Genomic DNA, 243,793 nt, shown 5'->3' with positions numbered 1-243,793 from the left:
GAGTGACTTGGAAACAACTATGTGGTAAGTATAAGGTGTTGCAAATATATTATTGTGTACTGCTAATGTGCTTTGTTGTTGGTAGTCATTGAGTATAAATTGAAATCAACATGAAGGTTACTGGAATGCTATAGCAAGCCTACATTTCTTTTCAACAAAATGCCACCATGGAGAGCACTAGAACATCTTTAAAGTGTACCGTGACACCTTTATAGCTATTCCTAGAACACCCTTAGGAAGTGTTGCAATGCCCTTGTAACACCTTTTAGTTGCTCCTAGAGCACCCCTGGGGAGTACTACAACTCCCTTCAAAGGAGTTTAATTTACACAGCAGTTAGAACTCCCCAAAAGTGATTGGATTACACCCTATTTTTAACAGTGTAACAGAAACAGGGCATTGGTGAAGATTACGATGCAAAAATCCATTAACCTGGTTTGCTTTGCTAGTGACTCTTTGAATGTGTTCATTCCATGATAGTTTCTGGTCAATGGTGACCCCAAGATATTTTGTGTGAGGAACCTCAGAGATAATAGAATTCTCCAGATGATAGCTATAAATGATGGGATTTCTTTTATTGGTAATTCTCAAGTGTTCACATTTCTTAATGTTAAATTCCATCAGCCAAGTATGAGCCCATTCAGTAAGTTTGTCAAGGTCCTGTTGTAGGGCTATACAATCGGATTTGGAATGTATGTAGGAGTACAGTAGGACATCATCTGCATACAATTTAACTTTATTATTGACACAAGCAGGGAGATCATTTATATACAATAAAAAACAGAAGTGGTGCAAGTACAGTACCTTGGGGTACACCAGAGAGAACTTGTTTAGAGTAGCTGTTTTTCCCTTCTAGCACTACATACTGGGATCTGCAAGTTAAAAAGGACTTAATCCACAATAGGATAGATCTATCAATCCCATAATGTTGGAGCTTGAGGTAGAGTCGGGAATCTGGAAACTTATCAAAGGCCTTACTAAAGTCAAGTAGAAGTACATCACATTGGCCTTTTTGATTCAAACACTTGGCAAAGTCATTTACTGTGGAAATTAATTGTGTTTCACAACTCCTTTTGTGACGGAAACCGTGTTGTTCATCGCGTAGAATGTTAAAGGATGTTAAATGATTAGATACACTTGAATATACTATATGCTCTAATATTTTGCAGCAGATACATGTAAGGGACACAGGTCTATAGTTGCATGGGTCTGATTTATTACCTTTCTTATAAAAAGGAACTACCTTCACAGTTTTCCAGATACTTGGTAGTGTACCTTGATCTAAAGAACCCTGGAAGATCAATGATAAGGCTGGGGAGATTTCATATGCCACTTCTTTAAGAAAATGAGCTAGAAGGTTGTCAGGCCCGGGTGCCTTATGTTGTTGGATGTTTGATAGTAGTTGGTATATGCCATCCACATGTATCTGAATTGGTGGTATACTAGGTGTTGGATCAGTACTTAGTGTAGGAAGGTGAGTGACATCTTCATTGGTGAAAACAGATGAGAAATAATCTGCTAAGAGGTTTGCTTTGCCTGTAGCATCCACAAATGTTTCACCCTGATGTTTGAGGGTGCCCACTCCAACAGAATCTTGCCTTTTATTCTTAATGAAAGACCACAAACGTTTAGTAATTGTGTTCTTGTTAGGATCTACAAGATTGGATACAGATCTGTTAAAAGCTGTACAACATTCGCGCTGGGATTGTCTTTTGAGATCGTAATACTTAGACCAGTCTGTTGGTAAGTTAGAATGTCTAGCTTGATTGTATGCATGCTGCTTTCTGCGGGTCAGCCTCTTAGTATAGGTTAGGAACCTAGACTGAGGCTCTTCGTGGCTTTAGAAACCGAGCGAAACGAGGTTTCTAAAACACGAAAAGCCGAGGGCGTGGTTCCTAACCGACTTAGAACATGGCTTGGTTTATTAACATTGCAAAATGTATTTAAAACCTTGTGACGGTGATCTGCTTACGATTGTGGGTGTGATAAACGTTTTGAAATCGTAGTTATTTTCAAAATGGCGGGACAGTTGAAGTTCAAGCCGTTTCAACCTATGAAGCCTCCTCCAGGTTGGAAATGCCCTAAACGATTTAAACTTGGGTTGGGAGAACCTTGGGAAAGTGAATCTGAATCTAGCAGCGATGGTGAAACTGATGTTGAGGTGCGAACTTTTGTGAGCCAGCAGAATACAAGTAAGCATTCTGTTGCATGGTTATTAACTGTGAAAAGTTTAACTGCACAGGTGTTGAAGTCAAGAAGACGTCGATAATTCACTCACAAGTGGCTAAGGAACTGTTTCCTGACCACGTAGCCGACGACCTCCTTCTGCTTGCATCACAGCAGTTTGAGCGAGAGTTGAACAACTGTTCGTCTGTAGAATTTACTAAGGAAGAATTTCCCGACCAAGTTACTGATGACATTCTTCTTCTTGCATCACAGCAGTTCGAAGGTAAACAATCTCCGCTGCGTCACCTGACTGATGGTGGACCTCAACCAACATTGTTTGAGGAAGGTAATAAAAATGAAACTGTTAGCGAGACTAGTGGAGTGGTTAATAGAGGTAGTGTACGATATGGGTCACCAAAAACATCCAAGGAAGTTGAGGAAGCAAGGAAACGTGGAATACCAGTCAAAACACAAGACCATAACAAATGGGTGGGGAATATATGGCGTGAGTGGGTTCAATATCGTTGGCAGTGTTCACGTGTTGAGCCTGAGGAAAAGGAGCACAAGCTACTTGAGGATTTCTGTAAAATGTCGAAACAAGCTATGAATTTTTGGTTAGGGAAGTTCGTACTTGAAGTGAGGCGAAAAGATGGTAGGCCATACTCACCTGATACTCTTTATCAGATATGCTGTGCACTATTACGTTTGTTAAGAGAAGTAGATAGAGCCGATGTAAATATACTAGCCGATCCTATGTTTTGTCAGTTTCGTGCTACTTTAGATGCACGCATGAAAGAACTGAAATCTACTGGCAATTATCAAGTGAAAAAAGCTGAAATACTTACTGAGGAGCATGAAGATACTTTGTGGAAACAGGGGTTACTTGGAGATAAACATCCACAACAGCTACTAAACACATTGATATATTATATAGGTTTTTACTTTGCATTACGAAGTGGTGTGGAGTATAGAAGATTGAGGTATTATCCCTCACAGATCCAGCTGTTTGAACCTACTAATGGACGGGCTTATGTAATGTACACAGAAGACGTGTCTAAAGCAAATCAAGGAGGTCTTGTACACCGCAGGCGGGAGCAAAAGCAAGTGGTTCAGTATGCTAATGATGATAATCCAGAACGTTGTTTAGTCAGGCTCTACAAGTTATACATGTCAAAGTGTCCAGAAGATTGTCCAGATGGAGCACTTTATCTAAAGCCACTTGCTAAACCAAATGAACAATGTTGGTATCACAAAATACCTATTGGGCTGCATAATTCATTACAGCAGACTGTTCGCAGATTGTGTGTAGCAGCAGGAATTGAGGGAAAGTTTACCAACCACTCACTTCGCGCCACAAATGCAACCAGATTGTTTGAAGCCAAAGTAGATGAACAACTTATTATGCAAAGGATGGGGCACTCATCTAATGCTGTGAGGGCTTATAAGCGGGTTGGTGAGAAATTGCGGACTGTAACATCAGATGTGCTAAATGGTACTGTGACTACCACTAAGGATCAAGATTTGAAAGTATCACCAGATGAGAAGGTTAAGCAGCATGACAAGCTAGACAAGACTGAAAATCAAGAGAACATGGCTCCAGGGATTAACCTTGTTGGTGCAACTAATTGTACCATTAACATTAACTATCATCACTGATGTGTCATGTATGAATGGGCATGTTTGTCTACAGTGATTCTTGTACCTTTTTTAGCATTTTTTAACATTTTCATTAGAACCCACAATCACATCTAACACAACATGACCTAGGTTTTAAATACAAATTGAATACCCTTGCATAGTGAGCTTTATCAATTGTCTGCAGGTTTCTAATAAAGTTAGTTAGAAACCTCCTACCGGGTTTCTTAGTGATATTAGAAACCTCATTAAATATCAAAGATCAAAGCATACTATGCATGCCATGTTCTAAATATAGTTATTGATCCAAGGGTGCTTACATTTGGAAGAAATTAGTTTGGTTGGGACTGAATCCATACAGGTATTACAAATGGACAGAAATTCATTCCATAAAACATCAACAGGAGTCGAAGTTGAATAGTTATTGAGAAAGTCCTCACAAAGTGTTTGAATGTTGCTTCGGATAATGTTAAAGTCAGCTTGGGCCCACAGGTAGATTATTCTTTTAGATGGAGAGGAGAGGTTTGCCACAATGGATGAGACAACAAGAACTGCTTCATGATCACTGATACCATCTACAGTGTCACATGTCTCAACTAAAGAAGGTCTGTTGGTTATGAAAATGTCTAATATGTTTGGACCTCTAGTGGGTGTGTTGACTATTTGACTAAGTGCATTGTCATTAAGGAAATCAAGGAAGGAGTTGTTTAGAGTGACAGGATAAGAGTGACCGGTGGTGCAATTATTTACCCAGTTTATTGTCTCCTGCAATCCATAATGCAGAATTGGGGAATTTCATATGAATAGCTCTAAGTTGTCGACAGAGTTCTGCTAGGTAAGATTCGTCACTAGAAGGTGGTCTGTAAACTGAGCAAGCAATAAGTGATGATTGGTCTGCTAGTTGAATATGACAAGCCACTAACTCACAAGACAAGGCAGTGAGATGAATATCATGAGTAGCAAGGGTATCACGACAGGCAACAAAAACACCACCGTAGCCATCGGCTCGGTCTTGACGATAAACAACATAACCACTTGGAAAGACTTCAATGTTCTTTATACTAGATTTGAGCCATGATTCTGTACCGAAAATGACATCAGGAGAGTGAGTATTAATTATATTCTGAAAGGATTCTTTCTTGGAAACCAAAGATTGACAATTTAGTACCAGAGCAGTCAAAGGGTGGGATACATCACAATCAGTAGAAGTAAAATCAATTGGGGAAGGGGGTATGGGATTATCAGTGCGGAGGGGGTTTAAGTGTTCCTCCGCACTACTTTCCCATTTTTTATCATATAAACATTTTCTGACTTATTCATGTCAGCCAGTTGTTGCCTCAGTGCTTTGTGTTTCTTTTGTTCAAGTGGGGTGAGATCTGGTGTTATAAACAAGGAACGAATATTCGGTGGATTTGTGGTAGATCTGAGTTTGGTTTTGTTCTTTAAGACAGAAGCTCTTTCTTGAGTGGAACTGAGAGACACTTTCAAAAGTCTTGGCTTATCAGATCTTTTCCCTAGTCGGAAAGCATTGGTGATTGATACAGATAGGTTTGAAGTGCTGACAAACACTTTTTAATGTCATCCTGTTTTCTAGCAGTACCATCTGTGGCATTAGACTCTTCAAGGTTATGTATGATGATGTATGTCTGACGCTTCTCCTTTTCTTTTTGTTCTGCAACTAGGGAGGCTGCAATCTGAGCAACAGAATCCTCAGAGACTTGTAGAGGTGTTGGGGAAACTGGGTTGTTGGCAGGTGAGGAGTTGCCTGCTATTGCAGTTGTGATTTCTTTATGGTATCCACCAAGCTGTGATTCAATAATTTTAATTGCCTCAGAAAGTTTCTTCTCAGTGGATTGGACCTCTGAGAGCTTGGTTTCAACAGACTCTAGCCTTGAATCAACACATATCTGTTCTTCATAAAATTGAAGGGCCATAGGCACCTTCTCAAGGCAGGTTGAACAAAAGAACACAATGTTACCCACAATATTATTCAACATACTACTAAGATCAGAACTTATCTTGGCACAAGCACTGTGCTGACGACTCTCACACCAGCAGCATTCAAACACATCGTCAGTAGCCTTTTCTGAGCATACAATACAGTTCTCGGGGTTATTCTTCGATGGTGATTCAGTTCTAGGTCGCTTGAATCTGTTCGCAAACATGAATCCTCCAATTGACGCCCAGGGTAGAGCTGAAAAACAACACACAAAGCAACAGAAAGAGATAAATACTGCTGGCCTTTTAGGGTACCGTTAAAGTTGACACGGTACCACGTCGTTTAGGTTTGCCTTGAGGTTTGGTAGAGGGGATGTTTGACGACCGGCGAAAATGAGCTTCGTAATTTTCGCGATTTTTATTTTAATTTTATTTTTTTGGATTTTTGGTAGCTATACTTGTTTCTGCGCACGCCAAGCAAACTTATTACTAACAGTGCAACTAACCAGCTATCCATTAAGCACCTGTCTCCTCCGACGAAACTTGTAATTATTAACTGAGCTTTCGATAAACGGTTAGCAACGCCCCTTTTCACCCGTAACGAAGATGTTCGTGACGTAACCTACGTTCGCCCAATGAAATGTACGTGTTTTGTGACGTCACATTATTGCGTTTCCTATCCCTATTACTCTATTATCTATGACATCACTGAGACAGCTAATCTCACAATAAGTACTTCGTTACTAATGACAACCGACTAAAACCCACAATCAGTCCTTTAATTGTTTCTATCTTTCTTGGGGCTTTGTTTAATCACCGGCTGGAGGTCCATCGATAATTTGTAAGGGAAGTTTCAGCAATGGTAAGCTGCAGGCTTCATTTTGAGAAAGCGTTCCGTTCCGTAGTTTAGTCCATGATTCCGTTCCGTAAAATAGACTCCACCCTCTTTTCGCACACTTACAAAAACTGCTATAAAATGCGAACGCTATATCTGATTGCCTTGAAATTTGGCACACAGAAGGGGGTATAAAGCCGGCGCATCTTTGTACCAACTTTGGCTGGAATACGATAAACGGGCAAAGAGTTATGAGTGATTATTCACGAAAAATAACACCAATATGTTGTCACGCCTACAGGGTAAACCACATAGAGGAACTCACCTGATATCGGACGGGCTCCAATATCGGACGCTATTTCTCCTAAACTACAGTAAATATTCAAACATTCTGCACATCTCCAGGTAGGCCAATGCTTCATAAACTTGTGTACCAAGTTTCAGATCTCTCGGTTTGTTGGTCGCGGTACAGCAACCTTTTGAAGACCAGTCCGAATAATACGTAAAATCGGAAAAAACGCTCAATTCAAGGACAGCCATTGTTTGCAGATCACACTTGCATTAAATCAAAAGTCGCATACATTCAGATTGTAGGGCTACTCATGTACTTTCTAAATATGTATGGCTTATTTCATTTAAAGTATTGTACTGATGAGTTATAGACCAAAGAAAAGAGGCTGTTACTAGAGCAATAATCGCCATAGCTATTTTTGCTCAAAATCAGAAAAAAATAGTTTGAAAATGCATACAAGGTGGATGATTGTTTTCGATTATGTACTGAAAGTTGTTAAACACTAGTTCCTGCAAATCCAACACTATAAAGACATAAAATATTGCAGACTTGACTGCAGAAATAGCAAAATATGTAATATAGCTGTCAAACACTCTAACATAAAAAGTCAATCATTTCAGCTGTAATCCTAAAATTCTAAAACAAAATATAGATAGAACCACATTTTAAGTATATCAGCATTATGTAGAATTGATTTACACCACCTGTTTGCAAAAGATTGGTGACTGTTATATTAGGGTATTTGACTGCTCTATTAGAGGGTTTTGGTATTCCTGTTATACTTTAAGTCTGGGGGACAGTGAATTTATTAGAAAAGTTGTTTGACAACTTGTAAATGAATAATTGTATGCAATTATCCACTTTAAAATATTTTCAAAGCATTGATTACAATTTTGAGTTAGGGCGATTATTGCTCCAGTGACAGCCTCTTTTCTTTGGTCTATAACTCAACAGTACAATACTTTAAATGAAATAAACCATACATATTTAGAAAGCAAATGAGTAGCCCTACAATCTGAAGGTATGCAATTTTTGATTTAATGCAAGTGTGATCTGCAAACAATGGCTGTCCTTGAATTGAGCGTTTTTCCGATTTTCCGTATAATTCGGACTTGTCTTCAAAAGACTGCTGTACCGAGACCAAGAACCCGAGAGATCTGAAACTTGGTACACAAGTTGATGAAGCATTGGCCTACTTGGAGATGTGCAGAATGTTTGAATGTTCATTGTAGTTTAGGAGAAATGGCGTCCGATATTGGAGCCCGTCCGATATTAGGTGAGCTACTCTATGGGAAGAAACTGAAAATGGGTGGGTGAATAGGTTAACTATTGAACCTCAAACCTTTTGTGGTATAAAAGAAATCGAGCTAAAAATCAGGAAGATACAACGAAAAAAACCAACAGTATGTAACAATTAAGCAATCGAGATTAGCTAATAAAAAACGACTGCTTGCCACGCCTACCAGATAAACCGCTTGGGGTAATGCTTTGAAAATCGCTGTATAGATGGAGTTATCATCTTAGAAAGGCTCTTCAATGGTGTAGAAGAATCAGACTTAAAGCCACGGAGTTATAACACGAAACCCTACTTGGTGTAGCAAGTGCGAGATCGAGATACTCTAATAGAGCAGTCATCTTAATAGAGCAGTCACCCTGAAGAGAATTCAAGAGATCAGCTAGAAACAAGTAACCTGTATAGAGATCAGCTACAAACAAGTCACCTGTAGAGAGATCAGCTACAAACAATTCACCCTGTAGAGAGATCAGCTAGAAGAATTTACCTTGTAGGGAGTTCATGCAACTATGGAAAGAGATAGTTCAGCTAGAAGAAATCACCTTGTAGAGTTCAGCTACAAAGAAACCACCATGTAGAGAGCTCAGCTACAAACAAATCTCCCTGTAGAGAGATCAGCTAGAAGAAGTTACCTTGTAGAGAGTTCAGCCACAAACAAATCACCCTGTAGAAAGATCAGCTAGAAGAAGTCACCATGTAGAGAGTTCAGCTACAAACTAGTGACCTTGTAGAGGCATCACCTAGAAGAAGTTGCCTTGTAGAGAGTTCAGCTACAAAGAAACCATTCTGTAAAGAGCTCAGCTGCAAACAAATTACCTGTACAGATTTCAGCTACAAAACAAATCACCCTGTAGAAAGATCAGCTAGAAGAAGTTAGCTTGTAGAGAGTTCAGTTACAAAGAAACCACCATATAGAGAATTCAGCTACAAACTAGTGACCCTGTAGAGATATCAGCTAGAAGAAGTTACCTTGTAGAGAGTTCAGCTACAAAGAAACTATTCTGTAAAGAGTTCAGGTGTAAACAAATCATCTATACAGAATTCAGCTACAAACAAGTCACTCCATAGAGAGATCAGCTAGAAGAAGTTATCTTGTAGATAGTTCAGCTACAAACAAATCACCCTGTAGAGAGATCAGCTAGAAGAAGTTATCTTGTAGATCTATCAGCTACAAATAATTCACCCTGTAGAGAGAGCAGCAGAAGAAGTCACCTTGTAGAATGTTCAGTTACAAAGAAATCACCATGGAGAGTTCTGTACTAAATATATGTATTATATTATAATTTGTACATTTACTGATAAAATCAGAAATATTTAAAGTATTTAAAATCTGCTTCATCTCTTCTTCCTGTGGTAAAGAAAAAAGGATAGGTTAAAAAGTCCCAAAGCCGGCCATAGGCCAGCTTTGGGGTATGCAAATACAAAGAGAAGTGAAATCTAATCCAAAACAGCCAAGCTGTAAAAAAAGAGTGCGGCCCTCAAAAAGGCTATGGTGAAAAAAGATATGAAATCCAAGGTGGTGGCCAAGAAATGGCTGTGATGGTAGGTTAATGGTAAAATTTTAATAACGCAATTCAGGTGAATTTTACCTAACCAATACTGCCTCATTGTTGTCAGGGGAAATTGAGACTGTTTTTTGGGTGATATTCATTCGTGGGCCACGCCTACTCCTTTGTGGTCCCTACTGATTCCTGATATAAAGAATTGATTGTGGGTTTTAGTATCCAAATTTGGTAAAAATAGTATTGGTAGCACAGTTCTTCAATTTTTGGCAAGCAAAGATTATACTAATTTTGGCAAAATCGCTTTTTGGAAATTCCTAAAGTTGCTAATTTTGGTAATCCGATAACTTGCCAATATTGGCAATATTGACCTGAGGTTAGGGTTCTAAGTTTTATTTAGAGACCTAGTCACGTGAAACTGTTATGGTAAATTCAACAACACTTCAAAGAGTTTTCTATGTCACTGATGTAATTAGTGGTTGCATGGTCAGTGAGATTTGGGTTTTTACTTTCATCAGCCATACCAGCACTTGACTAAGGTTAGGCCACTCCAAATAAATTCTCTGTTTCCCATCCTGGACTCAGGCATATTTGCATGCGGGCGGGCGGTCCATTTCCATTATTTCATTATAAGATTGGCTAGCTATTCAACCCATTATTTGCCTAGCACAGCCAAAAAGGCTGCATAAAAACATGCTTAAGCTTGTTCCTTCCTTTGTAAGTTGCAAAAATAACTCAAACGTGAAATTTGTGCTGACTTGATAGCACTGCTGACACGTGAGCTGACACTGTTTTTACTGAGCCTATCAGTATGCAAGAATAACCGGAAAATAATGGAAGAATACGGAATAATGGAATATTTAGAGCTGGCAGTAACCAGATGCGGGCGGTGGACGGGAAACAGAGAATCTATTTGGAGTGGCCTTAGTTAGCCATCAAGCCACACAAGCCAGCTGCTCGATGCATATTACAGTTACCCCAACAATGTTCCATATTCACAACTAGCTAGCAATCAGTTTGCGGTCATCTGCTTGTCAGCACTGTTGCCATTAGACCATCAACACAGCTGTGCTATTGCACCTGTTTGTAACTTTTGTCACTTTGTGGCCAGTTGCAATACAGCTTGTTGTTGTGTGGCCAGTTGTAATAAAACTTGTCACTTCATGGCCAATAATTAAGCTTGTCACTTTGTGGCCAGTTGTAATAAAGCTTGTCGCTTCGTGGCCAGTTGTAATTTAGCTTGTCACTTCATGGCCAGTTGTAATAAAGCTTGTCGCTTCGTGGCCAGCTTGTATTAGCTAGTAAACAAGCCTTGGAACTAATAACAGCTGCTAAAACAACACTAACCTGGCCACTAAGCTGGCGGTACATGCAAACATGCTGTAAAGGACCTTACCTAGCGTGACTCTGTGCTTCTTTTATCAGTGCTGGTAATAGTTGCTTTCTAAATAGGTTAGATACCCACTGTCATTTTTTAGTAGGTTGAAACCCTCATGCTTGGTTTGGCACCTCGGCGGGCATTAATTAGTGCCACACCTCGGTGACCAAACTGCGCCCTCAGGTTGTCAACCCTACTAAAAAACCTCCAGTGGGTATCTAACATACACTTAGTGGGCAGAGGAGGAAGTCACTACAGAGCATTCATGGTTTCTTTCCTAGGCTGTAGAAATGAGTTATCACCTATCAACCAAGTGGTAGTTTTTAGTTAACCTCCCACCAAAGGGACAGGTAAACAGCAACCTTTAGGCTCTCTCCTTGTGCTTTCATCTAGACCAAACTTCATTATGGTCAATGGACTACAATTGTCTGGACAACAAAGGTGGTGCCCAATTAATAGGTCCAGATAAGAGAGGTTCCACTGTGCATGGTACTAACATATCTTACTTTTCATCCTGCAAAATATAATAATTCTAGCTGACTATTTTAAACATAATGGGCTTAACAGGTGATGTGATTAAACAGGTTGCCCTTCATATTCATGCCATTCAGAGCGGATGCTACAGCACATGTACATCATTCAAAGATGATCCCATATGTATGCATATGTGATGCACTAGCAACTGTGGATTGTGTTCTTTCTCCTCAAGTTGTCATCTCAACAGAGTACTGATGCCCGCAGTAGTTTGTCAATTAATTTTCTTAGACAAACATCCAGGACTTTGTCCTTTTGGCATTAGACCCATTGGATTGTGACCAAGGATCAGCAAAGTTTTCGATGTTTGCAAAGGAAGATACGTACTTGTATTATGGCACCATGCAACTGTGGTAGGGTGTCTAGATTCAGTGGAATGGAATGGTAAATAATAGGTTATGCCTGGTGATCACCTCTTTGTAAGGGGTGTATCCATTCACTGGACTGGATTACTGGACTCTCATGAAGTTTACTCAAACACATTTCCAACCACTAAACATGATGAATACCAGGGTTCTTAGTGTCTTGTCTTGAATTTTAGAGGTATATACAACTATACAGGCATAGTCTAGTTGTACCAATCTATTTGATGGGATATTGTACAGTAGTTTAAACATTTTCTGCTTGTGCATGCTACATGTAATTTTTAAGTTACAATGATGGAGCCTTACATTATCTGCCTGTTAGGTAGTGTGTTTATTGGATAGCATTTCTCTGGCTAACTAAACACTGCGCACTTGTTGCTATTTACAAGTATTGAGGAGCTATAGTGAATACACAGACTGCTGAAAGGCTAGACAATGCAGGTGTAAAGCTGACTGAATTTATGTCATCGTGTGCAAGGCTAGAGAAGACGGACAGAAGCATTAGTAGTGTTAATAGTGCACAGTGCTTGCATCATTGGTAGCAGTAGGTAAGAACTACACTGAGGTTTTAATGCAGTTTTTTTTCATGAATTTTATGTCATCTGTGCAAGTTCTATGTCTTGTGGTAAATGTTGTTGATTTCTAAAATACTTCTGTGGTTACATTTGGCTGTAAAAGAACAGCAACAACAGCAAACTTGAGCCCAGTAGTCCAGTCCAGTGAATGGACACACCTTCTTTGTAAGACCACCTACCAGCAAAGACTATGTTTATAAAGAGCATTATTTTTAATGTCTGCTATCTTGTTTGGAGTATATCTCCATAAGATGGTCTTATTAATCTACTTGTACATTGATAAGTCAAATGTGATACGTATGCATCTGATTTACCAAGAACCCCCATGCAAAAATCAGCTTGACTGTACAAAAAAGAACATGTCTATGAAAGTAAAATTAACTGGTAACTGATATAGGGTGCAGCCAAGAAATGAATTTTAATATAACTAGACAGTGCGATAGTACTGTATGGTAGGGACCACAAAGGAGTAGGCATGGCCCATGAAAAAACATCACCCAAAAGCCAATCTTGTTTTTCCCAGACGATGATGAGGCAGTATTGGTTAAGTAAAACTAAGCACAAACAAACTTTCAGATCAACACGAAATGCTTTCAACAAGTTGCTATGGAATTTAAAAAAAATATATAAATATAATAAACGTAATTTTCTATTGACTGCTTGACTGACTGACTGATGCCTTCAGACAAGAATAACTCGATAACGGCTAAGGATACAGGCTTGATTTTTTCACTGTTCGACATTGCTTTGGCCTGAGAGATGCGTTTTGGTATACCGCAGTACGTACAATGCATTCTTCATGGACTTACCAGTGTCCTCCTTTGTGTCCCATTCATCTTGGCTGACAGCGAAAGGTGTCGTTTCAGTTGTAATGTTGTGTGTGTTTTATTAAATTTTTGTAGTGTTCTTTCATGGCTGACACCTTGTACAGGCTTTGCCTTTTGTGTGTGCCTTCCATTGTGTCAAATCAAGGCACACGGTAGTGTGTCATGTGGCCCAAGAAGCTGGCGCGCCACACTGTGAGTATATTAACAGGAAGAAAATGTGATTTTCACACCTTTGTAGCTCCGTGATCCCTTATCCGATTGAAACCAAATGTGTTACAGAAGTTCTGGCTAGGTAGGGGAGTCCACATTCCAAATTTGAAGAGAATTGCTCCAGCCATTTCCAAAATACGAGCGGCCAAAGTTTGGATTTTTTTCTTCATTTTTTCTTCTACTTCTGTTTCTTCTTTTCATAAACTCTGCAAAATCTGCTATAAAACACAAATACATACTCCAATCAGGCTGAAATTTGGTATACTTAAAGGGCGAATCTCAGTACCAAGTGTGGTATGAATCCGATGAACATTCACGGAGTTATGACCGATTATTTGCATAAAATAAGGTCGAAGGTCTGTCACGCCCACAGGATAAACCTCTTGAAGGAATCAGCTGAAAATTGCTATGTAGATGGAGTAACTATCATAGGAGTGCCTATCATAGGAGTGCCTATCATAGGAGTGCCTTTTTGTGATTTGAAAAGAATCGAGATACGACACAAAACCCAACCTGTGTCACAATTACGCGATCGATGTTTATTAATAACAAAACTATTAGTTTTCACGCCTACCAGGAAAACCACTTAGAGCAATGAGCTGAAAATTGGTATGTAGCTGGTATAATTATCATAGAAAGTCCTTGCAGTAGTACAAAAGAATCGGATTAGAAACCAGTGAGTTATGATTCAAAATCCAACTACGTGTAGCAAATGCGAGATCGAGATACTCTAATAGAACAGTCACCCTAATAAAGCATTTAGCTACGTCAAGAGTAAATAATGGGAAGAGTTTACTCTTGGCTACATTTATAACTTACTCCATTATAGAATTATTGCATTGCAAGTTATTCTGTAGGGAGTTCAGCTACAAACAGTTAATCTTATAGACAATTCAGCTACAAGCAAGTCACCCTGTAGAGAGTTCAGCTACAAATATGTCACTGTAGAGATTCAGAACATTTTAAAGTCACAATGAAGAGAATTCAGCTATAAACAAGTCACCCTGTAGAGAGTTCAGCTACAACAAGTCACTCTGTAGAGAATTCAGCTACATACAAGTCACTGTGTAGAGAGTTCAGCTATAAATACAACTACCCAATAGAAAATTCAAACAAATTAGCTACCCTATAGAGATCAGCTACAAACAAGTTACTTTATACAATGTTCAGCTACAAGTAAGTCACTCTGTAGAGAATTCAGCTACAAATAAGTCACTCTGTAGTACAAACAAGTCACTGCGTAGAGAGTTCAGCAACCAATCAAAATACCACCCTGTAAAGAGTTCAAACAAGTTATAACTCTATAGAGAGATCAGCTAGAAACAATAGAGAGCTCAGCTACAAACTTAACAGATTACACTGTAGAGCGTTCAGCTTGAAACAAGTCACTGTCACCCTGTAGAGAGATCAGCTAGAAACAAGTCATCCAGTAGAAAGATCAGCTAGAAAACATCGCCTTGTAGAGAGTTCAGGTACAAACAAATAACCCTGCAGATAGTTCAGCTACAAACAAATCACCCTGTAGAGAGATCAGCTAGAAACGAGTCACACTGTAGAGAAATCAGCTAGAAGAAGTTACCTTGTAGAGAGTTCAGCTACAAACAAACCATCATGTAGAATGTTCAGCTGCAAACAAATCACCCTGTAGAGAGCTCAGCTACAAACGCTTCACTCTGTAGAGAGTTCAGCTAGAGGAAGTCACCTTGTAGAGAATTCAGCTACAAAGAAACCACGATAGTTCAGCTGCAAATAAATCATCCTATAGAGAGTTCAGCTATGAACAGATCACCCTGCAGAGTTCAGATAGAAAGAAGTCACCCTGCAGAGAGATCAGCTAGAAACAAGTCATCCTGTAGAGAGACCAGCTAGAAGAAGTTGCTTTGTATGTGGAGAGTTTAGCTACAAAAAAAATCACTCTGTAGAGAGATCAGCTAGAAGAAGTTACCTTGTAGAGAGTTCAGCTACAAAGAAACCATCATGTAGTAGAGAGTTCAGCTGCAAACAAATCACCCTGTAGAAAGTTCAGCTACGAACAGATCATCCTGTAGAGAAATCAGGTAGAAGGATCACCTTGTAGAGAGCTCAGCTGCAAACAAATCACCCTGCAGATAGTCAGTGTTAGGAGTAACGCGCTACATAAGTAACGCGTTACGTAATATTATTACTTTTGTGGTAACTAAGTAATATAACGAAATACGCTATAAAAACGGGTAACATAACTCAAGCTACTTTACTTACAAATGTAACGCGTTACCTAAGTAATATAGTTACTGTAACGAGTCTAATATTACGTAATGTTATTGCTACAAGTAACGAAGTTACTAATCTCGTTAGTTATCCTCTGAGTAACGCCTAGCCACAACGAAGTAACGAAGCCTACTGAATGAAGCTTATTCACCAGCTTCTTACTTATAACCAAGATTTGCACATTGTCCAACAATGTAATCATGTCACGTGATAAAGTGGTAGTTTCACACGTGACACCTTAAGGCTGTGGATACAAAGTAATATAATATGTAATATTATTATAGTTACTTTATTTTATGGGTAATATGTAACTGTAACTAAATAGTTCAGTTGCAAGTAATATGTAATATGTAACTAGTTACTTTTACAAAGTAACTTGCCCAACACTGCAGATAGTTCAGCTACAAACAAGTCACCCTGTATAGAGATTAGCTAGAGGAAGTTACCTTGTAGAGAGTTCAGCTACAAAGAAACCACCATGTAGATAGTTCAGCTACAAACAAATCACCCTGTAGAGAGATCAGCTAGAAGCAGGGGCGGATCCAGGGGGTTAAAACGGTTCCATGGAACCCCCCTTTTGAAAGAGCCTCTCTTACTCAAGATGCTCTAATAGAGCAGTCAAATCGAGATACTCTAATAGAGCAGTCACAGTAGTCTTTAGAGGAGCAGTGTAGCAAGCTATGTATCTATAGTTATAAATCAGGAAATATAGTTGGTGAGGGCGTCTATGGTGAGGGGAAGCTATTGTCAGCAGGTGATGACATTTTTTTTTTGTTATTGCTGGTCTTCAACTTACAGCTAGGCTGAAGTTGCAGTTCCAAAGTGGAACCCCTTTTTAAAAGTCTGCATGGATCCGCCCCTGAAAAGGATCACCTTGTACAGAGTTCAGCTGCAACAAATCACCCTGTAGAGAGCTCAGCTAGAAGAAGTCACCTTGTAGAGAGTTCCGCTACAAGGAAACCATCATGTAGAGAGTTCAGCTGCAACCAAATCACCCTGTAGAGAGTTCAGCTAGAAACAAATCATCCTGTAGAGAGATTAACTAGAAACAAGTCACCCTGTAGAGAGATCAGCTAAAAGAAGTAACCTTGTAGAGAGTTCAGCTACAAAGAAACCACCATGTAGAGAATTCAGCTGTAAACAAATCATCCTGTAGAGAGTTCAGCCACCCTGTAGAGAGTTCAGCTAGAAACAAATCATCCTGTAGAGAGTTCAGCTAGAAACAAATCACCCTGAAAAGAGTTCAGCTACCAACAATGAGAGTTTCAGCTACAGAGTTTCAGCTACAAACAATGAGTTTCAGCTACAAACAATGAGTTTCAGCTACAGTTCAGTTATGTAAGAAGTCACCTTATTAACTACAGTATGTGATAATCATTTAGATTAAATATACAAATGCTTAATCAGACAAAAGCTATACACACAATTACTTCCTTTGTTCACAATTCCAGCAGTAAAGAAAAAAATATTAAGTTAAAAGGAAGCACCAAAGCCAGTTTATGGCTGGCTTTGTGGCCTGCAATACAAAAAGAAGTGATATCTAAACCAAAACAGCCAAGCTGTAAAAAAAGAGTGCGGCCCCCAAGAAGACCAAGGTGAAAAAGATGTGAAATCCAAGGTGGCGGCCAAGAAATGGCTGTGATGGTAGGTTAATAGCAAAATTTTAATTATGACAATTCAGGTGAATTTGGTGCCAAATCATAGTGGAGGAGGCAACGCAAATTCACCTGAATTGTCATAATAACAAATTTTGCCATTAACCTACCATCACAGCCATTTCTTGGCTGCCACCTTGGATTTCACATCTTTTTTCACTTTGGCCTTTTTGGGGGCCACACTCTTTTTTACAGCTTGGCTGTTTTGGTGTAGATTGATAATAACAAGATTAAACGCTAAGGCGGTGAGCTTTACATAGATCGTGAATTAAACTGTTCACTCTAGAGCACTTGAACTAAGCTAAACTACTGTACTGTACTTTCTAATACACTTTGCTACATACACCCCCTGTGTAATTGTTACAAAACTACAAGTCCTTTCTACTATGCTGTACATGCTTACAGTTGGGTGGGCTTTAAAAAAGTGCTAAAAGTCTACCCTACAGTATCTATACTTTTTCTAATCTGCCTTAACTCACTACATCATCACTTAATCATCCGCCTCCGTAAGGCAAAAAATTTACGTGGATTGCTAGAAAGTGTCAAAATTTGTAACTTTTGTGGAACAATTGTGGTTTAGATGTTGATCTCCATGCAGCTTGTACATAGACTGCAAAATATTTAATTTTCATGGATACGTAACACACCTACGAAATCCATGAAAATTGTATCCCACGAAATTTTTTCCATACGGTACAACAAGACTCTAATAATAAATCTGGGCACTTACTCGCAGGTGACCATTGGTATATGCAAGTAAAGCAGAAAGAACTGGTAGTTCTGTAGCGATTGTGTAGTAAACTGTATTAGACAGTAGTTTAGCTTTGTTAGATTGTTCTTGAGTAGATAGTTTTTTGCTCATTCTAATAAAAGCTCGCCACCTAGGATTCAACCATTGTGATTGTGTACTTGATGGAGTTGCTATAAAATTAATATTAATTTCCGATCTGCCATGAATAGATGAGATGAGTTCCTAGAACTCATTGATTCTAAGAAGCCCCACATTATCTTTGGTACTGAACATGATTATCCCGGTCTATTACCAATAATGAAATAATCCCTGATAATACAAATTATACTATTTATCATGAAGGATAGAGAGGATGGGCACGGAGAAGTCATGATTACTGTGTCCAAGTCAATTCCATCAATGCACTTACCAAATCTCGATGCTTCATGTGAAATATTATGGGTCAAACCTTTTATTAACACTAGCAAAGACATATATGCAGCAGCTTTTTACAGACCAGATGTATCAGATTTATCTTCTATTGAAGAGTTCAGTGTCTCTTTGGAAAAACTTCGAAACTTCACTCAAAATCCCTAAATATGGTTATCTGGTGACTTCAATACACCTCATGTAGATTGGTCAATCCCCCTAGTAACACCAGTGTCTCCCAATTCTAGTACACAGCAGTTACTGGTAGACATAACACAAGACCATGGTCTTACACAAGTAGTTAACGAACCTACATGTTTGGAAAATGTACTAGATCTATTCGTAACTAACTTTCCAACACAAATACAGGATGTCACAATAATTCCAGGTCTTAGTGATCATGATGTTGTTATGATTAGGTCTAAAACCAAGCCACCTGTTTACAAACAAGCAAGTAGGAAAGTACCCATGTACAACAGAGCTAACTGGCAGGCAGTCAAAGAAGATATACAACACCTTGAGCACCATATCTCTAATTTAATGCAAATACCTAACATTAGAATTTGGGAAAGTTTTTGCAATTCTATACAAAGCTCTATTTTCAGATACATCCCACACAAAACCACAAGAAAATACTGCAGTCTCCCATGGATATCAGCACACCTTAGAAGGCAAATCAAAAGGAGAAACAAATTGTACAGACAAGCTAAGAGATAGAATTCCCAGAACTGTTCAACAAGTTCCTTGATCTCAAGCATTCTATTCAAAGAGCCTTAAAACCTTCCCATCAACAATACATAAATAACATTATTATTGCACCTCCTGATCATGATAGACATTGCAAACAGAAAAAGTTTTGGTCTTATATTAGCTCATTCAGAAAGGATATTCCATTACTAGCTTCAGAAACACAGTTAATAACTGATAATCATCAAATAGCTGAGGCCTTAAATGCACAATTCCAATCAGTCTTTACTAAGGAACACAATGGACCCGTGCCAGATAAAGGCCCATCTCCACACCCCACAATTCCAGATATCGACATTACTACTGCAGGAATTCTAAAGTTGTTGCAAAATCTTGACATCCACAAGGCCAGTGCTCCTGACCAAATAAGCTCAAGAGTTTTAAAGGTAACTGCTGAGTCTACCACTCCTATCCTAAAAACTATCTTTACTTACTCAATGGATACTGGTACTGTTCCAGGTGACTGGAAAAATGCAAATGTAACTCCTATATATAAGAAAGGTGATTGCACCCAACCTAGTAACTATCGGCCCATCTCTATAACTAGCATTGTATCTAAAATATTTGAACATATATTGTCTTCTCGTATCACAAAACACCTAGAAAACAACAACATAATGAACAACAGCGTGGATTTAGAGGCAATCACTCATGTGAAACACAACTTATTTCTCTATTTCATGACCTATCTCTAAATCATGATAATGAATTTGGCGAATTTGGTGCCTAATCCTAGTGAAACTTGGAAGAAGCAACACAAATTTACTTGAATTGTCGTTATTAAAAAGTTTGCCATTAACCTACCATCACAGCCATTTCTTGGCTGCCACCTTTGATTTCACATCTTTTTTCACCCTGGCTTTTTTGGAGGCCGCACCTTTTTTTACAGCTTGGCTGTTTTTGATTAGATATACTTTACCATCAACAATAACATCAACAAAATACCATCACCGTTACAAACTGATTCAGCTGTGCTGTTGAAAAAACCCTTTCAAATATCCCTTTATCCCAAACACAATCCCCACGTTGAACAAATTACCCAGCTCCGCGATTGACTGTAACTCATTAGATAATTTTAAGTATAACTACTTTGATAGCACAATAATTGTTTGATCTTGTTGTATTGTACATCTGTGTATAACCTTCGCTGAGCGAAGGTTCACAGTAATGGTAAATAATAATAAAGTGAGTAGTGCATAAACCTAACTATAAAGGTTAAAATATTTAGATGAACTTTTAGAATAAAAATTTAGCTTATTCCATTATTCTGTATTGAATAAAATTTTAGGTTATTCCGTATTCTGTCTTTTCTGGACTCCCAAATGGTTGTAACATGGCTAAGTATGTACCTCCCTTTAGCCACACAGTCTGGCCCTAATAAGTTCAAAGGCATCAAAAGAAACTGTGTATGGCATTACCACATCAAGCTAATGAATTGAATATCACTATTCACAGCTTTTACTTGTTTGAATGAATGGGAAGTGATACAACCACTGGGAAAATTGGTATCCATATACTATGTGCTTGTTCGCTAATAAATTAAGCTGACAAAGTATGTCACTAAACCATGCAGCAATAAATGTCACATCAGCTACACATGTAAAGGTGACGCAATACAATGGCTGGACTAATTGACCATGCGCTTGTTCTTTGGAAACTTGCTACTAATAAATAAACTAGCTACTAATGAATTAACTAAAAATTACCGCAATTAGTAAATAAAATTATTCCTTGGGTACAGCACTCTGGCTTTCTTGCTTCTTCTGTGTTCCAAATGGATACCTTTGATCTGCAAAATGTCCCATACCACAAATCAGTTTAACACACTGATGAGGTTTGTATCTGATTTGTAAGCACTCCACCCGGGCATGCAGCCCTTGGGTGTCTTGTTTACAGATTACAAATCTCACAACTATAACTTGTAAACACTCTGCCTTCAGGTGTCGTGCTTATAAAGTAGGTACAAACTTTAGAGTTATTACTATCATGCTGCAAATAATTATGATTTCTGATATGTTCTAATTGAGGTTTGTATGTTTGAATAATTATGTCTTATAGGCAACAATTACTACATTGGATTTTTTCAGAATAACAATGGTGGTTCAATATCTCTCTATTTAACCAATACTGGATCACTAGAGTTGTCTTATAACATAGAAGCTCCTGGAGTAGGGTATTACACTAGTGGAACTATTTCAGGTACAGGGTCAACAATTGTAAGTCTTTCTTCAAGTCTCATCACTGGTTCATACAATGATCAGAATAAGGGGATTTACCTTAAGACCAACAGTACTAATGTAGTTGTGATTGGTCAAAATGATGTATCCCGGAGTAGTGATACATTCCTTGCCTTGCCCACAATAAAAGTGTGTTGCACTCAATATGTTTATTATGGAATTTCAGTATCCTCTGGTGTATCTTATTATGATAATGTAGTACTGATTGTTGGTACAGAGAACAACACAATGATGAATTTAACAGTAACACGATCTGTTAATGTCAAGATTAATGATACTGTTAGTTCCCTGACCAGTGGTAGTCAATACTCCTTCATAGTCAACAGGTTACAAACAGTGTATATTGGATCATCAAGTGACTTGACTGGGACCAGAATTATGACAGACAAGCCAGTGTCTGTGTTTAGTGGTCATGAGTGTGGAGTTGTACCATCATCTAGTTATTACTATTGTGATCACTTAATAGAACAGGTTCCACCTACCACATACTGGGGTAAAACATATTACATTGCACCACTGCAAGGTAGAAGTGCTTACACCATCAGAGTGTTAGCAGCACATAACTCAACTGAAGTCTTTATGGACTGTAACGGTGCAGGGAATTCCTATACTATCAATGCAGGGAATAGTTTTACAGTAACTTATCAAATCTATTGTGCAATCCACTCTAACAAGGAAATCTTAGTAGCTCAGTACAGTCCTGGATCTAGTTATGATGGGAAAACTGGTGATCCAATGATGATGCTTGTACCAGCTATAGATCATTACAGTAATGAAATCAACCTATCCACAATATCATCAGGTTACAGTGACTATATCAACATTATAGTATTGAAGGAGTATTATCAGCCTAGTATGATGTATTGGATAAGAGGAGGAGTGAAGAGGTCATTACTGTCACAATCTTGGAACACGATAACATTCAACCAGGTCACTGAGGCATATTATACACAACTATCTGTATCAAATGGTCCAGTAACAATTATACACACAACAGCCAATGCATTGATGTCAGCTGTAGTGTATGGATTTGCATACAGAGAAGCTTATGGTCACTCTGGAGGATTCAGTATTCAGAATTTTCGAGGTTAGAATTTTAAAAGTCAAAACATGGGAATTGCTGAAAACAGTAAAGAAACAAGAATCAAACAAGCCAGCATGTGAAGCACACAGAGATCTCTATTTGGACTCAATGGATATGGTAGAAACTAATGAAAAAACAGTAATTTCTACATAAATCAGGGGCAGATAAGTACTGAGAATGCTTCTGTATAAATGTTTGTTTGAGTCCAAATAGAGATCTCTGTGTGTTTAACATGCTGGCTTGTTTGACTCTTGTTTCTATACTTCTTTCAGCGATCTCTATTCCCATGTATTAATTTTTTAAATTATTTTTACACTAGTTTGTTTACTTTTTATAAATCCATTTATGGATAGCCAATGTGATAATAAGAGGTGCTGGTGGTGTTAGTCATCATGTACAGTAGCTGTTAAGCAGTCAGCTAATATTATCTAATCAAAAACAGCCAAGCTGTAAAAAAAGGGGTCTGGCCCCCAAAAGGCCACGGCAAAAAAGGTGTGAAATCCAAGTTGATGGTAGGTAAATGGAAAATATTTTAATATTGACAATTCAGGTGAATTTTTACTGCCTCCTCCAAGTTTCACTAGGACTCGACAACAAATTCACCTGAATTGTCATTATTAAATTTTTTGCCATTTACCTACCATCACAGCCATTTCTTGTCCGCCACCTTGGATTTTACATCTTTTTTAACAACCCTTTTTTACAGCTTTGCTGCTTTGATTAGATATCACTTTTTTGTGTTTGTATTCTCCATAGCAGGCCATAGGTAGGGTCCGCAATGCAAAAAATCAGTATCCTCCAATCAACTACCTAACTATTGTCATGTGTTAGGCTAAGTGTAACTTGAATAACACCAGCGTGGCAGCCAAGTTTGTCACTTTCTTCTGGTAGAAAACAATACAAATGTCTTAAAATCATGTGATTTTTCGTTGCAGCAGTTCGTAGTTGATTGGAGGATAACAGCTATAGTGTTAAAATGTAAAATCCAAGGAACTGTCAATCGCAGGTTCAAAATACTCTAATAGAACGGTCACTGCAGGATGCATGAAATGTCTAAAAACTTCATACTGAACATACCGACCATACTGAACATCCAAAGTTTTAACCACTGAGCCTGCTATCATGGCTGTTCACCTCACTTAATTTCTACATTATAAATATAAATTCAACCTAAAATCTACTCAATTGTAAAAGTTAATAAACAATCTATGTGTGTTCTATTAGAATTCCTCAATAAATGTGTGCTCGATTAGAGTAAGCATGATAAGCATAATAGGCTTGGTCCTAGACTGAATCAATGTAAGTAAAATTTCTTGTTCAAGGAAATAACATCAACTTGGCATAACTGGTATCAAACCTGAAACCTTTCAATTATCAAGCTGATACTCTAGCCACTTGGCTGTGCTTCTTCACATGCACACACACACACACACGCACGCACGCACGCGCACACACATGCACACACACAGAGAGGGGGGATCCAGGGTTTGGCAATCCACTGAGGTAGTGGGTGTATGTGAACAAAGGATCTGGAGTGCTGTTGCTGTTGTGTCCCCCAGATACTATAGATGTTTAATACTGGAATTTTGGTTTATGGTACTTTTTGTGTAGTGATTCCATGAGTAGTGAAGTATTAATTTTTGTGGTACACAGCTATAACAGCCACTGCTCTGTATAAAACTTGCATTTGCAATACCATGCCAAGGGAAAACCTTGCCTCTTAGGTAGCTAAATTGGATACATTTGGAAGATTCTGTGTTGAATGTGATGACTTGTATGAAACACTTCTCTTGTTGAAGATGAGGATGGCTGAGGTAATCTGAAATCTTGTTTTGCAATCAGAGACTAAGTTAATTTTATCAGAAAAGTATATTATAAAAAAAACATACATGCTTCTATACTACTCAGCTTAGTAATTACGTATGCAGTTATTAAAATTCGCCTCTATTTATACAAATAAATCAACAAATCTGTTACTTGTTTGCCTTTGTTTCACACACAGGGAAGAATATCACTACTCCAATTTGTATTATTATTCCATTAAATCCTTCCTTTCTTCCTGCTGATAGTGGGATAAACAATGGCACATCAAATGTGATGATCAATTGTAAATGTTTTAATATTGACTATCAACAGATCAGGTGGTATTCTCCAAATTAGGAAGAAGTTCCTTTTAATTATACAGAGACAGAAGATTTACCCTATGTCATAAATGGAACTTTGATTATTCCCATATTCAGTGACTCATATCAAGGAACCTACTATTGTGGAGTTGGAAATGACTCAGTATTTGGTGCTAATATTAGTCTTACACTCTGGACTGGTATGTATGTGTGTTTGTGTTGTGTGTGTGCGTGTGTGTGTGTGTGTGCGCGCGTGCGTGCGTGTGTGTGTGTGTGTGTGAAGCAGCCCACATAGATGTAACATTAATGGGTACCTGGGGAAGCAAATGTTCAACTGTACATGTCTCATATAGAGGTAGGTAAGAACAGTAGACCCAGAGACTGAGGACCAGGGGACCTGGGACCCGCGGATATCCAACCCTTCTTGAAATTTATACACTTCACAATATTCTATACTTGTACTAGGTATCTCTGCAAGTAGTTTTGCAAGGGTGATCCATTTTTCTCTGTTACAGTGTCTCACACAATGTTTAAACCAATATAGAAATCACTAAAAGCGCCTCTGAAAAAGTGTCTGTGGCTTCCTGAAGCTGACTGCATTTATAGTCCACTCGTCTGCTGCACAATGAGCATCCTGGTCAATGAGCATACTAGTCTATTATGTTGACTCGCTACTAAAAGTTAGAAACATTGTGCAAAAGCACCATGATGTAGCTATGAAGAATGGTTGATCGAACTGACCCAGTGGACTGAAAATTGTTTAACTAGTAATCGCTGTTTCCCCTATGTATTTGTTTGCACAATGTTTCTAATGAGTCAAAATAATAGATTAGCATGCTCATTATGCAGCAGCATTGATAGTAGAGGTGTGACTATCTATGGCTGCAGGCGAGTGGCCTACAGCTTCAGACACTTTTTTCAGAGGTGCTTATAATTTGTAATAGGTTTAAACATCGTGTGAGACACCGTGATGGGGAAAAAGTGGATAGGTCATGTAAGACAACTTGTAAATGTACCTAGTACAAGTATAGGATGTTTTGAAGAGTATAAAATTCCAAGTCCCAGAGTCTCTGGTCTCGGACCCTTGGTCCCTGGTTCCACTGTTTTATCTACCCCTCATATAGCAATTGAATGTGCAATTGGGACTTTGGGTGGGTACCCACGCCTTTACTTGTAAGACATGGCACAGCCTCTGGCAGGTTACTAGTCCTGTCCCAGGAGGGCATGCCTATGCTGTGCCCCAGTGCTAGCCACTGGGCAGCATGACCGAAAGGTGGCAACTGAAGGCTTTGCTTTTGTGTGTATGTGTGTGTGACGCGCGTGTGTGTACATGTGTATGTACTACACCCAGGTGAAAGCGAAGCACAATGGCCACTGCGCTTGTAAATCATCCATATATTTTGTGGTGACTGGAGGCACTTCTCCTACTGTTCTTCATTTGTGGAACTGTAAAATAGGCTGCACAAAGCTGAAATTAAAGTATAATGGCTGCTTCACTTTCAGGTCAGTAATTAATAGTGGGGGCATGCATTCAGATGAAACATTAACTCTGGCTAGTGCCATCCTTTCTTTTGATGTGGTATGCCTGGGTTCACCTGTCATCAATAAAGTAAACAAACAAGTACAGAAATTTTAGGGAAATAAGAGAGGTTCCTTATACCTGCAGATATACGTACGTACTAGTGGAAATTTAATCCCTAATTCAGTCATGGGCATAGACTGAAGTAGGGATTAAATGTCCAATTTACTTTTTTGTAACACTGTTGCAACTGGTGAACCTGTGCATACCGCATTAAAAAAGGATGATACCAGAGTTAATATTTTGTCTGAAAGTGTACTCCAGCTATCAATTAGTGACTCAAAAGTGAAGTGAGAATTACGCTTTGCTTTCAGCTATGTTCAGTCTGTTACAGCACTATAAATGAAGAATAGTATTAGAAGTGCCACTGCAGGCAGATATAGATTTTCAGTTCTTGACTGTTCTCTTGTGCATGCAATCCCCGGTGAAATCTACACATGTGATTGTGAATGGCGGAGTATCTCATACCATGATCTCAGGTAGGGGAGCTGGGTCTGGACTTGGATAGAATTTGCAACTGTATTTTTTACATGTGGTACACTTGCTGATAACGGACTTCACTGTTTGTCTGGTAGTGGGTATCCAGAGTTCTTGTTTCAGTGCTGTTAATGTGCAGTTTGTACTGCTTTGTAGTAATCATAAGTGAGTACTGTGAATAATAAGATGTGTCAGCGAGTGTTTCGTTGGTAGCAGGAAGGGGAACTTAGAGAGCTGGCTTAGTAGGGCATTATGTATTCTTCCACTACATTGTATGCAGTTGTTCTTGTCTAAAAAGAGGTGGAGTTGTCATACCAACAATAGTTTGGATGCACATGAGTTACATTACAGATTGGTTACCTCCTTAGAGAAGACTTGATGCTGGTAATCTTTGATCCACATTTGTTTGACTTGTTACAACTCTGCTGCCATTAGTGGTCCAGTTTGGTGGTGTCCTTTCAAGTGCTGCACAAATCTCAAAATTTAAGTGGTAGCAGCTGTTAGTTTATGTAGAGTACTGTGATCTGTGACATTCATAACCTTGTGCAATCCAATCATTATAGTACAGTTGTTGAAGGTTAAAAAATGACCATACCTGGAAAAAAATGGTATAAAGATAATTTGGTATCATTAGATGCAGAATTGTCTGGAGAACAACATATCCAAATTCCTCTAAAATCCTCTTTGGGGAAAAAAGTTATGGGTGTTTGAAGTTTTATGCTAATATAATGCAACAAGGCATTAGCATCCAAAAATTTTAATTTCATGTTTCTGATTATGACTCGAGATGTACACCACATATCTTAATTCTGTTTTTTGTACATGGTTATGCTCATGTATATGTACTTATTTGTATACAGTTACCATGACAACAACCACAATTATCATGTGATTTGTATATTAATTTATGGTTTTAGTTTTTTTCATATCTAGTTTTATGTTTAATAGCTAGTTTTGAGTTTGGTAACAATTTTGTGTAGATGAAAACTCTCAACAATTCAGTCAGTATCGCCCATTAAAAATATATATATTTTAAAAGTAAGTTATGGCCAGTTTTGTGATTTGCATAAGGTTTCATAAAAATATTTCTAGTTTCACGTACTTCAAAAATTTTTCGGATATGCTTCTGGAAGAAGATAAACATGTATTGGTCTGGCTGTTGAAGGGTGATGCCCAGCATAATGATATCACGATAAATTTGGTGTCATTAGCTGATGAGAATCACATACCCAAAATCCTTGAAATCCTATGTGAGAATTTTTTCTACAGTTGTTTGATTTTTAATTTAAAAATTACTATAATTTATAGGAGCACGAATCAGGTATTGAGTTTACAAAAAGTAGCTGTTTAAACACTCTAACCTTAACCTTATTATGTACATAAGATTTAAACAGTCGTTACTTTTAGGTAGTTCAGAGCTGTACAGCTGCATGCTTGTTTTGTTACAGTTTGTACACATATATAATTATTGTTTTCAATGTAAATAGCTACGTATCAGTAGAGCCATGCTTTCTAGTAACAATTTCTTTAGCAATAATCTTTACAATGTTCTCCCCTCAAGCTGCAAGTACACGATTGACTGACCACTGTTATGACATAATTTAACTTTTTGAAACTGCCACATGTACACCATAATTATGATAGTTGGCATTTAGATTGAACTGTGCTCATGTCTATTATTACAAATGCCTTAAATCATGGCACAGCTTAGTAAGCATTTATGAGCTCATCCCGGTGGGTAATAACCTGCAAGTGAACCTGTAATTTAAATACCTCAACATCAATACTGTCATGCTTTCCACCATGACACTATTTAGTGAGACCCCAGCAGCCAGCCTACGTATAGCTACCTTTATAGGGCTTATACAGTTTGTTTGCATGCTTCTCGTGAGGCTGATCACAAGTTAACATACACAAGGTGAAATTTTCAATTATTGTTGTTGATTTTAACAAACACCACTGGACAATATATCCATGCTATTACCATGGAATTCCTATGATCCTCATGAAATACCCATGAAAGTTGCACTTGGTGTTTTTCATGGGTAATGAAATACCCATGAGATGCATGGAGCAGAATAATGTACTCATGAACAACCCATGAACGAGTGAGTTTTCATGGATTTGTATGTATACACAACCCATGAAAAACCTGTGAAATCACACCAATGAAAAACCTGTGAAATCACACCAATGAAAAATATGTGGAAAGCCTATGAAATACATTCATGAGATATGGAAAATCACTAAGGCCTTACAGAATAGTTTGACTATTTGAATGCAAAATATCCACCAAAAATGCCACAGTAAACTAGAGCACAGTTCTAGTGGTAAAGGATGTGGAAATAACAGATATTTAGTTTCCTAGACTGGACCTTTAACCCTTAAACATGCATAGAACTTTTAGGAATTAAGCCGTAAATGCGCACGTAACTTTTAAAAAGCAAACTTATATGGTGAGGCAAGATAGCTTTTCCTAACTCCATTAGCCTAAAACGAGATATCAATAGAAAGCTTGACCTACTTGGGGAAGGCTAAATAACCACTGCAACAACAAAGGCTTACTTGTTATAAAGCGAAGAATAATGTCTCACTTTATCGCAACAGCACATTCTTTGTCTTGCCTGTCATATTGATTGTGGGTTTAATTATGTGAGCTGTATATGGCCTGATTCGCCATTGAATGGTGATTCGACTAATACTTGTCAGTGATTTGGACCAACTGGCAAGGAGTTATGGATCATTTTCTAAAGGTATGTATTGAGAATTATTTTCACGGCGAGTTTTACTTCCTATACTTTGGTTGTAGGGTAAACCCCTAGGTAACATTTTAATACTTATTACATCATGAGTAGAATGACACAAATTACAAAGCCATATGATGAACACTTCCAAAGTTACAGCACTTTGTTTACAGCCATGCGTAAAAGCTTATATATATAGTCTTCATGCATTTTCCAGGGGCATGCGTAATCTGCCTATATACAGGCTTATGTGCGTTTAAGGGTTAAGTGGATTTATAAGTACTGCTCTTTATTCACATTAGACATTGTTATTGTATAGTTTTGATCATTATATCTAAGAGTAAATCATTCCTTGTCCATTATATGTACTCTAATGGCAAAACATTTGCCTCTGTGCCCACACATTTACATGCACTACTTTGTTCATTATGCTCTAATGTGGTGCACTGCCCATTAGTATAGCATAATTTACAGCTTGACATGTAGATATATATTTGCAGTGTTAGAGCACACTTTTATACATAAATTGTGGTTTCAACTGAAAAATTGTAACAAGAGTTCACAATGTCATTTAATACCATACCTGTTTCATTGCCCATACAAAAGTCTCAATAGTAGCAGTGAAATTTATCCCATATTTCATTGGTAGCAGTGAAAAGTTGTAATTGCAATTTCATTGGCTAGAATATATGTTAACAATGTAGTGCCAATTAGTGTTGACACATGTTTAGTACATAGTGACAAATTGCGTACATAGCAATGCTAATGCACAGAATGCATAATATGCAGCGAGTATGGTATTAACTGGGAATAGTATGGGCATAGCAGTGAAATTTGGGATAAATATCACACTTGTTGCATTGAAAATGGAAATTTCAATGCAACCATAGACGGATCTAGGAGACACTGTCAGGGTGGCCAGGCAAGACGTTTTACTGCACAACAGTGTTTATTCCACTAAGAGGAATCTAGTACAAGTTATACTCATTTACATAATTTTATTCAGCATATAGTTGGATGAATGATGGACATACAGTTTGTAAGACTGTGATTGGAGAAAAAATTTAAAAATTAGACCTCCTAGGCTTGAATTTGAGAGCATTTTTGATAGCACTTAGCTACAAAGTGTATGCCTTGCAATGCATACAGAGATTGGCTAGCCTATCTGAGACAAATCTGTTTGATGGTAGTGTATACTAAATCAAAATAAGGAGTAGCTAGTTTTGTTATGATTTGTAAAAATTGTAAAATGACATTAGAATTGTGACTGCTCTATTAGAGTAACTCGATGTTTGCACAAAAGTTCAAATTTGTTTGCCTTACTTTCTTTACAGTGTACAGTTTAGCTACAGCTGTAAAGTACATTAATATAACTGTTGTCTTCTATTTGCCCATTGGCTTTCTATACTTCTGAATACAGTGTGAATGGATGATTCCTGTTTCTGGTATCAATATAGTACTGTAGGTCAAGAGAAGGGCTAGGAGGGGCACAGCACCCCTTGGCCCTCCCTCAGATCCGCCTATGAATGCAACACTCATGGTATTTATCCCAAAATTTCACTGCTACCCATGCTATTACTAGTACAAACAAAATACTAAAGGGAAATTTACAAAAATCTTTTAGTAATGTCTATTATTTTTCTAGAAACATATACATGCAAAATATTTTTGAAGCCTTATGCAAATCACAAAAATGGACATAGCTTACTTTTAAAACATTTTTTTTTAAATGGGCTGCTGACTATGACCTGTTGAGCTTAATGAGAGTTTTCATCTACCACAAAATTGTTACCAAACTCAAAACTAGCTATTATACGTAAACCTAGATATGAAAAAAACTAAAAACCACACAAATCGCGTAGGTAGATACCGTTGTGTGAAGGACATGGACTTGGCACCATGAATGTCAAAGGCAACTAGTAGCCATTCTTCTTCTGCTGCGGTGGTCAGTGGCTTATCTCAATTGATGTCTCGTTGCTACAATTTCTGCAGAATGACCTTGGCTTTTACTGTCACTGGTGATAAAACATGGAATCAAACACTTAATGCCTCATGTAATGCTTTTCACTTTGTCATTAGCATGTGATGAGTCGGAATGGGGCTCTTCAGGGTGAGGGATATTGTGTCATCGGCAGTGTCCCACTGTAATCCCAGAACATTATAGGACCAGATTCTGCAGATGTCTCATCCTTCCTTGCCTGTTCCATTAAGTTGTAGCTATTTGATGTCCAGCTTCTGAGAATAAAATTGGCATCCCTCATAATTGCTCTGACCATAAAGTAGTTAGGTGTAGCTGCTTCCTCTGAGTTACATCCAGTCACAATATTGTCTGCATACAAATTCTTCTGTATATCCTCTGCAGCATACTGGGACAAATGAAACAACAATGTGGTATTCAACATAAATAGGGAACAGATTGCCACAAATGGCACTACCTTAAAATGGTATGTTAGTACTCACAGTTGGGATCATTTGGGTTGGCTTGGCTGGCCACAGGAATCTGGTGTAGTCACGGTTTTCTTGGTTCAGGTGTACATGCAGGAAGCCTTCTCAAAATTTATGTTTATCCCATATTTGTGTATACAAAATTGCAATATGATACTGCAGAGGTCATTCAATTGTGAATCTCCAGATAGGAGGCAGTAATTAAGACTAGGTAGGCTCTTAGATTGATGACAGTTACAATCATAATTATATATACAATCCATAATGGGGTTGTGGATGAGTCTTTCCAAATGGCATGATAGGGAATGTAGTGGCAATTGTCTGTCTTGGTGAGTTGTTGAACCTTCTTGATAAATCCATGCCGTTCCTGGTCAGCCAGAATTTCGCTATAGGTAGCAAACAGGGTTGGGGTTGCTTTCAGCTTGTGTGGTAATGTTCGCAGTCTGCGAGTACATGTAAAGTAATTGGTTGGAAGAGGTGGATGATCCTCCTTCCATGGAAGGCGAGCAGTGTATGACCCATTCGGCTGATGCAGTATGTATGTATTGATGTAGTGTTCCATGAAAGCCTTGTTAGGATTGTCATCTTGCTAAGTGAACCCCAAGGTTTCAACATCAGAATTTCTCAAGATTATTCTCTGTCATGTGTTGAGTAGCAACATGGAGTACACTGGTGGCAATGTCTGGGGTTGTGGTTATTGGTCCTGATAATAAGAATGACTACATTGCTGTTTTTCCGTTTCCCCTGATTATACGTTCCTGTTTGCTCCTATGAGTAGTGTTATATCAAAACAGTCTCCTGTAGTTACTGGGAGTACTAAACGTAGCCCATCTAGGTGTGGCAACTCCTTCAAGTTGGGAGTTATACGCTGTGTATGGGTGCAGCAATAGTGGGACAATGGACACAGAAAGTGGGACCTTCTGCCCAGATGGTGTAATGAGCTGAACGGTAGTGATATCAACCTTCATGGTACGGGCACCTTGGTTTCCAAATGTAGATAGGGTGACAGTCTCAGTTGTGTGTGATGAAGGTTCAAGCTGTTAACTAGGCTCTTTGCAAGGAATGACCATTGGGAGCCTTCGTCAAAGTGGATATTTGCTTCCACACAATGACCATTGGCTGAGATGCTGCCAATGGCTGTCTTGAGAAGGCATGTGTTACTCCCAGTTAGCTGTAGTGTTGATGTGCTTGGTGGCACAGTGACTAGTGCATTCCTGCTTGTGTCAACCCTGTAGTCTGTTGTTGAGGAGGTGGAGCTGTCTGTGCTGGAACATTAAAAGTTGTAGTAGTGTTGGGCTCCATAGAAATGTTATGTGTTCCTTGTGAACTTCTGGGTAGGTCATTGTTCTCTGGGGTGGAACAGATGCTAGTGTGGTGTATTCTTTGGCATTTACAACAATGGTTCCTTAACGTACATTGGGACACTTTGTGTTGGCCCAGACAGTTAAAGCAAAGTTTCTGGTCTCTAATTGCATCTCGCCATTGTTCACGGTTTGTGACTACTGTGCACTCAATTGGAATGTGCGCACCTTTGCAAAATACACATGAGTGTTTCTTCACTGATTCTGGCTAACGTGATTTGTAGGAAATCTTTGAGGCACCTGTGTGGAATAAAGCTGTAGGGTGTGAGTGGGCTTGGTTTGTTTGTATATCTAATTCAAGTATATGGATCTCCTGTTTAATAGCTTGTTGTAATGCTTCCAAATTCCACTCACCACTTCCATGTAGTTGTGCAATATTCTTCCACATCTTGGATGGAAGCTTGCTCCTGATTATGGTTACTAACAGGTCGCCATATGTTTCTACCATTTTCCCAAGTGAAGTTAGGCTTCTGATGTGGCCTTCCACAGTACATGTATCATAAAATGCTTGAAGGCTACTGACCTTAGCCCCCCTTTAGACCCTCCTATGGCGAAGCCTGCCCATAACCACAGAATATGGGGTGGGGAACTCCACTTCTCACTGAGCAAATGGACAAAATGTTTATAAGTGATGGTATCTGCCTTTCCATACATACAGATGTGGATAATGCAAGTGGACTAATACAAGTTACATTGTAGCTAACTGTGCCACAGCAAAAAAAAACAAAAAAAACAAAAAAAAACTAAACAAACTAGTATTTTAAAATTTGTTAATTTAAAATAGGGATCTATGCAATAAAAAGTAGTGAAACAAGAGATGAATGATGGTGTTACAGCATAGCTCAGTAGGAAAGTCCCTACTTTGGCACATTAGCTGTTAGTATTTTGTTCGTTGCCAAAGTAGGGACTTCCCACCGAGCTATGCTGTAACACTATTGTTCATCTCTTGTTTCACTACTTTTTATTGCATAGATCCCTACTTCATTTTTAAATCAACAATTTTTAAAATATTAGTAGAGTTAAGATTATTACTAACATGCTGCAAATGATTATGATTTCTGATATGTTATAATTGAGGTTTGTATGTTTAAATAATTATGTCTTATAGGCAACAATTACTACATTGGATTTTTTCAGAATAACAATGGTGGTTCAATATCTCTCTATTTAACCAATACTGGATCACTAGATTTGTCTTATAACATAGAGGCTCCTGGAGTAGGGTATTACACTAGTGGAACTATTTCAGGTACAGGGTCAACAATTGTAAGTCTTTCTTCAAGTCTCATCACTGGTTCATACAATGATCAAAATAAGGGGATTTACCTTAAGACCAACAGTACTAATGTAGTTGTGATTGGTCAAAATGATGTATCCCGGAGTAGTGATACATTCCTTGCCTTGCCCACAATAAAAGTGTGTTGCACTCAATACGTTTATTATGGAATTTCAGTATCCTCTGGTGTATCTTATTATGATAATGTAGTACTGATTGTTGGTACAGAGGACAACACAATGATGAATTTAACAGTAACACAATCTGTTAATGTCAAGATTAATGATACTGTTAGTTCCCTGACCAGTGGTAGTCAATACTCCTTCATAGTGAACAGGTTACAAACAGTGTATATTGGATCATCAAGTGACTTGACTGGGACCAGAATTATGACAGACAAGCCAGTGTCTGTGTTTAGTGGTCATGAGTGTGGATATGTACTATCATTTAGTTCTAGGTATTGTGATCACTTAATAGAACAGATTCCACCTACCACATACTGGGGTAAAACATATTACATTGCACCATTACAAGCTAGAAGTGCTTACACCATCAGAGTGTTAGCAGCATATAACTCAACTGAAGTCATTATGGACTGTAAAATTGAAAAGAATTTCTATACTATTGATGCAGGGAATAGTTTTACAGTAACTCATCAATACTATTGTGCAATCCACTCTAACAAAGAAATCTTAGTAGCTCAGTACAGTCCTGGTTATGGCTATGATGGGAGAACTGGTGATCCAATGATGATGCTTGTGCCAGCTACAGATCATTACAGTAATGAAATCAACCTATCCACAATATCATCAGGTTACAGTGACTATATCAACATTATAGTATTGAAGGAGTATTATCAGCCTAGTATGATGTATTGGATAACAGGAGGAGTGAAGAGGTCATTACAGTCACAATCTTGGAACACAATAACATTCAACCAGGTCACTGAGGCATATTATACTCAACTATCTGTATCAAATGGTCCAGTAACAATTATACACACAACAGCCAATGCATTGATGTCAGCTGTAGTGTATGGATTTGTATACAGAGAAGCTTATGGTCACTCTGGAGGATTCAGTATTCAGAATTTTCAAGGTTAGAAATTCATACAGAGTAATCTACTAACTTATTAATTCAAAAGATCTAAGTGATAAAAAGTGTAGCTATGTGGTAAAATCCTTGTTCAATACCAATTGCAGATCCAGGATGGGGCATTTGGGACAAATGCCTTCCCCCCTCACCTGATGAGGAGCCAACCATACTTCTGATTAAAATAGCTACTAAACTTTGTCAGGCCAAGAAACTCATGAAAATATGTACATTTTACTAGCATTTATTACAAATTCACCTGAAGCCAAAGGTCAAACTAGCTGTGAAATTGTCACACAGCACCTTCATGTGTACAAAGCACCTCTTAAAATAATTATCATGTTGCTGTTTTAAAGACATTTAGGCCCTTTTAAACAGCTCTTAAGACTTCACAAGCATCTGAAAAGGCCAAAATGGCAAAAATCAACATTGAGACACTATCTACTAAGAGGTGATTATTTGCTGCTTCAAAAATGCAGCACTGAAATAGAGAATCTGGCTCTCCCCAACCATTTACAACTTAGCCTGTTTGTGCCCCTCCCCTTGCCAGCTCCTGTATCCGCCCCTGAATGCATAAGGATTTTACCACTAGCCATGTGTGAAAGATGCGATTTTGAGTATGAACAGCTGACAGCAGTTAAAATCACATGTTACAAAAGTCTTTCCGACATCAACTGTATAATTACTTATGTGTAAATTGATATGTGTATCATGTGTTTTGTGATTTGTTGTTTATTATTTGTCTTTGTTCTGTAGAAACTGTATGTTTCTCCTTGTAGGCTGACACCTTGTAAAGGTTTTGCCTATTGTGTATGCTTTCCTGTTTGGCAATTGATAATAATAATTACACAATCAGGTACTAAGAGTAATAAGAAATGCGGTCGAGATTACATCATAAATAATGAAATAAATAAATAAATAAAATAAATAAATAATGTTTGAGAAAACTACAAGGCCTAAGGCTTTGCACTCACCAGGAATAGAATCCATGTTGAATGAAGAGACAATCGTATAATGGGTGGGTGTTCTCATGGAGGTGATAGAAACGTATGATGATTCTATTTAACGCCAATCAAAATTCTAGCACGTGATGCTAATTAATTGAACAGGTGCAGTGGTCTAGAAGAACTACTGATAATGTGTTTTGAAAGTGTTGCCAGCTGGCACAGTAGCCTCAAGTTGCCATACCAGCTGCTAGTGGATCCATTCACATAAAGAAGATTAAGCAGGTAATTAAGGCAGATTTTGCCATGCCAGCTGCACAAGACAAGGAACGGTATGCCTGTTTGTATTGTTTTGTATTGTAAAGAGTGTGGTACATATGTATTTTAATGTTTTCTTGTATATTTTGCCTTTACCTGGCTTACTAGACTCTGGCTGGCTTGGCTCTCTTGGTTCACCTGGCTTGCATACTCTTAACTACTACAGTATTGTGTATGTCCTGCAAGTTGTGTATGCATATAGTGCGTATCCATCACTGTGCCATTGCCACATCACTGATGAACCATTTTCAGCTACTGATGAACCATATTCAACTACTGGTGACCCCTAGTTGAGGTTGATACTGTGCTGTATATTGGCTGCATAGCTAAATAATTTTCATCTTCAGTAAAGTTGCTACTGATGTATTACTGCATACAATACTGCAATAATGTATAGTTCTCTCCTGTATGTTTTGTTATACTGTGTACACATCACTGTGCCACTGCCACACCAATGATGTACCGGCACTTAGCTACTGGTGGCCTTTAGTTACGATGCCATTATTGTGTTGTATCTATCACTATTGTGACATATTAAGTAGATTTTGGATCATAATTTCAGTTGTGCTTTCATGCACCACCTAGTCGTGTGCATAACCTCACCAGGGGATTGTTGCATTGGTGTATGCACTTAACAGGGAGTTGTCACATTGGTGTATGTACTTGGTTGTATGTGACCCGGTCCTAGTAATGATAATGAATGTACCATTAATCTTGAAGGAGTTGGGTGTTTTGTTTCATTGTCTGCAGGAGAGCGTGGGTGGTATACCTGTACTGTGCAGGAATCACAGAATCCTGATTTCTAACTTAAGTGGTAGGAACCTGGTCTGTCAGTTGACACTATGTGTGTAAGCATAGCATCTAAATTCAAAATGGTTAAATGATGTTTCTGAACAATAATCTGTTAACTGATTGAATTAAGGGATTTCATCACATGCATGTTTACTTGCAGTTCAAAAGTGTAAGTGTTCACTTTCACTTTTGTCCTTTGGTATTCCAACCTTTAGTTGGTATTCTTTCTGGAAGGTTTGTTCCCTCTTTCATATTTGTAATTGTAGCTTCCGTGGTGTTTATTTTGAGTGAATTGGGTCATTGACTCTGGTCAATATTATTTTAATTGATCCAGTCAATGTATGCTTTTGGATTTGTGGGCGAACCCCGGTGGATGGGCAGCATCCAAAAGTTTTCATTAGAGCTGTGCAACTCAACCAGTAAAGTTAACTCAGTGGTTGTTTTTTATTTTTATTTTGTGGTAATCGATTGAATATAGAACCAGAAAACATAGATACATTTACTAATTACTTATTGCCTATCTATTTGTTTGCTGTATATTTTATGTGAATGTGTGATTTCTTTGGGGTGTTGATCGCCCATCTGGGCACATCGGCAATTGCCATCTGCCAGTAACAATAAATAAATAAATAAATTACATAACCGGTTGCAATTTGAGCATGCACGTTGATTGTTTTAAGATGGTGGAGAAGAATGAAGCCACTCATGCACATTCTCAGAATCAAATATTAATACTGTCCGGAAGAGTTTTTCCTGTATGGAAATATTTTGGATACAAGAAAGATTCTACTGGTAACCTCGTGAAGGACCTTGCACATATTACAAGTTATATTTTCAGTTGGTTGCTTACGGTGGAGGCATAACCAATCTATAGTATGTACAAGTTGAGCTGAATCCTGAAAAACAGCTAAAAATTAAAAGTGGATTTTTTCTGAAGAGAGTAAATATTTCAGCCAACCATATGGTTAATGGTGACAGCGAAGTTGTCAACAACAGACATGCAAAGTTTGGCTTCATTGCAAGTTCGGGAAAAGAATACAATGGACACTGTACTTTTGTGGCTTCCATAGGAAATGTATGGTGAACATTTTGATTGGCCATAAATATTACCTCAGATTTTTGAACAAAAAGATTTTGAAATATTTGGGTCAAGCAGTACTACAAGTGTGCCAAATTTCAAGATTGTGTGTAATTGCATCCATGAGTTATTAAGTGTTTTTGAGGATTCAGCTCAATGCGTACATGCTATAAGTCTCAACCATCTGTCCGAGTGTTCTAACCTGTTAACTGATGAAAAGGCCAATGAAAATAAGCAGTCTAAAATCAAAGAATTCACATGTCCAGCAGCTAGACTATCAGCAAGTTCCCATTGTGTGATGGTATTGACAGAGGTGATAACTGATTTTATTGTTAGAAACATACACCCTATAAATACTGTAGATGGTGAGGGATCCATAAACTTGATGTAAGTTGCTGAACCACGCTATACTATTCCATGTAGGAAAACTATCAAGAGTTTAGTTGACCAGAAATTTTTATAAATGAAAAACTAGGTAAAAGTTCAACTTACAAAGCAGAGTTATTTATCTCTTACCATTGATATGTGGACCTCTCGTTCTGGCCATGGGTATATTTCACTTACTGCACACTACATTACTACAGACTTTGAAACGAGGCATAAAAATTTTGTTGCGTGCGACACATGATCACACCAACATTGCTGTTGCTCTTAGAAACCTGGCTGATGAGTGGGAAAATTGATTTGGATGACCAGGTAACTTGTTTTACAACAGACAATGGTTCCGATGTTGTTAAAATGTTGAGGGAGGATTTAGTGAAGATGTACATTCTTTGTGCTGGTCATAAGTAGTATTATAGAAAGATCCCTTGTTGCTGCTATGGCTTGTTGCCGTAAAGTAGTTACTCTTTTTCATCGGTCAAGAGTGGATCATGAGACACTAACAGCAAAGCAGAACTACTGGAATTGCCAGAACACTATCTGACCCAAGATGTGTCCACTAGATGGAACTCCATGCATGATATTATCAAGAGGGCATGTGAACAGCAACCAGCAATAGCAGCAGTATTTCAGAGAAGAAGAGACCTGACCCACTTAGAGCTTAGTTCTACTGAATGGAGGCTTTTAGAAGATGTGGCAGAAGTGTTGAAACCATACAAAGATGTCACAACTTACCTCAGTTCCGAGTCTTATCATACTGTTTCCTCACTAGGGCCACTTAATGTTACCATTCAAGAGAAGTTGACACCAACCAATGATAACTCAGTTGCAGTTGAAAGGTTCAAACGATTACATGGAAACTAGATCTCCTTGCTGACCCTTGATATATGTGCTATAGTCTTGAATCTATGATCAAAAACACTTGCTTATTCAAACAAAGGAGACAGTTGGATCCTGGCAAAGGTTATTATTAAAGATATATCTGATGAGTTGGTGGTGTATGTTTCTTGTGGTGAAGAGTGTGAAGATGTTGCAGTCACTGAAGTCAGAGAAGCAAAAACAGATGTCACAGAAGAAAGTGCTCCCAGCAAGAAACTGAGGCTGACTTTGTTAGAAAAATTGTTTGGTAATGGATTTGAAGATCAAACTGCTGGAACAGCTGCTGTATCAAGGAGAGAGATCGTGCAGGCTGAGATAAGTCAGTATAAGGGAATGCCAGCCATTGGTCTGAGGAAGGGTAGTTGGATAAGGCGGATATGATCGGACGCGGACATGGACTTTTTCAAAAAGCAGTTTTACATTTATTATAACAGTTATTTTTCATACCTAATGTTGTTTTTACAGCAGTCTTCGTTCCAGACCCTGGTGTTGATCTTGTCATAGCGCTTATCCATTTATAAGCACATGTGCGATGGACTAGACCAGCACTCCACAGAATGCCAAAGATTATGAAGTGTTTTACACATGCTCTAAGGTCTAATATAATAATTGTAGAGATTAGCTTGTATGTCCCATGTAACTTAGCTTAACAGGCCAAATCCATAATCTTATGCCTTTTAGTATAAGGCACAGGCGCTTATACCAAGCACTGAGGGTTTCAAGGACTTGGCCTATTAGGTTGGGACATGCCAGCTTAATCTCTATGACTGAATTAGATTTCTAGAGCAAGTATACAACACTATACGGTCTTTAGAATGCTAGTCTATCCTTTGCACATGCGCTTATAAATGGATAAGCACTATGACAAGATCGACGCCTGGGTCTGGAACCGAATGCTGCTGTAGAAACAATGTTAGGTATGAAAAATAACTGTTTTGTAAATGTAAAAGTGTATTTTAAAAATATCCGTGTTCACACCCGTGTCTGTGTATGACCGTATCTGCCTTTTTCAACTACCCTCTAAGGGACAAGCCACTACAATGGTGGAATTTGAATGAACATGTCCTGCCAAACCTAGCTAAACTGGCCCAGAAACACTTGGGTATTGTGGCTACATCTGTTCTTTCAGAACGTCTATTTCATGTTGCAGGCAACATTGTGCATGCCAAAAGAGCAGCTTTACTCCCTGAAAATGTGGAAAAGCTTTTTCTTTTCATGAAAATACCCCACTACATTTAAACTACTATTTTCTATTAGAGACAGGGATAGTATACAATATGTTTGATTATGTATGCTATCATTTTAAGTCATTTATCAGTTTTTGACTTTTTGTATGCCACATTGTAAAACTGTATTACTGGCTTTATTCTTGCATACTTGGTTTTTGTAATGTGGTTGTGTCTATATCAATAACATTTGATGTATGGTTGATTTCCTAAGCAAATTCAGTTATCAATCAGGAGAGTGAGGAAACCAGGAAGTTAACCAGATAACTGGCTGTTATAATGTGTCCAGTAACCGGTTGTGACTTCTCTAGCAGTTTTTCAGCCCTAGTTGTCATCATTTTGACATACACGCATGCACGCTTAGCTATACATACCACCCCTCCCATCCACTACACCATGCTCTACTAAGCACTTTCAGCGCATGAATCAGATATGGCATCCTTTGTGGCAGTCAACACTTGGTTGTGAGTGAGTTATTAATCTTTGGTGTCAGTCTCTACAATAGAGATTGACACCAAAGAGCTGGATAGTCAGAGCTACCTGCATCCACCAAATTAGCTGATCCTCTACCCCCAGATCCTGTGAGTGGATCCTTCGCACACAGCAATTTCAGCTAGAGAATGGTAGAATATAACAGACTACCTGATTGACAACAATGACTTACAAATTGGACTGAACTGTAAAAGTGGTAGAAATTAAGGTTGTGGAGGTGAGAAGACAGAATCTATCCTACATGCCAGCTGCTCCAAAAGGACTGGCTGGCTGGACTAAAACTATTTAAAAACAGAGGTGCCTAGTACAAAAATTGTGGACTTCCCCCAGAGCATCAAAAATAGTGTTTTGAGTTCCAACTTCAAGCATCCTTGAAGGTTGGTATGACTTTGAGTAATAGTTGTCAGGAGTTCTACTCCAAGAAAAACTGTTAGGGGTTTCCTTTTGAGAATGTGTAACATCCTTGCTGGTTGTTGACCATGGCCCAGAGTGTAATCTACATTCCAACAATAGGGTTCCTGCAGAGGCTTCTTTTGCTCTGAGAAATTGAACATAGGGATCTCTGTCTTGTGCATCTAGACCTCTTCTGATGCTTTTCATTCCTAGTTTTCATCTTAACAACATCCTCAATTGAACAGCTTTTTTGCAGCTTGCACCGTCTACGTTAAACAAAATAAAATGCACAATCAAACCCAGATATATGCCATTTTGTTAGCTTGAGTACATGTTATTCAGAAAAATATCAACCATTAGGAAAAGTGGTAAAGCACAATAATTATTGATATGTGAGGCTGAACCTTCTAACATATCAAGACACATGGTAGTGTGTTGCACGGCCAAGAAAGCCAGTGGGCCACACTATGAGTATATTTGCAGGAAGAAAACAAAGTGCATACATACATAGCTCCATGCTCCCTTCTTGGATGGAATCATTTTTGTACTCCTTCAGTATCTCACATACCAAATTTGAGCAGGATTGCTTAATGAAAGCATGACATATGAGCCCTCAAAATTTGGTTTCATTTATTCAGAGGCTTACTGTAGATTATTCTTTTCACGCACTTCACAAAAACCATGTATAAAATGCAAATTTGTAACTCAGTTTTCTTGAGCTTTGGGGCAGCTTAAGAACGTTTTGTGGCAAAATCACGTATCAAGTTTGGTGCAAATCTGATAAATAGTCAGAGCTATATGGATGATTATTTGTATTAAACAAGGCCGACTAGTTGTCATGCCCACAGGGTAAACTGCTTTTGGGAGTAATTTAAAAATTGATGTACGTATAGGTTAACCATCATAGCTCAAACCTTTTGTGGTTGAAAAGAAATCGCATTAACAGCTATAGTGTTAAAATGTAAAATCCAAGGAACTGTCAATCGCAGGTTCGAAATACTCTAATAGAATGGTCACTGCAGGATGCATGAAATGTCTAAAAACTTCATACTGAACATACCGACCATACTGAACATCCAAAGAGCCTGCTATCATGGCTGTTCACCTCACTTAATTTCTACATTATAAATATAAATTCAACCTAAAATCTACTCAATTGTAAAAGTTGATAAACAATCTATGTGTGTTCTATTAGAATTCCTCAATAAAATGTGTGCTCGATTAGAGTAAGCATGATAAGCATAATACGCTTGGTCCTAGACTGAATCAATGTAAGTAAAATTTCTTGTTCAAGGAAATAACATCAACTTGGCATAACTGGTATCAAACCTGAAACCTTTCAATTATCAAGCTGATACTCTAGCCACTTGGCTGTGCTTCTTCACATGCACACACACACACACACACGCACGCACGCACACACACATGCACACACACACATGCACACACACAGAGAGGGGGGATCCAGGGTTTGGCAATCCACTGAGGTAGTGGGTGTATGTGAGCAAAGGATCTGGGGTGCTGTTGCTGTTGTGTCCCCCAGATACTATAGATGTTTAATACTGGAATTTTGGTTTATGGTACTTTATGTGTAGTGATTCCATGAGTAGTGAAGTATTAATTTTTGTGGTGCACAGCTATAACAGCCACTGCTCTGTATAAAACTTGCATTTGCAATACCATGCCAAGGGAAAACCTTGCCTCTTAGGTAGCTAAATTGGATACATTTGGAAGATTCTGTGTTGAATGTGATGACTTGTATGAAACACTTCTCTTGTTGAAGATGAGGATGGCTGAGATAATCTGAAATCTTGTGTTGCAATCAGAGACTAAGTTAATTTTATCAGAAAAGTATATTATAAAAAAAACATACATGCTTCTATACTACTCAGCTTAGTAATTACGTACGCAGTTATTAAAATTCGCCTCTATTTATACAAATAAATCAACAAATCTGTTACTTGTTTGCCTTTGTTTCACACACAGGGAAGAATATCACTACTCCAAATTGTATTATTATTCCATTAAATCCTTCCTTTCTTCCTGCTGATAGTGGGATAAACAGTGGCACATCAAATGTGATGATCAAAATTGTAAATGTTTTAATACTGACTATCAACAGATCAGGTGGTATTCTCCAAATGAGGAACAAGTTCCTTTTAATTATACAGAGACAGAAGATTTACCCTATGTCATAAATGGAACTTTGATTATTCCCATATTCAGTGACTCATATCAAGGAACCTACTATTGTGGAGTTGGAAATGACTCAGTATTTGGTGCTAATATTAGTCTTACACTCTGGACTGGTATGTATGTGTGTTTGTGTTGTGTGTTGTGTGTGTGCGTGTGTGTGTGTGTGTGCGCGTGCGTGTGTGTGTGTGTGTGTGTGTGTGTGTGTGTGTGTGTGTGTGTGTGTGTGTGTGTGTGAAGCAGCCCACATAGATGTAACATTAATGGGTACCTGGGGAAGCAAATGTTCAACTGTACATGTCTCATGTAGGGGTAGGTAAGAACAGTTGGCCCAGAGACTGAGGACCAGGGGACCTGGGACCCGCGGATATCCAACTCTTCTTGAAATTTATACACTTCACAATATTCTATACTTGTACTAGGTATCTCTGCAAGTAGTTTTGCAAGGGTGATCCATTTTTCTCTGTTACAGTGTCTCACACAATGTTTAAACCAATATAGAAATCACTAAAAGCGCCTCTGAAAAAGTGTCCGTGGCTTCCTGACGCTGACTGCATTTATAGTCCACTCGCCTGCTGCACAATGAGCATCCTGGTCAATGAGCATACTAGTCTATTATGTTGACTCGCTACTAAAATTTAGAAACATTGTGCAAAAGCACCATGATGTAGCTATGAAGACTGGTTGATCGAACTGACCCAGTGGACTGAAAATTGTTTAACTAGTAATCGCTGTTTCCCCTATGTATTTGTTTGCACAATGTTTCTAATGAGTCAAAATAATAGATTAGCATGCTCATTATGCAGCAGCATTGATAGTAGAGGTGTGACTATCTATGGCTGCAGGCGAGTGGCCTACAGCTTCAGACACTTTTTTCAGAGGTGCTTATAATTTGTAATAGGTTTAAACATCGTGTGAGACACCGTGATGGGGAAAAAGTGGATAGGTCATGTAAGACAACTTGTAAATGTACCTAGTACAAGTATAGGATGTTTTGAAGAGTATAAAATTCCAAGTCCCAGAGTCTCTGGTCTCAGACCCTTGGTCCCTGGTTCCACTGTTTTATCTACCCCTCATATAGCAATTGAATGTGCAATTGGGACTTTGGGTGGGACAGCACAGCCTCTGGCATGGCACAGCCTCTGGCAGGTTACTAGTCCTGCCCCAGGAGGGCATGCCTATGCTGTGCCCCAGTGCTGGCCACTGGGCAGCGTGACCGAAAGGTGGCAACTGAAGGCTTTGCTTTTGTGTGTATGTGTGTGTGGCGCACGTGTGTGTACATGTGTATGTACTACACCCAGGTGAAAGCGAAGCATAATGGCCACTGCGCTTGTAAATCATCTATATATTTTGTGGTGACTGGAGGCACTTCTCCTACTGTTCTTCATTTGTGGAACTGTAAAATAGGCTGCACAAAGCTGATATTAAAGTATAATGGCTGCTTCACTTTCAAGTCAGTAATTAATAGTGGGGGCATGCATTCAGATGAAACATTAACTCTGGCTAGTGCCATCCTTTCTTTTGATGTGGTATTCCTGGGTTCACCTGTCATCAATAAAGTAAACAAACAAGTACAGAAATTTTAGGGAAATAAGAGAGGTTCCTTATACCTGCAGATATACGTACGTACTAGTGGAAATTTAATCCCTAATTCAGTCATGGGCATAGACTGAAGTAGGGATTAAATGTCCAATTTACTTTTTTGTAACATTGTTGCAACTGGTGAACCTGTGCATACCGCATTAAAAAAGGATGATACCAGAGTTAATATTTTGTCTGAAAGTGTACTCCAGCTATCAATTAGTGACTCAAAAGTGAAATGAGAATTACGCTTTGCTTTCAGCTCTGTTCAGTCTGTTACAGCACTATAAATGAAGAATAGTATTAGAAGTGCCACTGCAGGCAGATATAGATTTTCAGTTCTTGACTGTTCTCTTGTGCATGCAATCACTGGTGAAATCTACACATGTGATTGTGAATGGCGGAGTATCTCATACCATGATCTCAGGTAGGGGAGCTGGGTCTGGACTTGGATAGAATTTGCAACTATATTTTTTACATGTGGTACACTTGCTGATAACGGACTTCACTGTTTGTCTGGTAGTGGGTATCCAGAGTTCTTGTTTTAGTGCTGTTAATGTGCAGTTTGTACTGCTTTGTAGTAATCATAAGTGAGTACTGTGAATAATAAGATGTGTCAGCGAGTGTTTCGTTGGTAGCAGGAAGGGGAACTTAGAGAGCTGGCTTAGTAGGGCATTACGTATTCTTCCACTACATTGTATGCAGTTGTTCTTGTCTAAAAAGAGGTGGAGTTGTCATACCAACAATAGTTTGGATGCACATGAGTTACATTACAGATTGGTTACCTCCTTAGAGAAGACTTGATGCTGGTAGTCTTTGATCCACAATTGTTTGACTTGTTACAACTCTGCTGCCGTTAGTGGTCCAGTTTGGTGGTGTCCTTTCAAGTGCTGCACTAATCTCAAAATTTAAGTGGTAGCAGCTGTTAGTTTATGTAGAGTACTGTGATCTGTGACATTCATGACCTTGTGCAATCCAATCATTATAGTACAGTTGTTGAAGGTTAAAAAATGACCATATCCGGAAAAAAAATGGTATAAAGATAAATTTGGTATCATTAGATGCAGAATTTTCTGGAGAACAACATATCCAAATTCCTCTAAAATCCTCTTTGGGGAAAAAAAGTTATGGGTGTTTGAAGTTTTATGCTAATATAATGCAACAAGGCATTAGCATCCAAAAATTTTAATTTCAGTTTCTGATTATGACTCGAGATGTATACCACATATCTTAATTCTGTTTTTTGTACATGGTTATGCTCATGTATATGTACTTATTTGTATACAGTTACCATGACAACAACCACAATTATCATGTGATTTGTATATTAATTTATGGTTTTAGTTTTTTTTCATATCTAGTTTTATGTTTAATAGCTAGTTTTGAGTTTGGTAACAATTTTGCGGTAGATGAAAACTCTCAACAATTCAGCCAGTATCGCCCATTAAAATATATATATATATATTTTAAAAGTAAGTTATGGCCAGTTTTGTGATTTGCATAAGGCTTCATAAAAATATTTCTAGTTTCACGTACTTTAAAAAATTTTTGGATATGCTTCTGGAAGAAGATAAACATGTATTGGTCTGGCTGTTGAAGGGTGATGCCCAGCAAAATGATATCACAATAAATTTGGTGTCATTAGCTGTAGAGAATCACATACCCAAAATCCTTGAAATCCTATTTGAGAATTTTTTCTACAGTTGTTTGATTTTTAATTTAAAAATTACTATAATTTATAGGAGCACGAATCAGGTATTGAGTTTACAAAAAGTAGCTGTTTAAACACTCTAACCTTAACCTTATTATGTACATAAGATTTAAACAGTCGTTACTTTTAGGTAGTTCAGAGCTGTACAGCTGCATGCTTGTTTTGTTACAGTTGTACACATATATAATTATTGTTTTCAATGTAAATAGCTACGTATCAGTAGAGCCATGCTTTCTAGTAACAATTTCTTTAGCAATAATCTTTACAATGTTCTCCCCTCAAGCTGCAAGTACACGATTGACTGACCAGTGTTATGACATAATTTAACTTTTTGAAACTGCCACATGTGCACCATAATTATGATAGTTGGCATTTAGATTGAACTGTGCTCATGTCTATTATTACAAATGCCTTAAATCATGGCACAGCTTAGTAAGCATTTATGAGCTCATTCCGGTGGGTAATAACCTGCAAGTGAACCTGTAATTTAAATACCTCAACATCAATACTGTCATGCTTTCCACCATGACACTATTTAGTGAGACCCCAGCATCCAGCCTACGTATAGCTACCTTTATAGGGCTTATACAGTTTGCTTGCATGCTTCTCGTGAGGCTGATCACAAGTTAACATACACAAGGTGAAATTTTCAATTATTGTTGTTGATTTTAACAAACACCACTGGACAATATATCCATGCTATTACCATGGAATTCCTATGATCCTCATGAAATACCCATGAAAGTTGCACTTGGTATTTTTCATGGGTAATGAAATACCCATGAGATGCATGGAGCAGAATAATGTACTCATGAACAACCCATGAACGAGTGAGTTTTCATGGATTTGTATGTATACACAACCCATGAAAAACCTGTGAAATCACACCAATGAAAAATATGTGGAAAGCCTATGAAATACATTCATGAGATATGGAAAATCACTAAGGCCTTACAGAATAGTTTGACTATTTGAATGCAAAATATCCACCAAAAATGCCACAGTAAACTAGAGCACAGTTCTAGTGGTAAAGGATGTGGAAATAACAGATATTTAGTTTCCTAGACTGGACCTTTAACCCTTAAACATGCATAGAACTTTTAGGAATTAAGCCGTAAATGCGCACGTAACTTTTACAAAGCAAACTTATATGGTGAGGCAAGATAGCCTTTCCTAACTCCATTAGCCTAAAACGAGATATCAATAGAAAGCTTGACCTACTTGGGGAAGGCTAAATAACCACTGCAACAACAAAGGCTTACTTGTTATAAAGCGAAGAATAATGTCTCACTTTATCGCAACAGCACATTCTTTGTCTTGCCTGTCATATTGATTGTGGGTTTAATTATGTGAGCTGTATATGGTCTGATTCGCCATTGAATGGTGATTCGACTAATACTTGTCAGTGATTTGGACCAACTGGCAAGGAGTTATGGATCATTTTCTAAAGGTATGTAACACATTTTTGTAGTTCTTTATTGAGAATTATTTTCACGGCGAGTTTTACTTCCTATACTTTGGTTGTAGGGTAAACCCCTAGGTAACATTTTAATACTTATTACATCATGAGTAGAATGACACAAATTACAAAGCCATATGATGAACACTTCCAAAGTTACAGCACTTTGTTTACAGCCATGCGTAAAAGCTTATATATATAGGCTTATGCATTTTCCAGGGGCATGCGTAATCTGCCTATATATACAGGGTTATGTGCGTTTAAGGGTAAAGTGGATTTATAAGTACTGCTCTTTATTCACATTAGACATTGTTATTGTATAGTTTTGATCATTATATCTAAGAGTAAATCATTCCTTGTCCATTATATGTACTCTAATGGCAAAACATTTGCCTCTGTGCCCACACATTTACATGCACTACTTTGTTCATTATGCTCTAATGTGGTGCACTGCCCATTAGTATAGCATAATTTACAGCTTGACATGTAGATATATATTTGCAGTGTTAGAGCACACTTTTATACATAAATTGTGGTTTCAACTGAAAAATTGTAACAAGAGTTCACAATGTCATTTAATACCATACCTGTTTCACTGCCCATACAAAAGTCTCAATAGTAGCAGTGAAATTTATCCCATATTTCATTGGTAGCAGTGAAAAGTTGTAATTGCAATTTCATTGGCTAGAATATATGTTAACAATGTAGTGCCAATTAGTGTTGACACATGTTTAGTACATAGTGACAAATTGCGTACATAGCAATGCTAATGCACAGAATGCATATATGCAGCGAGTTTGGTATTAACTGGGAATAGCATGGGTATAGCAGTGAAATTTGGGATAAATATCACTCTTGTTGCATTGAAAATGGAAATTTCAATGCAACCATAGACGGATCTAGGAGACACTGTCAGGGGGGCCAGGCAAGACGTTTTACTGCACAACAGTGTTTATTCCACTAAGAGGAATCTAGTACAAGTTATACTCATTTACATAATTTTATTCAGCATATAGTTGGATGAATGATGGACATACAGTTTGTAAGACTGTGATTGGAGAAAAAATTTAAAAATTAGACCTCCTAGGCTTGAATTTGAGAGCATTTTTGATAGCACTTAGCTACAAAGTGTATGCCTTGCATAGGCGGCGGAAAGGGGGGGGGGGCTAGGGGGCTAAAGCCCCCCCTCGGTCTGCTGAGGGGGGGCTTAGCCCCCCCTCAGAATGATATCACACCGAAATTATCTTTCTTGGAGTGGGGCTGAAAACCGTGATAAAGATCGAGATACTCTAATAGAGCAGTCACTCTAATAAAGTAGTCAGTGTGTAGCGAGCTATGAAAGGATTTTTATGTAGTTTATCAGCTAGAAATGGTAGCTGGTGAGGTGAAAAGCTCTTGTCAGTTGGTTGCGACCTTTTTTTTTTTTTTTTTTGGTCTCACCTTACCAAACTATAGAAATAAGTCTGGGTCAGCCCAGCCCCCTCTCATATCAACTACTTCCTCCGCCGCTGATGCCTTGCAATGCATACAGAGATTGGCTAGCCTATCTGAGACAAATCTGTTTGATGGTAGTGTATACTAAATCAAAATAAGGAGTAGCTAGTTTTGTTATGATTTGTAAAAATTGTAAATTGACATTAGAATTGTGACTGCTCTATTAGAGTATCTCGATGTTTGCACAAAAATTCAAATTTGTTTGCCTTACTTTCTTTACAGTGTACAGTTTAGCTACAACTGTAAAGTACATTAATATAACTGTTGTCTTCTATTTGCCCATTGGCTTTCTATACTTCTGAATACAGTGTGAATGCATGATTCCTGTTTCTGGTATCAATATAGTACTGTAGGTCAAGAGAAAGGCTAGGGGGGCACAGCACCCCTTGGCCCTCCCTCAGATCCGCCTATGAATGCAACACTCATGGTATTTATCCCAAAATTTCACTGCTACCCATGCTATTACTAGTACAAACAAAATACTAAAGGGAAATTTACAAAAATCTTTTAGCAATGTCTATTATTTTTCTAGAAACATATACATGCAAAATATTTTTGAAGCCTTATGCAAATCACAAAAATGGCCATAGCTTACTTTTAAAACATTTTTTTTTTAATGGGCTGCTGACTATGACCTGTTGGGCTTAATGAGAGTTTTCATCTACCACAAAATTGTTACCAAACTCAAAACTAGCTATTATACGTAAACCTAGATATGAAAAAAAACTAAAAACCATACAAATCGCATAGGTAGATACTGTCGTGTGAAGGACATGGACTTGGCATCATGAATGTCAAAGGCAATTAATAGCCATTCTTCTTCTGCTGCGGTGGTCAGTGGCTTATCTCAATTGATGTCTCGTTGCTACAATTTCTGCAGAAAGACCTTGGCTTTTACTGTCACTGGTGATAAAACATGGAATCAAACACTTAATGCCTCATGTAACACTTTTCACTTTGTCATTAGCATGTGATGAGTCGGAATGGGGCTCTTCAGGGTGAGGGATATTGTGTCATCGGCAGTGTCCCACTGTAATCCCAGAACATTATAGGACCAGGTTCTGCAGATGTCTCATCCTTCCTTGCCTGTTCCATTAAGTTGTAGCTATTTGATGTCCAGCTTCTGAGAATAAAATTGGCATCCCTCATAATTGCTCTGACCATAAAGTAGTAAGGTGTAGCTGCTTCCTCTGAGTTACATCCAGTCACAATATTGTCTACATACAAATTCTTCTGTATATCCTCTGCAGCATACTGGGACAAATGAAACAACAATGTGGTATTCAACATAAATAGGGAACAGATTGCCACAAATGGCACTACCTTAAAATGGTATGTTAGTACTCACAGTTGGGATCATTTGGGTTGGCTTGGCTGGCCACAGGAATCTGGTGTAGTCACGGTTTTCTTGGTTCAGGTGTACATGCAGGAAAGCCTTCTCAAAATTTATGTTTATCCCATATTTGTGTATACGAAATTGCAATATGATACTGCAGAGGTCATTCAATTGTGGATCTCCAGATAGGAGGCAGTTATTAAGACTAGGTAGGCTCTTAGATTGATGACAGCTACAATCATAATTATATATACAATCCATAGTGGGGATGTGGATGAGTCTTTCCAAATGGCATGATAGGGAATGTAGTGGCAATTGTCTGTCTTGGTGAGTTGTTGAACCTTCTTGATAAATCCACGCCGTTCCTGGTCAGCCAGAATTTCGCTATAGGTAGCAAACAGGGTTGGGGTTGCTTTCAGCTTGTGTGGTAATGTTCGCAGTCTGCGAGTACATGTAAAGTAATTGGTTGGAAGAGGTGGATGATCCTCCTTCCATGGAAGGCGAGCAGTGTATGACCCATTCGGCTGATGCAGTATGTATGTCTTGATGTAGTGTTCCATGAAAGCCTTGTTAGGATTGTCATCTTGCTAAGTGAACCCCAAGGTTTCAACATCAGAATTTCTCAAGATTATTCTCTGTCATGTGTTGAGTAGCAACATGGAGTACACTGGTGGCAATGTCTGGGGTTGTTGTTATTGGTCCTGATTAAGAATGACTACATTGCTGTTGGTCCGTTTCCCCTGATTATACGTTCCTGTTTGCTCCTATGAGTAGTGTTATATCAAAACAGTCTCCTGTAGTTACTGGGAGTACTAAACGTAGCACATCTAGGTGTGGCAACTCCTTCAAGTTGGGAGTTATACGCTGTGTATGGGTGCAGCAATAGTGGGACAATGGACACAGAAAGTGGGACCTTCTGTCCAGATGGTGTAATGAGCTGAATGGTAGTTATATCAACCTTCATGGTACGGGCACCTTGGTTTCCAAATGTAGATAGGGTGATAGTCTCAGTTGTGTGTGATGAAGGTTCAAGCTGTTAGCTAGGCTCTTTGCAAGGAGTGACCATTGGGAGCCTTCGTCAAAGAGGATATTTGCTTCCACACAATGACCATTGGCTGAGATGCTGCCAATGGCTGTCTTGAGAAGGCATTTGTTACTCCCAGTTAGCTGTAGTGTTGATGTGCTTGGTGGCACAGTGACTAGTGCATTCCTGCTTGTGTTAACCCTGTAGTCTGTTGTTGAGGAGGTGGAGATGTCTGTGCTGGAACATTAAAAGTTGTAGTAGTGTTGGGCTCCATAGAAATGTTATGTGTTCCTTGTGAACTTCTGGGTAGGTCATTGTTCTCTGGGGTGGAACAGATGCTAGTGTGATGTATTCTTTGGCATTTACAACAATGGTTCCTTAACGTACATTGGGACACTTTGTGTTGGCCCAGACAGTTAAAGCAAAGTTTCTGGTCTCTAATTGTATCTCGCCATTGTTCACGGTTTGTGACTACTGTGCACTCAATTGGAATGTGCGCACCTTTGCAAAATACACATGAGTGTTTCTTCACTGATTCTGGCTATCATGATTTGTAGGAAATCTTTGAGGCACCTGTGTGGAATAAAGCTGTAGGGTGTGAGTGGGCTTGGTTTGTTTGTATATCTAATTCAAGTATATGGATCTCCTGTTTAATAGCTTGTTGTAATGCTTCCAAATTCCACTCACCACTTCCATGTAGTTGTGCAATATTCTTCCACATCTTGGATGGAAGCTTGCTCCTGATTATGGTTACTAACAGGTCGCCATATGTTTCTACCATTTTCCCAAGTGAAGTTAGGCTTCTGATGTGGCCTTCCACAGTAGATGTATCATAAAATGCTTGAAGGCTACTGACCTTAGCCCCCCTTTAGACCCGCCTATGACGAAGCCTGCCCATAACCACAGAATATGGGGTGGGGAATTCCACTTCTCACTGAGCAAATGGACAAAATGTTTATAAGTGATGATATCTGCCTTTCCCATACATACAGATGTGGAAAATGCAAGTGGACTAATACAAGTTACATTGTAGCTAACTGTGCCACAGCAAAAAAAACAAAAAAAACAAAAAAACTAAACAAACTAGTATTTTAAAAATTGTTAATTTAAAATAGGGATCTATGCAATAAAAAGTAGTGAAACAAGAGATGAATGATGGTGTTACAGCATAGCTCAGTAGGAAAGTCCCTACTTTGGCACATTAGCTGTTAGTATTTTGTTTGTTGCCAAAGTAGGGACTTCCTACCGAGCTATGCTGTAACACTATTGTTCATCTCTTGTTTCACTACTTTTTATTGCATAGATCCCTACTTCATTTTTAAATCAACAATTTTTAAAATATTAGTAGAGTTATGATTATTACTAACATGCTGCAAATGATTATGATTTCTGATATGTTCTAATTGAAGTTTGTATGTTTAAATAATTATGTCTTATAGGCAACAATTACTACATTGGATTTTTTCAGAATAAAAATGGTGGTTCAATATCTCTCTATTTAACCAATACTGGATCACTAGATTTGTCTTATAACATAGAAGCTCCTGGAGTAGGGTATTACACTAGTGGAACTATTTCAGGTACAGGGTCAACAATTGTAAGTCTTTCTTCAAGTCTCATCACTGGTTCATACAATGATCAAAATAAGGGGATTTACCTTAAGACCAACAGTACTAATGTAGTTGTGATTGGTCAAAATGATGTATCTAGTAGTGGTGATACATTCCTTGCTTTACCCACAATAAAAGTGTGCTGCACTCAATACACTTATTATGGAATTTCAGTGTCTTCTGGTAGATATGATAATGTAGTACTGATAGTTGGTACAGAGGACAACACAATGATGAATTTAACAGTAACACAATCTGTTAATGTCAAGATTAATGATACTGTTAGTTCCCTGACCAGTGGCAGTCAATACTCCTTCATAGTGAATAGGTTACAAACAGTGTATATTGGATCATCAAGTGACTTGACTGGGACCAGAATTATGACAGACAAGTCAGTGTCTGTATTTAGTGGTCATGAGTGTGGATATGTACTATCATTTAGTTATAGCTATTGTGATCACTTAATAGAACAGATTCCACCTACCACATACTGGAGTAAAACATATTACATTGCACCACTGCAAGGTAGAAGTGCTTATACCATCAGAGTGTTAGCAGCATATAACTCAACTGAAGTCTTTATGGACTGTAACGATGCAGGGAATTCCTATACTATTGATGCAGGGAATAGTTTTACAGTAACTCATCAATACTATTGTGCAATCCACTCTAACAAAGAAATCTTAGTAGCTCAGTACAGTCCTGGTTATGGTTATGATGGTAGAACTGGTGATCCAATGATGATGCTTGTGCCAGCTACAGATCATTACAGTAATGAAATCAACCTATCCACAATATCATCAGGTTACAGTGACTATATCAACATTATAGTATTGAAGGAGTATTATCAGCCTAGTATGATGTATTGGATAAGAGGAGGAGTGAAGAGGTCATTACAGTCACAATCTTGGAACACAATAACATTCAACCAGGTCACTGAGGCATATTATACACAACTATCTGCATCAAATGGTCCAGTAACAATTGTACACACAACAGCCAATGCATTGATGTCAGCTGTAGTGTATGGATTTGCATACAGAGAAGCTTATGGTCATCCTGGAGGATTCAGTATTCAGAATTTTCGAGGTTAGAATTTTAAAAGTTAAAACATGGGAATTGCTGAAAACAGTAAAGAAACAAGAGTCAACAAGCCAGCATGTGAAGCACACAGAGATCTCTATTTGGACTCAATGGATATGGTAGAAACTAATGAAAAAACAGTAATTTCTACATAAATCAGGGGCAGATAAGTACTGAGAATGTTTCTGTATAAATGTTTATTTGAATCCAAATAGAGATCTCTGTGTGTTTAACATGCTGGCTTGTTTGACTCTTGTTTCTTTACTTTTTCCAGTGATCTCTATTCACCAGTGTTGGGCAAGTTACTTTGTAAAAGTAACTAGTTACATATTACATATTACTTGCAACTGAACTATTTATTTACAGTTACATATTACCCATAAAATAAAGTAATTATAATAATATTACATATTACATTACTTTGTGTCCACAGCCTTAAGCTGTCACGTGTGAAACTACCACCTTATCACGTGACATGATTACATTGTTGGACAATGTGCAAATCTTGGTTATAAGTAAGAAGCTGGTGAATAAGCTTCATTCAGTAGGCTTCGTTACTTCGTTGTGGCTAGGCGTTACTCAGAGGATAACTAACGAGATTAGTAACTTCGTTACTTGTAGCAATAACATTATGTAATATTAGACTCGTTACAGTAACTATATTACTTAGGTAACGAGTTACATTTGTAAGTAAAGTAGCTTGAGTTATATTACCCGTTTTTATAGCGTATTTCGTTATATTACTTAGTTACCACAAAAGTAATAATATTACGTAACGCGTTACTTATGTAGCGCGTTACTCCTAACACTGCTATTCACATGTTTTAATTTTTACAATTGTTTTTACACTAGTTTGTTTACTTTTTATAAATCCATTTATGGATAGCTAACATGATAATAAGAGGTGCTGGTGGTGTTAGTCATCATGTACAGTAGCTGTTAAGCAGTCAGCTAATATTATCTAATCAAAAACAGCCAAGCTGTAAAAAAAGGGGTCTGGCCCCCAAAAGGCCACGGTGAAAAAGATGTGAAATCCAAGTTGGTGGTAGGTAAATGGCAAATATTTTAATATCGACAATTCAGGTGAATTTGTACTGCCTCCTCCAAGTTTCACCAACAAATTCACTTAAATTGTCATTATTAAATTTTTTGCCATTTACCTACCATCACAGCCATTTCTTGTCTGCCACCTTGGATTTCACATCTTTTTTCACAACCCTTTTTTACAGCTTTGCTGCTTTGATTAGATATCACTTTTTTTGTGTTTGTATTCTCCATAGCAGGCCATAGGTAGGGTCCGCAATGCAAAAAATCAATATCCTCCAATCAACTACCTAACTATTGTCATGTGTTAGGCCAAGTGTAACTTGAATAACACAAGCGTGGCAGCCAAGTTTGTCACTTTCTTCTGGTAGAAAACGATACAAATGTCTTAAAATCACGTGATTTTTCGTTGCAGCAGTTCATAGGGTTCTTCGTATGCCACGATATTCGCTCTCAACATTATTCAAGTTATCTATCATCAACTCAAAGTATCGGTGGTTTGATTTTATTGGTAAGTTTCCGGTGGCAGCATGATCTGTGCAGCTTTTGGTCCCATGCATATTCTGTCTTGGTACCAAAATTACCATGATTAGAATTCTTTTAAATATTACAAACACACGAAAATGCAGTGTTATGAGTTACTGTTTCTGAAGTAAATGTTGGCATTTACAGCATATCACTACAATATAGTAAGGTGATAAGCATGTATAGCAGGCATTACAAGACTTGCTATGATCACTGGAACATAACTGTTGTACTCAGCCAATCTGTAAGAAAATTATGACAAGACTTACATGTGATCACTGGAAGATGACTGTTGTACTCAGCCAGTCTGTAAGAAAAATATGCTGCATGCAGTGTGCATCAAACATAAAACATATGTGAAGAGCATGCATGCCCTTATACAATTTACATCATATGAAAAGAGGCATTTTCAATCAATCAAGACTCACAGTAGTGAGTCGTACGGCAAAGGAAAGTAGGGTGCGCAACTACTGTGAATTATTTACACGAACAACTAACTCTAATAGAATGCACACCTAAAACCTACCTATAAAATTATTCTTTTGTAAAAAAAACCTTGCAATGCAACAAAAGCTTTGGTAGATTGTTATGTAAGCATATTACTAAGTAAGTAATCCCTGTTATATTTTAATAATGTCGCACAAAAGTTTGCTGAAAATGTCATATTCTTCTCCTTCTACTTCGCATACTCGTTAGCACAATTTGCCCATTTTTTGACACTTATATCTTAGATTGTGTTAGTTCCACAGCCTTGGATTTGCACAAGTTCTTTGGAGTTAAGTTTCTTCAGTACAAATCTTGGAACTCCACCTCTCTTGAATAGGTAATTTTCCCAAAGTTTGATTCATTCACTCTTACGCTTTGTGGGACAATCTTTGATATGTAATTAAACATATGCAAAGGATGTGTTCAAGTTTAGAATAGTGGTGGCTACAAGAGACAGCGATGAGTCCAGAGATGTTGCACATGGCCTTAACTTGTGTATGTCAGAGGTGAATGTGTAGTGGTTGTTGATTGGTGGTGGTGGCTATTTTATTTGAGTGGTGGTCAGAACCGACCACCACCACCACTGTGGGCATATCCATGCATATGGAGTAGTTTCACTCGATTTTGACCTGCCATTTTTCTGGGAAGTGGTGAGTTAATTTCCATGAGTACACTCATAACAAAATAATGTCACCTATGCTAGTTGCTGATTTATTTTGAGATCTTTTAGAACCCTATCTTAAATTTAAGACACATCTAACTACAGTAATGTTTATTTACAATCAATGAACTCAGTGAATTCAGTCGTTTATTTGCAGTCAACACTAGGTATATCAGTGTGGTGAACTCGGTGAACTTGCTATATTCTCGTAAGTGTTTGTTATTCAGTTGTTATTTAGTAATGGGTCTGAAGGAGCTAACGCAACCCACAATACAGCTTTGTTTGTGGATAGTCCAGTATGTTACAAATAATAAGTGTGGAGCACATTTTCACCTGCCGGGAAATAGCCTTTACTCAATCTGTTCACTGATGGTTTTAATGGTGCCCAGAAGCCATACCCTATTGAGATTGCAACACCGACCAGTACCTGCCTACTTATACCAAACTACATTCTTTGATTTTGCCACTTCATGTCCCAAGCAATGATGCAATACACACTATAACTGTTGAAGCTGTTGTGATAACCAAAGGTGGCTTGTATGAAACTATTAGCTTTCTGCATTATTTTTTTTGTCTTGATTGATATTACTCAGTGACAAAAATGTGTGATATCCTAAAACAAAAACAGCCTTGGGGCTGTAAAAAATGGGTGCTGCCAAGCAAAGTAGGATCAATCAAACAAACTTATTCAACATGACTGGTAAGAAAAAGGGCTGATATCAAGTTTTGGCCAAGCGAATGCAGTATTATCCATTCTCTTTGTATCTAGCTATAGCTATATAATAAAATTAGAGCAAATACACATGCAACTGTTATTAAATTGTCATTTGGCCTTTTTTTGTTGTAGTGTGTGATTTTATAAAGCGGCCAAATGATAATTTAATAACAGTTGCATGTGTATTTGCTCTAGTTTTATTATATAGCTATAGCTAGATACAAAGAGAATGGGTAATACTGCATTCACTTGGCCGCAACTTGATATCAGTCCTTGTGTTCTTACCAGTTGTTTTACAGATTGATCATGGTAGTATTCCAATCTACTTGGCCGCAACTTGATATCAGTCCTTGTTCTTACCAGTTGTGTTGAATAAGCTTGTTTGATTGATCCTACTTTGCTTGGCAGCACCATTTGTTTACAGCCCCAAGGCTGTTTTTGTTTTAGTATAGTTCACAAAGAAAACCTTTGATGAAAAAGACCACGCTGAACAACAATGCATGACCAACTCAGATCATACCTTGTAGCACACCAGCACCAATCAACTGACTGTCACATAGGGTGGTAGATTACAATAAGTTATAGGGAAGATTTGATCAAATACATTGGTATAGATATGTGCATACCATTTAGATATAGCTAGCCACAGAAAAGAACTTCTACACCTGGCCAGCATGCACTATAAGAGGATGCCATGATTGAGTTGGCCCAGCAAAATCATTAATGAAAATAGCATACCGTGGTGCCATCACTGAGCAGACTGGCTCATAAATCATTTGTCATAACAGAGGCCCATGTGGCTGAACTTATAAAAGGTAAGATAAATTTAATGATGTACATCTAAGAATGCATACCTTCAAAGACGATGTATGTACTAAACATTCATTGATGTTCTGGATTCAAAGCATCTTAAATAAACTGAAATTTCAACAACAGATTGACAGGTGGTATACCATGTAGCTTGCCATGTAGTGTAAAGAGTTGAACACCTGCACTGGCAGGAAAAGATTCACACGAGCTTATCAGAGAGGTACGGTCAGTTAGCAGCACTGTTCTACTATTTCTGCTCGCTATCCATGCAGTTAGAGACTAGCTCACAAAAAAATGGCAGTGTCACAAGGCAAATTTGCTTCATTACAACAACCTTTCATGATTGAAATACGTGTAAACTACTGAATTGTGGTGATAAGCATACCTCTGACTCAAGCCAGTAAAGAAATTGGACAGGTTCGGCACTGGTGGGCAGCCTAGTAAAACTGAATTCAGAAAGAATGGTTGACAGCACTCTTTATGCCACGTTGCAATGCAATGTTATAAAAACATCCCATTTCATTCAAGTAACAACGTTTCAGAGCAGTTCTCCATATTAACACCTTTCACAGTCGCCAAGGACAGTTGCTAACAAAGTAGTATCCAATGATTAACATCATTTGTTTAGAGAACATTAATTGGAGTATTATCTATAGCAGCAGGTACAGTGCATAATATTTTTGCTTATGCATGTCATTGTACTATATACATATACATGTCTTATGAACATTTCTAGTGATGTTATTAGTACAGAAGTAAAAAGAATCTAATCCAAAACAGCCAAGCTGTAAAAAAAGTGTGCAGCCCTCAAAAACGCTATGGTGAAAAAAGATGTGAAATCCAAGGTGGCGGCCAAGAAATGGCTGTGATGGTAGGTTAATGGTAAAAATTTTAATAACGACAATTCAGGTGAATTTTTGTGCCGCTTGGTCTTGGCACAAAATTCACCTGAATTGTCTTTATTAAAATTTTTACCATTAACCTACCATCACAGCCATTTCTTGGCCGCCACCTTGGATTTCACATCTTTTTTCACGATAACGTTTTTGAGGGCCGCACACTTTTTTTACAGCTTGGCTGTTTTGGATTAGATTTCATTTCTTTTTGTATTTGTATACCCTAAAGCCGGCCTATGGCATGCTTTGGGACTTTTTTAACCTATCTTTTTTTTTACCACAGGAAGAAGAAAAGATGAAGTAAATGTACTTTAAATATTTTATCAGTAAATGTACAAATTATATATATATATATATATAATACATGTGTTGATTACAGACATCTCCATGGTGGTTTCTTTGTAATGGAACACTCTACAAGGTGACTTCTTCTAGATGCTCTCTCTACAGGGTGAATTGTTTGTAGCTAAACTATCTACAAGGTAACTTCTTCTAGCTGATCTCTCTACAGGGTGATTTGTTTGCAGCTGAGCTCTTTACAGAATGGTTTCTTTGTAGCTGAACTCTCTACAAGGTAACTTCTTCTAACTGATCTTTCTACAGGACAATTTGTTTGTGGCAAAATTTTATACATGGTGATTTCTTTGCAGCTGAACTCTCTACATGGTGGTTTCTTTGTAGCTGAACTCTCTACAAGGTAACTTCTTCTAGCTGATCTCTCTACAGGGTGATTTGTTTGTAGCTGAACGATCTACAAGGTAACTTCTACTAGCTGATCTCTCTACAGGGTGGTTTGTTTGTAGCTGAATTCTGTACAGGTGATTGGTTTGCAGCTGAGCTCTTTACAGAATGGTTTCTTTGTAGCTGAACTCTCTAAAAGGTAACTTCTTCTAACTGATCTTTCTACAGGGCAATTTGTTTGTGGCTTAATTTTCTACAGGGTGATTTCTTTGCAGCTGAACTCTCTACATGGTGGTTTCTTTGTAGCTGAGCTATCTACAAGGTAATTTCTTCTAGCTGACCTCTCTACAGGGTGATTTGTTTGTAGCTGAATTCTGTACAGGTGATTTGTTTGCAGCTGAGCTCTTTAAAGAATGGTTTCTTTGTAGCTGAACTACAAGGTAACTTTTCTAGCTGATGTCTCTACAAGGTGACTAGTTTGTAGCTGAACTCTCTACATGGTGGTTTCTTTGTAACTGAACTTTCTACAAGGTGACTTCTTCTAGCTGATCTTTCTACAGGGTGATTTGTTTGTAGCTGAACTCTCTACAAGGTAACTTCTTCTAGCTGATCTCTCTACAGGGAGATTTGTTTGTAGCTGAACTCTCTACAGGTGATTTGTTTGAAGCTGAACTCTCTAAATGATGGTTTCTTTGTAGCTGAACTCTCTACAAGTTAACTTCTTCTAGCTGATCTCTCTACAGGGTGATTTGTTTGTAGCTGAACTATCTACAAGATAACTTCTTCTAGCTGATCTCTCTACATGGTGATTTGTTTGTAGCTGAATTCTGTATAGGTGATTTGTTTGCAGCTGAGCTCTTTAAATAATGGTTTCTTTGTAGCTGAACTCTCTACAAGGTAACTTCTTCTAGCTGATGTCTTTACAGGGTCACTAGTTTGTAGCTGAATTCTCTACATGGTGGTTTCTTTGTAACTGAACTCTCTACAAGGTAACTTTTTCTAGCTGATCTTTCTACAGGGTGATTTGTTTGTAGCTGAATTCTGTACAGGTAATTTGTTTGCAGCTGAGCTCTTTAAAGAATGGTTTCTTTGTAGCTGAACTCTCTACAAGGTAACTTCTTCTAGCTGATGTCTCTACAAGGTAACTAGTTTGTAGCTGAGCTCACTACATGGTGGTTTCTTTGTAACCGAACTCTCTACAAGGTAACTTCTTCTAGCTGATCTCTCTACAGGGAGATTTGTTTGTAGCTGAACTCTCTACATGATGGTTTCTTTGTAGCTGAACTTTCTGCAAGGTAACTTCTTCTATTGATCTCTCCACAGGGCGATTTGTTTGTAGCTGAACTCTCTACATGGTGGTTTCTTTGTAGCTGAACTGTACAAGGTGATTTCTTCTAGCTGAACTATCTCTTTCCATAGTTGCATGAACTCCCTACAAGGTAACTTCTTCTAGCTTATCTCTCTACAGGGTGACTTGTGTGTAGCTGATCTCTATTCCAGTTTCTTGTTTCTAGCTGATCTCTTAAATTTTCTTCAGGGTGACTGCTCTGTTAGGATGACTGCTCTGTTAGGATGACTGCTCTATTAGAGTATCTCGATCTCGCACTTGCTGCACCAAGTTGGATTTCGTGTTATTATTATTGTGATTATTATTGTGATTTTGCTGCTGAAAGACATGGATACAAACTGGGGGGTTGGTATAAAACTAAACTAGACTATAAAATACAGCAGCTGGTGTGCTGATTAGAGCTATCAGCACCCAATTATAAGTTAAGATTACAAGGGAGCAACTAGAAATTACAAGTAAACTAATTAATTAACAAAGGGGTAATTGGGGTGGAACTACACCTATGACAAGGACATACAACATGATAAGTATAGTAATTATTGTCATCAAAGTTTGAAGTGAACATGGCCCAGAAGATGTTGTTTAACTGTCTCTTTAGTGTTGCTATAGATAGATCTAGATTTAAAGGTGGCAGTACATTCCATAAACGTGGTAAACGGTTAAAATAAAAGTGGCGGGAGGTGCTATATTTCGTATAATTATGAACTAGCTTGGAATGGGTTGATGATCTTGTAGAACTGTTGCTGTTAAATGGACCCACTTGGAGATGTCAAAGTGTAAAGATGGATTCTTGATGAATTTAATAAAAAATAACAAGTCATTTAGTTCGTAAGTAAACATGAGGGGAAGCATCGACAACTTTAATAGTCTAGTTTTATAGGATGAAGTATAATCAATAAGAATGTACTTTGTGGCTCTCCGCTGAACCCTTTCCAAAAGCTGGATATCTTGAACAAGATTGGGTCGCCAGATTTGGGAGCAGTACATAAGTTGAGAATGCACCAAGGAGATGTATAATTGTTTCTTTGTCAAGGTACAGTTGGTTGTAAAACTACGACGGATTAAGCCTAGCTGTTTGTAGGCTCTGGACACAACCATATTACAATGAGCAGACCAGGAGAGGTCAATAGATATCATGATCCCAAGGTCATTAATCAGTTCTGTCGATTCAATATTGTTATTGTAGAGGAAGTACTGAGCTGTACTATTATTGTTGCACCAAAAGTGTAAAACAGCACATTTGGAGCAATTAAATGATAAATTACGCAACACGGACCAGTTGCTGGCTATGTTAAGGTCCGCTTGTATAATGTTGAAGTCTTCAACAATCTTAGCTGTATGTATACACTTGGTGTCGTCAGCAAATAAAAAGGGCAGTAATTCTTTTAATAGCGAAGGAAAATCATTGATGTAAAGAATGAACAAAAGAGGACCAAGGATGCTGCCTTGTGGTACTCCTGATAACACAGGTAGCACCTCTGAAATAGAATTGTTAATACGTACTCGTTGCTGTCTGTTGAGAAGATAAGCCTGAAACCAATTCCACAGGTCACCATGAATTCCCAGGGACCATAACCTGGTCAATAAGTCATTGTGGGGAACAGAGTCGAATACTTTTCTTATATCAAGATATATTACATCAATGGGAGTGGATAATTCATGGGCTTCAATTACAGAGTTGATAAAGAGGAGTAGTTGTTGTAATGATGACCTGCCTCTAACAAAACCAAATTGTAATGGTGAAACAAGCTTGATTACTTTGTCAACTATCTTGTTGTAGCTACACTAATCTTCCCAAAATTTTTGAAAGAATACAAAGCAGTGAAATTGGACGATAATTTTTGATGTCTGTCTTCGGACCTGACTTGTGTATGGGAACTATAAGATGAGTCTGCCACTCACTAGGAAGAGAGCATGAAGTGATGGACAAGTTAATTAAATGATGGACAATAGGAGTAATTGGATCAGCACACTGTTTCAGTACCTCAGGGCTCATGGCATCAATCCCAGCTGCTTTACTAGCATCCAAGGAAGACAGACATTCAAAAACTTCCTCAGGTTGGATATCAATTGAGGACATAGCAGGTATGTCAGAAGGGTTGTCTGCAGTCTGTGGTTGGTCCATAAAACTTTGGTAAAAACTGAGTGAAAGTATTTATTAAAACCATTGGCTATACCAAGATCATCATCACAAGAATCAGAGTCAAGCGACATGGCTGCTGGAATAGACCAATTGTTTTTAAGGCTTGAGATAAATTTATAAATTCTGTTGGAGTTTGATGAGGAATATTGTTCCACTAGAGAGGATTCATAGGCTTGCCTTGAAGATGTTATGAGCTGTTGTAGGTTTTCCTCAGCTGATTTCAGAGTAGATTTATTGTGTTCTGTTGGATTACGTTTAACCTTTTTACGTATTGTGTATAATTCGTTCAGATAGTGTTGTATTTCCGAAGTAAACCACTGGGGCCTATGGGGCGGACGTTGTTGTTTCTTTGGGATGTACTTGTCCATAGATTCATGTAATAGGTCCTTCAACCTTGCCCAAGCAATCTCAATGTTATCAGAATAGAAAATGGCATCAGCGTTATTGAATGCAATAAATTGATTTAGGCCCAACCAGTCTGCTTTATTCAAGTTGTATGTAAGTTGCTTTCCATTTCTAGAACTATGATGGTGAACAGAAGCACAAATAGAAAATGTTATTATAAAATGGTCAGATTGTAGTGGAAAATCAGTGAGAGGATGAACGACTAAATCATTGATCAACTCAGTATCACTGGTGATTACTAAATCCAAAATATTTCCATGAATATGTGTGGGCACAGTAACATGCTGGAACAAGTTGTGATCAATTATAAGATCACAGAGGCGGTCAGAACTGTCAGCAGTAGAGGCAAACGTTTGCCAGTCTATATCTTGAGTATTAAAATCACCAAGTAAAATGACATCCCCTGAGCAACTTAATGTTGTGATATAGGAGTAAAAGTCTTGAACATGATCAGTTTTATAATTGGGTGGCAAATAGACAGCACAGATAATTAAGTTATGATGGGAGTGAATTGAAATTGTTACTATTTCTAGATTGTCTGGAGAAGCAAGTTCAGTGGTTTTAAAGGTAGATTTCACTGCTAGCATGACACCCCCACCTTTGGAACAACGGTCTTTCCTGTATATGGTATAGCCAGTGGGGAGAATCTCTTTGTTGTAAATGTAATCATGAAGCCAAGTTTCAGATATTACAATAAGACTAAAGTCTTACGTATATATAAAAGGTTGAAAATTTCTCAGTTTGTTAACAATACTACGTGAGTTCCACAAACAAGCAGTTAATTTCAAATGCTTGCTAATTTGATTTACAGGCAACAAGGGAGTAGTACCTCTGAGGGTGCTACCCAGACTGGTCATTTGACACAGAAGCAGCTGAGCTAGCAACAGAAGAAGTGCCAAGAGATGAGTGAGTAGTATCCATATCTTGAGCTCGGACTGATACTATTTGACCTTTACGTATCACTATGTTCCGCTCACCAGCATCTCTGCGAATATGTAGTTCAGCTCTTAGATTCTTCTGTTGTTGTCTTTCTTGAGGAGAAAGATCAGGGGTGATGAAAACCGTACGTAGTTGATCACTTTTGCATTGGCGAAGGTTTTTGGCTTTAGAAAGTAGTTGTCTCTTAACCTGAGAGTTGCACACCTCTACCTTAAGTAGGCGTGATCTTGACTCGACTGGACGACCCAGACAGATGGCATTGACTACTTCCAGGTGCTCAATTCCTAATTCTTTGGCGAGAGTGTAGATAAATTTGAGATCATCTTCTCTTCTTGTGGACACTTCAGAGTGAGTGGATTCTGGGACTTTATGAAAGATGAGATTAAGCTTGCATTGTTCGCGTTGCCTGTATTCGTCAACTGCCCTGAGAGCCAACACATCTGGAGCTGTGACATGACTAGTAACATTGATGGCCTGTGGAGAGTCAACAACACTACAGGATTTCGTTATCTTACTTAAACTGTTTGTCAAACTGGTTAATTGAGACTCCAAGGCTTTCAGACGGGACTCTATCTCACATTGTTGGCCTTGTGGGTTCACTTGCAGGGATGTGGCATCCTTAGGACGCCGCAAAATTGTGGGCTCACATTTTGCACAAAACCAGTGCAGTGATTTAAATTCATGTAAAACAGCAAACATTTTATCACAAACGTTTTGGCATGCACAGCAATACCACTGCTCACAACATTCACATTCCAACAATTGTTCAACAGACTTACTGCATTGTGAGCAAGTGCAATTATCCTCCGCATCATCGTCTGCCCTTGTAACAGTTAGCTGCTTGACAGTGGCTTCACTGGCGTCATAGGGGTTAGGCTGCTTCTTCTTGCGCCTATTTTTAGGCATTATTCTTTGTAGTGCACACCAGACCACCGCAAAAGTGTAGAAACACAGACACTGCTGTAGCTAACACTTGAGTTGTCACTTGCCTGGAGTGATACTTTCCACGGGTATCACAAAAACGGTAATAGAGAATGAAGCGGAAAGGGTAAATCAACAAGAGAATAGTGAATCTCCAATCACGGCGCGCGTTAAATAATGTATAACTCCGTGGCTTTAAGTCTGATTCTTCTACACCATTGATGAGCCTTTCTAAGATGATTACTCCATCTGTACAACGATTTTCAAAGCTTTACCCCAAGCGGTTTATCTGGTAGGCATGGCAAGCAGTCGTTTTTTTTTTAATTAGCTAATCTCGATTGCGTAATTGTTACACACTGTTGGTTTTTTCGTTGTATCTTCCTGTTTTTTAGCTCGATTTCTATCAAACCACAAAAGGTTTGAGGTTCAATAGTTCACCTATTCACCCACCGATTTTCAGCTTCTTCCCATACGCGGTTTACCCTGTAGGCGTGACAACATATTGGTGTTATTTTTCGTGGATAATTGCTCATAACTCTTTGCCTGTTTATCGTATTCCAGCCAAAGTTGGTACCGAGATGCGCCTTTATCAGTGTTGGGAGTAACGCGTTACGTAATATTATTACTTTTGTGGTAACTAAGTAATATAACGAAATACGCTATAAAAACAGGTAATATAACTCAAGCTACTTTACTTACATATGTAATGTGTTACCTAAGTAATATAGTTACTGTAACGAGTCTAATATTACGTAATGTTATTGCTACAAGTAACGAAGTTACTAATCTCGTTAGTTATCCTCTGAGTAACGCCTAGCCACAAAGAAGTAACGAAGCCTACTTAATGAAGCTTATTCACCAGCTTCTTACTTATAACCAAGATTTGCACATTGCCCAACAACACAATCATGTCACGTGATAAAGTGGTAGTTTCACACGTGACAGCTTAAGGCTGTGGATACAATGTAATATAATATGTAATATTATTACAGTTACTTTATTTTATGAGTAATATGTAACTGTAACTAAATAGTTCAGTTGCAAGTAATATGTAATATGTAACTAGTTACTTTTACAAAGTAACTTGCCCAACACTGGCCTTTATATCCCCCTTCTGTGTGCCAAATTTCAAGGCAATCGGATGTGGCGTTCGCGTTTTATAGCAGTTTTTGTAAGTGTGCGACAAGAAAAAGAAAATAATAAGAAAAAAAACCGAAGAAACTGAGCCACTTTTTGAAGTCACATATCTCGGGAACACGTGAAGCGATTTCGCTCAAATTTGGAATGTGGAGTGCTGCAGTTGGAGGGCATGTCCACAGCAAAAATCGTCTTGTTTCATCAAGGAAGCACAGAGCTACGGAGTTGCGAAAATTGCGTTTTCTTTCTTCCTGTCAATATACTCACGGATGTTACGCGCCAACTTCTTGGGCCGCACGACACACTACCATGTGTCTTGATATTAGATTCCTGTTTTAAAAGTAAGGCTTGAGGCTTGTGGTTTTGTAAGTACTGAAGAATTTTTGTAGCTATACTTTTTAGTACTGATTGGTGTCTTACTATTATGTTAGTTAGCAATGATTTGCTAGCTTCATAAATCAGAACGCGTACCGACTATAGTTGTATACCGTACGCATACCGACTATAGTTGTATGAAGGAAAGTTTCAGAGTGAGTTTGAGGAAAGCTATATGGTTTGGAGTTCGCCAACCCTAGCTTGCCTCCTGAAACTTCCCTTCATGCAAACAGTGAGAGATATAATATTGTGCTTAACAGACGAACCTCACAATTAGTGTTAGAGTTTAGTTAGTTTCTTCTTTACCCTGTAGGTTCTATAGCTTCTACTATGTAGCTTACTTCTTGCCTCATATTTATAAGATAGAAACTATGTGGACAGCTGGCAGTGGCAAAGCATAGTGGTTACCATTCTGAACTTACACCATAGAGTCTTGGGTTCAATTTGCGAGACTTATGCAGTTTCTTTTTTGTTTGTTTCAGTACCTTTTTGTTGTTTGACATGACTGCCAGAACAATAGCAGCAGTATTTTCTTTTTTTCACGTACCTTAAAAAAATCAGTATAGCTAAAACACAAATGCACAATTCTATTGCTGTGAAATTTGGCATACATAAGGACCCATTGAAGTGGATTGACACACTAAAAGTGAGGTCTGAATTTGCTAAATATTCATGGAGTTATGGAGATTTTTTTTCGTTTAATTAATTATAATTAAACATTAATATTTTTTACACCTTCAGGGAATAGCTTGAAAATTGCTGTGTGTATAAGTTAACCACCATACATACTTCAAACCTTTTGTGATTTAAAAGAAATTGCAGTGAGAGCTACAGAGTTACAAATAGAAAATCAGCATTATGTAAAATTGCTGTGGTCAAAGTACTGTAATAGAACAGTCACCAATAAGCGAAAGTGCACAAAAACATTAAAGTGTACAAAACTCTAACCAGGGACCTTCATACCTGACTCTTTAACCCTCATCCATTGAACCGATATTGTCAGCTGTTCAGCTCCCTTAGTTTCCTTATAATGAATATTCTAGTTTAAATGTATACATGATACATAATTTAATAGATCTACCAATGGAAAATCTAGATTGTTTTAGAACATCCCATATGTGGTAGAAGTGCTCGAAAAATGTGCATTCTATTAGGGTATTATGAAAATAATGAACAAAATGGCATATTACAGTTACCATATTTACTTGATTAAATGCCGCACCTTTAATAATCGCCACACTTGAGTGGTCCCACAACAATTGTGAAAATAATGACTTAAACATTGTTCACGGGTATTGAGTGGTGGTTGAGTTTGAATAGTCGCGTCATTGATTGTTGGAACTAAGATAATAAACGCCGCGGCATTTAATCAAACAAATACGGTATTCAAAAGAATACTTTTATTGGTTCCTTTTGACTTCATATTATCCAGTAGACCTATATTTCATCTAAATAACTTCTAAGGCTTCTTTTGTGGTTGGGGGAGCTTTCTAAGGTGATGTTTAGGTGTGTGTTCTATTAGGATTTTGACAAAAAAACATAGGCGATCTCTATTATGAACCACTACCGTGGTCCATGATAACTTGATCTTGTATGAAGCACTTGTTTAATTTGAAGATGGAGAAGGGTGAGGTTATCTACAATCTTATGTTGCAGTCAAACAATTGCAGAGACTTAGTCAATTGTAGAAGAAAAGTATATTATCAAATGAACAAAATATAAACTTCTATCCTTGGTATGGTAGCTACATATCTATGCAGTTAAATTTGTTACTTGTTTGTATTTTGATTTGTACACAGGGGAGGATGCCACAACTCCAAACTGCATTATTATTCCACTGAGCCCTCCCATTCTTCCTGCTGATGGTGGAATAAACAATGGCACATCAAATGTGATGATCAATTGTAAATGTTTTAATATTCACTATCAACAAATCAGATGGTATTCTCCAGATAAGAAAGAAGTTCCTTTTAATTATACAGAGACAGAAGATTTACCCTATGTCATAAATGCAACTTTGATTATTCCCATATTCAATGACTCATATCAAGGAACCTACTATTGTGGAGTTAGAAATGACTCAATGTTTGGTGCTAATATTAGTCTTACACTTTGGTCTGGTATGTGTGTGTGTGTGTTTGTGTGTGTGTGTTTGTGTGTGTTTGTGTGTGTGTGTGTGTGTGTGTGTGTGTGTGTGTGTGTGTGTGTGTGTGTGTGTGTGTGTGTGTGTGTGTGTGAGTGTGTGTGTGTGAGTGTGTGTGTGTGTGTACCATACTCATACCTTGTGGTGAAGATCAAAGTACCATTTGCTGTGGCATACAACTGATACATATGGTAAACTGTGATATATGTGACCTGATCTGAAAAAACCTGACATGATTATACATTTTTAAATTCTTTATTTTAAAATCTTGATTGTTTTTTTGCTTGATATGCTGAGAACTTTTAGAGTTACAGTACTACAAATTAGTGACAACAGAATGATCATTTCGTACAGTAACTCTTAGGAACTCAAGACATACGTTACTGTGTCGTGCAGCCCAAGAAGCTGGCATGCCACACCGTGAGTATATTAACAGGAAGAAAGAAAACACGATTTTCACACCTATGTAGCTCTGTGATCCTTTATACGATTGGAACCAAATTTGCTACAGAGGTGCCGGCCAGGTAGAGAAGTCTACATACCAGATTTGAAGAAAATCACCCAAGACATTTCCGAGATACAAGCGTCCAAAGTTTAGTTTTTTTTTCTTATGTTTTTCTTCTACTTCTTTTTGCACACTTCGCAAAATCCGCCATAAAACACGAATGCGTGCTCCAATCAGGCTGAAATTTGACACACTTAAAGAGCTCATTACAGCAGATCTCAGTACCAAGTTTGGTAGGAATCCGATGAATATTCACAGAGTTATGACTGATTATTCGCGTAAAATAAGGTCGAAGGTCTGTCAAGCCCACAGGATAAACCTCTTGAAGGAATGAGATGAAAATTGCTATGTAGATGGAGTAGCTAACGTAGGAGTGCCTTTATGTGGTTTGAAAGGAACTGAGATAAAGGCCATCGAGATATGACACAAAACCCTACCTGTGTCTGAATTATGCGATCAACTTTTATGAATAAAAAAACTATTAGTTTTCATGCTTACCAGGCAAACCACTTAGAGCAATGAGCTGAAAATTGGTGTGTAGCTGGAATAATCATCATAGAATGTCCGTGCAGTAGCACAGAAGAATCAGATTACAAACCACTGAATTGTGATTCGAAAGCCAACTACGTGTAGCAAATGCAAGATCGAGATACTCTAATACAACAGTTACCCAAATAGAGCATTCAGCTACGTTTATAACTTACTCCATTATAGAATTCTATTACATTGCAAGTTATTCTGTAGGGAGTTCAGCTACAACCATTTAATCTTATTGACAATTCAGCTAAAAGCAAGTCACCCTGTAGAGAGTACAGCTACAAATATATCGCTGTAGAGATTCAGAATATTACAAGTCACACTGAAGAGAGTTCAGCTATCAACACATGTAGAGAATTCAGCTATAAACACGTATAGAGAGTTCAGCTACAACAAGTCGCTCTGTAGAGAATTTAGCTACAAACAAGTCACCGTGTAGAGAGTTCAGCTACAAAGAACTACCCAGTAGAGAGCTCATCTATATAAGTTAGCTACTCTATAGATATCAGCTACAAACCAGTTACTTTATACAATGTTCAGCTACAAGTAAGTCACTCTGTAGAGAGTTCAGCTACAAACAAGTCACTCTGTAGCATAAACAAGTCACCATGTAGAGAGTTCAGCATCCAATCAATAAACCACCCTGTAAAGAGTTCAACTATACAAATAAAAGTTAAAATTATCTCTATAGAGAGGTCAGCTAGAAACAAGAGAGAGCCCAGCTACAAACTTAACAGATCACACTATAGAGAGTTCGGCTAGAAACAAGTCACCCTGTAGAGAGTTCACCTACGTAGAAACAAGTCGCCCTGTAGAGAGATCAGCTAAAAGAAGTCACCTTGTAGAGAGTTCAGCTACAAAGAAACTACCATGTAGAGAGTTCAGCTGCAAACATATCATGCTGCAGAGAGTTCAGCTACAAACAGATCACCCTGTAGAGAGTTCAGCTAGAAAATGTCATCCTGTAGAGAGTTCAGCTACAGACAAATATCACCCTTTAGAGAGATCAGATCAGCTAGAAGAAGTCACCTTGTAGAGAGTTCCGCTACAAAGAAACTATCATGTAGAGAGTTCAGCTGCAAACATATCACCCTGTAGAGAGTTCAGCTATGAACAGATCACCCTGTAGAAAGTTCAGCAAGAAATAAGTCATCCTGTAGATAGTTCAGCTACAAATACATCACCCTGTAGAGAGATAAGCTAGAAGAAGTCACCGTGTAGAGAGTTCAGGTACAAAGAAATCACCATGTAGAGAGTTCAGCTGCAAATAAATCACCCTGTAGAGAGTTCAGCTACACATATCACCCTGCAGAGAGTTCAGTTAGAACAAGTCATCCTGTAGAGAGATCAGCTAGAAGGATCACTTTGTAGAGAGTTCAGCTACAAACATGTCACCCTGCAGATAGTTCAGCTAGAAACAAGTCACCCTGTAGAGACATCAGCTAGAAGAAGTTACCTTTAGAGAGTTTAGCTACAAAGAAATCACCCTGTAGAGAGTTGAGCTGCAAACCTGTAGAGATTTCAGCTACAAACAAATCACCCTGTAGAGAGTACAACTACGAACAGATCATCCCAGAGAATTCAGCTAGAAACAATTCACCCATAGAGAGATCAGCTAAAAACAAGTTACGCTGTAGAGAGATCAGCTAGAAGAAATTACCTTGTAGAGAGTTCAGCTACAAAGAAACCACCCTGTAGAGAGTTCAGCTACATTTCAAGTCACCCAGCAGAGAAATTTGTAGGAAATAATTTGCATGTAATAAATATATGTAATTTGTATAATATTACTGATAAAATCAAAAAGAGTTAAAGTATTAAAAATCTGCTTTAATTTTTGGTTATGATTATGATTAAATCTTTTTCTTCTTTCTGTGGTAAATAAAAAAGATAGGTTAAAAGAGCCCCAAAGCCAGCCTATGTGTATAAATACAAAAATAAGTGATATCTAATCCACAATAGCCAAGCTGTAAAAAAAGAGTGCAGCCCCCAAAAAAGCTATGGTAAAAAAAGATGTGAAATCCAAGGTGGCGGCCAAGAAATGGCTGTGATTGTAGGTTAATGGTAAAAATTTTAATAACGACAATTCAGGTGAACTTGGTGCCGCTTGGTCTTGGCACAAATTCACCTGAATTGTCGTTATTAAAATTTTTACCATTAACCTACCATCACAGTCATTTCTTGGCTGCCACCTTTGATTTCACATCTTTTCCACCAAAGCTTTTTTGGGGGCCCCACTCTTTTTTTACAGCTTGGCTGTTTTGGATTAGATATAAATTACAGGCACATCAATAAACCTAATTGCAACTGCAGTGACATACAAAGTTGAAACTTGTACCATTGTATTTACAATAAACATACGAATCCATTGCTTAATAAATGTTTCTCTGTATCCCCTGTCTTTGCCACAGATAAAGTTGAAACCAGTGAAGAAAGATCAGTCTTCCCGACATAATGTAAACAAACACTTCAATGTTTCCTTTAGTGTACTACCATAAAACAATGATAGTTAAACTACAGTACCACTCAAATCTAACTTCACAGTATGCATGTGTTGCGTGTGCCTCCACACGCGTGAACACAACTCATACATGCAGTTTGGTTTTGTGTACACACGACTGTACACGTGAAGGCAACACTGCCACATGGCAGCACCACCACACAAATGATGTGTGCAGTCTGTATAGTTTACTTTACAAACATGACTCTGAGCAACTTACAGTAGGTATAGTACACATGTAGCAGGAGAACACAAGCCATGGCTCATAAGTAGCTTGTAGCTGTATTGTTAAATTACACATAAATGCTAGCATGGATATTGTTGTACCACAGGTAACAGCCGTTGCTCATATAGTAATTCACATATGCTGTGGCACGTGTACAGCCATTACAATACAGAATACAGTGAAACATGTGTGTTAAGGACACCTCGTGATCAACCAAAGTGTCCTGATTATTAAGGTGTCCTTATTTTCACATGCTAAAACATACTTTGGGACCATTACTAAGTGTTCAGATTGCTGAGGCTAAGTTACGAGGATTAATGGAACCGCTTTTCAGTGTTACAGCTGTACAGTGGAACTTGTTAATCAGGACACTTGAAAATGAGGACACCTCAGAGTTTCTCAGTTCTTGTGATGACTGCCAACTCACCTTAAGGAGTATATACCAGTATTAGGATATCCAAGTGCAAACTGAATAGAGTCTATGTACAGCAGTGTTTGTAAAAATGTTAGAGTAATTAAAATTAGCATATTACGTGACAACCATGCTTACCACTTGCTGACAACACTTTTAGCAATGATGAAGATTGCATAGCACTTGAGTGCAACGTGTTCTAGTGTGAAATGATATAATTGTAGCTACAGTTAAAGTACAGAGATGATTGTATTTTGCAAAATCCGGATTATTACTTCCACAGCTCCATTGAGATGATTGTACCAGTGGATTACCCTACAGTATAAAAACATGCATAGCTAAGGCCATGAAAAGTTAATTATATGTTTCGGGTTCCCTTCCTGGTCATTTTTTGCTGAATGAATTACACCATCACCATACAATAATTTATGTTGTTTATAGCTGTTTAAGTTTTTTTGTCTTGTAAGCACGCTTTTCTTTCTTATAAGGCTTTATACATTAACTTTGTTTTTCTCTATAATTCTATGTACTGCTATGTCAAATGTAGTATAAAGTTGCAAAAAAAAGAAGCCTTGTCACCTGGTCAATTTTGGGGAATTGATCTGACCAGAAACTTACAATTAACTTTGCTTGGCCTAATGTAAGAAATGGTTTAACTAACCACACTTATAAATTGGTCATTGGACAATCCATCACTGCTGTGCCAGCCTACGTGCATGTAGCTACATGCGGGTTGCTATCTTACACACACACAGAGACGTGTACACATGGGTTGCAGCCTAGCAGCTGCATGTATTTTTACTCACACGCATGGATTTTAAAAGCGCACATGTGTCATGTTTGCTACTATGTGTTGTTACATTACGTGTGTGTGAAGTTAGATTTGAGTGGTGAATAGGTGGATAAGATGATATCCAAACTTTGTTGTTAGTATGTGTCTTCACTGAAGGTTCTTAATTTTATGGATTTTAGAATACGTATGTATTGTACCCATTGCAATATGTGTAGAATTTTCACATTTGAATTGGGATCATCGAAATGAAACAAGTCAGTGTACTAGTTCAAAAAAAAAAAACTATTCTAATGTACTAGTACACTACTAGTACTAGTACTAGTACACTACTAGTACTAGTACTAGTACACTGTAGTCAAACTGTACTAGTGTACTAGTAAACTGTACTGTATAAACTGTACTAGTGCGCATTTAATTCCTACTTCAGTTATATACTGAAGTAAGTATTAAATGTCCACTAGTATAGCTGCAAGTGTAGATGACCTCACTTGTTTTATTGCTTTTTATTTTAACATTTCTAATTTTCCTTACACTTGTTTGTTTACTTTTTTATAATATAGATTTATTACAACTGGTGAACCAATGCAACCGCATCAAAGGAAAGAATGGCACTGGCCAGACACATTATAAAAATTAATTGAGTGACTGTACGCACGCCCCGACTATCAATGACTGGAAAGGATTGTGGTTCATTTTCCCACTCATTATATAGTGTTACAAACACAGAACAGAACAAGAAGCATTTCTGCAATCAATCCAAACACTACAGAAATTGTGAAACATATATATGCAAAGTTTGCATCTATGTGTTTGTATGCACGATACTACAATTGTCATCATAGTCACATGCAGCTATGCTGTAGTAAAGTTACCTGCATTCTTGCATCATTTTAGAATGCTTGCAGGATGGCATAGGACAGCCTCATGTTCTTTGAAAATAACATCACCATGCATGCCATATTACAAAAATGGTGTTGATATTTAGTGCTTGGTTCCCTTTGGTTTAAGATCATTAATATGGAGATAATCCTGCAAGTTGGGTAGGTACCAATGTTAGCATATATTTATATCTAATCAAAAACAGCCAAGTTGTAAAAAAGGTGCGACAATTCATGTGAATTTGTGTTTTGGCACCAAATCCACCTGAATTGTCGTTATTAAAATTTTTAACATTAACCTACCATCACAGCCATTTCTTGGCCACCACCTTGGATTTCACATCCTTTTTCACCATGGCCTTTTTAGGGGTCGCACTTTTTTTTACAGCTTGGCTGTTTTTGATTAGATATCACTTCTTTTTGTATATGTATACCCCAAAGCCAGCCATAGGCCAGCTTTGGGGTATACAAATACAAAAAGAAGTCATTTTTCTGCTTTAACCTATCCTTTTTCTATACCACAGGAAGAATAAAAAGACAAAGCAGATTTCAGGGGCGGATCCAGGAGTTGGCAAGGGGAGGGGCACAAACAGGCCCAGTTGTAGATGGTTGGGGAGAGCCAGATTCTCTTGTTAGTTGCTGTATTTTTGAAGCAGCAAATAATTACCTCTTAGTAGTGTCTTACTGCTGATTTTGCCATTTTGATCTTTTCAGGTGGTTGTGAAGTCTTAAAAGCTGTTTAAAGGCTCTGAATGTCTTAAACAACAGCAACACAATAATTATTTTTAGTGGTGCTTAGTATGCATGAAGGTGCTGGGTGACAATTTCAGAGCTATTTTGGCTTTGGTTTGCTTTGGTTTCAAGTGGATTTGTAATAAATGCTATTAAAATGTACATATTTTCATGAGTTTTAACTGATCTTGGACTGACATAAAGTTTAGTAGCTAGCTATTTTAATCAGAAGTATGGCTGGCTCCACCACAAGGTGAGGGGAGGTGCCAAATGTCCCATCCTGGATCTGCCATTGGATTTTTAATACTTCAACTGTTTTTGGTTTTATCAGTAATTATACAAATTATATACATATATTTATTACATGTCTAATATTCCCTATTGGATAACTTGACAAGTTGTTCACAGCTGATCTCTCTACTAAGGGACTTATCATGAAATGTAGCTGAACTCTCTACAGGTTGCTTTGTTTGTAGCTGAACTCTCTACAGGGTGATTTGTTTGCAGCTGAACTCTCTACAGGGTGATTTGTTTCTAGCTGACCTCTCTATAGGGTAACTTGTTTCTAGTTGAACTCTCTATAGAGTGGGTTCTTTGTATATAGCTGAACTCTCTACAAGGTGACTTCTTCTAGCTGATCTCTCTATAGGGTGACCTGATCTCTCTGTAGGGTGACTTTTATCTAGCTGAATACTCTACAGGTTGATTTCTTTGTAGCTGAACTCTCTACAGGGTGATTTATTTGCAGTTGAACTCTGTGCAGGGTGATTGTTTGTAGCTAAACTATCTACAGGATGGTTTCTTTGTCACTGAACTCTCTACAAGGTGACTTGTTTCTAGCTGATCTCTCTATAGGGTGACTTGTATCTAGCTGAACTATCTACAGGATGATCCGTTTGTAACTGAAATCTCTTGTTTCTAGCTGATCTCTCTATAAGGTAACTTGTTTCTAGCTGAACTCTCTACAGAGTGGATTCTTTGTAGCTGAACTCTGACTTCTTCTAGCTGATCTCTCTATAGGGTGACCTGATCTCTCTGTAGGGCGACTTTTATCTAGCTGAACACTCTACAGGGTGATTTGTTTGTAGCTATTTGCAGCTGAATTCTATGCAGGGTGATTTGTTTGTAGTTGAAGTCTCTACAGGATGGTTTCTTTGTACAGTAGCTGAACTCTCTACAAAGTGACTTGCTTTTAGCTGATCTCTCTAGACGGTGACTTCTTCTAGCTGATCTCTCTACAGGGTGACTTGTATAGCTGAACTCTCTACAGGGTGATCTGTTCATAGCTGAAGTCTCTACTTGGTGATTTGTTCGTAGCTGAACTCTCTACAGGATGGTTTCGTTGTAGCTGGTCTCTACAAGGTGACTTGTTTCTAGCTGATCTTTCTACAAGGTGACTTTTCCTACTACAGGGTGACTTGTATCTAAAGCTGAACTATCTACAGGATGATCTGTTTGTAGCTGAAATATCTACAGGGTGATTTGTTTGTAGCTGAATTCTCTACAGGAGGACTTGTTTCTAGGTGATCTCTCTATAGGGTAACTTGTTTCTAGCTGAAATCTCTACAGAGTGGGTTCTTTGTTGCTGAACTCTCTACAAGGTGACTTCTTCTAGCTGACCTCTTGACTATAGGGTGACCTGATCTCTCTGCAGAGTGACTTTTATCTTGCTGAACTCTCTACAGGGTGATTTGTTTGTATGAAAACTATCTACAGGGTGATTTTTTATACCTGAACTTTCTACAGGGTGATTTGTTTGTAGCTGAACTCTCTACAGGGTGATCTGATCTCTCTACAAGGGGTGATTTGTTTTTAACTGATATCTCTATGAGTAAATTTGTTTTGTAAGTGAACTCTCTACAAGGTGATTTGTTTGTAGCTGATTTCTCTGCATGGTAATTTTTTTTAGCGTAAATCTCTGCAAGGTGATTTGTTTGTAGCTGAACTCTCTACAGGGTGATGTGTTTCTAGCTGATCTCTCCACAGGGTGATTTTTTGTAGCTGAACTCTCTACACAGTGATTTGTTTGTTGCTAATCTCTCTACAGAGTGATTTTGTTGTAGCTGATCTCTCTACAGTGGGTGATTTGTTTGTAACTGAAATCTCTACAGGTTGATTTGTTTGTAGCTGAAGTCTGTACAAGGTGTTTGTTTGTAGCTGATCTCTCTACAGGGTAATTTATTTGTAGCTGAACTCACTAGGTGATTTGTTTGTAGCTGATCTCTCTACAGGGTGATTTGTTTGTAGCTGAACTCTGTACAGGATGATTTGCTTGTAACTGAATTCCCTATTATGTGTCTAGTTTCTAGCTGATCTCTCTACTGGGTGATTTGTTTGTAGCTGAACTCTCTACAGGGAGATTTGTTTCTAGCTGATCTCTCTACAGGATGGTTTCTTTATCACTGAGCTCTCTACAAGGTGACTTGTTTCTAGCTGATCTCTCTACAGGGTGATTTGTTTCTAGCTGATCTCTCTACAGGATGGTTTCTTTGTCACTGAACTCTCTACAAGGTGACTTGTTACTAGCTGATCTCTCTACGAGATGACTTCCTCTAGCTGATCTCTCTACAGGGTGATTTGTTTGTAGCTGAACTCTCTACAGGGTAATTTATTTGCAGCTGAACTCTATGTAGGGGATTTGTTTGTAGCTGAACTCTCTACAGGATGGTTTCTTTGTAGCTGAACTCTCTACAAGGTGACTTGCTTCTAGCTGATCTCTCTAGACGGTGACTTCTTCTAGCTGATCTTGTATAGCTGAACTCTCTACAGCATGATTTGTTTGTAGCTGATCAAATCTCTTGTTTCAAACTGATCTCACCATAGGGTAACTTGTTTGTAGTTGAACTCTCTACAGGATGGTTTCTTTGTAGTTGAACTCTCTACAGAGCGATATTTTTGTAGCTGAACTCTATATAGAGTGATTTGTTTGTACCTGAACTTTCTACAGGGTGATTTGTTATAGCTGAATGTTCTGCAGGGTGATTTGTTTGTAGTTGATCTCTCTACAGGGTTTCTTTGCAGCTGAGATCTCTACAGGGTGGTTACTTCTAACTGAACTATCTCTTGTTTCCAGCTGATCTCTCTACAGAGCAACTTGTTTGTATAGCTGAACTCTTTTACAGGGTGACTTGTTTGTAGCAAAATTCTCTACAGAGTGACTTACTTGTAGCTGAACATTGTATAAACTATAAAGTGACTTGTCTGTAGCTGAAATCTCTACAGGGTTACTTGTTTGCAGCTGATCTCTATAGGGTAACTTGTTTGTACAGGTGAACTCTCTACAGGGTAGTTTCTTTGTAGCTGAACTCTCTCCACAGTGATTTGTTTGTAGCTGAATTCTCTAGAGAGTGTAGCCGAACTCTCTACAGGGTGCATGACTTGTTTATAGCTGAACTCTCTTCAGTGTGACTTGTAATGTTCTGATTCTTGTGAATCACTACAGCGATATATTTGTAGCTGAACTCTCTATTGGGTGACTTGCTTCTTGCTGAACTGTCTACAAGATTAACTGTTTGCAGCTGAACTCCCAACAGAATAACTTGCAATGTAATAGAATTCTATAATGGAGTAAATAAATTAGCTGAATGATCTATTAGGGTGACTGTTCTATTAGAGTATCTTGATCTCGCATTTGTTACACGGAGTTGGATTTCAATCATAACTCAGTGGTTTGTAATCCGATTCTTCTGTACTACTGCAAGGACTTTCTATGAAGAGTATTCCAGCTATACACCGATTTTCAGCTCATTGCTCTAAGTGGTTTGTGTAGTAGGCGTAAAAACTAATACTTTTTATTCATAAACATTCGATTACGTAATTGTAACACAGGTTGGATTTTGTGTCATATCTCCATGGTCATTATCTGGATTCCTTTCAACCCACTAAAAGGCACTCCTACGATGGTTACTCCATCTACATAGCAATTTTCAATTCATTCCATGAAGCGGTTTACCCTGTAGGCGTGACAACAAATCAATCTTGTTTAACACGAATAATTGGTCATAAATCCTGAACCATTCATCGGAGTTGCACCAAATTTGATACTAGAATTCGTCTTTGGACTTCCTTGTTGTGTGCCAAAGTTCAAGGCGATCGGAGTTCGCGTTGCGTTTTATAGCAATTTTTACAAGTGTGCGAAGAGACGAAGAAAAATAAAAACTTTGGAAGCTTGTATCTCGGAAATGGCTGGAGCGATTTCCTTCCAATTTGGAATGTAGACTCCCCTAGCTAGCGGGAAACTCTGTAGCAAATTTGGTTTCAATCGGATAAGGGATCACCAAGATACAAAAGTGTGAAAATGACGTTTTCTTTCTTCCTGTTGATATACCCACGGTGTGGCGCGCCGGCTTCTTGGGCCGCACGACACACTATCGTGTGTCTTGATATCTAATTGTCATACATGGTATAGGATTTGTACCTTCCCACGAAAAAATATTGACCAGAAACCAGCCTCATAATACCTTCATGGCACCTTGGCAGTAGTGGTTGTGTATGACCAAGTCTAAAAGTGCAAGCACTTTAAAGTTGCTATGAATTTTTAAATCTTAAGACACTGGTTCATGCAAAACTGAGAAGGTGATTTCCGATATAGTAGCAAACTACCAAGACAGTTACATCATTGCTTGGATACTGGGTGCCATGGCACACTTCAGGGGGGCAATGGCGATGCCGCCACCCATTCAGGACTCCATTCTGTATATACATACGCACTAGTATATTTCCCTAGCTATACACACCACCCTTCCACTGCACCTAGCTCTATTGCCTACTTTGCCCTAAAGCTAAGCACATAACATTAATTTTTAATTAAAGCCAGTAAATGTACGTAACAATACACAACAGTTAATCAAGTAACAATGACACAATGATAATAGATACATGACAGAGGTTACACATTATAGATAATTATATCATATAAGATAAAGATAACGAGTTTGGATGAATAATGGAGTTATAGGATTGGTGATAGTCTCCTCCACAAAGAGGGTTGGTAAACATTACATTTACAGCTTAGTATGTATAGTCTTCCAAAACAACAGATGATAGCAAACCGCTAAGTCACATCAAACCGCAGCACTTGATCAATAGCAAACCAAACACGACACGTATAGCCATTAAAAGCTGCAATGTCAAACAAGTTAATTTTTGTATAATTTGATGAAGCTTTACAAGCGCACATATAGCATCTAAGTCGCCCAAATTCCTCCAAATTTCCCCAGTTTCCTGAGCTTGCATTACTCCATCAGAATAAATAGTTTTGATGATCTACTGACTATACTAATCAAGACACACGGTAGTGTGTCGTGCGGCCCAAGAAGCCGGCGCGCAACCCCGTGAGTATATTGACAGGAAGAAAGAAAACGCAATTTTCGCACCTCCGTAGCTCTGTGCTGCCTTGATGAAACAACACGAATTTTGCTGTGGACTCTCCCTCCACCTTCAGCACTCTACATTCCAAATTTGAGCGAAATCGCTTCAAGCGTTCCCGAGATATGCGACTTCAAAAATTGGCTTAGTTTCTTGGGTTTTTTTTTCTTCTTATTTTTCTTCCTCTTTTCGCACACTTACAAAAACTGCTATAAAACGCGAACGCCTTATCTGATCGCCTTGAAATTTGGCACACAGAAGGGGGGTATAAAGGCGCATCTCTGTACCAACTTTGGCTGGAATATGATAAACAGGCAAAGAGTTATGAGCGATTATTAAAGAAAAATAACACCAATATGTTGTCACGCCTACAGGGTAAACCGCGTATGGGAAGAAGCTGAAAATTGGTGGGTGAATAGGTTAACTATTGAACCTCAAACCTTTTGTGGTTTGAAAGAAATCGAGCTAAAAACCAGGAAGATACAACGAAAAAACCAACAGCGTGTAACAATTACGCAATCGAGATTAGCTAATAAAAACCACTGCTTGCCACGCCTACCAGATAAACCGCTTGGGGTAATGCTTTGAAAATCGCTGTACAGATGGAGTTATCATCTTAGAAAGGCTCTTCAATGGTGTAGAAGAATCAGACTTAAAGCCACGGAGTTATAACACGAAATCCAACTTGGTGTAGCAAGTGCGAGATCGAGATACTCTAATAGAGCAGTCATCCTAATAGAGCAGTCATCCTAATAGAGCAGTCACCCTGAACAGAATTCAAGAGATCAGTTAGAAATAAGTAACCTGTATAGAGATCAGCTACAAACAAATCACCCTGTAGAGAGTTCAGCTACAAACAATTCACCCTGTTCAGACATCAGTTAGAAGAAGTTTTCTTGTAGAGAGTTTAGTTACAAACAAATCACCCTGTTGAAAGATCAGCTAGAAGATGTCACCTTGTAGATAGTTCAGTTACAAAGAAACCACCATGTAGAGAATTCAGCTACAAACTAGTGACCCTGTAGATACATCAGCTAGAAGAAGTTACCTTGTAGAGAGTTCAGCTACAAAGAAACCATTCTGTAAAGAGCTCAGCTGCAAACAAATCACCTATACAGAATTCAGGTACAAACAAATTACCCTGTAGAGAGATCAGCTAGAAGAAGTCACCTTGTAGATAGTTCAGCTACAAACAAATCATCCTGTAGAGAGATCAGTTAGAAGAAGTTACCTTGTAGATCGTTCAGCTACAAACAATTCACCCTGTAAAGAGATCAGCTAGAAGAAGTTACCTTGTAGAGAGTTCAGTACAAAGAATCCATCATGTAGAGAATTCCGCCGCAAACAAATCACGTGTAGAGAGTTCAGCTACAAACAAATCTCCCTGTAGAAAGATCAGCTAGAAGAAATCACCTTGTAGAGAGTTCAGCTTCAAAGAAACAATCATGTGAGAGTTCAGCTACAAACAAATTGTCCTGTAAAGAGATCAGCTAGAAGAAGTTACCTTGTAGAGAGTTCAGCTACAAAGAAACCATCATGTAGAGAGTTCAGCTACAAACAAATCACCCTGTAGAAAGATCAGCTATAGAAGAAATCACCTTGTAGAGAGTTCAGCTGCAAAGAAACCATCATGTATAGAGTTCAGTTACAAACAAATCACCCTGTAGAAAGATCAGCTATAAAGAAATCACCTTGTAGAGAGTTCAGCTACAAAGAAACCATCATGTAGAGAGTTCAGCTACAAACAAATCGTCCTGTAGAGAGATCAGCTAGAAGAAATTACCTTGTAGAGAGTTCAGCTACAAAGAAACCATCATGTAGAGAGTTCAGCTGCAAACAAATCACCTGTAGAGAGTTAAGCTACAAACAAATCTCCCTGTAGAGAGATCAGCTAGAAGAAGTCACCTTGCAGAGAGTTCAGTTACAAAGAAACCACCATGTAGAGAGTTCAGCTGCAAACAAATCATCTGTAGAGAGTTCAGCTAGAAACAAGTCACCTTGTAGAGAGTTCAGCTAGAAGGAGTCACATTGTAGAGAGTTCAGCTACAAAGAAACTACCATGTAGAGAGTTCAGCTGCAAACAAATCACCCTGTAGAGAACTCAACTACAAACAAATCGCCCTGTAGAAAGATTAGCTAGAAGAAGTTACCTTATAGGGAGTTCAGCTACGAACAGATCACCCTGTAGAGAGTTCAGCTACAAACAAATCACCCTGTAGAGAGTTCAGTTACAAAGAAACCACCATGTAGAGAGTTCAGCTGCAAAAAATAAATCACTCTGTAGAGAGTTCAGCTAGAAGAATTCACCTTGTAGAGAGTTCAGCTGCAAATAAATCACCCTGTAGAAAGTTCAGCTATGAACAAGTCACCCTGTAGAGAGATCAGCTAGAAACAAGTCACCCTGTAGAGAGTTCAGCTAGAAGAAATTACCTTGTAGAGAGTTCAGCTACAAAGAAACCACCATGTAGAGAGTTCAGCTGCAAAGAAATCACCCTGTAGAAAATTCTACAAGAAACAAATTGCCCTGTAGAAACATCAGTTAGAAGAAGTTACCTTTTAGAGAGTTCAGCTACAAATAAACCATTCTGTAAAGATCTCAGCTGCAAACAGATCACCTGTACAGAATTCAGCTACAAACACATCACCCTGTAGAGAGATCAGCTAGAAGAAGTTACCTTGTAGATCGTTCAGCTACAAACAATTCACCCTGTAGAGAGAGCAATTAGAAGAAGTCACCTTGTAGAGTGTTCAGTTACAAAGAAACCACCATGGAGATTTCTGTAATCAATATATATATGACCGGATTTGCGAAAAGGGGTCTTCCACACACATCCAATTCTGTAAACGTTGGAGACCATAACTCAGTGTTCAAGTAACATATTAACCTGAAAATTTCACCATGTATTCAGCTATAGTGGTGCTCACCACTGCCCAAATTTCAAGGCAATAGCTCTTTCTAATCTGAAGTTATCAATTGTCAAAGTTGGCAAATTGGATGTGTGTGGAAGACCCTTTTCGCAAATCCGGTCACATATGTATTATATATATAATTTGTACATTTACTGATAAAATATTTAAAGTACATCTACTTCATCTTTTCTTCTTCCTGTAGTAAAGAAAAAAAAAATAGGTTAAAAAAGTCCCAAAGCTGGCCATAGGCCGGCTTTGGGGTATACAAATACAAAAAGAAATGAAATCTAATCCAAAACAGCTAAGCTGTAAAAAAAGTGTGCGGCCCTCAGAAAGGCTATGGTGAAAAAAGATGTGAAATCCAAGGGGGCAGCCAAGAAATGGCTGTGATGGTAGGTTAATGGTAAAAATTTTAATAATGACAATTCAGGTAAATTTTGTGAAGTGGCACAAAAATTCACCTGAATTGTCGTTATTAAAATTTTTACCATTAACCTACCATCACAGCCATTTCTTGGCCGCCACCTTGGATTTCACATCTTTTTTCACCATAGCCTTTCTGAGGGCCGCACACTTTTTTACAGCTTAGCTGTTTTTGATTATATAGATTTAACACCTGCAATATCAGGATAAATATACATAACACCGATACACATGAGCCACAAATGACACATTCAAATGCATGCATGCATGCAATACACTAAAAGTTCATGGGGTGGAGTTATAGTAGCAGGTAGCGAACATGTAAATAGCCATACAAGCGTAATTGAGCATGCAACTAAGTAAACCTTCATGGTAGTACATGTGCTACAAATGTTGCATCTGGAATACAGAACATGTGTTCAATATAGTGAGATGCCACTTCACATGCTGAAATAGGCATAGGCATTAAGGAGTGTGCAAATGCACCTGACCACAGCGTGGAGGCAGCTGCATGTAGGCATCGCCTACCTGCATGCAGCAGCTAATGTACTATTCAGACTGTAATTACAGCAAAAATCTCTACTCATACAGACACTGGAAAAAGCCCAAATGAACCTTCAACCGGAGCCAATATGAGTGGCCATGCAGTAGGCCCACAATAATTAGGCACTGGGCCACAGCCACTTAACTACCAACAACACAAATGCACACAGGGACACAGTAGCAAATAACCCTGTGAGAATAAGGATGCATTACAAGTAACAACAAATACAGTAATCTCAACCAGAACCTGGAGACACATATGCAGCAAGCCTGAAAAGACAGCCACAGATCCCAGGATGCCCCACATGCTGCAACTAACATGCACCGAAGCACAGTCAATAAGGCAAAGAACAACCCATATGCATGAAGACAGATGCATCACATCTGTAACACATGTGCAAAGCTTATTAGTGTAGCCAAATACCAGTACACATGCAATCACCAACAAACATGCAAAGGAGGATGCAAGCAACACTTATCATGCCTTAATACGTATGTAGCACACCCAGTATGCCAGGCACACAGCAACCACGCAGAAAGCAGCAGCTACCAATACGCAGGTATTCTAAAGCTAGTGCACAAGTATAAGTGCAGAACTAATACATCCTGAAATGCAAGACGAGCACCAAGTTTGCAAACATAGCAAAATTTATTATCCATGCAGATATCAGTGAAAAATTTGAAGTGGATCCAAGAGGTAGTCACAGGCAAGCAGCAACCTATGTGCATAATTACGCATGCTGCACAACTGGAATACAGCATAAACTTCATGAGCAAAACTATCATAAATGGCCAAATCAGTGATGTTTAGGAGAGGCAACTAGAGATACGTACACCACAAACCCGCAAACAACTACACCAATTTACGCTGCAGTAAACTGTGGGTGTATGGTAAGCCTGCAGTCAACCACAGGCAGAACCGAGTACACATAGCCCCAGTTACTGGTATGCAGCATCCTATGAGCATGCTGTGTTTTTGAAAGCAACTGAGGTGCAGCAACTACTACAATGTGACAAGCAGTTGCAACAACCACAAATACTATGCCTGTGCAGCAGCCCACAAATGACTGAAGTGCAGCAACCACCATGTACACTATCCAGTTTACTAATACCCTTGGCAGCCAACCATACGACCAACACACATCAGTAAATGGCCTGTGAATAACTCTGCATAATACATTAAGGACCACAGTAATTTACACAGTGCCTACCCTGAAAACCTGTGAGTTTTATGAAATTTGCGCACTCTATTACTTAGCAAGTTTGTAGCATCACCAAAACTCCAGGAAGTTGTGAAGGCTTATACAAACTGTAGTACATATTCGCCTATCAATAATAAGTAGAAATGTGACTGGATTTTGGAAAAACGATCCAAATCGCACATTAGAAGTTTCGAGATAAACGGTTTTAAAGAATTGAAGCCAGCATAACTCTCCAAGGATAGCAAGCACGCGTATGAAATTTACACAAAAGATGCATCAATCTGTTACCTTTCAAGCCACTTCCAGTACTTGTAGCTGCTTGTACAGTTTCCCGCCAAATAAGATAGAAAATCTGAGCAGTTGGACGAGCGAAGTAGTATCACGAGTGCTCACAAAGGGATGGATGCTGGGGGGTGGCGGGGAGGGCAAAAGATAGGCCTCAAAATGGAGGCAGACCACAATTGGAGTCCAGACACGAGATTACAGGGCTGTGCTGGCTGCTTAGTGGCTGATATGTAGCAAAATCTACAGAGAACACGTCTAGCCAACATTATAAGGCTGTCCACCAGTAAACCACTGATTCTTGCCAAGCCAGGTCCTTCACAAGGCCTGAAACCGCCATCTGGGCACTCCACACCACCCAGAAAAGACGTCTATTAAAACCAGCCTCGTGTAGTTTGAGTAGTGCTGAGGGTCAAAACTTGTAGTACGATAGTGTAGCTATCCACTGGTGGTGTTAGTTTGATTTTGCCTGATGTACGATTTGGTTCGGTTCTGTAAAATCTGGTCACAAATATCAGTGTGTAAAACTTTTAACCAACAAAGCGATTTGTTAACATCGGTGACGATCTGTCTTCTTCGCGATGTGATCTGTTATAAGCCATCGATTTACTCCTTTTAAAGAATGCCATTATGTGATCTTGTATATCATTAGATGTATCTCTAAATTAATGAAGAGTGCCATGAATTTATTTCAGTTCAAAACAAGCAACAAGGGACGGATTTGTACAATGTTAGTTTTACCGTTGTTAGGCCTGAGCCTATTATGCTCAAAATTTTACCTACTATTCTTTCCAGAATTTCCCAAAAAATTTCCTATTATTCATTTTGCTATTCTTGTATCCAGCCTATTATTCCATAATTATTCTCATTCAGGATATATATGTGGCTAGTCGCTTAGTTTTCAAGATGCTGCTATAAGTAGTTTTGTACAAATTATTAAAAGCCATATATGAAGCATTCCATCTTACACATCATTTTTCTATCCATAATAGTTACAGCAGACTTACAGTAATAATTCAAGTGTATTTAATTATTAGTGTATTATAATAATATGCTGTAACTACTGTATAGCTACTAAGTTAGGTAGATAATAATGCTCAGACTTAAATCGATATAAGATGTACAAGTTTCAGAATTGCAGATAATCGTGCAGTTAAATCCCCGATGCTGGCTGCAGATTATTAACATGAAACGATCTGAATACTCTAATAGAGTATTTGAGCGTTCTATTAGAGTATATCTATCTTTTAGAGGCTTTTCAGGTCCTTTCAGCCAGCACTCCTATCAGCTTTATATCATTTGTAGTAGCTTAACTCTTTCTTCTAGGTAATCAAGAAGAGACACACACCCTAATTCCAACGATTATTCCCACGGTCGTCCGATTATTCTAAATTTATGCCTGTAACCATCCTATTATCTGAAATTATTCTCATGAAATTGGTGGCCTATTATTCTCAAGATTATGCTGGCATAATAGGCGCAGGCCTAACCGTTGTGTAAATATGATATACTTATAACTAGGAGGCTAGTTCTTTCTAGCGTAGTTCCACGTAATATATTGGTCTTGTATATCAAAAGAATCACATATTAATGGTAAATATAATGGCTTTTATTTTAAGCTTATAGCTTTAATTACTGTCGAGTTACAACTTTTTGTTTACATCCTATAAACTTGGACGTAATATTACGGCACTGGGCTTTCACGTTAGGCTTGCACCAATTATGCTGGCATAATTTTGAGTATAATAGGCTAGAAAAGCATTAAGCCAGCATAATAGGATGATTATAAAAAAAAATGAATTAAAATGCACAATGTGTACACCAAAAATATGAACACAGTACATCTTAATACTGCATTTCATATAAAGAAAATTATAATGTTAATACTTTTATTATTTCTTGGCTGATTATTCACACTTCATGGAAACAAGATCGAGAGACTCTAATAGAGCAGTCACTCACTGTAATACAGCAGTCAAGAAATGTTGATATGCTCTAATAAAACAGCTAACTCTAGAGCATAATCTTGATTTTAAGAGCATAATTTTGAGGATGATGGGTTGGATTTTTGAGTACTGCTCAAAAACATAATAGGCTATTTTCAAAGCATAATTGGCTCAAGCCTATTTCACGTAAGATTATTTGGACATAATATTACAGCAGCAGTCCTTAACGGATTAAGAGTGATGATGCATAATACATTAAGAGTGCTACTGTATATTTGTTATTACTGCTGACACTGCTACTGCACTGCAGATATGATGGGGCCATATAGCTAGTTGAAAAAGTCAGATTGAAATAGTAACAGAACAGTCTGTGGCTATATATACTACAAATTTGAAGTTGTTTTTTGTGTGCATTTTAAATCTCTACAGTGACCTTAAGATCCAATACTCTGTATGTCTTTGACAATCCACTATTATGTATTGCCTTATAATCCAATAGCATTTAAAGGTGTAGTTCTGTTTTTCTAAAATTGCTTACAACTGAACTCATCCATCCATCTTGTACCCCCACAATCTTAGTTCCAGTACAATAGAGTGTTTGGTTAAAAAATAGCTTCCAGATTCAATCTTGCAATAGCTATATTCCAAAAATTTCCAGAGGAAGCATCACCCCAAGCTGGAAAATTCTACATATGCGTACTCTACACACAGCATGGTGAGCGTATACTTGCCCTCTCAAGCCCTCTCTTCATTGTTACTGTTTGGGCGTTATAGTTTAAGCCATGAGACTGTAAAGCACACTAGCTATACCTTAAGCCAAGCAATACACTAAATTTAGCAATCTTGTATTTTGGTGAATTTACCATATAAATTTATTAATTTGTGAATTGATGTAATCAACTAACGAAGAACCAAACTCTAGCTAAATTACTAAAATTAATTCAATGTACCGCTAAGTTAAAGTATTTCAAATGCAAAATTAATGGCAAGTAATGATCATGTATAGCTCCATCCTTCTCCTTCCTGTTCTTTATGTAAAGAATATCTAATCCAAAACAGCCAAGCTGTGAAAAAAGTGCGCGGCCCACAAAATGGCTATGGTGAAAAAAGATGTGAAATCCAAGGTGGCGGCCAAGAAATGGCTGTGATGGTAGGTTAATGGTAAAAATTTTAATAACAACAATTCAGGTGAATTTTGGTGCCGCTTGGTCAATTGGCACAAAATTCACCTGAATTGTCGTTATTAAAATTTTTACCATTAACCTACCATCACAACCATTTCTTGGCCGCCACCTTGGATTTCACATCTTTTTTCACCATAGCCATTTTGAGGGCTGCACACTTTTTTTACAGCTTGGCTGTTTTGGATTAGATTTCACTTCTTTTTGTATTTGTATACCCCAAAGCCGGCCTATGGCCTGCTTTGGGACTTTTTTAACCTATCTTTTTTTCTTTACCACAGGAAGAAGAAAAGATGAAGCAGATGTACCTTAAATATTTCTGATTTTATCAGTAAATGTACAAATTATATATATAATACATATATTTATTACAGAACTGTCCATGGTGGTTTCTGTGTAACTGAACACTCTTCAAGGCAACTTCTTCTAGCTGATCTCTCTATAGGGTGATTTGTTTGTAGCTAAACTATCAACAAGGTAACTTCTTCTAGCTATTCTCTCTACAGGGTGATTTATTTGTAGCTGGATTCTGTACAGGTGATTTTTTTGCTGCTGAGCTCTTTACAGAATGGTTTCTCTGTAGCTGAACTCTCTACAAGGTAACTTCTTCTAACTGATCTCTCTACAGGGAGATTTGTTTGTAGCTGAACTCTCTACAGGTGATTTGTTTGCAGCTGAACTATCTAGATGATGGTTTCTTTGTAGCTGAACTCTCTACAAGGTAATTTCTTCTAGCTGAACTCTCTACATGGTGGTTTCTTTGCAGCTGAACTCTCTACATGGTGGTTTCTTTTTACTGTAGTTGAACTCTCTACAAGGTAACTTCTTCTAGCTGATCTCTCTACAGGGTGATTTGTTTGTAGCTGAATTCTATACAGGTGATTTGTTTGCAGCTGAGCTCTTTACAGAATGGTTTCTTTGTAGCTGAACTCTCTACAAGGTAACTTCTTCAAACTAAACTCTCTACAGGGAGATTTGTTTGCAGCTGAACTCTCTTCATGGTGGTTTCTTTGTAGCTGAACTCTCTACAAGGTGACTTCTTCTAGCTGATGTTTCTACAGGGTGATTTGTTTGTAGCTGAATTCTGTACAGGTGATTTGTTTGCAGCTGAGCTCTTTACAGAATGGTTTCTTTGTAGCTGAACTCTCTACAAGGTAGCTTCTTCTAGCTGATGTCTCCACAAGGTCACTAGTTTGTAGCTGAACTTTCTACATGGTAGTTTCTTTGTAACTGAACTCTCTACTAGGTAACTTCTTCTAGCTGATCTCTCTACAGGGAGATTGGTTTGTAGCTGAACTCTCTACAGGTGATTTGTTCGCAGCTGAACTCTCCACATGATGGTTTCTTTGTAGCTGAACTCTCTACAAGGTAACTTCTTCTAGTTGATCTCTCTACAGGGAGATTGGTTTGTAGCTGAACTCTCTACAGGTGATTTGTTTGCAGCTGAACTCTCCACATGATGGTTTCTTTGTAGCTGAACTATCAACAAGGTAACTTCTTCTAGCTGATTTCTCTACAGGGTGATTTGTTTGTAGCTGAATTCTGTACAGGTGATTTGTTTGCAGCTGAGCTCTTTACAGAATGGTTTCTATGTAGCTGAACTCTTTACAAGGTAACTTCTTCTAGCTGATGTCTCTACAGGGTTACTAGTTTGTAAATGAATTCTCTACATGGTGGTTTCTTTGTAACTGAACTCTCTACAAGGAAACTTCTCCTAGCTGATTTCTCAACACGGAGATTTGTTTGTAGCTGAACTCTCTACAGGTGTTTTGTTTGCAGCTGAACTCTCTACATGATGGTTTCTTTGTAGCTGAACTCTCTACAAGGTAACTTCTTCTAGCTGATCTCTCTACAGGGCGATTTGTTTGTAGCTGAACTCTCTACATTGTGGTTTCTTTGTAGCTGAACTCTACTAGGTGATTTCTTCTAGCTGAATTATCTCTTTCTATAGTTGCATGAATTCCCTACAAGGTAACTTCTTCTAGCTGATCTCTCTACAGGGTGAATTGCTTGTGGCTGATCTCTCTACAGGGTGACTTGTTTGTAGCTGATCTCTATACAGGTTACTTGTTTCTAGCTGATCTCTTGAATTCTCTTCGGTTGACTGCTCTATTAGGATAACTGCTCTATTAGGATGACTGCTCTATTAGAGTATCTCGATCTACACCAAGTTGGATTTCGTGTTATAACTCCGTGGCTTTAAGTCTGATTCTTCTACACCATTGAAGAGCATTTCTAAGATGATAACTCCATCTGTACAGCGATTTTCAAAGCATTACCCCAAGCGGTTTACCTGGTAGGCGTGGCAAGCAGTCATTTTTTATTAGCTAATCTCGATTGCGTAATTGTTACACACTGTTGGTTTTTTCGTTGTATCTTCCTGGTTTTTAGCTCGATTTCTTTCAAACCACAAAAGGTTTGAGGTTCAATAGTTAACCTATTCACCCACCGATTTTCAGCTTCTTCTCATACGCGGTTTACCCTGTAGGCGTGACAACATATTGCTGTTATTTTTCGTGAATAATCGCTCGTAACTCTTTGCCTGTTTATCGTATTCCAGCAAAAGTTGGTACAGAGATGCGCCTTTATACCCCCCTTCTGTGTGCCAAATTTCAAGGCGATCGGATATGGCGTTCGCGTTTTATAGTAGTTTTTGTAAGTGTGCGAAAAGAGGAAGAAAAATAAGAAAAAAAACACGAAGAAACTAAGCCAATTTTTGAAGTCACATACCTCGGGAACGCTTGAAGCGATTTCGCTCAAATTTGGAATGTGGAGTACTGAAGGTGGAGGGAGTGTCCACAGCAAACATCGTCTTGTTTCATCAAGGCAGCACAGAGCTACGGAGGTGCGAAAATTGCGTTTTCTTTCTTCCTGTCAATATACTCACTGGTGTTACGCGCCGGATTCTTGGGCCGCACGACACACTACCGTGTGTCTTGATATTTTTAGTTACTGGCTGTTCCCTTACATGACAGCTAGAATTACAACTGTTCTGGAATAATAGTGGCATTTTATCATTATCAAGACACACGGTAGTGTGTCGTGCGGCCCAAGAAGCCGGCGCGCCACACCCGTGAGTATATTGACATATTGACGGGAAGAACGAAAACGTCATTTTCACACCTTTGTATCTCGGTGATCACTTATCTGATTGGAACCAAATTTGCTACACAGTTGCCCGCCAGCCAAGGGAGTCTACATTCCAAATTTGAAGGAAATTGCTCCAGCCATTTTCGAGATATGAGCTGCCAAATGTTTCGTTTTTTTTTCTTCGTTTTTTTTTTTCTTCTTCTTCTTCGTCTTTTCGCACACTTGTAAAATTGCTATAACAAGCAAACGCGTACTCCGATCGCCTTGAAATTTGGCACACAGAAAGGGAGTCCAACGGCGAATCCTAGCATACAATTTGGTACAAATCCGATGAATGGTTCAGGAGTTATGACCGATTATTCGCGTAAAACAAGATCGATTTGTTGTCACGCCTACAGGGTAAACCGCTTCATGGAGTGAGTCGAAAATTGCTATGTAGATGGAGTAACCATCGTAGGAGTGCCTTTTGGTGGTTTGAAAGGAATCGAGATAAAGACCACGGAGATATGACACAAAACCCAACCTGTGTCACAATTACGCGATCGATTTTTATGAATAAAAAAGTATTAGTTTTCACGCCTACTAGGCAAACCGCTTAAAGCAATGAGCTAAAAATCGGTGTATAGCTGGAATAATCTTCATAGAAAGTCCTTGCAGTAGTACAGAAGAATCGGATTACAAACCACTGAGTTATGATTCGAAAGCCAACTCCGTGTAGCAAATGCGAGATCGAGATACTCTAATAGAACAGTCACCCTAATAGAGCATTCGGCTAATTTATTTATTCCATTATAGAATTTTATTACATCACAAGTTATTCTGTAGGTAGTTCAGCTGAAAACAGTTAATCTTATAGACAGTTCAGCAAGAAGGCAGTCACCATGTGGAGAGTTAAGCAAATATATCACTATAGAGATTCAGAACATTACAAGTCACACTGAAGAAAGTTCAGCTATAAACAAGTCATGCACTGTGTAGAGAATTCAGCTACAATTAAGTCACTCTCTAGAGAATTCAGTTACACAGAATTCAGCTACACACAAGTCACTGTGGAGAGGGTTCAGCTACAAACAAATTACCCTTTAGAGTGATCAGCTACAAACAAAACACTTTGCAGGGTGTTCAGCTGCAACAAATCAACCTTTAGAGCGATCAGGAATGAACAAATCAACACAAATCTACCTGTAGAGAGATAAGTTAGAAACAAATCACCCTGTAGAGAGTTCAGCTACAAAAAAGCACCCTGTAGAGACATCAGCTAGAAACTAGACACAATGTAAGGAGTTCAGCTACAAGCAATCACCCTGTAGAGAGTTCAGCTAAAACAAATCAACCTGCAGAGAGATCAGCTACACACAAATCAACTTGTAGAGAGATCAGCTACAAACAAATCACCCTGTAGGGAGATCAGCTAGAAACTACACACAATGTAAGGAGTTCAGCTACAAACAAATCACCCTGTAGAGAGTTCAGCTAAAACAAATCAACCTGCAGAGAGATCAGCTACAAACAAATCACCTTATAGACAGTTCAGCTACAAACAAATTACCTTGTAGAGAGATCGGCTACAAACAAATCAACCTGCAGAGAGATCAGCTACACACAATTCAACTTGTAGAGAGATCAGCTACAAACAAATCACCCTGTAGAGAGATCAGCTAGAAACTAGACACAATGTAAGGAGTTCAGCTACAAGCAAATCACCCTGTAGAGAGTTCAGCTACAAACAAATCAACCTTTAGAGCGATCAGCAACAAACAAATCAACCTGTAGAGAGATAAGCTAGAAACAAATCTCCCTGTAGAGAGTTCAGCTAAAACAAATCAATCTGCACAGAGATCAGCTACGTACAAATCACCTTATAGATAGTTCAGCTACAAACAAATTACCTTGTAGAGAGATCGGCTCCAAAAAATCACCCTGCAGAGAGAACAGCTACACACATATCAACTTGTATAGAGATCAGCTACAAACAAATCACCCTGTAGAGAGATCATCTACAAACAAATCAACCTGTAGAGCAATCAGCTAGAAACAAATCACCCTGAAGAGAGGTCAGCTACAAAAAATCACCCTGTAGAGAGATCAGCTAGAAACAAATCACCCTGAAGAGAGGTCAGCTACAAAAAAATCACCCTGTAGAGAGATCAGCTACAAACAAATTGCCCTGTAGAGAGATCGGCTACAAACAAATCAACCTGCATAGAGATCAGCTACACACAAATCAACTTGTAGAGAGTTCAGCTACAAACAAATTACCCTGTAGAGAGATCGGCTACAAACAAATCAGCCTGTAGAGAGTTCAGCTAAAACAAATCAACCTGCAGAGAGATCAACTACAAACAAATCACCTTATAGAGAGTTCAGCTACAAACAAATTACCCTATAGAGAGATCAGCTAGAAACTACACACAATGTAAGGAGTTCAGCTACAAACAAATCACCCTGTAGAGAGATCAGCTACAAACTAGACACAAAGTAAGGAGTTCAGCTACAAGCAAGTTACCCTGTAGAGAGTTCATCTACAAGCAAATCAACCTGCAGAGCAATCAGCTAGTAACAAATCACCCTGAAGAGAGGTCAGCTACAAAAAATTACCCTGTAGAGAGATCAGCTAGAAACAAATCACCCTGAAGAGAGGTCAGCTACAAAAAATTACCCTGTAGAGAGATCAGCTAGAAACAAATCACCCTGAAGAGAGGTCAGCTACAAACAAAACACTTTGCAGAGAATTCAGCTACAAACAAATCAGCTTGTAGAGAGATCAGTTACACACAAATCAACCTGTAGAGAGATAAGCTAGAAACAAATCACCCTGTAGAGAGTTCAGCTACAAGCAAAACACCCTGTAGAGAGTTCAGCAACAAAGAAACCACCATGTAGAGAGTTCAGCTGCAAACAAATCACCTTATGGAGATTCAGCTACAAACAAATCACCCTGTAGAGAGATCAGCTAGAAACTAGACACAATGTAAGGAGTTCAGCTACAAGCAAATCACCCTTTAGTGAGTTCAGCTACAAACAAATCAACCTGCAGTGGGATCACCTACAAAAAAGCACCTAGTACAGAGTTCAGCTACAAACAAATTACCCTGTAGAGAGATTGGCTACAAACAAATCAACCTGTAGAAAGATCAGCTACACACAAATCAACTTGTAGAGAGATCAGCTACAAACAAATCACCCTGTAGAGAGATCAGCTAGAAACTAGACACAATATAAGGAGTTCAGCTACAAGTAAATCACCCTGTAGTCTAAGAGAGTTCAGCTAAAACAAATCAACCTGCAGAGAGATCAGCTACAAATAAATCACTTTATAGACAGTTCAGCTACAAACAAATTACCTTGTAGAGAGATCGGCTGCAAATTAATCAACCTGCAGAGAGATCAGCTACACACAAATCAACTTGTAGAGAGATCAGCTACAAACAAATCACCCTGTAGAGAGATCAGCTAGAAACTAGATACAATGCAAGGAGTTCAGCTACAAGCAAAATTACCCTTTAGTGAGTTCAGCTACAAACAAATCAACCTGCAGTGAGATCACCCACAAAAACGCACTTGTACAGAGTTCAGTTACAAACAAATTACCCTGTAGAGAGATCAGGTAGAAGAATTCACCTTGTAGAGAGTTCAGCAACAAAGAAACCACCATGTAGAGAGTTCAGCTGCAAACAAATCACCCAGTAGAAAGATCAGCTAGAAGAAGTTACCTTGTAGAGAGTTCAGTACAAAGAAACCATCATATAGAGAGTTCAGCTACAAAGAAATTACCCCGTAGAGAGGTCAGCTAGAAGAAGTCACCTTGTAAAGAGTTCAGCTACAAAGAAACCATCATGTACAGAGTTCAGCTACAAAGAAACCACCTGTACAGAATTCAACTACAAATAAATCACCCTGTATAGAGATCAGCTAGAAGAAGTTACCTTGTAGATAGTTCAGCTACAACAATTCACCCTGTAGAAAGATCAGCTAGAAGAAGTCACCTTGTAGAGTGTTCAGTTACAAAGAAACCATCATGTAGATAGTTCAGCTGCAAACAAATCACTCTGTAGAGAGTTCAGCTACAAAGAAACCGCCATGTAGAGAGTTCAGCCTCATACAAACCACCTTGTAGAGAATTCAACTACAACAAATCACCCTGTAGAGAAGAAGTTACCTTGTAGAGAGTTCAGCTACAAAGAAACCATCATGTAGGGAGTTCAGCTACAAAGAAACCACCATGTAGAGAGTTTAGCTGCAAACAAATCACCTGTAGAGAGTTCAGCTAGAAACAAATCACCCCGTAGAGAGATCAGCTGGACGAAGTCACCTTGTAGAGAGTTCAGCTACAAAGAAACCATCATGTAGACAGTTCAGCTGCAAACAAATCACCCTGCAGAGAGTTCAGCTACAAAAAAATCACCCTGTAGAGAGTTCAGCTAGACGAAGTCACCTTATAGAGAGTTCAGCTACTAAGAAACCATCATGTAGAAAGTTCGGCTACAAAGACACCACCATGTAGAGAGTTTAGCTGCAAACAAATCACCTGTAGAGAGTTCAGCTAGAAACAAAATACCCTGTAGAGAGACCAGCTAGAAGAGGTTACCTTGTAGAGAGTTCAGCTACAAAGAAATCATCCTGTATATAGTTCAGCTACATTTCAAGTCACCCAGTAGAGAGATCAGCTGCAAAAAAATATCCTGTGGGGCATAATGGGCATGTAATAAATATATGTATATAATTTGTATAATTACTAATAAAATCAAAAATAATTGAAGTACTAAAATTCTTCTTTAAGTTCTTTTCTTCTTCCTGTAGTAAAGAAAAAAACACATGGGTTAAAAAAGCCCCAAAGCCAGCCATAGGCCGGCTTTGCAGTATACAAATACAAAAAGAAGTGATATCTAATCAAAAACAGCCAAGCTGTAAAAAAAGGTGCGGCCCCCAAAAAGGCCATGGTGAAAAAAGATGTGAAATCCAAGGTGGCGGCCAAGAAATGGTTGTGATGGTAGGTTAATGGTTACATTTTAATAATGACAATTCAGGTGAATTTTGTGCCGCTTGTTCTTGGCACCAAATTCACCTGAATTGTTGTTATTAAAATGTAACCGTTAACCTACCATCACAGCCATTTCTTGGCCGCCACCTTGGATTTCACATCTTTTTTCACCATGGCCTTTTTGGGGGCCGCACCTTTTTTTACAGCTTGGCTGTTTTTGATTAGATTATACTTAGGCGACTCACAATGCTTTACAAGCATTGTTTTTTTGTAAAAGCATTGTGAATCACTTAAACAAAATTCAGTCAAAAGTACAGCCAAATTTTAATACTGAATAGGCTAAATTTGCAAATTTTTTCTGTGGGGGCATGCCCCCAGACCCCTTTAGATAGAGCATGCTCTGCATGCTGAGTGTGCTTCACACACTATAGCTAGTTGTATTAACCAGTTGTTGCTTTTCTTAGCCAACCAACCATTATGTTAGCACCCTCCCTTCTGAAATCCTAGATCCGCCCCTGTATACCCACTAATGAATTAGGGATTAAATGTCCACAAGTATATCTTTAGGGTGAACATCATTTACTAAATTTCTGCTTATATGAGTAACAACAACTTATTTTCACCAAATCACATGGTTTTACTGCAAGAAGGTTTTGCATCAGCCAACTACTATGTGCAATGAATTATTGGATACAATGTTTGAATGAAAAATTCCCTATGGATGTTACATACTTGGATTTCCAAAAGCTTTCGATTCGGTTCCACACAAGTACTTGCTGAGCAAATTGTATGGATATGGTATTCAGGGAAAGTTACTCTATTGGATTGAAGGTTTTCTTACTGGAAGGAAACAGATAGTTGTCTTAAATGGTCACTGTTCCACCTGGGCTGATGTACTTAGCAATGTGCCCCAAGGGTCTGTTTTGGGGCCCTTACTTTTCAACATATATGTGAATGACATACCTGATATTGTTAATAGTCCAATTCTTCTGTTTGCTGATGACATCAAGATCTTTAGATGCATTAAGTCACACGAAGATTATATCCAGCTCCATTCAGATTTGAATTGCCTCTCTGAATGCAATTAAGTGGAAACTAAAATTCAATGTTAGCAAGTGTAATATCTTACATCTTGGCACTAAAGAAAACTACACCTATTTCCTTTGCGGCACTGCCATCCAACCAGCACAATCTGTCAGGGACCTCGGGTTGATCAAGATCTTAAGTTTCGTGAGCACACTTCACTTGTAGCCAACAAAGCAAATCACATACTTGGGTTGATCAAAAGAAGTTTTTCTTATTTAGACTCTGACATCTTGGTTTATCTTTACAGATCTATGGTATGTCCTATACTAGAGTATGGTAATGTAATATGGGGACCCCACTACCTATTAGACCAAAAGAAAGTTGAAACAATTCAGTGAAGAGCAACAAAATTGATAAACAATTTGCATGATAGTGACTATGGCACAAGACTCACAGAATTAAGGTTGCTTTCACTTAATTATGGTGACATGATACTTCTATATCAGATATTTAATAATTTAGTGGATACCAAAGTAAATGATTTTTTCACACAGTCATGTACCAGGAATTACCAGAGGACATCATTTAAAAATTTACAAGTGCCATTCTTCTCATTTGCTATGAAGTAACTTTTTTCCCATCGTGTAGTGAATTCTTGGAACAGTTTACCACAGCATATTATTGAGGCACGCTCATCGAACGACTTCAAGTCAAAGCTGGATATGCATTGAACTAATGTTTTTCTATCATGATTTGGTGTAGAGGCTACTTTAGCCTCCTTGCCAAAAAAAAAAAATAAAAATAAATAATAATACATAGGTTTACTAATACTAACCTAGTATCAGTGTTGGGGGTAACACATTACTTATGTAACGTGTTACATGATAATTATTACTTCTGTGGTAACTAAGTAATATAACAAAATACGCTATAAAAACAGGTAATATAACACAAGTTACTTTACTTACAAATGTAAAGCGTAATCTAAGTAATACAGTTACTATTAATAACGAGTCTAATATTATGTAATAATATTATTACAACAAGTAACAAAGTTACTAATCTCTTCAGTAATCCACTGAGTAATGCCTAGCCACAATGAAGTAATGAAGCCTACTGAATGAAGCTTATTCACCAGCTTCTTACTTATAGCCAAGATTTGCACATTGCCCAACAATGCAATCATATCACGTGATAGGGTGGTAGTTTCACATTTGACAGCTTAAGGCTGTGGACACAAAGTAATATAATATTATGTAATAATATTGTAGTTTCTTTATTTTTTGGGTAATATGTAACTGTAATGAAATAGTTCTGCTGCAAGTAATATGTAACTGGTTACTTGTAAAACGTAACTGTCCCAATGCTGCCTAGCATTAATTGGTACTCGAGTATTAGCTATCTTAAAATTCCCTAAAATGCTCACACAGACACGTTATTGACCATGTACTGATTTATCATTGAGCAAAATAAGTGTTATTACAAAGAACAATTAGGTAACAGTTCTACAGTCTGATAACATGTCCAGTAACAAGATAGGTCAATAGTACTTCCTCATTGGCCTTTGATGGTGTTGGTCTGTCCTGTTATTCAATGGGTGAAGCCTTTTAGTCCTTGGGCATCTAGAAACTGGGTGCTTGCTCTTGCATTCCCTGCAGAAATAACCATATTTGCAGGGAACAAAGGTGCAATTATCTCCTTCCCGATGATTAAAAAGAAAGCAAAATTTATTTCCAGATTCAGATGAATAATTCTGTACAGCATGGCTGGAAGAAAGGAACGTCTACGGGAATCTGTGGAGCATGTGGGCATTCAGCAGTCCTGTGTAGTTCACTTAAACAGCAGCTGCAACAAGCAATAGCTTTACCCCATCCTGTAAAGGTTTCACTGTAGAGATCCTGATCTTTAATGCCCCAATCCAAGACTTCCTGTGAGCAGCTGAACGATGATAACTGGTATATAAATCACCCAGCTGTCACCCACAAATCTACGGTGGGCCCAATAATGATACGTTGATATGCCATGAAATGGTGGAACTTGTGTGGGTACACAGAGCAGAGTACTGATACCAGTGAAGAATAACCATCTATCCAAACCAATATATCTGTAATAAGACCTCTCCTTGATAATTTGCTGGGCTGGTTTCCATAGCAATGTGACTCAGATTCATCCAGCTCCCAGTACTAGCTCTGCAATTTCCATGTATTCAAGGTTCAAAAATTTCTGTGGTGGGATGTCTTGTGGGTATTGAGATTCATGGGAAGAGCCTGTAGGTAGGATCACTGATAATGAACTCTTGGGGTGACTGTCTGACACACTGAGGTAAGTTGTCAATGGTGTCGTCATGTGAAAAGTAGGTATTGTCTGTGTCAACAGATGGTAAACTCCCCAGTCTACAGGATATGCAAGAACAAGTATGACATTCAGGGATGCATTTGAGGAGAAACATACAGATAGGATCCGGCCTATTATGCACAAAATTTTACCTATTATGCTTTTGAGCATTGCTCAAAAATTAAGCCTATTATGCTCAAAATTATGCTTTCAAAATCAAGATTATGCTCTAGAACTGACTGTTTTATTAGAATATATCAGCCTTTTGTGACTGCTGTATTAGAGTAAGTGACTGTTCTATTAGAGTATTTCGGTCTTATTTCTGCAAATTGTGAATACCCAGCAAAGAAACGGTTTAATAAGTTATATTACGTGTTTTTAAACATGAAATTCACTAATAATACTATTGGCAGTGAATGAATATTTGCTTTCTTTCAGGCGCACGTATTGTAAATTTTAATGATATTTTCAAATATCGCCCCTATTAGCTGGCATTATGCTTGATGCTTTTGGTCACCTATTATACTTTAAATTATGCCGGCATAATCGACCAGTGCCGACATACAGAATATTTAATGGCCTGTGAATAATGATACTCAGTAATTTTAAGAAAATTGCAAAGGTTCATTAAGCCTGTAGGTGAAACAAACAACAAGCCTGCCAGAGTTGTAATGAACATCCCTGTGCACAATAATAGTTACTACAAACACATGTTATCCACACTTCGGGTTATGTATAATGTTAACATCTGTCATTTATCAGAAAGCCACCCTTAGCTGATACCACATTTATCACATAGACACCAGGCACCTGACCACATGTAAAAAACATAACGCTGGGTATTTGCGGCAAGCCACCGGAAGGAATTCATATGTCAACACGCAAACAGGGACTTACCCAGGTTACCAGCTATTGAGGTTTGAGGCGGCGAGGACATGGTAGTTATAGAGGAGGTTCAGCTGATGCGACATATCCTGAGCATTTGTATCCCATTAGCTCTTGACAAGATGCCGGATCCATTCCTGTTGAGCCTGAGTGAAGCCGACCTTGACGTTTCCTTCCTCTGTCATGGTGAAAACAAATGCAGTACCAGGATTCTAGGAGCTCTACAACTGAACACACGCTTGCTGGTGAGAAGGTAAGATTGTCGTGCACATGTGCTGAATACTCTAATATAAGCACACCATATATTATCCATGACCTTCCTCCATTAACTCTGGTTAATTATATTAACCTTCATTTACAGTATATACGTAGCTAAATTTGATTATTGGGCAAATAAATTATAATTTTTTATTGTAAGCTTCAAACACCATATGAAGTAATTATCTACTATTATGTAACCTGTTATAGTTGACCAATTGGTTATCCATTGTAACCAGTGTATTATATAGATGAAATATTGAATGAAAGGGTTATTGCAATTTTTGTAGTAGTCAATGATCAGCTATATATGTGTTTAATGTGGCAGCAGCTAATGGGTAATACTATAAGTATGTTATCAAGGCTCACGGTAGTGAGGCGCGCGGCCAAGAAACTACGAAGCGCACGCCCAATTAAAAGACGCGGCCACTACTGTGAATTATTTACGTGTAGGGTGTGTTTTGCAATATTAGCCCTGGATTATGCAACATCTCTCAATGGGTTTGTATTGCATTGCGTAATAAAAAAATCTTTATTCGTCGTCGTTTTCTTGCGACTTTGCTAAAATAAAAAATATAGCCGTATTTAGACATAATTCACTTTATTTCTCCACTTTGTGTTACACGTACCGTCACGTTATACCTGTCATCTTACTCGTGTTTGTACCGGCCATCTAGGCCTGGCATTATCTAATTCTGGTTGGCCCTACGCGTATTTTCTCTATTCAAATTTCTAATCCCTACAATAACTTTTAAAGACACAATGTGGACACAAGCCCTAATGTCTGACAAACAAGTTGTGAAAGCGTGCAGATCCATAAGTTCCTTAGGAAAGGCATTTTAAGCAGAAATCTTTTAGAATCCATTTAGTGCCACGCCCATGCGAGCGTTTATAATCGGCAGAGGTCTTATAGACAAGGTGTGAAAGTGTGAACAACGTACAGACACTAGGGAAGGTGTATAAATTGTTAGTCAATACTCCATTTAGTACCATGCACCACTTATGATACAAGAAATATTTAAATAATTTGCAAGTTGTGTGGAATGACCAAAACTCATGTACACAGTCACAAACCATGAACCACATTCCATACAAACTTTGTTTCCCTACATTACATATATAATGAAAGCCACAACCAAGCTCCACCTTAAACTGATGATGCTTTGTGGAAGTGTGAACTGCCGTGACAGCTAGCTACAAACAAAACAAATGAGGCAATTCTAATTGTGTATAAGATGGCTGCAAAATTCATAAAAATTTCTTGTGGTAGAGTAAACATATAACAATGCTATTACAACACATAACAAAAATTTAATAAACATCAGTTTAATTATTTCTTGGATGTCTGCATGATGACACAAGATTAAGTGAGCCCTGTAAAAGAACAAGCAGGCACTGAATTAAACATTTAAAAAAATTATATTCAAGGCTATAAGTGAATCTGGTGTACCAGAGGTAACATAAATTAATGTGTTTTGGTGCCTAAGTATGTAAACATGAACACGAGGAGACCTGTCAAACAACAAGTGGCCACCAAACAGAATGTACAACATGGTAAATATATTTTGTAGCTATACAACAGGAAATTCAGGATTGCAATTGTACCAAATCCCACTTTTAAGCTAAGTGAATACCTGATAATATTGTTTAACCCATTTAAACAATATTATCAGGTATTCACTTAGCTTAAAAGTGGGATTTGGTACAATTGCAATCCTGAATACCTGATCTTAATTAACATTAAGTTACACTAGTGCATAAAAGTACAACTTATAAAGCAATTGCTGTGAGCTTGTGTACATATACCTTAAGTCAAAGCTGCTAATCAGACAACTGGCCAATTATCATTAGGGCTGGATTTGTGGTCACCACAACTTGCTTGGTAATCTGACAACACAAGAGACCAGTCCTATAAAACAACAAGCAAGAATTTTTTCCTGGTCAAATGTGACTTACCATGACTACATCCGACTGCTAGTACATGAACTGCTATGACCAGATGGCCTGGAAAACCGACGGTGTCATTAATACGTACAATACACCAAAAAATCTGGGTTCTAGGAAAACATTAATACTATACACATAACACGTAAATTGACCTGGGTATTAGTTTGTTACCATCATGTGAGATAATACAATTATGTAGAAATTCATGACACCTTTTGACGTCACAATATTGAGCACTACAAAAAGAACATCCAATATAATTCCTCGGGCTCTGTATGTAAACTGATATGAAATTCACAATACTACTAAGGGTCCTACCTGGTCCAGAGTTAAGTATCACAACCACATCCACTGTTAGTGGGTGAATCTCACTATTGACTAGATTGCGTGTAAAAACAGATAGGTGAGCATTAAATGCAATACACTAAAATTTGTCACATTTTACACAAAATAAACATTTGGGGATTTTATTCGTTTAGTTGACATTGTTACACAGAGACCTGAATAGACAGGCATATCACGAAGTTTGCGGACATTTGCTATACTTTGTTGATAGCAAAAATGCCAGCTGGAACAGTATGTCCAATAACACATTTCAATTGAAAAATCATTAAAACTTAAATAATAATTATCGTGTACCGCCTACCTTGAGTCTGTTTAGAAACTTTCCGAATTTGCTAAGTGTAGAGCAACTCTCTGTGAGTACAATGATGCCAAAAGAAGTCCAATTCACAGAAATTTTGGCTTGTCAAACTGGCCTAAACTGACCAGGTGTAACAAATTTCCCCATACATTTTATATTGAGTGTTTTGGGGTCATGCAATGAAAGGTGTAATAACTCATGACACATGATAGATACCTCAGATTCCGAACCAGATTTGGAAATAGCAGTGAATAGCGATTAAGATGAGCTATAGTAGAAGGAAAGCTAAGCTCATCATTTTAAGGTTGAAAATCACTTACTTTTTCTATGGGGAAATGAATGCTGGATATTTGGAAAGGAACGCTCTGATCTATCTCGATGTCTTGATAGCCATTATTAACCTTCACTACATTAGTGTTACAATGAAACAAAAGCACTATGAATTAGTTCTGCAGCTTAGTTTGTGAAAATTACAGTGTTCCGTGACTAAGCAAAATAATGTCTGTGCCATGTAGCAAACTTCTTCATATGTTTCACTGTACATAATTCAGTAATTTAGACCAGAACATGTGAATAGGTATACTTTTTCATACAAACATCAATATCTGACACAGATTCGCTTACTAACTTTCACCTGCAGCCAAAGTTCCAAGACTTTTGATGATGAAGTAAGTGGCAAATGATAAGATAACCACGGTTTTTTGGCAATTGATCCATACATCTTGTCAACGATCTCGCCATGAGATAATACGAGCTAGTGGAGCTACTAGTTTTCGCCTGGTGGGTCTCTAAAATACCGTAAATTTGGTTAATCATTGTGTCTCGATGTTTATCTAATCTTCGATCTAATCAGTTTCGTTAACCTCCACTCCAGACTCTTATTCTTTCATACTTCAGCAATGGTGTACGGCCTCTGCATTAAAGTACACCTCACCATGAAATGAAATCCAGTTACAATAAGACTTAATGTAGATTACTCAGCCTCGTTACTTCTCTCTCATGCTCCTTCTTGGACTGCCATTTTAAACAACATTAGTTTAGAGACCACGTATCACGTGTGTCTGCTTGGGTGTTACAGGGATATTCCAAGGGGAAAGTTATAAAAACCGGAATAGAAACGGGAAACAAAACGAAACGAAATCAGCCTACAGTCTAGTGGAGGACAATCACTATATTATGCACAGTTACACTATAATATATACACGCACTTAGTCTACCTGTTTATGCATCAAGCAAGACTCCAGGTGGAAGATTTCTCTGCATGGCGCTTATCGATTAGAGATATTAAACACCTGCTCCTATCTAGTCTCACGGCGCCCGACCCTAAAAAGAGGGTCTGGTGAATCTCCGTACAAAAAGTTTGAGCGCTGGAATGTTTATTGGATGACGTTTTACGTGTTACATAAGTGCGCTGTTTACGTCACAACATTTATTCAACCAGATCCGCTTACATCATCACCAAACTAATAGCGCTACTTTATTTGTGACTGTCTCTGGGAAAACTGGTCTTATCGCCTATTTAAAAGTATCGAGAAATGCCGGTTTTAAATATTCAGTGTGTTGTAGCTGGCCAATAGTGGTAACTACCCATACCAAATTTTCACACGTTTCACAACAATTTCTTACCTTCCTGATCATCCACTGAAGAAGTGTCAACAGCTAGTTTCCCGCCATTTTAGATAGTTTTTAAACCGAGGTTGTCTGTATCAGGCGAGCTTCAGAAGGGTGGGAGGCGGGGGCCCTGGAAGGCAGGCAAGATAGTGTTCAAAAATTGAAACGAAACGTGCTGGGATGAATTACGCCAAGTTATAGGCCATTCAGGAGTCAGAACTGCATATATTATAGTGTAACTGTGCATAATATAGTGATTGTCCTCCACTAGACTGTAGGCTGATTTCGTTTCGTTTCGATTTCGGTTTTTATAACTATACATTCCAAGGGACTTCCCCCAAATAGATCACGTGATAATTGCCAGTCTTGTGTGGTACTTGTCCTTAGTCATGGCTCAGCAATGCGGTATGTGTGTACTATAGCCTAGCTATAGGATTGTTTTTGTGCTGCTAATTTTTTTGTGTGATGATGATGGTCACATGATCGCATAGAACACGTGATGATAGGGCAAATGCATGCCGGCCGCTATGCCTATGGCATTAACTGGCTTAATCTATAGCTACTCTATTATGTTGCTGATACGTCAGGGACACCAGAGTAAGGTGAAAGTGGTAGCTAGGGCTAAGTCAACTGGTCTATATAGTCTGGGCCTCTCTGGGGCATATATATACTCTCTCAGAAAATTTTAGCTAAGTATAGTACTGCAATTTTTAGTCCTTCAGTGGCCAAATTCGCTTCATCAAGTTTGAAAGTTTGTTTAATTCCAGTCAAAAAGGCTCGGATCTCAATGCACTGGTTGTATCTACTGTACCAGCTCTGATGCCCTATATATACATTGTCCAAAAGATGGTTACTGTCCCATATTAAAATGAACTCTTGTTATATACTTGCATGGACTCTTGATAATAATGACTATATGTATTTAGTATTCCGGTTGCGTATACAAGGTATTCTTTCATCTGCCGGTATAAATTACTATTCCATGCACTATGAGGCCTGGAAAATGTAAGGTTCTAGCTCCACACTAAGAATCAAATTATATAATGTTCAACACAATGATAAGATAATTTCCAGAGCAGAGTTCATGGTTGTTGTATCAGCAGAGTTTTGAATATTAATTGGGATATTTTATTTAAGTACATTTTGACTGTTCCTCCTATAATTATTGTTCAATTATCTGATATCTTGTTGGTTTCCCTCCATCCTCTTTACTGATCCCTCTTTATTGATTCTATTTGACTAGAAAATCTGTATACCTTGTCCATCCAGTTACGACAGTTGATCTAAATATGGTGATGATGCAGTTATTGAGATGAGGAAATGCATAGTGTTTCCCTACAGTTCCACAACACACACAAACACTTGAAATGTAATCTGAGACTTACGTGTATATAGCTGCAGTGAACTAAGTAAGATCACTATAGCTGCTGGTAAATATTGCATCGTATTACCATCCATCAGTGCTTGTGCAATAAATTGTCTGTATTATGAATTCAGTCAAAATTATGCATAGCTATAGCTGTGTAGTAATTTATTAGGCACCCAGTTAACGCTTAAGTTTAGGCATAAGATACCCGAAGTATTTACCACTGATATATTTTGTAAATAATATTATAAAAAAAGATAAATATACTCTAATAGAACAGTCAATAGCCAGTTGTGTAGTAATTGTGATTTATAATTAGGCACTTGCTAATTATGAGCATAATCTAAAGCATTTACCACAGATATGAGATATTGTAAATAGTAAATTAATGCCATAGTAAACATAGATCTATAAAACAGTCTGTCTATTCTACACTGTAAATTCATACTTCCAAATTTACATGCAGTGTGAACAGTCTGTAATGTGCATGCCTTTGTCAAACAAGGTGACAGGTGCACATGTTTGACTCTCCAACATAATCAAGACACACGGTAGTGTGTCGTGCGGCCCAAGAAGCGCCACACCGTGAGTATATTGACAGGAAGAACGAAAACGGCCCAAGAAGCGCCACACCGTGAGTATATTGACAGGAAGAACGAAAACGTCATTTTCACACCTTTGTATCTCGGTGATCACTTATCTGATTGGAACCAAATTTGCTACACAGTTGCCCGCCAGCCAAGGGAGTCTACATTCCAAATTTGAAGGAAATCGCTCCAGCCATTTCCGAGATACGTGCTGCCAAAGTTTCGTTTTTTTTTCTTCGTTTTTTTTTTCTTCTTCGTCTTTTCGCACACTTGCAAAAATTGCTATAACAAGCAAACGCGTACTCCTATCGCCTTGAAATTTGGCACACAGAAAGGGAGTCCAAAGGTGAATCCTAGCATCAACTTTGGTACAAATCCGATGAATGGTTCAGGAGTTATGGCCGATTATTCGCGTAAAACAAGATCGATTTGTTGCCACGCCTACAGGGTAAACCGCTTCATGGAATGAGTTGAAAATTGCTATGTAGATGGAGTAACCATCGTAGGAGTGCCTTTTGGTGGTTTGAAAGGAATCGAGATAAAGACCACGGAGATATGACACAAAACCCAACCTGTGTCACAATTACGCGATCGATTTTTATGAATAAAAAAGTATTAGTTTTCACGCCTACTAGGCAAACCGCTTAGAGCAATGAGCTGAAAATCGGTGTATAGCTGGAATAATCTTCATAGAAAGTCCTTGCAGTAGTACAGAAGAATCGGATTACAAACCACTGAGTTATGATTCGAAAGCCAACTCCGTGTAGCAAATGCGAGATCGAGATACTCTAATAGAACAGTCACCCTAATAGAGCATTCGGCTAATTTATTTACTCCATTATAGAATTTTATTACATCACAAGTTATTCTGTAGGGAGTTCAGCTGCAAACAGTTAATCTTATAGACAGTTCAGCAAGAAGACAGTCACCATGTGGAGAGTTAAGCAAATATACCACTATAGAGATTAAGAACATTACAAGTCACACTGAAGAAAGTTCAGCTATAAACAAGTCATGCACTGTGTAGAGAATTCAGCTACTATTTAGTCACTCTCTAGAGAATTCAGTTACACAGAATTCAGCTACACACAAGTCACTGTGGAGAGAGTTCAGCTACAAACAAATTACCCTTTAGAGTGATCAGCTACAAACAAAACACTTTGCAGGGTGTTCAACTGCAACAAATCAATTACCTTTAGAGCGATCAGCAATGAACAAATCAACACAAATCTACCTGCAGGGAGATCAGCTAGAAACAAATCACCCTGAAGAGAGTTCAGCTACAAAAAATCACCCTGTAGAGACATCAGCTAGAAACTAGACACAATGTAAGGAGTTCAGCTACAAGCAATCACCCTATAGAGAGTTCAGCTACAAACAGATTACCTGTAGAGAGATCGGCTACAAACAAATCAACCTGCAGAGAGATCAGCTATATACACACAAATCAACTTGTAGAGAGATCAGCTACAAACAAATCACCTTATAGAGAGTTCAGCTACAAACAGATTACCTGTAGGGAGATCGGCTACAAACAAATCAACCTGCAGAGAGATCAGCTATATACACACAAATCAACTTGTAGAGAGATCAGCTACAAACAAATCACCCTGTAGAGAGATCAGCTACAAACTACACACAATGTAAGGAGTTCAGCTACATACAAATCACCCTGTAGAGAGATCAGCTACAAACTAGACACAAAGTAAGGAGTTCAGCTACAAGCAAGTTACCCTGTAGAGAGTTCATCTACAAACAAATCAACCTGTAGAGCAATCAGCTAGAAACAAATCACCCTGAAGAGAGGTCAGCTACAAGAAATCACCCTGTAGAGAGATCAGCTAGAAACAAATCACCCTGAAGAGAGGTCAGCTACAAAAAAATCACCCTGTAGAGAGATCAGCTACAAACAAATTGCCCTGTAGAGAGATCAGCTACAAACAAATCAACCTGCAGAGAGATCAGCTACACACAAATCAACTTGTAGAGAGTTCAGCTACAAACAAATTACCCTGTAGAGAGATCGGCTACAAACAAATCAGCCTGTAGAGAGTTCGGCTAAAACAAATCAACCTGCAGAGAGATCAACTACAAACAAATCACCTTATAGAGAGTTCAGCTACAAACAAATCTCCCTGTAGAGAGATCAGCTAGAAGAAGTTACCTTGTAGAGAGTTCAGCTTCAAACAAATCACCCTGTAGAAAGATCAGCTAGAAGAGGTCACCTTGTAGAGAGTTCAGTTACAAAAAAACCACCATGTAGAGAGCTCAGCTACAAACTAGTGACCTTGTAGAGACATCAGCTAGAAGAAGTTACCTTGTAGAGAGTTCAGCTACAAAGAAACCATTCTTTAAAGAGCTCAGCTGCAAACAAACCACCTGTACAGAATTCAGCTACAAATAAATCACCCTGTTGAAAGATGAGCTAGAAAAAGTTACCTTGTAGAGAGTTCAGTTACAAAGAAACCACCATGTAGAGAATTCAGCTACAAACTAGTGACCCTGTAAAGACATCAGCTAGAAGAAGTTACCTTGAGAGAGTTCAACTACAAAGAAACCATCATGTAGAGAGTTCAGCTACAAACAAATCTCCCTGTAGAGAGATCAGCTAGAAGAAGTTACCTTGTAGAGAGTTCAGCTTCAAACAAATCACCCTGTAGAAAGATCAGCTAGAAGAGGTCACCTTGTAGAGAGTTCAGTTACAAAAAAACCACCATGTAGAGAGCTCAGCTACAAACTAGTGACATTGTAGAGACATCAGCTAGAAGAAGTTACCTTGTAGAGAGTTCAGCTACAAAGAAACCATTCTTTAAAGAGCTCAGCTGCAAACAAACCACCTGTACAGAATTCAGCTACAAATAAATCACCCTGTTGAAAGATGAGCTAGAAAAGGTTACCTTGTAGAGAGTTCAGTTACAAAGAAACCACCATGTAGAGAATTCAGCTACAAACCAGTGACCCTGTAAAGACATCAGCTAGAAGAAGTTACCTTGAGAGAGTTCAGCTACAAAGAAACCATTATTTAAAGAGCGCAGCTGCAAACAAATCACCTATACAGAATTCAGCTACAAACAAATCACCATGTAGAGAGATCAGCTAGAAGAAGTTAACTTGTAGAGAGTTCAGCTACAAAGAAACCATCATTTAGAGAGTTCATCTTCAAACAAATCACCTGTAGAGAGTTCAGCTACAAACAAATCTCCCTGTCGAGAGATCAGCTAGAAGAAGTTACCTTGTAGATCGTTCAGCTACAAACAAATCACCCTGTAGAGAGATCAGCTAGAAGAAGTTACCTTGTAGAGAGTTCAGCAACAAAGAAACCACCATGTAGAGAGTTCAGCTGCAAAGAAATCACCCTGTAGAAAATTCTGCCACGAACAAATTGCCCTGTAGAAAGATCAGTTAGAAGAAGTTACCTTGTAAAGAGTTCGGCTACAAAGAAACCATTCTGTAAAGAGCTCAGCTGCAAACAAATCACCTGTACAGAATTCAGCTACAAACAAATCACCCTGCAGAGAGATCAGCTAGAAGAAGTTAACTTGTAGAGAGTTCAGCTACAAAGAAACCATCATTTAGAAAGTTCAGTTACAAACAAATCTCCCTGTAGAGAGATCAGCTAGAAGAAGTTACCTTGTAGAGAGTGAAGCTACAAACAAATCACCCTATTGAAAGATCAGCTAGAAGAAGTCACCTTGTAGAAAGTTCTGTTACAAAGAAACCACCATGTAGAGAGTTCAGCTACCAACTAGCTACCTTGTAGAGACATCAGCTAGAAAAGTTACCTTGTAGAGAGTTCAGCTACAAAGAAACCATTCTGTAAAGAGCTCAGCTGCAAACAAATCACCTGTACAGAATTCAGCTACGAACAAATCATCCTGTAGAGAGATCAGCTAGAAGAAGTTACCTTGTAGATAGTTCAGCTACAAACAAATCACCCTGTAGAGAGATCAGTTAAAAGAAATTACCTTGTAGAGTGTTCAGCTACAAAGAAACCATCATGTAGAGAGTTCAGCTGCAAAGAAATCACCCTGTAGAAAATTCTGCCAGAAACAAATTGCCCTGTAGAAAGATCAGTTAGAAGAAGTTACCTTTTAGAGAGTTCAGCTACAAAGAAACCACCTGTACAGAATTCAGCTACAAACAAATCACCTGTAGAGAGTTCAGCTACAAACAAATCTCCCTGTAGAGAGATCAGCTAGAAGAAGTTACTTTGTAGATAGTTCAGCTACAAACAAATCACCCTGTAGAAAGATCAGTTAGAAGAAGTTACTTTGTAGAGAGTTCAGCTACAAAGAAACCATTCTGTAAAGAGCTCAGCTGCAAACAAATCACCTGTAAAGAATTCAGCTACAAACAAATCACCCTGTAGAGAGATCAGCTAGAAGAAGTTACCTTGTAGATAGTTCAGCTACAAAAAATCTCCCTGTAGAGAGATCAGCTAGAAGAAATTACCTTGTAGAGAGTTCAGCTACAAAGAAACTATCATGTAGAGAGTTCAGCTGCAAAGAAATCACCACTGTCCAAATTTCAAGGCAATAGCTCTTTCCAATCTGAAGTTATCAATTGTCAAAGTTGGCAAATTGGATGTGTGTGGAAGACCCCTTTTCGCAAATCCGATCACATATGTATTATATATATAATTTGTACATTTACTGATAAAATATTTAAAGTACATCTACTTCATCTTTTCGTCTTCCTGTAGTAAAGAAAAAAAACATAAGTTAAAAAAGTCCCAAAGCTGGCCATAGGCCGGCTTTGGGGTATACAAATACAAAAAGAAATGAAATCTAATCCAAAACAGCCAAGCTGTAAAAAAAGTGTGCGGCCCTCAGAAAGGCTATGGTGAAAAAAGATGTGAAATCCAAGGTGGCGGCCAAGAAATGGCTGTGATGGTAGGTTAATGGTAAAAATTTTAATAACGACAATTCAGGTGAATTTTTGTGCCGCTTCACAAAATTTACCTGAATTGTCATTATTAAAATTTTTACCATTAACCTACCATCACAGCCATTTCTTGGCCGCCACCTTGGATTTCACATCTTTTTTCACCATAGCCTTTCTGAGGGCCGCACACTTTTTTTACAGCTTGGCTGTTTTGGATTAGATAATATTATTGCCAATTTCCAAATATCAGTCATCTTAATGTTACCATTTAAACAATTTTGTTGTTCCCCCAGTGAGACTATCACTGTAACAAAAATGAGTGATATCCACCCCCAAAAACACCTTCGCTGTACAAAAAGGCGCGTCCAAGAAACTACAAGTATCTGTAATCCATGCAATGTAATTAACAGCTCAGTTGTAGGGAAACACTTCATGAAATTAAAAATAACTGGTAACTTAAAGAGCTGATATCTGGAGCGGCCAAGAATCAATCTTAATCCAACTACTTATACTACAAATTTTTATTCCAAGCAAGAACACCTTACATTGGCTGTAAAAAAAGTCCACCCATGAAAGTAACTGGCAATTGAAATAGCTGATATCTGAAGAGGCCAAGAATGAATGCTGATATACAACTAATTGGAATTAACAAAAAGTTTAACATTGAACCTTTATCTTTCAGCTGTGTTCTACATTCACTCTTGCTGCATCATAAATTGATTTCTTTTAAGTCTAATTGGCTGGTAATTTGGCCGCCCTTTTTTGCTCTATACACTGAATATTAAAAAAGGCGGCCAAATTACCAGCCAATTAGACTTAAAAGAAATCAGTTTATGATGCAGCAAGAGTGAATGTAGAACACAGCTGAAAGATAAAGGTTCAATGTTAAACTTTTTGTTAATTCCAATTAGTTGTATATCAGCATTCATTCTTGGCCTCTTCAGATATCAGCTATTTCAATTGCCAGTTACTTTCATGGGTGGACTTTTTTTACAGCCAATGTAAGGTGTTCTTGCATGGATTAAAAAATTGTAGTATAAGTAGTTGGATTAAGATTGATTCTTGGCCGCTCCAGATATCAGCTCTTTAAGTTACCAGTTATTTTTACTTTCATGAAGTCCTTCCCTACAACTGAGCTGTTAATTACATTGCATGGATTACAGATACTTGTAGTTTCTTGGACGTGCCTTTTTTTACAGCGAAGGTGTTTTTGGGGATGGTCATATATACTGTACAGATAAATACTACATGTAGTTATGTTGCATTTTGTATGTAGAAAGCAACTATTATTTGGGTTTTTTCAAGAACTATAATGGTGGCAGGTCATCCATTATAATAATGACCACTGAATCACAACCAGTGTCCTATTCCATTGAGATTCCAGGAATAGGATATTATCACAGTGGAACTATCACTGCTAGCAATGAGGACATTGTGAATCTTCCTAGTAGTGTAGAAGTGTTATCACATAATGATCAGAATAAAGGAATTTACCTTAAAGCCAGTAGTGAGCGAGTGACTGTGATTGGTCAAAGTGTGGTATCTACATCTACCAGTGTTGATACCTTTCTTGCTCTGTTTAATGCAATACTGTGTGCTCCTGAGTATATGTATTATGGGATGACTGTAGCTATGGGATATGAAAACCGCTATTACAGTTCAGTACTAATAGTTGGTACAGAAAACAACACAATGATGAAGTTGACAGTCACACAACCAGTCACCATTAAAGTTGATGATACTTATACTAATCTCATTAGTGATAGACAATATTCATTTGTGATCACCAGGTTACAAACAGTGTATGTTAGATCATTGGAGGACTTGACTGGTACTAAAATTGTTACTAACAAGCCAGTGTCTGTGTTTAGTGGTCATCAAATGGGTGTTGACTTTGAACATCACATAGAACAAGTTCCACCCACCACATTATGGGGTAGAGTATATTATACTGTACCATTAGCCACCAGAAGGTCATATACTATTAAAGTACTGGCAGCATACGACTCCACTAATGTTGATATTTACTGTAATAATTCAAGGAGATCTTATGCTATCAATGAAGGGGAGTTTGTTAATAGGTCATTATCACTTCAAGAATATTGTGTAATTCAATCAAATAAAAAAACATTTGTTGCACAGTTTGCTCTCGACCAGTCTGATGGTGGTACTGGTGATCCAATGATGACAGTTATTCCAGCCACAAATCATTACACTAATAATGTCATCTTCACTACCTTACGTAACCATAAGTCATCAAGTTACAGACACTTTGTTAACATCATAGTGCTGGCACAGTATTATCAGCCTGACATGATCTACTTGATAACAGGAGGAGTGAAAAAGTCACTAGACACACAGGAATGGGTACCGGTTAGAGTTAACAATGTCATTGAAGCATATGCTACAAAAGTGTCTATATCAGAGGGTGTGGTTGAAATCTTCCATACTAATACATCAGCTCTGATGACAACAATAGTGTATGGGTTTACTAAGAGTGAAGGGTATGGTAATCCTGGAGGACTAGCTTACCAAGCAGGTTAGTTTTGCAATAGCCATAATAATTATACCACATATTCATTAAGGTTGTAGTTGCACCTTTCCCACTATTACTACTCATCCATCAAGTCATGTAATCAGGTTATCTGCTAACAAGCACAACCTGTCACTAACTTGTGAGGCAGATGGAGCAACATCATATAATTGGGAAAGACAGAGTGGTAGTATTCCATCTGGTGCCATTGGAGTGAACACTAATACTCTCACTATCATTAACCTACAACCAGAAGATGCTGGTAACTACCGATGTGTGGCCACTAATGATTGTGGAACAAATTACTCTAACTACGCTGCAATTAGTTTAAGAGGTAAGGAAGCTTTGTGCCTTACAATTATTTTAGTGATATACAGTAAAGTGTCCAGTACTACCATAATCACAAAGCAAATTACCACATTCACATGTTTTGATACTGGTTATAATGTCTGTTATAAGTGGACAATTGGATTATTTCCTAGTGAAGTGACTAGTATAAACACCAATCAGTGGTGGATCTAGATGGGTTTATGTGGTTACAACAGAAACCCCCATTTAAGTTTAGTTCAGTGGCAGTCTATAACTAGCTTCATGATTGTTTGTATTGACAATTTGTCATAGCAAACAACTATATATCACTTTATTTCAGTAACATACATACAAATGCACTTAATTAACACCATTTATAGCTATTAAACCCTCAGCAACAGTTTGTTTTTCATCCCCCAAAATTATCAAGATACTCTAATAGAGCAGTCACATAACTATTCTAATAGAGCAATCATAGCTACATCTAAATCACAATGCCCATAGTTAGCTATAGTATTTACTGTTTAAAGTATTGGATTTATTGTAATTGTGTTAACTAAAAGTAGCCTAAAATTTAATCTCAAAGCTTCTAGAATCTCAAAATTTTCTGGAGAAATGCCCTCAGATGCTTTATTTTTCAGTTATATCAACTTTTTAAAATCCTAGATCAGCTACTGCCAATACTATGGTGATTCCAGTTGTAAGATTTACAGGCTAGGACTGTTATAATAATACAATAAACATCGCCAACCTGTTTACAGTTGAAGCGATGGTTACTAAGTCTGGTTTTCCAGCATTTGAGCAAGTGCGCATGTGCATACAGACATGAGGTCACTGTTTCAATGCATAAAAAGTAGCAATGCACCACTCCAACCTATACTAGCTATTTAAAAATTTTTAAATATAAAAGGAAGTAGGTATTGATATAATAATTATACATGCTACAAAAAGTAAGGAATCAAGCTCAAAAATGATACAACTGAAATGAGAAACAATCCATGCAATAAAAAGTAAGGGAACAAGATTAGATGACTACTTGCTAAAATGAGACACACTTTAATCCCTACTTTGGCTAATTTGATGGTCTCATTTCAAGATGCTAGCCAAAAGTAGGCATTAAAGTGTGTCTCATTTTAGCAAGTGGTCAGTTTCCTTAGTTTTTATTGCATGGATCATTTCCTAGTTCAGCTGTATCATTTTTGAGCTTGTTTCCTTACTTTTTGTAGCATTTATGCACTTTTGTAGCACTATATTATGCACAGTTACACTATAATATATGCAGTTCTGACTCCTGAATGGCCTATAACTTGGCGTAATTCGTCCCAGCACGTTTCTTTTCAATTTTTGAACACCATCTTTCCTGCCTTCCAGGGCCCCCGCCTCCCACCCTTCTGAAGCTCGCCTGATACAGACAACCTCGGTTTAAAAACTATCTAAAATGGCGGGAAACTTAGCTGTTGACTACTTCTTCAGTGGATGATCAGGAAGGTAAGAAATTGTTGTGAAACGTGTGAAAATTTGGTATGGGTAGTTACCACTATTGGCCAGCTACAACACACTGAATATTTAAAACCGGCATTTCTCGATACTTTTAAATAGGCGATAAGACCAGTTTTCCCAGAGACAGTCACAAATAAAGTAGCGCTATTAGTTTGGTGATGATGTAAGCGGATCTGGTTGAATGAATGTTGTGACGTAAACAGCGCACTTATGTAACACGTACAACGTCATCCAATAAACATTCCAGAGCTCAAATTTTTTGTACGGAGAAGAACGGACGAATTGCAACCGCTGATCATTTCTCTCAAGTCATTTTATGATTTGAAAAGACATATTTATACAACGAATATTGTGACATAATTTCCTTTATTATGTAATAATATAATATGATGTAATAATAATAAAGATAAAATCATTCAGTTCATGACACTCCCAGGGGAGACGCAAAATAAGACTCCAGTAATTTGATCATCATCACGTAATAGTCTAGATATTCTGTTTCTTGCTTCAACAGCTGCAGCTCTCTTTATTGGCGTTGATGAATCTTCTACGTTACTGTCAGATAATTCTTCCTTGTCTTCCTTGTTAGGGGTGATTGATTTAATTTCAAGGGGTTATAAATAATTAATTGATCTTTCTAAAATGTTTTTGTTGGGTAACTTAACTTTTGCTGCTCGAATTTGAGAGTCCCTGCCTCGAATCAACTCAGTTACTTTGGCCAACTTCCACATCCTGCGTGGAAGGTCATCGTCTCTTAGAATTACAATCACAGGAAAAACATATCGAAATAACGGGGAAGTATTATTGATAGATTCACTCCGCTTACCTCGCTAAATCTAGGATACACGTTCGTCCGTGTCGCCGACAATACAACAATCGTCAACCGGCCGTAGTGGCACAAATATCACACGGAGTGGCCGTTGGACTGGCAGAGAATCTTCGTCGCCCTGAAGGAAAAGCTAGTGTTTCACTCCGTTGTTACTGACAATTACTGAAAGAATCCGTTGGCACAATAACGCCGGAATTTATTCGTTTGTATAACGCGCTTCTAAAAATTTAAAGTGAACATTTAATTAAATTAAATTGAATAAATGTAAATAATCTCAGCAACATTTTCATGTGTCCAGCGAATTGAAGTCAACTTCATTGGTCTCAAACACTGCTTCTGCATTCTGTGAGAAGACTAGCTTCAATTTTGGCAATCCTGAACACAGTCCTTCTATCAGTTGACTGCCTACCGTTGACAATACAAAAGTATAACACAAGAAATTTTACAATCAAGCTATCACCTTTTTTGCTTGGCCTTTATTCATCCTTAAGCAACACCTCAGTTACAAGTCTGTTAATCGTCCTTGAACACTGTCCCTCTGTCAACCGACTGACTAACAGTGACACAACTACATCACAATTTTTTTTTACAATCGAAGTATCACCTTTTTCACTTGTCTGTTATTCATCCTTGAACAATTCCTCTGTAGTAAGACTGGCTTCAATTTTATATTCCTCATTCAATGATGAACACAGCCCCTCTGTCAGTTGAACGGCTAACGTTGACAATAGAAAGTATAACACAGGAAATTTTACAATTGAGCCATCATCTTTTTTGTTTGTCTGTTATTCATCCTTGAACAATTTCTCTGTGACAAGACTGGCTTCAATTATGCACTCCTCGTTCACTGATGAACACTGCCCTTCTGTCAGTTGACTGGCTAACGTTGACAATGCAAAAGTATAACACAAGAAACTTTGCAATCAAGTTGTCACCTTTTAAGCTTGTCTGCTATTCGTCCTTGATCAATTCCTGTGACAAGACTGGCTTGAATTGTACAATCCTCATTCAATGCTGAATACTGCTCTCTGTCAGTTGACCAGCTAATGTTAACAACAAAAAGTATAACACAAGAAATATTACTGTTGAGCCATCACCTTTTTTCTTCATCCTTGAACAATTCCTCTGTGACAAGACTGGCTTCAATTGTACACTCTTCATTCAGTGCTGAACACTACCTCTCTGTCAGTTGACTGGTTAACGTTAAAATACAAAAGTATAACACAAGAATTTTTACTATCAAGCTATCACCTTTTTATTGCGTGTTTGCTATTCATCCTTGAACAAATACTCTGTGACTAGACTGGCTTCAAATGTACACTCCTCGTTCTATGCTGAACACTGCCCTTCTGTCAGTTTACCAGCTAATGTTAACAACAAAAAGTATAACACAAGAAATTTTACAGTTGAGCCATCACCTTTTTTTTTCATCCATGAACAATTCCTCTGTGACAAGACTGGCTTCAACTGTACAATCCTCATTCGATGCTGAGCACTGCCCCTCTGTCAGTAGACTGGCTAACGTTGACAATAAAAAGTATACACTGTAACACAAGAAATCTTACAATTGAGCTATCACCATTTTCCTTTGAGACCATAAACTCTCTAAGGATGGTTTACTCACACCTGAAGAATCAGACAAACAACACAACTCAGATAAACCACAACACGATTCTGCTAAATGTTTATCAATATCAAAGGTCACAAACATTGTATGTACAGTACTGGCAGAACAATCAGTACTATGACACCTTCCTGTAATAATATATCCAAGTTTTGAAGACAACATGAACATACCTGAGGGTAGAGTTACCTTATCACTGCCAATTATACCCCAGAAAAAATCAGCTCCAATTAAGATATCTACGGAGGTAGTCTCTGTTACATTTGGGATTGTATCAGCCAACTGGTACTGGGGTATTAACTTCAAAAACTCCACATCTTTCTGTAATAACGGACTTCTGTGGATAAATCCGGTGATCCGACCAAGGACATTGGCTGACAAGGACAAGCATGATCCATCCTTAGCTTTCATCTTGAAATTCACAACATGAGTATCAATCTCTCTCGTCTTCTCAGCACCAAATGTGGAGACTGAAAGGTGTTCTCTCTGACAGAACTGTAATTTCAATTGTTGTGCCAACTTGGTTGTCATAAAAGTTCTTTGACTGGCACTGTCTAGAAGTACACGGGCATTAATTAAAGTCTGACCATCAGAACTAAAAATGGGAACAACCACAGTTTGCAAGAGAACTCTTTCACCCAACGCCAATAAACTCTCCGTGGCATAAGTTAAATGATCATCTTTCAGTTGTACCTCCTCAGACAATCTACTATCAGGTGGTAAAGAGGTGACGCCATTAGAGTCAGTGCTACAAAAGGTCTCAGCATTATCATTATTAGAAATCTTCTCTGGAAATTTGGCAGGACACAAACATCTGTTATGGTAACCTTGTTTCCCACAGTGATCACAACAACGTTTCTTTAGACTAGGGCAAATTTTTAAATAATGACCAGTTTTTAAACAAACAAAACAACGCCCTTGTTCAGTCAATCTTTTCTTTCTATCTGTTAAGCTTACATACTCATTACATTGATCATTGTAATGGCCTCCAGAACAAAAGATACATGGCCTCATAACCCTTCTTCCACTGACACTACTAAAAACCCCCGCAGAGTTAACTTGAGGTTGGCAACCCTTTCCATTATAAACAGGTGGTAATTGACCCAGAAAACAACCTGTGTTATGTGTTTGACTTGTAAACTGACCTTGACCCTTTCCATTATAAACAGGTGGCAATTGACCAGAGTAACGATAAACATTCTCCTGAATTCTGATATATTGTAAAATAGCTGTCCTTAGGTCTTCCATATTCCACCCTTTGGTGGGTTGTTTGGATTCTTCTAATTTAACAATAACCTCAGATGGAAATTTAGAAAGAACCAACTATATTAATATTCTCTGGTTGTTAATAGCTTCTCCTTGGGCTTCTAATTGTCTTAAAACCTTTTCTATAGATTGATAAGTTTGGCGAACTTCTGTAAATTTGTTACACGACTTTGGGAGGCTCTGCAATTTTGCATATAATGGCTCTATTATTACTTCCTCCCGACCAAATCGTTCTTTCAACAAAGCCACTGCATCATCATAATTATCATCACATATTGAAATGCCTGAAATGGCTACTGCTGCAGCACCCTTTAACACACTCTTCAAACAATTAAACTTACAAGCCTTTGAAATATTTTGCTCATCTACACACGTTTTGAACATATCCCAGAACTCAGTCCATTGTTGTACATTTCCTTCAAAATTCGGCAGCTGTATTTTGGGTAAATTGACCTTAACAACACTGGTCAAATTTTGACTGCGACTTGAGAGATTTGAGTGGGTATTCACCAAGGACGAATCGAAAGCAGGTTGGTGAAGCCTTTCCTTTTGTTCGTGGAGTTCCTTTTGTTCATACATTCGCTTTACGCGTTTAAGTCTCCCTTTTAAACGAGCTATAACCTCACCCGCTGCTATCAGAGCCTCTACATATCCATCTGGACAGCTATTTTATTGAGTATCAGGAAGCAAAGTCTATATTTAGGAGAACCTCCATGAATCTTAGAGAATGGAATTCTAATTCCAATGAATTCTTGAATGGACTGCCAGTTGAGGAACGGGTAAATGCTGTGAGTGATGAACTAAAGGTGTTTGGATTAAAGTGGAATAAGATAAGTGATGTACTACATATGTCAGGAGTGGGTAAGACACCATCTAGTAATTTTGTGACAAAAAGAGATGTCTTACATACTGTTGCAAGGATCTTTGACCCACTTGGGCTTATCACCCCCGTTACATACTATGGTAGAGTATTCATACAAACATTGTGGAAGTTAGACATATCATGGGATGATCCCTTACCTGATAATCTTGTTAAGGATTGAAATCGAGTTCTTAGTGTGCTTACCTCTATCCCTTGTTTAAGCATTCCCCGGTTTGTGAGTAATCAGAATGGAGGAGTTTGTCAGTTATTGGTATTTTGTGATGCGTCTATGGTTTGCTATGCTACAACGGTTTATTTGAGAATTGTAGATGATAGTAATATTCAAACAAACCTTATATTCTCAAAGGTACGACTTGTTCCAACAGGAAACTCTAAGAAGTTAAAGAAATTTACTATACCTCGTCTTGAGTTATTAGCTGTTTTGATTGGTACTAGAGCTGCAAATTTTGTTGCTGCTGAACTAAGAATGACTATATCTGAGAGGATAATTTGGACTGACTCCCAGTGTGTGCTACATTGGTTAAAAACACCAAAACCATTGTCTGTGTTTGTTGAGAACCGACTGAAGGAAATCAAACTAAACAGAGAATTCAAATTTTGTATTATTGCTTCAAATGATAATCCAGCTGATTTGGCAACCCGTGGATTATCAGTTGGTGAGATTGACAAATGTCCATTATGGTGGCATGGTCCTTCTTGGTTGGGAGACAATCAATTATCATGGCCGGCTTGGAACTTACCTGAAATTACATCAGAAAGCTTGGAGGAAGCAAGAAAATCCAAACCTAGTGTTGAAGTTATTGGTGTGGCTGGAGTTAATAGAACTGACAAAGTGTTTTTGTTTGGCTCAAACATACTGAATTGTTCTTCTTTAAGAAAATTGTTAAGAATATCGGTTTATGTGCTGAGATTTATTAAAATCAAAGTTTGGAAGAAATTACAAGAGACTAGAAAGAAGTGTCAAAAATTCAATTTATTGGTTACTCTTTTCAGAGTGTTATCTGATAACGGCCCAATCACAAGGCTTGATATTAGGATGACATCACTGCAGGTTTAAAGATGTTTTCATTGCTGCCAAGAACAAGAAATGTCACTGTTTACAAAAACAGCTTGGACTTCAGTTAGATGAATTTGAGATATTACGTTGTGGTGGCAGATATAATAATGCTGATATTGAGGAAGAAACAAAGCATCCCAAGTTGTTACCTCGTGATAATTATTTCACTCGGCTACTGGTATTAGAAGTTCATGGATGTTTGATTCATGCTTGGATTGTACACACTTTAAATCAGTTAAGACAAGAGTATTGGATCCTTCAAGGGAGGGCAGAGGTTAGGCATATTCTGTATCAGTGTGTGGTATGTAAACATCACAGTGGTCCGCCATTTTGCTTGCCACCTATGCCTCCTTGGCCAAAGGAGAGGGTCTCGGTTTCAGAGCCATTTAAGTATGTTGGACTAGATTACCTTGGGCCTTTACATGTGAAAGAAGGGAACGTCACACAGAAAATGTGGATTTGTTTGTTCACATGTATGACTGTTCGGGCAATCCATTTGGAATTGGTTAAAGGATTATCCGCTCAACTCTTCCTTGACTGTTTAAGAAGATTTATAGCCAGAAGGGGTAAACCAACTTGTATTATTTCTGATAATGCCCCTCAATTTCGTCTAGTGAAGACTGCTCTGGACCAGCAATGGATGAAAGTTTATAGAGATGAAGCATTATTAAGTTTCTTTTCTTATGAGGGAATTCAGTGGAAATTTACCACTGCACTGTCACCATGGCAAGGTGGCTTCTATGAACGTTTAGTTGGTGTCGTCGAGAAAGCTTTGAGAAAGGGGATAAATCGACAAGTGTTGTATTGGGATAAACTAATGACATTGCTTACTGAAGTTGAAGCCATCATAAACACACGTCCTTTAACAAACATATATGAAGAATTTAAATCTAATTTTGTTCTCACACCGTCACATTTCTTGATAGGAAGTTTCAATAATGCTATACCCTTTGCTACTGAAGACAAATATGATGATACTGAATATATTCCAACATTGGATTCTGCACAAAGTTTGTTACAGTATTGGAGAAGAACCAGAAGCAATTACAATTGTTTTGGAGAGAATGGAGGAAAGGTTACTTGCTTACCTTAAGAGAAACACTTCCACTTGAACATAGTGGTCCAAAAAGTCAGGTACGTAGAACACCAGAAATTGGAGAGATTGTAATTCTAAGAGACGATGACCTTCCACGCAGGATGTAGAAGTTGGCCAAAGTAACTGAGTTGATTCGAGGCAGGGACTCTCAAATTCGAGCAGCAAAAGTTAAGTTACCCAACAAAAACATTTTAGAAAGATCAATTAATTATTTATATCCCCTTGAAATTAAATCAATCACCCCTAACAAGGAAGACAAGGAAAAATTATCTGACAGTAACGTAGAAGATTCATCAACGCCAATAAAGAGAGCTGCAGCTGTTGAAGCAAGAAACAGAATATCTAGACTATTACGTGATGATGATCAAATTACTGGAGTCTTCTTTTGCGTCTCCCCTGGGAGTGTCATGAACTGAATGATTTTATCTTTATTATTATTACATCATATTATATTAAAGGAAATTACGTCACAATATTCGTTGTATAAATATGTCTTTTCAAATCATAAAATGACTTGAGAGAAATGATCAGCGGTTGCAATTCGTCCGTTCTTCTTCGTACGCGACACTCCGTACAAAAAGTTTGAGCTCTGGAATGTTTATTGGATGACGTTTTACGTGTTACATAAGTGCGCTGTTTACGTCACAACATTTATTCAACCAGATCCGCTTACATCATCACCAAACTAATAGCGCTACTTTATTTGTGACTGTCTCTGGGAAAACTGGTCTTATCGCCTATTTAAAAGTATCGAGAAATGCCGGTTTTAAATATTCAGTGTGTTGTAGCTGGCCAATAGTGGTAACTACCCATGCCAAATTTTCATACGTTTCACAACAATTTCTTACCTTCCTGATCATCCACTGAAGAAGTAGTCAACAGCTAAGTTTCCCACCATTTTAGATAGTTTTTAAACCGAGGTTGTCTGTATCAGGCGAGCTTCAGAAGGGTGGGAGGTGGGGGCCCTGGAAGGCAGGCAAGATAGTGTTCAAAAATTGAAAAGAAACATGCTGGGACGAATTACGCCAAGTTATAGGCCATTCAGGAGTCAGAACTGCATATATTATAGTGTAACTGTGCATAATATAGTGATTGTCCTCCACTAGACTGTAGGCTGATTTCGTTTCATTTCGATTTCGGTTTTTATAACTATACATTCCTAGGGACTTCCCCTAAATAGATCACGTGATAATTGCCAGTCTTGTGTGGTACTTGTCCTTAGTCATGGCTCAGCAATGCAGTATGTGTGTACTATAGCCTAGCTATAGGATTGTTTTTGTGCTGCTAATTTTTTTGTGTGATGATGATGGTCACATGATCGCATAGAACACGTGATGATAGGGCAAATGCATGCTGGCCGCTATGCCTATGGCATTAACTGGCTTAATCTATAGCTACTCTATTATGTTGCTGATACGTCAGGGACACCAGAGTAAGGTGAAAGTGGTAGCTAGGGCTAAGTCAACTGGTCTATATAGTCTGGGCCTCTCTGGGGCATATATATACTCTCTCAGAAAATTTTAGCTAAGTATAGTACTGCAACTTTTAGTCCTTCAGTGGCCAAATTCGCTTCATCAAGTTTGAAAGTTTGTTTAATTCCAGTCAAAAAGGCTCGGATCTCAATGCACTGGTTGTATCTACTGTACCAGCTCTGATGCCCTATATATACATTGTCCAAAAGATGGTTAGTGTCCCATATTAAAATGAACTCTTGTTATATACTTGCATGGACTCTTGATAATAATGACTATATGTATTTAGAATTCCGGTTGCGTATACAAGGTATTCTTTCATCTGCCGGTATAAATTACTATTCCATGCACTATGAGGCCTGGAAAATGTAAGGTTCTAGCTCCACACTAAGAATCAAATTATATAATGTTCAACACAATGATAAGATAATTTCCAGAGCAGAGTTCATGGTTGTTGTATCAGCAGAGTTTTGAATATTAATTGGGATATTTTATTTAAGTACATTTTGACTGTTCCTCCTATAATTATTGTTCAATTATCTGATATCTTGTTGGTTTCCCTCCATCCTCTTTACTGATCCCTCTTTATTGATTCTATTTGACTAGAAAATCTGTATACCTTGTCCATCCAGTTACGACAGTTGATCTAAATATGGTGATGATGCAGTTATTGAGATGAGGAAATGCATAGTGTTTCCCTACAGTTCCACAACACACACAAACACTTGAAATGTAATCTGAGACTTACGTGTATATAGCTGCAGTGAACTAAGTAAGATCACTATAGCTGCTGGTAAATATTGCATCGTATTACCATCCATCAGTGCTTGTGCAATAAATTGTCTGTATTATGAATTCAGTCAAAATTATGCATAGCTATAGCTGTGTAGTAATTTATTAGGCACCCAGTTAACGCTTAAGTTTAGGCATAAGATACCCGAAGTATTTACCACTGATATATTTTGTAAATAATATTATAAAAAAAGATAAATATACTCTAATAGAACAGTCAATAGCCAGTTGTGTAGTAATTGTGATTTATAATTAGGCACTTGCTAATTATGAGCATAATCTAAAGCATTTACCACAGATATGAGATATTGTAAATAGTAAATTAATGCCATAGTAAACATAGATCTATAAAACAGTCTGTCTATTCTACACTGTAAATTCATACTTCCAAATTTACATGCAGTGTGAACAGTCTGTAATGTGCATGCCTTTGTCAAACAAGGTGACAGGTGCACATGTTTGACTCTCCAACATAATAATATTATTGCCAATTTCCAAATATCAGTCATCTTAATGTTACCATTTAAACAATTTTGTTGTTCCCCCAGTGAGACTATCACTGTAACAAAAATGAGTGATATCCACCCCCAAAAACACCTTCGCTGTACAAAAAGGCGCGTCCAAGAAACTACAAGTATCTGTAATCCATGCAATGTAATTAACAGCTCAGTTGTAGGGAAACACTTCATGAAATTAAAAATAACTGGTAACTTAAAGAGCTGATATCTGGAGCGGCCAAGAATCAATCTTAATCCAACTACTTATACTACAAATTTTTATTCCAAGCAAGAACACCTTACATTGGCTGTAAAAAAAAGTCCACCCATGAAAGTAACTGGCAATTGAAATAGCTGATATCTGAAGAGGCCAAGAATGAATGCTGATATACAACTAATTGGAATTAACAAAAAGTTTAACATTGAACCTTTATCTTTCAGCTGTGTTCTACATTCACTCTTGCTGCATCATAAATTGATTTCTTTTTAGTCTAATTGGCTGGTAATTTGGCCGCCCTTTTTTGCTCTATACACTGAATATTAAAAAAGGCGGCCAAATTACCAGCCAATTAGACTTAAAAGAAATCAATTTATGATGCAGCAAGAGTGAATGTAGAACACAGCTGAAAGATAAAGGTTCAATGTTAAACTTTTTGTTAATTCCAATTAGTTGTATATCAGCATTCATTCTTGGCCTCTTCAGATATCAGCTATTTCAATTGCCAGTTACTTTCATGGGTGGACTTTTTTTACAGCCAATGTAAGGTGTTCTTGCATGGATTAAAAAATTGTAGTATAAGTAGTTGGATTAAGATTGATTCTTGGCCGCTCCAGATATCAGCTCTTTAAGTTACCAGTTATTTTTACTTTCATGAAGTCCTTCCCTACAACTGAGCTGTTAATTACATTGCATGGATTACAGATACTTGTAGTTTCTTGGACGTGCCTTTTTTTACAGCGAAGGTGTTTTTGGGGATGGTCATATATACTGTACAGATAAATACTACATGTAGTTATGTTGCATTTTGTATGTAGAAAGCAACTATTATTTGGGTTTTTTCAAGAACTATAATGGTGGCAGGTCATCCATTATAATAATGACCACTGAATCACAACCAGTGTCCTATTCCATTGAGATTCCAGGAATAGGATATTATCACAGTGGAACTATCACTGCTAGCAATGAGGACATTGTGAATCTTCCTAGTAGTGTAGAAGTGTTATCACATAATGATCAGAATAAAGGAATTTACCTTAAAGCCAGTAGTGAGCGAGTGACTGTGATTGGTCAAAGTGTGGTATCTACATCTACCAGTGTTGATACCTTTCTTGCTCTGTTTAATGCAATACTGTGTGCTCCTGAGTATATGTATTATGGGATGACTGTAGCTATGGGATATGAAAACCGCTATTACAGTTCAGTACTAATAGTTGGTACAGAAAACAACACAATGATGAAGTTGACAGTCACACAACCAGTCACCATTAAAGTTGATGATACTTATACTAATCTCATTAGTGATAGACAATATTCATTTGTGATCACCAGGTTACAAACAGTGTATGTTAGATCATTGGAGGACTTGACTGGTACTAAAATTGTTACTAACAAGCCAGTGTCTGTGTTTAGTGGTCATCAAATGGGTGTTGACTTTGAACATCACATAGAACAAGTTCCACCCACCACATTATGGGGTAGAGTATATTATACTGTACCATTAGCCACCAGAAGGTCATATACTATTAAAGTACTGGCAGCATACGACTCCACTAATGTTGATATTTACTGTAATAATTCAAGGAGATCTTATGCTATCAATGAAGGGGAGTTTGTTAATAGGTCATTATCACTTCAAGAATATTGTGTAATTCAATCAAATAAAAAAACATTTGTTGCACAGTTTGCTCTCGACCAGTCTGATGGTGGTACTGGTGATCCAATGATGACAGTTATTCCAGCCACAAATCATTACACTAATAATGTCATCTTCACTACCTTACGTAACCATAAGTCATCAAGTTACAGACACTTTGTTAACATCATAGTGCTGGCACAGTATTATCAGCCTGACATGATCTACTTGATAACAGGAGGAGTGAAAAAGTCACTAGACACACAGGAATGGGTACCGGTTAGAGTTAACAATGTCATTGAAGCATATGCTACAAAAGTGTCTATATCAGAGGGTGTGGTTGAAATCTTCCATACTAATACATCAGCTCTGATGACAACAATAGTGTATGGGTTTACTAAGAGTGAAGGGTATGGTAATCCTGGAGGACTAGCTTACCAAGCAGGTTAGTTTTGCAATAGCCATAATAATTATACCACATATTCATTAAGGTTGTAGTTGCACCTTTCCCACTATTACTACTCATCCATCAAGTCATGTAATCAGGTTATCTGCTAACAAGCACAACCTGTCACTAACTTGTGAGGCAGATGGAGCAACATCATATAATTGGGAAAGACAGAGTGGTAGTATTCCATCTGGTGCCATTGGAGTGAACACTAATACTCTCACTATCATTAACCTACAACCAGAAGATGCTGGTAACTACCGATGTGTGGCCACTAATGATTGTGGAACAAATTACTCTAACTACGCTGCAATTAGTTTAAGAGGTAAGGAAGCTTTGTGCCTTACAATTATTTTAGTGATATACAGTAAAGTGTCCAGTACTACCATAATCACAAAGCAAATTACCACATTCACATGTTTTGATACTGGTTATAATGTCTGTTATAAGTGGACAATTGGATTATTTCCTAGTGAAGTGACTAGTATAAACACCAATCAGTGGTGGATCTAGATGGGTTTATGTGGTTACAACAGAAACCCCCATTTAAGTTTAGTTCAGTGGCAGTCTATAACTAGCTTCATGATTGTTTGTATTGACAATTTGTCATAGCAAACAACTATATATCACTTTATTTCAGTAACATACATACAAATGCACTTAATTAACACCATTTATAGCTATTAAACCCTCAGCAACAGTTTGTTTTTCATCCCCCAAAATTATCAAGATACTCTAATAGAGCAGTCACATAACTATTCTAATAGAGCAATCATAGCTACATCTAAATCACAATGCCCATAGTTAGCTATAGTATTTACTGTTTAAAGTATTGGATTTATTGTAATTGTGTTAACTAAAAGTAGCCTAAAATTTAATCTCAAAGCTTCTAGAATCTCAAAATTTTCTGGAGAAATGCCCTCAGATGCTTTATTTTTCAGTTATATCAACTTTTTAAAATCCTAGATCAGCTACTGCCAATACTATGGTGATTCCAGTTGTAAGATTTACAGGCTAGGACTGTTATAATAATACAATAAACATCGCCAACCTGTTTACAGTTGAAGCGATGGTTACTAAGTCTGGTTTTCCAGCATTTGAGCAAGTGCGCATGTGCATACAGACATGAGGTCACTGTTTCAATGCATAAAAAGTAGCAATGCACCACTCCAACCTATACTAGCTATTTAAAAATTTTTAAATATAAAAGGAAGTAGGTATTGATATAATAATTATACATGCTACAAAAAGTAAGGAATCAAGCTCAAAAATGATACAACTGAAATGAGAAACAATCCATGCAATAAAAAGTAAGGGAACAAGATTAGATGACTACTTGCTAAAATGAGACATACTTTAATCCCTACTTTGGCTAATTTGATGGTCTCATTTCAAGATGCTAGCCAAAAGTAGGCATTAAAGTGTGTCTCATTTTAGCAAGTGGTCAGTTTCCTTAGTTCTTATTGCATGGATCATTTCCTAGTTCAGCTGTATCATTTTTGAGCTTGTTTCCTTACTTTTTGTATAATTAGGTACATCAATCCCTACTTCCTTTAACTTTTTAAAGTTTTTTAAAAGCTAGTTTGTTTACTTTTATGTGTAGCTACAAGTAGCTAGCTATATTATACTTTTTGTTTTCCACATAGTATAAATCAATGGTGCATTCTAGACCTGACCTACAGGGGGCCAAGTAGGGAACAGCATGTATGGCTGTATATTATAAAGTAGAATTTTGGGGGGTGGGGGTCTGGGGGGTGTAACCCCCAGAAGCTACAGAATTTTTGCACTTTGATGGCTTCATAACAGCCTAAAATTGTGACCATATTTTACAAAACCAATCCAAATCGCACATCAGGCAAAATCAAACTAAAACCACCAGTGGATAGCTACACTATCGTACTAGTAGTTTTGACACTCAGTACCACTCAAACTACTCGAGGCTTGTTTCAACAAACGTCTTTTCTGGGTGGTGTGTAGAGCCTGAATGGTGGTTTTAGGCCTTGTGCAGGACCTGGCTTGGCAAGAATCAGTGGTTTACTGGTGGATAGCTTGATAATGTTGGCCAGACGTTTTTCTGTGGATTTTGCTACATATCAGCCACTAAGGAGCCAGCACAGCCCTGAAATCTCGTCTTTGGACTCCAATCATGGTCTGCCTCCATTTTGAGGTCTAACCCTTGCCCACCCCACAACCCCCACCCTCCACCCCTTTGTGAGCACTCGTGATACTACTTTGCTCATCCAACTGCTCAGATTTTCTATCGGGAAACTCTACGAGCAGCTACAAGTACTGGAAGTGGTCTGAAAGGTAACAGATTGATGCATCTTTAGTGTAAATTTCATATGTATGCTTGCTATCCTTGGAGAGTTATGCTGGCTTGAATTCTCTAAAACCGTTTAACTCGAAACTTCTAATGTGCGATTTGGATCGTTTTACCAAAATGTGGTCACAATTTATGCTAAAAACATGAAAATGCTAAAAATAACGATGCTAATCTGTACTGCAACATTTCCCCAAGATTTGTAAAATGTTAATTTTCAGCAAGGGGGCCATGCCCCCCATTCCTTAGAATTGCCCATGGTATAAATATCACTTGAAGCAGCTATTTATTACCTTCCTGCACAATAAGTGCCTCTAAAATAATTATCATTTTGTCTTTTATAGCTATTACAGCAACTGTTAAAAACTTCAGCTGAATTTCTAATGTGCTAAATGTTGATGATTAAACAGTAAAACATCGCTGAAGAATCCAGCATTAAGAGTGAAACCCTCATTTTTAGAAGTCTGGATCCCGAGGTGGATCTGCCCCTCAAAGGCATTATTAGCTAGCTACCTCACAAAAAACTAAACTGGTAAGACTATATACCGATTACCCAGCGTTAATAAATGCTAGAGACAACTTGGCTACTACACCCATTCAGCCTCTTCTTATGCACATGTACAATCATGTGTTTGGATAGTGGTGTGTTCCGTAACCATAGACCTTATGCGTTGTGGTGTGCGAAAATTAGTTTTCCATATACGCTCAGGATCTATCCGAAATATTAAAATTAATGCTAAAACTATGAAATGGTGATGAAGTGGCATGGGTGTTTCAACTATTTCACATTTCTTATTAACTAAGATGAGAAAGCAACTCAGTAATAAGGTAGGAGTTCTGTGAAACAGTTATGTATAATATAGTACAGTAATAATCCTATAGCACATCGCAAACGGTGGTTTTGGGCAAGTTACTTAACTTACTTTGTACCATCATCGATTATCAGCCTGTACCAGAGCACTCAAGTCTTTAAGGGTAAATAAATTAGGAATGGGATAGTGTTTCAAGTTCGTTCAGTAGTATAATAAGGCCACCGCTAAGTTGAGCTTTCAGGTACAGCCTCATGGCTAAAAAATACACTCCCAACTGAACGCAATAGCATACCCAGTACTGTATAATAAATAAACGTTTTATAGACCTCCTGTCTTGTTAGTAAGTCACTTTCTCATCTAATTTGTCAAGAATGTGAGACAACTGAAACACCCGTGCTACTCCGTGGCCACTTTCTAATAATTGGTATTGTGGATAGATCCTAAGCGTATATGGAAAATAATTTTCGCACACCCCAATAATGCATAAGGTCTATTAAGCACCACAACTACTAATTATCCTTTGAGAAGAACAAAGAAGCAAATGAATGATGAAAGCAAACAGCATGGTGCAGTAGACAGAGTGTAATTGGAACAAGAGATTTGTGAATCCACCTTCATTATCTTGGCTGTCTGAAATTTCTGGAGCTGTACACCTAGCACCAAGGGTCCTTCATTTCCAAAAATGTCATCGATGACTATGGAAATTTGACAATTTTTATTAGAAATATAGAAATTTTGTTGGAAATTCAGAAATATATAACTGAAATTTTAAATATGATTAAATTTTTAAATGTTTGGCATCAAATTTTGATTATTTTATTAATGTAAGTTATACCGCATGCATTTATATGTGTATATACACAAGGCAAGATGCAAGGAGAGAGGTCACTGTCAATAGAAGACATATAGCGCCATCTAGATTTGTATTTGTATTTTAAGGATAAAGGCTTATGCCTGTACATCCATAAACAAATTAATAATTATTATGTACTTAGCTATTCTAATTACTATACAAAAGATTATAAGCACACTAACTTGTGTCCGTAATCTGCTTCGTAAATTTGTTTTATACTTTTGAGCTGATTCAATTCCTACAATACAAAGGCCACAGTGTAAGTCATTTTGGTGTGTTTGTGGATTACTGACGAGTGTTTTATTCAAATTCCTGAGAGGTCACAAGCACTGGCACCCTCGCCCCAACCACGATAGAGTCACATCAGTTTACCAGACCACTAGTGAACTGCTTGGCTCAGCTTGAACTCATGATGAAACGACGTATCATCTAATACGGTAGCCTAAGGCACAGAACATACTACAACTCAAGCTACAACTTTGTAGCACCCAAGAATTTCCAAGATAGATATTTGGAAATTTTGGTAGAAATTTAAAACTTTGGTAGAAATTCATCTAGAAATTAGAAATTTGGGTTGATAAATTTCCACATTTTGAAATATCGTCAATGGATTTTGTATGAGAAGGACCCCAGCGCAACTGGGTCTTACAGCAGGCAGCCAGGCAGACAAAACCCAGGTGAATTTCAAAACTTTTTAACTCACTGTACATCAAAACATTCAACTTTTCGCTTCATTTAACCAATCATTGCAGCAGTACTATGTATTCCAGGTGGTTTTTTTTAGAAGACTTATTGCAAGACTGTTTTTTAAAAGTACAAAATAAAATATGAAGCCACATAATCATTAAGTATGACAGTACTGAATAAGTAAGGATTTGTAAGAAATTATATGGCTTTGTTAAATTTTTGCACTTAAAAACAGCCTTGCAATTAGTTATCCTTCTCCTTACTGTTTCGCTTCATTAGTAGTGTCATTATCAGTTCAAAGAATTGTCTACAATGCTTGTTGTCATCATATCAAAAACTTTGTCGCATTTACTGTACAGTAGGCGGAGGTAACTTCGTAAATTTTAACTTTGATCGGCTGTTACTCCTCAGTGGCTTAACCAAATGCTTTGAAATTTGCTTTGAAGATACGCTAGTATATAGCGATTAATTTGAATCCAAGCACCAGTGTCTAGCTTTTCTGAGTTTTGCAAAATCATTAATTTTTCAAGAACATGTAACACGATTTTTACTTAAAAACTTAATAGGCATACCAAAACCTACTACTAATCACTTCTATAAGGAAAATTCCTTCCCAAATCAACTGTCTGTTAAGTACTGCCTATTCTAATCAACCGAGAATGACAAAAAACCCACAACTAGTAATGGTACGATTCTTTCCGGAAACTCTGCATTACGCGCTTGCGCAAATTTCAAGTTTTTGAAAGATTCATAGTTATGCCTCGAGAGTACAAAAAGGCAGGGATTAAAAACCAATGGAGTCAAGAACAGCTTGACAAAGCCATGGCAGCTGTAAGAGGGAAGGAATTGAACACTAATCAAGCTACCAAATGCTACGGAATACCATATAGCACACTAAGTGACCACCTAAAGGATAAAAGTAAGAAGTGCTATGGTGGCCCCCCAACTGTTATGACCATGGATGAAGAGAGGGAAATTTATCGTAGCTGCCAGGTCTTACAACAGTTTGGGTTTCCTCTGAATGTAGATACAGTTGGTATCATAGTTCAAGACTACTTGAATGACATCAAGAGACTGAATCCTTTTGCAAACTCCATACCAGGCCGGAATTGATGGGAAAGATTCTTGCGGAGGTGGCCAGAGCTGGTGAAACATAAACCAAAACATCTTCCCAAGTGCAGGGCCCTTGGTGGACGAGCCGAGGTAAAAAATTATTTGCAGCATAATTCTAAAATTGTAATTGCATAATAATAATATACATACACAAAATGAACTATATTTAGTTCATAGTCTACAACAATGCATGGCCAAGAGCCCTGCAGTTGTGTTTATACAAAAGTTATGCATTTTGGACTTTTGAAAAGGCACCTCTTTAATTAATAAGGTTGCACTTAAAAGGCAGTTCACATTGACAGGTGCAACTTCTTTCTAACAACAATCGCGGACTCTATAGGGAGAAACACGAGAATACGTAAATTCACGAGGTTACCCCCAAACGCTTTTTTTTACACCACCAGATGTTTAGTGCTATATCTCTTCAGCAATAAGCTCAACTCTCTTGTAAGTTGGTATGCTGAGAGTACATATGTACGCGCTAAACATAATGAACTTTGGTTAAAATCAATTCAGTAGATTGAAAGTTATAAATGAAAAAGCAAAGTATTCACGAAGTTACCCCCACCTACCTTACATTTAATTTTTATGAAGTAAAATTACAGAAAATAACACCGTTTTTCAAACAGCGTATCATAACTTCCGCATACTCCAGTTTACGGAGATGTGGTTGCATTTATCAGAATCATTGATAAATTGCATATCAAGTGATGTGCAAGATTTTGTATAGTAACCAATGGGCAAGAGAGGAGAGAGCCTTGTACGGAGAATTTATGCATCAAGGTACTGTGAAAAATCCTTGTTTCTTATATGTTTTGTGATGTATTAAGCCATTCATCTGGGTGGATTCTTGATCTGTATGATTCAACTCATCAAATGAGACAAAGTTTAGCGAATTTGAGTAATGGCAACCCACTGCACTTTTGAGGTTTGCATACTGAGGTAACGAATTTCTCCTATAGAAAATTGTATGGAGCATACATTGTGGTGGAGTCAACTGTTAACAACTGCCACTATGAAAGTGTTACAACAGAAATTCAAATGCCATTGTATAGAGAAATTCATGGGCCTTGTTTTTATGTATGGTTTGTCAGCAAATTATGGATTCTAATGAGAGCACTTTTGCCTTATTTGTATATAGTGCAAATACATGTATTTTCTATTAGGCAAGAGACAATGGCTGTTCAAAAAATTTTAAACTGATCACTGAGACCAAACTAAAGCTATAAAAAGGACATGAAGTAGTATTTAGGCTGTTTTATTTAATACATATATCATAAGAATTAAGGTTAAAATTTAGTGCTTTGTAAAACTTTCCAAATGTTACAATTTCCATTAGCCTTTTTTGATATGCTAACTGTGCAATAGTGCATGAGAGACCGGTTATCCCTGTTCCCCTTCACTTAAGGGCATGGCTGCTACTGGATATGCGCAGGAGTTCAACTGAAGTTACAGAGCACTTAGAATGTGATGCCATTGACGTTTAAATATCAAACTGCCATGTGGCAGTGAGAGGATTATTAGCAAAACTGGCAGTTACTGGTATGACTTTATGTTGTTACAGGGGTGTAGCTACACCCAGGCCTACCCGGAAACAGGCCTGGGTAATCACTGCCGATGCCCAGGCTGCAAGCATAATAAACTGCGGCACCCACCCTGGCGCGGATCTACTGAAATGAACAATACATACTTGCTCTTTTTTGCACATCTGTGACACTTTGAGCAGCTGCTATCAAAAGAGATCACCTATTCTGAAGATCCCTTCATCAATTAAGTAAAGTTCTATATAATGCATAGCATCATGTGATCACATTTTGAAATCTGAGTGGTTGCAGATTAAGCACACACAATTTTGATGAACTTTCATAGTTGAAACAGTACTGGATGTAATGGTAGACGGATGATAAACTGACAACAGTCATGGCTACCGTTGTCTTCCAGGTCATGGTGGGAAGAGCTACTGTAATGCAGTCATGTCATCATCAAGGATTCCAGAAGCAAGACTAAAATCTCGACTAAAATATTAGTGTTGGATATATAAAGTACTTGGATATATGAAGTACGCCTAAAGAAAAACTGTATACAAATACGGAAAAGTGAAAAAGAAGTCGTTACTGGGGCTGGAGCACCTATCAGACATTAAGTCAGTTGCTTCTATAATATTCATGCAGTAATATTACTAACTTAGCTGCATAAACAGCAGTGTGGTAGTAAGCTAGGTACACGTATGCACTTTTAAATAATTTTTCAAAAGCAAATGTGTAATAAAGAGTCCACAGGGATAGGCTCGCATTTTTAATTTTTAATAAGTAGCTTGCATGGGGACTGCTATACCTAGTGCTTGGGAAACCCTGAAGGATAGCTACACCCCTGTGTTGTTAGGTGGTAGTGTTGAACACAAAGAAGGACACTGGTAAGTCATGAAAAATGTATTGTACATACTGCGGTATGCCAAAAAGCACCTCTCAGGCTGAAGTGATGTCGAACAGTGAAAAATTCAAGCCTGTAACCTTAGCTGTTATCAAGTTATGCTTGTCTGAAGGCATCAGTCAGTCAGTCAGTCAGTCAGTTACTCAGTCAGTCAGCCAGTCACTAGAAAATTATATTTAATAATTTTCATAGCAACTTGTTGAAAGAATTTCGGGTTTATCTGAAGGCTTGTTTTTTACCTAACCAATACTGTTTCATCGTCGTCTGGAAAAAGTGAGGCTAGTTTTTGGGTGAAGTTTTTCATTGGCCACATAGACACCTTTGTGGTCCCTACTATACAGTACTATCATACTGTATGATGCACAAAATCCTAATATTAATGTGCATATTATCCTTTTTACTTAATACATGTATTTGTTTGAGATCAGACTAATTATATTTACTATTGTAGTTGTTTCTCTTCTAATTACTACTCATCCTACTGATATGAGTGCTGCTGCTCCATTCAGCGGTGTGTTCACATGTTCTGCCAGTGGATATGGTTACCTGAACATCACTTGGTACAGAACACCTGGTTTACTACCTGACAAGTCTAGGACCAGTGAAGTGTATTTACCAGAAGTCACTACTAGTACTCTTGTTATTCCCAATGTGACTAATGATGATGTTGGTAGTTATTATTGTGTGGTGAGGGCTAACAGCTTGGGAGCTTGGTCAAGTGTGGCAAAACTTTCTTATGCAAGTATGTACTGCATATATATTCAGATTACTTAGTTAACCATTTATTGTGTGCTTAATTTCATGCATACCCCAAATATACATCATTACTACTAGCACATGTAATTTCTTAACCATTGTACCATCATGTACGTTTGGTAATATGTAGTATGCATCATTTGCATTGCACATATGGAAATGTTGAATGATTTTAGAGAGTGTTTAGTTGTGTTATATCAACATGAATGGTTACTAACTTACTATTTCAGTATTATGTGACTATACAGTCTTTACCTGTTCTTTAATGTGCTGCACAAAATCTCAATTTGATTTGAGGGTAGCATGTTCAGAAACTCAAAATACAAACGTTTTGTACACTTCACATTGTATCCAATTGTACAATACCATACAATACAACATTTTGGTGGGAGAAAATTTTGTTTGACACTAGATAGAATTTGGCAGATAATATTTTGGTGAATTCTTGTGTCATACTGCATTCTCCCTTTAGTAAAATATTAGACAAGAAAGTTTCACAAATTGAAGTCGGTTTGCCAAATTTTTCTCCCTCCAAATTTGTATCATATTTATTGTGTGCACTCAACACTTATGCATTGTAACAAAGCTTGGAGGTACAGAATGGTACAAAAGATGAATAAGCTTTTTACTTCTGTTGTTTTTTAGGCACTCCAGCCAAACCAATGGCACAAGTATTACCCAGTCAAATGATCAGTCTTACAGTAAACAACTTTACCATGTCAATGAGGTGTATACCAGATCAGCAAGACCTCAACTATGTGTGGGAGAAAAGAAATGAAAACCTTCCTTCTAGAGCACAAGGTGTACACTCATCAACACTCACTATTATTAACTTGAAACCAGAAGATTCTGGAGAGTATCGATGTGTAGTGAGTAATTCTACTGGAAAAATAGCTTCTGAATATCAACCAGTAACTATTAAAGGTGTGTACTTTAATAATTATATGCACTGTAAAACACTCAAAACAACAAGTTGGTCACATGTGCACATTTTACTTTCTCTTTATACAGTTTCACTAACAGTGATGATAACCCAACCAAAACCTACTACAGTACATGTATATGATACTGCTACATTTCAATGTACTGGAAGGAGCTATGGGAAAGTTACAATTACATGGAAGAAATTGATGTCTAAATTACCAGTAACTGCCACAGTAAATATCACTAAAATATCAAAGAATGAAGTTACTAGTATCCTAACAATTGATAAAAGTATTGGTTATTACAAGGGTAACTACTACTGTGTTATAGAAAATGATGTGGGGAAAGTGAATTCCACATTTGCATACTGTGATGTAACAGGTATAGTTGTAAACTATTATCATGGTCACTGATGTTACTTTATGTGATTTAGTTCCTTGTCCAGAAATAATCCAACCACCACAACCTGTTATAGTGCGACCTGGAAACATGGTGACATTTTCTTGTTTAGCTTGGAGTTTTGGTGGATTAGAGTACAAGTGGACTAAAAATAACAACACTCTGCCATTAAATACATCAGTATCATTTCAAGATGGCATAGTATTCCCTATGGATACTAGTTGTACCACTACCATGTATCAGTTTAGAATGTCTAAGATTCAGACAGCAGATGAAGGTCTGTATTGTTGTGTAGCATCTAATGAGTGTGGAAAAACCACAGAATGTGCTAAGCTAGAAGTAGACAGTAAGTTATAATGCTGTTGTATCTAATAGTTTATATGTGTGCATTGCAGCCACTCCAAGCATCACTGTACAACCACAATCTGATGTATTTAAGAACAATGACAGAAATTTAATGGTATTTGAGGTTGTTGCTACAGGAATGGGTCCCATTTCTTATCTATGGGAAAAGCACCAATCATTCAGTAACAGTTGGATAAGACCTTCTAGTAGAGTTGTGAGTGTCACATCATCTAAACTGATATTTAGTGTAATCACAGAAGAAGATGAAGGCACTTATCGTTGTATTGTTACCAATGATGATGGTAGTGTAGTATCTGATAATGTTAATATTACTGTGTATGGTGAGTAAGATTTCTGTAGCGTTGTTACAGTATATCAGTGGCGGATCCAATGGGGGGCAAAAGGGGAACGTTCACCCCACACCCCCCAAGGGAAAAAAGGAATAAAAACTTATACAAGATCGAGATACTCTAATAGAGCAGTCAGTCAAATACTCTAATAGAACAGTCATCACACATAATACTGTTAAGAATTCTGTATAGTTGCCGAATATGAAAACTAACATCTGCAGCATTATAATAGCATGGGGACACTTAGCCTGTTAAATTCCTTAAATAAAATACACATAGTCTTGTGTATGCCATTCTTTAACATTGTATTCATGAGCTATCACTTAAAAACAAGTCTTATTCAATGTAGTCCACTTAGAAAGCAGTATGATTTAGATATTTTGTGCATAAACCACTCTACATCAACATTTTCAGTCTGAAATGTATAAATAGGTATAGCTTCTTCTGGGGGGGGGGAGGCACAGCCTCCCAAACCCCCTGCTCCATATACTGTACTTACTACTTAGTCAAGTGGCTTAGCAGCACTAAAATGCATTATTGTTACAGAGCGGATAAAAGCACCAAATTTTTTTAGAGCTTCTGTAAACCATACTAATGGGTTTTAGCCTAGGAGCCCTCACCAAATCATTAATATTCACCTGATTTTCCTATTTGAATTTTTATAAATTAGCAATTTATACTACTATTGTATGATATGTATTCCATCAGCTGTAAATTAAATATACAAGAGTAAAAACATGTTTCTTCTCCAGAACATATGTTTTGAATGGCTTCAGACAACAAAACATGATGTTTATTAAAATAGAAAAACAATTAAAAGGTGGTGTTAATCTCTGTATTGCTTTCCCAAAGTGTTATTAAAAGGAAAATTGAGCCATGTCTTTTGGGGAGTTGTAATTGTTTAAAGAGTGTCAGATTTCTTTATAATCTGTTGTGTCAAATATTCTTCTGGTGAGTTCCTAATGTCTTACTTTTATTAGAATAAGTACAGTATGCATTGCTTGGTAGATGACAATATTTCCAAACAATATGGAGCTAGATTGGAAAAAGTGTATTATTTGCCAACAGGAAAATGTTGAGCCTTTGAAATGCCCATTGCAGGATCCAGGAACAAGTGAAGATAAATCAGAAGCCTACAGATCCTTTCTGATTAATGTAGAGCAGTTTCAGGCCATTGGCGCACTTCCAACGAATATCTATTTTGAAAATGAAAGTTCTGCTAATTTTTTTATCACACAGTGCATCTTCGCATAAAAGTTGCCATTTGAAGTACAACAATTCTAAGCTTTAAAAGGCAATGAAAAGAAAATCTTGCATGGATGACCATGAGTATGAAAGAAGAACTAATAAAAGACAGGCAATTGATATGGATGTTTGCTTGTTTTGTCAGAAAGGAAATGAGGAAGACGATCTTCATCAGGTTCTATCATTTGATGCGGACACAAATATACGAACCATGATTACTGAGCTACAGGATACTATCCTTCTTTCTCGAATTGATGGAGGAGACCTAATTGCAAAAGAAACTAAGTATCACTTGAAATGCTTGGTTAATTTAAGAAATTGTTTCAGAAGCCATACCAGAAAGTTAAGCCAGCAACATCAAAACATAGATGAAAAATTGAATGAGTCAAGAACATTTGTAGAACTAACGAACTACATTGAAAAAGCTGTAGATTCTGGAACTCTCATATTCAAGCTTTCTGAAATACACTTCCTCTATGTGAATCGTCTTGAAGATCTAGGTATTAACAAACTGGTCAACAAAACCAGACTGAAAGATACTTTGTTGCAGAAATTTCCAGAAGCACAAGAGCAGCATGATGGCAAAAACACCATTATTGTTTTCAAGGAAGGGATGAAAAATATGTTAAAGGAAGCCCTTAAGAAACGAGACTTCTCAGAAGATGCTGCGATACTTGCTAAAGCAGCAGTGATAGTCCGGAATGACATTTTTAACCACCATTGTGTTAGCTTCACTGGTGCATTTCTGCCTAATTGTCAAGAAGATTCTTTGCCCTCCAACCTTAAATCACTTGTTTCACTAATATTAAATGGTGCCAACTTGAAAGATCAGGACAGACATGAAACACAAGCTTGTCTTACTGCTGCCCAAGTTCTACTGTACAATGTAAAAAGGAAATCACCCTCTATAAATGATGTGAAAACAAGGCATACTCTGCAGCGAGAGCCACCTATCCCAGTATATATTGGCTTGAATATTCATCAAATGACCAGAAGTAAGAAACTTATTGATCAATTATATCAGATGGGAATCAGCATTTCATATGACAGAGTTATGGAACTTGAAGAATGGATTGCCACCTCTGTCTGTGAACAATTTGAAAAAGATGGTGTTGTAGCTCCTACTGGTCTTCGGAAAGGTTTATTTACTGTTTGTGCACAGGATAATATAGACCACAACCCTAGCTCAACCACTGCTGTCAATGGCTGGAATCACTCTTTTCCAATTTCCAACTAAGGCGAACCCTGGTGAAAGCAGACCTCCTGTAACAATACCACCTTCTGGACCCAAGCAGCACTTCCTACCTGATAATTATGCCATGGTCCCAGCTGTAGCTCTGACGGCAAGTGCTATTGATGTACCAATGCATCTGAACAGTAATACAGAACCACTTCAAACCTACCTGTGTGAGGCACAATCCATGGAGAAATGCTGGAGTGAGAATGCACTGACCCTTGTTGAGAAGGAAGAACTTACCAGTGAAGATTGTTTGGTGTGGGCTGCATATCATGCTTCACAGCAACCTCCCATAGAAGATCCTCCAGCTGTGTGTATGCTACTGCCACTTTTCTATGAAAAGGCTGCTACCCCTGCAATGGTAAAGCATGGCATGAATGTACAAAGAAAGGTAATTGAGTACCTAAACCCTGGACAAATTCCAGTCACTACCTTTGATCAGCCACTATTTGCCCTGGCAAAGCTTGTACAATGGAAGTAGCCAGATACTCATGGTGAGTCAATGCATGTTGTTATGCTTGGTGGCTTGCACATAGAGATGGCCCTCTGGAGTACACTGGGAGATGTCTTGGAAGGTTCTGGCTGGACTTCAGCATTAACTGAATCAGAGGTTGCTTCATCTGGTACAACTGACTCCTTTTTGAAGGTTTCTCATCTTGCGCGGACCAGGCATGCCCACCAAGTAACTCTCTTAATCCTCCGGAAACTTCAAAAGTTGGCCTTTTTGCAATCAGGAAGCAATCAATCTGAAGCAGCTTGGAAAGATGACATGCAGAAGAGAAGTCCTACGTTTATGTACTGGGACTTTATCTTGAGGTATGAAACTCTTATTTTGATCTTTGTCCGGGCTCATAGAGAGAAGAACTTTGCTTTGTATGTGGAAGTCTTGGAGAACCTGACACCTCTTTTCTCTGCACTGGATCATGTAAATTATGCAAGATGGTTGCCTGTCCACATTAGAGACATGAAGTGTTTTCCAAGTCCTATCAAAGATGAGTTTGAAAAGCAGTGCCATTGGGTTCTATCAAAGACCAACAACAGATTTTCAGCAATTCCAGTTGACCAAGCACATGAGCAAGAAAATGCCTACATAAAAGGCTCTGGCGGTTGTATTGGATTCACAGGAAATGCTGCTGCATTTAGACGATGGATGTTGTCAGGACCAGAGTTGGCAAGGTTGCAGAAACAATTTGAAGAACAGTACATGTATGGTGCTGACCCAGAACACTCAAGGAATTTCCAAAACCATAAGCAGGGTCTCTCAGCTCAGAAAACCTTTCAAAAGCAGGTTAATAGCCTCTTTAATACATTCATCAAAATGGGAAATCCTTTCCTAGATGATTTTCCAGAGCAAGTAACACTTGATAACCGTAACTGTGTAGATGATTCAGTCACAGCTGCCCTACATGCCTTAGAAGATACTGGTACCACACAGCATCATGACTTTGTAAAAAAAGTTATTGAAGGTCGCTCTGTGTCTATACATCAGCCAATCAAGAAAAACTCATTTGCACTTTTCAAAAGACCTCTGCCAAAAGCTATTTCTAAGCATGGAAAGAAGTTTAAAATGCTTCAGAATAATGTAGCACTGTTTGGCCAGTTGTACATCTCCATGCAAAGCCGTGATGGAGACTTAAAGGAGTTCTTTGCCCACGAGATTCAGTCCTTTCCCCCTGCTCTCTAAGATTTGGGAAAACTGCATTTATCAAACTCTAAGTCAGATTTGCTGAATTGCATTGGACAGTCAGGGCTATCTGATCCCCCTCAAACATATGAATGCACAGTGCTAGATGGTGCAGTTATTGTGCACTTTCTTCCCATCAATTTAGTGTGTAACTTTGAAGAGTATGCAGATCAGGTTTTTATCCCTTACTTGACTAAACAGTTACAAAATTCCATGAGAATAGACCTTGTGTGGGACACATACCTTCCAAGCAGTTTAAAGGAGTCTACAAGGGAAAAGAGAGGCAAGGGTGTTCGAAGAAAGGTATCTGGTCAAACTAAACTACCTGGCAATTGGGCAGATTTCCTACGTGACCCAAGGAACAAAAAGGAACTGTTCTCCTTCCTCACATCTAAAGTTGCTAAGTCCACTTTTCCACCCAACAAGGTTGTGTATGTGACATCTGATGAATCTGTAGTATCTGTGGGCCAAACCAACTCTGTGATGCCAGACTGCAACCATGAGGAAGCAGACACCAGAGTTGTTGTGCACATATCACATGCATTGGAGCAGGGACATAAGACAATTGCAGTACGTACCGTGGACACTGATGTTATTGTCATTCTTGCTGGTGTATTCTTCAAACTGGCAGCAACTAATCCTCTTGCTGATATCTGGGTTACCTTTGGTGCAGGCAAGAATTTCAGATTATATAGTATTAATGCCATCTGTACTTACCTTGGTGAGGAAAGAGCACGAGCACTACCAATATTTCATGCTATAACTGGCTGCGACACTACATCTGTATTCAGAGGCAAAGGCAAGAAATCGGCATGGCAAGCTTGGCAGGCATATGAAGAAGTCACTGAGAGATTTGAGTTTCTGGCTACCCACCCGTTTGAGCATTTAGATTCTGACTCAGAGCATTTCCAGAGAATTGAGAGGCTAATAGTTGTTCTATATAGTAAAACCTGCCACCTAATGTCTGTTAATGACGCAAGAGAAGAACTATTTTGTCATAAGAACAGAAAAATGGACATGATACCACCAACGCAAGATGCACTTCATCAACATGTTAAACGAGCAGTTTACCAAGCTGGAATATGGACTACCAGCACTCAAGTGTAGCAGATGACTCCATCTCCAGAAGATTTTGGGTGGTCAAAGGATCTGCTGTCACAGTCTTGGGTGCCAGTTTGGCTTACTATTCCAGAGGTATCTAAAGCATGCAGTGAGCTCATTAAATGTTTTTGCAAAGGAGAATGCACAGCATGCAATAGTGCAAAAGCTAATCTAGTCTGCTCACCACTTTGTAATTGTAAATGCAACAAACACAGAAGCGAAAATGAACAAACTACATGCTAACATTTATTTTTGTTATTTTGTACCATTGTGACAGTTATGTATGTATCTTAGTAACCTATTGTTACATCTATTATAGTATTCTAATGTCAATAATTTAGTATATTTGTTTTTTTCAAACTCCAACAGTGAAAAAAACGTTTTTCTGGCTAATAATGGCGGCCATCTTGTTATTCTCGGAGTAAACAAAAGAATTGCAGTGGGCTCCTAGGCTAATGTTAATAAGTACTTCATAAACTAGCTGTACAAAAAAATTGGTGCTTTTATCCACCCTGTAACAATAATTCCACTAAGCCACCTGACTAACTCTGGTGCACCCCCCTTTCCAAACCCTGGATCCACCCCTACATGTGAACCTATGATATTCACCATGATTTATGAGGCAATAAGTTTGAGCTATCCAATTTTTCTTACCTTCTTAATAGTTTTCCAAATATCATAAATTACCAAGTACCAAACATGTGTACACCATCCATAGACTAACCGTTGAACACTATATGTAATACAAGTAATAGTTGTAACATGGCCATGAGGGCATACATATCAGGCAAAGCCCGAATGCTCGTGTTACAGCTAATAATTATGTAACACTTGCTAAGCTGATAGCCCATGCAGGGCGATCAACCACCCAAGTCAATACGAATGCAACCACTGGATGTATTATATATGCACACCTAAAATTTTCGATTATGGATCAGCACCTAGTACGTTCTGGTTAGGTTCGGTTATAATAAACGGATATATCCTAGAGATATCACAAAGAATTTCCGTTATTTTATTTTTTATTATTTAATGGGCTTGTAGATGCCAAGGCAAGCTAACTTGCCAGGCTAGGCCGCAGGCCTTTGAAGGTGCCCATATCTAGATTGCTTCCAAAAATTATCCAAGCGCAGCTTGAAGGTTGCAACTGTTGGTGCTGAAATGATAAAGTCAGGTAAGGAGTTCCATAGATTGACTATTCTATTTGTAAAAAAGTTCTGCCTAACAAGTAATCTTGATCTTTCTTTAAAAAGCTTAAGAGAATGGCCCCTGGTGGTAGCAGTATTTAAAGTAAAAAATGTAGATGGGTCCAAGTCATAATGTCGTTTAAGTATCTTATATGTTTCAATCATATCACCCCTTTGACGTCTGCAATACAGCGAATAGAGATCCAGAATTTCAAGACGGCTTTCATACATCAAGTGGGCTAATCCGCGAAGGTGTTTAGTTGCACGTCTCTGAACCTTTTCAAGGGTGTCGATGTCTCTGGCCAAGTACGGACTCCAAGATTGCACACAATATTCCAAATGCGGTCGAACATACATCTTATACAGAAATATAAACATATCAGTAGAGTCAATTCTAAAAGATCGCCTAATAAGCCCAAGAACCTGTGTAGCCTTGACTGCAGCTTTTTGGCAGTGTAGAGATGGCTTGAGATCACTTGTGCACCATACTCCAAGTTATGCGAGTTTAATATTTTAATCAGTGCTATTGACTCGTTTATGGGAAAACTACGCAGTTCACTAAAGGCCTAGACAGGTAAGCTTGCTGGTAGAGTGGTTACTCAGTGCAGAGTGGTCGCTTCGTGATGGGGGCGTGTCCGTATTCAAAAACGTGCGGAAACGATCGAATGAATAAGCTATAGCACTAGTTTTCACCTTAGCCCAACGTTTTTCAACTTGTAGGATGGCGAGGATTACAAAACGCTTTCCGTTTGATTGCTTTTCATAGCGAAACCCAAGTCGTGCATTCTAATCATGCGAGTATTAATCGATCCCCACAATCGATTTCAGCATCAACGTCTATGTAATCACTGCCAGGTTGTAGCCCGATCTACATTATTATATTATATTATATTTATTACAGTACAGCAATCAAAAGATTATAACGCACAGGTGTGATCATAAAAGTTACTTAAGTTATTACAAAACTCATTAGGGGTAGAGGAATTAATTACATCAGCAGGGAGTTGGTTCCATAATTTGATGGTTGATGGGAAAAAGGAAAATTTGTATGCATCAATTAGAGTCATTGGTTGGTGATAGTAGCCACTCCTTAAACTTGAAAGTTTAGGCCAATGAAATTTGATTAGCAGTTTCGCGTCATCGCCCGCATGCTTTTGATACACCCGCATGGAATTTCATTATTGGTATTTCAGATTGAAATACTCTAATAGAGCAGTCACTTTTACTCTAATGGAGCAATGAGCTATACTCTAATGGAAAAATCACTTGTTATATGGATTAGTAATGTATTTTAGCTATTTAATGCAGGAGTAATAAAGGTAGACTCACTTTTTTTTGGCAGAAATCTTCATGTTTGGGATGTGTGTTGTGCCTTTTGGAAAATAATGAATAATGAATAATAACCGCCCGCCCGCATCAAATTTTCAAAAATCTGAGCGAGAAACTGGTAATCAAGTTTCATTGGCCTTAGGGGTAAGATCATTTGTAGGCACAATCAAATATCCGTTAATTATTTTGTAAAAAGTACTTAATTTAGCTTGGGTTCTTCTTGCCTGTAACAATGGTAGATTAAGAGAAGACAACATGTTAGTAACACTTGAATATCTTGAAAAGTCATTAAAGCAAAATCTAGCAGCAGTTCTCTGGATTGATTCTAGCTTGTTTACATTTCGTATATAGCCCGGCTAGCTGGGCTACAAACGAAATGTAGCCCGGGCGGCTCCTTTGATCTGAGGTGTGAAAGTGTTACATACATGAATATCATGGGTAATATCAATAAGTCCCCACTTTTGTTTGATCAATAAGTTTGTTTTAAATATCAACACGTTACCACATTAACAGTCCAATTGTTCACAATAAACGTTTATGTACCAGGGGCAGATCCAGGGGGGGAGCTTTGGGGGCTGAAGCCCCCCCTTCATATTTAGGCTTTACTTGATCAATATACTGAGTATTATAATGAAATTTTGTCTTGGCATAATTATATGATCACTAATAATACAAATACTCATAAAACCACCTTATAAACATCTTTCCAAGGTATTATCAGTGGATTTATGCTAAAGTTTATGCAACAAGGACCCGGATCAGCATTGGAGGTGTACAAGATCGAGATACTCTAATAGAGCAGTCAGCTAACTACTCTAATAGAACATTCACTGGAAACATGTAGTTGGTTCTGTTATGCCAAATCTGCCTACACCTATACATACAATGAAGTGCATTGGTCTGTTTAAAGGGCTTCATTCATCTACTTGTGTAGTTAATATGTATGACAATACTTAATTCAGGTACACAATTTCCATTGAAAATGCTCTCAGATTCAATCTTGTATTGTTCAAATTTCAAAATTTTCCACTTTCAACATTATTATTCTAACATGCACCTATTCAGTGTTGTGCAATTGTGAGAGGGGTGCATCATGTACTTGGCTGTCTGTACCTACCCAAACTTTTCCATTAGCAAAATGCTTTAGAGAGCCATACCTATAATCTAAAGGCAGTATATAAAATATCTACAGGCAGAAAATATTATGAATTTTATGTGGAAATGTGTCCAAATTGCAGTATTTTAGTGTCTATTTTTCAAAAATTTTCTGGGGGAGCATGCCCCCAGACCCCCCTAGTTCCAGCATGCTTTGCATGCTGGGAAGTGTACTTCGCACACCTCTACCCAAGAGATTAGTACCTTGAGTTAGCCCCCCCCCCCCCCCCCCCCCCCTTTTATAAATCCTAGATCCGCCCCTGTGTACAGTTGAATTCTCTTCAGGGTGACTGCTCTATTAGAGTATCTCGATCTCGCACTTGCTGCACCAAGTTGGATTTCGTGTTATAACTCCGTGGCTTTAAGTCTGATTCTTCTACACCATTGATGAGCCTTTCTAAGATGATTACTCCATCTGTACGACGATTTTCAAAGCATTACCCCAAGCGGTTTATCTGGTAGGCGTGGCAAGCAGTCGTTTTTTATTAGCTAATCTCGATTGCATAATTGTTACACACTGTTGGTTTTTTCGTTGTATCTTCCTGTTTTTTAGCTCGATTTATTTCAAACCACAAAAGGTTTGAGGTTCAATAGTTAACCTGTTCACCCACCGATTTTCAGCTTCTTCCCATACGCGGTTTACCCTGTAAGCATCATTAGAATACTGCTCAACCATCTGGGACCCCTATCATCACACTAGTATTAGTAAACTAGAAATGATTCAACACCGCGCTGCTCGTTTCGTTTTGAACAAACCCTGGCACAGATCTAACCAAAACCATGATAGCATCACAGACATGTCAACCAGTCTTGAATGGCCTACACTTCAAAACAGAAGAACAATTGCTAGACTCACCTTCCTATTCAAGATTGTCAGGAACTTACTAGCAATACCTGATCATTGCTTACCGTCACCAACTCCAGTGTCCTCCACCCGTGCTCAACATCCTCTCAAGCTAACTCAATTGCAAACAAGAGTTGATGTGTACAAATACTCCTTCCTCCCTCGAACAATTATTCAATGGAACTCCCTTCAAATTCCTAACATCGACAAAATAGATCTTGAAACATTTAAGAACACTGTAAGTAATATAATATAATGTGTGCTTGTAATGCTCATTAGCGTGTTGCCCCCTGTGGGCTTTGCTAATTAACAATAATAATAATAATAGTAGGCGTGACAACATATTGTTGTTATTTTTCGTGAATAATCGCTCATAACTCTTTGCCTGTTTATCGTATTCCAGCCAAAGTTGGTACCGAGATGCGCCTTTATATCCCCCTTCTGTGTGCCAAATTTCAAGGCAATCGGATGTGGCGTTCGCGTTTTATAGCAGTTTTTGTAAGTGTGCGACAAGAAAAAGAAAAATAAGAAGGAAAAAAACGAAGAAACTGAGCCAATTTTGAAGTCGCATATCTCGGGAACGCGCGAAGCGATTTCACTCAAATTCGGAAAGTGGAGTGCTGCAGTTGGAGGGCATGTCCACAGCAAAAATCGTCTTGTTTCATCCAGGAAGCACAGAGCTACGGCGGTGCGAAAATTACGTTTTCTTTCTTCCTGTCAATATACTCACGGGTGTTACGCGCCGGCTTCTTGGGCCGCACGACACACTACCGTGTGTCTTGATGTACCCTTGATGTTATGATGTTAATTCTGGTCAATGTTAATGATGATGCATATCATTACAAATGTAAGGAAAAATCGAATTCCTAATTCAGCCTGTCAATCTTATAGCTACATAACATTATCTTGTTCCTAGTGGCCAAAGAAGACAACATGTTCATACTGCCCTTATTGCACAATGAATTATCGATGGTCTATGCAGCAACACACAGTAGCACAGTTTTGTAGATTACCCCTTAGTCTTTTGGCATCTAGCTATTTTCCCATTCATTTTTGCATCTAATTGAATTTTTTTAGCTGGATATAAAGTATTTTGTCTAAACCATCCACTTTTATCAGTTCAGTAACTTCTTAGCAAAAGCTAGAAATAGATATTTCTATACACAGTAAGGATCTTGTTTAAACAAGATGACAATAAATAATTCCATTAATATTCCTTTTTCATGCACCAATGAATAATCTTATTCTGGTCATAAAATCATTATAGAATATCCTTCTCTGCTTCAATTTTGTCTGCTTGTTGTTGAATACTGTGGCTATCCAACGAAACACCAAAAATTGCCAATAAATCTACCATACGTTGGGTAAAAATTATTGATAATATTTTTTACATTTAAATCTATCACAATCCTAAGTGAATCATTCTATGATCACACAAAATGTTCTCAATTGGTCACTGAACGGTGGAGAACTAGTCCTGAAAATCTCATCATTATTGCTTAATTCATGTAGGAGATATAAAGCAATATGTGGGGTAGTGTAAAACGATTGCACAATACTTGGATGGATTACCAGTGTGACTAATCTTGCTTCAGAGGTATAATGAAACGTGGACTTTGCCTAGTAGTGCAAAGCATTACAGGCCAGGTTTTCCGCCTACTGTAATGTTAATTTCAACATCATGTTCCATCACTGCCATGCTAAACTGTCAAATTTTTTTCTGTTATGAAGTGGTTGACTTTTAAAACACATGCAGTAAATGTTATAAGTGCTGGTTGACACTTGATCACTTCGTATGTTACTCTTCAGTATACTACCATATGACTCATTATGTATGATTAATCCCTATACTGCATGCATGTTGCTAGAATCAAGGTCGGGTATTTTCCCCACATTCTTCATGTTTTAGTATTCCCTGTATTCCGACAGGCTTTAAGCCTTCTCACAGGTCCCTAGTGGGATAGCATTCACAGAATTAAAAAAACACACAACAAATGAATTAAAAGTTAATCATTGGAGTTACCGTGTTTCTTAACTACACTGCAACCATTGATTTTGCGGCATTTTTAATCCTTGTAAGTTACACCTTTATTTTACAGCTCTATGGCATTGACATGGATTAGAATACAGATTATACATGTAGGTACAGTATTACAAATGTTTAAATGCAGAGAGTAATACACATTAGCCATTTTTTACAGAGTTACAACAGTAATCAACTCAAGCTATAGTCAGTTTACATTCACCTGGGCTCCACCAAATACAGTCATATTGAAGTTATGAACATTTGTTCACTCTCGTTGTTTTAAAAGACGGATGCGTAATCTCAGACACTGAACTAGCCTGGTCTGTCTGCACTGACGTACGTAAAGAAGGATTTTCTTGAGGACGAAGAATGGAAAGACATTTGTAAAGGAGTTAGCCATACCCAACTAACTGTTCTTGAAGTTTTGACATACCAAGTAGCTACCCAATTGTGACTCATAGCCTAACTCGCCCATGCAGTAAAAATTCAACTTGTTCATGCTGTCACAAGGTTAGATGTCACTCTAGGCACTTTACTATGATCTGCAACTGTGGTCAAGGCCAGTTTTCAATTTTAACAGTTAGCTTTCATACAAAATTCCCCTTGACTATTGATCTGGTTCTGCATTATTATTTTCATGTGCTGCTTTCTTGTGGTGCTTTGGCCATGCATTTTGATCAGTGTTAACATTGGCTTACTGTAAAAAGCATGTTTTTTGTTGTGAAAATTAAATGCTTGTGTACCTGATCCTAAATGTATTAAAGCCTCATAACTCACTTGTTTTCACCTGTATCAAAGCACTGTTTTGATAACAGTTTTCAGTTCTCTTCAAAGCACTCCTTAAGGTTTGGGTAGTTGTACCAAGAGATAACAACAAATTAAGTGAATGCAAACATGCTATGCAATATAGTAGAATTGTAATTGGATTTAATTGTTATATGTATACAAGAAAGGTTAATGGTAATAATACCAGTACTGCATGTGCCAGAGTTTTAATTGCAATTTTATTGTTTGGTCAAGGTGAAACTTTTATATTGCTCAATGTGATAAATGTGGTTGCTAGGTGTATTGGCTTCTGACACTACATCTCTTGAAATATCAAAATTAAAAATTATTATACAGAACTATAAGGTACTGAATCTATACCCTGTAATGACTTAAAGTAAAGTTAGTGTTTCATTTATGGTTAGCATTCAGTAATTTCCAAAAGTGTTTTCTCAATTGTAAGTATGTCATACAGTACTATTGTAGGGACCATAAAGGTGTGGGAGTGGCCCATGAAAAACATCACCCAGCAACCAGCCTCACTTTTCTGTGACGACAATGAAGCAGTATTGGTTAGGTAAAACTAAACCCAAAGAAGTCTTCAGATCAACCTGAAACACTTGCAAAAGTTACATAATTACGGAATTTAAAAAAAAATTATTTTACAGAATTTTCTACTGATAACTGACTGATGCCTTCATACAAGCGTAACTCGATAGTGCCTTTTTGCATACTGCAGTGCATACAATGCATTCTTTATGGAATTACCAGTGTCCTTCTTGTGTCCCATTCATCTTTGCTGACAGCAAAAAGTATCGATTCGGTGGTAGCATGTGATGGCTTTCCTACATAACAGAAATACTCCGTATTTTTGATTGTGGCTACTTTGATTGCAGAGGTGCTTTTCAAACAGTTCTTGATTCATAATAAAGTGAAACAGGTTGAACATATCTGACAACGAAGCATAATGGATGCTTCACTTTTCAGACAATAATTGATTGCTGGTGCAGCGCCATGTCTTTCTTTTGATACAGTATGCGTGGGTCAACCAGTCATAATAATTCTATTTTACAAAAAGTTAACAACCAAGTACACAAAATTCGGAATTTCAATTAGAGTAGGGACCATAGCACATCCATAAAAGTACTGAAACAAGCTGGAGCAGTGCACGATATTAAATCACAGTAAAACAATAAGAAGTGGTGTATCCCTACTGTGCTCAAGATACCATAATGGAAATGCACAGTAGGGATATAACACTTTACTGTGATTTAATATCATAGACTACTCCAGCTTGTTTCAGTGCTCTTTATTGATGTGCTATGGTCCCTACTCTAGTTGAAAATTCATTATTTTTTGTGTACATGTCTGTACAGGCCCACCAACTATTGTACACATTACTGATGATTCAGTTGTATTTGAAGGGAACAAAACAACTTTGATGTGTAATGCTACTAATGATGAAGATGCTGTTAATCCTCTAACCATTGCCTGGTATAATTCTGAAGGAGAAAAAGTTGAGTCAAATGATGAACACATTCTAGCACTTAGTACAACTGATCCAGTTACTGGTCAGGTACAGTCTGTGTTATTGTTTGATCCAGTTAACCACACTGATGGTGGAGAATACACATGTCATGCCTTCAATGATAATGATTGCTATACTGAAGATAAAACCATCTTGACTGTTAAATGTAAGTGTATATACAAGATCATTTATAATTTATGAACGTGTGACTATTCTATTAAAATGTTGTACATGACAGTTGTTTTACTGTTCAGGGATGGATCCAAGGGTTATCGCAAGGGAAGGGGTAGTAGAATATATTGTGTTTTTGAAGTTTCATGAATGCAGTAATCAAGAGTTGAATAGGGATCAGTGACAGTCATGATAGTTCAGTTATACACCTACAGAATAGCATACAAAGGACAATGTGTATTTCATTTGCAAACATAATCCTAGGATAAACAGGATGGTGCTGCATTTACAAGTTTTCATATTCAGCATCTGTACTTAATATAACAGTAATCAAAAAAAATTAATGTTGCATGGAGGTGACTGCTCTATTAGAATATTTCACTGACTACTCTATTAGAGTATCTCGATCTATTATCTTTTTTTGAGAGAGAGAGAGGGGGTGGTGATGGTGCACTTGCTCAATTAAAAATATTTTGATCTCACTGCTGATCTCAAGTGAGCCTCTGGTGCAGGTATATTGTGGTCACTTTCCTCTATGATACATTTGACAACTATAAGGAGTCAGCAACTGTTTTGACATCTCATTCTGAATTTATCTCATGAAAAATTCCTGTATTTATATTTATTTGGCCTTGTGGTCAAACTTTATTCCTTGTTTCTTTTCAACTGTTCCACCCATACTACTTTAAAAACTCAGTAATGCTGTAATTGATCACTTCTTGTTCATAGTAAGTGCTATTATTTTGATTTAGAGTATTGTCTTCAAGAGTGAATAATAAATAAGGACCACTCATCAACATCAAATTAAGACAATGGTTGACAAGAAACGATGAATCTACTTTGCCTGGCCTTATTTCTATTATAGTATGCTCAGACATATCAATTTGTAGCTTGTATTATTTAATAACTAAATTTATTCTAATTTTGTACTGAGCTGACAAATCAATTTAGCGGTCATGGGTTATGTAGTCAAGAAAGCTGGTGTACCGTGTTATTCAAGCATACATATGTAGCTCCAGTATTATGGTGAAAATGTTCTACACCACCAGTATTTGCATTATGCTTTCCCTATATATGTACCCTCAAAGTTAATTAATTATCAATTATAAAGTTGCCACACTTGCAAAAATCACTATCAAAATATGTGACCAGATTTGTGAAAACCCAACACAATTATGCATTTTAGTGAAGTGAATTAGCTATAAAATTGTGCGTTTTAGTGATGAAAGCACCAAATTTGGCACAGAGGTAGAGGATCACCTCACAAATAAATCTGGATATTGGGCCTATGCAGACCATGCCTCCTTTGATAGGTTCCGCCCACTCAACCACACTAACAAAATACTAATGTTTAACTGCACAATAAACAAAGAAAGTGACAAACTGAACATGAATTCTCTAACATGTGATATAGAATTACACTAATTTACCTATTTTGGTATAGTAATATGGCCAGAATGTACCCTGCGTGTAGCATTTCTACCGAGAACATTTTTTCTAGTATAACTTAGTATGAACAACTACATTATTAGACTCTCATCAGTTGTGAACTCATTTGATGTTTTATGCAATCATGTATAGGTGCTCTCATATACTGTACTTGAATTCATTTAAGGGTAGGAAAACATACTTTACATACTAGGGAATGTCTATTCAACTATAATTGCTATCTCCTATATAACATCCTGTATTATGTAGAAGTATCTGTACATATGGTCAAGGTAAACTTCGCAGTAATGCATTAGACTATAAGAAAACCATTGCATGTATATGTATAGCTATACATGTAGTGATAAACATAGTTATCTGGTTAATAAGACCATTGGAAGCCTCACTCATTTTTAGATATATCACTAACCACTAAAACAATGAAAAAGCAATACAACAATATGATGAACCTTGTTTCATACATGAAATCTACAGTTTACAATTACTATAGATTCTGTAGTTTACATATTAATAGTCTAATACCACACCTGTTTCACTGCCATACAAAAGTCCCTCTGACAGTGACCCCCCCATACATGGCCTCCCTGATAAGTAGTTCTCTCTGTTGTTCTAAAGCAGCCTTGGTTGGTGAGATCTGCAGCTCCCTTTGTGAAAATTTTTCGTCATAATGCAGGCTTTGTCCATGTCTCTGCATTTGCTAGTCCTGTCATACAGCAGGATGAAAAACCTCTGAAGAATGTGTGTACCATGTTCCATTGGATCATTTGGTGTATGATACAATAGTAGTTGTGAGCTCTGGCATTGCATTTCAGGTATTCCGTACTGACCATACCCAAAAAATCCGGAATCAGTGCCACAATCTGAATTTGAACAGCCAGGCAATGGATAATGCTTCAGGGTTTGTGTCTTAACATGGGTGTTTAAGATTGGGACCTTCAAGTATCATGCTTACTAAGGCTTACAGAAGGGGAAACAGATTATTTCTGACAATCAACTGCATGTAACTCCCAAAACAATTTAACTTTCCAAAATATATGGCCAGTTTAGTGTGCAACATAACTTTTCAGACGTGTCCTGTCAAACTGTCAGGGTATTGTGAAACTTGAGTGGACATCAATCAATTTGACCTGACATTTTAACTTTTATGGTTTCTCTTTTCCTGTGTTTCTACCACTTAGATGTTTGTTTCAAACATTGGGGCCACCAATGTACTGTAGAACTGATTACTTATCAAACACTCACTGATACTGATAGTACAGCATCTTAAAGGTATTTAAGGGTAGCCACTGGAAGGGCTTCTATAGAGTCAAATGGGTATTTGTAGGAAAGGAGTCATAAGGACTTCAGTCAATGCCTTCTATACTTGCCTTGGAATAATATTATGGTCAAACTTTGCATGCTTTTGCTGTCATGGCTTAGAATATAATTTTATAGTGGCTCTATCCCTAATATGAATAGATGTACTGATGCCTCATTCATTCTATGTACTGGTTGTACAGGTGATCATGAATACCACAAGTAAAAGTACTACTGGCAATTAGGTTATAAATACATTTTACCACTGCAGTGCAGGTGACTGATACAAGTAGGCCGGCACAACATAGTACACTGTTAACCTCAGAGTAACTTTGGCATGCCTTTGTGGTCACAACAAACCAAAAGAAATAATTTAGTTACATTTCAATACAATCATGTCTGGCCTCCCTCCTAGCCTAATACTAACACTATAAACTTTGAAAGGACATTATTTCTGGACAAATTCAATTATGGCCTGACACCTGGTGTAATTGATCAGAAATTATCTGGTGTCTGGATGCTATTTCGCACACTGCCAGTTATGATAAATTTTTGATACATGTGCATGGTCATTGTTTTGGCTGGTAACTAGCTACATTTGATGCAAAACAAATATATCTAGCGAACATAATATTGTATGAAAGGAAACAGTAAGTAAAAATTATTAATATTTTGGACCTTTATAATGTAATTCACTGCCACAGTAGCTACCTGTATAGTGTCTTCAGATCTGTTTATTGATGTAAGAGCTCAGAAGAAAGGAGAGATATCTTAGGAAAATATCAGCACTGGTGAAGGCTGATGCCAAAGCCTGAGTTGGATAGTGACAATAATACCATTAACCTTGAAAGAGCACTTAAAGATTGTACAAAACTGGTCAAATGCTTGAGAAAGGTAAACTTTTTTCAGGGGTTTATCTTCTTAACCCTTACTGCTATACAGGCCAATATTTAGAGGGAATTTAGTGACCTCGGACAAACTGCCCTCTGTTAAAATTTACTAGTACATTACACGAAGTACTATAATAGAACAATCAAATATTTAGATTTAATAGTCAGTTATTCTCAACACTATTTAATTAAACAAAAATTGCTGAAATATCACCATATTAAAGTATTTAACCAGTCAAATGTAAAACTTTTGCTACAGAACATGTCCCCACACTCACTAGCTTTTGCATGCTTCCCATGCAAAATGTGTTTCAGAAACATACACTGTACACCAAACAGAAAAGGGTCCTGCTATGAATCCTGACTAGGGCCTTTGCTAGCCTTAGTATACATGATAATTGAAGGCCCAATCTTAAAGACTAATGTGAAGACACAAACACTGTAACATCATCCATTGCCCAGCTATACATATTAAAATTCAGGCTGTGATGTTTCCAGCTTTGTTGGAAAAAAGCATGGAATACCTGAAAATGCACTGCCAGAGCTCACAACTGCACTGTTAATATTGCATCATACATCAAGTGAACCACTGGAACATGTTACACTCATTATTCAGAGGTTTGTCATCCTGTTATATGGCAGGATGACCAGTAAATGTGCAGACTATGGTTCATACAGGTCAGCTTTTGTCCATATCCAGCCCCAATTGGTGGTTCAGGAACTGCTTACAGTGGCCACCCACATACATGGCCTCCCTGACTCTCTCTGTTGTTCTAGAGTGGCCTTGATTGGTGAGATATGCAGGTCTCTTTATGAAAAACATTTTTTTGTCAATGTGCAAGTCTGCTATGTACGAGGATGAGCTTGAATACATAATATTGTGTTTGAACACAAACTTTGAAACCTGAAGATAACATAATAGCCAAGTGTGTACCTAGCTACAGAGTCCATGTATTAACCGCATTGTCTATGTAGGTAATTACAAACTATACAACAATTTGAATTCATATACAGTACCAGTACGTAATAAGACAGGGCTCATAATACTTACTCAAAAAGTCATGGTTTTGGTGGTATATTTAAAAGTGGGTGGGGCTTCCAATGGCCTTACAAACCAGATAGCTACGTTTATCATGGATGCAATGGTTTTCTTATAATCTAACACACTACTGCAATGTTTATCTTGACCTATACATACAATACATGTAAATAATACGGGATGTCATATAGGGGATGGTTGAATAGATATGCGACTGAATTTGCAAAGGGTACCTTTTCCATTTTACATACCAGCAAACAAAATCTAATCCAAAACAGCCAGCTGTAAAAAAAGTGTGCGGCCCTCAAAAAGGCTATGGTGAATAAAGATGTGAAATCCAAGGTGGCGGCCAAGAAATGGCTGTGATGGTAGGTTAATGGTAAAAATTTTAATAACAACAATTCAGGTGAATTTTTGTGCCGCTTGGTCTTGGCAAAAAATTCATCTAAATTGCCGTTATTACAATTTTTACCATTAACCTACCATCACAGCCATTTCTTGGCCGCCACCTTGGATTTCACATCTTTTTTCACCATAGCCTTTTTGAGGGCCGCACACTTTTTTACAGCTGGCTGTTTTGGATTAGATTTCACTTCTTTTTGTATTTGTATACCCCAAAGCCGGCCTATCCGGCCATAGGCCGGCTTTGGGACTTTTTTAACCTGTCGTTTTTTCTTTTCCACAGGAAGAAGAAAAGATGAAGCAGATGTACTTTAAATATTTCTGATTTTATCAGTAAATGTACAAATTATATATATAATACATATATTTATTACAGAACTCTCCATGGTGGTTTCTTTGTAACTGAACACTCTACAAAGTGACTTCTTCTTGCTGCTCTCTCTATAGGGTGAATTGTTTGTAGCTGAACAATATACAAGTAACTTCTTCTAGCTGATCTCTCTACAGGGTGGTTTGTTTGTAGCTGAATTCTGTGCAGGTGATTTGATTGCAGCTGAGCTCTTTACAGAATGGTTTCTTTGTAGCTGAACTCTCTACAAGGTAACTTCTTCTAACTGATCTTTCTACAGGGCAATTTGTTTGTGGCGGAATTTTCTACAGGGTGATTTCTTTGCAGCTGAACTCTCTACATGGTGGTTTCTTTGTAACTGAACTCTCTACAAGGTAATTTCTTCTAGCTGATCTCTCTACAGGGAGATTTGTTTGTAGCTGAACTCTTTACATGATGGTTTCTTTGTAGCTGAACTCTCTACAAGGTAACTTCTTCTGGCTGATCTCTCTACAGAGAGATTTGTTTGTAGCTGAACTCTCTACAGTTGATTTGTTTGCAGCTGAACTCTCTACATGATGGTTTCTTTGTAGCTGAACTCTCCACAAGGTAACTTCTTCTAGCTGATCTTTCTACAGGGTGATTTGTTTGTAGCTGAACTCTCTACAAGGAAACTTCTTCTAGCTGATCTCTCTACGGGGAGATTTGTTTGTAGCTGAACTCTATACAGGTGATTTGTTTGCAGCTGAACTCTCTACATGATGGTTCTTTGTAGCTGAACTCTCTACAAGATGACTTCTTCTAGCTGACCTTTCTACAGGGAGATTTGTTTGTAGCTGAACTCTCTACAGGTGATTTGTTTGCACCTTAACTCTCTACATGATGGTTTCTTTGTAGCTGAACTCTCCACAAGGTAACTTCTTCTAGCTGATCTCTCTACAGGGAGATTTGTTTGTAGATGAACTCTATACAGGTGATTTGTTTGCAGCTGAACTCTCTACATGATGGTTCTTTGTAGCTGAACTCTCTACAAGGTGACTTCTTCTAGCTGACCTTTCTACAGGAAGATTTGTTGGTAGCTGAACTCTCTACAGGTGATTTGTTTGCACCTTAACTCTCTACGTGATGGTTTCTTTGTAGCTGAACTCTCCACAAGGTAACTTCTTCTAGCTGATCTCTCTACAGGGAGATTTGTTTGTAGCTGAACTCTATACAGGTGATTTGTTTGCAGCTGAACTCTCTACATGATGGTTCTTTGTAGCTGAACTCTCTACAAGGTGACTTCTTCTAGCTGACCTTTCTACAGGGAGATTTGTTTGTAGCTGAACTCTCTACAGGTGATTTGTTTGCAGCTGAACTCTCTACATGATGGTTTCTTTGTAGCTGAACTCTCTACAAGGTAACTGATGTCTCTACAAGGTTACTAGTTTGTAGCTGAACTCTCTACATGGTGGTTTCTTTGTAACTGAACTCTCTACAGGGTGACTTCTTTTAGCTGATCTTTCTAGAGGGTGATTTGTTTGTAGCTGAACTCTCTACAGGTGATTTGTTTGCAGCTGAACTCTCTACATGATGGTTTCTTTGTAGCTGAACTCTCTACAAGGTAACTTCTTCTAGCTGATCTCTATACAGGGAGATTTGTTTGTAGCTGACCTCTCTACAGGGTGATTTTTTTTGTAGCTGAACTTTCTACATACAAAGTGACTTGTTCTAGCTGGTCTCTCTACAGGATGACTTGTTTCTAGCTGATCTCTCTGCAGGGTGACTTGTTTCTAGCTGAACTCTACCGGGTGATCTGTTCGTAGCTGAACTCTCTACAGGATGATTTGTTTACAGCTGAACTATCTACATGGTGGTTTCTTTGCAGCTGAATTCTCTACAAGGTGACTTCTTCTAGCTGAACTCTCTATAGGGTGATCTTCTCGTAGCTGAACTCTCTGCAGGGTGATTTGTTTGCAGCTGAACTTTCTACATGATGGTTTGTTCATAACTGAACACTCTACAAGGTAACCTCTTCTAGCTTATCTCTTTACAGGATAACTTGTTTCTAGCTGAACTCTCTACATGGTGATTTGTTGGTAGCTAAACTCTCTACAATTCGATTTGTTTGCAGCTGAACTCTCTACATGGTGGTTTCTTTGTAGCTGAACTCTCTACAAGGTAGCTTCTTCTAGCTGATCTCTCTACAGGATGACTTGTTTCTAGCCGAACTCTCTACAGGGTGATCCTTTCGTAGCTGAACTCTCTACAGGGTGATTTGTTTACAGCTGAAGTCTCTACATGATGGTTTGTTTGCAGCTGAACTCTCTACAAGGTAACTTCTTCTAGTTGATTTCTCTACAGGGTGACTTGTTTCTAGCTGATCTCTCTACAGGGTGATTTATTTGTAGCTGAACTCTGTACAGTTTGATTTGTTTGCAGTTTAACTTTCTACATGGTTGTTTCTTTGTAGCTGAACTCTCTACAAGGTAACTTCTTCTAGCTGATCTCTCTACAGGATGACTTGTTTCTAGCTGAACTCTCGACAGGATGATCTGTTCATAGCTGAATTCTCTACATGGTAGTTTCTTTGTAGCTAAACTCTTTACAAGGTGACTTCTTCTAGCTGATCTCTCTATAGGGTGATTTGTTTGTAGCTGAACTATCTGTAGGGTGATTTGAACTCTCTACAAGGTGATGTTTTCTAGTTGATCTCTCTACTCAGTCTGGATGACTTGTTTCTAGCTGAACTCTCTACAGTGTGATCTGTTAAGTTTCTACCTGATCTCTCTATAGAGTTATATCTTGTTTGTATAGCTGAACTCTTTTACATGGTGGTTTTTTGATTGGTTGCTGAACTCTCTCTCCACGGTGACTTGTTTGTACTACAGAATGACTTGTTTGTAGCTGAACTCTCTACAGAGTGACTTACTTGTAGCTGAACATTGCATAAAGTAACTTGTTTGTAGCTGATCTAGATGAACTCTCTACTAGGTAGCTTTTTTTGTAGCTGAACCCTTTACGCAGTGACTTGTTTGTAGCTGAATTCTCTACAGAGTGACTTGTTGTAGCTGAACTCTCTACAAGGTGACTTGTTTATAGTTCAATTCTCTTCAGTGTGACTTATAATGTTCTGAATCTCTACAGCAACATATTTGTAGCTAAACTCTCTACAGGATGACTTGCTTGTTGCTGAATTGTCTATAAGATTAACTGTTTGTAGCTGAACTCCCTACAGAATAACTTGCAATGCCAAAGAAATTCTATAATGGAGTAAGTTATAAACGTAGCTGAATGCTTTATTAGGGTGACTGTTCTATTAGAGTATCTCGATCTCGCATATGCTACACGTAGTTGGCTTTGGAATCATAACTCAGTGGTTTGTAATCCGATTCTTCTGTACTACTGCAAGGACTTTCTATGATAATTATTCCAGCTACACACCGATTTTCAGCTCACTGTTCTAAGCGGTTTGGCTGGTAGGCGTGAAAACTAATAGTTTTTTTATTCATAAAAGTCGATCGCGTAATTGTGACATAGGTTGGGTTTTGTGTCATATCTCGATGGCCTTTAACTGGATTCCTTTCAAACCACAAAAAGGCACTCCTACGATAGTTACTCCATCTACATAGCAATTTTCAGCTCATACCTTCAAGCGGTTTACCCTGTGGGCGTGACAGACCTTCGACCTTATTTTACGCAGATAATCGGTCATAACTCGGTGAATGTTCATCGGATTCCTACCAAACTTGGTACTGAGATTCGCCTTAATGAGCCCTTTAAGTGTGCCAAATTTCAGCCCGATCCAAGTACGCATTCGTGTTTTATTGCGGATTTTGCAAAGTGTGCGAAAAGAAGAAGAAGTAGAACTAGAAGAAAAAAACGAAGAAAAAAAACCCAAACTTTGGCCGCTCGTATCTCGGAAATGGCTGGAGCGATTTTCTTCAAATTTGGTATGTGGACTCCCCTACCTCGCCGACATTTCTGTAGCAACTTTGGTTTTAATAGGATAAGGAATCACGGAGCTACAAGGGTGTGAAAATCGCGTTTACTTTCTTCCTGTAAATATACTCACGGTGTGGCGCGCCAGCTACTTGGGCCGCACGACACACTACCTTGTGTCTTGATATTGTAACACTTGACTTCTTATACTAATTAACTTCCTCTTAGTTTCATACTACATCCAGCTACTTTAACTGTACTCATGGAATATTTCAGGCAATTATATGCAATAATAGTTATGAAGCTTCAAAGTTCAAAAATTTGCGTGTGTGAACAAAGGCACCTTTTTGCTAATCTGGTCACATAATTATTTCCTAGGATGTACAGTATGTGTTCTTACCTTTACCACTTCTAAAGTATATGAGAGCATCTACACGATTGCATAAAACATCAATGAGTTCACAACTTATGAGAGTCTAATAATGTAGTCATTCATAGTTATACTGTTGCAACTGTGTTCTCGGTAGAAATACTACACACAGAGTGTGTTTTGGCCATGTCTGCTATACCAAAGTAGGTAAATTTGTGTAATTCACATAATTAAGTGCTTATGTAGCAGGTCACATAATTATGTAGAGGAAGTTGAAAATGTGCTGGTGTATGCATTTACACAAGCAATTCAAATTTTTTTTTTGTTAGTTGATTATAGGCACCGGCCGATTATGCCGGCATAATTTAAAGCATAATAGGTGACCAAAAGCATGAAGCATAATGCCAGCATAGTAGGGACGATGTTTGAAAAATTAATTAAATGTGCAATACGCGCACCTGAAAGAAAGCAAATATTCACTGCCAATAGTATTATTAGTGCATTTGATATTTAAAAACACGTAATATAACTTATTAAACCGTTTCTTTGTTGGTTAATCACACTTTGCAGAAATAAGATCGAGATACTCTAATAGAGCAGTCACTTACTCTAATAGAGCAGTCAGGAAAGGCTGATATACTCTAATAAAGCAGTCAGTTCTAAAGCATAATCTTGATTATGAAAGCATAATTTTGAGCATAATAGGCTTAATTTTTGAGCAATGCTCAAAAGCGTAATAGGTAAAATTTTGGGCATAATAGGCCGGTGCCTAGTTGATTAGAGATAAATAAAGAAATATGATTATTATAATTATGTACACTGTACAGATGTAGATGCTGTCTTAGTATGTCTCAGAAGATCATAAATATGATAATCACAGTTTATCTTGTTTTTAGCTCTTCCAGTTATAATCGAGCAGCCATTATTTAATATATGCAAAATAAACAGCAAATCATGTGAGTTGAAATGTTTTGCCACTGGTATTGGCCATATTCAGTATAAATGGGAGAAGTACCAGTCATCTAGTAATAGCTGGAGAACACCTTCCCACAGAGCTGTGAATATCACTTCACCTACACTGATAGTTAGTGGGATTACAGAAGAAGATGAAGGTGACTATCGTTGTATTGCTCAAAATCATGATGGTAGAGTAGTCTCCAATAGTGCAGCATTCACTGTATATGGTAAGTTGTTGTTGCCTTTTCTAAGTAAAAACTATTGCTTCTCTAATATTATAATTATAGGTCCACCAGTCATCAACTTCATCATCAATAATACAATTACATTTGAAGGCAATAAAGTTAATTTGATATGTAATGCAACCAATGATGTTGATGCCATCAATCCATTGAGTATAGATTGGTACAATTCTGAAGGTGTAAAACTTCAAGCAGATAACATGCGTATTATAGTTTACAACACAACTGATCCTGTTACTGGTCAGGTACTATCAGTGTTATTGTTCGATAGAGTTAACCACACTGATAGTGGAGAATACACATGTCATGCCTTCAATGATAATGATTGCTACACTGAGGCTAAGACTAACCTAACTATTGAATGTGAGCTCAATGTTGATCATATAGTGTAACTGTTGATTGTTTTGTTTCTTATTAGATGCACCGATTATTTCCATTGATCCGCCACCACCTTATATAACTGATGTTGGGGGTTTTTTACTGTTGTTATGCAGCGCTAAAGGATTACCCATTCCTACAGTGCAGTGGTACAAGGGTTCCAGTCCTATTGGTGATCTATCTGATAAAATATATTATGTCCCAACCGTTTCTCCACACACTACAGTGTACACTTGTGTCTCAAGAAACAAGGCTGGTGGTGAGATCCGCACAGTTAAAGCTAATATAACTGTCATTGTCCAATGTAAGAAACATTTGTTTATTAGCACTATTCTCAGTTTTGTGTTCATTATTTTTAATATTTAGCACCACCTCCACCATGTCCATCCATAGCACCTCCAGAAAATGGATCACTATTCTTTTTTAATGAGAGAAAAAATGCTGTGTTTTACTGTGATACTTGTTATGATATTAAAGGGTCACGTATTTTAATATGTACAGATGGTCAATGGAACCTGCCTCCACCGAAGTGTGTGAAAGTGTGTTAGTTTGGCTCACAACATTTGTAAACTGCGCAAAATAAGACAATTGTAGTTGCTAGTTATATAGTTAGAACTTTTTAGCTTTCTGAGTGTCTAGTATAGGCTAGGTTTATGACATTGATTAATGCACTGCATATTTTAGATTGTTTGGATATATGCACTTTACATTAGTTTTCAAATAGATTAGATTTTTTGTCAAAAGTTTGTCAAGTATTCCATTATGTATTTGAACATAGATCAGAGATTCTACAGCTACATGCTACCAGGAGCTTAAAAGTACTGAAGATGCCTTACGGCACTTATAAGCACTGGATGCTACAGTATGGTTATTTACAGGCTCATAATATTTTTTCTGTAAATCAAGTCACTTGCTGCATTGAAAAAAGTTTTGGCATTAAGTTTCTGACTTCCTGCTACACAATCTTCTTGCGACACAAGTAACCTTCTTTCAGGTTCCTGGTGGAATATTGTAATTATTGAGCAATAAATTTCATGTACATGTTTAGACTAAAATGAGTACACACTAGCACCAGTTGCTTTGCTTGTGTAATAATATGTGATAAAATTTCTGCCTAAAAATCATAAGCAATGTACAATTTTTTCAAGTAGTACAGTAGGAAGGATGCTTAGTAAAGTATGTACATACATACAGTAGCTACACTTTATAATAAATATGTGACCGGATTTCACATAACAAGGCTTCCACACACACAAAATCAAACTTACGATTTTACCAGAAATGGATTGCTGGTCTAATACACTATCATATTTCACACTGTACTTCCTTCAGCACTGACAAGTCTGGTTTCTGTAGCAGCTTTCTTCCGACCCTGTCAAAGCCACGACTGTGAGATTGGCACCATTAAATGGCCATGGCTTTGTGATAATGGTGTGTAGTGAGCTGGGACTTCACAGAGAGGTCGCCAATAGTGTTCTCAGTCAATTTGGAGTAATTTGAGGGGCATGGAGGGCCATGGAGAGCCCAAACTTGGCCTCTGGATTCCAATCGTCTTCTTACTTCATTTTATACCCGTATATTAAGACCACCGTCCACTCCCACCCTATTACTACCACCCTATTACTACCACCCTATTACTACCACCCTATTACTACCACCTGTGATATTATTACCCGCTCGAAAAAAGCTGCTCAAAACAGGGCAAATTTTGGGTATCAGAAATGTATACACCCACTCAGTGATAGCTAGTGAACAGATGAACAATTGGTGCAAAGTTTGTTTGCACAGCTGTAGGCACTGGGAAGTTATTACACAATGATTCTTTAAAATCGCCATATCTCCTAACAAAGCTTTGTGCGTCGAAGCCTTGTTTTGTCAAATTCAGTCACATATAAGCTAATACCATAAGTCCAGCTCTATAGCCTTCATTACTTTTAAATTATTTGATAGTTAATTGTGTTGGCTGACAAATTATAGTGTCTAAAGCAATACTCATTAGCAGTAATTACTTGTTCAAGCTCTTATTTAACAACAGAATTTTTGTGATTTATGCTACCAAATTGACCACTATCTTAAATGTGATGCAAGTAGGTTGCGTACATGCTTAATTTGTATATCAGTATTCATATGAATCAATTTATTATCTTTCAGAGCATTCCCAGCATGTGTAACTGCTTGTACAGTTTTCTGCAAACTATGATAGAAAATCTGATTAGTTGGACAAGAGATTTAGTTGTACAAGTGTTCAAAAGGGGTAGGAGTGTAGGCAATAAGACTACGATTGAAGTCCAGACAAGACTTTAAGGGCCATAATGGACAATAGTAGTTGATACGCAGCAGAATCAACACAGGACATGTTCCACCAATGCACTACTGATTCTTGTCAAGCCAGGTTACCAAGGCCAGTAATCACCATTCAAACTTACTGCACCACTCAGACCACTAACCACTAGTGATGATAGTTTGCTGTACAATTCGGATTGGTTTTGTAAAATCTGGTCACAAATAAAAAGGCACAGGAAGGTAGAGAAAAAGTGTAATGTTAATTTGAACCAACAACATCGTATCTACATAAATACATCACAACTATCATGTTTACAATTAGAAGGAATAGAATATCCAGCTGTATTTCCAGGGTATTGTCCATTTCATTTAGTTTCTATATATCTTGATGAAATTTCCAGCTTATATCTATCTGTAATTAAGGAGTTTTAGTTCTAGATCTACTGTTAAAAGGTTCTACAAACTTCTGAATAGACCTGCGTCAAATATACTAGCATGCATAATATATTAGGCTAAATTGCTACACCACAACAAAATGCATGGCATATTGATAGGTGAATTATGGAACTTAATTCACTGAAAATACATAATTATATATGTAAATACTGATGGGAATACTGAAGAGCATAGCAGATGAAATTTTTGGGAAATTCTTTAAAGCAGTTTCAATAATTTGATCATATGAAGGGATAAACTGTTATTACTAGTGTGCAAAAACCGTCTATGCACTTATACTATAATAATGAAATCCCAAAACACTATTTTATTCACATTACATTTCATTATTTTCATATTACATTCACAGTAGGCTTACTAATCATCTGATTACATGTACTTTAGGTGATCAGAGCTTTGAGATGTCATGAAAACTTAATGGTTACAATCTACCCCTAGATCCCTTAGAATTTACACATGTATCATGTAGCTTTTATTTTATTAACGACCATGCAAAGGCATATCATTTACTAAAACTATGTATGACATTATTATCATTGTAGCCATTTGTTGCAGGCTTCAGGGGCAAAGAAATAGGAGGCAACTGCCCCCCTTCCCATTACTTTTTGAAGAGTGGAGGGCTGGGGCAGTGCACCTTCACTTTTTTCTGCCAATGTACAGTAACTACACTGTATTGTACCTTGATAACAATTGTTTAACAATTCCCTAGCTACTTTGGTGGCCTCTCTGGTTTGAGCACTGAGTGTGGCGCTTGGTGAGTATCCGGGTGGCCTGCAAATTGAAGTCACGCTGGGATTGGCTTTTATTTCAGCATTTGTGACTTGTCCTGCTTCACTATATATAGGATACTAAACTCAACAATTTTTACTGGTATGCCTCATACAGGCTAGGCTCTCCCTCTTGTACAAAATCTCCAGTGCCCAACTGGTAGACTTGATAATACTGTACAAATAATAAGTCGTAGCCAATTTATTTTGCTTTGGCTTAGTATGATTTGTGCTAAAGATTATGCAAAAATGGAATACTATATACATGAATCAGTATTGGAAGTGTATTAGATCAAAGTACTCTAATAGAGCAGTCACTAACTGCTCTAATAGAACAAACAGCAAAAATGTATAAGTTGGTTCTGCTACTATTATTGTATGCAATTTATTCAATCTGTCTCCAATAACAGAATGTAAATCAAATGCATGAGCCTTTCAGAACATTGCCATTAAATTACAGGAGTATCCTATTCAAGCACACATTTACCACTGAAATACTTTCAATTTCAAAGCATTCAAATTTCCTGTGGGAACATGCCCCAAGACCCCCTAGTATTGGCATGCTTGGACAGATATTCTTTAGACAAAAGGTTTTGTGATTGCCTAAAGACAAATCTATCATTTTGGCATATTTTGCTTTAATAGCTATAAAAAGAAAGCATTAATTTTAAATGCATTGGATAAAATGCATATACATTCTACAGAAAAAAATATATGCACATTATACTGCTTCAGTGTATAAAAGCTGCCTAGGTCAGTCATGGATTTTTTCTCTTTTCTCCACCTTTTCAAACATACTTTCTGTAACAACTTTAAACTAGTGTAGGACTAGGAATCCCACAGACCTTCAGCACTATTAATTTTTATTAAGGCTTTACAGTACAAGTGCTGGAGGTCTGCAACTATCTCTTTTAGTACCCTGTTGTGAAATCCCAGATCAGTGTTATCTCTTCCACTAGCAGATAAAATTTATGAAACATGCGATTAAATTATTATGTGTATGTAATAGTTTTGCCATGGCTGCAAGGGATTTTTTGACCCAAGGGTTGCAAGTACAGTATATCTAATCCAAAACAGCCAAGCTGTAAAAAAAGAGTGCGGCCCTCAGAAAGGCTATGGTGAAAAAAGATATGAAATCCAAGGTGGCAGCCAAGAAATAGCTGTGATGGTAGGTTAATGGTAAAAAATTTAATAACGACAATTCAGGTGAATTTGGTGCTGCTTGGTCTTGGCACAAAATTCACCTGAATTGTCATTATTAAATTTTTTACCATTAACCTACCATCACAGCCATTTCTTGGCCGCCACCTTGGATTTCACATCTTTTTTCACCATAGCCTTTCTGAGGGCCGCACTCTTTTTTTACAGCAAGGCTGCTTTGGATTAGATTTCACTTCTTTTTGTATTTGTATACCCCAAGGCTGGCTTTGGGGCTTTTTTAACCTATCTTTTTTCTTTACCACAGGAAGAAGAGAAAGATAAAGAAGTTTTTAAATACTTTAACTAATTCTGATTTTATCAGTAAATGTTCAAATTATATATATAATAATACATTTATTATATGTTAATTATTCCCTACAGATAACTTGTTTACAAGGTGATTTGTTTGTAGCTGAACTCCCTACAAGGTAACTTCTTCTAACTGATCTTTCTAAAAGGCGATCTGTTTGTAGCTGAGTTCTCTACAGGGTGATTTGTTTGCAGCTGAACTCTCTATATGGTAGTTTCTTTGTAGCTGAACTCTCTACAATGTGACTTCTTCTAGCTGAACTCTCTACAGGGTGACTTGTATCTAGCTGATCTCTCTACAGGGTGACTTGTTTCTAGCTGAATTCTCTACAGGTGATTTGTTTGCAGCTGAACTCTCTACATGGTGGTTTCTTTAGAGCTGAACTCTCTACAAGGTGACTTCTTCTAGCTGATCTCTCTACAGGATGACTTGTTTCTACCTGAACTCTCTACAGGGTGATCTGTTCATAGCTGAACTTTCTACTGGGTGATTTGTTTGCAGCTGAACTCTCTAAATGGTGGTTTCTTTGTATAGCTGAACTATCTACAAGGTAATTTCTTTTAGCTGATCTCTCTACAGGGTGATATGTTTGTAGCTGAATTTTGTACAGGTGATTTGTTTGCAGCTGAGCTCTTTACAGAATGGTTTCTTTGTAGTCTCTACAAGGTAACTTGATATATCTACAGGGTCACTAGTTTGTAGCTGAATTCTCTACATGGTGATTTCTTTGTAACTGAACTATCTACAATGTGACTACTTCTAGCTGATCTTTCTACAGGGTGATTTGTTTGTAGCTGAACTCTCTACAAGAAAACTTCTTCTAACTGATCTCTGAACAGGGTGAATTGTCAGTAGCTGAACTCTCTACAAGGTAATTTCTTCCAGCTGATGTCTCTACAAGGTCACTAGTTTGTAGCTGAACTCTCTACATGGTGGTTTCTGAACACTCTACAAGGTGACTTCTTCTAGCTGATCTCTCTACAATGAGATTTGTTTGTATCTGAACTCTCTACAGGTGATTTGTTTGCAGCTGAACTCTCTACATGATGGTTTCTTTGTAGCTGAGCTGTCTACAAGGTAACTTCTTCTAGCTGATATCTCTACAAGGCGATTTGTTTGTAGCTAAACTCTCACATGATGGTTTCTTTGTAGCTGAACTCTCTACAAGGTGATTTCTTCTAGCTGATCTTTCCACAGGGTGATTTGTTTGTAGCTGAACTCTCTACAAGGAAACTTCTTGTAGATGATCTCTCTACAGGGAGATTTGTTTGTAGCCGATCTCTCTACAGGGTGATTTGGTTGTAGCTGATCTCTCTACAGTGGGTGATTTGTTTGTAACTGAAATCTCTACAGGTTGATTTGCTTGTAACTGAAGTCTCTACACGGTGTTTTGTTTGTAGCTGATCTCTCTACAGGGTAATTTGTTTGTAGCTGAACTCACTACAAGGTGATTTGTTTGTAGCTGATCTCTCTACAGGGTGATGTGTTTGTAGCTTAACCTTCTATAAGGTGATTTGTTTGTAGCTGAACTCTCTACAGGGTGATTTGGTTGTAGCTAAACTCTCTACAGGGTGATTTGTTTGTAGCTGAACTCTCTACAGGGTGATGTTTGTAGTTGATCTCTCTACAGGGTGATTTGTTTGTAGATGATCTCTCTACAGGGTGATTTGTTTGTAGCTGATCTCTCTACAGGGTGATTTGGTTGTAGGTGATCTCTCTACAGGGTGATTTGGTTGTAGTTGATCTCTCTACAGTGGGTGATTTGTTTGTAACTGAAATCTCTACAGGTTGATTTGTTTGTAGCTGAAGTCTCTACATGGTGTTTTGTTTGTAGCTGATCTCTAATTTGTTTGTAGCTGAACTCACTGCAAGGTGATTTGTTTGTAGCTGATCTCTTTACAGGGTGATTTGCTTGTAACCGAATTCCCTATATTGTGTCTAGTTTCTAGTTGATCTCTCTACAGGTTGATTTGTTTGTAGCTGAACTCTCTACAGGGTGATTTGTTTGTAGCTGAACTCTCTACAGGATTGTTTCTTTGTCACTGAACTCTCTACAAGGTGACTTGCTTCTAGCTGATCTCTCTACAGGGTGACTTGTATAGCTGAACTCTCTACAGGGTGATCTGTTCATAGCTGAACTCCCTACAGGGTGATTTGTTTGTAGCTGAAATCTCTTATTTCAAATTGATTTCACTGTAGGGTAACTTATTTGTAGCTGAACTCTCTACAGGATGGTTTCTTTGTAGCTGAACTCTACATAGGGTGATTTGTATGTTCCTGAACTTTCTACAGGGTGATTTGTTTTTAGCTGAACACTCTGCAGGGTGATTTGTTTATAGTTGATCTCTCTACAGGGTTTCTTTGTAGCTGAGATCTCTACAGGGAAACTTCTTCTAACTGAGCTCTCTCTTGTTTCTAGCTGTTCTCTCTACAGAGTAACTTGTTTGTATAGCTGAACTCTTTACAGGTGGTTTTTTGATTGCTGAACTCTCTACACTGTAACTTGTTTGTAGTAAAATTCTCTACAGAGCGACTTGTATGTAGCTGAATTCTCTACAGAGTGACTTACTTGTAGCTGAACATTGTATAAACTATAAAGTGACTTGTCTATAGCTGAAATCTCTACAGGATTACTTGTTTGCAGCTGGTCTCTATAGGTTAACTTGTTTGTATAGATGAACTCTCTACAGGGTAGTTCCTTTGTAGCTGAACTCTTTCCACAGTGACTTGTTTGTAGCTGAACTCTCTAGAGAGTGTAGCCAAACTCTCCACAGGGTGCATGACTTCTTTATAGCTGAACTCTCTTCAGTGTGACTTGTAATGTTCTGATTCTTCTGAATCACTACAGCGATATATCTGTAGCTGAACTCTCTATAGTGTGACTTGCTTCTTGCTGAACTGTCTATAAGATTAACTGTTTGCAGCTAAACTCCCTACAGAATAACTTGCAATGTAATAGAATTCTATAATGGAGTAAATAAATTAACTGAATGCTCTATTAGGGTGAATGTTCTATTAGAGTATCTCGATCTCCCATATGTTACACGTAGTTGGCTTTGGAATCATAACTCGGTGGTTTGTAATCCGATTCTTCTGTACTACTGCATGGACTTTCTATGATAAGTATTCCAGCTACACATCGATTTTCAGCTCACTGCTGTAAGCGGTTTGCCTAGTAGGCGTGAAAACTAATAGTTTTTTTATTCATAAAAATCGATCGCGTAATTGTGACGCAGGTTGGATTTTGTGGCATATCTCGATAGCCTTTAACTGGATTCCTTTCAAACCACAAAAAGGCACTCCTACGATAGTCACTCCATCTACATAGCAATTTTCAGCTCATTCCTTCAAGCAGTTTACCCTGTGGGCGTGACAGACCTTCGACCTTATTTTACGCAAATAACCGGTCATAACTCCGTGAACATTTATCGGATTCCTACCAAACTTGGTACTGAGATTCGCCTTAATGAGCCCTTTAAGTGTGCCAAATTTCAGTCCCATTGGAGCACGCATTCGTGTTTTATGGCGGATTTTGCAAAGTATGCGAAAAGAAGTAGAAGAAGAAAAAAACGAAGAAAAAAAACCCAAACTTTGGCCCCTCGTATCTCGGAAATGGATGGAGTGATTTTCTTCAAATTAGGAATGTGGACTCCCCTACCTAGCCGGCACTTCTGTAGCAACTTTGGTTTCAATCGGATAAGGAATCACGGAGCTACATAGGTGTGAAAATCGCGTTTACTTTCTTCCTGTAAATATACTCACGGTGTGACGCGCCGGCTTCTTGGGCCGCACGACACACTACCGTGTGTCTTGATACTATGTATCTAATCCAAAACAGCCAAGCTGTAAAAAAAGTGCGGCCCTCAAAAAGGCTATGGTGAAAAAAGATGTGAAATCCAAGGTGGCAGCCAAGAAATGGCTGTGATGGTACGTTAATGGTAAAAATTTTAATAGCGACAATTCAGATGAATTTGGTGCTGCTTGGTCTTGGCACAAATTCACCTGAATTGTCGTTATTAAAATTTTTACCATTAACCTACCATTTACAGCCATTTCTTGGCCGTCACCTTGGATTTCACATCTTTTTTCACCATAGCCTTTTTGAGGGCCACACTCTTTTTCTACAGTTTGGCTGTTTTGGATTAGATTTCACATCTTTTTGTATTTGTATAGGCCAGATTTGGGACTTTTTTAACCTATGTTTTTTTTCTTTACCACAGGAAGAAGAAAAGATGAAGCAGATTTTAAATACTTTAAATATTTCTGATTTTATCAGTAAATGTACAAATTATAATATAATAAATTAAGACACACGATAGTGTGTCGTGCGGCCAAAGAAGCCGGCGCGCCACACCGTGAGTATATTAACAGGAAGAAAGAAAACGCAATTTTCACACCTATGTAGCTCTGTGATTCCTTATCCGATTGGAACCAAATTTGCTAGAGCCGTGCCGCCCAGTTAGGGGAGTCTACATGCCAACTTTAAAGAAATTCGCTCCAGGAATTGCCGAGATACAAGCGAAGAAAATTTCGTTTTAATTTCTTGGTTTTTTTCTTCTTCATCTTCTTCATTTCGCACACTTCGCAAAATTCGCCATAAAACACGAATGCGTGCTCGGATTGGGCTGAAATTTGGCACACTTAAAGGGCTCATTAAGGTGGATCTCCATACCAACTTTGGTAGGAATCCAATGTACATTCACGGAGTTATGACCGATTATTTGCGTAAAATAAGGTCGAAGGTCTGTCACGCCTACAGGGTAAACCCCTTGAAGGAATCAGTTGAAAATTGATATGTAGATGGAGCAACCATCGTAGGAGTGCCTTTTTGTGGTTTGAAAGGAATCGGAATAAAGACCATGGAGATATGACACAAAACCCAACCTGTGTCAAAATTACGCGATCGAATTTTATGAATAAAAAAACTATTAGTTTTCGTGTCTACCAGGCAAACCGCTTAGAGCAACGAGCTGAAAATCAGTATGTAGCTGGAATAATCATCATAGAAAGTTCTTGCAGTAGTACAGAAGAATCGGATTACAAATCACTGAGTTATGATTTGAAAGGCAACTATGTGCAGCAAATGCGAGATCGAGATACTCTAATAGAACAGTCACCCTAATAAAGCATTCAGCTGCATGTATAATTTACTCAGTTATATTACATTGCAAGTTATTCTGTAGGGAATTCAGCTACAAACAAGTCACCCTGTAGTCAGATCAGCTAGAAGAAGGTACCTAATAGAGAGTTTAGCTACAAAGAAGCCATCATGTGGAGAGTTCAGCTAGAAGAAGTTACCTTGTAGAGAGTTCAGTTACAAAGAAACAATCATGCAAAGAGTTTAGCTGCAAACAAATCACCCAGTAAAAAGTTCCGCTATGAACAGATCACACTGTAGAGAGTTCAGTTAGAAGCAAGTCATCCGGTAGATAGATCAGCTAGAAGAAGTCACTTTGTAGAGAGTTCAGCTACAAAGAAACCACCATGTAAGAGAGTTCAGCTGCAAACAAAACACCTGTAGAGAGTTCAGCTAGGAACAAGTCACCCTGTACAGAGATCAGCTAAAAACAAGTCATCCTGTATAGAGTTCAGCTTACATTGTAGAGAGTTCAGCTACAAACAAATCACCCTGTAGATAGTTCAGCTAGAAACAAGTCACCCTGTAGAGAGATCAGCTAGAAACAAGTCACCCGTAGAGAGTTCAGCTAGAAGAAGTTACATTGTAGAGAGTTCAGCTACAAAGAAACTACCATGTACAGAGTTCAGCTGCAAACAAATTGCCCTGTAGAGAATTCAGCTACAAACAAATCATCCTGTAGAAAGATCAGCTAGAAGAAGTTACCTTGTAGAGAGTTCAGCTACAAACAAATCACCCTGTAGAGAGTTCAGTTAGAAACAAGTCACCCTGTAGAGAGTTCAGCTAGAAGAAATTACGTTGTAGAGAGTTCAGCTACAAAGAAACTACCATGTAGAGAGTTCAGCTGCAAACAAATTTCCCTGTAGAGACAAACAAATCATCCTGTAGAAAGATCAGCTAGAAGAAGTTACCTTGTAGAGAGTTCAGCTACAAACAAATCACCCTGTAGAGGGTTCAACTACAAACAAGTCACCCTGTAGAGAGTTCAGCTAGAAGAAGTTACATTGTAGAGAGTTCAGCTACAAACAAATCACCCTGTAGATAGTTCAGCTAGAAACAAGTCACCCTGTAGAGAGATCAGCTAGAAACAAGTCACCCGTAGAGAGTTCAGCTAGAAGAAGTTACATTGTAGAGAGTTCAGCTACATAGAAACTACCATGTAGAAAGTTCAGCAGCAAACAAATCGCCCTATAGAGAATTCAGCTACAGACAAATCACCTTGTAGAAAGATCAGCTAGAAGAAGTTACCTTGTAGAGAGTTCAGCTACAAACAAATCACCCTGTAGAGAGTTCAGCTAGAAACAAGTCACCCTGCAGAAAGATCAGTTAGAAACAAGTCACCCTGTAGAGAGTTCAGCTAGAAGAAGTTACATTGTAGAGAGTTCAGCTACAAAGAAACTACCATGTACAGAGTTCAGCTGCAAACAAATTGCCCGGTAGAGAATTCAGCTACAAACAAATTACCCTGTAGAAAGATCAGCTAGAAGAAGTTACCTTGTAGAGAGTTCAGCTACAAACAAATCACCCTGTAGAGAGTTCAATTAGAAACAAGTCACCCTGTAGAGAGTTCAGCTAGAAGAAATTACGTTGTAGAGAGTTCAGCTACAAAGAAACTACCATGTAGAGAGTTCAGCTACAAACAAATTGCACTGTAGAGACAAACAAATCATCCTGTAGAAAGATCAGCTAGAAGAAGTTACCTTGTAGAGAGTTCGGCTACAAACAAATCACCCTGTAGAGAGTTCAGCTAGAAACAAGTTACACTGTAGAGAGTTCAGCTAGAAGAAGTCACATTGTAGAGAGTTCAGCTACAAAGAAACTACCATGTAGAGAGTTCAGCTGCAAACAAATTGCCTTGTAGAGAATTCAGCTACAAACAAATCACCCTGTAGAAAAATCAGCTAGAAGAAGTTACCTTGTAGAGAGTTCAGCTACAAACAAATCACCCTGTAGAGAGTTCAGCTAGAAACAAGTCACCCTGTAGAGAGATCAGCTAGAAACAAGCCACCTGTAGAGAGTTCAGCTAGAAGAAGTTACATTGTAGAGAGTTCAGCAGTTTAGCTGCAAACAAATCACCCTGTAGAGAATTCAGCTACAAACAAATCACCCTTTAGAAAGATCAGCTAGAAGAAGTTACCTTGTAGAGAGTTCAGCTACAAACAAACCACCCTGTAGAGAGTTCAGCTACAAACAAGTCATCCGGTAGAGAGATCAGCTAGAAGGGTCACCTTGCAGAGAGGTCAGCTACAAAGAAATCACCCTGCTTCATCTTTTCTTCTTCCTGTAGTAAAGAAAAAATGACAGGTTAAAAAGCACTAAAGCCGGCCATAGGCCGGCTTTGGGGTATACAAATACAAAAAGAAGTGAAATCTAATCCAAAACAGCCAAGCTGTAAAAAAAGAGTGCGGCCCTGAGATCGGCTATGGTGAAAAAAGATGTGAAATCCAAGGTGGCGGCCAAGAAATGGCTGTGATGGTAGGTTAATGGTAAAAATTTTAATAACAACAATTCAGGTGAATTTGGTGCCACTTGGTCTTGGCACAAAATTCACCTGAATTGTCGTTATTAAAATTTTTACCATTAACCTACCATCACAGCCATTTCTTGGCCGCCACCTTGGATTTCACATCTTTTTTCACCATAGCCGATCTCAGGGCCGCACTCTTTTTTTACAGCTTGGCTGTTTTGGATTAGATATATATATCAAGACACACGATAGTGTGTCGTGCGGCCCAAGAAGCCCGCGCGCCACACCGTGAGTATATTAACAGGAAGAAAGAAAACCCAATTTTCACACCTATGTAGCTCTGTGATTCCTTATCCGATTGGAACCAAATTTGCTAGAGCCGTGCCGCCCAGTTAGGGGAGTCTACATGCCAACTTTAAAGAAATTCGCTCCAGGAATTTCCGAGATACAAGCGAAGAAAATTTCGTTTTAATTTCTTGGTTTTTTTTCTTCTTCATCTTCTTCATTTCGCACACTTCGCAAAATTCGCCATAAAACACGAATGCGTGCTCGGATTGGGCTGAAATTTGGCACACTTAAAGGGCTCATTAAGGCGGATCTCCATACCAACTTTGGTAGGAATCCAATGTACATTCACGGAGTTATGACCGATTATTTGCGTAAAATAAGGTCGAAGGTCTGTCACGCCTACAGGGTAAACCCCTTGAAGGAATCAGTTGAAAATTGATATGTAGATGGAGCAACCATCGTAGGAGTGCCTTTTTGTGGTTTGAAAGGAATCGGGATAAAGACCATGGAGATATGACACAAAACCCAACCTGTGTCAAAATTACGCGATCGATTTTTATGAATAAAAATACTATTAGTTTTCGTGTCTACCAGGCAAACCGCTTAGAGCAACGAGCTGAAAATCAGTATGTAGCTGGAATAATCATCATAGAAAGTTCTTGCAGTAGTACAGAAGAATCGGATTACAAATCACTCAGTTATGATTCGAAAGGCAACTACGTGCAGCAAATGCGAGATCGAGATACTCTAATAGAACAGTCACCCTAATAAAGCATTCAGCTGCATGTATAATTTACTCAGTTATATTACATTGCAAGTTATTCTGTAGGGAATTCAGCTACAAACTAGTCACCCTGTAGTCAGATCAGCTAGAGGAAGGTACCTAATAGAGAGTTCAGCTACAAAGAAGCCATCATGTAGAGAGTTCAGCTCAATTAAATCACCCTGTAGAGAATTCAGCTACAAACAAATTGCCCTGTAGAGAGATCAGCTAGAAGAAGTTACCTTGTAGAGAGTTCAGTTACAAAGAAACTACCATGTAGAGAGTTCAGCTGCAAACAAATCGCCCTGTAGAGAATTCAGCTACAAACAAATCACCCTGTAGAAAGATCAGCTAGAAGAAGTTACCTTGTAGAGAGTTCAGCTACAAACAAATCACCCTGTAGAGAGTTCAGTTACGAAGAAACAATCATACAAAGAGTTTAGCTGCAAACAAATCACCCAGCAGAAAGTTCCGCTATGAACAGATCACACTGTAGAGAGTTCAGTTAGAAACAAGTCATCCTGTAGATAGATCAGCTAAAAGAAGTCACTTTGTAGAGAGTTCAGCTACAAAGAAACCACCATGTAAGGGAGTTAAGCTGCAAACAAATCACCTGTAGAGAATTCAGCTAGGAACAAGTCACCCTGTACAGAGATCAGCTAGAAACAAGTCATCCTGTAGAGAGTTCAGCTAGAAGAAGTTACATTATAGAGAGTTCAGTTACAAAGAAACTACCATGTAGAGAGTTCAGTTGCAAACAAATCGCCCTGTAGAGAATTCAGTTACAAACAAATCACCCTGTAGAAAGATCAGCTAGAAACAAGTCACCCTGTAGAGAGATCAGCTAGAAACAAGTCACCCGTAGAGAGTTCAGCTAGAAGAAGTTACATTGTAGAGAGTTCAGCTACAAAGAAACTACCATGTAGAGAGTTCAGCAGCAAACAAATTGCCCTGTAGAGAATTCAGCTACAGACAAATCACCTTGTAGAAAGATCAGCTAGAAGAAGTTACCTTGTAGTAGGGCTGGGCGGTTTCTCGGTATTATAGTAATACCGCGGTATTGCAATGAAACGATATCTGTATCGCGTAGATTTAGGTGAAACGATAATATCACAATATCGATATTATTACGATTTTTAGTGTTTGTGACAGCTTATTAAGCCCTTAAGGTTGTTATAATGTACCTCAAATAATCACGTGATACTACTGCAAACAAGGACCTAGTACTAGCTAGTCAATTTTTTTACAAAGATCGGGATACTCTAATAGAACAGTCAGCTAGGATCAAGATACCCTAATAAAGCAGTCAGCTACTCTAATATAGCAGTCATCTTTAATAACCGCGATAAATAGTAATATCGTGATATATTTCTGTACGATATATCGTGAAGCGAAACTCCAATACCGCCCAGCCCTACCTTGTAGAGAGTTCAGCTACAAACAAATCACCCTGTAGAGGGTTCAGCTACAAACAAGTCACCCTGTAGAGAGTTCAGCTAGAAGAAGTTACCTTGTAGAGAGTTCAGCTACAAACAAATCACCCTGTAGAGAGTTCAGCTGGAAGAAGTTACATTGTAGAGAGTTCAGTTGCAAAGAACTACCATGTAGAGAGTTCAGCTGCAAACAAATCGCCCTATAGAGAATTCAGCTACAAACAAATCACCCTATAGAGAGTTCAGCTAGAAACAAGTTACACTTTAGAGAGATCAGCTAGAAACAAGTCACCCTGTAGAGAGTTCAGCTAGAAGAAGTTACATTGTAGAGAGTTCAGCTACAAAGAAACTACCACGTAGAGAGTTCAGCAGCAAACAAATTGCCCTGTAGAGAATTCAGCTACAGACAAATCACCTTGTAGAAAGATCAGCTAGAAGAAGTTACCTTGTAGAGAGTTCAGCTACAAACAAATCACCCTGTAGAGGGTTCAGCTACAAACAAGTCACCTTGTAGAGAGTTCAGTTAGAAGAAGTTACATTGTAGAGAGATCAGCTAGAAACAAGTCACCCTGTAGAGAGTTCAGCTAGAAGAAGTTACATTATAGAGAGTTCAGTTACAAAGAAACTACCATGTAGAGAGTTCAGCAGCAAACAAATTGCCCTGTAGAGAATTCAGCTACAAACAAATCACCCTGTAGAAAGATCAGCTAGAAACAAGTCACCCTGTAGAGAGATCAGCTAGAAACAAGTCACCCGTAGAGAGTTCAGCTACAAACAAGTCACCCTATAGAGAGTTCAGTTAGAAGAAGTTACATTGTAGAGAGATCAGCTAGAAACAAGTCACCCTGTAGGGAGTTCAGCTAGAAGAAGTTACATTGTAGAGAGTTCAGCTGCAAAGAAATTACCATGTACAGAGTTCAACTGCAAACAAATTGCCCTGTAGAGAATTCAGCTATAAACAAATCATCCTGTAGAAAGATCAGATAGAAGAAGTTACCTTGTAGAGAGTTCAGCTACAAACAAATCATCCTGTAGAGAGTTCAGCTACAAACAAGTCATCCAGTAGAGAGATCAGCTAGAAGGACCATTTTGCAGAGAGGTTAGTTACAAAGAAATCACCCTGCTTCATCTTTTCTTCTTCCTGTAGTAAAGAAAAAATGACAGGTTAAAAATCCCTAAAGCCGGCCTTCTATGGCCGGCTTTATGGCCGGCTTTGGGGTATACAAATACAAAAAGAAGTGAAATCTAATCCAAAACAGCCAACTGTAAAAAAAGAGTGCGGCCCTCAAAAAGATTATGGTGAAAAAAGATGTGAAATCCAAGGTGGCGGCCAAGAAATGGCTGTGATGGTAGGTTAATGGTAAAAATTTTAATAACAACAATTCAGGTGAATTTGGTGCCACTTGGTCTTGGCACAAAATTCACCTGACTTGTCGTTATTAAAATTTTTACCATTAACCTACCATCACAGCCATTTCTTGGCCGCCACCTTGGATTTCACATCTTTTTTCACCATAGCCTTTTTGAGGGCCGCACTCTTTTTTTACAGTTGGCTGTTTTGGATTAGATATATTTATTACAGAACTCTCCATGGTGGTTTCTTTGTAACTGAACACTCTACAAGGTGACTTCTTCTAACTGCTCTCTCTACAGGGTGAATTGTTTGTAGCTGAATGAACTTCTTCTAGCTGATCTCTCTACAGGGTGATTTGTTTGCAGCTGAGCTCTTTACAGAATGGTTTCTTTGTAGCTCAACTCTCTACAAGGTGACTTCTTCTAGCTGATCTTTCTACAGGGTGATTAGTTTTTAGCTGAATTTTTTACAGGGTGATTTGTTTGCAGCCGAACTCTCTACATGGTGGTTTTTATCAACATGCTATGATCCCTACTATAGTTGATAATTCCAAATTGTTTTTGTGTACTTGTACATAATTATATGAATAGGCTCATATAACTGAGTATAATAATTGTTGCCATTGTAAACTAATGGATCCAGTTTTTTAACAGCTGATATTTTTGATAATGGGCCAGGTACTAAGTTGGCTTTGTGATAGGAACACACTGTAAATTTTTCTGCACTGTATGTTATTTGATTTTTTACCATAGGAATTTAGTAATACATTACAGCATCTTTTTCCAGCTTTGTAAATTTTTGTCACCTCTTCAGCTGCTACAGTATACAAATTTTTAATTTTTTTTTTTTTACTTATGGGTGATCAAAGAGTGCAGAGTCACTTTGTCCATGAAGGTTTCATGGTTGAGTTTGATTGTTATACTGGCCTGGGTGACTATTGACTAATATGATTTTTAAACCAGGAATGTGCCCACAGTCAGCCGAAGGCAGGCTGTGGGCATGCACCTGGTTTACTGAAATTTTTTTCATAAATGTGTGTCTGTGTGTGTCTGTGTGTCTGTGTGTGTGTCAGTGTGTGTGTGTGTGTATCTACCCATCTACCCATGTTTGTCCGTACACACTCACATGAGCAAAGTCCTTAAAATTGGTAAAACAGCTTTTTCGTAAGAAGTAAAAGCAAAATGAAGTCTGTATTAAACTTCCACACAGGTAAACTTTGCTCTGAGGTGGTTTTTTTGGTGGTCAGAATTACAGGTGCTGGTGGCGACTCACTTTAAACTTTGTGAATTACCTTCCTTTCAGGGTTTACAGGCGTTTGACAACTGAAAAACAACTCTGCAAGCCTTGTAGACTACCAGGAATAGCCTATACCTTCAAGTTAGAAAGGGGGAATATCCCTATATATGCGAACAAAAATGAAGAGCAGTTTTGAGGCTTTGTCGAGAGAATTTGTGGAATACACACGATAGTCAAACTATAAAACAGATTAGAAAATACTTCTGTGCATAAAATGCTGTTAAAAGCGCTTTGTTTAACAAGCACTTCCTTAGCAGTCCTTAGCAACTTAATTAAAGAATTATGAAAATTTCATGAATTGCAAAATCTGACAATTACAATAAATTAATTATGTGTTATTGCACAACCAAAACCTATATTGGTTAGAATAATAAAATAGTAATACAGATAGTTGGTTAATTCCAGATGAGTTAGCTAGCTGCATGGCGCCTGATTTTTAGAAGTAGCACAACATCAACTTGTTTTTTTTTTAGATTTTAGAAGTTCTGAGATAGCATTTTAGACTACTTTTACTATGTTGATATGGATCAATCAAGTAACTACTTGTAGTTTTTAAGACAGTAATGTGACTGCTGGTAGATTGCCCCTTTAGAGTACCTTGATCTTTTTGACAAGCATCGGTCAATGAAAATTGGGAAGCCATGGCTCCCCCATTTCAACAGCCTCTATTACTTTGCGATTTTACACTGTAGCTATCAATGTAAGCTTTCAACGATCAACATATTCCATTGGTGAGAAAAATGGTTCAGTACAACTTGCGCTAGTTCTCAGGAACCCATCATCAACTGATATTACTGTACAAGTTAGAAGTAATGACATTACAGCAACTGGTAAGTAGACCAACATCAACTTTAACAACATGTTAACGGTGAGAATATTACAGGAGGGTGATGATTATGATTCTGGACCATACAATGTCACGTTTATTGCTGGCACAACCAGTGTTTCATTTGATGTTCCAATAATTGATGATGATATAGTGGAAAGCAGAGAAACATTTAACCTTGCTGTTACCTCTTCCTCACTGCCCAATAATGTTTATCGTGGTGTTCCAAATGTTACTACAGTGACTATACTGGATGATGAAGGTACTTTTTTATTTAGAATTAATTGCTGTGTTAACAATCTATGGAGCAAACAAGTACTGCTCTGTTGGTACAAAAGGTAGTACTGTGCCTAGCCATTGAACTAGATCATTAGTAATTATAATATTTGAATTTGATACTATGTAGTTTATGTTCAAAGAAGGAGCTCACTTAAAATTCAAATTCACATAGTGGCCCCATTATTCTCTGTATAAATATAGCCATAAACACTGCATTGGACAAACACTACATTGTGTTAGAAGTATGCTGAATGGACATAGTAGTGTTAGCTTTGAAATAGAATAAGAGATGAATGTAATTACCACTTTGACACTTCATATCAAAAGAGCTTCCCAGGCTACATTCGTAATGAAACCTGATTGGAAACTTGCCTGGGCTACATCTGGTCATACACATGGTTTCTGATTCCAAAAATGGGTGTGTATGTGTACGGTATTTCATCTGACCAAATCTGCACTTGCAGCAAAGAAGGTTTATGCTAAAAGCAGCTAGTGTGAGTGTTTTATTACACTTATGTATAGGCAGGGAAAGTTTACTCTGAGGCATATACTTCATGTCTGTTCAAAGTATGGGTGAACCTGGTTTCTGAATATGGTGTGACCAGCCTTCCCAGTAGTTGTAGTGACCAAACAACAACAGTGCCAGCCTTGTAGGCTACCAGAAATTGCATTTCCCTTACAAGTTGAAGGAGGTGTGTGACAAGAAAATGAAGAAGAAAAGCAAGGCTTTTTGTCAAGAGAATTTCCTAAAGAAACACCATTGATAAACAATAATCAATTAAGTAGTTTTGAGTGTTTGTGGTTCGTTTGAGTTATGCTACCTTCACAATGGAAGGTGGTGATTAATAAATTACAAAATAATAAAATTATGAAATACATGGAATTGATAAGTAAGTAGAGGTCACCCCACAAGCTTCCAAAATTCCTGCCTTTAAAAGTAATCCTAGACACATCCTCCTGCCTGCCAGCCAGCCAGCCCAGCCCAGCCAGCCCTGCCTGCCCTGCCTGCCCTGCCCTGCCTGCCCTGCCCTGCCTGCCTGCCTGCCTTCCCTGCCTGCCTGCCTGCCGTGCCTGCCTGCCTGCCTGCCCGCCCTGCCTGCCTGCTTGCCCACAGTCACAAGGCTGGAGGCCGAACAAAGCAGCACATGGCCATCATTTTGCACCACAATAACAAACTCACCAGTGGCATGTGCCTTTTGGGGTTCCAACGAGTGTATGCCCTCTGTGCTATGCCTTTCTTTTTATCTTCAATCAGGCTAGTCATCGTCTTCTTCATACATGGAAATTATATCAAGGCATTAATATTCCATATCATTACTTTCCTTGAGCAGCATATTAGGTGTCACAAACTTATTTACGGTGTTCATACACAGTAGATAGCTGTAACTGAGTAGATACCTGTAACTGCACAATTGGATCGAGACTACCCCCATTAGCAGATTAATAACAATTGAACGTGGGACCATTCATCTTATCAATCTATTTACACGATCATAATGACTATACCTCTTACTAATAGTCAAGCTGTATTTATAATGCTAGCACAATGTACATAATGGAATAATGACATGCCCCTTGGGTAGGTGAAAGGCTGTCTCGATACATTCTAATGCATCAGACACCCTAATAGAACAGTCACATGTGTATAGCTGTATGCTATAACAACAAATCAAATAAACTAGTAATTTAATTTTTAAATGAAATAGGGATTCAAGTGATAAAAAGTAGTGAAAAAAGCCTAGCTTGATGGGAAAATCCCTACTTTGTTTGGTATTGAACAAAATCATTGTTACAACATGCCATTGTAGGAATTTTCTCACAGAGCTATGCTGTAATACCATCATTCATCGCTACTTTTATTGCTTGGATTCCTAGTTCACGTTTATATTAATTTGATAATAGAAAATTTTTATTTTCCACTTGCAGATATGACTATAGCTAGGGACCCGCCGATTATGCTGGCATAATAATGAGCATAATAGGTGTCTGAAAGCATTGAGCATAATGCTAGCATAATAGGCACAACACTTGTGCACTACCATAAATTCTTGCTTATCAAAATACATATCACAGAAAAAGATCGATATACTCTAATAGAACAGTCAGAGAATAATCAGACAACTGACTGTTCTATTAGAGTATATCGATCTCCTCTGTGACATGCAATTTGACAAGCAAGGATTTAGAGCTGTGCTTACTGTTTTCCCATAAGGCCACACCAAGTCAAACCTTAGTTTCTGGTCACCCGCCCGCATGGTAAACCTGGAACCCTAGTTTATGAGGACTATTATTAATATTACAGGTGCTTAAGTGCACGTGACCCAGCAAGACACTTATATTTTACTGCAAAAGATCGATATACTCTAATAGAGCAGTCAGGGATTCCAATAGAGCAGTCACACTACTCTTAACTCTAATATTAGGTATATATGCCACACTAATAAAATGTTTCTAACTATAGCTAGTTTTGTCCTTGATTATGATTATAACTGTTACTAATGCTTCTGTAACCAAAGTAATTTCAGTAGCATTAACTACTAGTCCATGCAGATGGGCCATAGCTTTAACTTTATAATTCAAATGTAGTCCTCTAATGATTAGTCTAGTAACTTCAAATTCCTTATCACTGAACACTACAGGGGTATGGAAAGCCGGCAACATTCGGTGAGCTTAAACTTAAACTTTTCCATAACTAAAATTAGATTGGCAAGTAGAAACCCTTATAGTTTAAACATTCCCAGATGATCACTAAAAAACACTAGTCTGGAGCACTCAATGACTCAAAACTTTGACAGTTACTTTTCTCAAGGTTACTGAATAGAAGACTGGAAACACATAGCTAGTGGGCTAAGACTTCACATTTGAATGAAGAATTTCTGATGTGAAAATAGAAGTTAAATTTCATTTTGGATCATGATCATTTGAACAACTTAGCTACAAGTCATAGTAATACTTTCCTGACATAGCTAATGAGACATTTATTTCACTTGGAAAGCATAAGTAGCTACATGAGCAAAACATTTCCTATAGTATATTCTAAATAAATAAATAAATATACTTAAATGCTATACATCAGTGTATAGCTAGCCATGATCCATCAACAACTTTCCTAGTGCATTTTTTGCCAAAGCACAACTACTTATGTTGTTGGTTAAGTTTGACTAAAAACAAAATCAACATGAATTTGCTAAATTGAGCAAATAATAATACCATACAGCATATTGTCACAGTAGAGTCTATGGTCCTGAAGTCCTGATCATCCGCCCGCCCGCATCGATTTGTAGGCTTGGGAGTGACCAGAAACTAAGGTATGACTTGGAGTGGCCTAAAGTACTAGAAAAACATGGGAACTGAGATATAAATATTGAGCATAATTTGAGCATAATAGGTAAGTATTGAGCATTAATTTAAGCATAATAGGCAAAATTTCGAGCAGTGCAGCATAGCATAATAGGTAAAATAATGAGCATAATCGGCGGGTCCCTAACTATAGCATAATTGGTTGTCTGTGTTGAAGGTTATATTGAACACAGTGTACAAATCAGGATTACATTAGTTGTTGTTCTCAATTAATCACATCCAGACCACACCACTTAAATAAACACCAATCTATAAATTATGCTATGCATATATCAATGACTTGACATTTTCCACACATTTTGCTGTCTACCAAATACATGGAACTGTTCTGCACTAATGTTATTGTTATAATTTTGTAGTTATCAATTTGAGCTTCAGTCGGTCAACATACAGTGTTGATGAAGGTGATGGACCAGCACAACCTGTACTAGTTCTCAGTAAACCATCATCAACTAATATTACTGTACAAATTACTGATACTCCCTACCCTCCAAATGCTGCCACTAGTAAGTGGAGTAACATCATCACAAAATGTTAATAGTAGTAATAATATTACAGGAGGAGGTGTTGATTATGATTCTGGACCATATACTGTCACGTTCACTGCTGGACAGATCAGTGTTCCATTTGATATTCCAATAAATGACGATAGTATATTGGAGGGTGATGAAAGTTTTACTCTCACAGTCTCCAATGCTACATTTCTTTTAACAATTATAGATAATGAAAGTAAGTAACAGGTAGCAAACTATATGTGTGATGTTTCTAATTTTGTAGAATTAACAATTGAGTTTGCTCAACGAAATTTCAATGGCTCTGAACCAACTGATGACTCTTTTGGTTTGATTCCTGTAATGTTATTGCTGAAAGGAGGAACATCTGTTAGTGACATAAGTGTAAATGTGATACCATCTGACCAGTCACCATTATCTGCTGAGGGTAAGAGATGTGTGTCCTATACTGACTAGTTAGTTAGTGTTGTCTGATCAGGTAATGGAGTGGACTACACTTCTTCTCCTATCACTGCCACCTTCATTGCTGAAACTACTAGTACTAGAATTGATGTACCAGTAATCAAAGACAACATTGGAGAAGGATTAGAAACATTTGACCTAAACTTTACTATTATTCCTTCATCTCCAAGTGATGTTGAACCAGGACACATTACACAGCTATTGGCCAAATTATTGATACAACAGGTCACAATATTGGTTAACTTAGAACATTATTTGTGACCGGGCCTGCAACAATAGGGCATGTGGGCACAAACTACATCCCGTCACTCTACAGGAAATATCTCAGTATTGGAAAAGTATATTTCCATTCTGTAACTTACATCATGATGCCCATTAACTGCTTACATAGAGCTGAAAATTGCAGTGCCATAACATAATGGTACAAAACGTTATGAGTGATGAAAGTTTGAAAAAGTAGACAAAAATCATGTGCCCACATGCCCTATTTTCGCAGGCCCAGTCACATTTTAGTCAATTTTGTTATTGCCACAGGTCTGTTGGTTAATTTTACTAGTAACAACTTTACTAACTTAGAAGCATCTCATTTTGTTACAACTAAGATTGCTTTATCATATTATGAAATAAAAAATATCTTGATTGAGATTGAAGTAGTAGTATCAGAGTTTTCACCAAGAGCAACAGGTACTTAGTGCGTTATGTAATAGCTTTGTATGTTTCTTAATATGCTATTTGTAGGACACTGCTGAAAAACAGTTTTTCTAGTCTCCCGTTAAATTATTAAATCCATTAAAAGCATTAATAGAGTGCAAAGTTTACTGAATGTTGTGTTTCTTATTTGTTGCTTATTGTATTGCATGAACTTCACCATCAAACTATCATTAGTCTTTTAGCAACAGTTTTAGCTTGTTGTATGTTCCCAGCTTGGAAGTATTAGTTTATCTGTTGTTCAGCTTAAAAGCATTATCCTTGTAGGTTATGTACGGTGTAACTTGATTTAGCCAATCAGTATCAGTTAGGAATATCGTTGAAGTATTGTAACAAAGTATTCAATCCTTAATGAGTGTTGTTCAATACAACTTTACCATTTAATCCACTGAGAAAGTTCTCTAGTCAAGCTAAAGCATTGTCAGTCTCAAAGCACACAAAAGTATTTAACTTTTACCTTGACCACTTCCATGACTGCTGTATTAGGGTGGCTGCTTTAATAGGTTATTCAATCTAGTTGTTCATAGTAGCCTGCATGGTCTCAGGTAAAGTTGAAAAGTTGTTTAGGGACACGATAACAATGTTAAACTTTTGTAGTGATATAGAATATGTTCAACTACCACTCCTTTAATGAAAATATAGTCAAATAATTCTTTGTACTGTCTGTATTATGCATCTACAAGGAAAGTAAGAGTTCATGCCTCAGTATGGTTCCTCACATGAAGAAGAGGTGGTGATGAAAAGAATTGTAAATAAAAGATAAGGAAAACCGCAAAGAATGGACATTTGTTAGAACCCCAAATGACATATTCCCAGCTTGGATTGTCAAGGGTATACAATGCATGATTTAGTTACTAGCCCTTTGACTGTGGTGAGGCAAGTCAGCAGGCAGGTAGAACAGCAAAAATCATGTTGTAAAATACATAATATTGGTACTTTTGTGAGTATATTCCTATTTGTGACCGGATCTGTATAAAGGGACATAATCGCACAAGCCTAAATTAACAGTATAAAGCATTGAATACATTGGGTGAAATACTTGCTTATTATTGAAAAAATTCTGTAAATTTTTTAACCCCTCTTACTTAGTGAAGGAAGGGACTAACAATAAAAACCTGGATAGAGTAAGCCACCAATGTTTGACCACCATCGGTTCAGACGCAATTTTTCTTTAAACCTGCAAAGAAAACTTTTGCTTTTGCTATGCTTTTGGAGAGGTCTAGGCCATAAACTCTTGTATGCAAAATTTCAGACCTGCAGCTTTCTTCATCTGGCTGCAGGAGCTCCAAAAGTGACCTGTCCGAATGTTCTCAATTCTCAGACAAAAATATGTATTATCGGTCAAGTGGTACTGCTTGTAATGCTTGAAGCCGATCAAGTCTTTTTGTGCTTGATATGAAAGAGCAACTCTAAATACTTTCCAAATTTATGCAGATATTTGGCTTACTACTTATTGGCTGTGAATTACAAAGCTCCAAAGTCACCTCTGTCGTGCAATCTTAAATTCGGTTGCATGTGAAGCTCGTGCAAATCAAATAGTCATCTATATCGAATCCAAAGCTATTTTTTATGAACACTGAGAGCATCGGTTACCCTTCAATAGTAAATATATACTGTACATGCACGATTACCGAACCTTGATTTTTACCCAAATAGCTACATTACATTTAGGATTCTCTGACAATAGCAGCCTAGCTACTGCACCCAGCACACATACACACAATTCAAATCCACTTAAATGGGGTTTTGACTATCCCCTATCTTAAAAATATCTAAAGTTTCTCTCCAAAATGTCCAGGACATTAGCCAGATCGAAACACTCTAATAGAACAGTCACGTATTATACAATTGGAACAGTCAGAAATCTAAGGGCCATTCCCAGGTATATTCACTTCAATAAGACTGGTAATATATGAATTTAGTTGATCACAATGCTTAAATACTGATTACATGCGATAATACATTGGCTGACCATTATATTAGGGTAATTGACTGCCCTATTAGAGTATTTCGATCTGGCTAATGTCCTGGACATTTTGGAGAGAAACTTTTGACATTTTTAAGACAGGGGATAGTCAAAACCCCATTTAAATGGATTTGAATTGTGTGTATGTGTGCTGGGTGCAGTAGCTAGGCTGCTATTGTCAGAGAAGCCTATATATTTGGGCAAAAATCAAGGTGCATGTATCTATTTACTATTGAAGGGTAACTGATGCTCTCAATGTTCATAAAAAATAGCTTTGGATTCGATATAGGTGACTATTTGATTTGCACAAGCCTCACATGTGGCAGAATTTAAGATTGTACAACAGAGGTGACTTTGGAACTTTGTAATTCACAGTCAATAAGGAGTAAGCCAAATATCTGCATATATTTGGAGAGTATAAGAGTTACTCTTTCATATCAAGCACAGAAAGACGTGATCAGCTTCAAGCATTAAGAGCAGTGCCACTCGACCGATAATAGATATTTTTGTCCGAGAATTGAGAACATTTGGACAGGTCATTTTGTAGCTCCTGCAGCCAGACGAAGAAAGCTGCAGGTCTGAAATTTTGCATACAAGAGTTTATGCAGGTTTAAAGAAAAATCACGTCCGAACCGATGGTGGTTGGACATTGGCGGCTTACTCTATCATCTTATTCGCCTGCTCAAGAGGAGTTGGAAAATCTTTGTTTCGTTGCAGTAGACCCAATGATATGTAAGTTATTAGTGCTTGTTTACGTCATGTCAAAGCAATTGTATGCGATCAATTTTTCTTCACTAATTTCACCTTTATATGCAGTGAAGAAAGGAAAACTTACCCAGTAATTGATTCCCCTGCTCATGGCAAACATAATGATGAAAACGTTAGCTCCATACCTCAATCCATTGGTAAGTTACAACCGTTTTCGTAAGCGCCTGTAATTTATTTTCCCTACAAGTATAAGAAAAAACTTGGAGTTTTAAATTAGGTACAGTGTATAATGCTGCAATAAAAAGTACTGAAACAAGCTGGATCGGAGTAGTACGTAATGTCCAAATACTGTAAAACTATAAGAAGTGAATATCCCTACTGTGCATTGAGTTTAGCACAGTAGGGATGTTCACTTCTTATTGTTTTACAGTATTTGGAGATTATGCACTACTCTGATCTAGCTTGTTTCAGTACTTTATATTGCAGCATTATACACTGTCCGTAATCTAATTTAAAACTCCAAGTTTTTTCTTATACTTGTTTGTGAAGTTTTTTTGCAAGCGTATGACCACTAAATATCTGCTGAGTTACTCACAGCACTGTTATACTAGATTATGACTCATACAATAACAATTGATCAGTGGGCATGGCTCTACATAAGCCTGCAGACAATAATGGACGTGGATTCGTGCATACCTATGGACTGATGAATGGGTGCGGCTACCATGTCTACAGACAGTAATTTACGTAAGTGGGCGTGGATTCGTGCATACCTAAACACTGATGAATGAACGTGGCTACCATATTTCTACAGACTGTAATTTACGTAAGTGGGCGTGGCTCACAAAAGAAGCAGAGCTACGTTATGACGTGTAGTAACATGTCCACATTTAATTTAGCACGTGGGGTCAGACCCGAATAATCTGTAAAGCAGGACCTGGATGACCCGACTCAGTTTAACATTGTTACTAAATAAACTATATTTATTGACTTACACATTGCTATATGGTTCGCCTTGAGTTGCTCTCTCTGATCAATATCAACAGTGAGTCACGTACGCGTGTGTTTTTGGTGCAACCAGCGACCACGTGTATTCGAATAGTTCGATGCAATATAAGGTAGGCGGGGGTAACTTCGTGAAGGGGGTAACTTCGTGGATTTTAACTTTGATCGGCTGTTACTCCTCAATGGCTTAACCGAATGCTTTGAAATTTGCTGTGAAGATACGCTAGTATATAGCGATTAATTTGCATCCAAGCACCAGTGTCTAGCTTTTCTGAGTTTTGCAAAATCATTAGTTTTTCAAGAACATGTAACACGATTTTTACTTAAAAACTTAATAGGCATACCAAAACCTACTACTGATCACTTCTATAAGGAAAATTCTTTCCCAAATCAACCGTCTGTTAAGTATACTGCCTATTCTAATCAACCGAGATTTGATTATCCGAATACAAATTGTTCTCTAACTTGTCTTCAATTCTATCGGCGTAGAAAAGCTCAGGGAACAAGCTAAGCATTGTGTGCAACTTCTTTCTGACAACAATCGCGGACTCTATAGGGAGAAACACGAGAATACGTAAATTCACGAAGTTACCCCCAAACGCGTTTTTTGACACCACCGGATGTTTAGTGCTATATCTCTTCAGCAATAAGCTCAAATCTCTTGTAAGTTGGTATGCTGAGAGTACATATGTACGCGCCTAACATAACGAACTTTGGTTAAAATCGATTCGGTAGATCGAAAGTTATAAACGAAAAAGCAAAGTATTCACGAAGTTACCCCCGCCTACCTTACACTGGTATGGAAGCCGTACTGTAATCTATTAACACTCAGCGGTAGAACCTTGACTGATGGCCATGATAAACAAGGATAAAAGCTAAGACAAAAGTGCAAGCATTGTATGCTTATCAATATACCAAAGGTTTTTTCTTAAGTGAACTAGAAACATTTCTGCAAAAAGATTAGGGCTGTAGCTGTAGCCACTTTCCCGCTACGCTTGACTGAAGGCGTCAGGCAGGCAGGCAGTAGAAAATTCTGTTGAATAATTTTTTTTCTAAATTCTGTAGCAACTTGACACAAATGTTTCGGGTCGATCTGAAGACACTTTTAGGCTTGGTTTTACCCAACCAATACTGTTATGTCGTTGTTAGGAAAAATCGTGGCAGGTTTTTGGGTTATATTATATCTAATCAAAAACAGCCAAGCTGTAAAAAAAGGTGTGGCCCCCAAAAAGGCCATGGTGAAAAAAGATGTGAAATCCAAGGTGACGGCCAAGAAATGGCTGTGATGGTAGGTTAATGGTAAAAATTTTAATAATGACAATTTAGGTAAATTTTGTGAAGCGGCACAAAAATTCACCTGAATTGTCGTTATTAAAGTTTTTACCATTAACCTACCATCACAGCCATTTCTTGGCCGCCACCTTGGATTTCACATCTTTTTTCACCATAGCCTTTCTGAGGGCCGCACACTTTTTTACAGCTTGGCTGTTTTGGATTAGATTATACTAACAGGAAACAGCTTCAGTCATTAATAACCTACTTGATAACAGCAACCAAGATAAATGGACACAGTTGCGACAAGTATATACTAATACTTTAATACTTTTTAATTGTGGTAAATTCTTAATGTAGACATCACCAGAAACCAGCCAGTCTTTGGTTAATAGCACTAAACAATTTGGAACACTTTTAGGTGGAACACTAAATGATGAAACACCAGAAGCTATTACAATTAGGAGTAATGTTGGTAAGTATGCTCATTAAAAAGTATTTGAATCTGTTATCATCATTACTATTTTTAGTCATAAAAGCTTCACTGATATCCAACGATAGTGTACAAGCAGGAGAAGATTATGTGTTTCCCAGAGAAAATGATGACTTGAGTAACTTTACTGGTGGAAATACTCAGTTTAGATTCCCTAATGATGCATTGAAAGGTGTTTTAAAACAACTTCCGAATTGTAAGTGTGTGCTGTATAAGAATATCATGTATAGAGAGGTTTGTATTGTCATATTGCAAATGTCATACATACGTTAATCATGATGGTACAAAATGGCAGTTAGTATAGTTTCAATCAGTCTGGAATGTCCTTAAAGTGTGTTTGTTATTCTCCTCACTATGATCCAAGTCTTAAATTTAGTGTTATTAAGAAGGCTGGCTGTGAACACGTGCCTGGTTTACTGAAATTGTTTTCCAAAAAATGTGTGTGTTTTTATGTATGTATGTGTGTATGTATGTATGTGTGTATAGTATACCATATAGCTGGTACTTTTTGAAAGGTTTTTATTTTGGATATTTCAAAGAGGCCTTCTCTTCAAAAAATAAATTCCCACGTCTAGTTGTTCTTCGAAATAAATTCCCACAAGTGAAAGCATGATCCAACTTTCAGCGATTCACTTGTGTATTCCTTGAGTTTTAGCTCAGTATTACTAATGATAATGGGTAAACTGTATCATTACTGTGCCAATAACCAGAAAGCAGGTGATCCAGAATGGGAATTGATGCCTAGAAGCTACGCTATGGCTGTAGCTAGCTATGATCAAGCGTGATCGAGCCAGTGAACTTACTCCACTCAAGACTCCCTCAGTCTTTTCTCCCCAATGCACAGGGATGGGAATTATTCCATCAGTACGTCAGTTTTTGGCAAACATTCATGCATCTTCATAAAATGTGACACAAATTTCTGTTTATTTGAAATCCATCCGGACTTAAAAATATGCACTCTTCGAAATTAAAATCCTTTGAAATTCAGATTTTGCTTCTTGTACGAAATTTTCTGTTTCGAAAATAACCCACTTTATGGTATTTGTTTGTTTTTCCGCACCCATGTGATAAAAGTGGCTTATGCTAAAAGCAGCCTGTATGTGAGAGATGAAGGCTGCACAAAGCCAGTATAAACCTTTGTGATACGTAAGCTTTTGCTTTGAGGCAGTGTATTCATGCCAACTTGAAAAATGGGTGAAGCAGGTTCCTGAATGTGTAATGAATGGCTTTAACAATGGGCTATATGGGCATAAAACAACCAAAAACCAGCTTATCTGGCATCGTGGGCTACCAGAAATAATGAATTCTTTCAAAGAGGAAGAGGGCATGTCCATACTTATGCAAATGAAAATGAAGGGCAGCCTCATGGCTTTCTCTACGCAATTTGCATGAGAAAAGACGACAGACACTCCATAAAACAGTTGAGATATTTCCTCCTATTTTGTCATTCTTTTAAATTGCTCTTTAATTGTTCCAACAACTTTTTTGACTAACTGATCCATTTACTATCATATGAATGATTTCAAATATCTGTCAGTTCCAGAAGTTACTGAGCTATGTACAGCGGCGGAGGAAGTAGTTGATATGAGGGGGGGCTCCGCTGGGCTGACCCAGACTTATTTCTATAGTTTGGTAAGGTGAGACCAAAAAAAAAAAAAAAAAAAGGTCACAACCAACTGACAAGAGTTTTCCACCTCACCAGCTACCATTTCTAGCTGATAAACTACATAAAAATCCTTACATAGCTCGCTACACACTGACTACTTTATTAGAGTGACTGCTCTATTAGAGTATCTCGATCTTTATCACGGTCTTCAAGAAAGATAATTTCGGTGTGATATCATTCTGAGGGGGGGCTAATCCCCCCCTCAGCAGACCGAAGGGGGGCTTTAGCCCCCTAGCCCCCCCTTTCCGCCGCCTATGGCTATGTATCAATTAATACCTTACAATGTAGGTGCCTGCAAACTAGAACTCACAACATGTACATTTTATTTTAACCTTGTAATGTATAGTTTGTCTGATTAATTAAGGACACTAATCAATTCTTTACTTTGATTTATTAAAATCACTATAGATACTATGGGATTTCCAATTACCAGTACAATACTCAGAGATGATATTATACAATTGCCTAACCCTAGCAATGAGTAAGAGAACAGTAGCAAGTCATAATAAACATTACTGCTATTATTGTGTTGCTTTCTTAGAAATGAAACATTTCTTCCAATTACTCCAATAGTCTCCATTCAAGCTCCTGTACCTGTTAATACTTCTGAAAACAATGCCATCATGATATCATTTCCTGTGGTGAGTATATACGTACACCATACAGAAACTGCACATTTCATACTACTTTTGTAATACTTTACACATGATACAATTGAGAAGTAATTTACATCTGTAGTTCAATTGATATGCATCCGACTTGTTCTTATATTTAGTTAGACAGCACACAATCACCACCATTAATTTTTCTTTTAGCACCACCAATATTTCACAGTAACCTTGCTGAACAAACATCAATGACATTGTGCATTTGAACTTTGTGTTCTATTAATACAACATATTATATCTGATCAATTTGTTGAAAGACCTAGCTTGTTTACTAGCTTCATCCATGCACCATTAGCTATGTAGCAGCTAATTGCTAAATTTCTGTTTCTTCTACTAGGCTGTATTGGTGTGTAGTTTTTACAGTGCTATAAGTGTGTATTTTTACTCCATTTAGAAAATGGTATACATAATTATCTTTCATCTTTCAGGTTTATATGGTATGCACAGAATCATTTAATATTTCAAATTTACTGAGGCTCCTAATGTCACTAAGAAACCTGTATAAAAAGTGATTGTACGTTTACATTTTGTACAAGATATGATTACATCATGATGTTATATTCAACCTCTAACCTGTACACATCAGCGTCTTGGAATTTTCAACTAGAGTAGGGACTGTAGCACATCAATAAAAAGTACCGAAACAAGCTGGAGTAATGCACGATATTAAATCACAGTAAAACAATAAGAAGTGTTATATCTCTACTGTGCTCTTCCTTGTGGTATCTTGAGCACAGTAGGGATATAAGACTTCTTATTGTTTTACTGTGATTTAATATCGTGCACTGCTCCAGTTTGTTTCAGTACTTTTTATCAATGTGCTATAGTCCCTACTCTAGTTGAAAATTCCGTATTTTTCTGTGTACTTGTTTGTTACCTTTTTTTGCAAAATAAAATTATGACTGGTCAACATCAAACAGTGAAAAAATCAAGCGCATAGCCTTAGCCATTATCAAGTTATGCTTGTCTGAATTAAGGCATCAGTTACTCAGTCAGTAGAAAATTCTGTTTAATAATTTGTTAAAAAATCCGTAGCAACTTGTTGAAAGTGTTTCTGGTCAATCTAAAGGCTTTTTGGGCTTAGTTTTACCTAACCAATACTGCCTCACCATCATCAGGGAAAGGTGTTTTTTTTTCAAGGGTCACACCCATATCTTTGTGGAGGCACATCCATATCTTTGTGGTCCCAATACTATACAGTACTATTGCACTGTATGATGGTTACTGTCCAATGATTATGATTTACAATAATTACTGCAACTACCTTAAACTTACTGTAGTACCTGTATACTCACTGTAACAATTATGTTGTCTTCTAATAGAAAGATGACTCACAGATATTTGAAAGCTTGAAACTTTCTCGCAATTTACCAACTACTCTGCAGACACTTGCATCAAGACAACTGAGAACCAAATCATGTCAATTTTATGATCACAACTTGCAGGATTTGCAACTGTAAGAACAGTATTACTGATTTTACCAATTAAATTCCACTGCTACTGCATGCACATAATAACTTTAATACATGTGGCAGGTATGTCAACAGCCAATTTTGGAAGGTTTTGATAAACCTGCTTTTTGCCAGTTTTGGCAACATTTGGTATCATATTTTTGCCAATTGTGGCAAAATTAGGCTTATCCCAGATGCTGGTAAATTCAACATTGTCCATATTTTGCCAAATGTAGATCCAACATGTTGCCATTTTTATCTTTCTATTGGGTTCCATATTTTGCAGCTTTTGGGTTATTGCTAAAGTTGGAACACCCTTAAAAGCAAAGTTTAGCAATGTAAAGAATTTTATTTTGCCATTGTTGGAAATTACGAAATGCAACTTCAATGTTGTGACAACAACAAAATTAATGTAAAAGTTACCAAGCTTCAAAAACTGGCTCTTTTAAGCCCAAATTTAGGAGGACCTTTTTTGGCCAAATTTGGCAATAATGTTTAAGGGCAGCAACTATGGCTAATGTAGTTACTAAACGGAGATCTCATTTATATAGTAAATCATTTTCATAATAATTTGCAAATTGTTCGTACCGTCCATAGTAATCAAGCTGGTGGTTGGTCACAGGAAGGATTAAGATTAGATAACAGTTCTACTGACACAAGAATAACTTGTTTTACAACTCATCTGACTAGTTTTGCTGTACTTGTGAGCGTACATGGCACAAAAGTAAGGAGATATAATTAGGGAGCATAATTAAATATGTATGTATAATATTGTTTCCCTCCATAGCCAACACCAGCTGATGATGCATTGTCAATAATTTCATATATTGGATGCGCAATATCTCTAGTGTGTCTTTGTCTTTCCGTTGTGATACTGACATATGTGCTATTTAGGTAAGTGGTCCTTCTGTATTTACACTCAGTATGTTATGATTCATTGTTATTTTTGATATAGAACAAAAGATAAGAAGAATAACGTCTTCGTCCATCTTAATCTGTGCATTGCACTTGCGTTGGGTCTGATAGTATTTGTTTCTGGAATAGAAACTGCTACTGAATACCGAGTAAGCATTACTACATCTGTAGAATAAATTTTGTAAAATGTAAAATTGTAATTTTTAGGCCTCTTGTATAATTGTGGCAGTACTTTTACAATATTTCTTCATATCTGCATTTTGTTGGATGTTATGTGAAGGAGTAATGTTGTATATGATGTTGGTGACTGTGTTTGGTAATAAACTGAATCGTCGACTTTTCTTCTTTATCTTGGGTTGGGGTGAGCACAAGTGCACATAAGTAATTGTATTGTATAATTATATGATAATTTTTACATTAGGTCCAGCAATTCCAATAGTTGCTATATCAGCTGGAATAGTTCACAGACACTATGGGACTGATGACTAGTGAGTGTGAACTATTAGTGTTATGATTCTAATTTTGAGCACTAATAGTTGCTGGATAAAATCAGAGGATGGAGCAATTGCAGCATTTATTGCACCTATTGGGGCTATGATCTTGGTAATAAACTCTTCCCTGTGTAATATATAGTACATGACAATCAATTGCAGATAAACTGTGTGTTTCTTGGAATTACACTAAAAGTTTTATATCAAAATACTCAACCGTGAAAGAGCTTCTACTAAAGAAGCCACAGCAAAGTAAGTTCTATAAGTAATGTATAAACTGTGTTTCATTACTACTGGATACCAGGGACCTCCTGAAGGCCATAGTGATACTACTGCCTTGACATGGATAATTGGAGTTCTGGCTGTGAATGATGACACTGTAGCATTTGCATGGATATTTGCAATCCTGAATTCTCTACAGGTAGCTACTAACTACTATCATGTTCTGCTACAGATAACTTTTGTAGTTGTGCTTATTTACAAACCTCCTTGCAGAACTATGCCTTACTACAAATATTTATTTCTAGGGTGTCTTTATCTTTATATTTCATGTTGTCAGGAACAATCAGGTAGTTATGAGCAGAGTTATAGTGCAGTACTTATTGTGGTTATTTTAAGGTTGCTAAAGTATTTAGAGATCGGAACAACTTTTGGAAAGGAAGCAAACTATACAATTTCTACAGTAGAATTCGTTCTGTAAGTTTTAAGTTTATAATAAAGATTTAATCTATGTGCTTTGGATTACAGGATCGTAATAGCACAAGCACTATTACCAGTACAATGAAGTCAAGAAGTAAGTGTGGATGTGTGTAAGTATGTGTGTGTGTTGTGAGTGTTTGTATGTGTAGTATATATGTATGTATGTACCTGTGAAGTGAACAACTGTGATAGCGGCAGCTCAGTGTTTAAGGAATTGGGCATCCAGTATGGAGGTCCCAATTTCAAATTTCGACACTTTTCATGATTTTTACACTGTGGTGACTGTTCTATTAGGATATTGACCTGTGATTTACAGTTGTTTGTGTTTTTGCTTTGTAACTCTATAACTGTCAGTGAGATTTCTTTTGAACCACAAACGATTTGAGCTATGTATGATGGTTAATTTATATGCATACTGATTTTTAAGTTATTCACATGAGTAGTGTACCCTGTAGACATGACAAGTCGGCCTTTTTTGTGCAAATAATCATCTGTAGCTCTATGACTGGTTATCAGATTTGCACCAAACTTGGTACATGATTATGTAACAATATGTTCTTAAAGTGCACCATTGTTCAAGAAAGTTGAGTTGGTTTTTGTAAAGTGTGCAAAAAGAATAATCTAAAAACTCCCATGAGTCTCCTAAGCAAAGAAAAAACGAAGAAATTATACCGAACTTTGAGGGCTTATATTTTACAATTTGCTGCTGCTGGACTTGCTTTTGGTGGTTGATTTCTTTAGTTAACAATAGTGCCTTGGCATGTAATTCACAGTGCATTGGTAGCTTATAATTAAGCCCAAACATGGATTCAGTGTTACCGTGAATATAATTTAAAAAAAAATTATGCTAGTTGACTAACTAACTAACCTACATGCTAATACCATACTAATGCCTTCAGACAACATTACTGAGTAACAGCTGAGGCTATGCTATGTATGTATGAGTTTGATTTTTATTGTTAGATTTTGCTTCAAGGTGCCTTTTGGCAACTGCAGTTTGTGTAATACACACATCATGGAGTTACCTTTGTCTTCCTTTGTACCCCATTTTTGCTTGCAGTGTGAAGTTATCAATTAATCACTAAATTTTGTACCATGTCTCATACAGTTGAACAGATCCTAGCTTCACACACTGTTCTCTGTGTGTAGGACTGTAACAAGTATAGTATAGACAAAACTACGGTAAAATGGCTTCTGTAGTTTTGTTGTATAATTATAGCCTCATATGTCTGTATACGTACATACATGTATGTCCTTGTATAGCTGCGCAAAGTGATGTTAGTCTTCGTGGTAAGAAAATATCAACTGCATCTGTGGGAAGCAGCACCATTGGTGGTGAATACTTAAGCACAACGCTGGAAAGGAGACGTCCATCAAAAGGAGTGTCAGAGATTGAATTAGGTATGTAGATGTTGTTGTACATTTCTAGAACAATAGTTAGTCATGTCTTTTATGTGCAAGCAGAAGACAATGTGTTTACTGACGAGCCAGTGAAACTGAAGACCTTTAAGCGACTAGAAGAATCAATCATTGAAGAGCAAGATGCTGGTTGTGAGAAAGAGACTAATCTTAATGATGATGAAACTGAGGTCAATGAATCACCACCCGAGAGGCATGAAATAAAAGAAGAATCAACATTTAAAGTTGATATGAAAATTGATGATGCCGCATCGATTAAAGATGAAGATGTTGAGAACATGGAGAATCGAAGCAGCACACTTGCTAAAATAAAGCCAGCTGCTACCAAGAAGTAAAGAACACATGTTGCTACATGACTGTAGTGTTGGACTATTAGTTTTAGTTAGTCATAGTCAGTTTTAGTTATAGTAACTTTTCTTAATTCCTTTTAGTTATTGATTTAGTTATGGTTATATTCTCTGTGTTATTTTAGTTTTAGTTATACCTTGTAGCCTAAATATTTCGAGGTTGAGCAATGTTGCTAAAAAAAATTTTTTTTGTGGATTTACAAACACTCCCAAAATGTATTTAGACTATATGGAGGTCTAAATATTTCAAGGGTAAAATTTTCGCTGATAACACCGAAAACCACGAAATCAGTGAAAATTTTCCCCCTTCGAAATATTTAGGCTATATGGTAGTTTTAGTTTAAAATGTGAAAATCTATTAGTTATAGTTTAGTAACATTTCTTAAAGCGTTTTAGTTTTAGTTGTACATAAGAAAATCTTTTAGTTTTAGTAATCTTTTCCAATTCTTTTTAGTTTCAGATTTAGTAAAATATTCTGTTGTATTTTAGTTATAGATTTAGTTTCAGTTAAAACTAGAGATGGACCGATACCACTTTTTACCGATATTTCCGATACCAGTATTTGTACTGAAATTATTTGCCGATACCGATACTATACATTGAAGTCTAGACAAGTTTATTATAGAAATTTCATTGTTGTGATACATAGCTAGCTGTTAAAATATCACAGTAATTGATTGATCTCAGTTCAATCAAGTTTTAAAATATTCATTGTATAACAGCTAAACATGATAAAAACATCATTGTGGATTACTAATTTCTTGATTTGAGGTAGTTTTCTTGTAAGCTTATTGATAAGGCAATTAATTGCGTGGGCGGCCGATAATTGTACAATGTTTGTTACAGCTTTTCAACCAAACCTTTTCATGAAAAAGCAAGCCAAGTAGTCATAAACTTATTTCTTGAGGAACAACTGCATTACCATTTAAATACAAAGGATTCACGTGCTCTAATATATTAGAATACACACGGAGCAGTTGCAGCAATACTTGGAAAAGTGTAACAAAGGCTTTGTTTCGCTACTTTGTTAAGTTACTGATTAGCTCAACTAAGTTATTAGTAGGGCTGCACCGATTCCACTTTTTACCGATACTTCAAATACCAAGTACTCAGCTGGGAAGTATCTGCAAGTACAAGTACCGATACCAAGTACCTTAAAGTAGCTACTTCATAGTTCACACATTTATTATATATTGCATTTCATGGTATTCTTGTACATGTTTTCAGTATGGTTCAAGTTTATAATGAAGTAGCCAATCAAGATTCACAAAGAAGGAAGTCACTGAAATGTAAACCAGTGGATATTCCAGTATTCTTCTGGAGAAGTGTAGATAATAATATCATAATGGTGCTTACAAAAAAAATACTGAAAGTCACTTTTACCTGAGTGCTCTATTAGAGTTATTGACTGTTCTATTAGAGTATATCGATCTTTTTCTCAGTAAAGCGTTTTCACACGTAGGTTTCAGCATAGATCAGTAATTTTGCTTGTAGCTGTTAGTGTTATACTTGATGCTTTTAGGCGTCCACTGTGCTAGTAAAATAAGCAAGTACAAACGAACATTAGTTTATTCTCGCACGTGATAAGAATCGGTATTTGAAACAATATAATGGCCGATTCCGATATTTCATGAAAATAGCAGTATCGGCTCGATACCGATACTAGAATCGGTGCATCCCTAGTTATTAGCTACTGGAAACTTAGCTAGAGATGGTTTAATAACAGTGGTGTCTACTGTTGTATCTGTACCTTGTATTACCGATACCACTGGTATCGGTATCAAGGGGGGTAGGACATGATGTCATAACGCGTACAATTTTGCGTAATTGAATTGAATTCCAATGATAGCTAATTACCAGATGAAAAACTTTATGTATCAGCTAGTTGCATCATTGTAGATGCCAAAGTCGATTGCATTTACTACTCACAACTAAGAATAAGTATTACAGTGAACAAAAACACAGGTACCTGAAAACAAGGTCAGAATTTATTCTAAATAACGCTCTATTGCAAAATTCACCGTAATATCGCTGGGGCTTAGTAGATAAAACGATTTCTTCACTATTGAATTACTATTTCTCACAATAAATACAACGCTAATCTTCACGGTTTACTAGAACTCAACCCTATGGCAAAATCTACAGTACGCATACGTCATACAACTATCGTGACGTCACGTCCTACCTCCTCTGATCGGTATCGGTCCACCTTTAGTTATAACACGGATATGCATTATAGTTTTAGTTAATACATATTTATCTTACTAAAAATACTTTTAGTTGTAGCTAACTAAACCACCATCAGGTCACAAACTATAGCATATATTGATGTTTGAATGCTACGTATAGCAGTACAGTTTCATTCTGTGCTTTGTTCCACCTGTAGAACATATGTGAACTTATATGTGCAGTAGTCTGAGCAACATAGTGTTGTTTTAGCGAAGAGTTTTAGCTTTAGTCACAGCTAGTTTCTTCAATAATTTTAGTTTTTTGTTGTAGTAATCCTTCTTAATTCATTTTCTTTGTTGTTTTAGTTTTTAGTTAAGAACATGAAAACCTTTTGGTTTTAGTTATAGTTGTACATAAGAAAATCTTTTGGTTTTAGCTATCTTTCTTAATTCTTTTTAGTTTTAGATTTAGTAAATTATTCTGCTGTTTTTTTAGTTATAGATTTAGTTTTATTTATAATATCAAGAGTTAATAATAGTAGGGAGGGAGAGTGTCTAACGCTCAATAGGCCTGTATAAAATGAGCGCGTAGAGCACCCCGCTTATTATCGTATATCTTTGTAATTTCCTATAGTGTTGATGACCGCAATAAACACGTTATGTCACATTTTGTATGGCCTTGCAAAATCAATAGTTGGTGAGAAAGCAGTGATGCGAAGATGGCTACTCCAGTGAGTGATGGAAGAACCAGAGAGAAATCGTTCATAACTTTCATCTGGCGCTTTTTCTTAGGTTGGGATTCTTCAGGCTGTGTTTCATCGGCGCCGCTTCTTTTCCTTGCCATTGCTTTCGTCTGACACTTCTTCTTGGTTACTTCCAGCTCATCACTCCTCGATCGACGCTTCTTCTTGGGCCTTACCTCGGGACGTGGCTGAACGGTAGATTCGTGATGCAATTCTACCTGTGCTTCCGAGTGTGCTTCATCTCAGCTTTCCTCATTGATCTTCTCTGACGCTTCTTCTTGCTATGCTGAACTGTTTCTGCTTCAATTTTGGCCAGTACCGAGGGCTGTTCATCGTAAATCGACATGTTTGATTGCACACGCTGCCTCGCACGTTGCTCATGAGACTGATTCGTGAACAGCTAGTAGTATCGATAATGTCCTTCTGCGGCTTGCCTCATTTCACATCTCCCTTCATGCAATTAACACGTCTGGCTAAGAAGCCAGATTGTCTTACGCGCTCATTTTATACAGGCCTATTGAGCGTTAGACACTCTCCCTCCCTACTATTATTAACTCTTGATAATATGGATTTGCTTTTAGTTTTAGTTAACTGAAACAACACTACATGACTGCAGTTACTAATAGGTACAATTATTTATGGTTTTTGTATGTTTGTCAACACTACACCAACCTAGATATAGTTAATTTTATTCAAGTGTGGTTGTGCTGGACTTTTACTTCACTGGTCATACACACATAACTGCGTACACTAGCATGTGAAAGTGACATTCATCTCTCAGGGAAGGATCTGCATAGGGACTTGAAAGTTTTCCTAAAAAGATCAAGATACTCTAATAGAGCAATCAGGATAGCGCGTATATGACTGTTCCAGTGGTGTAGCTAGCCCTGAAGGATTGGTTGGGCACCTACAGCAATCATGATGTACTAAGCTACACAGCATATGCTGGGGGCATGTCCCCAAGGAAAATTTTGAAGTTAGATCCTCTAAAGTTGAATTTGAGGGCAATTTAAGCAGTTTATCATTTACTATCATACTAAATATATGCTTGACTGTTGTATTTTAGGGTGACTGATCTATTAGGGTATTTCAATCTCGCTTGACTAGTTTCTGCAACTGAGCTGGTAGGGCACTGAAGCTGATTGGTTGGGCCTGTGCCCTACCACCTTGCAGTCCCCACCTTACTACTTCTCTGATTCGTAAATCAATACATTATTGTAATTACATGCATACTAGTATTGAAACTGGGTTGGGTCACCTGGGTCATATTTTATTTGGGCCTGACCCAAATTGGATCACATGTTAATAAAATAATTAATTTGACGATGTGGAAGTGTAGTAATGTATCATAGTCTAGTCATGCTGCAGCACAGCTTATTTGTGAGCCACACTTGCTAATTATTTTATTGGGAGTACTGTCTGTAGGCACACATGCTTATTTGTCAGTAATATTGTTGTCTGTAGTTATGCATGAATCCATGGCTGTTGTTGCCTGCAGGCTAAGCTTATGTGGAGCCACGTCCACCAATACATTGCTATTGAATGAGATGTAGTTTAGTATTTTGACAAGCCAGGTTCTTTCGTCACTTAATATCAGGAATGTAATACTGTTTACCATATTGCCTCGAATTATGGCCGGTCCGTATAAATGCCTGGTCTCGTTTAGTTGCTGGGTTGATAACAATGTGACCACCATGAATGCCAGTTTGTAATATTCATAGCTTTAATAGACATCGTTTGTGACCGGATCTGCAAAAGGGGTCTTATAGCCTTTCCAATTGCATGCATTTGGCAATCCATAACTTGAATTGTGAGTATGGTACCAGCCTGAAATTTGGTCACTTTACACTCCTAATAATTATAGCACTATTCCTGGATGTACTTTTAAGACAATAGGTTAAAGACATGATGGGTTATGACTCATCAAACATGGAAATTCATAAAGGCTATAAGACCCCTTTTCGCAGATCTGGTCACATTTAAAACCTTTGTTGTGTCAACAGAAACCTTTTATAGCAATAAACATCAAATTTAGTGCTACTTTTGGATGAGCAATAGGTGCTTTAAAGAAATAAACGCCCGGGCCATAATTCGAGGCAATACGGTATAAGTATATTTTACACTAATTTATCAGTATGGCATCAGTGGTGGATTCCAGTGCTCCACCCTCCTCTTCCAATAAAAACAAAGATAGAGATACTTTAATAGAGCAGTCAGTCAAATATTCTAATAGAACAGTCACCAAAGTATGAAAAACTAGTATCTGTGCATGGGTACACTTAGCTAGCTTTCAAAGTCATTATCCCTATATACAGCTGATCAATAGAAAGCAGTATGATTTAGATATTTACTCCATTATACTTACCTACCTTGCCCTTGCTAAACCCTGGGGGCATGTTGGAAGTTTGTAGGAATGTGTGAAGCCACACTCACTTGAAATGTATTATGTCTGTAATTAGTTTATAACCATGTACTTTAGATTTTGCTTAATAGCATAACAAATTAACTTTATTAATGCTAATAAATTGATAATTAAAGCAAGTATGTTATCAATATTGGAATACCGTACATTGGTATTGATCAAGTGTAGGGATTTCCCAAATGGCTATGTTGTTGTAATAACATCATCTTTTGCTTCACTATTGTTTATTGCTGGATCCCTATTTTATTTTTATATAAATATTTTTTAAAACATAATTTTAATTACATAGAAGTATTACGTATGTTATTGTGCTGTCAGCAAAAGAGTTGGGACACCAAAGACGGTATACTTGAAGCATACATTGTATGTACTGCTGTATGCCAAAAGGTGCCTGTCTGGCTAAGGTAACATCTAACAGTAAAAAAAAAACCAATCATAAATTATGCTAATCTGTATAATTCATCAGTTAGTTAATCAGTCATTAGAAAATTCCATGAAATGAAATTTGTGTAGCAATAAGCAATTTGTTGGAAGTGTTTTGGGTCTGGCTGAAGACACTTTTGGGCTTGATTGTTTATACCTATAACCAAGGTATCATGAAGGTATTGTGAGCCAGTTTCTCTTTGTGAGAAAATGTACACCTCCATTATCTGTGCTACCACACTGATTCCAAATCCATGTGTCAAACAGCCAAGAAAACCAGCATGCCACAAAGTGTTACTAACATGAAAAAGTCTGTAAACATAGCTGTTCTCCAAATGTGACCATTTTTATAGTGGAGTAGCCCACCAGATTTTTACAGTACCGTAGACCCTCAGTTATCTGATGAACCCCAATGTGTCTCAGGCAATGGTAAAAGTGTTCAGATAAGTGAATTGTTTAGATAACTGAAGCCCATACATTTATATACTGAGCATTGTTGAAATACTCCAATAGAACATACACATGTGCTCAAAATACTTTAATAGAACAGTCATTTCCAATTTCGGATAAACGGGCGGATAACCAAGGGTCTACGGTAGAGCATGTCACATACCAAATTAAAGTGCCTCAGTCATCCCATGTTATCAACACACATTTTATGAAAATTGGCAATTGCACAGACATATAATCTGAATTTGAATGGCATATACAATGGGTGTAAAAGGTACCACAGTTCTGTGTACATCCAATAAACATTTATGGATGACCATTGGTATAATCCAAGATATTCTAAACAGTAGAACAGCCACTTAGAATAAAATAGGTTCACAACAAAATTAATGTAGATAGCCCAGTACCGACTTGAACTAATGACCTCCCAACTAACAGCCAGGGTTATAACCACCAGCACTGAACCATAAAACAGTGAATACAGTGGAACCCCACTTATCCAAAACCCTTGGGACTAGGGGTGGTCCATAAGTCTGAAAAGTCCGTATCTCTGAAACTGTGTATAAAATAGCATAAACAATTTTATATCAGTATTCTCAACTATCTTAATAGAACAGTCACTACTCTAATAGAACAGTTATTTCTGTAGTTCGGTTTAACCATGAATCCAGAGTCTGGATAACTGAGGTTCCATTGTAATATTTTGTTTACTGTACTTGTGTGTTGTACGGGTGTATATACAATTTTATGCTTTGTTTCATTCATTAATTCATTCAAAAAAACAACAAAAACTGCAATATAAATAGTTATTAGTTTGCCTTTGAGAGTTTCTCTGAAAGTAAACTTAGCCCCAGCCAAAATCTTCATCACCATTCTCAGCCTGCCAGATAATGCCATCACAGTACAGTGGAACCTCTCTTAACAAACTTCCCAAATTAAGGACACATTAGAAAACACCTCCATATTAAGGACAAACATTTGGTTCCAACAGATCTGGTTCAATACATTTTTACCTCTGAAAGAGGAAAACCTCTATATTACAGCAAAAAGTGCCCAAAATTTCTGGGTCCCAAAATGTCCATAATAGAGGGGTTCCACTGTATTATGAACAACAAATGTTTCAACAATAAAATACAATCTCAGCCTTATTATCTGTAATTATGCCACAAAAAAAAATAGCTGTGATGGTGAGGGAACTATATACACAATTCTGTAAATCTACAGCAAGGTATATACATCGACTAAAATCAGTACTCCCGATAAAATTTCTTAAGTGCCAGAACAAAATGTCCTGACAAATTCAAACTTGCCTGGACATACGTACTTATACTTGCGTGGACACAAGTGGCCTATAACACTGCCTGTAGTAGGCATTATTCTGATGTAAGGCACTCTGGCTGTAGGCAATCCTTTTGTTGTGCTGAGGATTGACATTCTTTTAAGTGTTGAGACACTTTTACAAGTGATTTTGTGAGGTTTCTAAATAGTAGAGAGGCTGGCATTGGTACATTTGTGGTCACTCCCTTGGGTGGCTTGAATGTTTAATTTCCTAGCAACCAAGAGACAGCTTTTATTAGTAGTTACAAATATGCACACCCTGGGCTTTTTGGGCCCCTTTGATAGGACATTAGGTCCTGCCAAGTATAATTATGATCAGACATTGGCTAATTTGTCTGGAAATGTCCAACCGTTATTGGGAGCACTGGTAAAATTCAAATGCACATATTTTAGTAGTATGGTTTTACCAGTAAGACCAATTTTGTGTCACCATGGTAACATTTTGTAACTGCACATGAAGGGCTCATGCAAATGTGATTACATTATACACTGTACCATGTAGATATTTGACTAAACAGCACCCCTTAGTGGAATCAATGCCCACTCAAGAATTAGTTTTGAAAATAATTTCTATACCCTTCTCAATAATACGAAGTCAAACACACGGACTTGTATTGTAGATTACATGTTCTTAATCCTTCAGTACTAAAATATTTGCAAATCAAATTATAAACATTAGGGCATATATTGCTTGTACATAGCCATGCAGTATACTACCTTCTGAAGTTGGGAGGTATTTAGTTATTCAGATACCGATGTGGCCATTTAAAGTACCGAATACTGAATTTAATGCAGTAATTAAATTATAGTGGTTTAGTAGTGGTCATACATGAAGTAAAGCCCCCATAACCATGTATACACTGGGTACAAGCACAGATGAAGTATGTGTGCTGAAGTATTTACTATGTTTTTTTACTGTTGGGATACTTCAAATTTTACTTTGTGGAACAATATTAATTGTCATTTCATTTGTTGCTTGAAAACAAACTTTTGCTACGATCCCTACTTAAACGGTACTACCGTTTGATTATTATTTCTAACAAGGTATACTAGAACTAATACTAACTTAAAATATTAGAACTAGAACTGTACACGAGAACATTACACCTGTACTAGAAAAACACTAACTGTTATGACAAATTACATGTTTGTTTTTTTTTAATCGACAACGTTTCACTATTGTTTTAACTATTGTTAAAACTAATGGCCCCTATTGTAGTCACGGATACTGTGCACTACGCAGGTGCTACGAGTCAGTGTAGGAAGCAGGCATATACCATGCCTCACTTGTGGAGTTATGGGCACCCAAACCCGTTGTTGAACTTAACCCAGTATGTGAGACAATGGCATTCACTTCCTAGTTAACACCACTAGGTATAGCCATTAACACAGCTGGATAGAGTGCTTCCCTGGTTACTTACACACTAGTGATGCCACGATATATCGTATCTTGTGACAATCGTGATAAAAGCATTTCATGATAATCATGATAGAGAAAAATTTATACAAAACACAAATTATTTAGTGAAAAGTGACTTGATATTAATATTTTGCAAAAATAAGAGGATATTTCTCTGGTAACATGTGGTGATGCATAAAAAAAAAGTGGTGATGCATAAAAAACCAAAAAAACCCCAAAAAACCAACAAGTGTCAACTTATCACATCATTGTTCTACGTAAGCATAATGGATTGACTGAATACTTGTCCTGTGAAAACATAAACATATTCAATTCATTTAATATATCATGAATATCGTGATATCAGTCCCATGATATTGTGATATTAAATTTTCATATTGTGGCATCACTGTTACGCACACGCACACACTGACACACACACACGTTGACACGCATGCACGCACACACACACACACACTTTACTAGTGTACAGGGTTTTGAGGTTGCTTGAAACATAACGTCGCGCATGCGCGAAAACTAGCCAATGAAATTTAAGGAGCATATTTGAATCTCACGAAGAGTAAATTTCATTGGCTTTATCTGTTGCACATGCATAATACGATCGTACCAATAGTATCAAGCAACCTCAAACCTCTGTAGCTGCACTACTCACTTTCCTCTAGTACAGGGATGGAGGAGTTATTCCGGAACTGGCAGAAGGACCTCTCCAGCATGTACTCTGGGTTGATCTCTTCCACCCTCGGTAGGCTAAGCACTATGTTGTAGGTGAGGTGGAAGGCACTATTTAGAGGATCTGCCTCACCCTAACACCAATACAAGAGCACATAACATAATGAATAGATCTATGAAGTGAGGGAAAAGATAACATCTAAAATAGGAAAAACTAGCGATAAAACAGAAAAGAAAAAAAAAGCCAATGACAAGGATGGGATTTGAACCCACACATGCCTTAACCACTCGGCCACCTTGTCTTTTACACTGCATGTTCCTTCTCAGTTATACTTTAAACATAACATCCAAACCATTCAAACAGCTGTCTTTGTGATACATACATGGAATAGCATTCCTTTGTACACTTTGTTTGGCTTAATTGTTAATTGATCATTTTATTCCAGTTCATTATGGCTATAATAATATTATTATAATCAAACTGGAAACTCCTAATTTTTTCTTCTACTTTTTAACTTGTCATCAAGAATACATGCCCACACCAACAAAATATTAAATGACACAGCTATAAACAAGTGTGACAAGGTGGCCGAGTGGTTTAGAAAAAGGACTACTAATCCATTGTGCTTTGCACATGTGGGTTAGAATCCCATACTTGTTGAAGGCTTTTGTTTTCGATTTTTAATTTTTTAATTTACAGTAGACCATTCCATTCAAACCTATACATAACAAAGTTGGGCAAATCTGATTTGCTTATACACTGTAGGACTATGGTACTGGCAAAAAAGCAACAAAAAAAATTGAGTTGATGGTAATCACAATTGTTCAACAATACAACAATACATTTATCACAGCACCACACAGCAACTGTTGCCATTAGTTACTCAATTTTTAATTCTCTACACATATTCTCTTAGGTGACAGCCATGCTGCTAATCTTTCCAAAATGCCATACATACATACAAACTTGCACATAATTATATTGTACCAGTTAAGGTTGAACAGTAATAGGAAAGCACACAATAGCTGGGGAAATTCACTTTGGGGAGGTTCTTGCCGGCAGCAGAGTCCAATTTCTGGTCCACCATCATTATCACCATGCCTCGCTCGTCAAGACCAACACCTCCCTGCACACCCACTCATCTGAATGTACTCTCCAGATGTGATCTGTTCACATGAAGAAAGTCCACAGTCATATATGCCTTACAAAACAATTTTTTGGATGCAATTTTTTTAAAAAGCAATCTGCCATTGCTATCCTTGTCTTAAGTAATTTGTTAAATAAATAAAAAGTATTAAAAATACAAATTCAAGGACTATAATGTTTTTTTTAGTAAAATCATCACCAACACAGTGCTCCAGGTAATGTCTGACAATCACAGACAAATTAGCCAATGTCTGACCATAATTGTATTTGGCAGGACATAATGTACTATCAAAGGAGCCCAAAAAGCCCAGGGTGTGCATATTTGGTTTGCTGTTTACTTTACTACTAATAGCTGTCTCTTGGTTGCTAGGAATTCAAGCCACCCAAGAGAGTAACCACTAATGTACCAACACCAACCTCTCTGCTGTACAGAAACCTTACAAAATCACTTGTAACTGTCTCAGCACATAAAAGAATGTCTATCCTCAGCACAACAATGGGAAGGGAGTGTATAAACAGTGGAATGGAATACTGGAATGGTGGAATACTGGAATGGTGGAATACTGGAATGGTGGAATACTGGAATGGTGGAATGGAATTTTTTAAAGTTCAATATCATTTTTTTACATCCAAATAAGCACAACTCCTCCCCTTCTGTAAGCAAATAAATAGGATTTCCCTTGAAGTCAGCTTATTTAGCATAATTCACCTCACCATAGACAAAGTTTACCAATATATCGTACTGTAAAGTCAGTTAGGAACATACACAATAGCAGTTTATTGGGAACACCAAGAATACTCCTGACTTAACCCTTGTTCCCAAATGATAAAAAGTTAGCTAGCTAGTTGATTACACGAATGCATTGTAAAAGTACATTCACTATATAATGAAGTATTCATTTATTATCAACTTTATCAGTTAGGCACTGGAGGGCGAACACAAAAGGCAGAGCCTGTACGAGGTGTTTTCTACTAACCTAGGAACCTAAGCGAAAATCTTTGGGAAAAGTGAAATGCGACTATCTTGTAAGCATTTACAATGAGCCGTTTCCACAATTATGTCAGAAAACAAAATTTAAGCCAAGTTCATTGTGGCAGTGCCACATTGCACACACAGTTAGTTTCACACAAGTAATAAAGTATTGAATTATAAGTCATACAAGTGTTGTGGTGAGGAAAAGTATGCTGACTTTAAGGGGAATCCTATTTATTTGCTTACATAAGGGGAGGAATTGTACTTATTTGGACATAAAAATGATATTGAACTTTAAAAAATCCCATTCCACTATTCCAGTATTCCACCATTCCAATAGTCCATTCCACTGTTTATACACTCTCCAAAGGGAATGCCTACAGCCAGAGTGCCATACATCAGAGAATGCTTACTACAGGCAGTGTATAGGTCACCTGTGTCCTTACAAAACCAAGTTTGGATTTATCAGGACATTTTGTTCTGGTGCTTAAGAATTCTTATCGGGAGCACTGCAACAGTACAACTCACAGTGCGGAATTCCTTCCCATCAAACTTCTGTGTGTTTGTGAAGACAACAGTACGAGCTGGCATATTGAGACCAAGAGCAAATGTTTCTGTAGCAAACAATACCTGTGGAAGAGAAGAAAACATGTTGGAGAACATGACCACAATAGTGACCATAGTCTTGAGAACCCAATATTAAGAAAGCAGACAAAATTTGGCCTACTTGGCCTTTTAGTGTTCATATACCAATTGCCCACCAACCCCTCTGCCACCACCCATGGTGACATGCTTGTGTTACAGATACCATCATGAAAATAGGTGCTCAACATCATGATTATATCAATAGTTAGCTTGCTACGGATTGAAGTAAAACAAACACTATGGTTGGCTGCATTCACGGCGAAATATCAAATTCGTAGCTTTTGACCACAAAACTATACCGGATTGAAAAGTTAAATTGCATATCTCACAATCTATTGATGTGCAGAGATCAACAGTATTTTCCCAAATTAGATCATATATGTGACCGTCTCAGCAAAAACCTGCTTGTTGCACAACTTTTAAATTTTATTAAAATTTTTCATTATCTGTACAGTGGAACCTTGATTATCCGAACACTGATTAACTGAACTCTTGATTATTTGAACACCAAATTGACTGTTGAATTAGGGTATTTTGTCAACAAGTGTATGCTTTATTAGAGTAGTTGAGCAAAGCTCTGTATATAAATGTATGGAAGTTCAATTTTATGCACTGTTTGATTATATAAATACCCTTTCCCCCCAATTATTTCAGACAATCGAGGTTCCACTGTAGTGTCCAAGGAATGGATCACCAAAGTTTCAGCCTTCTGGAGTAGTTCTGCAATTATAGTACTAGACAGTAGGAAGAGCAACATAATCGATTTGTACAGTAACTATACTGAAAATAAACTGCAGGCGATTACATTTGCAATGTTGCAATTTGGATTAAAGGTTTAGCATGGATTAGCAAATCAGCTAAGGTATAGTGTTAGCTCTGTAGTCACTTATGCATACGGGTATGAAAACGGATTAGTTGAAAAAATGATGATGTTGCTTATGTTTACCGCATTAAAAACAAACATGTGTGACACGCATACAGTACCGTTGGGGCTACAGAAATAAAACAAAGATTTTTGAACTCTCCATGAGCAGGCAAATAAGATGGTGTACAGTTTTAATCGATTTGAGCCTTCTTTCTCTGAGTAATGGCCTGATAAAAAACTTGCATATATTTTCTTTGCAATGTGCATAATTTTATGAATTTTTTTGTTTTGTTGTAATGTTGATTTTCTCAACATGCATGCTAGTGCAAACAAGTTATGGTTTTGCTGAGATGGTCACTTAAAGGGATTTCATACTATTTTTTTGCAAAAATCCTAATAAAGCACACGCCTAAAATCACCTTGGAAAACATCCTCTAACTAAATACAACTGTCTGGTGGCTTTTTGCAATGAGTATACATAGGTCTTTTAGCAAGTATCAAGGAAAAGGAAATAGTATGTGCTTTAGTGACAAAATTGAAATTTGCTGTTTTTATCTTCATATTTCAAAGGCATATCCATATCCAAATCCCTATTTTGACTTGCCTCAAAATGATGAATGGTGCATGTAGCAATTATGACAGAGTCAAAATAGGGATTTGTGGTTTGCATTGCCATCCCAGTGATTCTTTCTTGTTTCATGGCTTTTATTAGTAATACCATTAAAGTTTTCAATTTTCATTCATCTAGTTTCACAAATGTACTCAGGGATGACTATGATGGTTGGCCATCAGATGTTTACCGACCAATTAGCAAGATTGCTTGTTTGGTCTGACATTTGTCAGGTCGGATTTTGGCTCTCATTAGTCTCGTGCCCAGCTGAGCTCGCGCTAATGCGTAAATACCGTCTGGTAAAAATGCTTGCATTTCTTGGGCCTGGAAGTGTGATCTAGCTAAAATATTGGCTGGCCAACATCAGAATTGAGTAGTTGCATAATCTTTTGAACACAGTAAAAAACAAATCAAAAATGACTAGGAATAAATTAAAACTCACAAAAGGGAAATTTACTAGACATGGCCTCTTCATACATCATATTAGTAGAGGACAGTGTTTCATTACTGGTGAAACTTTGAGTCACCACTCTTTGGTTTTATAAGGTGACATCGGAAGACAACTTTACTCTTGAACAACTTAGGTGAATACTTCTAATAAAACGGCTTTAAACAGTCTGCTTTTTCATAAACTTTCGATACATTCAGTTGATTATGTAACTCCTTGATTCTGAGGCTGGATAGCACTTCCTGGGTCACAAGACTAGGCTTGTTACTGCTGTTGACACAATAACAATGTTCTGTTGCTAGGAGATTAAATTAACCAGGTGGAGTCACTGTACACCATAGTGTAAACAAGTATTTTGAGGCAGTGTTGTTGGCTGATTGGATGGCAGCCATGTAAGATCAACCATAAAGCTGGTCTGGCATTTGTCTGATCACTACTGAAAAATTATGAATAAAAATTATGAATAAAAATTATGAATGTGCAGCAAAGGATATTGACTGTTTTGCACTAAAAGCTATATAGCCATGTTTATTGAGTGCTTCTGCATGTCCATTACCTATTAATAAACTTTTATTCCACTGACTGCTATTTAACCATGATAAATTTATTAAGTTTTCTTACAGTTCTACACACCAAAGAAGCCATACGGCAATCACATGACAGGATTCAGATGTTGTGGTATCACAATAAACTGTGTATTATGTTTTCTGCATAGCTACTTACTAAATACCATTCCAAATTTTGTTGTACAGTATCTATTTACGGGCAATACCTATATTTAGTAATATAAGAGGTATATTACAGAATAAAGATTTTTGGCAATACCACAGAATCCTATTCATCATTGTGAATTTCATTCCATAAAACCTAAAGTGGATTAGCACAGGAACAAAACTATTTGTTTGGTGCCATATTGTCCAACCACAGAAATGGCTTCATGTTGTTGACAAATCAGGCATCTACCTTTTATGTACTTGACCAATATTGAACATTTAAATATTTCATTCCACCATTCCAGTAGTCCATTCCAGGAACAATGGAGGCTAAAGGATCAAAGAGGGTCGAAGCAGTAGGGGTCAATGACAAGCGGCAAATCACTTTGTGCTGCACTAAGTGGTGAGCTCCTTCCATTACAGCTAATACATCAAGGCAAGACTATCAGCATGTCTACCCAGATTTGTGTTTCACCGAGACTGGAATGTGACTTTCACACCAAACCATTGGTCTAACGAGCAGAAGACAAAAGAGTACATAGAAAAGATTATTCTGCCATATGTCTCAGAGAAGCGCAAAGCACATGGAAAACCTAATCAGATTGCATTAGTCATTTTCGATGAATTTAAAGGTCAGGTAACAGATGACGTTTTCAACATGTTAGATTCCAACAACATACAAGTAGTAAAAGTTTCTCCAAATTGTATAGACTGCCTTCAACCTATGGACATGAGCATAAACAAACCAGCAAAGGACTTTTTACGGGACAAATTTCAAAAGTGGTATTAAGAGGAGGTCAAGAAAGGCTATGGTCAATCGGGCAATGTCGTGCCTGTTGATCTGAGAATGTCCACAATGAAACTACTGGGAGCTGGTTGGCTTGTTGGTGCCTACAATTACATCAAGGGAAAAGATTTCATGGTGAAGAACGGCTTCAAAGCTGCAGGCATAACTGATATAATTAGCAAAGTTTTTTTGTTTTTTTACAAATGATGTACCTTTACATTATAGACTATAGCTAAACTCTTTTACAACCTGAGTGTGTGTATAAATATATGCCTGACTGTTTTATACCCACATACTGTTAATTCTAGTGTCAAGTTTACTATTTGAACTGTATCTTATAATTAACTAATCACTGACTACATGTACAAGGGAAATTTCTGCAATTAAGCCTATTGTATTCATCTCCTCTCCTACATTACTTTTGCACTGTAAAAATGTACCACTCCTAGCAACTAAGATAAGGCAAATGCAACCTTTACCTTCTATCACTATAATCTGACAGTGCATTACACTTGACTTGATTATGGCATAGGCTTTAAATCATATAATTTTCTCTACATGCATATTTTAGTACTATAGTTAAGATAAACTTATTTTGCAAATATGTAGATGAAATCACAATAATAACAATACCAGGTGGTTTACACCATCAGAAAGTTGCCTAATAATGTGGAAGTTCTTTCATCAATGGAAATAGTATACAAGTACCACTTTCCATGCAGTGAACAAGGTGTAGCCTCATTAAATTTTGCTTAAAATGGGTAACGGCAGGATTCATTCTGAAACGGAGAGCTATCAGATTAGCTAATGCAAAAACACCACAGTTTTTGATGCCAGCTTACGTAAAAACCTCGTTTGCGTTCAACTGGGTGTTCACGAGTGTGATTCCTTGAAGAACAAGCCTTGGCATAAGCATCGTTGGCATCTCGTATAGCTTTAGGTGGTACAACTGCAGACAAGGGGCCATTTGGATCCGGCAGTTGTTTATCTTGGTGTTTTACAACAACTCCTGCGGTGGGCTTGAAGTAGCAATATAGACTATTCATCACAGCAACTACAATCACAGCATTAAAATAGCTACAAAACGGATCCTCACACAGAGATATGGTAACATCAGCTCTCAGTCACGGGCTAAAATGTTAGCCTTCAACACGTGATCGCAAATGTAATTTTTAATAACATCATAACACTGATCCGCCTACGCATTCTCTATAACAAAACTTTCGTATAATTTATATTCGAAGGGAATACACCCTGTGAAATATTCGAAAATAAATTCCTTTCGAAAATAACCCGCTATATGGCAAAACACTAAACACACATTACAATACATATACAGGTTAGGGAGAGCATACCGTCTTAATACTCTCTTCCTACACTTCAGTTCATCCATCTGCATGATGGTCTGTACCTTCTTCAACTCCTTCTGTGCTGCCTTGACCTGTGCCTCAATCTACAGTATACCCACAACACACCATCACTAGGACAGCATAATATTATTATGTTAGTATGTTATAATGAACACTACAATGAGTTGGTACATAATACTATGACTTGTTATACAAGTGTTACTGTGGAATAGGCATTTTAATTAAGGTGTTCAGAAAAGAAATGTACCACTGCATTTCAAGTACAACAACCTCATTGTAAAGTAGGGTGTAAACCATAAGCTCCCGTACACGATAGTACACTAAACAATTAGTTGATATAGTTAACACACCTCAGACTTGTCAGAGTACAAGTTGTACAGTTTCACTAGTTGAGGATTCTTGTCCAGTGGGTATGTGTACATACGATGTTCCAGTGCCTCTATCTTCTGTAGGAGGAAAACATTACAAGATTACATTGTGACCTGTTTGTTACCTCTTCAGCATTAAACTCTCAACTGGGAATTATCATACAGTATGATAGTTACTATATAGTAGGGACCACAAAGGAGTAGGCGTGGCCCACAAAATAATATCATCCAAAAACCAGCTTCAATTTCCCCTGACGATGATGAGGCAGTATTGGTTAGGTGAAACTAAACCCAAACAAGCTAGTGCAGTACATAAGCCCTTAAGGGTGCTCTGTACAGTTCGTACAAGGCTTCCCAAGACATAGTCTGTTTTGCACTAAAAGAAATATTATGGTCACTTAATTAGCCTGTGACATGTTGACGCATTTTAGTACCTGTAAATTAGGTATCCCATAGCAACAAGCACACGCATCTTGCCATTCTACACCCTCTCACTTAAATTAGAACTACTCCGTCATTTTTAATCCAAAAGACATGAAATTTTCACACAAGCTACTTTAGTAATTTTGCCAGAGAAGAGCGTTTGCCATTTTGAAATAGCAAGTCCAGATGATGAATAACATGGAAGTAAAGAAAAAGATTTCTGGGAGTGTCAACCCAAAAGATAAATATGTAATGATTGAGAAGTTAAAAGACAAAAATAAAAACGCACAATGGTTTGTGCTGTTTAGCATAGTGTATCATAAAAGTATCAAGGCTCTTGTGGGTAAACTGTAGGACTAGTTCTAGTATAAAGGGAAAACTGTAACTCAAGTTGTAAAGCATATTTGGCAGTTGGGTTTGGACTAAACTGTGTACTAGTGTTAGCTTATATCCAGTAAAAAAGTACAGAACATTGGCTAAAACCATTCGTAAGTTATAGAACAAATTAAATTTCATGGGAAGCCATATAAGTGGACTGTACAGAGCACCCTTAAAATTGACATAATCGTTCACTTTTTGATAAAAGCACCAATTTTTTACAGGGTATATGGAGCGTGCACTAAGTGTTTTAAGAAGGGGAGGTACGTAAAAAGTCCTCAGGAACACCCCTATTTGCATCCTGACAAGAAAACCATTTGTTACTATTAAAAATCAATCATGTTTCTATCAAGTTAACTGCTGGGCCTAGTATCATAGCAGTACAAAGCATACAGCTGGAACATAATAGCCTATTAGTAATCTATAAAAAAACAAATAGTTTTCCCACCTAGGCAGTAAACAAAATCACTAAAATTTCTATTTGCAGGAATTCTGTTAAAGTTTTGGACCTTCAATGCTGACGATTGTGTAGTACTATGTACAAGGATCATCCTGATGTGTATCGTTTCTTTATTAAAGGGGTATAACAAAAGTTATTTAATGCTAAAGTCACAGGTGGATAGCTCAACAAAAACCATGAACTACAGCAGTTCAATTATCAAGCACAGAGCTTGAACAAAAGGTCTCTTGTCCTTATACTGGGCACCATATGAAAGGTAATTACATTTATAATTTAATGAAGGCAGTTGCAAGTTGTTTCAACATCTTGTTCTCAAGTTACAGCGCTTTCAATTCAGTGTAATATAGCATAAGCAAGAAAAGCACACAGATGAGTATTAAGGTATTTCTTAGTGCTGTGATAATGCTCAAAATAAGCATAAAGGAGCTAGGTTCCAATGAAGTGAGATTTTGAGCACTAAGAAGTACCTTATGACACTTGCTTGTGCTTTTCTTGCTTATACTATATTACACTGAATTGAAAGCGCTGTAACTTGAGAACATGATGTTGAAACAACTTGCAACTGCCTTCATTAAACTATAAATTTAATTACCTTTCATATGGTGCCCAGTATAAGGACAAGGGACCTTTTGTTCAAGCTCTGTACTTGATAATTGAACTGCTGTAGTTCATGGTTTTTTTGTTGAGATATCCACCTGTGACTTTAGCATTAAATAACTTTTGTTATACCCCTTTAATAAAGAAACGATACACATCAGGATGATCCTTGTGCATAGTACTACACAATCATCAGCATTGAAGGTCCAAAACTTTAACAGAATCCCTGCAAATGGAAACTTTAGTGATTTTGTTTACTGCCTAGGTGAGAAAACTATTTCTATTTTTTATTTTATAGATTACTAATAGGCTATTATGTTCCAGCTGTATGCTTTGTACTACTATGATACTAGGCCCAGCAGTTAACTTGATAGAAACACGATTGATTTTTAATAGTAACAAATAGTTTTCTTGTCAGGGTGCAAAAAGGGGTGTTCCTGAGGACTTTTTACGTGCCTCCCCTTCTTAAAACACTTAGTGCATGCTCCATATACTCTGTAAAAAAATTGGTGCTTTTATCAAAAAGTGAACAAATATTTGGTTTAGGCGCTGGATTAAGCTTTCAGATCGACCTGAAACATTTTTAACAAGTTGCTACGGAATTTTAAAAATAATCTATTTAACAGAATTTTCTACTGACTGACTGAGTAACTGAGTAACTTCAGATAAGCATAATTTGATAACGGTTAAGGTTACGGGCTTGATTTTTTCACTGTTTGATGTTGCTTCGGCCCGAGAGATACCTTTTGGCATACCGCAGTACGTACAATCCATCCTTCATGGACTTACCAGTGTCCTCCTTTGTGTCCCATTCATCTTTGCTGACAGTGAAAAGTGTCGATTTGGTGATAATAGCACATGATGGCTTCCCTTCGTAACGGAAATCATCTGTATTTGTCATAGTGACTATTTTGATAGCAGAGGTGCTTTTCAAACAGTTCTTGATTCGTACTGCTATGTAACAGGTTGAACATAGCCGACAACGAAGCGTAATGGATACTTCACTTTTCAGATGATAATTAATATAACTGGGGCACGTGGCACCATTTCTTTCTTTTGGCATGCGTGGATTACAGAGGTGCTTTTCAAACAGTTCTTGATTCAAAATGAGGTTGAACATAGCTGACAACAAAACATAATGGGTACTTCACTTTTCAGATGATAATTGGGATGCGCGGTGCCATTTCAGATGTGGTATGCGTGGGTTCACCAGTCATAATAATTTATTTACAAAAAAAGTTAACAAACAAGTACACAGAAAAATTTGGAATCTTCAACTAGAGTAGGGACCATAGCACATCAACAAAAGGTACTGAAACAAGTTGGAGTAGTACATGATATTAAATCACAGTAAAACAATAAGAAGTGTTATATCCCAACTGTGCTCAAGATACCATAATGGAAATGCACAGTAGGGATATAACACTTCTTATTGTTTTACTGTGATTTAATATCATGTACTACTCCAACTTGTTTCAGTACTTTTTATCGATGTGCTATGGTCCCTACTCTAGTTGAAAATTCCAATTTTTTCTGTGTACTTTAGGAATTGTGTTGCTATCCACCTTGCTGTATTATTTTTATTCTAGTAGGGATTCTGCTATGACTGGTTCCTTCACTCACATAAGTACATGTACTGTACAATGGGAATCTACTGTGTAGGTCGCAGTTAATGAGTTTCATTTGACTGTTTTATTAAAGTATATTTTCACAACTAGTTTGTGACTGCTCTATTAGAGTACTTTACTATTACATGTGATATTGACAACATGTGACTGTTCTATTACACTGGCATAGCTACATAATAATATTGTACTTTCTCATGTAAAAGATTTCCTCATGCTTTTCCAGCATTTTTGACCAGTAATGAACAGGGCCTTTATTTAAGACAAAAGATCTCACATGCAAGTCCGTATGCATGTAGACTCAACTCGAATTTGATTAAACACCGGGTGTTACTCAAACATATCAAAAATAAATGCCTGGTTCAATTGTAGCATCTTCATCACTCAGATGGCTCTGAGATTATAATAGTTTACTATTTTGAAGAAAGAACAGCAGAAAGGGATAGAATTAAAGCCACTAACAATAATATAAATAACAGTCCAGTCCTCTATTCGAGACCAGGCAAATGTGCTGAAAACCCCTCCCCCTGGCTTATAATCAAGACAGGCATTTTATTCAACGAAATGTAAATGTTGGCGCAATGCAAAAACCTCCACTTCCATTAAGGCAGCATTAATAAGGTTTTCAGCAATAGGGCCTCTTCATTAATGAGGTCACTTACATTTAGTCCTATAGGTGGCTCTATAAAGGGTGAATTCACTGTATCTACACACAATATCATAAGTAATGTATTAACTTGCTATGTCATTACAATAAAGTATGTGTGTACAACAAAACATACCCTGACAATCTTCTTAAACTATTCCTCTTTGATGTTCATGTCCTCTACAGGATCTAGAAGAGGGACCCCATCTGGGAACCGACGGATCACTTCTTGGTTGGATTTGCCAACACTGAACCAATTATCAGCTAGTCGTAGGTCCTTGGGTAGGTACAGTCGTACACTACTCATCTTTGTGATGCGTTTGAGTAACACTGGAAGAGCCTGTAGTGAGAAATCGTTACACCGAAGCATACAACGTATAACTAATAGGGGAACCAATCAGATCTACTAAATTAATTATGGTCACAATGGCCACATGTATTATGGGACTATTGAGGTTATCCGTTTACATCATTCTAAGTTAGTAATGGTTGGTAAACACCATGTTTTTAAGGCAAAAATCAATGGGACCAATATGAAAAAATGAAACTTTTAGCAAGTTTGCATAATTGAACAAAGACTTGGGGGGAATCACTACATCAAGTGAGTTACTTATAGGAATAGCCAATTGAATAGTGGGAATAGAGGGGACTGGGTTAATTCAGCGGTACAAGCCAGTGAGCAGATGGAGTTTAATGGCCCTGTTTCTTCCAGCTGCAAAGTGATATTACTAAGCAATGAATAACATAACAAATGCACCACAGCTTTCTTATTTTCACTAACATTCTTTGGCTTGTAACTCACTCTTGCTTCACGCATTCACGTAGATATAACCTGTAATTATACGGAGTGTGACGTCAAACGGATAACCTCTATAATTAATTAAAAGACCAAATAATTGACAGACTACAAACATCAGTATTGGTCTTGGCAGATATTTACTAACCTAAACAACAAAATTTATATCATAATATCAAGAGGTCAAGACAAAAATAAAAGGAAAAATCTGTAGTGTTGCACAAAAACTTTCTATGAATTATGGGCAATTATGTATATTTCAAATATATTACTAATAAAATAAAAGTGGCTAACCCCCCCCCCCCCCCCTTCAGTTCATAACTGCACACTAGCTAATGTCACACATCACACACAACAATGCTTCATCTGATAATACTTGGATTAGAGTAGTGGTGGAGGAAGTAGTTGATGTGAGGGGGTAGGGAGTATAGACAACAGGGGATCAACAGCCCCCAGAAGTTGTAGCCATTTTAGCTTTCACAATGTCTCAAAGCTCACCAAAATTAATTTAGTGGTAACACACAAACTCTCACTCTCAAAGTAAATTAAAGAACAGCGGTCTGATTCCTGCTGTATGTTTTTTTTGTTTGTTTGTTTTTATTACATACAATTAGGAACATATTTCTATGAAGCACTTTGACTGCTCTGTTAGGGTAACTGAGCATTCTATTAGAGTACATCAACTTATTCACGGTTTTCAACCCCACTCAAAGAAGGATAATTTTGGAGAGATATCATTCTTTAGCCCCCTTTTCCGCTGCCTATATGGATTAGAAGTTTTACCAGGAAAATAGTAAACCAGCAAAGACTGCTTTTCATGTGGCGGGAGACCATTCACCTAAACAACACAAGTTCAGCCACTGCATTCATTATAAGCATGCTTGAAAATCAACTATGGGAGGTAATGCTGTAGCCTACATATCTTCATCATAAATGGACAAGTCCAGAACCTAGGTGGGTAAGCTTCCTTGTAGAATGGTGTTTTGAATTATCTGTATTGTGGGTGTGGTCTGCATTCAAAAATATACTGTTGTTGTGAAAACTTGTTGCCATTTCATGTTAGCTGTGTCTTAAAACTGTCTGGTCTTCACACTGTCGTGAGATGTACTATATTTCACAGACTGGACTTGAGGACTGAACTGAGTGAAAACATCATCTTAACAATAATCTAGCTCTTACAATGCTGGAGATGCCATTACTGAGATACAACTGCTGATACTCCTCTTCCTTACAAGTCATAACGTTGTACATGCACTACTGAAATATTTACGAAACACGTGTACTTGTGCATATCAGCAGTGATAGAGGCTATTGTGGTACTATACAGACTTGTTCCTCTGTTGCTCTAATGCTTTGCAATAATGTTTAGGCTTCAGTGATGGGCCAGAAAGTAGTCTTAATTCAACCACATAGTTTCATGCCACTTCTTGTTCAATATCAAATAGTACCAATCTGCAGGTGTGTATTCATTATAAATTACAGCTAAACCATGTAAGAATAGCCATGCCACCCCACTACCATCACACATTTTAAAATTCTAATAATTTACGGAGAGTTCATACAAATATTATAACTCTTGGTGCAACCTTCATGTAAGAGCAATAATGGTGTCTCCAGCTTTACAAGAGCTAGGTACGTAATTTCTGAATTATTGTTGAGAAGTTGTTTCCATCTCAGTTTATGAGTCCAGTCCACAAAGTACAATACGTCCTGCTGTAATGCCATATGCAACAACTCGTCAATGTCTTTGTTGGTATTATCTTCACTATCGCTGCTTTCCCATGGTGATCCAAGTATCACTTAGGAAAGTACAAACCAGGGTTTTTGATAAGTATTTCAACTCTGAGCCAAACTGGCCCAACCCAGACATCTACTGCTCCACTAGTAGTATACCACTGGGCCAATCAGCTTGTGTTTGATGTGTATTAGTCACAAAGTTGAACTAGTGCTAAGAAAATTGGTGAAGAAGCCATGGGTTGTGTGGGTCATTTTGTGTTCAAACTGGGCCAATGGAGCGCCTTATTGCCTTATCAAATATGGACTTTTAAAGTATTTATCGCTGTTCTCCCCCAATATTTCTGTACTGTAACAAGCATATTTTCCTGTCAATAACAAGTTTACGTGTAATAGAGAACTTTCTGGGGCCTGTGCCTAACCATTAGCTCTATAATCAACTGGTGGGATGAATATTGAAATTTACCTTCAAATATTCCCTAATAAAATGTTTGAACATTCAAAGCTTTCAAGTTACAAGCTTTCTTGCATTTATGCACATCCTTCCTAACTTCTATCTTTCTAATAAGTTTGTAAACATTTGGGAAGTGCATAGCAGCAGTACTGAATGATACAAACGATTGATTGCAAATGGGTGTGTCCACTACACTGCAATCATGCATAGGTAAACACAAACTAATGGCTAAAAGGACATTTTCCATGCATTATCTACCACCTTATAAGATGTTACAACTATGGTAGCAAGCTAAACTGCGATGGTTTAAAAGTGGGTGTGGCCCACATTGATTGCACAAGATGAATAAACAGCTGCAATTAAGATAACGACGTTTATTTGTAATTCTGTCGTAGACTATGAGTGCATTAAGAAGCTTCGAAGGATACTTTTATAATTTGAAGTTTACTTAACCACTCATGAAACATTCAAAACTTCGTCCCAGCCCTAGCCGGTACTAGAACTTTTATGTCTAGTATCATGTGAACCACTTTAAACCACAATTACGCACAGAAGTATCTTCTTACAGTAACTGTTGCTGATAGCTTACAAAGGCTGTTATGTCATTTTTCAGTTGCTATAAGCTAGTTACAACACATAAGTTAGCCCCTGCTGGACTGTTTCACCTGGTTCCATCAATTAGTGGCCACACCCCTTCAGTAAACATGACAAAAACAGAAAGTTAAGCTTCAATGCAATTTGCTCAAGAATTTGCTGCCTACCATGTACCCCACACATTACACTTAGTTAACCAGCAGCAAATACGCTAGACTCTCACCATGACAGCCGGTTGGTAAGCAATACATTAGCCCTGTTAAAAGTCCTGCAGCGCTATTTCAGTGCTATCACGCATATAGCAACATTTCAGTGATGAGTAGCATAGTAGAACAGAGCTAGCTAGCTAGCTACAGTGTGCCATTCTTGCTATCACAGATTCACTGGATTTCTATGTGGTTGTGGCACTTAGCAATTTAGCCAGGATTTTTCCTAGGGAGCACTTACAGTTTCAGTTAATAAACATACCATGACTAGAATAGCGTAACAGTCGGCACCAGTTTCCTGTCTGGTTCATCTGCTACGAGGTCCTCTGCTTTGTTGCTATCATCCACTTTTAACAGGTCACTGTTGTACTGCAATGTTTTACGCTAGAATGAATAGATACAAATGTGTCCACTCTGCCAATGCATCATGTTAAGACTCGACTATATAAATCACGTGATGACACAGGTATGAGAAAGTGTGACAAGGTGGCAAGTGGTTAAGGTGATGGACTACTAATCAAAATCCATTGTGCTCTGCACACGTGGGTTCGAATCCTATCCTTGTCGAAGGCTTTTGTTTTAAATTTTTTTCAAACTTACAGTATCTCACCAAATTGATTTGCTTATAGGATTAGAGTACTGGCATAAAAGGAAAAAAAGTTGTGTGGTGCTCAGAACGCCGGTAAAGTGTTAATCACAATCATTCATACAGTATAGCAATTCATCACAACACCACACAGCAACTGTTTCTATCAGTTAATCAATTCAATTCTCTACACATATTCTCTTAGGTGACAGTAGTGTTGTTATAGCCTCACCTTGAGGAGGTTCTCGCCGGCAGCACAGTCCAGTTTCTGGTCCACCATCATCATCACCATGCCTCGCTCATCAATACCATGCCTACCTGCACGCCCACTCATCTGAATGTACTCTCCAAATGTGATCTAGAAAGTCCAGTCATATGCCTTACAAAACAATATTTTGGATGCAACATTCTTTAATAGTTATCTGCTACTACCACCCCTCTTGCCTTAAGTAATTTGTTACATATAAAATACAGGAATATAATGCCTTGTAGTAAAATCATTACAACAGTACAACTCACAGTGTGGAATTCCTTCCCATCAAATTTCTGTGTGTTTGTGAAGACAACAGTACGAGCTGGCATATTGAGACCGAAAGCAAATGTTTCTGTAGCAAACAATGCCTGTAGAAGAGAAAAGAAGAAACCTGTAGAGAACATGACCACACTAGTGACTGTTAAGTAGGTGTGAATTCTATTGGAGTATACATTATTGGAAACAAGTGGTATGATGCTTGTGAATAAACCTGTACTAATGCACACTGTGTATATGAGAATTAAACTAGTGTTGCACCAATATGAGATTTAGCCGATATTCCGATAACCAATATTAGAAAATATTTTTAAGCTGATAAACGTAGCCGATCTGATATAGCACAACACGTCTATTTTGTAGCAATTTTTACTAGAAATTTGATTGTGAAGGACCAATTTAGATTGTTTATAGTAGCAGTATTGCTACAACAGCAGCTGACAGTACGGTGAAGCAGTACCGTATAGCTCCAAATTTTCGTGGTCTTCGTGAATTTGCATGTGATCACGAAAATATTATTCACGAAATTTTAATTTTTACAATAGCTATTAGAAAGTCAGTGTTCAAACGGAAGTGATGTCTCTTTACAAGTATTTTAAGCCAAAGTCTTCAAATTCATCTGCCACCTCGTCTTCCAATGCTGTGGCTGCAGTCCTGCCCAGTCCGGATGGACCACTGTCGAAGCTTGTGCCATCGTCTACAATTCAGGCAGCAAATAACGCGGTGCAAAAGTTTGTTAGTGATGATTCTCGCTGCCATCCATCAGGCATTGGAAAGCGAGGAAGTTATGCCTTTTATACTGACAAAGAGAGAGCTGCCATTGGTAATTATGCCGTCCAACACGGCACAGCGACAGCTATCAAGCATTTTACCACAAAGCATCCAGAGTTAAAGTGGAGTACAGTAAATGACTGGAAAAAGGAGATCATCAGAACTACTGAATCGCACAGAAAAGAAACTAACGAGATAATTTCCATTGACGAACTTGAAAAAAAGAAGAGGGGTAGGCCAGCAATGTTAAGTGACAAGCTAAGCAAGGATTTAAGTTTATATATCCGGACCATAAGAGAAGCTGGAGGGGTTGTCAACACCTCCATTGTAATAGCTGCAGCAACTGTAATAGTGCAGCATCGAGAGCCGATGTCATTAGAATGCAATGGTGGTCACATCGCCTTGAAGAAAAGTTGGGCAAAGTATTTCTTGGGGAAAATGAATTTTGTTAAGCGGAAGGCAACAACAAAGTCCAAGTTGGTAGTGAAGAATTTTGAAGAAGTAAGATACCAGTTCCTGCTTGACATCAAGGCAGTTGTGGAAATGGCAGAGATACCTTATGATCTAATAATAAACTGGGACCAGACAGGGATTAAATACATCCCAGTGTCAGAATGGATGATGGAGAAGGAGGGATCAAAAAGGGTAGAGATTGCTGGCATTAATGATAAGAGGCAGATAACTGCAGTTTTTGCTGGGAGTTTAACAGGAGATTTTCTTCCTGTTCAACTTGTTTACAAAGGAACAACAACGAAATGCCTTCCTTCTGTCTCATTTCCACTGAAATGGCACATCACAGCAACACACAACCACTGGTGCAACGAGGATACAATGGTGGAATATATCAGCAAAATCATTTTTCCTTATTTACAAGAAAAGAAGACAACTTTGAAACTCCCACCAACCTACCCTTCATTGGTTATCTTCGATGAATTCAGTGGTCAAGTTACCGATAGGGTGCTGTCATTACTAAAAGCCAATAACATCTTTTATGTAATTGTGCCACCCAACTGTACGGATACGTTGCAGCCTCTAGATGCCAGCGTTAATAAACCAGCTAAGGACTTTCTTCGTGCAAAGTTTAATGAATGGTATGCTGCCAAAATAACTGAGCAGCTCGGAAGTGGCCCTTTGAGCAGACGACTACAACCTGTGGATCTCAGGTTAAGCATTGTGAAACCTGTAGGAGCAAGATGGATGATTGAGTTGTACGATTACCTCAAGTCTAGACCTGAGATTGTTGTCAATGGCTTTAGGCATGTTGGAATTTTAGACATTCTTAACAAGTAGCTTTGTATTTATTAAAACATCACATAAATGTATGGTTACAATAGTAATAGTACAATAATTAATATTATTTGTAGTCCATGTAGCTATATTTAACTTAAGGAAATGGTGTTAAATCAAGATTTTCAAAACACTGGATTAAATGAGATCGTATCAGTGATTGTGTGTATTCACTAGGATTTATTCCATGTAGAAGTGAGGTAGCAGTAGCAATAGCAAAGACACCACAATCTGTGGTCCCAGCTTGCTTTGGCATTTTACCATGGATGCTGGTATTGATATCTGAACCACAAATATTTTCAACCAGCTGCCTTACTTGAGAATCAACTGTGTTGAATATGGAATCATAAATTAAAATCTTCCCAGCCTCATACTGTAGATTAGAAAATGTTATCCAGTGATTACCATGGACATTCAGAATTTGAACCAATGGTGTACGAATGTCAAGTTTGAATTTAGTTTGTAGCAATGTTAACTGTAAGCCTGTGATGTCTGGAAATTTCTCCTTCAAAACAATCTGAGCAAAATTTATGTGCTTGTCGTTTAACTGTCGTCCATTGGACACGGCATTTCTATCTTCTAAAGACAGTCGGATTTTGTGATGCAGCCAAACATCTTCATTATTATGGTCACATCTCGATGTACTTTCCTCCTCTTCAACTTTAATTTTTTTGGCTGGATTTCCTGGGAGATCTTCCCCATCTTTTAAGGCTTCCTTTGGTGTGTCTTGTGCAGTAGTAGCTTTTATATTATTTGGTTTTTGCTCACATAGCTGCAACATTTTCTTTGCTTTAGAGACAAGACAGTTGCTACCCTAAAACACCAATACACACGGTATCTCCAACCCACCTTGGTTTAAATCTTGAGAATAGCATCTGCTTCCAGTAACTCTACAAGAGATTGCTCCTCCCATCTGCAAAAACACTGAGCATGAAGAGCTTATTGTTATTGGCAGATGTCCAACAGTTCCAACATCTCTTTTGGTTACTTTCACACAGAATGGGTCGTGTGAGTTTCCATCTTCTGGCGAGCATGGCAGAGTTTCACCAAGAAAAGGTGTCCATACTTCTTAATATACATGGTAACCTCGAATTTTCGAATTATACTCGTATGTTACCACTGCAAGGCTAGCATCATCCATCCTCGTATAGCTATAGCACTGATTGATATGTTCAGTATCTCACACACTTATTGAAAATGGCACTGAAATAGATTCCGGTGTCGCGATCGGTGGTGGTTCGTGACCTACACACATGTAGCTATGGCATAGCAGCCAGCTGTCTGTATAATGGTTACTTAAATCATATTCATAGCGCAATTGCTGATAACTCCCTCACAGAATCTTACCAGCAACCTTTGAGTAGCACCCACAAGAGTTATTCGTTCACGAAATGTTGCTGCATTCACGAAAATTTTATCACGAAATTTTATATTTGTCAAATTATTCCATCGCTCACGAAAATTTAAGACCACGAAAATTTGGAGCTATACGGTAATAACAACATTGTAGTGCAGGAAAATGTAACTCGATGTATTTGCAAACATTGTTTGGTGCACACGAGCTAGTATTTCTAAATATGTACATATATCTGTATCTGCTGCTTTTTTCATTGTTGTGCCGATCCGATACCGATATACAAAAAACACAGCCAATATATGGTTTTTCTGATAACCGATCCGATTATCGGTACAACACTAAACTCTGGTAGTCAAGTAAGCCAACACTTACTCATAAAAATGACCAAAACAGGCTCTTAACAGAAGTACCATGTAGTAAGCTCTGGACAAACAGCACAATACAACACAGAGGTTAGGAAGCTCACCTTAATAAGTCCCTCTGAGAACAATATCTCAATAGTCTCCTTCAGTATGGATAGTAGTCCAGAATGATGAATACCAATACCTCTCTTTAGTAGTGGTACTACATGCTCCAACTAGTGAGGGACATGCATACAATAACTGAACATGGTAAACTCCAGCTATGAATTAATGAACATAAGTAGGTGACAGTACTAATAACTTGTACACTTTCTCATGTCATAATAGAGATTGTCCATGTTTTTGGGAAAATCCTAATAGAACACACGCCTACTGTAAAAACTACAGGTGTGGCATTCTACAACTCTCTGGTGGTTATTTGCAATGGGTATTGGTCCACTAGTAAGTATCAAGTGAAAATAAAGCAGTAACTGTATTTGTGACAAAACTGAAATTTGCTGATTTGTTCTCCATAATATTGCTTTACAGGTATAACAAAGTTTACAAGGAGAATCCTGGGATAATAAGTAGCAAGGCTTGTTTTATGGATCATTGTATGTGTCTATGACCTATTTTTGATTTCATTTTTGAATGGGGAAACAGCCTGTCAAAACATTATTACACATGCAAAGTCATAAAAGATTACCCTCAGAGTTGGTTTCCTGGTGTGCACTACTTGTTGTGAATGATAAATTTGTTCTTATTAAACTCAGCGTAAGCCAGAGGAAGCTTAACCTTTGATGAAGCCTTTGTTACAAAAGATGGTTTTATCCCTGATCATTGTATGTGGATGAGTTATCAAAATACTCTAATAGAGCAGTCATGTAAAAAACAACTAAAACAGTCAAATGTATCTGATAACAAAGCTTGCATGAATTAATGGCACTATTAAACTGTAGGAGACTCTGTATGCACATTGCAATTTGATCAGTTTTGTGTGTGTACTGAAACAGACAGTATTATATATTTGTGCTAAAACTGTAAAGCCATGCTCTTAGCGAGTACTTCCTACATGTCCATGACCTATTAATAAACTCGTACATTCCACTGATTGCTAACTGCTATAAATTTTATAAGTTTTCTTTGCCATTAATAGCTCTGTACCATACAGTACTCAGATTGGTCTAATTACACTGTTGTGTAAGCCATTACATCTCTGGTGATTGTCTTTAATTTAAATCATCTACATGGCACTGTATTGGGCTAACTGATCATGCATGTTATGCGTTAGCAGTTACAATCTAAATTTTCTGTATCTCAAAGAACTAAACCTTCACTTTGTATCATCAAAATAAATTAGCTACTAGATTGGTGCTGTAGCACAAAATTACCACTGATAAAGGAGAAGTTTCCTTGTTACACAAAGACTAAAGTGTAGGGTTAAAATTAAAAGAAATGCTTGATGCAACATTATCTGCACTCAAAAATGGCCTCGTGTTGACCAGCCTTTATGGAATTATGCACTGCATGTGTGTGTGTGTGTGAAAGAAAAACATTACACGCTCTAAGACGGACACCATTAGGGAAATGAAATATGTCCTTTATATGGAGGTGTCCTCATTTAAGGGGCTTTCTAAAATTATCAGTTTTAATGCACAAGACTAGACGAAGTGGTGGGGCAAGTTATAGTTATATCCCGTTACAAGGGTGATATCATTGTTATTACATGAGTCCGAGGCGGAGCTGAGAACGAGTGTAATAACAATGATATCATCCGAGTATACGGGATATAACTATTTTATATCCCAGTAAGCGAGAGTGCGCAGAAGTTTATGGATAGTAAATTAAATTCCGGTTTGAGTTCCTGTCACTGTGCTCAAGATTTCGTCCGAATTGTGTGGAGATTCTACTTCGTAGCTACAAGAGAGACCTTGCATACTGCCTACAAACTGTAGCGACGGGCAGTGTTACGAAACAGCGGTTCCAGGTACGATTCACCTTCGTCAAAAGTTGGTATGGTCATGGTGTCGCATGGTGTGCAAGAGAAAAATAAAGACCAACAAGTGGCTACCATAGTCCGAGATAGAATAATGAAGCTAGAGGAAGTTAGTTCTTCACCATAGTGACCGTTGGGAGTGATTGCTGGAGCAAAAGTCGTCACGGATTATTCTTGACATTTGTTAAACTATCATATTGGTAACTTGTAGTGTTACTGTGTAAAGGATTAACAGTTTTTAAGATTTAGCTGGTTTAAGTGCTGTACTGGTGTGTTTTGTATCGATATTTCCTTATTTGCCTTTTTGTTCCATTGGTAAACAATGCCATTCGCGGATATTATGATGTCACGAACAAGACTGAGTGGCTCCACAACAGGGTGATAAGTTAGTTATCACTGGGTGATAAATAATATATCATACAGCAGCGCTGCTCTGTCTAGCAGTATGGTAGTTATAACCCAGCGTGGCACTTTGATACTCCCACGCACTGGGATTTAAGATGCGTTATGGTACCATGTGAACCAGATACAGTATGATCAGTTTAATAGCAACAGAAGTGATGTTATTGAACATGGGTTACCTATGGTGTGTGGTCTCAACTACACTATCCAGACAATTAGGCACCACAAAAATTTTATACATGCTCCCATAAAGACTTGTCCAGATTACTCTGTATTTGATTAGTATCAAGCTGGTTGGCTATACAGATTATGTAGTTTATCCTGCCTGTAGAGCAGTTTATGCAGTCTATTCTTAAGTGTACCAGCTATTATTTTCAGAAGACCTGGGTAAGAACATTGTGATTAACAGTAGCACTTGTATACGTATTCATATAGCTTCTCGTAACTTGGACGCCTTGTACAATAGGCAATACAGAGACAGTGCTTTCTGCATTAAATGATGTAGTTCAATTGATTGTTATAACTGGCAATCAACCTTTCTTACTTGTGTCCGCGATTAGTGAGGTGTTGTACTGTAGTGCTTGCCATGTCTGGGAATTGTACACTGTCCATTTTATGGAACCATTATTGAGGGGGCATTTAGGTATTGGAAGTTGCATTTGGGACTTTATTACTTGTCCATTATAAAGAGGCTGTCTGCCATTCAGGGGTGTCAGTTAAGAGGGGTTCCACTGTGCTTCCATGCTCCACCTGGTCAGACAGATGGCACTAAAATCCAATCAGATGTAAACAAGTATGTCATCATACACAAATAGTTTAGTGTGGTCCACCATATGTACCACACATGTTGCCTATATAACTTTCATATGCTGTTTGCCAGAGAAGGTTGGAAGTGCTTCAAGTGCTGCTTAAAAATATTATGTTAATTGCATATTCTGGCTTTAAATTTCCCATGAGCATTTAAAAATATTATGTCAATTGCATATTCTGGCTTGAAATTTCACACAAGCGCTTAAAAATATTATGTTAATTGCATATTCTGGCTTTAAATTTCCCATGAGCATTTAAAAATATTATGTTAATTGCATATTCTGGCTTGAAATTTCACATGATCCTTAATAGTCACAATACAAAAACTAGCAAATGGTAGGGTTTAACAGGGCTCATCAGATCATATAAACATTAAGAAAACGTGCTTTGTTTTGTAAAGGCCCCCTAAATTTTGAGGCAAAAATGATATAACTCTTATTAGATGAGTTACCTTCAAGGTATGTATATTAAACAATGATGCCATACACTTTTATATCATTCACACATTATATTTCATCTCCAAAAATTGGATTTCTACGTAATTAATTTCTAAAGGTGTTTAATTGCTTCCAACATTCTCTGACTGTTTTATTTATTGCAAAAGGTACATGTATTCCAATACATTGGCACAATAACAGCGTGATGGAGATGGAAGTTGTACTGTGCTTGATTGATGGTGGTGGTACGGTAAGGAGAACAATATGCCACAAGCTTCTTAAGTGAATTTGAAGTGTTTCTGTGAACGTAGCTATAGCCGCTTCTCTGCTACGCTTGACTGAGCACATTAGATAGGCAGGAGGTAGTAGAAAATTCTCTTTAAACAAGTTGGTGCTGTGCTACTTCTAAAAACCAGCTGCCATGCAGCTAGCTACAGTAGCTAAGTCCACTTCAACTAAATCTTTTGTTTCTCGGACTGAAACTAGTTGAAAAGTGGGTCGGTAGGTAGGTATAAATAAAATAATAGATGCATGTTTTTTTAAACTGAAGTTATGGCAACATATGTAACTACGATGTTTGATAATGATTAGTACATTTAAATGACCAAGTGTCCATCCATAGTCTGCTTTTACAACTCATCTTGAAATAACCAAGCTCGCCCCAAGCATAGCAGATATGGATGGCCAACAATACATCGACGCCACAAGCTCATGTGATCGAATAAGTGATCTTTAAAAATGAACAAAAACATTCCATTTACAAATTTTATGGGTCAGTCATCCAGAAACAAGAAATTAGTTGAAGTGGCCTAACTTACACCTGTAATTAACCAACTATGTATTGCTATGTTATTATTTTTAGCTAATAGGTTTTTGGTTTTGCAATAATGTATCAATTAATAGTCCAATTTCAATAAGCAACCAAGGAATCTAATTAAATTTATGGCTTCAGTGGAATACTTTATTTTAACTGCGAAACCATGTTTTCAAATGGCTCCAATGTATTTAGCCTTCTCATTCTGCGCATGTTACTTGGACATAATTCACAGTATTGGTGACTGCTATGAAACTTTATAAACTTTAAGGAGTACTCTTTAAGCCAGTCCACGTTGGTGGTTCATACCACGAAGCATGACGTTAATATGCAGCAGTATAAATTATCGCTCACATATGACATCATTTGTGCCCGTAATCTAGAAAGAAGGGAAGACAGAGACTAGACCAGTAAGGAAGGTTACCAGAAACAATAGTACAAAGAAAACATCAATTACAATCTCTAAACTGTAAGACTTTATGGCATGGGTAGAACACCACTATCAACACTATCACATGTGAAAACTACATTTACTCAGTTGGCAAGCAATATGTCACTTGTTAATGGCTACAAGGCCAGAAATCATTCAAACTCTTTACCACTAAGTGCCTACCTCACAAGAGCTCTCTCTCACCTGTTTTAACTGTTAAAGACAACTCCTGCACAAATGATGTCATAATTAACAGGTCACCAGTTTTGCTGCATATTAACTTCATTTGTGGTCCTAGCACTATTCAACAACAATCAATTAATACAGTGGTTCCAGAAGCCTCTGTAAACCCATATGACTAATTGCCACACCAAAGTATACAGGATTAATAGCTAATCAAAAGTGATATTAAAATACATTGGAGCCTATGGAAAACAGGCTTTCGTGGTTAACATTAAGTACCCCAGTAAAGCCATACAAGAAGCCAAAAAGTGCATTGCATACTTTAGCCTTATTGAAAATAAGTCATTGTAATTTTGGATTCCGTAATTCATGGAATTTTTTAGTAATTCTTCAATTACGTTGCTATGCATTGATAGATAGACACATAGGTAGATAGGCGTACGCGCGGGTGCACGTACACACACACACACTTTTCCAAAAACAATTTCAGTAAACCAGGCATGTGCCCACAGCCGGCCTTTGGCCAGCTGTGGGCGCAGCTCGGTTTAATAATTTTGTACCAGACACTTTGGGTCGATTTGAAGGCACTTCTGGGCTTGATTTTAACCAACCAATACTATCATGTTGTCGTGTTGAGACAGGTTATTTTATCATGGCCACACCCAAACCTTTGTTGTCCCTACTATATACAGTATGAGATATTTGCATATAGGCTTGCATGCCATGGCTGATCACAAGATACCAAAGCAATCTGGTAGCTACTCTGGTAAATCTGTTAAATTCAAGTTAATCCATAAGTGGATTTAAAAGAATAACATTAAGTACACAAATTAGACATATTAAAAATATTAAATCCAAGAATAGGGATCACTAAAAAACCCATTAGACAAGAAGGGATTGCTGGATTAAATCGACAAGGACAACACATGGTTACATCCAATAATCTCCCACATCCTAATTTGACTGCTTACTTCAATACCGTGTTAATCAAAATAAGGATCTGTGGGTAACCATGCATGGTTCTTGTTGATTTAACCCAACAATCTCTTCTTGTTTCATGGTTTGTTTTTATTTCAGCCATTCCCTTAGTTATAATAGTAAAAGCTGATTTGGTGGCCACCTGACCATCTCATTGACACCCTTCATTATACACACAAGGTATTATATTGACTACATTAGTTTCTTGTCACCCTCAGACAGACAGTCGATGGCATTAGTGAAAACCTGTTCAACAAGTTTCTTCTCATCAGCTGAAATATGTAAATTCATGAACAATAATAAATGACACACACACCAGACTACATAGTCCACTTACCAGAGTTAAAGACATTTGTAGAGCATAAGCCTCACAGTCTCTCCTACTGAAGCTGAACACAATTACTGGTTGAAGGTTACGCTCCATTATCATCTTAAAACAACTTGATGGACCTGCATTAAGCCAATCAAATTGTAGAGTGACGATACTGAAAATACAGGCACTTGCATTTGCAGTTTGCATCAGTGTCTACAGCATTGGGATTGGTTCACCACCAAGGTATAGTTTAGCACTGTAGTCAATGCACAAATATGTATGAAAGTGGTTTTCATTGAAGAAATGATGACAATTTCGTTTACGTCTACTGCATTAAATGTAAACAAATGCACGTGACATGCATACCATCGGGGCTATAGTCAGAAATGAAACACAGATTTTCGAACTCTTCACAAGCAAGCAAATAAGATGGCGTATAGTTTGAGTCTTACATCTCTGAGTAATGGCATGCATAATTCTATGAATTTTTAACTTCTTCTTTCTCAAAATGCATGCTAGGTGGGCTTTTGTTGAGATGGTTGCAAATGTAACGGTAAGTGTCCTGGTTATCCAGAAAAGGACTAGTGTATGAATGGATTGTTCTCGTTTCAAGTGTCTCCATTAACAGGATTCTAATTGTACGTACCAGAGCTTGAAATAGGGATACAGATTACAAGAAAGGATTGGGAAACAAGTTACCTTTACTGCCTCCTTTTCTTCCTTTGGTCTCTGGCTGTCCTCCATCATTTAACTTATCCACCGCCTTCTGAAAGTTGGCCTCTCTAAAGTTACCCTGATAAGTGAACAACACACAACACATACAAACAAGAGAACGTGCTCTCAAAGGAGTCACAAAATAACATACTCCTGGAATGACAGACATCATTCAAAAGGAACCAAATTTTGATGTGAATAAATCATACAGTACGATAGTACTGTATTATCGTACTGTATAATAGGGACATCAAAGGTGTGGGGGTGATCTGTGATATAATATAACCCAAAAACCTGCTGTAGCAACTTGATGGAAACACTTGGTTTTACCCAACCAATCCTGTCATGTCGTTGTGAGGAAAAATCGTGGCAGAATCTTTAAAAAAATTATTCAATGGAATTTTCTACTGCCTGCCTGCCTGATGCCTTCAGTTAAGCGTAGCGGAAAACTGGCTACAGCTACAGCCCTAATTCTTTTGCAGAAATGTTTCTAGTTCGCTTAAGAAAAAACCTTTGGTATATTGATAAACATACAATGCTTGCACCATTGTCTTACCTTTTATCCTTCTTTACCATGGCCATCAGTCAAGGTTCTATTGCTGAATGTTAATAGACTACATTACGGCTTCCATACCAGTGTATATTGCATCAAATCATTCGAATACATGTGGTTGCCGGTTGCACCAAAAACATACGTGTACGTGACTCTCTGTTGATATCGATCAGAGAGAACAACTCAAGGCGAACTATATAGCAATGTGTAAGTCAATAAATATAGTTTTAGTAACAATGTTAAACTGAGTCGGGTCATCCAGGTCCTGGTGTACAGATTATCCGGGTCTGACTCCACATGCTAAATTAAATGTGGATGTGTTACTACATGCCTTAGCATAGTTATGCTTCTTTAGTGAGCCACGCCCACTTACGTAAATCACTGTCTGTAGACATATGGTAGTCACACCCATTCATCAGTCCGTAGGTATGCGTGAATCCATGTCCATTATTGTCTGCAGGCCTCGCTGCAGGCTTATGTAGAGCCACACCCACTGATCAGTTGTTATTATATAAGTCATAATCTAGATAATAGTGCTGTGATTAACTCAGCACGCTATTTAGTGGTCATGAGCTTGCAAAAAAACTTCACAAAAACTCAATGCACAGTAGGGATATTCACTTCTTATTGTTTTACAGTATTTGGACATTACATACTACTCCGATCCAGCTTGTTTCAGTACTTTTATCGCAGCATTATACACTGTCCCTACTCTAATTTAAAATTCCTAATTTTTTCTTATACTTGTTACATATTTGTGGTGGTCAAATTCAACTGGGTCACATACAGTGTAGCTGACAGACACATAATACCTTCTCATCCACTACCAGATACGGGCAATCAGCTCCAGATGGGAACCAGTAGTGTTGTAATGGTACAGGACGATAATCAGTGTAGACTATGTGACATGGCTGTGGTGGGGAAGAGAGTACACATGAATTGTGAACAAAATTATATGGCATTAATGGCTGACCTGTTTATGCAGGTGACATATCCACTTGGCAAACTCTATGGCATTAGGTATGGTGGCTGACAGGAACACATAGTGGACATTATCTGGCAACAAGATGATTGTCTCTTCCC

The 243,793-nt window shown here is 37.7% G+C and overlaps 4 protein-coding genes and 1 long non-coding RNA gene across 9 annotated transcripts; 3 read left to right on the top strand and 2 right to left on the bottom strand.

Annotated features, from left to right (window-relative positions):
- Positions 1-302: 302 nt before the first annotated feature.
- Positions 303-3,905, top strand: LOC136256636 (zinc finger MYM-type protein 2-like). Its single transcript, XM_066049613.1, has 2 exons — positions 303-2,190; positions 2,241-3,905. Exons 1-2 carry the CDS (start codon positions 2,016-2,018, stop codon positions 3,818-3,820), a joined length of 1,755 nt encoding a protein of 584 aa, XP_065905685.1. The 5' UTR covers positions 303-2,015; the 3' UTR covers positions 3,821-3,905.
- Positions 3,906-22,500: 18,595 nt separating this feature from the next.
- On the top strand, positions 22,501-168,464 carry LOC136255904 (uncharacterized). The gene is made up of 20 exons (XM_066048805.1): positions 22,501-22,681; positions 24,681-25,001; positions 34,516-35,781; positions 44,265-44,587; positions 54,516-55,775; positions 70,655-70,975; positions 116,321-117,583; positions 117,630-117,911; positions 129,938-131,200; positions 131,247-131,528; positions 139,870-140,160; positions 140,820-141,098; positions 141,186-141,479; positions 141,532-141,843; positions 141,893-142,183; positions 156,142-156,459; positions 167,056-167,343; positions 167,404-167,721; positions 167,777-168,040; positions 168,103-168,464. Exons 5-20 carry the CDS (start codon positions 54,917-54,919, stop codon positions 168,282-168,284), a joined length of 7,107 nt encoding a protein of 2,368 aa, XP_065904877.1. The 5' UTR covers positions 22,501-22,681; positions 24,681-25,001; positions 34,516-35,781; positions 44,265-44,587; positions 54,516-54,916; the 3' UTR covers positions 168,285-168,464.
- LOC136256795 (uncharacterized) lies at positions 120,442-121,804 on the bottom strand. Of its 4 annotated transcripts, XR_010701660.1 has the most exons (8): positions 121,781-121,804; positions 121,467-121,733; positions 121,313-121,408; positions 121,151-121,258; positions 120,971-121,095; positions 120,820-120,915; positions 120,676-120,768; positions 120,442-120,620 (listed from the first exon to the last, which is right to left on the bottom strand). It is a non-coding gene; the product is annotated as an uncharacterized lncRNA (long non-coding RNA). The 4 variants fall into 4 exon arrangements; XR_010701657.1 differs by having other exon boundaries at positions 120,820-121,095; XR_010701659.1 differs by having other exon boundaries at positions 120,820-121,091.
- A 22,400-nt stretch (positions 168,465-190,864) lies between the features above and the next one.
- On the top strand, positions 190,865-203,049 carry LOC136255903 (latrophilin-like protein LAT-2). Its single transcript, XM_066048804.1, has 18 exons — positions 190,865-190,894; positions 191,007-191,613; positions 197,010-197,063; positions 197,119-197,277; positions 199,156-199,228; positions 199,289-199,388; positions 200,738-200,871; positions 201,464-201,590; positions 201,654-201,760; positions 201,822-201,930; positions 201,989-202,142; positions 202,203-202,269; positions 202,318-202,384; positions 202,435-202,524; positions 202,577-202,693; positions 202,800-202,841; positions 202,891-202,968; positions 203,020-203,049. Exons 2-14 carry the CDS (start codon positions 191,409-191,411, stop codon positions 202,492-202,494), a joined length of 1,416 nt encoding a protein of 471 aa, XP_065904876.1. The 5' UTR covers positions 190,865-190,894; positions 191,007-191,408; the 3' UTR covers positions 202,495-202,524; positions 202,577-202,693; positions 202,800-202,841; positions 202,891-202,968; positions 203,020-203,049.
- Positions 203,050-211,697: 8,648 nt separating this feature from the next.
- On the bottom strand, positions 211,698-240,370 carry LOC136255866 (exosome RNA helicase MTR4-like). 2 transcript variants are annotated; one of them, XM_066048760.1, is made up of 6 exons: positions 238,023-240,370; positions 235,206-235,316; positions 231,315-231,416; positions 231,028-231,153; positions 214,354-214,504; positions 211,698-212,040 (listed from the first exon to the last, which is right to left on the bottom strand). In XM_066048760.1, exons 3-6 carry the CDS (start codon positions 231,375-231,377, stop codon positions 211,976-211,978), a joined length of 405 nt encoding a protein of 134 aa, XP_065904832.1. In that variant the 5' UTR covers positions 231,378-231,416; positions 235,206-235,316; positions 238,023-240,370; the 3' UTR covers positions 211,698-211,975. The 2 variants fall into 2 exon arrangements, with proteins under 2 accessions (XP_065904832.1, XP_065904831.1); XM_066048759.1 differs by lacking the exon at positions 238,023-240,370 and having other exon boundaries at positions 235,206-238,006.
- Between the last annotated feature and the right edge of the window lie 3,423 nt (positions 240,371-243,793).

The sequence above is a fragment of the Dysidea avara genome, chromosome 5, assembly GCF_963678975.1.
Source record: "Dysidea avara chromosome 5, odDysAvar1.4, whole genome shotgun sequence".
Taxonomy (NCBI): Eukaryota; Metazoa; Porifera; class Demospongiae; order Dictyoceratida; family Dysideidae; genus Dysidea; species Dysidea avara.
This window is presented reverse-complemented; position numbering and strand designations above follow the sequence as displayed.

Bases quoted from the DNA above. Each gene is read 5' to 3' on its own strand.
- LOC136256636 (XM_066049613.1), top strand. From the start codon at position 2,016: ATGGCGGGACAGTTGAAGTTCAAGCCGTTTCAACCTATGAAGCCTCCT. The intron at 2,191-2,240 runs GTAAGCATTCTG...TTAACTGCACAG, and splicing joins TGTGAGCCAGCAGAATACAA to GTGTTGAAGTCAAGAAGACG.
- LOC136255904 (XM_066048805.1), top strand. From the start codon at position 54,917: ATGATGAATTTAACAGTAACACAATCTGTTAATGTCAAGATTAATGAT. The intron at 55,776-70,654 runs GTTAGAATTTTA...ATTTGTACACAG, and splicing joins CAGTATTCAGAATTTTCGAG to GGGAGGATGCCACAACTCCA. The intron at 141,099-141,185 runs GTGTGTACTTTA...CTCTTTATACAG, and splicing joins TCAACCAGTAACTATTAAAG to TTTCACTAACAGTGATGATA.
- LOC136255903 (XM_066048804.1), top strand. From the start codon at position 191,409: ATGCCCTATTTTCGCAGGCCCAGTCACATTTTAGTCAATTTTGTTATT. The intron at 199,229-199,288 runs GTAAGAGAACAG...TTGCTTTCTTAG, and splicing joins TTGCCTAACCCTAGCAATGA to AAATGAAACATTTCTTCCAA. The intron at 201,591-201,653 runs GTAAGGAGATAT...TTCCCTCCATAG, and splicing joins TGAGCGTACATGGCACAAAA to CCAACACCAGCTGATGATGC.
- LOC136255866 (XM_066048760.1), bottom strand. From the start codon at position 231,377: ATGCCAGCTCGTACTGTTGTCTTCACAAACACACAGAAATTTGATGGG. The intron at 214,505-231,027 runs GTGAGGCTATAA...TATTGGTGTTAG, and splicing joins CCGGCGAGAACCTCCTCAAG to GGTGAGGCAGATCCTCTAAA. The intron at 212,041-214,353 runs GTGAGTAGTGCA...TTCATAATACAG, and splicing joins CATCCCTGTACTAGAGGAAA to TGGAACCCCTCTATTATGGA.